This window comes from Pelodiscus sinensis, chromosome 3 (genome assembly GCF_052426305.1).
Source record: "Pelodiscus sinensis isolate ZL-2025 chromosome 3, ASM5242630v1, whole genome shotgun sequence".
In the NCBI taxonomy this organism is placed as follows: Eukaryota; Metazoa; Chordata; order Testudines; family Trionychidae; genus Pelodiscus; species Pelodiscus sinensis.
This window is the reverse complement of record NC_143054.1, coordinates 96,735,051-97,023,408: the sequence shown is the minus strand read 5'-3', so window position 1 is coordinate 97,023,408 and position 288,358 is coordinate 96,735,051. Positions and strand designations below refer to the sequence as shown.

At 43.5% G+C, this 288,358-nt stretch overlaps 4 protein-coding genes, 1 long non-coding RNA gene and 2 other non-coding genes across 7 annotated transcripts in view; 3 read left to right on the top strand and 4 right to left on the bottom strand.

The window, feature by feature from the left end:
* Positions 1-80,294: 80,294 nt before the first annotated feature.
* LOC142827880 (uncharacterized) lies at positions 80,295-145,933 on the bottom strand. Its single transcript, XR_012902673.2, has 3 exons — positions 145,463-145,933; positions 81,480-81,647; positions 80,295-80,828 (listed from the first exon to the last, which is right to left on the bottom strand). It is a non-coding gene; the product is annotated as an uncharacterized LOC142827880 (long non-coding RNA).
* A 25,899-nt stretch (positions 145,934-171,832) lies between these two features.
* RPS12 (ribosomal protein S12) lies at positions 171,833-178,386 on the bottom strand. Its single transcript, XM_075924196.2, has 6 exons — positions 178,274-178,386; positions 178,132-178,178; positions 177,661-177,777; positions 173,678-173,780; positions 173,071-173,172; positions 171,833-171,926 (listed from the first exon to the last, which is right to left on the bottom strand). Exons 2-6 carry the CDS (start codon positions 178,143-178,145, stop codon positions 171,864-171,866), a joined length of 399 nt encoding a protein of 132 aa, XP_075780311.1. The 5' UTR covers positions 178,146-178,178; positions 178,274-178,386; the 3' UTR covers positions 171,833-171,863.
* On the bottom strand, positions 172,582-172,713 carry LOC112543583 (small nucleolar RNA SNORA33). The gene has a single exon (XR_003086813.3). It is a non-coding gene; the product is annotated as a small nucleolar RNA SNORA33 (small nucleolar RNA).
* LOC112543582 (small nucleolar RNA SNORD101) lies at positions 176,887-176,962 on the bottom strand. Its single transcript, XR_003086812.1, has one exon. It is a non-coding gene; the product is annotated as a small nucleolar RNA SNORD101 (small nucleolar RNA).
* A 10,809-nt stretch (positions 178,387-189,195) lies between the features above and the next one.
* On the top strand, positions 189,196-235,079 carry LOC102447636 (MFS-type transporter SLC18B1). The gene is made up of 14 exons (XM_089777158.1): positions 189,196-189,269; positions 190,894-191,092; positions 196,425-196,520; positions 203,309-203,382; positions 208,522-208,669; positions 209,998-210,154; positions 217,834-217,970; positions 226,120-226,221; positions 229,105-229,196; positions 230,268-230,363; positions 231,255-231,329; positions 233,715-233,808; positions 233,903-233,952; positions 234,205-235,079. The coding sequence occupies exons 1-14, from the start codon at positions 189,196-189,198 to the stop codon at positions 234,269-234,271; spliced, it is 1,461 nt and encodes a 486-aa protein (XP_089633284.1). The 3' UTR covers positions 234,272-235,079.
* An 18,311-nt stretch (positions 235,080-253,390) lies between these two features.
* Positions 253,391-276,910, top strand: LOC102446893 (MFS-type transporter SLC18B1-like). Its single transcript, XM_006136253.5, has 14 exons — positions 253,391-253,968; positions 255,531-255,670; positions 257,798-257,893; positions 259,356-259,429; positions 260,538-260,685; positions 263,846-264,002; positions 266,834-266,970; positions 267,888-267,989; positions 270,214-270,305; positions 271,796-271,891; positions 273,167-273,241; positions 274,512-274,605; positions 274,707-274,756; positions 274,983-276,910. Exons 1-14 carry the CDS (start codon positions 253,917-253,919, stop codon positions 275,047-275,049), a joined length of 1,380 nt encoding a protein of 459 aa, XP_006136315.1. The 5' UTR covers positions 253,391-253,916; the 3' UTR covers positions 275,050-276,910.
* Positions 276,911-287,390: 10,480 nt separating this feature from the next.
* Positions 287,391-288,358, top strand: part of LOC102446172 (pantetheinase) — a 12,220-nt gene continuing 11,252 nt past the window's right edge. The window contains exons 1-2 of the mRNA XM_006136252.4: positions 287,391-287,665; positions 287,978-288,108. Of these exons, the coding sequence (XP_006136314.2) occupies positions 287,453-287,665; positions 287,978-288,108 (344 nt within the window). The 5' untranslated portion in view covers positions 287,391-287,452. The remainder of the gene's footprint in view (positions 287,666-287,977; positions 288,109-288,358) is intronic.

Here is a 288,358-nt window from a genome sequence, read left to right as displayed (position 1 = left end):
TTAGCATGATCTTGCCGGCGTGCTAGTTCAAATCACAGCTGATTTGAACCAGGAAGTGCGCGCCAGGACAGATTAGTTCAAACCAAACCCCTTGGGTAGACATACCCTTAGAGAATAGTCACTTCCACCTAACCAATTTCAGCCACTCTATTTATTGTACTCCATCACATACTCAGGCCTCAGTGCATCAATAACTAGGGGATGGTAGGGCTCATATTAAGAAGAAAATGCAAGAGCAGAGCTTCAGTTACAACTACGTGAACATTGCACACCTGATGCAATGATAAGGTGGGTGCATATATTGCCTGAAAGTCTAGACATTTTCTGCCTAGAGTGGGAAGAATGCAGTGGCTAGTAGCTCCTCTCTACACTTTCCCGGCTCTGCCTTCCAAGCCCTGCAGAGCACCCAGGGAGAGGGATGGATCTGTATGTTGGACAGAAGGTAAAGAGCAAGTATTAGAACTGTCACACCCTGCATTCATACACGCCAAGTTGGATCTATATATGCATTCTCTTTTTTTTCCTCATTGAAACAGGAGAGTATTTGGGTCTATCCTGGTAACTTCTAGTGAGGAGAGTGGAACAAAATAGAAAAGAAGAAATTTAAATGGCCAGGCAGTATTATTTTATTTTTCCCTTGGAGCGTCTGTAGTTACTCTTTTATTGTAGATATGCATTATGACAAAAGCATGGGCAGGGGGTGATCGCATGGCTTGGGGAAGTGAGCCCCCTCCCCCAGACACACCCACCAGAGCCCATGCCTCTCCCCCACCGTGGCCTACTGGCCCCTGCCCAAGCTCCCTTGTCCCCCCACCCTCTTGCTCCCCCAGCCCTGCCATGTGGCTGCTGGCCCTTGCTCCCTCCTTGCCCCTGATAAACACAGCTTATGTCATACTGTTAACAAGTACTGTACTTCCAAAGAAGTACAATTTAATTAACAAGGACAGAGACATAAAGGGGACATTACACAGCTCTACTGCAAAATCATTATTAACTTAATTAGTAAATTCTAAATGAGTGACAATTCTGTTTTCCTTTTGCAATGTCCAAACCCAAAAATTAAAGCCATTTTCCCAATCCAAGTCATACTCATCTCAACTTCCAATTGCATAGCAAAAGAACCCATGATTTCCCTTTTACATGAAGAAAAAGTTCTCCTTTTTTCTACCAATCAGAGGTCCTGTCTTTGTCTTTCCAGTCAATGATTTACTTTTCCCCCTCTCCATAGTGAAATCACACAACCATAGTTGTGCAAAAGTCAGCTGTGCGATACTCCTGGAGATTTACTGAACTTTGATTTCAATCTGCATGGATTCACCTCCCTTAAGTTTTGCTTTGAGTTTAAACTTTGAATAGATATAAAAATTCATAGCAGAACTCACACAAAACTACTGATTTTCTGTGATTTTGACCTAAAACTCTACTAGCTTCCCCTGTCACAGGGTTTTGAAACAAAATTCAGACTAAGTTTGTCAAATTTGCTGAATTTATTATCAAATCTGGGCTGAGTTTTAATTCCAGTGCAATAGACAAATAAGGCTCAATCCAATGTCCAGTGGAGTCAATGGGAGTATTTCCACTGACTTCAATGTGCATACAAAAAGGTAACTTGTTTTCAGTTTAATCATCAAATTATAGAAATCTGGAGCTTGAAGTGATCTCAAGAGGTCGCTGATAAAAAAACCTTAGCACAATTTATTCAGAATGTTTTTTCTGCTTTATCTAATAAAAGGTATGTACTTTTTCAATAACATTTTGTACCTTTTGCCTTTTTCTTTCTTTGAGGAAATAATACATTTGTCTTACAAAGACTTCTGCTTATAATGCTGTGAAGTTAACAGTTGAACTTTAATAGTTTTCTACTGACAATGTCCTTTCTGGTTGAAATGGCTTACCATTGTCTCAACGATTTGATTACCTGCATCCTGCTTCAAAGACCTTTTAAGACTACACTTGAAAGAGAATCCTCTGAACTGTCATTCATGCTTAAATTCGACACTTTACGCCTAAGTTTGAACAAAGACTTTAATTATCTTACCCATTACAAAGATAGTTTCCCCAATTATCACCTCTAATATCATTAGCTCACAGACATTTACCTCCCCCCATCCCCATTCTGTTCTGAAATTTGATTTGTCCTTTTCATGTGTGTTCATTTTTTTAAATTGTCTTCTTTGGTATAGATGGTCGTGACAATTTTCTTCCACTATTTGATCTGAGGAAGTGGGTCTGGCCCATGAAAGCTCATCACCTAATAAACCATTTTGTTAGTCTTTAAAGTGCTACATAGTCCTGTTTTTTGTTTCAGCTACACCAGACTAACATGGCTACATTTCTATCACTGTCAAATGAGTGGACATAGTACAATCCATCTTAAATTAAGACTTCTAGAGAATTTTGCCTGCCAAAAACAGACAAAAAATATATTCAAAAGAGTGGAGTGCTAGAAAAAGGACAGAATGGGAAGTAGAGGATCAATGGAAGGAATTTCTCAAGGGAACACTTTGCCATTCTGGAATGATTGAAGAGACATCAAATCACTGAGTCTTTGGTCCTTTCCGGCTTCATTATTTTGAGAAAGGTTTCTCCCTGTCACATATCTAAAAGTAAAGAGAATGGCATAACTAGAAATTATGACCTTTAAGTACCCTCTTCTTCCTGACTGCCAGGGTGCTTAAGCACTCAAATAAATTGCCTGGGGGAGACTGTGGAATCCCCACCATTGGAGATTTTTAAGGCCAGGTTAGACAAACATCTGTAACAAATGGTTCTGCCATGAGTGGACTGGATTTGATGTTCTCTCAATATTCCTTCCAATTCTAGTATTCAATGATACTATCCATGCATCAAGTTATCTAGCCTTGATGAAAGGTCCCAACTCAGCTTTCAGTTCATACCAGCATAACTCCACTGATGTCCAGATACTCCTCAATTATTCTCAATTATAAGATGGGTATATGGTCTGGTTAACATAAAAAAATTAATTGTGGCACATTCTCCTGTTTGGAGTACAGCAGACAATTCCAGATTGAGAATTTTTCTCTCTGGTAGTGTTATTCTCTAGCTTTATTAAACTGTGAATGCAAGAGTCATGCATGACCTGCAAAGGCTATAAGGTCAGCTGGGTTACATCACCAATGGTATGCAGACCAGCTGCCAAAAATTCAATAAAAATACACTCTGGCTGCATAATTGCCCAGAGAACTAATATATCCAAAACACAGGCATAATTTTTCAAAGGTGTGCACTATCATTAACATCAGAAAGTCAAGCAGCTAAATGTCTCCACTGAATTTTAAAGTGCACCTTGCAGCATGAAACCTTGCTAACTCATCCTTTTTATTATAAACAAAATCACGTGATCAGTTATCAACAGTTGACAGCAACTTTAACTTTGTGAAATGAAGTAATCCTTTTCACATGTTCTTAATCCCTGTCTTGTCACAATGTATGATACTGTCCTGGAAGTAATGGGAACAGGCATTATGGTACCATGCTTAACATCAGGAACATCACCAAGTACCAATGGGGATAAGTAAATAATTTCCACCATTAAAAGGGAACTGGACAAAGATATTAGAGAATGGATGGCTAGGAACAATTGTTCATTGCCAGGGCAGGTTGACACAATGGACTCTATTTTACATGTCTCCTTCATCTTTAATATACCTGACCCCTTTTATGTTTCTCCACAAATGGGGATAGCACACCTCTACCCTAGAAAGGCAGTATTTTTTACATTTATACAAATGGTTTTACTAAAAAAAACGTGAATTAAAAATTGTAAATCCATAGCCTAACATGACTCCTGTGTTAATAGTTCAGTCCATCAAGGGGCTGGGCTCTCTGGCTCTGACCCAGCAATCAATTGGATTACACATGTGCTTAAATGCTTTGCTGGGTTGGAATCAAAGTGTTCATCGCCTTTTTTGATTGAGTCCTAAATTAGCTTCTTTAGAAGCAGAGTCTCCAGTCCCTTTGCTCTGTTGGTTCCCACTGCCATATGTCATAATTTACATGAGACTTCAGGGTCATGTCAGGAGCCCAGCCTGGTGCACGGCCACCACAGGCTCTGGGATGTAAAAAACCACTTTGGCAAATCCCCACCTGAACTGCAATGTGCTAATACAAGAAGTAAAAAACAAGACCTACAGATCACATGGCAGAGCTGCTTAAGGTGAGGTTACAAGGGTGACTTAGCACTCCTCAGTTGCTGGCTGTGCAGGTAGGATGGTGTCCTTTGGTTTGATTCTGAAGTCTGCTCTAAAGTATACTGGCTTCCAGTGGTTCCCCTTGTAATGCCAGCCGTGAATCAGTGACTAGAGGCTTTTCTTCTGGAGAAGTGAAGTGGCTTAAATGCAGCAGGCACACATGACAGCAGATTTTAAGATCCTGAACACTGGAATATTTTTTGTACAAATATGCACACCCTCTAGTAGTGGGAAATGCTGCTCCAATTTCATAGATTTTAAGGCCAGACAGCACCATTAGACCATCTGGTCTGATCTCCTGTATATCACAGGCCATAGAAATTCATCCAGTTACTTCTGTAACAAATCCAGTACCTCCTTTTGGACTAAGGCAGATCATCAAGGAAGGCATCCAGTCTTCATCTAAAGCCATCAAGAGATGGAGAATCCATCACTTGTTATTTAGAATGTCAAGCCTATTTATACACCAGTACAGCTTTTTACAACATTGTACCATCTCCATCAGAGCACAAAAGCCCAGTGTAGCTGAGCCCATAAAAAATTTGTTCAGTTCTGTGATTTTATTTCCCACCTGCTTTGACCAGCCTTATAAATACTGGGAAAATACACAATATGTACAAACTCTTGCAGAATACTCAGTTATTTCATTTCAGAGTTTCAAAGAATAATTATTATAAACCAGTGGGCATGTAATATGGTTTAGAAAATGGAATAAATGGTTATCAAAGAGAGTTAATCTATTAGCTCTTCCTTTCAAACCTTAGACCACAAGTGGTGTTGTGTTTGGTGGTCTTACATTTGTCACTGTTACATATCCATCACATAAATTAGGTCAATTAGCTCTCACGACAACCAAGATTAGAAAAACGCAAAGTGAAATTTCAGACTGAGGTGATTTGTCAGAGCTATGTGAAAATCCCTTTGCTACTGCTTACCTATTTCTTTAGTATTAATGTGACTACTCATGTACTTAAGATTACACAGCTTTGTACTCACCATAAGTATCCAGGCTAAGATAGAGAAGCTAGTGATCTGATTAGCACACCAAATCCTGGTCACATGTCTCCTGTGGCACACTGTGCACATGCTAAGAAGAAAGGGCTCACTGATAATCTATGAAAAACAAACAAAAAAAAAAACCAAATAGTCTAGTAGCACCTTAAAGACTAACAAAACACGGAGCTGGTATCATGAGCTTTTGTGGGCACAACCCACTTGAACCTTTGTCATCTCAGGAGGATGTTCAGTCATTTTCGATTGTATGACTTGATTGGAGGGCTGAGTCACTAAAGATCTACCAAGTAGCACCAGGGGCAGGAAAGACTACATTTTCACATCCAGGTGCTAGGAGGCAGCTAAGAAGTGAGTGCACTTGTGTCAGAGGACAAGAAGTACTTGCCCAAGACTATGATTTATTTCTGGTGTTAGCTTTAAAACACATAATCCCATTGAAAAGTCTTACCAGCAAAATACTCAATGACACTGAAAAGGGGTTATATACCGAAGCTGGTCAAATAATGGAAAACACACAAAACAAAACTCAACAACACATGATTTTTTTTGATGGGTATAAGTGCAGAATTCTATTCACAGTTATTTCAGGGGCCGTTATTTGTCATCTGTGAGTATTCAGCCAGCCACTGACAGTCTGCTAATCTGGAAAGCCTCAAGAGTTTTAACATAAGTAATTATTCATTACTGTTCTGTTCTAAAAGACTGAGTCTTCCAATCAGAGAGCAGAAATAATATTACAGGCTGAACCTCTCTCAACTGGGACTCTCTGGTCTGGCAACATCTGTGGTCCAGCAGAACCATGAATGTTGCTGGACCAGAGAGACCCAGTGGAGGACCAGACACAGGAGCTCTGCAGGGGCTGGCAACCCTGCCAGGCTGGCTGCAGGGAGGACAGCAGCTGGGAACCCTGCCCTGGGAGTCTGGCTGTGTCGGTGGCAGGGCAGCTGGAATACCAGAGAGCTTCAGTGGGACATGGACTGCTGCAGTGGGGCCAGGAGCCCTGGCAGAAGGACTGCAGGGCAGCCACAGGAGGGTTGACAGAGACAGGAGCCCCAGCAGTGGAGCTGGCGTTGCCCGGATACGACTGGCAGGTTTGGGAACCCTGCTGGCTGAGCAGCAGTGTGTCATGAACAGGGAGAGAAGGAGAGGGGTGGGAGTCCTGACAGTGGGACTGTGGTCTGGTGGGGCTGGTGCTGCCACAGCAGGGTTGACAAGGCTGGGAGCACCGGCACCAGGGCAGTGGTCTGTTGCGGCAAAGATGAGAGCAGTGGGACTGTGGGGCTGCTTGCACATGTGGAGGCCACTGGGAGGCCAGGCCAGAAGCGGAGCTGGGCTCAGGGTCTGGTGGCAGAAATGACCTCCCCTGGTCCTCCTTCAGAACCACTCAGGTCCCGAGGGTACCAGACCAGGGAGATCCAACCTGTACGTGAATTAGATGACCAATAACACACAAGTAAATCGTCAAAATGAACAGTTTGTAAACACCACAAATATTATTCATAAAGAATAATTCAGTTGTACTGTGTAAGTACTGAGTATAAAAACATAGATGTAAGGTTTATACACAGTACAAAAATAGCAAAAATGAATTCATGCTTAAACTAACCTAGTTCTTACTTTCTCTAATGAAGTGATTTTTATTTTGGGGGTGGGGGACGGAGAAAATGAATATTTGTAACTCATATTTCAAACCCATTTTTCCCACCAACAGATGTTATATTAATACATGTCAAGAACCAACTCTAGGGCTATGTCTACACTATGATCCTCTTCCGCAAGAGGAAATGCAAATGGAGCGCTCGTTTGCATATGTTGCGCTCTCATTTGCATTTCCTCCTCTGATCCCTTTTGCACAAGAGGTTTTTGCACAAAAAAGCACTGTGTAGATGGCTCCTTTTTGTGCAAAAGGGTAGGTCACCTGGAAATTTGGGGCACCGCTGGGTTTTATGTCCACCCATCTACTCTTCCTGTCCTTGTTCTGTGGCTCCGCTTCTGGAGAGGAAGTAGGTAACTTAAAAGTGAAAAAGCCTGTCAGACCAATTAGCAGAATCTGTTAAAGAACCATTCAAGTGGTAATGAAGCCATTTTTAACAAGCATTTGCCAACCCATATCAGTTTCTGAATTTACCCAGCCTCCTTCTTCTGATGAATGGAGTTTAAGGGGGTTGGTGAAGTTCTCAAATAAATAGCAGAGAGGAGATTGGGGGAGGGGGAGGAGAAGAAGGGGGAAAAAGGGGAAAGAAATTGTCAATTAGAGTATCTATGCTAAAAGAAGTTGATAATCCTTAGCACCCACTCTACATGCCCTTTGTTTGTTTGTTTTTTATGTCATTAGGATGTGGAATGTCGTGGGCCATCCAGCCAATGTCTTTCTTTAGACTTCTGTTGTAGGAATCCAACTTGTAAATTAAATTAAGTTCCATAGCTTCCCTATGGAGCTGGCTTTTGAAATAATACGGTGACTTTGAGATCCATTAATGAGTGTCCAGGCAAGTTAAAATGTTCCCCCAACAGGTTTCTGACACACCTCAACAGGAAGCTACAGAACTTAATTTACAATGTAATAATGCCTCTGTAATAATGGGGATGTTTTCAATGAAGGGCTAGCCCAGCCTCTTGAAGCATATAAAATACTTTCTCACCTTAGTTATATTATGCTTTCAACCCTCCTTAGACGAATCATCTTGGGATATGTGCATTAAAGCACTGGTTCTCAACCGTGGGTACACATACCCTGGCGGGGAATAAGAAGTTTTCTGGGGATATTAATTTTAAAACAGGCTATGTAAAAATCAATAGCAAGTCAGCACAAACTAAAATGTCATATACAGGCAGTCCCCGGGTTACATGGATCCGACTTACATCGGATCCCTACTTACAAACGGGGTGAGGCAACCCCACACTAGCTGCTTCCCCCCAGCAGACCAGGGAGACGCGGAGCTAGCGCCCACCCCCCCCCCAGCAGACCAGGGAGACACGGAGCAGCTTTTCTCAGCAGACACCTCAGCTTGAGAATAAAGGACTGAGGGAAGTGAGGTGTGGGAGAATAAAACTGAGCTCTGGAGAAATGTTTGGCTAGAGTTTCCCCTACAATATGTACCAGTTCCGACTTGCATACAAATTCAACTTAAGAACAAACCTACAGTCCCTATCTTGTACGTAACCCGGGGACTACCTGTAATTACTTGTTTACACTCAAATGTAAGTACAATATTTATATTCCAATTGATTTATTTAATAATTATGTGGTAAAGATGAGAGAGTCAGCAATGTTTCAGTAATAGTGTCCTGTGATATTTCTAAATTTTTACGTCTGATTTTGTTAACAAGTTGTTTTTAAGTTAAGTGAAACTTGGGGGTACACAAGGCAAACCAGACTCCTGAAAGAGGTACTGTTGTCTGGAAAGTTTGAGAGACACTGTCCAGATTCTGCTTTCACTTGGCCTAATAAGACACTCATTTTGCAGTGATGGTGCATGTTAAATCACAAAGTGCTTGTAGTCCTACATTCCCTTCCTACAATTTTTCTAGGGCCTACAAGGACAGACAAGTTCTCCCACAATTCATTGGGAAAGAATCAGAGCAGTTCAGTTTACTGTAGCACAAAGAATCATGGGATTTGCCCCCAGAGTCCTAGCAACACACAGGAGGGATCACCAATAAGAAAACAGGATCTCAGGTGGGTCTTTGCAATATAGCTGCTTACATCCAGATGAGGCTGAGATGGGAGCTAATCTTCCAGGCTAATTCAGCAGTAAAGACATACATAGAAAGTGTAATAGTCCCATTGAGTAAAGGAAATTCACCACTATTTAAACCCAATACATTCCTGTAAATTCAAGCAGGATACTTTTGAAAGTACATTAACCCAATATTAATAGCACCTGTCTTGCTTATTAACGATCACATTGTGTTTTTATTTAAACATCATCACTAACCAATCACTCACTAAATTATTTAAAGGAAACAACAAAAATTGTTTTAAGGTCACAAGAAGGATGTTGGTGGACCAATATTACTAAGCCCTATAAACCCTGGAAGATTTCATTTTGAGGAACTATAATAACTCTGTTCTTTGGCATATGTAATTCAATATTTTATATTTATTAAGATGGACATTTCTGAAGTGTTTTAATGAGCAGCAATATAGTTTCACAGTTGAAATGTAGAGCCTTATACTATTTTTAATATCATATAGTAACACAGCACCATATGCTTCTGTAACTAGCCTGCCAAGAACATAGCAAGTTATTTTGAAACCTGCCTCAAAATTCTATACACAAGCCAAAACCATGTCTGTGGTACTGCTCTGTTGATGTCTGACCAACTTACAACATTAAAATTGTCCCATCGAGAAGTGACATGTAAGATCTGCTCACTCTACCAAAGGTTTGAAGAAATGTAAGGGGAGAGTCAGGGCAAAACCAAAGTACTAGATAGGCTACAACAGAACAATGTAAGGGCCCAATCCTGCAAACAGCACAGTGCTTGCTTACCACAGTTACTTCGGTGGGACTACTAATGGTTGTCAAATGATCCTCACTTTATGATGCAGGAACCACGTGCAAAACTTGCATTCCCCTTCTCAAGGTTCTTCAAATGTTCTGGCTGTTCGGAGCCACCATTCCATTAGCAGGCACCTGACAGTGCTAAAGATGCCGTATGAAAGCAAAATTAAGGTAGAGGACAGGAAAGAAAGAAAGAACTGTAGAAGAGGAGATGAAAGGTAAACGTGAAAAGAAATTAGAGAAACCCATCAGTGCTAAATGTGTGCACATGTTTAATTGCTTTCAATATTATAATAGGCCCTTTGGGGGAAAGGACCATTTTGATATCCATCTTGTAGAGTTGCAAGCATTTTGTTGGTCTCTTCAAACACATCCCAAAGCCAAAGCTACCGGTATTTGCTAAAGACTAAAGCTCAGCTCCAATATGCTTGCCCTTTTTCTACCCTATTATATTATTGCTTTCCAATAAACCAGTAGCATCATAGTCTGTGGGGATTTTTTTGTTTTTGTTTTTTCTAAAATATATAGTTGTTTCTATTAAATGCAATCCCCCCCTTTTGGGGGGGGGAAGAGGGATGGGGAGGAAACAGTGGACAGAGGCATCATTCTGCTCTGGTTATATTAATTCGAGACTCAATATATAGAGAAATATTTCATGGCTAAACGAAGACAAACTAAAATTATTTTTTGCCATCATAGAGGCTGAAGCTCTTTAACTTAAATACATTAGAAAATAAGACAATTAAAAAGAAATTCACTTCGACTATACAGTGGTCTTGACTTGTATTGACATTTTCTATACAATGTAATATTTTTAGCCTAAAACCAATAATGGTTGAAAAAGGACATCCGTGGAAATGAAAGAAGTAAATTCAACACAGATGTTAGGAAGCAGTCTCCACACAGAGTAGCTGATGCGCTGAAAAGCTACAACAAAAGTCTGGAGGCAGAATGTTAAAGGATAGCTATCAAGAAGTGAGTAAATGTCCCACAAAGAGGAAAGTGGGAAAAAGTTGTGGTATTAACAGTGGAACAAAACTTGATCCAGATGTCTTCCCTTCCCACTCAATTGAGCCAAGGTCATTCTGCATATCTTTCAAAATACAGTTGATTTTTATTTCAAATTATGCAAAACCATTTCAGAATATGAGTAAAACCAGAAATTATGACTAGACACAAATTGAGAAGATCAGTGGGGTGGGAAAAGGGGTGCCACCTTTGAAGTGTAAAAAACGTGATACCCTGGCTCTCACAAGGCAAGGCTGCTGCAAGTCCATCTCCAACCCCAATGCAACTCCACGACATAACTTCAAAAACAAGACTAAGTCCTGGTCTACACTAGGGGATTATTTTGAAATAACTTCCCTTATTTTGAAATAAGAAGCAGAGCATCCACACTACTAGGACCATTATTTCAAAGTAAGGGGCTGGTTATTTTTAAATAACTCCTGCTTTCTACGAGGAATAACTCTTATATTTGAAATAGTTATTTCGAAATAGCGGCACTATGGATGCTCCACTGCTGCTATTTCGAAAGAACTACTCCCCAGAGTCATTCAAAAAAATTACTCCCCAGTGCTTCCTAGGGCTCTAAGTAGAGGTAGCACATCCACATTAATGGAGCCTGCCTCGGACGAATTTCGAACCTTCCCCATAGCGCAGACATGCTAGTTCAAAATTGTTATTTTGAAATAAGTTATTTTGAAATAATTTCCTAGTGTAGACATGTCTTAATAGTATCTAGAGAGATAATAGATAAGATTAATAACATTGCCTACCCTCATTTAACTCGTGGAGCTTGTTTAGAATATAAAACACTTGATATGCAATTATAAAATAGGTAATGTTCCAATCTCTTTAAGGCCTAAGGAGATTTTTTTTGGACGTATGCAAAAGAAAATTCGTTTTTCCTAAGCCACAGTCCAAAATCAAACATTATATAAAACTAGGCTTCTAGTCCCTAAATGAGTGAGAAGAAATCATCAATCTTTAGTTCTCTTGCACTTTTCATCCTCTTTCCCAACTGGTTTATGTACCCTTCTCTTTAGGGAGGCACCTGCCAATAAGGCTTATTAGCATTCCTGTGGGGATCCGCTGCTAATCCACCCATCCCAGATAGCAGCATGCAGAGATAGTAGTATGTTTGGAGTGGGGCTTTAACACCCTCTTGTCCAGAGTCTACATAGAGTCTTTTCACTCCACCACAAGACATTAGGAGGTGCTGTAACAATTTTATAGGGAGGGCTAAGTAACTGTAAACCCTGTGTATAATGAAAGCCACTTTAAGCTAGGGCTGCTACAGCACCTTCTGGACCCCTAGTTCCAGTATTTATGTTGGGGTGTGAGAAAGCCACTACACTTTTTTTCTCTTTTGGTATGAGAGCCATCTGTCACTGAGAATGCAAAGAGCTCAAGGAAATGAGGATTTTTGTGGAGGTGAGGATATGAAGGACTTGAGTTGTTCGGAGTTTCCCCTGGATCCAGGGGAAATGAGCAGAACTTGTTACTGGGGGAGAACATTTTAGATCAGATGTGGAATCGTGTTACTCTTTTGCGCCATCTGGTGTCAGGAACGTAACACTGCACCCTACCACTGAGGGAAAAGTTGATTTGTTTGTTCTCTTTGTGGGTGAGTGGTGACAGTGGCCTATCAATTCCTTCTGACTAGTGAACAGTAACATGGCATGGAAACTGAAGGAGTTTAATATAAAAGGTAGAAATGGCCAATGTAAGGTGGAAATGGGCTGTGGCAAAAGACTGGTGGAACCAAGAGACTGGAAATTAAGTTTCCAATCTGGAGGGATACGTCTACACTGGCATGATTTTCCAGAAGTGCTTTTAACAGAAAAGTTTTCCGTTAAAAGCATTTCTGGAAAAGCGCGTCTAGATTGGCAGGACGCTTTTCCGGAAAAGCACTTTTTCTGGAAAAGCATCCGTGGCCAATCTAGACGCGCTTTTCAGCAAAAAAGCCCCGATCGTCATTTTCGCGATCGGGGCTTTTTTGCGGAAAACACTACTGGTGCTGTCTACACTGGCCCTTTTCTGGAACAGTTTTCTGGAAAAAGACTTTTGCCCGAACAGGAGCAGCATAGTTTTTCTGGAAAAGCACTGATGATTTTACATTAGATTGTCAGTGCTTTTCCGGAAATTCAAGCGGCCAGTGTAGACAGCTGGCAAGTTTTTCCAGAAAAGCAGCTAATTTTCTGGAATAACTTGCCAGTGTAGACACAGCCTAGAAGTGTTGTCCCCTTTAGACAAATGTACCAGCAGCAAAATTCAGTTGATATGAAGAGGAAATAATGCCCTGCTGGTAGAGCTTGTCACCTATTACTAACTTCCTTTTCTCTGTGTACCAAGTGATGAAACTGGAAAATTAATTGTGATTCTCAAAGTCCATTTGCTCGTAGGGCAGTATAGACACATTCTGGCCCTTTCTTAGAGCAGATTGTAATGTTATCGGCTATGTCCACAATGGCAGCTTCTTGCGCAAGAACATCTTGCACAAGGGTTCTTGTGCAAGAAAACGTCCACACTGCCCTGTGCGAACTGTGCTTTTGCGCAAGAGCATCCATGGCAGTGTGGACGCTCTCTTGCGCAAGAAATCCCTGCCAAGCATCCACACTGCCCTCTTGCACAAACGGGGCTTACACCTGATATAAAAGAGCGAAGGGCTTGAGCAAGAAGCCATCTCTTACCACGCCGTCAAGAGCAGGAAGGCAGTGTGGACGATCTGCGGATTCTTGCGCAAGAACAGCCATGCTTGCACAAGAATCCGTGAATGTAGACATAGCCTGAATGTTTTCAATATGGCTAGAACCCTTGGCAATGCAATCTAACCCTTTAAGAAAGAAAACAGAAAAATACAACTTCAGAGAACACTTAATATCCAAGGCTCTTCAAGTCTAATTCTAGTGCTGGCTGAGCAGTGGCCTCATAGCTAGTTTTTCATGCTCAGTGCCACACTACATATGCTAGTCATGCTAAGACTGTGAGGAATCAGGGAAGCTGGAGTCTGGCTGGCATATGTAGTCATTCTTGAAGTGCCACTGTGTGTGATATGAGGGATCGGTCCAAGATCTTTGCTTGCTCTTCAGGACGTTTTACTGACAGGTGCAGCAGATGAGCTTTTCTTACAGCTTCCCTTGCATGTATGAGACCAATCTGTCACCAGTCCTGGATGCCAGATGAAGGTGGCTTTACCCATATAGGCAAGCCTCATGGCATTCATGTGAATGAGCAGTTGTGGAATCAGGGGCCAGATCTTTTGCAAGAAGAAATACTGGAAGTTTTGGTTTAGTGTCAGTGTTCCTCCTGGAAGGACCCAAGATATCCCCGTGATATGGTTTCCCAGAAGGCAAAATAGTTCCATTTCCCTATACCAGGCTTCTGGGTAAAGTGATTGAAGTGCTACCCTAAAAAGTTGCTGAAAACTTCATGGTGAAGTCTTTATTCCTCTGTAACTTCAAAGTGCAAGGAAAAGTGATTCGGTGCAGGTTTATATGACTGGTAAATTCACTCAAACTTTTTTTTTCCTTGCATTTGTCATTAGAGAGACATATTCAGGCAATATAATGTAGGGAAATATTTGCTAATTTATCAGTGACCCTCAGTGTAGTATGTCTGGATACTCCCTTAGTTAAAAAAGAACAGGGGGCACACACTTCCTTTTCTTTGTAAAAATGCTAAAATCTAGCACTTTTTATGTCTCTTCCTCTCTGACATGGCTCTATGGTCCCTTATACTATAGGCTCTGAATACCTCGACATTTTTAACGTGTTTATCACCACAACAGCCCTGTGAGGTAAGAAATCACCATTATCCACATTTTACAGACAGAGAAATGAGCCACAGAGCCACTACAGCGCAGATTCACAAAAGGTGTTTAGATCCCTGAAATCAGTGAGGCTATGTCTACACTGCAACGCTATTTCGTGATACCGGAGAATCCTGAAATAGCTATCCTGCATCTTCATAGCAAGCCTGTAATTTTGAAATATAATGGGCTCGCTATACTGACATCCCTGCAAACCTCATTCCATGAGGAGTAAGGGACATTTCAGAATAGTGGGTTATTTTGAAATTTGGTGCTTTGTAGATAGTACCAAAGTATGAAATAAGCTATTTTGAAACAAGATTGAAATAAGATACAAAATTTGCGTAGCTCAAATTGCGTATCTTATTTCGAGCTATGGTGTCGTATAGATGCCTACCTATCAGGGTGCATCTAAGAGCATATCTACACAGCAGGGCAAAAGTCGAATTTAGCTATGCAACTTGAGCTACAGCAATTGCTTAGCTTAAGTCAAAATAGCTTATTTCGGCATTTGGCGCTGTCTACACATCAGGAAGCTGAAGGAAGAACACTCTTCCTCCAACTTCACTTACGCCTCGTAAAATGAAGGTTACAGGAGTCAAAGTAAGAAGCCCGCTATTTATTTTGAAATGATGGGCACACTGTGTAGACCCGCTATTTGTTATTTTGCAATAACTGACATTATTCCAAAATAACGCTGCTGTGTAGACATAGTCTCAGTGACTTTCCCAAAATACACAGGGAGTCTGAGGTGGAGTAGAGGAACTGAACCATCATTCCACCAAATCTGAGGCTAGACTCCTCTCCACAGGACTTCCTTTTGTCACTTCCTCTACTTTATATATTACATGCTCTTTTTTAGTTTTAGTGACTGGTCAATGTTTGGGGTCCTGCAGATATCCCAGTGGGAAGAGAAACTCATGGAGTCTGGTATTTCCTTTGATACAGACTTGATTATTTACATGTAGGTCCATCAAACAAATTGTGATTTTAGAAGTTAATCACTCTGTTAAAGAATAGGAAATCATTTATTTAAACATTTTAAGCATTTATTTAAACAACATATCTACATTTTCAAATGTTATTTCAGTTACAACACAGAATATGAAGTGTACAATTTTCACTTTATATTTACTTTTAATTATAAATATTTGCAGTGTGAAAAACAAAAGAAATAATATTTTTCAATTCACCTAATGCAAACACTGTAGCGATTTCTCTATCTTGAAAGTTGAAAGTACAAATGCAGAATTATGTACAAAAACAACTGCTTTCAAAAATAAAACAATGTAAAACTTTGGAGCCTAGAAAGTCCATTCAGTTCTCCTTTTTGTACAGCTAATTGCTCAAACAAATTTGCTTACATTTGCAGGCGCTAATGCTGCCTTCCTGTTTACAATGTCACTTGAAAGTGGGAACAGGCATTCGCATGGCAATGTTATAGCCAGCATTGCAAGACATTTATGTCAGGTGACATACATCCAGGTTGATGACTAGTTCTCCTAGATAATGATTCAAAGCAGTGCAAACTGATGCATGTTCATTTTCATCATCTTAGCAGAAGGTTAATTTTCCTTTTTGATGGTAGAGGTTCTGCAATTTCCATCTCAGAGTGTTGTGCTTTTAAGACTTCTGAAAGCATACTCCACATTCCATCCATCTAAGATTTTGGATGGCACTTCAGATTCTTAAAACTTGGGTTGAGTGCTGTAGCTATCTTTAGAGATCTCGCATTGCTACCTTCTTTGCGCTTTATCAAATCTGTGGTGATGAAAGTGTTCTTAAAATGATCAACATGTGCTGGGTCATCCTCTGAGACTGCTACAACATGAAATATATGGTGGAATGTAGGTAAAACAGAGTCACAGACAGTCAGTTCTCCCCAAAGGAGTTCAGTAAAAAATTTAATTAGTGCATTATTTTTTTAACAAGCATCATTAGCATTGAAGCATGTCCTCTGCAACAGAGGCCAAAGCATGAAAAAGCATACAAATGTTTAGCATGTCTGGCACATAAATACCTTGTAATTCAGTTGCAAAAGTGCTATGTGAATGACTGTTCTCACTTTCAGGTGACATTGTAAGTAAGAAGTAGCTAGCATTATCTCATATAACTGTAAACAAGCTTATTTCTTTTCATGATTGGCTGAACAAGAAGCAGGTCTAAGTAGACTTGAAGGGACTAAAGTTTTACACATTTTTTTATTTTGAATGCAGTTATGTAACAAAAATCTACATTTGTGAGTTGCACTTTCACGATAAGGAGGTTGTACTACAATACTTGTATGAGGTGAATTGAAAAATACAATTTCTTTTTGTGTATCATTTTTAGAGAGAAAATATTTGAAATCAAACAATAATAAAGTGAATGCTGTGGGCTTTATATTCTGTGTTGTAATAAAATCAATATATTTGAAAATGTATAAAAACATCTAAAATGTCCTTAGAAATTTGTGCATGTCTGTCTGTCTGTGAGTCGGTCTCTGTGTATTCTATCTATTGGTCCATTTGTTCAAAAACTCCCCCTAAATGATAAGGATCTAGGACTACCAAATTTGGTAGGTAGCTTCCTCTTATCCTAACCAAGGTCAGGATTTGGTTGTGCCAAGAAAATGGGAAGTGTTGGAATGGGTCTGTTTTCTATAACATGGAAAGGGAAGGGCAATTTAAAGTTAAAGTCTTACGTTTCAGTTTACACTTAAGGGCTACATCTATACTGCACCTTTCTTCCACAAAGGCTTATGCAAATGAAGTGTGGAATAGAATAATGCTGCACACTTCATCTGCATAATTAATTAGGGGCCGTTTTTGCGCAAGAGGCTTTTGCACAAAAAGGAGCTGTATAGCCTCCTTTTTGTGCAAAAACCCCGTCTTGCGTAAGAGCCATTCTTCCTCTTGCCCAAAAACGGCTCCTAATTAATTATACAAATGAAGTGTGGCAATATTCTACTCCACGCTTCATTTGCATAAGTTTTTGTGAAAGAAGGGTGCAGTGTAGATGTAACCAAGGTCTTCTTGCACCCCCTACAGATCTGAAGTTTGTGCTCATGTCCTTATTTCATAAAAAGTGTACTGCCAAGTTAAATGAGTAAAAAATAAGGTAAATATGTAACTATGATCTCCACAGGCTGCTCCAGCTGGTAAGGATGAGGCTTACTGGTTAACCATTTAAACCTTCACATCCCTAATTCAATCAGAAAAAAAGCCCACAAATTTAATTGCTTTCTACACTTCTGGTACTCAGTCCTCTGTTCCTTCTCCCCCGCCCTCCAGCCCCCTTGCTCTTCTGGGCAGAAAATTTCAGCTGAGGAAATTCAGGTTTTCATAACAAAACAAAAAATGAAACCTCCAAAATTCCTGGTTTTCCAGTGAAAAACCTGAAATTTTCTAGCTAGGAAAGCAAACACTATAGAAAATTACAGCCATGAGTTACCTCAGTTAAACCCACTTTTTTCATTAACAACCTCAGTTCTAAGCTTCCCTTTCAAGAACTGATAGCATGGCTAACAGCTAAAACAGAGAATGAAAGAGAGGTCTTTACATTTTCTAGACAGAGATGATATCAACAATTACAGGACAGATGCAGAAACAGGAATTTAGGTCTTGGTGGGTTAAAATAAACAGCCTTTTACCTCACCTTTAGAAAGTATTGATGGCTTTATTGTTCATGCAAATCCCAGTCAGCAATTTAAAGATTTATCTCAAACGGCTCAACCTTCCACTATCCCTTAAAAATCTTTCTTAAATTCTGAAATAAAACAATGCTATTTGGACAGAGAAACATTCCTGAAAAGTGCTCACTTTGTTATGGCTCCTGAATTACTCATGAAAATGAACAGTTGGCAAACTAAATTGCCCTGATGGACTTAAATCCTTGACCCGCTACCCCAAGATCTCTAGAACTCAGGTTTAAAGATCTATTTACATTGATTAGGAGTGAGGGTAGCTTTTCCCTCTTCTCTTATATACCAACCCCAGGTCATTCGCCATCTCCTTCATTTGCCGTTTGTGATTTAGCTTACAAAAAAAACAAACAAAACACCAAACTAAAAGAAAACACAAAAACAGCATATTGAAGGGACGTGGTTACAATGTATTTCTTTCCTGTAATAGTTAAAACATGGTTCCATGTTGTACTGTAGCAAAAACTTACCATGTTGTAGCTCTGATACAATGGCCGAGGTTCTTTCTACACTGCAAAATGTAATAATTGTTTCATTAGCAAGGAATGAAGTTGAATACAGCTTCTGATGAACATGTGGAACTGGGCACTGCTCTGTTCTTATAGCTGAGTTCCTTCCAGCCCAACTCTCAACATTTATTGTTTTCCTGATGTCTTGTCAAAAACATTCCCTCTAACTCCAGTTCCACTGAGCATGATACATCTTTCCTAATTTACATACATTTTTAAATAAAACATTAAAAGAAACAATTAATGCCCAGACCTCCATCCCATGTACCTTTGGACAGAGGTTGCTCACATGCAGCTGGGTTGGAGTCAGATCTTTACCAGACTCAGTTGCTGTGGTTGCCCGTTCAAGAGAGCAAATTGAAGGTGATCTCTCTCTGCCTCCCCCTCCCCCATCTTGATTTTATCTAACAGTCCTCCTGGGGAATCTCCTCTCTCCCTGTTGGGCTTGCCTCTGGATGATTCTCTGTCCATAGGCATTGAGTCTGTGCAGCACCACCACACAAATAATAGTAGGTGCTAAGGATACGTCTGCAGCTCCTGTGGATCAGCTCTCCTTCCTCTCACCTCAGCCCTCTCATCCAGAGAGTCATAATTATCAGCTCCTACACCTTCCTCTCAGCACCTCCCATGGTCAGCTGGTCAGAGGCATGTAGAAAGAGCTGAAGCAGTGGGGGAGGTGCTAGGGCAGGAAAAGGCAGGATGGTACAAAGTGGGAAGGGGCAGGAGGTGGGAAGAGGTGTGTGTCAGGGGCAGGAGGTTAAGTGCCCCCAGAACTTAGGAAGACAGTGCCTCTGATTCTCTCTCTCCCCCTCCTGATCCTTGTGGGCGCTCTGGGTGTTGTGTCTGCTGGTTCAGAAGTACCTCCTGTTCCTTCAGATCACTTGCTCCTCTTGCATATCACCTTATATGGCTATGTTGCCACCGCACCCCCAATGGCTAGATCCTCACAGGAGTGCCTGTCTCCATGGCCAGTAGGTCCTTGGCTGTCCTGGAGTACTGTACTACCTGCTTTTTCCAATCGTTGGCCATCTCCTTTCAGCAGAATCCATCCTTCTGGCTGCAACAGGTCTTTCCTCATTGGTAACAGGGTTTTGGTCCTTTGTACTGGACTGTATTGACATTGCTATGATGGGGTATTCCCATGTGCCAACAATGCTCACAAAGATCTACATACAAGAAACAGCCCTGTGTAGCCATCTCTTAGCTGTTTTCAACTGACCATTACTCTGTTGGTATGTGGGGAATGGTGGTAAAACTCCACTCTGCATACAAAATCCTTGGGGTCCCTGTTGTCAGTGAAAACAGTATCTGGAATGCCATATCTCATAAGCAGGCTATTAGTTTGCCAGTTACTGACTTGCTGCGTCTATCAGAGCATCAGAATCTCAAAGATTAAAACAGTAGTCCACTGTAACGAAGCACTGCTTTCCACTGAACGTAAATAAAGTTTACTTCCACCTTTCCTCATGATTGGGTTGGGAGCCCATGAGAACTCATCAGAAAGAGAGTCTGAGTTCAGACAGACAGCAAGTGTCAGGTGTTCTACCATGGAGTGGAATTATGTATTAATTCCCAGGCAAATAAACACACTCTCAAACCCATTTAAAACATCTATCAATGCCCAAGTGTGAGAGACGTATTTTTTGCACCACATCCTTACACAATGATGAGGGGACAACTCCTCTCTGTCCCCAAAACATGAATCCATCCTGCACTTGGCTCATCATTAACCTGAAAATATGGTTGTGCTCCTACTGATTCTTGGCTTTTATCTTTTGGCCACCCTGCTTGTACTTTTGACATTGCTACAGAAAAATGTAAAGTTTTCGTTCATGGTCTAGTTCAGCTTCTGTATCGTTGCTTCTGTCACCTACAAGGATCTCATCTGCAATAATTTTCACCCCAGGCAGGCCTTCCAGTGCTTGGGTGAATCTTCTCTGGCATACCTCTGGTACAGGGCACATGTCCATTTGAGTGTGCAGCCATCTGTAGTGACCTGATGGTGTGAGGTTGACACCATTCTTGACTTTATGCCTAGGCTTGTGTGTCAGAAATGTACCTCACACCACAGACCATGGAGACTTTGGGCAAAATGTCCTCAACAGTGGGCAGTGGATGATAGGGGATGATATTTCACCCGGAGAAATAAAAAAGCAAATTGAAAGAGCCAAACGAATACCTAGAAACCATCTACTACAAGACAGGCCCAAGAAAACCAACAATAGAACACCACTTATCATCTACAGCCCCCAACTTAAACCTGTCCAACACATTATCAATAAATTACAGCCTATACTGGAACAGGATACTAAACTCCAAGAAGCTCTGGGAGACAGACCCATAGTCTCCTATAGACAACCACCTAACCTCAAGATGATTCTTACAAACAACCACAGGACATACCACACTAATACCAACCCTGGTACTTTCCCTTGCAACAAACCCCGTTGCCAGCTTTGTCCGCATATTCACTCTGCTGATACCATTATTGGGCCTAACCAAGTGAGTTATAAGATCAAGAATACATATTCCTGCGCATCCAGAAATATAATTTATGCTATCGTGCCAAAAATGTCCGTCAGCTATGTACATTGGACAAACGTCTCAGACACTTCGCCAAAGGATCAATGCCCACAAAACATTAGACAGGATCACAAAGATTAGACAGGATCACACAGTTTCTTGCCATTTCAACCAGAAAGGACACTGTCTCAATGACCTAATTACATGCATCCTACTCCAAAAGACTTTCAAATCTGCACTTGAAAGGGAATCCTCTGAACTGTCATTCATGCTAAAATTCAACACTCTCCGCGGGGGGCTGAACAAAGACCCCAACTACCTTACCCATTACAAAGATAGCTTCCCCAATTATCACCTCTAATACCATTAGCTCACAGACATTTACCTTCCTTTCCCCCTCCCCCACATCCCTCTTCTGTTCTGAAATGTGATTTGTCCTTTTCATGTGTGTTCGTTTTTTTAATTGTCTCCTTTGGTATATATGGTTGTGACTATTTTCTTCTACTATTTGATCTGAGGAAGTGGGTCTGGCCCACGAAAGCTCATCATCTAATAAACCATCTTGTTAGTCTTTAAAGTGCTACATAGTCCTGCATTTTGTTCCACAACAAACTAGTTATTTTTTAGGTTAGATACTATGAGGTCACGTTTACCTACGGCAGGGAACCTTTTCTGGGGTTGGGAGCCGCTGACCCACCAAAAAAAAAAAAAAAAAAATCAGTCAGGGACTCTCACTGACTGGCCCCCGACTGAGAAGGAGAAAGACACTCTCCACATTCCCCTCACACACCAGATCCTAGGGGGACCCAGACTAGTAAGCGTTGTGTGCTTCAGCTCCATGGTGGGGCAGTGGAGAGGGGGGCCTGGAGTGCCAGCATGGTGTCCCTAATGCTGGGGTGGGGGGGGGGGGGAGGCCCTGAGCCTTGAGGGCTCAAGGAAGCTGGGGGCTACATTTGGGCCCCGGGCCTGAGGTTCCCCACCCCATTGTACAGGCTGCACTTTGCTCTGATTGTACATTATTAGATTCTGATTGCTCTTTTCAAATGGGTGTGTTAAAGTCCAGTTCACACAGAGGAATCATCCTGCAGGAGGCTCCACTATCCTGATAAATTGTTCAGGCCATTTCCCTATTAATGCCAGGTCTGGCCCACAACATTTTGGGCACTTGAGGTGGGGAGCTCAAATGACGCCCCCATGCTTCCTCGTGTGGGACAAAACTTTGAAATGTCTCAATTCTGCCTTCTTCCTGTTCTACTCCTCTCTGTGCATCTAGAGCAGAGAGAATACATATGCACCAGCAGCAGACAATTTTCTACACTCTGGGTCCTAGTGGCACCCCCCCCCCCCCCCCACAGTCTGGCACCTGAGGCAGCCATCTCAGTTCACCTCATGATAAGGCCAGCCCTGATTAACGCTGTTGTAAGTAAGGAGGTTGGTATTGTCCCTTGTTGATTTCCTGGCCTGGCAGCCTGATGAGAACATATCAGGTTCAGAGTCAAGGACAGAATCATGATGTCATCACTGTTGCCTGATTTGCTATTCCTTTCCTTGTACTAGTCTGAGAGCTTTCTGAGAGCTTCTTCTCTTCTTACACACAGGGCTCATATTAACCTGCCATATTCCACGCACTGCTGTGCAGAAGCACTTCTCCTTTACCTGCTTATGCTGCCTCCCAAAGTAAATGCTTTGCACTATGGATACAGGACCACAGTCACCTGCTCTCCTGCATGGCACGTACCTCTGGGGTTGCAGTGTCTTGTTGGACTTTCATCCTTTCTTGTGAGGATTCTACATCTAAGCATCCGTCTAATGTGAGATTGATTGCTTTTCCAGGGCAGGTACTCATGCAGGTAAACCCAAGTGCTGCAGACTTCCTGTCCCAAATTACAGTCCGTCACGTCCACAAAACTGCACATAGCAGTCAGTGTCTAACTAACAGGAGTCTGCCCCTCCCTCTTGGAATGGTCTCTGGGTGTAAACATGTACTGAAGAATTGCACATCCTATGTGAAGGCAAGTTTGGTGCTTTCATAATGAAACCTCAAGTGCAGTTCCACTAATACTTATAAAAATGCCACCTTCTTGCACAGTGATCTCCCCTTCACATGGACTGGGAGTCACATCTGTTTGTTTACTCTCCTCTCCACTTTTTTGTTTTTTAAACTGCTTTTCAGTCCTGTTATGCCCATAAAAGCCAACACATCTAAGAAAGAGTGAGCTGGATTCTTTTCTTCCTGAATCTCTGAAAGGATCACTGACTGTACTTCAATCAGCTTTGCCGAGCAGGCCTACAAAAGACCTGAGGTTGCATAGGTGGCACTGAGGACATAATCAAAGATGAAAGAACTTTTTGGGGTGCAACTGATGGCCTAATTTAACCTACACAGACTTCAGAACTAGGACATGTCGTGTAAAAATAAGACACCTCTTCATCATCCCTGCCTTCTTGCCTCCCATTTCTTTGCCCAGCCTGTTTCAATTCTCCACCATTGCTTCCTGACTCCCAATCTCCCTCCTTGTCTGCTTTCAGTCTCTGCCCTCCCATACTCCAGCTCCTTATCTTCATCTTTGCTAAGCCAGTGCCAATTCTACCATTGCATCCTGGATAGTCATCATATGAGTCTCTTTTCCCCTTCTTCCTTCCATCCCACTGATATCCAGACCCTTTCTCCCTCCTGCTTCTCTTTGGGATTAGTCTTCTCCAATCCAATAGCTCCCAGCCTTCCACTTCCCTCCCTCATTCCCAGTTCCAGTCTCCACTCCGTCTCCTTGCCCAGCCAGTTCCTGTTCCCTCTGCCCCAACTCCCAGTCTGAGTTCCCTTCACGCCATGTCTGCCTTCAGTCCCAGTCTTTTTCCACTCCTGATACCAATCTGTTATTCTCTCCACTACACCTACCCATTCCTGCCTCATTCCCTTTGCACTTGACTCAGGCAGCTTTCTTTTGGACACTGCCTGTGGTCCACCCATGGGAACACTGAACAGCAAGGAAAGACAGCCTTGCGGATCCCCCCTTCAGGTGCCTAGAATGGAACTAGACATAGCTTGCAGCAGCATACAGCTGCAACTCCGAACTAAGCCCTGCTCAATTCCGGATTGGAACATGCATGGATGAAATACTGCGGATAGAATTTTTGCTGAATTTAGCTACTAAAATTAAAGGAGTTTCTACGGAGCATGTGCACACTGAAATATTTCAAAGGCTTAGAGCTTCCCAAATTTGGGCAGTTACAGAGACAGCCGAGTGTTCATCCAGACACAAACCTCTCCCCTTCGCAACCTTTCCTGTCTGCCACATTTCAAGTCCCTGCTCCAAAACATGAGGCCACCAAAGTGTCTCGAAGAAAAGATCACCAGCATTTTTTAACATGGACAACACCTACACATTTTTTCCATAGCCTTGCTCTACAAAATGATGAAAATGCTTTGGCTAAATTTTTCCAAAAACACACATCCTGAGTTAGGAAATCAGCATGGAAAATGTTAGCCCAAACAATTAAAATTTAGCAAAGTTATAAGCAACTAAAAACAGGGTTTTATAATAGGAGTGGTAGGCAACTTAAACAATAGGTGATGCTACCATTGTTATTACTGTAGCACATCAGGCTACAGCTACACTGCACATCAATTTCAAAATAAGCTATTCCAGAATAGTTATTCCGAAACAGCTTATTTTGTAATAGCACGTCTGCACTGCAGGGAAGCCTCAAAATTAGTCCAAGGCAGGCTTCCTTAATGTAGATGTGCTATCTCAATTTAGAGTCCCAGGAGGCACTGGAGAGGAATAATTTAAATTGGCTCTGGAGAGGGGCTATTTCAAAAAAGCAGCAGTGGCACATATACACACACCTTATTTTGAAGTAGATATTTCTGAATAGGCATTATTCTTCATAGAATGAGGTTTACAGATTTCAGAATAAGCGGCCCATTTTTTGAAATTATTTTGAAATAACGGAATGGCTGTGTAGATGTTTGTATAGTTATTTCAGAATAATGGTCATTATTTTGAAATAACTTTGTTATGTTGACATACTCTAAGTCATAGTCGTGGACTGGGACTCCATTGTGTATACTGCTGTGCAAACAGAACAAAAGGCAGCTCCCACCCCAGAGATCTTACAATGTAAAGATTATTCTACTACCTTGAAAACTTACAGTGCTGTAGCTATGTCTCTCAGGAGTATAAAAAATTCCTTTTACCTGAGAGATGTAGCCATGATGACCTAACCCCCAGTGTAGCAAGCATTAAGTAGACAGAAGAACTCTACCTAACTACCACTTCTGGGGGACATGCATTAACTATAACAACTATAACCGCTTCTTGGGGAGATGCATTAACTATAACAACAGGAAACTCCTCCTGTTGCTATAGTAAGGCCTGGTCTACACTAGAAAAATAGGTTGGTTTAACTACTTTGGTCAAGGGCATGAAAAATCCATACCTGAGCAGCATGGATAAACTGACCTAAGTCCCTGTGTAGACAACACTAGGTTGACCTAGCTATCGCCTCTTGGGGAGGTGAATTACTTATGCTGGAAGAATCCTTCCCACCAGCATAGGTAGTGTTTACACTGAAGCACCATAGTGGTGCGTTTTAAATGTAGACATAGCCTAATGTGTGGTCAATGCTAGAAAATAAAGCTGGTTTATCTGGGTGAGTCATGGTGTGAAAAATCCACCTTCCATTGCCTTTCAAGGAGGTGGATTACCTATGACAAACAGGAGAACCCCTCTCATTGGTGCTGTAGCATGTTAAGTGCTGACAAGTCTCCAGTATAAAGAAAAAAAACCAAACAAACCAAACACAAAACAAACAAACAAACAAAAAAACCCCATGCCTCCCAAACAGATGGAGATAAACCGACAGGGCAGTACTAGGAATCAAGACAACGCTGGTCAGCATGATAAGCAGCTTAATTGCGGTCAAGCATTTTGTAGGCATTGCAGCAAAAGAGAGTTTTAAAGAGGGTGTGTGAAGGAAGACAATGAGGTACTTTAGCTGATAGTTACAGGGACCTCATCTCTGCCTGGAAGAGCAACATGGGAGACTGCGCAAAAATGCTTGTTTGAAACTTTATGTGGGCAATGGAGGCTGGGATCATGGACCTATATGTGGGAGTCAATCTCTCAATAGTGAATGAGAGAGAACAAAAAAGGATTCCTGAAGTCAAAGCCCTAAACACAAACACTGCTGTCTCTTCCAGTTTTCAGATCCTATCAGGTCTCTCTCTGCTGTTGTTTACCATGTACTCAGTGGACCAGGGTGTTTGCTGCCTATATGGTTCATAGTCCTTTCTAGTGAAACTGTTAGGTGTTGGTGCTAGATGGTTTTCAGTACCAAAGGGGCCATCCTCACCTTGTATTCCAGCACCATTTGCAGCACCAATTGGCTATCTAGGAGAGAGTGTAAGACCTGTTTTGCAGACATAAGGAACTCCAGTCACTCCATTGCATTATCCCAAAAAGATAGCCCTCCTTTGAGGTCATAAATTGAGCAAGGCTCAGTATTCCAGATACACACATAGTAGCATCTATGTTTATTTCTTCCCAAAGTTAACTACTTGATTTCTCTTTGACATGCCAGTCACAAGTCACAAACTCTATCTATGTAGCAGTCTAATTTTATATGATCATGACTGTGCAGCTCAAGAGATCTGATCCTTCTGAATAATGTATTTTAACTCAGTTATTTTGTATTTTATTAAGAGTATTGCAAAGAAACCTGTGCAAAGTCAAACATATATGTGTTTTTTTTAAAATAGGTATGTGAAAAATATTAGCTCAGTTCCACTGGGGACATAATTATCTTCCACTCCCCTCCTCCCTCCCCCCCGGATCCGATTCATTCCTATTGACTTCATTAGTTATGTGTCATTACTATTGCTTCAGCTTCATCAGTTATAACTACAGTGCCCATCTAATAGATTAGAAAAAATGCAAAAGGACTCGTGTTAATATAAACCCATCCAAATCCCAGGCTGTTTCCCCCTCAATAGCCTGAAAAAAGAGAGAGAGAAAGAATAGGCTTTGCAGCTTGTTCAGAAGGCCAGCAAATCAAGGCATTGGTAGGAGTGGAACAAGATTCAAAACAGAGCGCAGCGGCCTATCATTTATACAAAGGTGGTACTAATTGAGCACCTCTGAACTTGTATACTCTATTTCCAGATGACTAGACATTGTGTTCTATGCACAAAGGCTGCATTAAGGTCATTAGTCGAGTAATTTTGAGTTATCTATTACTATCCATCCATTCTATTGTCCTGACAAATTTTCAGGGCTTCCAAAACTCAGAGTACCAAGTACGCAAAGTATCTTGTCAGGATCAAGATATCTAGGACATCTTAGGCCCAGATCCTCACTGGAAATTAAGCACCTAGATACCTTTGAGAATCTGAGCCTTAGTGACCTTAAAGCTACAGTAATATCAAATCATAGAATCATAGAATCATAGGACTGGAAGGGACCTCAAGAGGTCATCGAGTCCAGCCCCCCGCCCTCAAGGCAGGACCAAGCTCCACCTACACCATCCCTGACAGATGTGTATCTAACCTGTTCTTAAATATATCCAGAGAGGGAGATTCCACCACCTCCCTTGGCAATTTATTCCAATATTTGACCACCCTGACAGTTAGGAATTTTTTCCTAATGTCCAATCTAAACCTCCCCTGCTGCACTTTAAGCCCATTACTCCTTGTCCTGTCCTCAGAAACCAAGAGGAACAAATTTTCTCCTTCCTCCTTGTGACACCCTTTTAGATATTTGAAAACCGCTATCATGTCCCCCCTTAATCTTCTTTTTTCCAAACTAAACAAGCCCAGTTCATGAAGCCTGGCTTCATAGGTCATGTTCTCTAGACCTTTAATCATTCTTGTCGCTCTTCTCTGTACCCTTTCCAATTTCTCCACATCTTTCTTGAAATGTGGCGCCCAGAACTGGACACAGTACTCCAGCTGAGGCCTAACTAGTGCAGAGTAGAGAGGCAGAATGACTTCACGAGTTTTGCTTACAACACACCTGTTGATACAACCTAGAATCATATTTGCTTTTTTGGCAACAGCATCACACTGTTGACTCATATTCAACTTGTGGTCCACTATGACCCCTAGATCCCTTTCTGCCATGCTCCTTCCTAGACAGTCGCTTCCCATCTTGTATGTATGGAACTGATTGTTCCTTCCTAAGTGGAGCACTTTGCATTTCTCTTTATTAAACCTCATCCTGTTTACCTCTGACCATTTCTCTAACTTGCTAAGGTCATTTTGAATTATGTCCCTATCCTCCGAAGAAGTCGCAACCCCACCCAGTTTGGTATCATCCGCAAACTTAATAAGCGTACTCTCTATCCCAATATCTACATCATTGATGAAGATATTGAACAGTACGGGTCCCAAAACAGACCCTTGAGGAACTCCACTTGTTATCCCTTTCCAGCAGGATTTAGAACTGTTAACAACAACTCTCTGACTACGGTTATCCAGCCAATTATGCACCCACCTTATCGTGGCCCTATCTAAGTTATATTTGCCTAGTTTATCAATAAGAATATCATGCGAAACCGTATCAAATGCCTTACTAAAGTCTAGGTATATGACATCCACCGCTTCTCCCTTATCCACAAGGCTCGTTATCTTATCAAAGAAAGCTATCAGATTAGTTTGGCATGACTTGTTCTTCACAAACCCATGCTGGCTATTCCCTATCACTTTATTACCTTCCAAGTGTTTGCATAGGATTTCCTTAATTACCTGCTCCATTATCTTCCCTGGGACAGACGTTAAACTGACCGGTCTATAGTTTCCCGGGTTGTTCTTATTCCCCTTTTTATAGATGGGCACAATATTTGCCCTTTTCCAGTCTTCTGGAATCTCCCCTGTCTGCCATGATTTTTCAAAGATCATAGCTAAAGGCTCAGATACCTCCTCTATCAGCTCCTTGAGTATCCTGGGATGCATTTCATCAGGACCTGGTGACTTGCTGACATCTAACTTTCCTAAGTGACTTTTAACTTGTTTTTTGTGAATCCTATCTTCTAAACCTACCCTCTCTCTGCTTGTATTCACTACGTTAGGCACACCTCCAGACTTCTCGGTGAAGACCGAAACAAAGAAGTCATTGAGCATCTCCGCCATTTCCAAGTTTCCTGTTACTGCTTCTCCCTCCTCACTAAGCAGTGGGCCTACCCTGTCCTTGGTCTTCCTCTTGCTTTTAATGTATTTATAAAAAGTCTTCTTGTTTCCCTTTATGCCTGTAGCTAGTTTGATCTCATTTTGTGCCTTTGCCTTTCTAATCTTGCCCCTGCATTCCCGTGTTGCTTGCCTATATTCATCCTTTGTTAGTTGTCCTAGTTTCCATTTTTTATATGACTCCTTTTTTATTTTGAGATCGTGCAAGATCTCCTTGTTAAGCCAAGCTGGTCTTTTGCCATATTTTCTATCTTTCCTACACAGCGGAATTGTTTGCTTTTGGGCCCTTAACAACGTCCCTTTGAAATACTTCCAACTCTCCTCAGTTGTTTTTCCCTTCAGTCTTGCTTCCCATGGGACCTTACCTACAAGTTCTCTGAGCTTATCAAAATCTGCCTTCCTGAAATCCATTACCTCAATTGTGCTGGTCTCCCTTCTACCTTTCCTTAAGATCATGAACTCTATTATTTCGTGATCACTGTCCCCTATACTGTCTTCCACTTTCAAGTTCTCAACTAGTTCCTCCCTATTTGTTAAAACCAAATCCAGAACAGCTTCTCCTCTGGTAGCTTTTTCAACCTTCTGAAACAGAAAGTTGTCTCCAATGCAGTCCAGAAACTTATTGGATAGCCTGTGCCTCGCTGTGTTAGTTTCCCAACAAATGTCTGGATAGTTGAAGTCCCCCATCACCACCAAATCTTGGGCTTTGGATAGTTTTGTTAATTGTTTAAAAAAGGCTTCATCCACCTCTTCCACCTGGCTAGGTGGCCTGTAGTAGACTCCTAGCATGATATCACCCTCGTTTTTTACCCCTTTTAGCTTAACCCAGAGACTCTCTACACAGCTATCTCCTACATTCATCTCCACTTCAGTCCAAGTGTGTACATTTTTAATATACAAGGCAACCCCTCCTCCCTTTTTTCCCTGTCTGTCCTTCCTGAGCAAGCCGTACCCTTCCATACCAACATTCCAATCATGCGTCCCATCCCACCAGGTTTCTGTAATACCAATGATATCATAGTTGTATTTATTGGTTAGCAATTCCAGTTCTTCCTGCTTATTACCCATACTTCTCGCATTTGTATATAGGCATCTAAGATACTGATTTGATCTTGCCTCCCTGTTGTGCCCTGACCCTCCTTTCTCCTTGCCATTATAGGCCGTAGTCCCCCCCATTTCCAACCCATCTCCCAGTCCTGCACATGCAAACCTCTCATAGTTCTGATGCATTTTCCCAACACAAGGCCTTAAGCAGTGCCTTAAGACAGATGTAGAATTCAGTCTTCATTGTTTTCCTTCTCTGGGAAAATGCTACATTTCCATTTCCCCCTATAATCTGTACTGGACAATATAAAGCTCACAGGTGGAAAATGGAGATAGCATAGAGAATCATCTCCAAGTGTACAAACTTTTTCATGAGGTTGTTAGGGCTGGTGTTAGACTTGTTGGGGCTCATGGTTGAAATCCAAGCCCCACTGTCTAGGAACAAGGTTGAAGCCTAAGGACTACAGTCCTGGGTATGGGATTGAAATCCTGGGGCTTTGTCCCTGTCTGCCTGATGTGGAAGGGCTTGGGCTTTTGTTTTGTCCTTCCCCCATCCAAGGTGGGGAGATTTGGATGGGCTCAGGCTTCAGTTCCTGCCTCCTGTGGTCATATAGTAAAGAGGGTCATGGTGAATGAATTTTGAGAACCTTGATCTCTATTTCCTTGGGAGATATGTGTATACTTGTATTTAAGGAACTGCTCAGGGCCCTAAAATGCAAGTATCTCTGAGTCCATATTTTTACTTAAAACATAGCCCAAATACAGAGGAGATCACAAACATTCTCTTGACCATCTAGATAAGGCAGAACAGCATCATGTATTGGTTTCAAATTATCTACAACCTTCCTTCCCCCCCCCCCCCCCCCAACATTCAGTAACTGCTTCAATAGAATCAAGAAAAAAATTGAATAAAAAGGAACATCTTAACTGGTTAAAAGGCTTTTTTCCCCTCTCAATAGAAAACTGTCCTATGATTGAACTAACATTAGGAATTAGCAGTCTGAACCATGAATGCTCTGGTGAGAGAACTGTATGCCAGGTAGAAGAATATGGATGAATGCTCTTCCCAGCAGAAATTGTCATTTTGATTTGATTGAACTAATGGTATCACAGAAATGGAAATTACCCCAAACTCAACAATAGGGAATTTATTCCTAAAGTATAATGACCCTGGATCACAAAAACAAGTAGAACCCATTATTCAGCTTTCATTCTGCTGCTGGGAACATGAAAGAATTGTGGAATGTCAGCACGCAAACATTAAGCCATCTGAAAATACTGTGGTCTTTTAAATAAATTCATGCTAACTATATCAGAAGCCCCTAGGATGTTTACAACATTCCAAGTCTCCTTTGTGTATCTAGTCTAGTATCTGTACTACTGGTGTATCCCTAGCATGCAGGCTGAAGTTTCAAATTACTGATGAGGTCTTTTGCTTCTTTAAACATGGTATTAAGAGTACCTTAGAGTTCTGAACAATATCATCCCATTTTAGATCTATCCATTCCTCATAATATTGTGCCAGAGTTGGTTAGGTAAACATGACTGACAGACTCCCATCTTTATCCTTTACATGGCTGGAGGTCAGCACTTGTGGAAGGTAATGCTTTTTTAATTAGTTGGTAGGGGATTGAATTTCCTTTGTGTAGATTGCTTGTTGTTTTGCTGTGAGTCAGTATTTGAAGAAGCTACGTCTTTGCCTTCACTATTCAGTGTAACCCAGACAAATGAAGAATAGTCATAAAAGATTCATACTGATGATGTTTATGAAAAGTCAGATCTGTCAAGAAAACAGATTCTTTCACCAGGTGACTGCAAGACTTTGCAGACAAGAAATATAACACAGTTATAAAAGAACAGTTACCAAAGCCAGATCAAAGGAAATGCTCTATACTTTACCATGCACCATTACCAACAGAAAATAAACAGGTAAAAGCTTAGGGTCTAGTCTTAAGAACCTTGTGAGGTAATGGTTTTGCGAACTAAAATTAAAACAATCATCCCAAAAATATCTTGGTTTTGCTCATACACCAAAACAAAAAACTACATACATCAGACATTGTCCTGACTAAAATCATTTTAAGATTCCATAGCATGCATTTGACTCAAGGTCTTTAATTATCCAGAATTTCCATTGTATAAATAGTTCATGGCATTGCTTTAAAAGCCTCTACCACAGTTTCAGAGATATATCAGTATATTAGAAATTCAGAGGGGAATACAATATTGATGTCATATATATATATATATATATAAAAGAGAGAGAGAGAGAGAGAGAGAGAGAGAGAGAGAGAGAGAGATTATAGAGGGCCTGTATAGGGATACACTTACATTGGATATACAAGTAAGCAGAGTCACAGCAGAACGTGCATGGATCTGCAGTGTTTTAAACGTGTTCTGTGGTTCAACTGTTTGAGGGACAGAATAAAAGGATAATTTCGGGTGAGGGGTGGCAGAGGCTGACGACACTACAAAAGCTAGAGGTTACCATAGAAGCCCTAGCCAGTTGCCATTGGCTGGACTATTACTAGCAGATGAAACCAGACTGCAGACATCTTCCAAAACAAGGCTCATGGAGGAAACTGAATGAATATTCAATATAAATATATGGGTGCATTTTCAGAAAGATGGTGCTTTCCTTTTTATGTACCAAAGTTTCATCTGCAAATTTCATGGTAACCGAGAATGTGCATCTCCATTCAACGTGGACATCAGGTGCAAAACATAGATTATCTCCACAATTTATTGTCCAGATGCAAACCTGAGGCCATATATTATACCCACACAATGTATGTCCACAAAAAAAAAAAAAAAAAAAAAAAAAAAAAGAGAAGGGGGTCCTTCTATGACAGTCCATAGCATATGGGTATGTGCACATTCAGAATATAGTTTTTGTTTTCTCTTTTATAATCTGATTCCATAGGTATTTTTACATGGACTATGGAAACTGTTCTTTGTTTCTACTTAAAGTGATATTTGAAAGCATGTATCTTCAATTTAGAAAGGGGGATAGATGTACATTAAATATCCCTCTTCTTTCCCTCATACAAATTGTTCTAATGGAAGTGTTCTACAATCTGGAAACTCTCTTAGATTTGGTCTTAACTAACAGGAGCCATGGTGCAGAGAACTAAACAAACAAGCAAGCAAGCATTTTTTAAAAGAAAATCTATCAGAATCAAATGAAGTTGAAAATAGTTTGGTTTAAATCAGGCATGTCCAAAGTCCGGCCCGCGGGCCAATTGCGGCCCGTGTTCCAGTTTAATACGGCCCCACAGGTAATTTGGCAATATCTATCTTTTATGGCCCCCAACAAATCCATATGTATTGAGATGAATACATTGTAAAGTCTCAGTTAATGTCAGTTGGTCTAAATCAGTTATAAATATATTTGACACAACATATATACTTGGTGTTATGTTCCTGTTCATATTTTTTGAACTTAAAAGTTGACGGACAACCTTTATTACCAATAATATGTAAAGTACATTACAATGTTCCTGACATATTTCAGCTTCCTGGATTTTTTTTTCATCTGGCCTTCAGATATAAAAGGCAGAGTGATTTAACACCTGTTTAGATTTGTCATCCATGTGACGAAATGAAAAGTATGCCGTTTGCAATAAACTTTGCATAAAATAGTTAATTTGCATTTAATTTTAATGGTTCAAATAATGTCAGGCAAAATGATTGGCCCTCACGCATGTTCACTTCATCAAATCTGGCCCTCTTTGAAAAAAGTTTGGACACCCCTGGTTTAAATCAAACACAGAAGCTTCTCTGAAAAAACTGGAGATGAATCTGAATTTATTTTACCCTTAGCATTACACTGTGTCTCTCTCTGTGGATTTGGCATTTCTAGACAAACTATGTAATGTCCTACTTGTCATGTATAAAACATGAAACAGCTTTCAAGTAATTTAAATTTTTATCCCTTCAAGACTGTGCATCCCCTCTCACTCAAACACACATGCACTAGAATCTACATAGAAATGATTTACTTGTAAGCTATTCAGTTGTAACTTGTATATTTGCGAGAAGGGGAAATAAAGGTAGGTAAATATCTGTGTTTGTGCAGGGATGAACAGTTCTGCTGAAGATCCCTCATGTGTAGGCCTTTGTTTTCGAAAGGAGAATTAATCACTCGTGAAGCAGTGGGAAAATTGACAACTGTCATGTAACCAGATGTTTGAATTAACAACAACTTTTAGCTTAATACATGATGTGAAATCTAGATGGCTGGAAAATTCACTGTATTATTGGCATGTTTGTTTTTACCTAATGGTTCTACTCCTATATAGCTGGAAGGTAACTATGTTGTGTTATTACCCAGTATTATCTAGACTATGAGTAATTCTCCTTTCAGCATGAGTTTGCATTGCTACTACATGGTGTCTTTACAATGTATAATAAACATTTTTCTCTTCAAGGTGAGCACAGACTGACATTTTAGACTGCATGCAAGTCACAGGAAAGGATTTTTGCTGGGATTTTTATCCTTGCTTTCACCACTGATTCTAGTTTCACGGGGAGAAAAAGAAAAGTTGTGTTTAGCATTCTATCACATTTAATTGGCCTGTGGAAAATGCAGGGGGTTCACTTAAGATTTATAAACAAATACTCCATTATGTTCCTTATTACTTGGAAGAATACCTGTATAAGTGGTAGCTGTCACATACAATAAGCACTCCCCTCCCTTTCTCCTTATATAATAATCCCAGCATTCAAAAGACTAATCACTACACATTGATCTACAAAGCATCTTATTTCCTCATCAAATTTCCTCGCTGGGCTTAGCCTATGCTTGTCAACTTCTCAGGTCCCTTTTCAATAACTGGTTTATTCTTAGCATCTTGCCAAGAAGCATTCCTAGGAGTAAACCATGGAAGAATGAAGTTCTAATTTCTTTATCTCGCTCTGGGAGAGGTTTCTGCTCATGCTCATGGGAAAGGTCACAGGTAATTTTGGCTGTTGGTTCACTTTGGAGGAGCAGCCACATACCGCACATAGGGGTCCTTTGTCTAAGAATTCAGATGACCACCAAAGATGACAGAAAGAAACTAACTGGCAGTCTAAGCAAGCAGATTCTTTTAACCCAGAGTAATTTGCCCTCATTCAGTTTCAGTTTGAAGTCAAACGTATAAAGTCTCCTATTTTCTGGGTTATTTTTCTCAACATCTGTGGGTTTAACTCCAAAACCCATTAAAGCCAATGGGGGAGGGGGGGAGGTTTCTATGGAATTCCCTGGCCTTTAAGGATCAGGCCTGATGATTTTTTTAAAAAAGTAGTAAATGTAGTTCTCATGAAAGATGCTACTGTGATAGCCCTGAGCTCCTTTCCTTAGCCCCAGCAACAAGACCCTTTTTGTTAGAACTAATTGCAACGCTTTTTGGCAGTGTCAAAAACAGAGTTAAAAAACGAGGACTGACCTGACCTCTAATCCCACATGTGGAGCAAGAGCTCTGCTAAAATCATGGAAAGTAACTGGGTTAAACATCCAGCATCTCCAACCTGAACCCCACATGATATAAAAACTGAGGCAACAGGTAAACACATTGACAAATGCACAAACTGTATGTTCCATGGATAAATGCAGACCACAGTTTCCAGTGCAGCCAGTCAAGCATTATTCACTAGCACAACTTGCCTTTATATATTTGAAAACAAATATACCCGATTGCATAAGACAAGGAGAGGAAAGAATAATTTATTTTCCACTTGTAGGGATGACTAAATATACTACTTGGGTGATCTTGGTCATTTTGAGAAGATAAAAATTGTATTTTGTTCCCAGAATTATCTATAGGTGTCTGGTGTTTTATTTATATATTAATAGTCAGACATATAATTCGTGTCCATAAACATATAAAACCAAACATAAATCAATTAATAGATTGTTATACTTCAATGTCAGAAAGGACTGTTATGATTTTCTAGTGTAAAACCTATTATTTAACTCAGATCTTGGGTTTCCCCACAGTAATCCTTCTCTGGCCCCGAATAATTTGTGGTTGAATTAGAGTCTCTCTCTTAGACAGATATCCAATTTGTATTTCAAGTGATGGAAGATTGAATCATTCCCCTCTTGAAGTCAATGGCAAAACATCCACTGACTTCAAGGGAGAGCAAGGATTTTACCCAGAAAATTTATCACATACTTTAGCTAAACTGGAGTAATTACGCATTGTTTAAAATATGCAACTTATTTCTAGTTGGAGCTTTGCTATCTTCAAATTCCAGCCACTGTACCTTGTGCCTCTGTCTTCTCAATGAAAGAGCTCCCAGTACTAGATGACTTCCTTCTCACTTACCTCACAAGGTTCTAATCTTGTATGAACACTCATATTTCACAAGTTAGATTTAAATTTGGCAAATGTGCTCTCCCACCTCTGCACAAAATCACTAGATTTAACTCAGACATTAAAAACTGCTAGTGAAAAGTAGTGTCCTTTTTTAATTCTTTTGTCCTTCCATCTTTTAGCTCACCCTACTGGCTCTTACTACATTTAAAATGCAGAGCTGCAGTGGGCCTGGCTCTATAGAACCTGTCCCCCTCTCCCCCCTCCCCCCGCGCCTCTGCAGTTTAAATGTATTAGGAGCAGGGCACCCTGCACGCTGAGCTCCTACTACATTTAAACTGCAGAGCCTTGTTGACTAATTGTGTAGTCGACTCAGTTACCTGCCTCTTAACAATCCTTAATTGGCCATGGACCTCCATTCCTGATGCGGACTTGGACACCACTTCTGGTAGCTCCCATTGGCCAGGAACAGTGATTGGTGACCAACAGGAACTGCAAGCAGCCATACCTGCAAGATGGGCAGCTAAATGGAGCTCAGGCAGTCCATCAGGGGCTCATCCTGGTGAGTCACACTTCTTGCCCATGCCAGAATTAGAACCTGTTTTGTACAGCATTAAACAAGCACATGCCCACTGCTACATCAACAGTGCCAGGCCAATGTAGCCAGTGGTTGGAAGACCCCAGTATTGTACATTTATTCACAGTGGGTGAACTTTTTCAGTGCAAGTGTGGGATGGGTGATACCATGAAAACATTTTGGACACTGATCTACTTAAAGGGTAATGACGGTGCATGCTTTACTTCACGCAGGACTGGGGGAAAAAGAGCTATGCAGAGAGACAGAACATCTACTGCACAGCACAAGATCAGTCTCACTGTTCTCTTATGCTTATCTCCTTCTCAGGTTACTGTATTTTCTGTCCCCCTTCATTCCATTGGAGCAACACGGAGATAATATGTGGCCCAAATCCAGGCAATCATTTCTGAGTAATTAGTTTAGGTACTGCACACCCAACCTGTGCTTTTTCAAGTAGGTATCAAGTGGGTCAAGTTACCTGACTACTTTCCTGTATTTAGATGCTGTGCTGCATGTTTAGTCTAAGCTCATCTCCCGCTATGGACAAAACCTAATTAATTGTATTAGCTGCTCTTAGATGTGCTTTTCACTAAAACTAGCTGTCTCTGTACTTCTCCCTCGCTCCCCAGTGCTAGGTGGGATGTACACTTGTTGTTCCCCTCCTCAATGTCTTCCTATGCTGCAAAGCATGACTTTAGCACAGCCCAGGAGCAAAATTTTCAATTATAGTCATCTCAAAGGCTGACAATTCTGAGGTTACCAATATTTCCTTTCATTTCTTTGTGTAGCTAGAAAAACAACAATGACTCGGTGAATGAACAGTTTTTTAAACTCAGAAACCATGAGCACAAGTTATTCTAGAATATATATTTCAGGTGGCCAATCAGATTTTCAAAGACACCGCTGGTAATTACGGACTTAGTTCCAATAGGCTTACAATGGGAATTATATGCCTATTATTTGTGCTTGGGAAAATCTCCCCGTCTTGAAGGGAGATCCTTGAATGACAACTGCTATTCAAGTACAAACCATAGTTATTACTATGATGTCCCATTCACGATCAAAGGCCATGATGTGGCAACATTGCCTTTAAACTGGAGTGCTCTCTCCCAGGACTTGGTAACTTCCTTTTACCATGGCCTTTGTGTCATTCATTCCCTTTCCTCCCTGTGGCTTATGCCCTACAGAGAGCACAAGCATCAGCATGGCTGGCTGTTTCACACTTGCCTGCCAAAGTACTTTATTCTTGACCTGGAGGAACCACCATTAAGGGAGAGAGTTGCAGTTTAGCCTCCATTTTGATTCTCTCCTTAGCTCCTCTGCTGTGCCCATGAATAAGGCTGCTACTTAGTACCAGCTGTGAAGATAGATATCCCACCAGAAACTGGCCTGACACCTTTCACTGTTTCACAGAACCAAGGAATAGCTGTCAGATAAAGACAAACTTTCAGTCAAGATTAATCTGGGTCAGATTCCCATTGGCAAATGCAAGGCGAATGGCTTCAGTATTCCATTACCAATTCCCCTGAGCCATCCAGTCTCCCAAGGTGAAACTTCGGAGACATGTTTAAGAGGCTATATTATGCATCGATTGTTTTTATTTATTTTAGCGGGTAGTCCGTAAAGACTGTTTGGCTGCAGATGTCCACTGACTTTCAGGTGAGCACACATTCCAAGGCTAGTTCAACTCAAGCATAAATGTTGGAGTCACTGTTTGTAGTGCTAGAAATTACAAAACATACCAGTTACTTGTTCCTATTTCACCTGACTGATTAGCATTGCAATCAGTGCACCAAGGAATTTGAAAAACATCAGTTACCCGGATCAGAGAACAGCATAACCCCAAGCTGTGGGTAAGTTTCAAACAGCTGAAATGTAATTATCTTTAAAAAAAATGCTTCAAGGCAAAAAAAGAGTCTAATATGTTTGTAATTAGAGCATGATTCATATTTGCAATATGAGATATAAATCAAAACACAAGAGTAAACTATGTTAACACTATACTAATCAATGGGAATGTTTATCATTTCAACACTTCATGTTTTTCTAATTATTACAAATAGGACCACAAATTCAGAACTGGCATACATTGATGTTGTTCCTTTGCAGTCAAGGAAGCTATGAAGAAGATTTAAAACAGTCAAAGCTCTGATCCATAATCTTTTCTTGACAAGATTGCTGTCACTGTGTTACTCCAATTTTATACCTGTATAATGAGATCAATGTAGTTATAGAACTGTAAAACTGGAGTAGAGCAGTGGTGAATCAAACTCTAGGCCATATTAAGCGCTGTAAACATTTTAATTCAACTGCAAATCAGATATTATACGAAAGTATAGTATTACTGGCAAGACATCACTCCTTTCTTATTAAGGGATCCTCAGAATTTAGTTTAGACTGCCCAACTGGTCCTACATTTATCTTTTGTTTATAGGCACCACAGTATCTTTTGGCTAGGTTCCAATAGCTCTGTCACTCCAGTAAATATTATTTTGTTGTCTGTACTGTGTGTGTTGAACAATCAGATTCCTGCCCCAAAACACTTAAAAGGCATAAGTGAAAATAATACTGCATACAACCAAAAAGAAGAACATATGGGGACCATAGGCAGATATTTACTGCATTTGACAGTACCTCTTTACTTATTTAACTTGACCATACCCTTTTTTTAATGAAACACAGGCATGAGCCCAAACCACAGATCTGGAGGAGGGGGTTCAAGAAGACCTTAATTGTAAACTGAAACCTAAGATTTAAAAATTTTAAATTGATATCTGTTGATTTGTGTGTTTTAGTATTGCCAACCCCAACAATACAATAATCGTGAATTGAATCCTCTTTTAAAAAACGGTAAGTTCGGCTTTCAAATCATGAGATGGGTTTGTTTGTTTTTAAACAGCTAATATATTTTGGATTCTTTTTATTTGCATTATACTTTGAGCCCAACTGCATCTTGTATCACGTTTTTAAACCTCTTCTCCAGAACCATGAAGTCTAGAAATTTACTTTTTCTTCCTAATGAGGTCTGAGATGCCATGTAATTGCTTGACTCCACCAATTGGGGCTTTAATGCAATCAACACATATTGCAAGACTAAATTTGTAAGGGTTGAACCACCGTAAATCTTTCCCACGTTTCACAAACACTTGACAGAGGCTTTGGTGTTAACCTTTTTGAAGCCACAGCCTGCTCTGACATTGGCCTTGTGCAATGGGATTGTAAGAGACTGAAGCTCAACCACCACTGGGCCTATAATTATCTGCACATTTTCAATTTCAAACAAATTGCAAGTTTTTCATTTTTTATCAGATAACATTTAGTTTGGACAAACACCTAAGGAACAAAGAAGAACACCTGTATCCTAGCAAAATGAGTCAGACAAGTTTATGCCCCACTGGGCTGGATTTTAGCCAACATAATCCTTTGACAGAGTCCTTGTTATGTTAGAAAGCAGTCACCTTGCCTTGCCATCACAAAGCCTACGTACTCTTCCCTCCATCCCCCAACAACTGCTGCAGCCAGCTGCTGTAGAAGATAGGCAGCTGGAAACAATTCTGTCTGCCAGTGTAATCAGAAAAAGAGGAGCAAAGAGGTGAGCCAACGGGGGGACAGCTCTACAGACCCAGAAGACATGTGGCCTCAGGTGGAAGGAGCAGGTGCAAGTGCCACCAGCCCTCAGTGCAATACCTACCCCTAGCCTCCAAGCCAGGTGGCATGCCCAGCACAGTGCTCCAGCAGCAATTTAAAGGGCCCAGGGCTCTGGCTACTGCCACTGCCTCAGTGGCAGTGGCTGGGAGCCACAGGCCCCTTTAAATCTCTGAGCCCAGGGTAACTGCTCCCTTTGCCCTCCTCCCCCGCCAACCATTGGCAGGCCTGAGTGAACACAGCCCCAAATTCTGCTGAGAGTTAAAGAAGGGAACACAAGCAGACTTAGCAGGCACAGTTTGCACCTCTAACAGGAAACCAAGCTGAAGTGCCGCTGAAAATTTAGTCCTAAATATAACTCCTGTAAAATCAGGCAGACTTATTTGGAAGAAAAATGGCTTTTCACATTAAATTTGTCGTAGATTTTTTTTTTTTAGCTTTTGAAATGTTAGAAAAAATTTAAAAGAAAAAATCATTTTAACCTCCCTACTAAAAATATAATATTTTTGCTACTAGCTGTATGTAGTAACCAAGTTGTTTAAAAAGCTTCGCTCTGTCAGCTAATAGAAAAAGCAGCTCAACATCATTACCTGAGAAATAACACTGACCATCATGCACTAAATGCTAAATGAACTCCATGCATTTAGTTAACTTTCAGAAACTGTATATCCTACAAACAAGATGTGTTTGAAGCAAAAACAAAAAAAATGAATTTTATGGATGTGGATAATTGCAGAATAACAACAAGATAATTAAACTAAGGGCTCAGTAGGAAAATGATGGTGTTGCTATATCTGGAGCAGAACACACACACAAATGTTAGAAGACTGCACAACTTAATGAAAAAAAATGGAAAATCCCACTGATGGGAAGAAATGGATTACAAAGTGATCTGATCAGCAAGTCTAGGTAATACACATCAAAATAGATTGATAAAGTACCCTAGGTTGTAGCCTAACCAATGAAAATTAGCTGTGGGAAATCCAAATCTCAACAGTGACATTTAGAATACCAGGAGTAGAATTGTTATTTTTTACTTTTATAATTTGTTGAGCACTGTAAGGGTTTGTGATTCATGGCTATGGCACCTCCTGCTGGTATATCTGTAAATTAGCTCTTCTAGCCCTGAAGAGACCCCTGTTGGCTCGTGTCTCACCCTCAGTTATCTGTTGTCTCTACCACTACAGGCCCTGTGTCCCTCCCAGCTCACAGTGCCCCTTTCCCTCTGTGTACACCTTGTGGCTGTTCCCCATACTCGGGGTCATTCCCTCCCAGGGAACCCCAAAACTTGGGAGCAAACTGCAGTCTGAAATGGCCACTCATTGGCGGGAAGGGGGGTGTAGATCTACTGCCCTGGCAACTTTCTTGCAAGTAGGAATAAGAGATCCTCTGGAAAAGGGCTTTATTCCGGAGGATCGCGCCAGTCTGGACGCTCTTTTCCAGCTTTTCCCCAAGCCGGGAAAAAGCGGTGGCCATGTTTATTTAAATTCCGCGGGGGATATTTAAATCCCCCACGGATTTCCCTATTCCAAAGTTAGAAATTAGCATGCCTCTTCCGAAGAAGGGGCCAGTCTAGACGTAGCCGCTATGTCTATCCTGTCCACCTATGCCCAACAGTGGGCCTTTTCCACTGCCTCCAGCTGTACATGCAGGCCAAACTCCTCTGGACCCTCTACCTTCAGGGGCTGGGTCCACACAGTAGCCCACTATAACACTGTGGTATTTGTCCCAAAAATCAATCCTGGAAGAGTTAAAATTTGTAAGAAGAAAACCTAACTGTTTTGAGGTTTCACAACACATGACCAGTAAGTAGCAACCACACAACCAGTAAGTAGCAAAATGTCACATGTATTCATCAAATTAAAAAATTTTAGAACCCTAGATCTTAAAAATCCCATTAAGCTATATCTACACTGCAGGTTTCTTGTGCAAAAAGTTTTTTGTGGAGGAGATCTTCTGTAAAAACTTCTTGTACAAGAGCACGTCCACACTGCAAAAGTGCATCAGAAAAGCGATGTGCTTTTGCTCAAGAAAGCGTCCAGACTGCATGTATGCTCTTTCGGAACAGCCATTAACAGAATTACCACCAGGGCACTTGGGCTTCTTCTGATAGGATTTTTTTTGTGCAAAAAAAAAAAAAAAAAAAAATCCTGTTTCCCATCCCCACACACCTCATAGAAAAAGGAAAACCTATACCACAAAAATCACTCTGTTCTGTCAATTCACTGTAAATTTTCTTGCGCAAAAACGTGCTTCGGGTATGGACATTGTGGGGGTTTTGCTCAAAAATGACTTTTTGTGCAAAAACCCTGTAGTTTAGATGTAGCCATAGGGAGGAAATCCTGTTGCAATTTTATCTTACACTACCCTTTGAAAATTTTAATAAAAATTTAACTCTGTATCAAGACTGAGGCTTTCAAAGGACTGAAAGTTACAAATTAGGTGCCCAACTTTGGATGCCTTTACACTCCCTTGAAAAAAAATCAAGACAAATGTATAAATGTCCTTAGTATTTCTTCCTTTCATAACATTGTGCAACAATAATATGCTATTGGAAAAAAATTCGTAGCACCTTTTGTTTATCTTGCGTCGTTTCCCCATAAGTCAGCCTATATTTGAAAAAAAAATCCTATTTTTGTCTATGTGTATGTGTGACGGGGCGCGCCTCCCCCACACCCCGTCCGGCGGCCCGCCCCGCACTCAGCCCGCAGTCGCGCTGTCCCTCCTGGGCGCCACCCAGGGAGCGCGGCGGCACTGCGGGGCCTGTTCCCTGGCCGCGGCCCGGATAACGGGCGGCGCGGCGGAGGCGGGGCTACGCCCGGACAGCAGCGTAGGGCGGGGGCGGAGCCCCGGCGACGTGACGGCTGACGTCGCCGGGCGCGCGCACGCACGGCAGGGGCGGAGCCTGGTGACGTGGCGCGTTGCGTCGCCCGGGCCGGACGCCGGCGGGGGATTCAAAAGGGGAAAGGAGCAGAAGGAAAGGGGGAGAGCCCGGAGGAGCGAGGAGGAGAGGAGGGAGTCGGAGAGCGAGTGAAGGAGGAAGGAGCGGACAAGGGGGAGAGAGCGGAGGCGGGAGAAAGAGCGGAGGAGGAGAGGAGAGGAGGACACAGGAGGAAGGAGGCACAGGGCACTGGAGGAGCAGCACACAACACGAGGAGGAGGGGAACGGAGGAGCACAAGTGGTGAGGGGAACGTCAAAAAGGGGGCAAACAGATTCACGGCGGGGAGCAGGACGGGCTCCCGCGTTACACGTGGTGGAGAATGTGGGCACTGAACTCTAGATAAAAGCGCACAACCCCAAACAACTCACCAAAAAAAAAAAAAAAAAAAAAAAAGGAAAAAAAAAAAAAACCCACGGGTGGAGGAGGTTACGGTGTAACAGGACGCACAGCCGAGTAGAACCGCGACTGAGCGTAACGAGGAGCCATGGACGCGGCCGACGTGTTCAAATGGCTGACGGACAATCAACACCAGCAGCAACAACAGCAGACGGCCCTCCTCCAGCAGTTGGCCACGCAACACCGGGAGCAGCAGGCCCAATTACTACGTGACGTGACGGAGCAGTTCCGGACGCAACAGGACCACTGGGTGAGGCAGTGGGAAAATGCGGGCCGGGGGCCAGCCCCAGCGGTCGTGGGGGAAGGGGCGGAGGGTGGGGCCCTAGCCCAGCTCCCCGTAAGATTGACTAAAATGGGCCCTGCCGACGATCCCGAGGCCTTTCTGGTCACCTTTGAAAGAGTAGCCACAGCCGCCCGGTGGCCAGAACAACATTGGGCTACGCTACTAGCTCCGTACCTTACCGGCCCAGCTCAGCTGGCCTATCGGAGTCTAGATCCACGAGATGCCCTACATTATTACAAAGTGAAAGAGGCAGTCCTGGACCAGCTAGGGGTCACCCCCGAGACCTATAGACAGCGGTTCCGGCAAGAAAAATACACCCCGGGGGCCCGCCCGCGAGCCGTGGCACAACGGCTCAGGGAGGCGTGTTGGCGCTGGTTAGAACCCGAGCAGCGGTCAGGACCCCAGGTAGCGGAGACGGTGGTCCTGGAGCAGTTTATACACATCCTTCCGGGCGAGGGGCAGCGGTGGGTGAGACGGCACCACCCTACGTCTCTGGCCGACGCGGTAACCCTAATGGAGGACTATATGTCGGCCGAGGGGGGCCGGGAAGGACCCGGGTCCCGAGGGGAACACTCCAGCGGGGCAGCAAGGGAGACCAGACCCCCGCCCCGGCAAGGGGAGACGAGGGGACCGGGTGCCCCCCCCAGCCCCGGCCGCGGTGGCAGACGCCTAGCGCCGGTGTGGAGCCGCCCTGTGAGGGAGGAGCCAATTCCCCGCCCAGCTGCCCAGGAAGAGCGGAAGATCAACCCACCCCCGGCACGGGGTCCCGGGGGAGCGTGCTACCAATGCGGCCAAGAGGGACACTTCAAGCGGGACTGCCCGCTGATGGACTGCTCCTTCACGCAGGTAATGACAGGGCAGAGCAGGTCGGGGCCCCAACCCGCGGGAAGGATATTACGTCAGGTGGAGGTAGAGGGCCAGGTAGTCACCGCCCTCGTGGACTCAGGTTGCGGCCAGACCCTGGTCCGGGCCGACCTAGTCTCCCCCAGGGAGCCCCGGGGGCCCCCCGTGTTCGTCCAATGCATACACGGACGCGTCGAGCCATACCCCACGGTCTGGGTGCGCTTGAAGGATGGGGGCTCGGAAGGGAGGGCCTACGTCGCCCTTGTACCGGGACTAATATATCCCGTGCTCCTTGGAAGAGACTGGAGCGGGTTCGGGCAGGCCCTCCGGGAGTGGCAGGGAGATCAAGCCGCCTTGGCCGGGGAGGATACAGAGGCCCCAACGAGGGAGCCGGGAACTAGGGCCGGGGAGGACCCGACCGACATAGAGGGTGAGTGGTCCCCCGACTTCGTCCGGGAACAGAGGGAGGACCCCCTCCTGCAGCAAGCATGGGAGAACGCAACCACCGGGGCAGAGGGAGAAAGGGGCTACCCACGCTTCGAGATCCAAGACAACCGCCTATACAGGATCACGGAGGGACGAGAGGACGGGGAGGTGATCACGCAGCTGGTCGTACCAAAGCTACATCACAGGCGGCTGTTGGACCTGGCCCACAGCAACCCCTGGGGCGGGCACCTAGGGTATGAGAAGACGGTGCAGCGCCTACTGCAGCGGTTCTATTGGCCTGGCATATACCGGGCGGCTAAAGACTTTTGCGAATCTTGCCCGGAATGCCAGAGAATGGGACCAGGGAGGGTAACCAAGGCCCCGCTCGTGGCAATGCCGGTGATAGATGTCCCATTCCAGAGGATCGCCATGGACCTGGTAGGACCCTTGGAGCGGACGAAGAACCGGTACCAGTATATCCTCGTGGTAGTGGACTACGCAACCCGCTACCCCGAGGCCGTACCCCTTCGGAACGCTACCGCCCCCACGCTCGCGAACGAACTGATTAAGATCTTCTCACGAGTAGGCATACCAGGAGAAATCCTCACCGACCAAGGGACGAACTTTACCTCGGCGCTCATGAGGGAACTGTGCCGCCTGCTGAGGGTAAAGACCTTGAGGACATCGGTCTACCACCCGCAAACCGACGGGCTCGTGGAGCGGTTCAATCGGACACTCAAGGGAATGCTCCGGAAATTCGTGGAAGAGGAACCTAAAGAGTGGGACCGAGCCCTGCCGGCACTCCTGTTCGCAATAAGGGAAGTACCCCAAGCCTCCACAGGGTTCTCCCCGTTCGAGCTCCTGTATGGTAGGCAGCCCAGGGGGATCCTGGATATAGTGAGAGAGGCCTGGGAGGCGCAGGAGACCCGAGTACAAGGGACAGTACAGTACGTCCTGAGGCTCAGAGAAAGGCTACGTCGGGTAGGCGAGTTCGCCAAACGCAACCTGGAGGAGGCGCAGGGGAAGCAGGCCCGCTACTATAACCAGAATGCCCGGTTGCGCACCTTTCAGCCCGGGGATAGGGTTCTCCTCCTGTTGCCCGAACAATCCTCAAAACTGTTAGCTAGTTGGCAGGGCCCCTTCGAGGTGATCAGGAGAGTCGGGGACGTGAACTATGAGATTAGGATGCCCGGGAAACGGAAGACAACCAACATTTATCACGTCAACCTGCTTAAAGCATGGCGGGCCCGGGAGGCCCTGGCGGGGTGGGGCTCAGGACCGAGGGAAGGCGAGGTGGCCGCACGGCCCCACCTGGGCCTAGGCCTCACACCAGGGCAGAGCAGGGGACTACAAGAAACCTTGGGGAGGTTCTCTCAGGTCCTGACAGAGACGCCAGGACGGACCGACCTGGTCCAGCACCCCATCGTGACCACACCCGGTCGCCCCGTGAGGGAGCCGGTCAGGCCACTGCCCAGGAAACTGTGGGGGACGGTACGTGACGAAGTGGACAAGATGCTGCGGTGGGAGGTGATCGAAGAATCCCGCAGCGCGTGGAGAAGTCCCATCGTACTGGTCCCTAAGAAGGATGGCACCACCCGATTCTGCATTGATTTCAGGAAGGTCAACGCGGTGTCTGTGTTCGATGCCTACCCAATGCCGAGGATAGATGAGTTGTTGGAGCGGCTGGGGAATGCCCGATACTTGTCCACGATCGACCTATCGAAAGGGTACTGGCAAATCCCACTGACGGAGGAGGCCCGCGAGAAAACCGCATTCTCCACGCCGTTCGGCCTGTACCAATTCAAACGAATGCCCTTCGGCCTCCATGGCGCCGCTGCCACGTTCCAGAGGCTAATGGACCAAGTGCTCCGGCCTCACGGGGCATACGCAGCGGCCTATATCGACGATATAGTCATCTTCAGCGCAACTTGGACCGAGCACCTGCGGCAAATAGAGGCGGTGTTATCCTCCCTTCAGGAAGCCGGGCTCACCGCTAACCCCGCGAAGTGTCAGTTTGGCCAGCGGGAGGTGTCGTACTTGGGGTACACGGTGGGGGGAGGACAGATACGGCCCCAAATCGGGAAGATGGAGGCATTGCGAAATTATCCCCCCCCGAGCACGAAGCGCCAGGTCCGGCAGTTTTTGGGACTCGCCAGTTATTACAGACGTTTTGTGCCCGACTTCGCGTCCGTGGCGGCCCCATTGACGGACCTAACCAGGAACGCGGCCCCTAAGAGGGTGCGATGGGACCCCGGGTGCGCCCAGGCCTTTGAGACTCTAAAGCAGAGGCTAACTCAAGCCCCCGTACTGGCGCAGCCTGACTTTTCCCGCCCATTCATTTTGCAGACGGACGCCTCCGAGCGCGGGCTCGGTGCGGTATTATCCCAGGGGGAAGGAGAGGAAGAACACCCTATAGTATATGTTAGCCGCAAGCTACTCCCGCGGGAGCAGCAGTATTCAACGATAGAAAAAGAGGCTTTGGCGGTTAAGTGGGCTGTTGACATGTTACGGTACTATCTCCTAGGCAGTACGTTCACGGTGGTGACCGACCACGCACCCCTCCGGTGGCTCCAGGCTATGAAAGACGCCAATCCCCGCATCCAGAGGTGGTACCTGGCGCTGCAGCCCTACCGGTTCAAAGTGAGCCACCGGGCAGGGAAAGACCACGGGAACGCAGACTTTTTCTCCAGGATACCCGAGGAGACCCCAGAGACACGAGGGGAGGAGCGGGCAAACCTGGAGGGGGAGGTGTGTGACGGGGCGCGCCTCCCCCACACCCCGTCCGGCGGCCCGCCCCGCACTCAGCCCGCAGTCGCGCTGTCCCTCCTGGGCGCCACCCAGGGAGCGCGGCGGCACTGCGGGGCCTGTTCCCTGGCCGCGGCCCGGATAACGGGCGGCACGGCGGAGGCGGGGCTACGCCCGGACAGCAGCGTAGGGCGGGGGCGGAGCCCCGGCGACGTGACGGCTGACGTCGCCGGGCGCGCGCACGCACGGCAGGGGCGGAGCCTGGTGACGTGGCGCGTTGCGTCGCCCGGGCCGGACGCCGGCGGGGGATTCAAAAGGGGAAAGGAGCAGAAGGAAAGGGGGAGAGCCCGGAGGAGCGAGGAGGAGAGGAGGGAGTCGGAGAGCGAGTGAAGGAGGAAGGAGCGGACAAGGGGGAGAGAGCGGAGGCGGGAGAAAGAGCGGAGGAGGAGAGGAGAGGAGGACACAGGAGGAAGGAGGCACAGGGCACTGGAGGAGCGGCACACAACACGAGGAGGAGGGGAACGGAGGAGCACAAGTGGTGAGGGGAACGTCAAAAAGGGGGCAAACAGATTCACGGCGGGGAGCAGGACGGGCTCCCGCGTTACAGTATGTAATACAGAGCACCTGTTGGGTTCAGTGCTGTTTTAAACAGATCAAAATTCATATACTCAACCTGGAAAGAGAAAGAAACAGGAATGTTTTGGAATGAATTCAGCTATTCTTCTGGCAACCACACAGTTCTTGCTTCTACAGCTTCCTGTTCCTACTGTCTTGATTGTTTTGTCTAATGCCTCCTTCTTAAACAAGTCATCATCAGCCCAGTATTAATATCACTCTTTTCTTTCTTTGTAAGTCAGGGGAAAGTAGTGTTACCACCTTTGACATGCATTCATCCTCTCTCCACAAGCAAGCCTACTGCAAACCCCACACTCCAACCAGAAGGCAACTCTGCAACACCCTCCCCCGCAGCCACGTATAGTATCTAGGGACAGATCACATATTGATGAGATGGATAATATCGCTTGTCTCCTCATTCTTGCCACATGACTCAAACCCTTTCTTGCACACATGCACTGTTTGCACATTGATGGGTGGACAGCTGCTCTGTTTTCAAGTTTTTAATCTGTTGTCACTTAAACTGCCGTTGTAGGAACGTTTCAACCTCTTTAGCTGAACACAGCAACTTCTAACATTGGATATACTTGTGTACTGTGGTGATAATGCAAGACTGTAGATCCATGTTGAAAATAGACAGCAGATTAAATTATTTTTCTGGTCAAATAATGGCTAGAATGGTTAAGAAGCCAGCAGGTGCAGTCTTTTAGCAACACACTGGCCACAGCTGATTCTGCCAGGGGATGCCGGATTGATTACACTTCCGGGTTAGTAGGCATGGAGCTAGCTTTAACTTGACCCAGCAGCCCCTCAAGCTCATTGGCTGCTCAACTTTCTCTATCCCTGTAAGTTGTGATTGGTTCTGTTTCCTGTTCCTGCCCAGACTACTCTGCTTCATTTCCTGTCTTTATCCATCCTTAACTGCAGGCTCTGCATCCCAACCACCTTCTTGGCCCATTCATTGGCTCCGGCATTCAGCTGCTCATCCCTGACTCTGATGTTTAGTGCTGCTCTTGACTACACCAGCAGGTGTCCCATTGTCCAGGTTCTTGCCACTAGCTTGGCACTGCTCTAACCTCCAGGCCTGGCCAACCCCATATCTCCAACCATTAAGCCCTACCACCCTGAACCCAGTTGTAATCCTGTCAAGATCTCACCAGCATCATTTACTTTTATTTTGACGAGTGCAAGTTTGCAGATCATCATTACTAAATATACATTGGTTAATTCTGCGTAGTTGCTATTACCAATTAGCAAAACTCAGGCAGAGCAGTCAGGAAACTTGGGATCTAATCCTCTGAACACTGATACACATGATAAATTTATCACAACTTAGTAATCATGCTAATACTCACGTGTGTAAAGCTGCCTACTTGCACAAGTGTTTGCAGTATAACTGTCACTTGTGTTGTTCATAGCAATGTGACATTTCCATTGAACACTTCCAAGCCTTTTCACCACTTGCATTTTTAACATAATTCTAAGCATACAAAAGTTTACATTATTCCAATCGTTACCCAGTTTTCACATACATAAGCTAGGTCATGGTATTTTGCTCTGTACTTCTTTTTTAATTAGTTTTGCTGACCAGGGACCCACTGTTGTTGAAACAGATGTTGCAGCCCAATAATAGCTCTCAGCTGCCAAAAGCAAAATATGGAACTCAGCCCTGGCCATGCAGAACAAATGACTGTAATGAAGGGCAAGCATAATCTAAACAATAGGGAAACTTGACATCCATGTGTATTTATCTGCTTTATCATATATTGCATCTTTTCTTAAGTGTGCCTTCCTGTTTATTTTAGAAATATTCAGAATACAATAAAAGAGTGAATCTCCTTTATATAATAAAATATAACTCAGATTGGGAGAAATCCCGGATGATAGGAAAAAGGCAATTGTAGTGCCCATATTTTAAAAAAGGAAGAAGGATGATCCAGGGAACTACAGACCCATCAGCCTTACCTCGGTCCCTGAAAAAATCATGGAGGGGATCCTCAAGGAATCCATTTTGAAGCATTTGGAAGAGGGGAAAGTGATCAGGAAAAGTCAACATGGATTCAGGAAGGACAAGTCATGCCTGACCAATCTGATTAGCTTCTATGATGAGGTAACTGGCTCTGTGGCTATGGGAAAGTCAGTGGATGTGATATACCTTGATTTTAGCAAAGCTTTTGATATGGTCTTTCACAATATTTCTGCTAGCAAGTTAAGGGAATATGGATTGGATAAATGGACTATAAGATGGCTAGAAAGCTGGCTAGACTGTCGGGCCCAACGGGTAGTGATCAACGGTTCGATGTCAGGTTGGCGGTTGGTTTCTAACGGAGTGCCCCAACAATATGTTCTAGGACTGGCTTTGTTTAACATCTTTATAAAATTACTTGGATGAGGGGATGGATTGCACCCTCAGCAAGTTCGCAGATGACACTAAGCTAGGGTTGAGGTAGATACACTGGAGGGCAAGGATAGGGTCCAGAGTGACCTGGACAGATTAGAGGATTGGGCCAAAAGAAATCTGATGAGGTGCAAAAAGGACAAGTGCAGAGTCCTGCATTTGGAACGGAAGAATCCAAGCATTGTTACAGGTTGGGGACAGAATGGCTAAGTAGCAGTTCTGCAGAAAAGGACCTGGGGATTATAGTGGATAAGAATCTGGATATGAGTCAACAGTGTGCCCTTGTAGCCAAGAAGGCTAATGGTATATTAGGGTGCATTAGGAGGAGCATTGCCAGCAGATCCAGAGAAGTGATTATTCCCCTTTATTCGGCTCTGGAGAGGCCACATCTGGAGTATTGTGTCCAGTTCTAGGCCCCCCACTATGGAAAGGATGTGGACATGTGGGTCCAGTGGAAGGCGACCATGGAGCACATGACCTATGAGGGATTTCGGTTTGTTTAGTCTGCAGAAGAGAAGAGTGAGGGGGGATTTGATAGCAGCCTTCAACTTCCTGAAGGAGGTTCCAAAGAGGATGGAGAAAGGCTGTTCACAGTAGTGACAGATGGCAGAACAAGGAGCAATGGTCTCAAGTTACAGTGGGAGAGGTCTAGGTTGGATATTAGGAAAAACTAGGAGGGTGGTGAAGTACTGGAATGGATTACCTAGGGAGGTGGTGGAATCTCCATCCCTAGAGGTTTTTAAGTCTCGGCTTAAAGCCCTGGCTGGGTAGATTTAGTTGGGATTGGACTTGCCTTGGACAGGGGGCTGGACTTGATGACCTTCTGAGGTCTCTTCCAGTTCTATGATTCTATGAATAATAGATCTATAATTACCATTTATCTGCTTACTGGCTCTTCTGAACTAAATGTTTGTAACTGAATCTCTGTGTTCTGCTCAAAGTAGGACCAACAGCTTTTACTATTCCTGTTTACTAGCTATGAGTTATTGACTTCCATATGAACACTGTTGGGCTCTTCTTCTGAAGGATGATGTCAGAGGGTCTGTGGGCTACTCACCAAAACAGGGATAGAGCCAGTTTGGGCAGGTGCAGGTGGATGCTGTTGTAGGGCCAACTGGCAAGAGCTTGCTGAAAGCCTGAGGCAGGAGACAGAGCCGGCTGGGAGCCTTGTCAGTTTCTAACACCACGGGGCAGTGGGAGAGCTCCCAGCCAAATGGTGGTGTTACCCAAACCACCTCAATACTCTTTCTGTTGGATTAAATAGCTGCCCCACTATGAGGAGGTGGAAGGGAGAAATCAAGGTGTTGTCTGACTCAGTCCTGGCTCGTGGATTGGCTGCTGCAGCAAACCTGAAAGATGAGTCATCACAGGCTGAGGGATAAGTCATCACAATCACTGGCTGAGAGACTCTCACAAAGACTGATCCAGTGAGATGTGCAATAGGAGCATCCACTAATGTCAATGGTAGAACCTGTGAGAAGAAAATTCTGTCTAGTGTTAAAAATGAGAAGTCCTATGGCACCTTTTATTGGAACATAAGCTTTCGTGGGCAAAGACCCACTCTGTCAAATGCACAAAGTGAGTCTTTGCTCACGAAAGCTTATGCTCCAATAAATCTGTTAGTCTAGAAGGTGCCACAGGACTTCTCATTGTTTATGCAGATTCAGACTAACACAGCTACTCCTCTGACACTGTATAGTGTTGCAAACAAGACAAGTTTTGGCTCATTCTCATCTTTGAAAGTGTTCCACAGCTTGGGGCAACAAAGGGAGGTCATCATCCATTGGTTCCCATTCACTTGACCCTGAAATATCATCGCTCTCAGCTAGAAACCACCGCAGGCAAAAAACAGGACAATTCCAGACACAAAGAAACTGGCATTTAGCATCAATTGATGTAAAGCCAGCATGGGTGTAGTACTGGAAAGGACAGATTATAAGAGTTTTATGCTGAGATACTGATGTGAAAGCATTGGAGCTATACTGATTTACACCATAGTTTGAGGTGCTCTCTCGTTGTTCTGTAGATATGTAGTCTAAAGTGACTATATAACTCCCTCATTACGACTGTAAGACGCTATCTAATTTTCTGTGCACTAGCATCACTTTAGTTATTACAGTTTTACATTTATGTGTATGACACTGAATATCTGTATTGTTATTAGCCTGCATTCTTCTATTACATATATTGTTTCCTTGCTTCCTATTTGTATTTCTATCCTTTCCAATTTCCTTATTTTTCTCTGTCCTTATTGGGATTTTTATAACCTCGACTGTAGTACCTACACATTCAGTTAATATGCAATTTAAATGTTATTCCTAATCATTCATAAAATAATTAAATGAACCTTAATAAAATAATTAAATGAACCATGATCTTTGTGTATTTCTTTGTGACTCTTTGGCTTAATTATACCACCCTTCCTCAGGTTGAGTAGTATTTTAATCTGCTAGCAGATACTCTGATATCAAAGAAATAATATAAAGCTCTAATGGTCTATTCCATAGAAATCAGTGACAGGTACACTGAATGGCACAGACAGATGGAGAGTTGGAAAGCAGACAGAGTGTTGCTGGTGGATAACAAATTAGACAACAGTTTGCAATGAAAGACGGGGCAAAGGAAAACAACAGCGAAAATGCAACTGAAATTAATGCAAAGACATGATGAAATGGTAATGATAAGACTGGTTCTAAAATAGTCTGTTTACTTAACGATATGAATATCAGAAAAATATCAACAAATTAAGAAGGGATTCAGAGAAAAATATAATTAAGAGGCTGACAGGATTTGCTTATGGGAAAAGGTGAAGAACTAAATCGATACAACTTGCCCAAATGTTAATGAGGTACATGTATGTGGGAGGTAGAGCCAGGCACAGAAAGGAAATTACATTCTGAAGAGGATTTTGAGGTCTCAAAGATTTTATTTGTTCTGATTCAGAGCAAAACCCCAGAATTTTGACATTCTGCATGGAAGTAAACGCATTTGTTCTGAAATTGTTTTTCTGAAAATTATTTGAGACAAAATCAAAATATTTTGTTTTAATTTTGACATTTAAAAATTATATTACATTAAAATACAATACACAATTTTTAAAATTGAAGCAAAAAGTCATTATGAGAAAAAAATCCAAATATTTTGCCCAACAAATTTGGAACAGCACTTCAACATTGTTGACATTTCCTCTCTCTCACCTCACCTTCTTTTCTCCAAAATTAAATTTTTGGCAAAAGAGACAAGGTTCCAAAGAGGATGGAGAAAGGCTTTTCTCAGTATTGACAGATGACAGAACAAGGAGCAATGGTCTCAAGTTGTGGTGGGAGAGGTCCAGGTTGGATATTAGGAAGAACTATTTCACTAGGAGGGTGGTGAATCACTGGAATGGGTTACCTAGGGAAGTAGTGGAGTCTCCATCCCTAGAGGTGTTTAAGTCTCAGCTTGACAAAGCTCTGGCTGGGTTGATTTAGTTGGGGTTGGTCCTGCCTAGAGCAGGGGGCTGGACTGGATGACGTTCTGAGGTCTCTTCCAGCTCTATGGTTCTATGATTCTATGACTGCACAGTGTTTCAATTCTAATTAAACTGCTATTCAGTGGGGGGAGGGGAAGGAGGAAATGTTCCATCAAAGGTTTTTCCAACCATCTCTAGTGGTTGGATTTTCAGAGCACCCAAATTACTTAGGAGTACAAGACCTACTGAAAGCCAAAAGGATTTATATTCATAAATCAATTAGACACTTTTGAATTTCCCCCATTTTCTTTTGCAACTATGTGAAGCAGGTGAACAAAAAAATGAAAGATTAATTTTTTGTGGTGTGTAAAAGGATTAAGATAGGAAAAGTAGGATGAAATTAAGAAAAGGAAAAGTTCCTTAGTGAAAACTGTTCTGGAGTTTTATTGCAATCTCTGTGACTTTGATTGCTATCCTATGAACAACTTTTAAGGTTTGTCCTGATCTCCATTAGATGACCCGTGCAATTTTACTGGTCACTTGTGAGCACAATAATAATATTCTGTAACAAAGTAAAAAAGAAAAGATAATAAGAAACCAAGGAATAGACAATCTAGGCGGAAAAATGTGTCAGGAGCCTTTTTCTAACAGATTATGGATGCATCTGTCAAAGAAAAAGTGAACAACCCACAGCAAGAGAATTATTTAAAATTGCATTGGACAAACAATTGAAAATGATTGCCATTTCTGCTCACTCGCTCTGGTGTACATGGTATTGGCCACTGTCAGAAGGCAGAATACTGGGCTAGATGGACTTTTGGTCTGATCCAATATGGTTGTTCTTATGTTATTTTCTTAAGTTAGAAAGAGAGAAAGGGAAGCCAAAAATAAATGCTAAATTGTGTGGCACAGCAAATATGCTGATGGGCAGTTACTCACACAAGTAATCCCACTGAAGTCATCACTAGAATTTTGCATCAGTGAAGTCAACGGGACAATTGCTGTGATCCATATGCACATTGGTACTTATAGTCTAGCTCAAATTTAGCTGAGTTTCAGCCAAAGTTTTCAAAAATAATTAGTGATTCAGGTTGCCTCAGCTTTGGGTGTCAACTTGATATACCTGAAAAGGGCTTCATTTTTAGATGGAAGGTACTCACCACTTTCAGAAAGTCAATCCCCTTCAATTTTTGGGTACCCACATTGAGACACCATAAAGTATTCCAGCACTACTCCCTTTGAAAATTTTGGAATTAAAAATATATTGCAAGACACTGAAGGCGGAAAGAACCTGCAACAGAGAAGATTGGCACAACCTCCATATGGACAGTGGCCTTCAGCACAAAGAGTGGAAATGAATTAGAAATGGAGAATATTGGAATATGAGAGTGGAAAAAAGTTTAATACACAAATTTACTTTTCTGTATTAACTTTTAACCTGCCCCATCTCATTCAGTGTAGTTTTTAAGCCTAGGTAATTTTATTTGTATGTTTGTGTGTGTAATGTATACGCATATAGATGCATGAGTGTGTGTGTGTGTGTGCGCGCGCGCACTGTAAAATGAATATTCATATATGTGTATGTATATTTTTAAAATGTTTAGAAATTAAATAAGCTCTTATGGTTTGGGATATAAGCCAACAACTGAGGGAATGATGAAGAATTTTGCCTTCTTGACAGGTTATTCCATAAATGCCTATGTCAGTGCTCCTTGTATCTTTCTCTTAAGCATATGGTACAGGTTACTGTTGGAGCCAGGATTCTAGATTAGATGCACCCCCCAGTCTGATCCAATATGACAATTTTTACATACCTAAGAGTTGTTCATACTGTATAGTTTGAATATGTGTTTCCATTCAAAGGCTCTGTGTAGCTCCAGACATTATTCATCTTGTTTTTACTGATACCTTCTTGGTTTAGTGCAGCATCTTTCCATTTTCATGTTTTGAAGCCTGCCCTGTTTCCACAGTGCTTCTCCCTTTCCACTTTCTGGAATCATTAAGTCTGTGAATACATGTGACACATCCCCTGAAGTGTTTTCAAGGACATTTGGTTGTCTTCCCTGAACTACACTCTCCCAATTACAAAAAAACATTCCATTCCCCTCCTTATATTACAGGGCCTTCATTATTCAGAGGAAAATATAGATATAAAAATGTGGTTTTGTTCCAGTAGTTTTTCTGCACTACACATTGCCATCTGCCAACTCAGAAGTCTAGCTGACTGAGTTACTTCTACAAACCAAAGTTCCAGGCTTATTCTCAGTTTCAGAGGGAGTGTTGTATGTGGAGCTGGGAGGGGGTGTACTATTTTAATTGAAACTGAAATCCCACATTTAGGCTAGACGGACACTTTCTCAAGGAATTCTTTGGAAGGTTATCTTGTAAGTAGTGTAACTAGAAAGTGGAACAGATCATCAAGTAAATTCTTTAGGCTTTTTTTTCCCTATACCCATCAAGGAAATGTTTCCTTCATATATCAACTACCTTTTCTTATTAGATGTGATTTGATCTATGAAACAAGACGACCTGGGGCAATACAGAATTGTATGAAAGTTGATATTAGAATACAAGAGGGAAAAGGGGGAATTAAAAGCAAGATAAGGGGAATAGCTGGGATGCCAACTCATTATGGAAAGCATGTCGTGTGCTTGCCCGGGGAAGCTAGACTCTCCAAAACATGTAATCTGCATGTATGGAAATTTAAAATGAAATTAAACAGATAAAGGACATACTTTACAGAGTGTGTTTAGGATAGGTAGACTCAACCTACATGCTAACACCTTTAATATTGTTAAAGTTAAGTTCTTAACTGGAAACACCATCCCAAATTAGTTTGATGAGATTTTCCATCCTTATTCGTGTCGATACACGTTTATGCAATAAACATATGTAAAATAATGTACATAGTAGAGGTATGGTATTTTATTTATATACCATATATTTCACACAAAGTACTGTCTAAATGTTATACAGTCATCACTTTTTTGTTGTGAGGTTATGTCCATAAAAAGAATGGCAATCGGGTATCACATTGCATAAGCACACAGTGCTATGCGGAGAATAATGACATGAATCAATAATGCTGTCTGGGAAATGGCTTAGAATAAAATATTACAAGAGGGTACAAACATCACCCGGGAGGAGGTTTCGATGCTGATTAAATATGGCTGCCTCAGCTATCCTCAGTGCAATGACAGATGAGGAGTGCTAGCTTTGGGTTTTGCTGCATATTCTCAACTCGGGTTACTCAGGTTGCAGCGAAACACATGTTGATCTGTTCAGGCATGCAAAGGCTGTCTATTGCCTTGGGCTGCCCTCTGAAGGCTAAAGTTGTATACACAGCAAAGGATAAAAATCAATCAATTTTCTAACTCCTAAACAAGTCATTTCAAGGGGACTCTAGATCTCCTTAAGGTATTTTTACCAGCACACAAAAACATTGTTAAGCCTTTCCAAATCAGATACAACATTCTACTCTTTTCAAAGTAGCAGTACAATTTGAAAAGAGCAAAGCAAAATAAAACAAATGCCCACAACACAGCAACATAAAGGACAATTTAAAATATAGGGAAATATTTACTTCAAGAGTTATATTTACAAAACTACAGTGAAAAGCAAGAGAATGAGAAATACTTTGAAACATACGTCAATACTGAAACAAAGCCATGCCACTATTTTTTCCAGTGTAACTTGCTCAGTGTTTAAAACATGTGGTGCCACTTGACGAAAGAAATATAACCTGTTTTGTCCTAATATCACTATGGTTTTACATATGGCTGCTGAGTGGAAAAACATGTATTGGTCATCCTACTGTAAAGTCATCTGACCTACTCACTATTACTCACAAAACTTGAGATGTGGCTTAAGAATGAATAAACAGTTAGCTCAGCATATTCCTAAACATAAAATATGCAGGTGGCAAATAATTTACCCATCACTGGAAAGGGAAAGGGAGACACTGATGTGTTAGCAGCTACAACACTAATTTCTAAAGGATCTGAATTGCTGGCTGGCTAGTCCATTCTATTATAAACTTGATTGAAACCATTAGCTAGATTTTAATGAACTCCATGTGCCACTTCAAGTCTGCTCCTGGAAAACAAAATCTATTATATGATTCTTGGCACACATAATTGAGATAAATCCCAAAGTAGGTCATTTCTCATGTCTTTGGTTTAGTGGAATTCCTTCTAAATAGACATTTTTAAGAAACAAACATATTTACATATAGACTATTGGCGACGCTTCCTGCTTTATCTAGGCACTATGAAACGTAAGTATGTTTTTATAACTTATGCACACATATATATTTAAATATATCCTGCATTTAGTCTGGAGAACAAGGAACTCTGAATCAGACTACCTATTTCTTTTCGTTCAGTGTTTTATCATCCGTTCAACAGATATCTTGTGTGGCTTTGGGAAAGTCACCGAAATGCAAGCTTTCTTCATTTCCTCATCTGTAACATGGAGCTAATGCATTTTACCCATATTTTCTGTATACAGGCAGTCCCCGGGTTACGTACAAGATAGGGACTGTAGGTTTGTTCTTAAGTTGAATCTGTATGTAAGTCGGAACTGGCGTCCAGATTCAGCCGCTGCTGAAACTGATCAGCGGCTGATTCCAGGAAGCCCGGGGCAGAGCAACTCTGCCTCGGGCTTCCTGTAGTCACCGCTGGTCAGTTTCAGCAGCGGCTGACTTGGGGACGCTTGGGGCAGAGCAGCTGGGGTGCTGCCGGGTTGGTCTAGTAGCGCTCAGAGCGGCACTGTGGGACCAACCGACAGCGCCCCAGCTGCTCTACCACAGGCGTCCGGAGAAAAGCCTGGTCTGCTGGGCGGGGGGGGGGGGGGGGGGGGGAAGGGGAGTGCACTAGCTGCGCCCCCCCCCCCCCCCAAGCAGACCAGGGAGACGCGGGCGGCGGACCGAGACGCACCGCGGTCCTGCCGCCCGGGTTCTCCGCGGCTTTGTTCTGCGTCTCCCTGGTCTGCTGGAGACCAGCAGACCAGGGAGACGCGGAGCAAAGCCGCGGAGCACGCAGCCCAGACGCACCGCAGCTGTCCCGCTGCCAGCGTCCACTGAGGCTTTGCTCCCCATCTCCCTGGTCTGCTGGGGGGGAACTCCCCGCCCCCAGCAGACCAGGGAGATGTGGAACAGCTTTTCTCGCCCCGGAGGATGCGGGCGGCGGGACCGCGGCGCATCTGGGCATCCCGCCACTCCCGTCCTCCGGGGCGAGAAAAACCCCATTCGTAACTGCGGATCCGACATAAGTCGGGTCCGCATAACTCAGGGACTGCCTGTACAAAGTTTTGAGGCCCTTAGATTAAAGTTGCTGTGTAAATCCAAAACATTGTTGGGCCAGAACTTGCCACAAGAAGATAATACCTACCTTTTAGGGAAGCAGTGACCATGGGGTTCCCCTGACAAGAGATCTCTCTGCATTTTTCCACAAGACAGTAGAGCTTGCCTGACCTGCAAAAGAACAAAAGACATTGTCCCAGAAATTTCACTGTGGCTCACCTGGAGTCCACACACAAAGCTCTGTGCCAGTTCTAAGTATCCCAACAGTACCCTTTCCCATTCTCTTCGTGGGAGGGCTATGAGTTTCCGCATATAAAGGAGGACACACAAACTAACAGATTCTAGCCCTTTGACCTAAGCAATGCTCTCCCATCCTCATATGCAGATGCCTAGATTTATGGAGAAAACGCATGCGTTCATCTATGATGAAATCTATGTGGATCCCAGCAGTGTGGTCAGGCACATTCTTCCCTCCCCTTCCCCCCCAGTAATTAATTAATGAAACACAGCAAAGTGGTTGAGGAGCGGGCATAGGAATATCTTCTGGATTTTTTAACTCTCCCATTAAAAGCACATTCCAGATTTATGTAATCCAGTTGCTCAGTGAAGTGTATCTGCATTTCAGCTTTAACCATTCAGATGGCAAAAAGGAGATGATGTAATAATCAAAGAGATTTGGGCTAATTACCTTCATGCAAACCCAGAACAAGCATATAAAGGAGATATTGATTGCTGTCCTATTATGAGAATAATGCTGAACTTGATCCCAAAAAGATTGTAAAAGTGGAAAATATTAAATACAACATTATATTCTTTTCTTGAACACTGATTTCTTATCTGGTCATACCTTTCATTCATATGAGAAAGGAAAGTTATATAAAGCTTCTAATATGGACTTTAAAGATATGAGGCACATACAGTGATTGTGATACAAAGCCTACTGAAGTCAATAGGAAGACTTAGGATCTGGTTCTAGATGTCTAAAATCAGTAGGCCTGAATTTCTTGTGGACTCCAGTGAGAAATTCTTTTTTCCAATCTTTCTAGAAGAGTGAGCATTTGAAGCTAGATAAATATCATAGAATCATAGAATAATAGGACTGGAAGGGACCTCAAGAGGTCATCGAGTCCAGGCCCCCGCCCTCAAGGCAGGACCAAGCTCCATCTACACCATCCCTGACAGATGTCTATCTAACCTGTTCTTAAATATCTCCAGAGAGGGAGAGTCCACCACCTCCCTTGGCAATTTATTCCAATATTTGACCACCCTGACAGTTAGGAATTTTTTCCTAATGTCCAATCTAAACCTCCCCTGCTGCACTTTAAGCCCATTACTCCTTGTCCTGTCCTCAGAAACCAAGAGGAACAAATTTTCTCCTTCCTCCTTGTGACACCCTTTTAGATATTTGAAAACCACTATCATGTCCCCCCTTAATCTTCTTTTTTCCAAACTAAACAAGCCCAGTTCGAATATGCCTTTTCCATCAGCAGAGCTGTGGAGTAATTTCTTTGTTTCACTGAGTGGCCAAAGGGTATAATCTGTATTGTGTGAAAGATGATGATTCAGTTGCAAATACTGATGAAAACAGACCTCTTCCATTATTTTGCAAAGCACTAGTCAATTTCTAGCTATAAAATTATGTGCTTGACAGATGCTGTTATGTTTATGCATAACTACAGTTTCCTGTGTTAGAGAAGCTGCAATGATATCTGTAAACTTCAGAGACAAGACTGAGGAAAAGCTACCATTCAGCATTTTAGTTATTTTTATTATTGCTATTTTTTATATTAAAGTAGTACCTACTAAGACCTGGGCCCAAATTCCAACCTCTGAATAAACACATAGTAAGAGACTATTCCTCCTTGGGAAGTTTAGACTCTAATCTTGCAAACACAAAAGAACCTTAACTTTATGACTACAAATAATCCCATTAATATTCATATTAGTAAACTTAAGCACATAGTTAGATCTTGATCCTGAAGACACTTAAAAAGGGACAAGAAAGATCGTCAGAGAGATTAAGTGACTTGCCCAAGGTCACAGAAAATCTTCAGCAGAACCAGCAACTGAACCCAGATGTTCTCCCAGTCCAGCTCATGGTCATCTTTCCTGTCAAAACAAAATCTTCCTCCCTAGAATTGGCTTTGCATAAGGCATATTCAACCAACCATATGAAAAATTTCTAACTATGAAGCCACATCTCCGCTGTGACGATCGATCTAGTGGGTATAGTAAAGACCCACTAATTGAACACTGAGGATGTCCCCATTGGCATCAGTAATCTTATGCCTCCAGCTATACTTTTTACATACTGGAATTGCAAACCTTAAACTGACTTTCCCCTGTAGTGTGGACCTGGCCTGATTAGTCAAATACATAGAAAATCCTTTTTAAAAAAAAGTTTGGATACGTGGGTTTCCAGTTATTTAAAACTTGATCCTACAATCATTCCCATCTCCCAATGGGAAATCAAGATGCTCAGTTTTCCTAACCAAGAAGACACTCAGACACTTGCACAAAGCACTTACTGCTTTGCTCTGAACTTGCAGCTAGTAAGATAGCAGGGAAGCAGACTACAGGAATGGTTCTTTCCTGCTACTGACACTATTTGGGTTCTAAAAGGCAGGATTTTAAAGAACAAATATGAAAGAACAGAGTGGAGAGGTTTCTTCCTATTTCCTAAGGTTTTCAATTGTCTCTTTCCCTACAAATGGCTCTCTAGTCGGGAGCGCCCCTCCCCCGCATACACACACACACACACACACACACACACACACACCTTCTCGCTCCCTTTCTCTCTTTTTAAAAATATAGTTTACTTTCAAGTCCTCTACAGTTACAGTGTTCCAGCCATCAAAGTCCCCTCCCAGCCATTTTCATTTACCTTGTGACTCTGACCCTTTGTAAGGCTGAGCATTTTCAGAGTAAACTGATCCTGAAGGTCCCCAAGGATGTTATTCTCATTTATTCAGTCAGCTCTTTGAATAGAACAGCCTACATTTGGCAGCAGCTCAGCAACCTCCTATTCAAAGAGCACACAATCCTTTTCTTCCAGGGGCCTTTCAAAATAAGGCCGTTGGTTTGTCAAGGAGCTTTAATGGATGTCAGTCATTAGCATGTTACATTTCATTCATGGCTGCCAATGGACACGATGAGTAGAGAAGGAATAAAATGAAGAGGCAGACTATAATGGCAAGGGATAATCTTCCATGGCTTTTGTGATGTGACAGTTTATGCAGTGCTTTCCTAGCTACCGTTACTTACTTGGGGGAAGTTAACATCTTTCATGATTGAAGCCCCGCCTCAAATTGTTTAAGGATTTCAGAGCCTGGCAAGGGGGCATCCAGGACACGTTTGTCACACTGTACTGAAACAGCTGTTCAGTGGAAACCTATTTTTTTTCTCAGGTGCGTGATGGAGTGACTGAGTAACTTTAGTGCCATCTGCATGTCTACAGGCAGTCATTACCTTTGACAGCTGGCCCTTCTTTTCAGAACTTCAGAATGTTGGGGAGAGTCCCCAGAGATTGATAAGACAGAGATACTTCTGTGAGCGTCCCAAAGGGAGTGAGAATGGAGGCAAAAGGCTCATGGTTATGTAGCACTGTACCTGCCAACTGGTATGCCACAAAAGGACTGAAATTACCAGCTGTCCAATTATCTGATTAAAGAGATCCTTTCATTTGAGCTTTTTTTAAATATCCAGGCTTAGAGGTGGGTTAGAGAGGGGAGTGGATTTTTTTTTCCTGTGATCAACAGTAAAGTTTTAACAAAAACTCAAAACATGGTGTGGAGACACATTTTATACTAGTGACAAATCATATAGTTTCTATTTCACTTTTTAATTTTAGCATCAGGCTTAATCTCATTCAGTTTTTTTTTTTTACTAAAAAAAGTAAAACAGAAACAACTGACTGTCCCATTCTGTGTTTTTCCATCTTAGATTAAATAAAGACCATTTTCCAAAAAAGCAATTCAGATTTCATTGGCAATTCAGATTACACTTGTCTTGGAATCCCTTTAAATTACAGAGTGCATAAATTATCATTCTGTCAGCCAACACCAAAGATACCTCCTTCTGGCTCCTGGACTCAACAGCTGCTAGGATTTGAGAATAAATGTACAACATGCTGGGGCTCCACCAGCCAGTTAATGACCTGCCACAGTAGTTATAAGGCCCAAGACGAGGCAGGGGAAGTTTAACTGATCTGGGCAGCACTAACTTGCTGGCCTGGAGCACGGAACAGCATGGAGAGCATGACTGTAAACTGTATTGTCCAATCCATTCTGAATTAAGTACATTTTATTAATAATGTTTCCAATGTTTATCCTTTCCTGCTTGTGTAACCACAAAAGTGAATTCAAAACTACAAGAGTCAGCAAAGCCACATTTCACTGGAGAAGGCTGCAGTCTCAAGACACACGTAACAAACATGTTTCAGACTATCAATGACTTACCCATTACAACAGGCAAAATAGGGGGCAGAATGTGCTTTATTCATTCCATTCACATTCTTACTCGATTATTATCTAGAAGTGGCCCAAACTCAAGCCCTCCTGGATCTGAACACTTCTCACTGACGTGAGAATAAGTTTGGATCTACAGATGAAGTTCCAAGCCTAACCCTATCTCTGTAATAGGCTGAAACAAAAATCTTAGGTTCAAATACTTCCAAAATATGTGTAAGTTCTAAACGGTTGCTAGTCAGACCCATCTCTGTTCAAATCTCTTTACTGTCTGGGAAATGCCAAAAAATTAGCAAGGAGAGAGTTGCTTAAGTATTTTCATACAAGATGGGAAATGCATGAAAAAAATATGTACACAATTGTAGTCTCAGTCCAACTATAATGAGCTCCAGTCTTACTTTAATCCATTTACATTTATGCCACTGTTCACTCTGCTGCTCAGGAAAAAACATACATTCAGTACTTCAGAGATACTGTAAGTGTTTAATAATGAAACACTCATCTTCTGTGTTTCTGCATATGCCAGGAAAAATATATCCACTATTAAACATATCTTGGTATGTGGTTCCTATTTTGGACCAGGGAAAGGAATTGGCAGCAAATACATTACCTTTTCATTTTTTCAAACTGTCAGAAGGTTTTTGGCTACCCAATGAGAATATAGGTGTTGCCAGAGTGGCTCAGAGCAGTGGTTCAGCTAGACCTGTATCTTGATATGGACGAACACCAAATACAGAAGGCATTTATGATAACTTCCCACTCTAGGTGCTTCCTCCTCACAAAAAGCTTCCTTCCAACTTCTACGAGTTAAAGGTGGAAGTATGCTGCAAACTTTGAGATGTTTGTTTGTATGATAGGGTGTACCAACCCTGCACTGGCTGATGAGGAGTTAAAGTTGCTGGGCTGAGAAGGCACCTCCCCCCGCAGCCCTGCTGGACATGCGCCAACTGCAGACCCAGTATAAAGGCCAGAGGAGCAGTTCAGTTGGGGCTGGCCACTGGAGGAGGAGGAGCTCCTGCCAGAGCACAGAAGCAGCCACCCCGTGGGACCAGCCGCAGCTGCCATGGGACACAGCGCTAGCTGCAGCAGCATTCAGCAGTCCAGGTGGGGACTACACTAGCCAGCAGATACGGATAGGAAATAGCCCAGACACCCCACAAGAACCCCCTCTAATGGAGCAAAGCTGGACCCGCTGTTACAAGTGCGGTCAGGAGACCCCTTCAGTACTGCAGTTATGGGAAGGTGTTAGTGGCAGGGTCATGGGCCAGAAAAGAGGGACCGGGTGAAGATAGTGATCCCTGTCAAAGTCAAGGGGACTCTGACAGAGACACTGGTAGATTCGAGGTCCAGCCAGACCCTGATCTGGGAGGGCCTGGCTACGAAGCCGGTTCAGTGGGGAAAAACTGTGCAGTTGAAGTATGTGATGTGAGACGTGAAATGTGGGGTGTCCCTGGAGACTGGGCCATGCCTGGAGCAATGCCAGTTGCCAGGTGGTGTTAGCATTCCCTACACAGCATTCCCTACACCTTTTGGGATATACCAATTTATTGGGTTGTCATTCAGGTCACAAGGAGCCACAGCTACCTTCCAGCGGCTCATGAACAGGGTGTTAGGTACGCTGCAGTATACATCGATGACATGAGTACGCTGCAGTGTACATCGATGACATCATCGCCTATAGTACAAACTGGTTGGACCACCTGTACCTCTTCAACCAGCTCCTGCAAGCCACGAGGGGGAGGGGGAGACTGGCCTCACAGCTAATCCGGCCAAATGCCACCTGGGACAGCAACAGGTGACCTATCTGGGATACACCGTGGGGAAGAGAAAGTTACATCCCTTAGTGGACAAGGTACAGGCCCTCCAGGACTACCCCGTTCTCACTACAGAGAGGCAGGTATGGCAGTTCCTGGGCTGGTGGGGTATTATTGCCAGTTCTTACCTAATTTTGCCACCTTGGCAGCTCCTCTAACTGACTTAAAGAACCAGAGACCCTGGAAGGTAGAGTGGACGGCAGGGTGCGAGACAGCTTTTCAGAATCTGAGAGATTACCTGACACGGGAGCCCGTGCTCACCCAACCAGACTTCACAAAACCATTTATTCTGCAGATGGATGCATCAGAGGTGGGGCTAGGGACAGTACTCTCCCAAAAGCTAGAAGGGACATAGCACCTTATCCTCTATTTGAGCCACAAGCTGTTCCCTAGAGAGACCAGGTATTCAACAATGTAGCAGGAGACGTTAGCAGCGAAGTGGGCTGTTGAGGCCCTTTGGTGTTACCTTCTGGGAAACCCCTTCATGCTGATGACAGATCATGACCCATCTAAGTAGCCACATAGCATGAAGGACTCAAACGTGCAGATTACGCACTGGTATTTATCCTTACAACCCTATTTGTTTCAGGAGGAAGCGGTGTCTCCTCAGGAGTTCCTCTTAAGGGGGAGGGTGTGTGATGGGGTGCACCAACCCCAAATTGGCCAAGGAGGGGTTAACCAGGCTTGTTAGGCTAAGAAGGCCCCTCCCCTGCAGCCCTGCTGGGCATGCTCCAATTGCAGACCCAGTATAAAGGCCAGAGGAGCAGTTCAGCTGGGGCTGGCCACCAGAGGGTAAGGAGCACCTCCTCGAGCATAAAAGCAGCCACCTCCTCAGGACCAGCCCCAGCCACCGCACCAGCCGTAAGCCACAGCTGTTGCCACCGCGCCAACTGCAGACACTGTGCCAGCCGCAGATGCCACAACTTTTGCCAGCCCAGGTGGGGACCATGCTGGCCAGCAGACAGGGGTAGAAAATAGCCCAGGGCAGGGAGCAGGAGGCATCCTGGAGGGCTTGGCGCACTTCGGGGGGGGGGGGGAACTCCCTGCTGAGCCAGTGGTGGGAACCACCTACTGCTGATAGGCCCTGGGCTGTGGTCTGGTGGAGAGGGAAGGCCCGGGCCCCCCCCATCCTCCCTTCCTTGCTCCCCAGAGAGGGGAGCCATTCTAACAAACTATAGAGTTGGCTGCTGAGCCATTTTACCCCACCGACTTTAGACTTGGCCACTGGGCTGCACTACCCTGCCCATCAGGGCATGCGAACTAGGCCCTAATGCCCAGACTAGAGGGACCTTAGCCCGGAATAAACCACAGGGGTGAAACCAATCCACCTGGCCCTCCAGGAGCAACAGGCTGCTCACTCCATGACAGTCTGTTCCATTGTTCTTTCATATATTTTAACAATAAAGAACCAGATGTTATCCATGCTCTTTGCCTCATGATCTCTAGTGGCTATGGACTCCACAATCTCATCTATCAATCTTCCTATTTAGATATGCTAATCACAAGTCATGGTGCTGTGAATATAACTCTAATCTGGCTAATACAGGTGAGAAACGCAGAGCACTGTGTTCTGTACTCATCACACAAGTCAGGGAATACTCCATAGTGTTAGTTGTTTCATATGACAGTATAAGGTACTCTCAGTGAACCACTGGTGAGAGTTTTTAAACAGTTTTTCTCTAGATACCATCAGTCCAAAGTAAATAGTAAAGTAGAAGAAAGCAATTTTGGCAGAATGGGTAATGGAGGGGAATGGGGTTGTGTACACACCCCATCAGTTTTCTGGATTGCTACTGAACATCACTAGTAATCTGAGCAATGGTGCCCTCTTCCCAAAGGTTGCAAAACAGACCTGATTTTCATGGATCTGTCTGTCCTCTGTAAGCATCTACAATTTTGTGACAGACATCAAGATGTGATGTCATAAGATTTAGCCGACAAGCACTATGAAGTTGTGTTACCATCACATGGGTCAAGTGGATAATTCTTGGAATCAAATTTTTGGAATCCTTTAAGGCTCATCTATTCATAAATAGTCACCATTGCTGTTTGTGACCCTGCAATTATGAAAAAATATATAAAAGTTAAAAGGATACATGTTTAATTACATAGTTGATATTCTGCTCCCCAGTATAAAGCCTAGCTCTAAAGCCTAAACTGGATCAGCCACAAGGAATTGAAACAGCATTAGGGATATTATAAGCATCCCTCAGTGAAGTGCTGTTTTAACGGATGTGTGTCTGCCGCCACAGGTAGTGTGTGGAGGGCCAACTGCTGCTACCACCCTGCACCAGATTTTCCGTATAATCCCCAAAGCTGCGTCCTTGGGAGATGGGGTGCTATGGGGGGAGGGGAGGTAAAGAGGGGTGGAAAGAGGTGGGGGCTGGGAAGTCTCCCATATAAAAGTGTACTCATCCCTCTGTACCCAGGCTCTGCAGCTGCTCCAGGTTCACTCTCCTTTCAGGCTGGGACTTGCAGGTCTCTCCCCTAGAGTTCCCCATCAAACTCCAATTGAAAACATATGAACTTGAACCAACTTCTACCCTCCTCAAACTCTACTTTGCATCCCTCTTAACTTTGCCTTGCTCTTTCCCAGAGCTGAATTCCATCTAGGACTCTCTCCCTGGACATTCAGATCCTGCCCTTTTGTCGGAGGTCACTGCCAGAACTTGCTCCATGCCTGTGGTTCCTCTGTCTCTACTCAGAGGAAGATCCTAACACCAACGCTCCCCTTCAGCTTCCTCTTCTTTCTGTTTCCCAGACATCCTTCCCTGGCCCTGAAGGCCACTCTACAGCCTCGAGAGGAATGGCAGAGCTCTGTCTCCCTTCTGTCCTTTCTACTGTGGACTTCTCTCCCAGCTGAGACTCAAATTTAAATGGGCCTAGTCCAGGTCCACTAATTAAAGCTCTCCTGCTTCCCTCCTTTCAATGCCAGTGTAGCATTTATACCCCTTCAGAGTGCTGATTTATCATTTGTGGCCTTTTTTCTGCAGAACGCCCTATACTCATGTTCATATGGGCATTTCCCACTGTTGCTTACATGGGATTTGTTTGCAGATCCAGAGCCAAATTCTGCTGTTTACCCATGTTTTTAGTTACATTGCAGACTGCATGGTAGCACAGGGGTCCATTCTAGCAAATTCTAATGCAGGATGAGGGCCTATATCACCCCCTAGTTCTTTTCTTTCTCCATATTAATGGAGGATCTTTGATTTTTTCCTGTTATAATAGCTAAGTTATCTTTTCACAGATCCATAGAGGTTAAGACCAGAAGGGACAATTAGAGTATATCGTCTCACCTCCATTAAATTTTACTTAATTACACCCGTATTGAACCCAATAACTTGTGTTTGACTATAACAAACTTTCCAGAAAGGCATTCAATCATAAACTGAAGACATCAAGAGATAGGAATCTACCATTTTCTTTGGCAATTTGTTCCAATGGTTAATCACCTTCACTATTATAAATGTGTTCTTTATTTTTAATTTTAATTTGGCTTTAACTTCTGCTCAGCAAGATGATGCAAATGAGAAAGGTAATTCCACTTAGGAAATTTCAGTTAAGATTACGTTTAACAAAGAAATCTGTATAAAGAAAGAGCTATTGTTAGCAAATAATGACAGATGTTTTGAGAGGAAAAAATGAATCTGACAATTAAAACAAAGATTTTCCCCATGAATTCCAGTTTTTATGCATTAGTTATGAAATATGCAGTGTTGTTGATGAAGCTTTCCATTAACTACCTTGAGAGCAAATGAAATGGATAATCCTGACTGACAGCAGTTGAAATTTGCTGTTCTGGTAGATTATATTTTGCCATTACTATACACATGCTTCTGGTTTGGATTATTTTACCTATTGCACTTTAGATGGACTTTTCATAACTATCATTTTACAAAATATTAACTCTGAAGCTGTGTGTGTGTGTGCGCGTGCATGCATGCACACGCACGCTTTCCAAAGCATAAATCTGTTCTATCCAAATGGCATTTTCCAGTTAAAACAACAGGGACAAATATCCAGTCTCGCAATTATTCTGAACTCATGATAGTTGCCCAGAAGCAATAGAACAGAATTTGACCATTGAAATAGGGTGGTTTTTTTTTTTTTTTTTTTTCAGAAAATGTGAATAAAGATCTATTCAGACTTTCCTTTCTTCAGGATTTTTTGCATGAAATCCATTTTATCCACAGCATTTGGGAAGATGAAGAATGAATACTATTTTTAAAACTCCAGTGCATATAACTAAAATAACATAGTTTTAATAATCTAACAATGTCTCATTATCCCCTTGTTCAGTATGAAGACATATAGACATCTTCTGACATGGAAATTAAAAAAAAAATGAAAAAAATAGAAGAACACTACTAAGTCACAAACTTCCCTTTTCAAAACAGTACATAAGTCAATTCAATGATGCCATAAGGACTTAAAACACATTCTTAAATGCTTTCTTAAATGAGGCCTAAGCAAGTACTCAAAACTGCAAAGCTGTTTTCAACTACAATCCATAAGCATGATACAATTACTTCACTATAACTGTTCCAAGACTGAACTAATTGCCTCCAAATTATTTATTCCTCCAAGACGTGGCATCCTGCTGCCTTTAGATCATCTGGTCACATATCCAGCTATTATTCTGTTCATAACATGATATTCTGAACCTTCGAAAAGTAATGCTGAATTTTCAAGCAAAGTAGCTTTGCCAACCCAGAGTGCTCATTTGGGATCCAAGGACCCAGCCACAGCATACTTTCCCCATTGCCTACTCCACATGCTCTTTGGATATGATATTGCATACTTTGCATGCAGCACATTCCCAGTGTCATCCATGGGCATTTCACGGAAGTCATAAGAACAGCCATACTGGGTCAGAACAAAGGTCCATCCAGCCCAATATCCTGTCTGCCAACAGTGGCCTAAACCAAGTGCCCCAAAGGGAGTGAACCATCTCCACCCTCTGACAAACAGAGGTTAGGGACACCATTCCTTACCCATCCTGGCTAATAGCTATTAATGGACTTAACCTCCATGAATTTATCTAGCTCTCTTTTAAACCCTGTTATAGTCCTAGCCTTCACAAGCTCCTCAGGCAAGGAGTTCCACAGGTTGACTATATGCTGTGTGAAGAACTTCCTTTTATTTGTTTTAAACCTGCTGCCCATTAATTTCATTTGGTGGCCCCTAGTTCTTATATTATGGGAACAAGTAAATAACTTTTCCTTATTCACTTTCTCCACACCACTCAAGATTTTATATACCTCTGTCATATCCCCCCTCAGTTTCCTCTTTATCCAAGCTGAAAAGTCCTAGTCTCTTTAATCTCTCCTCTCCTAATCATTTTAGTTGCCCTTTTCTAACATCTTTTCTAATGCCAGTATATCCTTTTTTAGATGAGACCACCACATCTGTATGCAGTAGTCAGTAGGGATTCTTGCTGTGCAGAGCCATTAGCACGTCAAAGGGTCAAATTAATTGGGACTATTGTTATCTGCTTAAATGAAGCACACGAGATCTTTTATGGGGGGAAAAGGCAGTACGCCGCATTTATTGAGAATACAACAGTTGCACATGCTTTTCAGTCTCACACACACCTTGCCAATCCAGAGTCTGTATCAACCTAGTGGCCAGCTAGATTGAACACAGGGGGGAGCAGGGCCTTTGTCAGTTGTTCGATCCAATGCTCCTCTGGATTTGGTGCTGGCAAGACAAACCCAAAGTTCCATAGCAAAGCACCTTGCTTTTATAATCCTTTTCTCCATTGAAATCAATGGATTCCACTCTGTCAGCCTGTGACTGAAATGTTATCTTGTTGATGTCAATCGTTCCCAAACATCTCTTGAAGGCTCATCCTGTCCTGGATTCTTAATCAGTTGTTTTTAGGGGTGCCCGCCCTTCACCTTTAGAGCAGTCAATTTTGCCAATCTGATCCATTTTTGACCGTGGGTATGAACTGACAGTTTCTCTGCTCTTCACAGTCTGTCTTTCACAGTTTGTTTTCACCACACATTCTCCCCCTTCTCTGGCCATCTGGCTCTAACAATGACCTTCACACCCTATCTCATTCATACAAACAGTCTCTCACACAGAATCCTTCAAAGGTAAACAATACTGTTTTATATTAAGCAAAATCAAAATAAAAACAAATCTCTAATCTAATTAAACCCTTATTTCTAATCTCATTAACCGATACAATAGGAGATCCTGTCTCTCTACTTACTAAAACTTTAGAACAAGGAACTATAGAAGATATATACTTAACTAAAAATTTGACATATTAAATATTGTAGTATGATTATATATATATTACCTTAAAGATATATTACTAAAGATAAGAAATATAAAAAGAATAAAATTTTCAATCCTAACACTATGCACATTTTAAATGAATTCTGAAGGGTTAAAAGAAAAAAAGTGTTCTAGATTGTATGTCATGTCAAGTTTCAGTCCCGGAATGTTCAATGTATTGGTACTGCCAAGTTTAAAAGGGCAGAAAACAGTGCCCCATAATAAATATATACTGCCAGCTTCATCCAAGACACAGCTGCCATTTAACATTACAGGCAGATGTGGTTACAGGTAGGTGTGGTATCACTTTTATTATTCAAGCACCTTCTTTAGCATAAACTTCTGGAAGGATTGCCAGAGCAAGAATAAAGGAGGAGGAGATGAGTGGGAAGCAGAGCCTCTGGATGATTAAGTAGGTATACAGGGTGGGATTTTCAAGTGTGCCTAAGTGAGCAACGAGCACAGATCCCGCTAGCTTTAGGGATTTGTTCTCCTATGGCACTTGCAGTACATCTACACTGCAAAGAAAAACTTGCAGTATCAAGCTTGAGAGCCTGGGTTAATTGACTTGGACTTAACAGAGCTAAAAATAGCAGTGTGGACATGCCCTCCCAGGCTGTAAGCCAGGTGCTGAGACCTTCCCTCCTCACAGGATTTCAGAGCCCAGGTTCCACACAAGGCAGGGCCGGCTTTAGGCTGATTCGCCTGATTCCCCCGAATTGGGCCCTGCGCCTAAGAGGACCCCGCGCCCTAAAGCTGGAAGTGTGCTGGCGTGCCGAGCGTGCCGTGGGAGGGGGAAGTCAGCCCCAGAGGAGGAGCACGGCAGCTCACCGCAGGAGGGGTGAGTTGAGCGCAGGGTTTTCCCTGCACCATAGGAAGGGGAATCGGCCCCGGGCTTTGGCGGGAAGGTTGGACTCTGCCCCATAGCTGGGGATTTAAAGGGGCTGTGACTCTTTTGTGTGTGGGGGGGGGGGGGGGAAGAGGGGAAGTTTGCACTCAACAAAAAATCCTGACTGCTGGAGCTGTCAAAACTGTTTGAATTGGGCCCCACACTTCCTAAAGCTGGCCCTGACGCAAGGGGAGTGTCTACACTGTTATTTTTAGCTCTGTGGTCCTAGTCATATGAGTCCAAATCAACTGGTTCTAGCTCCAAGACATGGCTGAAAATTTCTCTTTGCAGTATAAACAGACCTTGAGGTGCTTTTGAAGGTACAACCCACAGGCTCTGGTTTGGGGAAACACTTATGCACGTGAATGACTGTACACATACAAGTAACCCCACTTAACTCAGTCAAGTTAGTTATACACGTAAGCATATTGCAGGCTAGGGAAAATAGTGCCCTGAGACTGTGATGATGCTATGAGGTTCTTATGCCAAGCAAGGTAAGAACATTTTTGAAAAGCAGAGGTAGAGACTGAGGACATTTGTAACAGCACTTGCATGCTCTTCAACGATTAATTAGATGGAACAATCATCAAGCTAAATAAAAAAGTAAGACATCAGTCTTTCTGACATGTTACTTTTATGCGTAAAATCAGCAAAGCCAGAAGCTTTAATGCTTTAGGTTTCTTTTGGTTTATTAACCTCTCCACAGCTGGCGCAGTTGAAAATACTCTTTCATCACATGCTTAGCAGAAGTTCAAGTGTAGCAGAAAGCTCAGCCAAATTTCTGTCTGCTGGACTCATTGTCAGTATGACGTGCTTCACTTCTAACTTCATTCCTATCTGATGGAACAAAGAAAATCTGCCTCTGTCCCCTCCCCCCCCCCCAAAAAACCCACCACTTTTGCTGGGCACTATCAAATTGGCCATTCCAAGGGGATCAAACACAAGCTGTAGCTAACAAGAGAAACATTTTTATGATGTTTCACTAAACAGGATTCAATTAATTTTCTATCTGGCAGAGTATTTTGGAAGTATCCCACAAAGATTATCCAAATTTCACATTGGTGGGAACACTGGAGTTCTACCGCATTCCTCTTTAAGAGCCTGTCTATGGCAGAGTTGTCTTTAAGGTAGGATTTTAATTGATTTAGCTAAATACGTGCTAACGGGAGCCAATAGCTTCTGTGGGCAAGGTGAGGGGCACCCCAGTTCTTTCTACCCATAAGGGGAGAGGCCCAGAGCAGCCAGTCCTCTGTGCTGCCCAGAGAGTACCGCCCATCCCCCGCCCTCAGACCTATACAGAGCCCCAGGTCACTTTGACTCTCCAGGCCCCCAGGCAACTGCCCCCTTTGCCTCATCATGTTGGTGGGCTTGGGTACAAAAGTCTATGGGTGTGTCTAGACGATAGGGTTTTGTCGACAAAACTATACCTGCGTCTACACTGCTGCTGAGTTCTGTTGACATAACGTTGACAGAACTCAGCAGTTTTGTTGACAGCAGTAAACCTCATTGTACGAGGAATAACGCCTTTTGTTGACAGAGTTCTGTCGATAGAAGGCGTTATTGCATCTACACTGTCCTTTGAGTCTACACTGTCATGTCAACAAAGCGGCTTGCTTTGTTGACAGAACTGGATGTAGTCTAGACGCTCTTTGTCAACAGAAGCCTGTAGTCTAGATGTACCCTAGGTGGACACATTTCAATTTAAAGCAGGCTTGGGTCTTGTCTATACTTACAGTGCTACAGCTATGCAGTTGCACCGCTATAGCACTGGAGTGAAAATGCTCCTACGCTGAGAAGAGAACTTCCCTTGTTGGTGTAGTTCAATGGTCCCCAACGCGGTGCCCGTTGACACCAGAGCTACAGCCAGAGGACACTTCCAGCTGTCTGATTTCCCCATGCTGTTGGGAACACCTCCGGTAGGGGGCTCTTAACTATTAATCTGGGCCAAGCTGGGAAGAGACTGGACCTTCTTCCCCTGCATGGCTGCACTTACCTACAGGCAGGCCTGCCGAAGAAGGGAGGTGATGGGCCAGGAGGAAAGTACCCCAGAGCTAGCCATTTGAAAGGGCCTGGGGTTCCTGGCTGGAGCCCCTGGCCCTTTAAATGACCACCAGAGCACTAGGTGGCCCTGAGGGATTGCTTGGAGTTGGGGGTCACGGTGCATTCCAGGCAGCGGTGAGGACTGACTGAGCCCAGTCCCATCCCTTCCACCTGAGGCCCTACCCCCTTTCAGGAGCACAGAGCTGGACCCCTCAGACTTGCCAGCTCCTTGGGCAAGATGTCATCCCCCCCTGCTGCAGGAAATTCAAGAGTGGCTGCTTTCAGAGCCTAGCTCTACATTCACTATAAGGAATTGTTATTGAAGGCATCGGATTCTGAGGTTATCGTGTGACTACTTCACTGTCCCCAGGGGCTGGAGCACTGTTGGTAGCATGCTACTGCTACGCTTCACACCAATTCACTCTTGAACTGTAGTAGTTTCATGTGGCTGCAGTATCCATGAAACTCCCACCCGTATCTGTGTTTCTTATTTAGTAATAATGAACATTGAAAACAATACTTAAACTGTATATAAATGGGAAAATTATATTTGTGAATGATTATTTCCCTCAGTGTAAAATAGCATATAAAGCACGTAACAACTAGATAGTCCTGTATTTTGTTTCAGCTACACCAGACTAACACGGCTACATCTCTATCACTAACTAGATAGGGGTAAGTCATTTTATGACGACATCTGAATTCATTTTCTGGGTTGGGATGACCGGGACTTTTGTATGAGTTTTACATATTTGATTTATACAACTACCATCTTTTAATTATTATCCATCAGATATCCCATCCATTGGCCAGTTTGAGGCAAGCCCCATGGCAGCAGAGGTTGGGCCTGCCCCCACACTCACCAGCAGCAGCATGTGCCATGGGAAGCAGAGTGACTCAGCTGCAGGTGCTCTGCTCCTCCCTAGTGATACAGAAGGAGCCAGGCTCCAGGGAGCGGAGTGGGCTGGGTCCAGGTCACTCTTCTTCCCAGCACAGCGGTGAGTAAAAGAGAGACCCCTGCTGCTGGTGCCCAGCTACCTGATAATCCTGTGAGTCGCATTGCTCAGGGAAGTGAGTGGCCTGGGATGGAAGAAGGGGGTCTCAAATCCCACACCCTCTAAGGAAGGCCCTGTCCATCACCAACTGCTATAGCCACAGTCGTCCTTGTCCCTGTCCTAGTAAAAGTGATTCATGTTGCCACGTGTCTGCAGTTGTCACAAGCGATACCATTCTGGTCACCACTTGGCAAGGTGGTGATAAATTTTGCATGAAGTATGCCCTGTGCTGTATTATTTGAGATGTCAATCTAGTGAGCATTTTTCTCCTGGTAAAACATGTGTAGCAACTCTGTGTGTGAGGTTAAGCTTCTACCGTACAATTGTTACTGAACTATGCTGTAATTCTGGGGAACACCCACAAACCAGTCTTTTAGAGCTCAACACACTGGCCTCAGCTAAGGAGCTACTACTAGCTTGAGCCATTATTCATCAATGGAAAGATATAAACAAGATATGTACGTTTCATCACAGATGGTCCAACCTTCACATGCACAAGAGACTACTTATCACCTGCATCCCACTTACAAGTAATCCTCAAACAGTGGAGGACTGTATAAAAGAGAGAGACAGTAGCCTCCATTTCAGCTCTCTGTTCATGACATCAAGGACTCTGGCAGAGGGAGTGGTCTCAGGATGAAAGGAAACCCAGCCTGTAAAATTTACAACAGCATATGGCAAGACAAACCCTGTGCTTTTAAATTCACTCAGCTTGAATATTGTTCTTTTCTGTTGGAACCAAGCCTGACTTATGCATCATCATTAAAAATCTTTCTGTATTTAATAAACTTATCTTAACTAGCGTGTTTGGATTAGAGAGCATGGGAAACGCCATTTGGGATAACAAGACTAGTGCATGTATCATTTTCCTTTGCTGGAAAGACACTATGACTTGCATTGTTCGCAGTGTACCACATTGTACAAGAGACATTTCTAGGAGAAAGTCTCGGATTAAGAATTTATGGATGTTGCCCAGTAAGTAATTTTTGCATGATTGGTCAAACTGCTCAAGCATTTAGCTGGGAATGAGTTTACCTGCTGCTGACTGTGGGAGCAGGCCAACAATGGATTTTCTGACAGCAGAGCAGTGTAAAAGGCACTCCAGGCTAGGGAGTAATAGCATCACTATTCAACAGTCCAGATTGTACCATGGGGAATGTCACGGTAATGAATATGATGTCCATGTCAGTTTGTTATTTTTAGAAAATGAGCATTGTTATGATATTGTATTTAAATGTTTTAAGTGAATTTAGTGTGATAGTTGCTAATATGACAGCCATGCAAACTAATGTCTGTTTGTCTACAAAACAAATAATCTACCACAGGTAGCAGCAGGTCAAGATTCTCCTCTCAAGGCCAGATTTTCCAGCTCTCCCCTCCAGCCTCAGTCCCTTAAATTCTGCGTCAGAGTAGGTAGGGCATTCTGGGGCTATGTCTGGACTGCAGGCTTCTTTTGGAAGAACCTTTTTTCAGGGAGATCTTCCAAAAAAAAAAAATCTCTTCTGAAAGAGAGCGTCCACACACAAAAGCACATCAAAAAAGCAATGCGCTTTTTCGAAAGAGCATCCAGCCTGATTGGACCTTCTCTTGCAGGAAAGGCCACCGGGAACCACTTCAGCCAGGGCTTTAGGTCACAAGCTGCTTCCATGTGCTGGTGCCGGAGCCTTGCAGAGACAAGCGCTTAAAGGGACCCTCCTGGACAGCAGTTTCTCTGCTGCTGCATGCTTGCTACCTCTTCGAGGGACAGCAAAGCTCTCGCAGTGCCTGCTGTGGTTGCCCTGTTTTTTTGGATGCCACAGCTTCTCTTAGTGCCATGCAGACGGAGCTGCCCCTGGGCACTTGATGGCCCCACACAGCCATGCTGCAGTTTTTGCAGCACCTTGTGCCAGCTGCTTTCCTGGTCCTGACTGAGCTTGACCCTGAGCTTATTCTGGGGACCCTCTCCCTAGGGGCAGGAGCTACACTCTGGCAACTACAATCCACTGCAGAGAAGCATTTCTGGAGGCTTGAGACCAGCTGGCCATGGAGCGGAGAGACCACCAGCAGTGGCTCCAAAACTTCTGCATGCGAAAGGTCACTTTTTTGGAGCTGTGTGCCTGGCTCACTCTGCCCTCCGGAGACATGACATCCACTTGTGGCCCGCCATACCCCTAGAGAAGTGGGTCACAATTGCTCTCTGGTGGGCAACCAGTTTGGCATGGGGAAGGCCACTGTTGGGGCCCTCCTCATGGAGGTAAGGCATGCTGGGGAGAGTCCTGGAAAAGGGGAACCCTAGAGCAACAGGGGCTGAGGACTGTGGGGGTTGGAGTGAGTGGCTCCTAGGGTGTTTGGGGGGAATGGGTAGGGGACAAGAGGGGGGCGGGCACCTCCCAAGGGCTCAGGCACTCCCTCTCTCATTCTGTTTCGTATGTTTGTCTCCTTCTGCAGGTGGTCAGGACCATCAACTCCATCCTGCTGTGGAGGATCACCTGCTTGGGAACCCAGTCACAATTACAACTGGATTTGCCACCCTGGGGTTCCTGAACTGTGCTGGAGCCATAGATGAGACCCACATCCCAATCCAAGCACCAGAACATTGAGCAGCCCAGTATATTAATAGGAAGGACCACTTTTCTATGGTGTTGCAGGACCTAGTCAGCCACCATGGACAATTCATGGACATTTTTGTCGGGTGGTCAGGCAAAGCACACGATGCACGCATCTTTAGAAACTTGAGCCTCTATGGCAAGCTGGAGGTAGGCACATTCTTTCCCCACAATGAACTTACCATTGGGGATGTGCAGATGCCACTGCGCATTGTGGGGGACGCAGCCTACCCCCTGCTGTCGTGGCTAATTAAACCATATATTAGACACCTTGACCCCAGCAGGGACCAATTTAATGCCCGCCTGAACCAGTCCCAGATCCAGGTGGAGTGCACCTTTGGCCGCCTCAAGGCGCAGTGCAGGTGCCTGACTGACCCACCTGGACGTGAGGGAGCACCACCTCAGGGATGTTGTCACACCATGTTGTGTCCTCTACAACATTGCGGAGAGGAAAGGGGAGGCCCTTCTCCCAGGGTGAGGGGCAGAGGCTGGTCACGAGGCGTGAGCCTTTGAGCAGCCAAGGACAGCTGCCATCCACCAGACCCATCAGGCTGGGGTGAGCATGCCGAATGTCCTGAGGGAGAGGTTCTCACAAGTACCCCAGTAACTCTCCCCAGGGCTTCCCAAACAGACACCTCTGGCTTTCTTCCCTATCCATTGCTCACCACAAGCCCTCGCTTCCCTGGCCTTTCAATAAATACACCTGTTTGGTTTCCAAGAAAATGAAGTCTGTATTTCTCTGACAGGAAGAAAAGGTGGGCAAGGGGAAGGGGGACTCAACCTGGAGGGGATGGAGGAGACTAGATGTGCTACCTTGGGAGTGGGGACCTCATCGGAGTGGGGATTGGGTGGGTCCAGGGACCACAAAGGGGTGGGCAGGAGTAGGGGCTTGAGCATGGTCGGGGATGGTGTGGGGGGCAGATGGAGGGGATATGGGCATCACCTGGGGAAGGGACATCACCTGGGGGCAGGCAGAGGGGGAATGAGCATAGGGGGGGGGGGGAGAGAAGACGCAGATGGTGAAAGCCAGGAGCAGTGACAGCAGGTGGGTGTGCCAGCATGTGTGACATGACATGCTCTCACACCACCTGCATGAGCTTGTCCCATGTGCGGTTCTGCCACTCAGGATCCTCCCATATCTTCTGTTCCAAGGTCTGCTGCATGTTGTGCAGGATGCTGATATGCTGGCACATGAGGCCTTCCTGGACCCTGGCGCACCTTCAGCTCCCCCCAGACTCCAACGGCTGACTCTGGTGGTATGGCTTGCCTCTCAGTCCCAGCTGTGGAAAACACAGAGGGAGAGGCCGTCAGTCATCCATGCACACTCCGCCCCCGAGGCCTTATCCTCCTCTGAGCAGTGACCACCAGTCCTTGGGTCATGTGTGGCCTGCACAATGGGTCGTGCCTCACAGGGGCCCTGAGGTACCAACTTTCCAAAGTCTCCCCCTCCCGCCCCCGGCCCACAGATAAGCGAGTATGGGAAGTGTCCAGCAACTTCATGGGTGGCAAAGGAGCTGGGAGCAGCCTGGCCCTCCCTGGTGACTGTGCACACACCTGCAGCTCACAGCACTGTTCGCGGGAGCAGGTGGTCTTGTACAAGCAGGCATGCCCACGTGCTGTGTGTGGCACTCCTCCGTGTCTTTGAGGTCATGCCTGAGCCATTGTGGCTAGCCTGCTTCCAGCCATGACAGGAGGGCTTCCCCTCCTCTCCCCTCCCCCGCTCACGACTGGACACGTGTGGCCTCCCGAGCTTGGCAGCAGAATCCCACCTGTGCTCAGGGGCTGCCTGCTGCATCCATGTGCCACACACTAATGCTGCACGTGGTTCCAAGTGAGCGGACTGCAGCACGATGTCCAGCCTGAGCAGCCCGAGTGACACTCACACCCCGCCTCCCCGCCCTGTATGTGAGACACAAACTAAGACCACTCACCTGAATATCCCTCTCCCTGACATCCAATGAGGCCAGGGTGACATCCTGGCTCACAGGCACCAGCTCCAGGGACAAAGTCAAGGTCTCCATCTCCTCCTTTTCCTCCAGCTGGCCCTGGTCCTCCTGCTCTTCCTCCGCAGTAACCTCCATCCAGGCAACGACAGGGGTCTGTAGACCGGAGTCCACCGTAACTGCTGGGGAAGATGTTTCTCCCCCTTCTCCCTCCCCCAGGATCTGGTGCAGCTCGTCAAAGTAGAGGCAGGTGTGGGGTCCTGCCTCTGTGCGCTGCACTCTCTGGCCTGGACATATCCCTGGAGGAGCTTTTTCACCTTACTCCAGACCTGTTTCAAGGACTGTGGTGGGTGTCCACCAGAGACTCGGCCATGTGCTCGAATATCTCAGAGTTGCGGTGCTTGGTGCGGAGATCCTGCAATGTCTCTTCCTCACCCCACAGTTCAAGGAGGGGCAGGATTTATGCTCTGGACCGGGGGTACCCGCCTCCTGGTCCCCTTGGCTTGGTTCTGGGACCCCTAGGGCTGCTCCCTGTGAAGGCTGGGAGGGTTTCAGAGGGCTTGAGACTGGGCTGTGAGTAGCAAGGCCTGTGGCAGGGAGAGCCACACGGTGAGGTGCTGCTCTCAGGCCAGCTTCCTGCCACAAGGCATGTCCAGGAAGCCCACAGCTTTAAGAGGGGCCAGGAGAAATGAACATAGAGTCCTGATTAATTAGGATAAAGTATCCACCAGGGCACCTGTGTTATTTCCTGGCGGTCTCTTCTTTCGAAAAAGCCCTCCTCCCCATTCTCATACACCTTTTTCCGAAAGAGCTCTTTTGGAAAAAGGCTTTTTCCTTGTAGAAAGAGAATTACCAAGGCTGCAAAAACCCCTCTGTTCTTTTGATTTACTTTTGGAAGAACAGGATTACAGTGTGGATTTAACTCAGGTTGTCAGGAAAACGACCGTTTTTCCAACAAAACTGTAGTGTAGACATACCCAGGTCAGGTCGGGAGTGGGAAGAGGTTGTGCTCTGACATTCAATGTGCTCTGACATTCCCAGCTGGTAGAACAGCTCCTTGGTGTCACCCAGGCTTTATGAAAACAGGCTTATGGGTATGAAAATGCATGACTCTCATATCCTGTAGGCAAAATGCAACGTGACATTTTTAAAAAGCTACAGTCTGATGAATGTGCATGTATCATTCTTATATGAAGTGTGGATCTGTTTATCATTCTAGATGTGCTAATGAGGGTCATTAGTAGTACTCAGGAGACAATGTTCCAGTGCTCAAGACATAGATCTGTGAAATGAGTTTGGTCTTACAAAGACATGTGGCAGACCACCTGATGCTGGAGACCATTTTAGATCTACTTTTTTACTTTGATGTGAAAAGTTTGAACTGAGCACAAAGAATTCCCACCTTTGGCAAAAGAGATATAAAGATGGAAAAATCAAACAATAGGTATGATTGCTGGATGCCAGGAGACCCCACATTTACCACCCAAGATGCCCACTGGAAACATCTAAGACTGAACAGGGAGAAGCATCAGGCCCAAGCTAGGAAGCTGCCACGTGTCAAAAAGAGGATCAGAACAACGGCTATAGTAGGAATTTGCATGTTAACGAGTTCTAGTGTACAAGGATTAGCTGCTGTTTATGTTTATTTTGGCTTAGTAACTTACTTTGATTTGTCTGCTTTCACTTGCAACCACTTATTCTACATTTTATACAAAAAACACTTTTGCTTATTATCAAGCCCAACATAAATAACTGTTCTCAGAAGGGAGGGAGCACGGAGCACTCTCTCTCTCTTTCATTGACTTCTATATAGAAGACGATGGGTTTATTTGGGGGTTTGGTCCCTTTTAGGGGCCACATTCCTGAGTGCTGCCAATAGCCCTATAGTTGAGCCCTCCCGGAGCAGAGCTGGTTCAATGTCTGTGTTGCTCTACAGTGGGGACTGTTACCCCAACTGTGCCTTGGGTGGGGGGGACCAGAGATTCTCGTCAGGGCGTTGAGGCACTCCAGAGTGCACATATGTGGACTCAGTGACATAACCAGCACACCAGATGACAGTCTTAAGAGGACCCCTCTGATCCAACCGGTCAGTTGGGAGCTGTTGTTCATTGGCATAAATTAGAGTAGCCCTAGGGAAATTTTTAGTTGTTTTGATTAGCAGCATCAAAGATTTATGAAGTTTCACCAGAGGTTGTGATTAGAGGATTGTTTAATTCTTTTTTTCCCCCGCTTCACACAAAAGCATGGGGACTGGTCTATATACCATTTCGGCACTGACTTAACTAAACATAGGGTAGACTTAAATTTTTGAAGAGCATTTTAAATCTTTGTAGTTAAGTCCAATTTAGTAAAATGCATGGAAAACCTGTATGTAGATCAGCTCTGCAGTGATTATACTTAAACTTTTGGTCTATCAAAGAGCAAGAACAGCTATTTCAATAAATTTGCTAATGTTGCCCCTTCTTCTGACATGATTATTGCATCTCTGCCAAATGGTAGCAGAATTCTGGGACATTGCAAGTTGAGGAAAAGCAATCAAGGCCATAGAATCTGGGTAATCTAAATGTAGCTTGCTTTTGGTTTTTTATAGACCTACACAAAATGGTTCTGATTCAGAAGCAGTCAAACACCTTCCAGAGATCTAAGATTGCAGGAAGCTCTCCTTTCCCAGACTTGCTTTTCAAATATAAAAAATAATGCAGCGAGTGAACTTTGCCAATTGTCACAAATTTCTATCCAAGCATAATGAACAACAACAAACAAACCCACCCAAACAAAGTATTTCTTCAAAGACTAAACATTCTGCTCACACACTAAGAAAAAAGAACTTGTAAGAGTATACACAACAATGTCTTCTGGGCACTTCTGCCATAAGCACTTCTGCATAAGCAAAATCACTAGCAGTAATAGAGTGTGTTATATCAACACTTTACCAGCTAGTGCTCAACAGATAAATTTGTACCTGAGATACAATTTGCAAAGTGAATTTGCAAAGTGAAGTTTGAATTTTTACCCACATTTGAAGCATATAATACAATCCCATCACAGACACTACACGGTATTGGAATTGCTATTTCTCTCTTCCAGTTTGGCAAACAGCCTTTAGCTGCAACATACACAGATCCAAGATTAAGCTCACCCCAATATCAAGTTTGCCATGTTATTTTTATATTCACAAACTTTTAAGACAGGGCAAGAGGGACAAATAGTCCAGATTTTAAAGATTTTCCAGCAAGACAAAAAAAATGCTTCATTGCATGTGTGTTCAGCATTAAGAGAAAAATAAATGTGCTGTTTTCAAATTTTTGCTTCAGGGTCAGCCAACATCAGTCTACCATGCAACAGCTTTGAGGGGGGAAAAAGCCTCACTAAAAGGATAGATCTGCCAGAGTAAACAGTGCCTCAAACCAGGGAAATCTAAAGCACATGCCTTATTGTCAAGTTTGGTTTAATTTGTTTTACAAATCAAAATGCCAGCTCAGCTTTTAAGACCTATTTCTGTTAAGTCCACTTAAGCCTTTTCTCAAGGAGGTAAGAGACGCACTTTTGAATTGTGCTCCCTAAATTGTGTATAAAATATGATATACCAGTTTGTTTGAAACTGACAATCTCTAATTCTATTTTAATGTACAGTTGCTTCCTTTCTCTTTGTTTTGTTTAATAAATCACAGGGCCAGATTCTGCTATTTACACTCATGCTGATGTGTCCCATATTCCAAAAGTAGTCTCCATTAAGTCAATAGGTCTACTCAAATTACACATCACTGGAAAAAGGCGTTGCAGAATATGCCCCCAAAGCATTCTGAACCTGGAAAAAAAAAATTAAAAATCCTCTCTCCTTTAAGTAAAAACACAAGGCACACAAACACATTTTATACTTTATGTACTCAACTCCTCTAACTTCCATAAGAAATTTGCATTAATATCGGAGGGAAGAATTAGGCCTTTCAGCTTTTAAATATTACTCTGTTTTATTTAAGGGCAAAACCAAACCTGGAATGTTCTGAAGACATTTCCAAGAGAATAAAAAGTCATTGGCAAACTGACAAACCTCCTGAAAAATCAACAGCTTTCTTTCAACACATATACCAACTCACCTCACAGCTGGATTCAAAGCAGGCGTAAATTCATTGTCTTAAAATGAAAATGTGCTGATTTACACCATCTCAAGAGCCAGCCCAGAATAACAGGCTGAAAAATTTTAAATATTTCCCCCATAAAAAGAGAAGCTTCATAAAAATAACTTCCAATGCTTTACATTTTATGCAAAAAAAACCCAACCCAAAAAACCCCCACAAAAAACCCACCCCCCCACACACACACCCCACCTTTACACTACATTTTATCAGAGTTAACAATTTTTATTTAACAAAACCCTGACTTTTGATAAACAAAAGTTAACCGCTCTGACACCAGTTTCATTTAAATTCTTATTTACAAATATTACAAAGAAAACTTTCAAACAAAAAAGGAGTTAGCTTGGAATGTTACCAAATGAATATTGAATATTTTTCATGTTAGAAAAAAATTCAGACAACTCTACCAGAATGAACAAGTAATGATCTAGCTGTATAGGACTTTACACTGCATACATCACTGTGGTATCTGAGGATCATATTGCGTATGCTAAATAAGGGGAAAATTATAAACTCTGAAAATGACACTTTCAGCTGGAACATCTTTTGCATATGTATTATGTGAAGAGAATTTTCAATTATTGTCTATTTGCTTTAGTAAAGCTTTTGCATGATCTTCTCATAAACAAAGGAAATGCAGCCTAGATGGAACTACTATGAAGAGGCTGCAAAACTGGTTGGGAAACTGTTCAAGGAGTATTTCATAATGGTTCACAGTCATTCTGGAAGGGTATAACGACCGGGGTTTCACGGGGCTCAATTTTGAAATTAGTTATGTTCAATATTTTACATCAATGATTTAGATAATGGTATAGAGAGTACACCTATAAAGTTTGCAGATGATACCGGGTTGGGAGGGTTTGCAAGTGCTTTGTAGGAGAGGATTATAATTCAAAATGATCGGGACAAACTGGAGAAATGGTCTGAGGTAAATAGGCTGAAATTCCATAAGGACAAATGCAAAATACTCCATTGAAATAATCAGTTGCGCATATACAAAATGGGAAAGGACTACCTAGGAAGGAATAATACAGAAAGACATCTGGGGTCATAGTGCACCACAAGCTAAATGTGAGTTGACAGAGCCACACTGTTGTAAGAAAAGCAAACATTTGGGGATGTATTAACATGACTGTCATAAGCAACATATGAGAAAATGCCACTCAGTGCTGATTAGACCTCAACTTGGAGTAGTGTGTCAATTCAGGGAATCACATTTCAGGGAAGATGTGGACAAATTGGAGAAAAATCCAGAGAAAAGCAACAAAAAATAATGGAAGGCTTGGAAAAAATGATCTATGAAGGAAGGTAGAAAAAAACTGGGTTTAGAGAAGAGATTGAGGAGGAACATGATAATTTTCAAGTACATAATAGATTGTTACAATGAGGAGGAAGAAAAATTGTTTTTCTTAACCTCTGAGGATAGGATTAGAAGCAATGGGCATAAACTGCAGCTAGGGAGGTTTAGGTTGGACATTAGAAAAGCTTCTTTACTGTCAGGGTGGTTAAGCACTGGAATAAATTTGCTAAGCTGGTTGTGGAATCTCTATCATTGGAGATTTTTTTAAGAGCAGGTTAGACACACTCCAGTCAGGAATGGTCCAGATAATAGTTAGTCCTATCATTAGTGTGGGGGACTGGACTAGAAGACCTCGAGATCCCATCCAGTCCAATGACGGATTCAAAATCTAGGCATTGTTATCGGGGATAAAATTAGTGTTTGCAGCTGTTTATGTGTTTAGAGAGTAACTAGCACAATGTGACACTGATCCTGTTTTGGTATTTTGGGTGCTATTGTCAAATAATAAATTCACTGATTTGAATTGCTGAACATCAAATATTCAGTACCGAATGTCAAATGCCAAAAACGAGACGTCATCGTTATGAAATATGTATTAAAACAATGACAAATCATATCTACATTTTGCCTCACAGCATGACTTAATACATTAATATTGACAATTTCATTTTAATTACAAAATTGGCATTCATGGCCAAATTTGTGAATCCTTTAGTCATATGCCTGATCAATTACATCAGTAGGACTATTCATATGAGTAACTGATCATCACTGTGAATGTGTTTCAGAGGGGTAGCCATGTTAGTCTGTTTCAGCAAAAACAATGAGGAGCCCTGTGGCACCTTAAAGGCTAACATTTATTAGGGCATACGGGCACAACTGATGTGGGTTGCAGCTTACTTCAATAGCTTATGCCCCACTACATTTGTTAGCCTTTAAGGTACCAAAGGCCTCCTTGTTTCTTTCAGTGTGCGTAAGAAATTCACAACCAGGACCATAGATATAATGGGCATAATTCTACTATATTATACCAGAGGAAGTCAGTATTAACATCACTGATATCAATTCAGTTATACCAGTGCAAAACTGGGATAACGTGAAATCAGAATATAGCTTACTGTATCACCACAGTAACTACATCAGTAAGAATTGTAAGTACTGACTTGTAGCATGTTGTAGGATTTGAAAAACAGAACAGTAAAGAACAAGTAGTTCCTGCTTTATATTATTCAACAAACATTTTTATAGGTATGTACTAATAATCACTTCAATTTGACTATTATACCCTCTGCAATTTGTACTTTTTAGCATTGCTACTTGAGTAATTTCAAATACCTTCTGAAAGGATAAGCCATTCATGTTCAAATAACATTCAAAATCATATACAGGTACCAGTCACATCTGTTATCACTATGTTGTTGTAGGTCAGATGTAAACAACATATCAAAACTGTTTGTGGTCTGCATAAACCGCGCATTTGACTGCAGACGTATGTCTCTGGTGCAGAAGAAGCAGGCCAGGACGTGGAAAATTCTAACATAGCAATGTCTAATAGAGCACTACATTTGACAGACCAGCAGATTTATATTTGAAATCCTTGTTCTCCAGGGACATATAGATTGGTCTTTTAATTTTACTTCAGGCAGAAATTTACATTTTCAAAAGGAAAACTTATAACAGTAAACTGTTTTTCCACAGAAACACTATAAATAATCAGAGGGGTAGCCGTGTTAGTCTGGATCCGCAAAAGCGACAAGGAGTCCTGTGGCACCTTATAGGCTAATAGATCTATTGGAGCATAAGCTTTTGTGGGCAAAGACCCACTTCTGAGCAAAGACCCATGCATCTGATGACGTGGGTCTCTGCCCACGAAAGCTTATGTTCCAATACATCTGTTAGTCTATAAGGTGCCACAGGACTCCTTGTCACTATAAATAATGATCTTCTAATATTTGATGCTTTTTTCCCCCACTTCTGTTACTGAAGAGGTCTTAACATCTGACCAAAATGCCATAGTATCAAGAGAAAGATTCTCATTGAGATCAGTGGGATTTGGATCAGGGCCTTAATTTGTAAAATTTTATTTTAAGAAAGTATAGCCTAAATTTATCCCAAGTATTTTTAGTAGAACTGGAGGGTTTCCTCACTAAAAAAACATTGCTGGCTAATCATCCATGACAACTAGCTGGCATCAAAACATTTTCTAAGGAATGTAAATGTAAATTGATTTTTTTTAAAGAAAGAATGTTTCTATCTAGACTATAAAACAGTTAGTTGATCTGCACATCCTCAGCACTACTACTGAACATTGTTGTTAGGATAGGAAACATTTCAGTGCATCTCAAAGCACTCTAAGGACTATGAATTGTCAAACTTGTTCAGAGGAAACAAAAAAAAGTGATCTATATTCAATGTTGTTTATGATAGCAACATAAGCATTTGTAAAGATTCCCGAAAGTTCCACATGCACTTTTAATTTTTCACATGCCTCCATGCTTTGGCAGTTCATTTAGAGCCAGAGATACCAAAATACCGTAACAAGCTGTGCCTGTTGTACATCCAACCATAAGCAAATGAAAAAGTAGTGAAAATTGTTCAAGAAAACCAGAGACTGAGTTTTCCAGCCTGATGAGGTTTGGATAAACTTTAGATAAGCAGATGGAATTTGATATGATTATCAAAACCAACTTTTCTGAGCTTTCCCAAAACCACTACCATGAACTGAAAAGGAAACATTTTGAAACAAACTGGTGGGTTAATAGACAATCCAGTCACAGTCAGCTGAAATCAAGATAACTCTCTCATGCACCAAGAGGAAATCTGCTTCTCAGAGACCTAAATGTGCAATGCAGAAACAATCAGACCTCTGGTGGGAGCCCTTGTACAGGAAAATGTGTAATTCCTGGCCAATGGGAGTTGCGGGAAGCAGCGACCAGCAAATCCCTTTGGCCCATGCCGCAGGTGGGACACCACTGGTCTTCAGCATGAGAAAAGGGAACATTCTGAAGTATTGCAAAGAGGCATAAGAAAATGCAAGAAAAAACAAGGGAAAATAGAAAAAATATAAAGTAGAGAGGAGAAAAGCAAGGAAGTAATGTGTCTATTTTGTTGATATGCTACTGCAATATTTCTGTGGATTCTTTAAATGTGCCTTAAAACAATAGGCTCGGTCTTGTTCCCATGGAATTCAAAGGTCCTGGTTCTGACAATGTAAAGGGCCTTAAAATGTAATTGACTTTCATTTTACACTCACTTTTAGGTCACTTTACACTGCCAGAGCATCATAAAGGGGCCAAATATTTCAGTGCCTGCAGGATTTACTGTTTACATTTCATATAGGACTCAGTGCTCACTTAAATTAATGGAATGACTCTCATTGACTTCAGTGACTTAGGAATAAAAAAAATATAAAATTTGAAAAACATTCAGCCAAAAGAAGCCAAAAGAATCCAAGATGTAATTAAAACTTGGCATGCTCTAAAAAGTGCTTTACACACATATATGCAGATGTGAATTCCATGGGTCAACTGACGAGCAAATTAGATGAGTTGGAAAAACAAAGATGATAAATTGAATCTCCAGGGGCATCTTCCCATCGGGAACCTTTTTTATATTCTGTGCTTGAGTTAAGGTCTAAATTGCCAGAAGCTTTGTCATTATACCCTTTCACCCATGGTACACGTTTGCATAAAGCATATCACAAAACATAACAGTTTACTTTCTCCCATCTCCCTGCCTGTCATGCTCATGTATCATTCATATGGATTTTTTGTCCTAAATCTACAGATTAAATATCAAAACTAACCAACTCTTAAGACTGAGGCATGATTTGTTTGACTTTTGCAGGCTACATTTAGCCAGTTATACACATGATCCCATTTTAAAACTGCAATGTTTTATGTTTACTGACAAACCTAATATTGAAATGAGAGTGCAAGCTACTCCAAATTCACTCACCACCATACCTCCTCTACTCTGACCTGAGAGAAGACATCCCTGTTACCCATGGAAAGGTATTTGTATATACATTATGAGTAGGGATCTATCAAATTTACAGCTCATTTTGGTCAAATCTCTTGGTCAGACCATTTAAAAAAAAAATTTCATTATATAATCGTGATCACATTTAATTGCACAGTTAAATAATAGAGTACAATTAAAATGCAGAAAACAACAAACACTTAAAAATCTATTTAGTTTTTTTTATAGAAATTAAGTGAGCACTATATGCTGTGTATTCGGTTTACAAAACCGAATACACAGCATATAGAGCTCACTTTATAGTTTTGTTGTTACAAATACTCGCATTATAACAAAAAATAATATTTTAGGTGAACTGAAAAATAAGTAGTATAATGCAAACTATCATGAAAGTTGAACTTATAAATGTAGAATTAGCTACAATTCCGTTTCTGAATGCAATGTAAACTTTCAAGTTTTACAATTTTACTCAGTCCTACTTCTTGTTCAGTCAATTGCTAAGACAAACAAATTTGTTTACATTTAGAGGAGATAATGCTACCCGCTTCTTGTTTACAATGTCACTTGAAATTGAGAACAGGCATATGAATATCACTGCTGTAGCCAGCACTGCAAAACATTTACATGCCAGATAAGCTGAAGATTCATGCTTTAACCACCATTTCAGAGGACATGCATCCATGCTGATGATTGATTCTGCTCAATAATGATCCAAAGCAGTGTAGACCAATACATGTTCATCTGAATCAACACATGTTCAATGTATTATTTGAATCAAATGCCCCACTAGCATTTGATTTTCTTTTTTTGGTGGTTTGAGTTCTGTAATTTCCCTATTGGAATGTTGCTCTTTTAAGACTTCTGAAAGCATGGTCCACACTTCATTCCGCTCAGATTTTGGATGGTACTTCAGATTCTTAACCTTGTTGTCATATGTATTGTAGCTATTTTTAGAAATCGCACATTGGTATCATCTTTGCATTGTCAAATCTGCAGTGAAAGTGTTGTTAAAATTAACATGTGCTGGGCCATTATCTGAGACTGATAGAATATGAAATATAGGGCAGAATATGGTTACAGAACCAGAGACATACAATTCTCCCCCAAAGAGTTCCATCACCAGCACATTTAATTTTTAATGAGCATTACCAACTTGGAAGCATATCCTCTGGAATGATGGCCAAAGCATAAAGGGGCATATGAAAGTTTAGCAATTCTAACTACAAAGGTGCCAGGAAAATGCCTGTTCTCACTTTTCAGGTGACATTGTAAATAAGCAGCAGGTAGCATTATTTCTTTTAAATATAAACACACTTGTTTGTCTTAGTGAGTAGCTGAACAAGAAGTAGGACTAAGTGGACTTGAAGGCTCTAAAGTTTTACACCGTTTTATTTTTGAGCACGGTTATGTAATTTAAAAAAATTCTACATTTCTAAGTAAGACTTTCATGATAAAGAGATTGCATTTGAATGAAGTAAATTGAATAGTCGTTTGCCATTTTTACTGTGCACATATTTGTAATAAAAAATAATAAAAAGTGAACATTTTACACAGTTTTCTGCATTGTAATAAAAATCAATATATTTGAAAGTGTAGAAAAACTGTCCACAGATATTTAATAAATTTCAATTGGCATTCTATTGCTTGAGTGTTATTAATTGTGATTAACTCAAACATTTATTGCAATTTAAAAAGTTATTAATCGACACCCCCAATCTGAAATATTACAGAGTTGTGATCAAAGAGGGGCTAACTCCTGACCCAAAAAAGGAGTTGGTAGGGGCACTCAAAGTTATTGTGGGGGGGAAGGGAGTTACAATACTGCTATCCTTACTGCAACTTATGATCAGGGCCTAGTAGTCTCAAACACAAGTTAACAGTTTGTAACCAACAATTTGCAGAGATTTCATCCAAACTGTTCTCTGTTCATGTTCTATTCTCGCTTTGGTGTTTGAGGTGTATGACTGGTTATTTAAAATCACATTTTATTGTCTGTTCTCTGATGGCTTATAAAAGATGTCATCAATTTCTGCTTCCACTCAGAATGAGTTCATTTAGTCAAATCATGCTGTTATCAAAATAAACCTCATCTATGATCCTAAAATTCAACCAGTTTGAAAGAGACTGCAGAACTTAATTTCATGTAGAAGTTTGATACCTGCAACAGAGGTCTAAACAAAGACTTAGACAGAATGGCTCTGTACAGTCCACATCCTAAATGACATAAAAAGCCAAGCACAGGGTACTTAAGAGTATTTACATGTTTTGTTACACGTTTTGTCAGCCTTTAAAATGCTAGCAGACTATTTGTTCTTTTTTAAGTTAATACCCACTATCAGCTTCATTTAACATGGACACTAATTGACCATTCCCTCCCCCCTTTCCCCTTCCTTCCCCTCTCCACATCCCCTCTTTTTCTCTATTTATTTGGAAGCCAGACCCTTTAACTTCATTCATCTGAACAAGTGGGTTGTGCCCACGAAAGCTCATGATAACATCTACATTTTTTGTTAGTCCGGAAGGTGCTGCAAGACTATTAGTTATTTTTAAAGTTTTTCCAAGGAAGATCGGATTACAACTTTATTTGCATGAATGTTCAGGAAAAAACCTAATAAAGTGTTTGTGAACCCAGCTACAATTAAATTTATATTCAGAAGTAACAAATGCCTGACTAATTTCCTCTCACTATTTACCAAATTCTATTCCCAAATAGTTTAACAAACCAGACTGTGGGTAACATTTAACTAACTTGCTTTCATCGACTTCAATGGAGTTCTAAAACTTAACCCAGTGGTATGTTTTACATTGTGTTTTGAATTTGCACAGAGGGGAACAAACAACTGCTACATAATATAAATTGTTGTTAAAAATAAGTGCTATTAATACTGAGAGGAAAACAACATACGTCTCTCCTCACCAAGGAAGTTACTTGTAAACCCAAATGCTACATAAGGAACTCTTTGACTTTTCTAGTTATTTCTTTAAAGCTCTTTTTCCTGCTGTCTTGTTCTCATTCAAGTTTTAGGCTTGGTCTACATTGTCAACTGAGTGACAAAGCTTTTGTCCTTCATGGGTGCTTTATATCTCCCACTCCCCCCAACACAACAAAAGCTTTGCCAGGCAAATGGGCTTATCTACACTGGTAAGTTCTCTCGCAAAAATTCCCTTTGTCACCAAAAACCAGACCTTCAGAAGGCAGACATGCTCCCCTGCTGACAGGCTCCATCAACTATTTGGAAAAAAAACAGACCAGAGAGGACCAAGAAGGACCTGGTGAAGGATGTTTTGCAACATTCAATGCTTTTAAAAAAAAAAAAAAAAAAAAAAAAGGCGCAGGCTAGGGAGGCAAAAGCTACAACAGAAACCACTGGTCACATGCTAAAGCTCATTGAAGACCAAACTGTGATGCTGAAGTGTCTAATTAAGACGCAGAGCAAACAGAATCAAAGCCTGCGCTGGCAGCACATTCTGAATTCTTTACCCAGCCACCCTCCTTCTACCCCCGCAAGAAGCCTCCCTGGTAACACATGAAAAAATTCTGTATCCAGCAACCCTCTCTCTATGCCCACATGCTCCTTTTCACTGTCTGGGAATGTTTTTCCCCAGCACACTCCACTGCCCATCACAGCAGCTGTGACTTTGACAGCTGGATGTTAACACAATTGTGAGGTTTTTCAATAACCTTACCCTCCCCTTGCCAGCAAGCATTCACGCTACGTGTGTGACCGTGATTGGTATTATTGGGGAGGTTATCGATGTTTTGTAGTTTCCTTAGGAAGTCTGTAGTGTCTCGGAGATAGCTGGGGGTATTGGTTACGAAGGTTCTATATACACAGCTTCCGGAACAATGCACAGACTGACATTATTCGCAAACGACAACAAGCGACACACAATCTTAGCCGCGCTGAACACCATGCCATCCAGAGTCTCAAAAACAACCTGGACATTGTAATCAAACCAGCTGACAAAGGGGGTGCTGTGGTCATTATGAATAAGGCCGACTATAACCAGGAGGCAACCAGACAACTCTCGAACACCACATTTTACAAACCTCTCCCCTCTGATCCCACCTTGGAATACCAAAAGTAACTACACTGTCTCCTTAAAAGCCTCCCCACAGCTACTCGGGAACAAATCCACACAGAACAATCCTGGTCGGGGGTCAGAAGGTGATTCTATCTACTTCCCAAGATCCATAAACCTGGGCACCCCGGACGTCCCATCATCTCTGGTATTGGCACGCTCACTACTGGTCTATCCAGCTATGTAGACACTCTTCTCAAACCCTTCATAACCAATACCCCCAGCTATCTCCGAGATACTACTGACTTCCTAAGGAAACTACAAAACATTGATAACCTCCCCAATAATACCATCCTTGCCACCATGGATGTAGAAGCTCTATATACCAACATCCCACATGAAGACGGATTACAAGCAATTAGAAACACTATCCCAGAGGACACTACTGCCAACCTGATCGCAGACCTATGTAACTTTGTTCTCACCCACAATTATTTCCAGTTTGAGAACTTATACCTCCAGATCAGTGACACAGCCATGGGTACACGCATGGCCCCACAGTATGCTAACATCTTTATGGCTGACCTAGAACAACATTTCCTCAACTCCCGTCCCCTGGTACATCGATGACATCTTTATGATCTGGACGCATGGCCAAGAAACACTGGAGATATTCCACAGAGATTTCAACAACCTACACCCCACCATCAACCTCAGCCTGGACCATTCTACACGAGAGATCCACTTCCTGGACACTACCGTACAAATAAACAATGGAAAATTAGACACCACTCTCTACAGAAAACCCACCGACTCATACAGTTACCTACATGCTTCCAGCTCCCATCCAGAACACACCACACGATCCATCGTCTATAGCCAAGCCCTTCGATACAACCGCATCTGCTCTAATCCCACTGACAGAGACCAGAAGCTTCAGGATCTCTACCAAGCATTTATAAACCTCAACTACCCACCCAGAGAAATAAAAAAGCAAATTGAAAGAGCCAGACGAATACCTAGAAACCATCTACTTCAAGACAGACGCAAGAAAACCAACAATAGAACACCACTTGTCATCACCTACAACCCCCAACTTAAACCTGTCCAACACATTATCAATAAACTACAGCCTATATTGGAACAGGATACCATACTCAAAGAGGCTCTGGGAGACAGACCCATAGTCTCCTATAGACAACCACCTAACCTCAAGATGATTCTTACCAACCACCACAGGACATACCACACTAATACAAACCCTGGTACCTTCCCTTGCAACAAACCCCGTTGCCAGCTTTGTCCACATATTCATTCTGCTCATACCATTATTGGACCTAACCAAGTGAGTTATAAGATCAAGAACACATATTCCTGCGCATCCAGAAATATAATCTATGCTATCATGTGCCGAAAGTGTCCGTCTGCTATGTACATTGGACAAACATCTCAGACACTTCGCCAAAGGATTAATGCCCACAAAACAGATATTAGACAGGATCACAAAGAGAAAACAGTTTCTTGCCATTTTAACCAGAAAGGACACTCTCTCAATGACTTAACCACCTGCATTCTGCTACAAAGACCTTTTACATCTGCACTTGAAAGGGAATCCTCTGAACTGTCATTCATGTTAAAATTCGACACTTTCCAAAAAGGACTCAAACATTTGAACTCTCTCACCCATTATCAAGATAGTTTCCCCAATTATCACCTCTAATACCATTACCTCACAAACATCCCACTCTCCCTACCTCTAATATCAATTCACAGACACTTACCTTCCTTCCTCCCCCCCCCCCCCCCCGCATCCCCCTCCTGTTCTGCAATGTGATTTGTCCTTTTCATATGTGTTCTTTTTTTAATTGTATCCTTTGGTATATATGGTTGTGACTACTTTCTTCCACTATTTGATCTGAGGAAGTGGGTCTGGCCCACGAAAGCTCATCATCTAATAAACCATCTTGTTAGTCTTTAAAGTGCTACATTGTCCTGCATTTTGCTTCAGCTACCCCAGACTAACACGGCTACATCTCTATCACTTATGATTGACATACTCTGTGGCAAGGTAGGTTGGGGTGGCGCAGCACTACAATGGGACCGTGTGTGCCATTGAGTGTCTCGCTACAGTTTGCAAAGCCCATTTCTGCAAAGCCAGCCAATCCGTCATCCACATTTCCCAGAGTCACAGCTCTTTACTGCACAATGCAATTTATTGCCCTGAACACCTGCATAAGTGCTGCCCCAACCGTAGACTTTCCCACTCCATACGGATTTGCAACTGAACGGTAGCAAGCAGGAACCGCCGGCTTCTACAAAGCAATAGTAACATGCTTCTCTATTGAGAGAACAACTCATTTGGGTGGTTTTGCACCACAATTCAGAGGCCAGCTCAGCAAAAAGCTCCAGGAAGGTTGCTTTGCGCATCTGAAAGTTCTGTAACCACTGCTCTTCATTCCACACCTGCGTGGCAATGCAATCCCACCACTCAGTGCTAGTTTCCCTAGCCCAGAAGTGATGCTCTACTCTTCACAGCTGCTCTGCAACATCACTGCTGTCTGTGTCACTGTGGCGTAGTAAGGGTGCTTTCTGCTCTGTGACCCGGGGTCCCCTTGCGCTGTGATATGAGATTCTCACTGACTCCCAATGTGTATTAACCCAGACATCCAGGCTCAGCCTCCCAGGGGGAGAGACAAAGGGAGGAGGGTGGAGACCAACACTGGGCTGGGGGGCAGGGCTGGAAGAGTTTTTAGTTTGTCTGGAATCATGGAGGAAGCAGCCTAAGCAAGGGGGCCTGGGATTTAGAGGGGCTGAGGCATCTCAAGGGGGGGGGGGGGCGCGCTGAGGCATCCTAGGCCTGGCCCTGTAACTAGATTGCATCTGTGCTGTGCTGCATCCTTGGAGAAGCAATAAACTCCCTCAATCCTACTGGCTGGCTGGGAGTCTGTTCGTGCTACTATGGGGGTGCAGGAGTCGGGGGAACCCCGATGCATCGTCACAGTCACTCACAGTCTTCCGCATCTGAGTTTTCTACCTTTGACAAAGTACAAAGGTAGCTTTGCTGGAATGTGTGATGTCCCTAGCACATAAAACACCGCATAGGAGAGACGTCTGAAACCCATGATTCCTCACAGCAAATACTGGAGTGCGCAGCCAGCAAAGCAAGAATTGTCAGTTTCAAATGGCTCAAAAGCAAGTTGCAAGCACCAGCAGGGCTGCGAAGCAAAGAGGTGGCTGATGGAACACTATTCGTGTTCCCAACATGCCTTGGGCTACATTGCACATTCCCAGTGCCTAGTGACTGAAGCTGATGCCAGGCATTCTGAGATGTGTACACCCTATTGACCAGGGAGCTAACAATGTGGCCATGATATGTTGACAGAGGATGGCAGTGTAAACACGATTTAGTGACTTTTCCATGTCAATAGTACTTTCAGCACCAAAACTTTCCAGCATAGACATACGCTAAGTACCAGTACTCCTGTCAACAAAGTAAACATTGCTCATTGAGGAGTAAGTGTTTTGCCAGTAAGAGTGCTGACAGTGTTTACACTCCTTGACTTTTAGTGACATAGCTGTATAGTGTAGACCAGGCATGTCCAAAGTCCAGCCCGCGGGCCAATTGTGGCCCGTGTTCCGATTTAATACGGCCCCCGCTTCCTCCCCCTCTCGTGGCTCTCCGGCGCTCTTTTGAACTGGTGCGCCCAGCACGCCGCTTCCGGCCGCGCCTCCGCGGTCCTAGAGCCTGCCCTGTAGGGTACGTCCGCAGCCCCGCTCCCCCGCTCAGCTGCGGGTTCACCCTGCCTCTGGGCCGCCGTGCCCTGCGCTTTCCGCCCGCCTCTGACCCGGCCCTCACGCATGTTCACTTCTTCAAATCTGGCCCTCTTTGAAAAAAGTTTGGACACCCCTGGTGTAGACACAGCCTAGCCATGTACACATGATACGCCAGCCTTTCCCCAAAACCATCTCCAAGCTAAATAGTGCTTTCCATTCATGTTTTAAACAAATGCTGTCTTGTTTGTCATCTTTCACTCAGAAGATCTCTGTATGCAGACAAGATCTGAGATTTAGAGACACTGGCAGAGAGGTTACAAGCGGTTCTAAGAAGTTAGGTGAGGCTTAAGTATACTTAAGTTTACCCCATTGTCCTACTCTCAGGTGACCCTCAAAGAGTTCTTGTCAGGGGTTCAAGAGACCAGGGCTTGCCCCTGCTTGTATGGGGCTAGCAGTGAGGAATGCAGTGGGAAACAAGTATTGACATTCCTTTCTCAGTTCTCTTTGATATTGTAGCCTAGAGCAATTCCTGCTGTGAAAGGGTGGGACAAACAGCTGACAGTAGCCAAGCTGTGGATAGTCAGTGTGGGTCCGACAGGGTTTGTCTCAGGACAAGTCAACGATTTCTTTGTCTCTCCGTCTTTTAAAATAGCTTGCATGTTTATTATGTTTCCATCAAGACACAGACATCCACTTCTTACAAGAAGCCCACATCCTTTTGTTTTGCATAAACAAAAGTTGCAAAAAAGAAGGAAAGCTTCAGAAGGGTATCCTGTACAGAGTAACTCTGCTACATTTAAAAAACAAATAGTCTGGTAGCACTTTAAAGACTAACAAAACATGTAGATAGTAACATGAGCTTTTGTGGGCACTGCCCACTTCTTGTGCCCACGAAAGCTCATGATACCATCTGTGTGTTTTGATCAAGTGCTACCAGTCTGTTTATTGTTTTTAAAAATGAAGGAGTCAGTCCTTTAAGTCAGTGTTTCTCCGCCAGTGGTATCAGTATGCTTAGGGGCACTTGAGAGAAATCTGGGGGGGCGGGTACATCAATACCTGAAATTCGGAGAAAACTGAATTTTTGTTTTAAGTTTTACAGCGCTTTGTTATGTTTGTACTTTTTACACCCAAAAATTTCATTGCCTGCCCTGGTACAAATTAAGTTGTTTAAACAAATGTGTTGCAATGGTAGAAAAAAAATGTATATGTCTGAGAACTGTAGGTACTAGGGGGTACTTTATATAAAAAAGGTTGAGAGAAACCGCTCTAAGTCTCATATCAGTCCAGCCAGCTGTGCATGCTCCTGCTCTGGTCCTCTTGAGTCACACAGTTTCTGTATATATTATAACACTTGCATCCCTTTGCCATTTTCTGCCTAAGAGCTAACACCCAGACAAAGTGATTTTTAACTGTCCCTTGTCTCTGTTCAAAGACAATTTGTCCCAGGCCTCTTGGCTAAAAGGGACATTGTTACTTGGGGCACAGGCCAAACTTGAGTGGCTCTATCTTTCTGAAGATTGGCATGATACCATCTACATGCTTTGTCTTTAAAGTGCTACCAGACTTTTTTTTTTTTAAAAGTTTATCCTATACAGACTGACTCTGCTACCCCTCTGAAGCTTTTGAAGATTGGCAGATACCCAAAACCTGATGGGCATTAGGTCCCACCTTCAGCAATCTGAAATTTTGGGAGGCATGTCTTTAACTGTTAGCAGTTAAGTACTTCTAAAGCTGAACATGGCACTTTCACTGTAAACACCAACAAATAGATTGCAGGTGACTCATGTGAGGGTGCATAGACTTTCCTATCTTGGGCCACTCATGCAAGCACCAGCCACAATTTCAGCTCCTGTGCTCCCTGGAGTGCCAGGGTCACACCACTAGATGTACACTCCATGCCAAAAAAAAGGGATGGGAAGGGGAGAGGAGAGAGAAAAGATTGAACATTTCTCTCTCTAAGAGCCTACAGGGGCAAACATATGCTATACCCCTTTATGAAGGTGTTGCAGAAATTATGGTACCCCTGTGAGCAGAGGAGTTCTGTGAGACTTTCCAGGTACAAAACTTTCAAAGAGCACAAAAGTCCCATTTTCAAAACCACCTTTCAGAAGTGTCAGTTGCGTTTTCAATTGCACCCAGATGCCAATCTGCATCTTTATATACCAAAAGGCCTTTAAAAACCTCTCCCAAAGTCACCAAGTGTTCAGTCCCACGAAGAACAAACAAACCAACCAACCACTGTGAGAAAGGAAAGTGGAGATACGTGCATGGAGTCAGAGCAGGCTGAGTTGTATGTGACGTGTTCTCATGCTTTTGCCTAAAGGAGGTGACTCATTAGATGTTAGAGCAGCTAATTCCATTAGACACCTTTTACAATCCTAGTCTGCAGCTTCCTGATAGCTACCAAGCAGATAAATAAATGGAATTGAAAATGAAGCATGTGTTGTGCATTACTTCAGTACTAAAGCTGATCAGTGCTAAGAAGATGCTTGGTAACTGATGCGGCACTCAAGGACACCAAACTGGAGTTTGCTGATCAGACAGAAGAGTCCTAAATTGTGTTGCAGATATTTTCAGTGTAGAATCAGTTAATCTTTGATCTTGTCGGGTTGGGGCCTTTTCAGTATTTTCATAAGAAAATAATTTATATAATGTCAAACTCTGTTCATTGTAACAAAATGAATTAATTCCATTGACTGCAACGTGCTACAGAGAGCCGTCAGAGTGTTCCTGAAGCCAACCTGCATTAGGGAGGTTAAATTGAGGTTATCTGACTAGTTGTGTAGTCAATACAATTTGTATCAACTACACAATTAGTTGGTAAGGACTGCTCTGCAGAGCTGCTGGGGGGGGGGGCGGAGGGTGGCAGCAAGGGGGTGAGGGAGGGAAGCAAGTAGCGGATACTCCAGTTGACTAGTCACACTAAAGCCTCTGTAAGGTGTTCTTCATGCCATGAAGTCTCTATATTGGTTGCCATTGTAGAGTCAGCATGTAACCAGAACTACATAGATATAGAGAAGTAAGTTCACCCAGATAAATCTGTTTAAGGGATAGATAGTGTCAGTCCTGAGTACCTGACAGTGGTACATAGGAGGTCATATGTGGTAGCTGCAAGAAAAGTTGACTAATAATAACCTTCAAATTGTGCACAAAGCTGGACTCAGTTTGTGGCATCTTTCTTCCTTGAAAACTGGAAGGCATTTCTTTCAAACAATTATTGAACCACCACAAAAAAACCAAAAAACCCACAATGACTTTAATATTAAGGAGAACTGCATGGAAGGGAGGTACCCTGCCTAATCTACTTGGTTAAAAAACCCAATTAAAAACACCACACACATGGGAGCATGGTAAATTACAGAAATTTAAAGATTATAGGAAAGTTTGGGGAATTCCAAGGCAATACATACATAGCTGATGTTCTGGATGAATGGGTGCTTATTCTATTATGAGTCAGCATTGTGTTTTGAAAAGCCTGAGACTCAAAACATTTGCATTCCCCCAGATAAATTTGTGATGGGGCAGGTATTCAGGGTTGGCATCCAAAACTGAACCTCTATTTTTAATCTGCACCTACAATTTAATGCGAGTTCCATTTGCAGGCACACATTTTGCAAAAGAAATTGGATTCTTTTGTAAATGTGTCCATTACTATTGAAGAAGAGCCTAGCTATGTACAGTATATTGAATGGGTATTTGGGGTTACCATTTAGAAATCTAATAGGAAAGATGCACTGGAAATATTTTCATATCCCATTTTGACCCCAACATAGGGATCCTATTACACAGGCCTAGAACATTTAAGGATATCAAGAATGAGGAAAAAGACTCCCGTTTTTCCTGAAACTGAGCCAAGAGACCAACCCTAACATACTTATTGCTATTAAACAATCAGGTGAGGTTTCTTTTGCTTTGGTACCCACGGTATTAAATATACCTTGCTAGTGAGGTCACTTTTTTTAAGACCTGATCTACATTAACATGGCTACCTTCAGAGCCAGAGGGGAGGGGAAAACACCACACTTTCCCCAAAAAAACAACACAGAGCTTTTGCCAGCTGAACTAGGTGATGGACTGTGTGATGGAAGGCAGTCACAGAAGGCCCCTTGAGGATGCTTCCCAGGGTGCTGACAAAGACAAGACAAAAGACAGGACTATGCAGCACTGACACTTGCCTCCTTGCCCTCTGGAGCTTCTCACCACCCCTTCCTGTTAGCCAGATCTCCTGGTTTACTTGAGCCAAGGCACAAAGCTGAGATTACTGACCCTCCCCCCCAATCAAGAACAATACAGACACTGAATCTTTTCAGGTCTGAGAATGTAGTTCTAGACCCAGCTTCCAGGACCCTAACCCCCAAAAGAGATCAGAACCTCAAATAAATCTTTAAAGGTAAGGATCTTTAACAATGAAAGGAGGATATACACACTGATCCCTCCCCCAGATAATTATTTACACTGGGCGTGATAATAAATAAAAGTGATTGTATTAAGTACAAGTAGGAGGATGTAAGTGGTTGCAAGTGAAAAAACAGGCAAATATAGCAGATTACAAATTTGAAACAAAAAATGCATAGCTAGTTTTAATACTGAATGCTCATTACAAACTCACTCTAAAACTGTTCTTATTTCAGCTAAACCTCCAAGCCAGGGAAGATTTTTTTCCCCTCTCAGGTCTCTGGCTCATTTTCTTGGGATTGCCATGCCAGCCCAGGACAAAAGGACAGCTAGCTACCCATTGTTTTATAGATTCCATTTTGGGTGGGAACTTTGAGTTCTCTCCCCCCTCCCCACCTTCTATGGAAAATTACCTGGTCAGTCCCTACCCATTTGGGTGGTAACGTGAATTTCTAAGACCAACCACTGCTAAGACTTAAAGGAAAAAAAGAGGATGTTTACAGGTGAGCACCCAGATCTTGAGGGAAACACCCTTGATGGCTTTCATTTGTATATTTAATACCATAAACCATTCCATACGCCATATTTCTAACTTTACATACAAGACTGATACATACAGCAAAATAAGATATGCAGATCATGACATTAAAGTGGATAGGTTACATGAGGTATTTTGTCCAAAGCATCTTCAAGTTATGCATATTTGTGTCCGTAAGTCAATTTCATAAGGCATGGGGGAGAGGGGAAGGGTTCAGAGTAGTTTTTGGTGAGAGGAGCTGCAGGGAGAATTTAATAGCAGATTTATACGGTCAGATGCATCTGACCAGAAATTATTGTGAATACAAGGCCCCAAAGGCATGACCTAGCCACCTCCCCAGCTATTTTATAATTCTTACCCTCAATGCACCTAGAGATTCCTATCAATAGCCCATTTCCCCACACTGCTGCTGCTTCTCTCCTGGTACTCAGATTCCCTTGTGTTGATCCTTCCTCACCTTTAACATACATATAAGAAGCCCATTATTGAATAGAGCTGGACATAAATATGTATTTAAGAGTTCTGCCAATTTGGGACTTAAGGACCTGATCCAGTTCACACTAAAGTAAAGTGCATAGGTATCAGTTGAAGCTCTCAGTGCATAACAGAGAGAGCGTCCAATGGTCTTTTCTATAACAGAAAATGGCTACCTGACAAAATAGTGCAAAGCACTGAATTCTAAAGACTCCAGCACAAACAAAATGGAGAGGCAGCAACCAGATTTTCATCACATATGAAAAGGATGCAGTCAAGGAGCAACATTGCACAGAAAATAGAACACAGCAGTAAGAGCATGGGGTTGGGTCAGATTTGTTTCTCATAGCTCCAGTTGTTAGGGCTAGCTAAATGCTCAAAAGAAAGGTCTCTGCTCCAATCTGAGCTCCTAAAACAGAGGCTCAGGTAATGTTTCCTTTCACAGGCAACCCAGATGCAGCCGCCAAGAAGCAAGGCAACCTCACATCAGTATTTATAAATCTGTGTGTAGATGAGCTGAGTCTGGATCTGAATCTGGTTTTAAAGTGCTTCTCTGATCATTTTAAATGTCTATGACCCCCAACACACACACACACACACACACACACACACACACTAATCAGTAACTTACAGGCAACAAATATATAATATTGTACTTATTCCCAAAACAAGCCTAGTAAATGCAGTGTTAAGATTAAACTTAAAGAATATCAGATGTGTTGATGCATGGTAATGCATAGCCAATAGAATAGAGTATGAATAATATTGGGGAAGAAAGGATAATGATTGGTTAATTTCCATATCTGTATGGGGCTACTTGATAATGACCTGAGCTATTGGCATAGTTCTATTCCTGAATGTTCTATTCCTGAATGTAATCAATGATGGATACAAGTGTCAATAATTTAGCTTATTCACAACTCAGTTTCTGGACATGTAGTCTACATGAGTTCAGAATCAGTTTTACCAAGATATTAAAATTTGGTGAGTCTGTGTTATGACCACAATAATGAAGTAAGGGCTAAAGAAAAACTTGAGAAGAGCGGATTTTCTTAGAGGGCTGACTAATTATTTGTAATCAACAGCAATAGATATTACTAAATTCTCAGAAAATGAATTCTGTACCCAAAGAACACTGCAGCTTTGGAGAGTATATGCTGTATCCTTCATGCATAAAGTGAAACCTCAACTCAGCCTTACCTGTGAAAATATTATCAGTGCCTTTGAAATGACCGAACACAATAGGAAAATACCTCTAGACAGCAATGCTTATTTGCATTGGGTTAGGGCTTCTGGACGAACTCGTGGTCTTTAAATACCAATAATTACCTTTTAAAAAAAATGGGATTTTCCAAACTGCATTCTTTGGTGTCACAAGATCCATCCTCATGGATGTACTGCCTGCACTTTACCACCTAGCTTAACATATTTCATGGAGGACAGGTCCATTAACGGCTACTATTCAAAATGAGACAGGGTGGTTGAGGCAATGACTTTTATTGGACAAACTTCTGTTGGCAAGAGGGAAAAGCATTCCAGGTCTGAAGACAAGCTCTGTGTAAGCTCAAAAATTTCTTGCATCAACAGAAGTTTTTTCCAATAAAATATATGAACTCACCCACCTTGTGTTTCTGGTGTCCTTGGCCCAACACTGCTGTAGAAACTTTACCCAAGATGGTCAAGGATGCAAGCCCATCTTCTGGGTGTCTCTAGCCCTCCAACTTCTGGAAGCTGGGACTGGATGACACGGGATGGATTCAAAATTGCCTTGTTCTGTTCATTCCCTTTAAATCATCTGGCAATGGTCACTGTCGGACAGGATCCTGGGCTAGATGAACCCTTGGTAATAATATTATAGTGTTTTACAGCTATGAGAAAAGCCATACTATATCAAATCAGTCTGACTTAATTTATGAAGTTAGTACATATGTTTTTGCACGCATTTTCCATCTCTAAATTCTGTGATCTCAGGTGAGGCTAAGTGGCTGGTGAAAGACCAATTCCTAGTATGCGGACCAGAATGCGAGAACCCTAGCTTCTTTCAAGATTTCTACTCTATAGCCATTAAACAGTAGAAACTGGGAGTCATGGGCACTATATCCCATGTATGAACCACTAAATTGGAGGGGAGAGGTTTTCTAACTCACTACCAGATGCCGACCCAAACAGTCTTCCACAACCTTTATTTTTTCATTACAATTAGTAAGTACTTCAGTAGCTTCAGAAATGGAAACTGTGAAGTAAGGGGTTCATTTGTTTTGCTCCTGGTTAAAGATTTTTTTCAAAATCAATTATTTCAATTTATTTTACATGCTACACAAACTGCTTATCACGTAGCAGTAATGAAATCAGTGAAAGTAATGCAAAGTTTTTTACATTAGGCTATATCTAGACTGTAGGCTACTTGCACAAGAAGCTTTTTGCGGAAGAGATCTTCCGCAAAAGCTACTTGCACAAGAGCACATCCATACTGCAAAAGCACATTGGAAAAGCAATGCGCTTTTGCGCAAGAGAGTGTCTAGACTGCATGGATGTTCTCTCGCAAGAAAATCCTGACTGCCATTAACAGAATGACCACCAAGGATCCTGTACTTCTTTAGATTGTTTTTTGTGCAAAAACTAGTTTCCCGTACACACACACACACACACACACCACAGAAAAAGGAATACCTACCCTGCAATAACTCCTGTTAATTCTCTGTAAATTTTCTTGTGCAAAAATGCTCTTAAGGTGTGAACGCTCCACCAATTTGTGCGCAAAAACTGCCATTTTTTGACGAAACCTCTGCATTGTCGATGTAGCCTTAGTGAAACCTACATAACAAGCTTTTCCTGGAAGTTACATACTTAGCAGTTTCATGTCAAACTCTTCTGCTTCCCAACCATATGAAACAATTTTGGTCAGTAAAAGCACAAGATCGCTTTATTGGAATGGCAAAAATTTTCACCTAGACAAAAGTATAAGTATTTGCAACATGTTTCCTAAGGTGGGATTTTTTCTATTTTTGCTATTTTCAAACTACAAAAAAAATGCAGCACTCACCAACAAATGCAGCGCTCACCAACAAATGCAGCCTTGGTTAAGCTGACAGAAGCTCATGAAAAGTTCATATTTTGTTTCCAAAAACTAAATTTTTCCTAGCCCCACTCAGAAGTGTAATTCTGTATGAAGGCCCTTCTTTACAGAACTCACTGTGTGTTCAGGGGGAGGGGACAGTTACTGTACAGCACATCAAGTTATCTGACCAGTTGTTTCATGATTAGTTTTTCAGCTTGGCTTCTTGCATGCATATTTTGTGGTCAAATCCATTAGTCAGTTACAGCAATAAACACCTGGAGTCTATCAAAAACAAAGAAAGTCTTATTCTGTAGGTACAGCCAGCCTGGTGAACATACCAAGCAGAAACTAATGGGATAATATAGAATTCAAACAGGAATATGTTTTTTATGATGTGCCAGCATGAGGGAGTTCAAAGACTAAAGCCAAATAAATAGCAACTGGGTACCAGCAGAGGAAGCATATTTAGACCTTAAAAGTAATGAGAAACAAACCCAAAGAACACCAACACCCTCCAAATTCAAAAGTAACATTTTTTGCCCATCATAAATGATTCAAGAGCTGGCAGTAGAGGGTGTGGGGGAGGCGGGAGGGGGGGGGAGGAGTGTTAGTTCCTACTGGTTTTACATTTGGAAGAGCATTTACTTAGAGATCAGAACATGCAACACAGAACTGTCTCACACCACCATTCTTCTTAACCTCATCCCTCAATGATTTTAAGGGGTTATACTGCCATGTGACTGAATTTTCCTTGGCTGTGGTATGGAATTTGACAGCTTAGGTTAACCATTTATTGAGCTTGACTCCTTATCGGAAAGATCACCCAGCAAACTAGAACAATCTGTCTGGCATCCATTGACTGGCAGTGCAAATTTTTCCAGGTGGTATATCCAGACACCCAGAATTACACACCAACCCCTATTTGGTCAGGCAGCTTGATCAAAAGGAAAAGGCCAACGTTACTAATGTTCAGTGTCATGTTTAGTACCTGCAATGTATCTACATACACAGCTTTAAATGGCTACTAGTATTGAAAAACATTAAGGGGGGAAAAAAGATACAGAGGAGAACAGTCAATTGACATGCTAAGCCTAAGGGCAAAGAGCTACATCTGTGCTTGATTTGTCAGGGATTTACATTCATGAAACTTTAACTCTATAGATGACACACAAGATTACACTTACAGAACAAGTTTATGCAAATAAAGCTCAGTCTACATAGTATGTGGGCCCAGACACACTGAATTTGGTAGGATTCATTGAGTCTAGGGGCTGGGTTTAATAAATCCATTTACATGAAGGATTCGGACATCTGGAAAAGTAGCAGAGCAGTTTATTGAAACAAAGAACATCAACTGAAAGGTTACAGGTATGCAAAGCATGCCATCTGGGCAACACAAACGCATGGAGGGGGTGGGAAGAGGAAATCCCCAAAATGCTCCCCCCTTGTGAAAATGGAGACAAAACACAAACTTCTTGCCCTCCCTCAGAGGCCATGTCTACACTGCCGGCTTCTTGCGCAAGAACATCTTGCGCAAGCGTTCTTGTGCAAGCAGTCTTGCACAAGAAAATGGCCACACTGCCATGTGCGCACTGTGCTTTTGCGCAAGAACGCCCATGGCAGTGTGGATGCTCTTGCGCAAGAAAACTCTGATGGCCATTTTAGCAATAGGGCTTTCTTGTGCAAGAAATCACTGCCCAGCGTCCACACTGCCCTCTTGCGCAAGAGCTCCTGCGCAAGACGGCTTACACCTGATAAAATAGCATCACTCTTGCGCAAGGAGCCCTCTTACCATGCCGTATTGTAAATTTCCTTGTGGAAGAGCAGGCAGGCAGTGAGGATGCTCTGCAGAGTCTGGTGCAAGAACAGCCGTACTTGTGCAAGAAGCTGCGAGTGTAGACATAGCCAGACTGTGGAAAGCCATTGATATTATCAGGAGTGGTATAGGGCAGTTCCACATGCCACTACTGACAGGTTACAAGAATGTTGCCTGGATGGCCATCAAGCTTGCACATGCACCTTTTTCTATTAAATTCAAATCTAAGACCTGATCCTGCCAGGAGCCGAGCACCTTCTTCCATGTTGCTGAACTCATTCAGCTCCTCTTGGCAGGGCGGCACAGAGGTTTTGGGAGACCTGGGACAAAATGTGAAACTGAGGCTCATGTACACAAAAGCATTAACAGAGACAAAGAAAGAGTTTAAGAGAGGGGCCCAACCTCTGAAGGTCACTGCCTTCCTTGCCAGAATGCAGGAGCTCTGTCCTCTGCACTGCCAGGGTTTCTTCTAGTCTCACCCTCTCCCTCTGCTTCATCCCCACTGTTAGTGGGAGCAGCATCCGAGAGCCCCAGTGCTACTTCTACCACTGCTCTTTTACCCTGCTAGCTCACCTCAGGCCTGGCACAGTAATGCCAGCAGTAGCATCAGTAGGATCAGAGCCCAGTTGGGGCAGGCAAGTTACTTCTCACACTATTGATAGCAGATGGGTACATCTACACTCTGTGCTTTTCCTGGGATACCGCATCCAGGGAACGCATTTGCTCTTCCACTTTTTTTTTTGGCCGAAGTGCAAATGCTCTCTTTCAGAAGCCCTGTCTCCCTCATTACATGGGGAAGAAGGGATCTTCTGAAAGAGGGGGATTTTCCAAAATTTGGCCCAGTGTAGACAAGCCAAATTTCGGAAAAGCCACTTCTGAAAGGGGGGGGGGGGGGGGGGGGAAGGAGAAGAGAAAAAAAATCATCTATCTGGGGGCCCTTCCCATTGATGTCAACAGGAAGGGATAACCCAGATCAAATAATGCAGATTTAAATGAGCGGCGAGGTAAATTATTCAATTGTAGGGCAACCAAAATTATTAGGGGGCTGTAGCATATGACCTACAAGAAGAGGCTGAGGGATTTGGGTTTGTTTAGTCTGCAGAACAGAAGAGTGGGGGGGGGCGGCGTGCGGGGGCAGATTTGATAGCAATACTGTACTTTGTAGTTTGGTCTGTCTTGTTTCAGCTTGGTTTTCTAGTTCTGTTATTTATGCTTGCTTGTAATTTAGATTTCCAGTCTAACATCTTGAACAGTTGGTTAACACTGACATAATAACAAATTGCACAAAAGCAGAAACTGAGATGATATGTCCTGATTTAGAGACTGTCAGAACATAGTTCAGGTGGTTTGCAGTAACTTATACTACCTCCAGATTAATTTATAACTTGGTAAGACATTCCAATTCCTCGCCATTTTTTTAATGTAAGAGTATTAGTAGGAAGAGTTTCTAAGCATAGCCCAACAACAGCACTGCACATGGGGAAAACTCTCTCAAAGGGCTTTATTGTCCAAATGGTTAAAGCAGTTTCCAACAAAAAAGTTTTCAAATAAATGGAAAAGTGGCCTACGCCAGGCTAAATAATCAACCCAGTTTTGCCAACTTGATTTGAACATTTGCCTTTGGTAAGCGTGATGTTCGCTAATTTCTGTTCCTACTCCCTGTGACCCAAGTTTTCTTTTTGGTCCTTGCATGCAAGGAATTTGTGCATACCTGTATTGTCACATGTATACACATGGACTTAGGCATACACACTGGAGATGGCGAGGAAGAGGAGATGAACATTTGCAACCATGCCTGTCCAGCTATCCTGGAAAACCTCTATTAAGTCACTCTGCTCTCTCTCTCTTACCTTTGATGGGGCAGTCAGTTAGGAACTCTACCTCATTACCATCTCACAGATCCCCAGGAAAGCAGGGTAGTGGCACACTAGGCACCTATCTTTGTCAATTTTCGTATGGCCAACAGCTGATGTAAGGGACGGTGTCTATGCAGACACCACACTGACCTAACTGCCCAGCCATTAGTCTTAAACCTCTCTGTAGCAGGGCACTTACATCAGTGGGAGGAAGGCTGTAGTATAGACGCTCTTCCGGTATTTACCCGCGTCTACACATAGCCGAATTTTTAAAGCCCCTGTTTTGAAAGGCCCTTTATTCCTTCTACAATGAGGTTTATAGAGGTCTTTTGAAATAAATCCCTATTTCAAAATTCAATTTATCCCGTGTAGACGTGGATAAATACCGGAAGAGCGTCTTCTGAAAGATACACACACCCCGGAGGAAGTATGCAAATGCGCAGCACTATTTGCATCCTTCTCCCAAAATAAAAATTGGGTGTAGACATACCCTTAGTGTTAGTGGAACAAGTAAGTCCTTGTTGTGAATCTAGCCATGGTGTTGAGGCACTTCAGTATGCCATTATGGGGTGCCACCACCATACAATAGCTATCATTTATTTTCATTTCTGATACACAGCCAATTTGATTAGTGTAAATGCACTACAAATCTTATATCCTTTATTGTGGTCAATGCTAACTCAGCTCTTTTCTTATTTTAGATGTTTACACAGACAGGACTGTGCATTTGGTGTAAAAAAACCCACACACAAAACATTTTATTTCATTCAGAGTGAAAACTTAGCTCCAGTGACTAACTCAGGTCCCCCTTCAAGGGGATGAGGGGTTAAAGGCTGTTACCAAGTGGATGGTGATCACTTTTTCACATCCATTGAAGGTAGGACAAGACATAAATGGTCTTAATCTGCAACAAGGGAGATCTAGAGTTTATGTAATCTATAAAGTTAATTAAATTCTGGAATAGGATTCCAAGGGAGAATGTGGAAACTCCTATGACACTGAAACCAAATGCCATAGCTGACCAAGGTCATAGGTGTTACCTAGGAATTGACAAACTCATAGCTGGAAACCAAACAAGCTTACCTCAATATTACATATTTTGAACAAAACTATTAGATTTCTGCAGGTATTTATCATTGAGATTCTATGAAATGCTTATAAATTGCTATATGTAGTATTCTCACGTATAGAATCTGTATCCTATGGTAAAAGGAAATATGCTAGTTTTGCTTTATAAAACTTTTCATAATGTTTACTCTGAGCTTAGGAACCCAGACATCAGAATCATCCTGTTCTGCCTATCATGGAGGCCTATCAAGATGAAATGTGACATGAAGCAGCATCATAATACATAGGACTGATGAATGGCCTTATTGCACCTTGGAAATGCTATATACAAGGAAGCTTTCAGACTGGAAGAATAAATGTAAGAGATAAAACAGAGTCATGAGAATTTTTCATCTCTTTGCTATTTAGCAACGTCAGAGTTCACAGACACTAAACTCAAGCAGAGACTCCAGGGTCAACCCCGGCTTGCCTGGAAAGGCATTTTGAATTGACAGATTTTAACTCATTTGTATGCATTTCCTTGCACTTGTAAACAACCTTTAGATAGTTGATTACAGGACTGACTGTAGGTAGTCTTTGGAGTAAGAGCCAACGTACCAATTGACTTAGCCTCCTGGAGCAGAAAACCTAAATATTTTATAATTTTTCAGTTTAAGTGACCATTTACCAAATCCAGGTGGCAAGATAGACTGGAGAACCCAAGGTGACTGATTGACCCCATGGTAAGACTCTTACAGTGATTCAAGTTCACATTTGTATTGGGTTCATGAAGTCTACTGAGAGCATACCAGCAGATTGGGGTGTCTGCCCTGAGCCACTCCAAAAAGTGAAGTCCCTGTCATTGAAGATTTAAAAAAAAAAACCAACAAAACAAAAAACAAAAAACCAACCCCACACACGACAACAGTTGGACAGATATCTGTCTGGAATGCTCCAGGGTTTACTTGGTCCTGCTTCTGTGCAGTATACTTGATGAGCTTTTGAGGTCTTTTGTAGCCCCACATGTCTATGAAAGATCTACATGGTAGGACAAACTAGCATGCTTAACAACTTGAGCATCAGTACAAATAATGAAACGGTAACAGTTCATAAATACTTAAGTGCACTTGCAGTAAATGAGACTAGCAAAACTGAAAATAAAAAGCTCCAATGCAATAATAATCTTTGCAATTGTTCATCACCCAGTTGAGAATTTAAATGCATTCGAGTCATGAAATTCAAAGCTATCAGTCTCCCAGCAGCCATAACTCAGTCATAGGTATTAGGATGTATGTTTGACAATGTCTACACAGTATGCCAAATACTATAGCTACGCAAGGTTATGGTTAGCTTGAGGAATATTAAATTGAGTTCCCTGACTTGAGTGTTCATTAAAAGAATATTTATGGTTGGGATTTTAATGCAACTTTGTGCTCTGGAAGTACATAAAGGGGAGAAAATAAGCGTAGTGTGCTTATTAAATGAGCAGTATTGTTTTAGAACGAGTCTTAGGGCAGAGTCACTGAAGTCATTGGGGCCAGAATTTCACCTGAGGAGTGTTCAGTTCTCGTGGTTTTCAAAAAAGTAGTAAATTTTCTGCAGAAAGCAGACCTCTCACACACACTCTCTCTCTCTCTCTCTCTCTCTGACACACACCATTTAATAATGTAAGCCTTCTGCCATGTGTTGTCAGCAGCAATAAGGCCAGCATCAAAGCTCTTAGGGGGTCCTCTTAAAATTTCTCATCGGCTCAGCCTCCCACCCAGAAACCTGGCAAAAACTAAATACCTTCCCTGTGCATCCTTCAGTCAATACTCCCCTGATTGCAAGTACTGAAACTTCATATAAAATGAGGGGAACTGTTAGTGAACAGGGATGGTTGGGGGAGGAGGGAGGGAACAGCATTAATTTGGGAAAAAATACAAGCTAACAATATAGCTATACAAGTCGAACACCTACCCCCACAGTAAACTGGGAAATCAAGTTAAAGGACTATTGCCCATCTGTTGGGAAGAATGACCAATAATTAGATCTAACTCCTCATTTATCTGCTACTTCATCCCACACACATTGTGGTTAGTGGGTAGCATAGTCCCAATGTCATCAGCAATGTTACCTCTAATATTTTCCATCCAAATGCAGCATAAGTGTTATGTGCACTGAGATATACGTGCACTGAGATATACGTGAATATGCTCCACCAGTAGAGACAAACCTACATGTGGGCATTTGGCTAATCAGGTAGGAGGGATTTGAATCTGAGCAGCTGCACAAGCACACAGCTTACAAAGGACACTGGCCCTGAGGCACACTGGCCCTGAGGCACACTCAGGCAGCCTATCTTGAGGGGAAAATGCCACCTGGTCTGTCCTGAGGCCCTTGTTCCCTGACTCAGTGATAGCTATTTCAGCTTTTGTTGGTGCTAGTAGGAGAGCCTTTCAGTGGAGTTCACTCAGCAATATTGCTGTGGCCTACAGCATTTGCCAAGACAAGCTTTGGTGCAGCCCCTCACCGCAAAGCTGCATCTGAGCCATCACCTCTGAAGCTTCTCGTTGCAGAGGCACCAGTCGCTTCTTTGTAAGGTTTCAGTGGGGGGGAGGAGAGGTCAACAGCACATCGAACCCCTATGATGAGTCCTGCCACAAGAGAGGAGTCCCTGTCCCACCAATCCCAAGCTCATATACACTGCTGGTACCTTCCCAAAGTGTCACCTGGAGGATTTCTGGGTACAATGCTTGTGCATGTGAACACTGTAGCCACATTCCCCCCTTCCCCCAGAAGTGATGTTTGGGAAGTGCTTCTTTCCTGTGGAGCTGCTCTTAACTTGAATTCTGAGTAAATCGTCTCAGAAGAGTAGCCACGTTAGTCTGTCTGCAAAAACAATGAGGAGTCCTGTGGCACCCTAAAGCAGGGCTTGGTGGGGGGCCACTCCAAGCTTTTGGAAAGTGGTCAAGGGCTGCACTTCTCTGTGGAGACGATGTGGGGGTCCATGGTGGAGATTGGGTGCAAAAGGGCGCTTGGGGTAAGGGACTGAGGTGCAGGAGATGGTGTGAGGTCTGAGAAGGAGTTTGCGTGAAGAATGGGGTTGTGACCTGAGTCAAATGTGGGGTGTAGGATAAGGGAGTGAGTATGGGTGCAAGAGAGGATTTTGGCCTGGGGAGGGGATCTAGGACAAGGGGGGGGGGGGGGAGTCTGGGAGGGAATTGTGACCTGGGAGAAGGAAAAGTGATATAGACTGCACAGGGTTTGGGTGGTGATCTGGGTCAGGGGAATGGGATGCAGGGTCTGGGAGTGTTTGGGTGCAGAAGAGGATTCTGGCCTGGGGGAGGGGTGTAGGAGAGTATGCAATCTGGGAGGGAATTGTGACCTGGGGCAGGAGGGTACAGAGGCTTTGAACAGTGACCTGGGTGGAGGGAGTTGGAGTGCAGGAGGGGGTGGCATGCCAGAGGTAGAATCTGAGTGGGAGGCACTTACCGAAGCAGTTCCCGGCCAGCAGCCCTGCAGTACCCCCAAGGCAGACCGGGCTGCTCCCTCCACGTGGCTCTCAGCTCCGGGGGGGGGGGAGAGGGGGGGGAGAGGAGAAGAGAGGCTTGCACTTCCCCCATTCCCGAGGCCAATCTTTCAGCTCCTATTGGCTGGTTATTTCCAATCAATAGGAGCTAAGAGATTGGCTGGAAACAACTAGCCAATAGGAACTGACCCCAGCCAATCAGAGCTGAAATTGGGCTGGGGGCAGGGAGATCACATGAAACAACCCCCTCTCTGCAGACCAGAGTCTCCACAGACTCTGCTTTAAACCACTGCAGCTGTGTGCCTGAGGATCCTGAAAGGGTGCTCCACGGGCTAGATCTGATGTCTTGGGGGACTGGATCTGGCCCAAGCCTTCCTTAAAGACTAACATTTATTTGGGCATGGGTAAACTTTCATGGGTAAAAGCCATGTCAGATGAATCAGAGTGAAAATTTAGAGAGGCAGAGAGACATGTACTAGTATACTGAAAGAAGGAGTTACTTATCAAGTATAGGACCAGTGATAACAATGACAATTCAGTTAAGGTAGATAGGGTTCACTCCCAGCAGGAAATGGGAGGTGCTAATACCAAGAGAGGGAAAATTGCCTTTATAATGAAAGAACCAGTCTAAATCCTTATGCAGTCTTAGTTTGATTGTGTTTAATTTGCAAATGAGTTGCAGTTCTGTTTCTCTTTGTAGTGTAGTTTTGAAGTGGTTTTGTAACAGTATTGCTACTTTTATATCTGTTACTGAGTGTCCTGTGAGATATAAAAACCAATAGAACATTAACGTTACCTTTCTTGGATGTCTGATTTGTGTGCATTTATCCTTTGTTGCAGAGACTGTCTGATTTGGCCAACATACATGGCAGAGGGGCATTGCTGTCACATGGCATAGATCAAGTTAGCAGACGTGCAGGTGGATGCACCCGTGAAGGTGTGGCTTATGGTTATGTCCTGTGATGGGGTCACTTGTATAGATACGTGGACAGAGTTGACAATGGGGTTTGTGGTATGTGGCTGCTGGTGAGAATTTTCAGATGGGGGGTGCGGGGGGGAGGGGGGGAGAGAAGAGTTATCTGTAGGTGAGGATTGGCCTGTCTTCCAAGGCCTATGAGTGAGGGATCATTTTCTAGGATAGGTAATAGATTGTCAATGATACACTGAAGAAGTTTAAGCTGGGGGTTGTAGATGACCAGTGGTGTTTTTATTTTTCCTTGCTGGGCCTCTCTTGTAGTAGGTGGCTTTTGGGTACTCATTCGGCTCTGTCAATCTATTTCTTCACTTCTGCAGATGGGTATTTTAGTTTTAAAAATGCTTGATAAAGATCTTATAAGTTTGTGTTTCTATTGGAGCAGATACAGTTTATCTTAAGGCTTGCCTGGATTGTGCAATGCATCTTGGATGGAAGCTAGAGGCATGTAAGAATAGCAGTCAATAGGTTCTCTGTATAGGGTGGTGTTTATGTGACCATAATTTATTTGTACTGAAGTGCCAAGCAAGAGGATCTCTTGTATGGCCTGATGCAGGCCAAAGTTGATAGTGGGGTGGAAATTGTTGAAATCCCAGTGAAATTATTCAAGGGGTCTCCTTCCCATAGTCCATATGATGAAGAGGTCATCAGTTGCAAAAGTAGAGGAGACGTGCTAGGCAACAAGAGCTGAGGAAACATTGTTCTAGGTCAGTCAGAAAAATGTTGACCTATTGGGGTCATGCGGGTAAGTGGCATAGCTATGCCACTGACTTGAAGGTATAGATCGTCCCCAAATCGGAAATGGTTGTGGGTGAGGACAAAGTCATCAAGCTGTGGCATCAAAGGATACAGCTGCTAACAGCTTGTAGTCCATTCTCATGTGGAATATTGTTGTAAAGAGCTTCTACATGGCCAGGATGATCACAAGCACTGTAGTTTCCTCAGGAAGTTAATGATGTCTCAAAGATGACTAGGAGTGCTGGAAGAATAGGATCTGAGGAGAGTGTCTGGGTAAATTGCTTATTTCATAAAACAGCTCTTGGTTGCTTTTTTCCTGAGCGCGCGCTCTTCTCTCTAGAGCAAGCCACAGGCCTTGCACTCATTCATAAACAATGTTCTATTGAAAAATAGTTGAGAAAATTTTCAGAAAGACCCACTATTCATATCTATTCTTTTAATTACTTTCTGTGCCCATACATCCTGAGTATGTGTAGGATTGACAGGTGTCCAGTTGAAAAGAAACCTTGGTAGTTCCATTCAGCACCACTAACTGGGCCTTTAAAAAAATCCAATCGGTAGCACAGCAGTGTTATAGCAGGTTCCCTTCCTGCTTTGGCTCTACACAGCTGCTGGAAACAGCAACACATTTAAGCAAAGCCAGGCACTCTGCATACTGTGCCCACCCCAAGCATTCTCTGCAGCTCCCATTGGCCATCTTCTTGACCAATGAGAGATGTGGAGGCAGCATCTGAGGGCAAGGCAGTCTGCAGAGCCACCTAACTGCATCTCTGCATGGGAACTGGAGGCAGGGACATGCCACTGTTTCTGGGAGCTGGTTGAGGTAAGCACTTTCCAGACCCAGAACCTCTATATCCCCAATTGCTATTCCATGTCCCTACCCTGGGGCCCTATAATCTGCAGCAAAAGTCAATAGCAACTCTGCATTACACAGGCTGTCTTCCTCACAGTTCCTCTGGTAAACCCCCTTCCACAAGGTTTAGATCATGTGCTAAAGACTAGATGAAATGGCAAATCAAACTGTCATTATATTCCATGTTACAGCATCACAAACCAGTAACACTACCGAGACCAAAGAATGCATAAACTATGTATTTCTTTACATGTGGAGAAGTGAAAGTAACTAATAAGATGCAAACTGCAGCCAAGAGGACTTTCTGCATTATTAAATTTGGTGTTTGTAGCTCTTTAAAAAGAAAGGGAAGGTGGGAGAGGGAAAAAATATCATGGTCTATATTTGGGATACGTGGCAAGCTCAAGTCAGCTAAGTCTGATTAGCCTTTGAGTAAGTGTAGATCAACACAGTTGACTTCAAAGTTCTAACAATAGGCCAGAGAGCAAGTCTTAAAGCTGAAAAACAGATGAACTTGTAAAAACAAAATGAAAGGAAAACTCTAGTGAGTGATCGGAGCACTGGCCCTATAAGAAAAGAGTGTGATTTATTTCAAAGATCAGAAGACCAACTCCAGTCAAGTCTTATTCCAGCCATAGGTCTTAAATTCATCTTTTAAAATGTATGATGTGATGCCAGATGGTAGGGCCACATCTGAGTTATACAGGGTCCCATGATCACGAAGAAAAGGTAAAGCAGCTTATGGTAGCTGCTAAGTAACAGTGTCCATCCTTACCACAAGTTCAGAACTCTTACACTCTGATAAAGCAATAGTTGTTGAAGCAATGTTCTGCAGAGGAGAGTTGGCATATGGTGTTTCTTTAAACCTTAGCTGAAATATTCTAGCTTCAGGAAAAGGGGTCTCTCCTGCCCATGTAGTTAAATCTAGCACTTTAACAAAATGCAAATATTCATCAGTATTTACAGGAGTAGTCTGTATTAATAGTCTAAACAAAAACACCCCCACCTAGCTCCTGCCCATACCGTGACCATACCCACTTAACTGCATATACCCAAACATCCCTTGGGCACATCATGCTTTTTAATTCCATACACCACTTTCACCTGTTTCCATTAGGTGGCACCCCTTCTTCCCTCTCCCTCCACATAAATTTTTTCAGCAAATATTGAGCCTACTTGTCCACATTAACATCACTGCCAGGAATGACCTTAAGTGGATCATTGCTGACTATGTAGCTCTGGGAAGAAGTGTGAAAGTCTGTAGCACAAGTGGTATTCTCTTTGAGATGTGTCCCTATGGGTAGTCCACGGTAGGTTTGTAAGCATCCCTGTGCTACAGATCAGAGAACTTTGGTAGCAGGATCTTTTCAGCCCATGCATACACTGTTCTTCTGCCAACATGTGCAGGTGAACCCTCCTCAGGCCATTCTCTACTTCAGTCAGTTATAAGAATTCCAAAACAAATAGTCTAGTAGCATCTTAAAGACCAAACAAAACATGTAGATGGTATCATGAGCTTTCGTGGGCAAAACTCACTTCAGGATGACCAGAGAACAATAAGCTCAGATCTGAGAATAAATAAGGGAAGGAAGGGGGGGTGGGGTGGAGGAGGAAGGAAGGAAGAAGGAAAAAGGGAGGAGAGAAAAAAAGACAGTAAGTAGATAGTTACAAGAGGCTGTTAAGAACCATTAGCACCTCCATTGTTTGGTTGGCTGGTTATGTCATTAATAGGCGGAAGATAATGTGTGAGCCATCCTATATCCTGGTTCAGACCATTTGCGTAAGAATTAAACTTGAGAATAAAATTAAGTTCCAATCCTTCTCTGTGTATTTGGCTTGTGGAATTGAAACAAGATGGAGACTTGGAGATCCATTAATGAGTGTCCAGGAAGATTAAAGTGTTCTCCAACAGGTTTCTGTATATTGCCTTTTTGAATTTTCAAATTCCAAAGTAGAGGGGAAGAGTGGGTTGGAGCACTGAAGAACCATCATTACTGCACATGGTGAATAATTTTTTTCTTTGAGTAGTGGGGCCCTCAGTACCAAGTTCTTGAGCCCTTGACTTGGACTTTGTCTTGCAGCACCCTCTTTGTCATTGGAGTCAGAAAATGAGCAAGAGGACATGGTTTCCTGCTGTTCTTCTCACCCACCATATAAGGCCCAGTTTCATCATGGGCATCAGGCATATGCTCCTAATCCATTAGGTCTCTTCCCATGACAGTGGCCATACAAGGATCCCTGGCAGGCTCAAAGACAGCCAGTTTCCCTTACCTCTAGCATGATGTGTCAAGTTTCTGCCACCTGTCACTATAGAAGGGGACAGTCCCACAGCAGGCTGGTGGACATGTTACATACTACCACCTCTTCCAAAGTGGCCTTCTCTATTAATGAGGCATTCCTGGATCCTATCAAGATTATACAAAAGACCTGCATATTGTTTCCACCAACATGCAAGCAGGTTGACAAAAAAAAATTTGCATGCCAGTGGAACCTATGGAGTTCCTTTTCTTCCACCCACCTCCCAATTTGATCAGCGTGGATGCAGTCAACTCAAAGGACTACCTGCACCAGTTTATATCTGCTCCTTATGACGGAGTGGAAGGGTCTTCACTTTTTTGGTGGGAAAGTGATTTCTCCACTACCCTCCAGTTCTAAATTGGAAACTAGTGTATTTTACCATTAAGCCTTACTATCAGAATTATACAAAACTCAGTTTTGTTGAGAAACTTCCTATCATAACTAGCAATTCAAGGCCACAGTCAAAGGCCACATCGATTTTTTTTTGTTTCTACTGGTGGTGCTCATTCACTAGGAGCACAGTTAGTCAAATGCTTCAAATACTGAGAGAACTTTTATATATTTGAAGTCTCGGCATGGGAGGTGTCAACACCACCAATTACTCTCAGGCTACACCTATACTGCAAGGCTTTTCCAAAAGAGGAAATGTAAATGGAGTGCTCATTTGCATGTGTCGTGCTTGTATTTGCATTTCCTCTTCGGATCCCTTTTTGCGCAAAATGAAGCGATGTAGTCAGCACCTTTTTTTGTAAAATGGCCCTTTTGCTCAAGAACTATTCTTCATTTTTTCAGGAAAAACAGCTCTTGCACAAAAAAAACAGGTTTTTTTGCGCAAGAACCTCTCGTGCAAAAGGGATCCAAAGAGGAAATGCAAATACAAGCCCAACATATGCAAATGAGCACTCCATTTGTATATCCTCTTGTGGAAAAGCCTTGCAGTAGAGATGTAGCCTCAGTGTCAACAGTTCTGTATTGATGGGCTCAGATGGGGAACTGATAGCACCGTCTGTTGGTGCCTAACAAACATCAGAATGTCAATGTCCATACAGATGGAGCCTTCCTCTGGGGTGGATCTTCTGTGTTGTACCCCAACAGTACAGGTGGTTCTTTGCTTGTGCCCACTGGATTCTTTGGCAACCTGACCAGCTCTGTCAACCCAGTACCACGTGTGCCCTCGGTAGCAGATTTAGATGGCTTGGTGCCAATCAGTACTATGTTGGATGATAGGGATACTGTTTGTACAGGGTTAAATCCAGAGAATCCCTGAAAAAACATCTAGGAAGTGTTGGCAGGGAGATAGAGCCAATGGAAAGAAAGTGTTAAGATTTGAATTGAAAAACAGGTTGCCTGCTTCAGTTTCCTTTGTGAGAGACAACAAGGGCTGTGAGAAGTAGAATGTGTCTGGGAGGCACAAGTGAAATGTACAGAAATAACCATGCATAGGAGAACAAAACCTTGAAGCAACAAATGTAAGTACACAGGGAATGTATATTTAGACACAATCAGGTTATTTTCTTTGTTTTGTACTTTGGTTAAATTCCTCTAGGCTGATCTGTGTTCATGCCCCTCCCCATACACTGTAATTAAAGTTGAATCCCAGGGAAGCAATTCTTCATGCTTTCATCGGTTTCCTCAGTTACTCTAACACCTAGCAACCAGGTATCCTTTACCAACTGTATTTTTTGTTTTGTTAATAAAAAAATCACTTCTTACGACTATGATCTGATTCTTGTGCCCTGGAGGTTAATAGGAAGTCTGTGTATGCACACAGAAGACTGAGAGGTCAGCTATCAAAGATTATAGTTTGTTTTGTTAATGTTCTCTTGTGGTAAAAACTTGGGGGTACTCTATGCAAAGAAGTTCTCAAATCTTCTTGGGTTCAAAAAGAAAAAGGTTTTGTACTTGGGTGGTGGTAGTGTAACATCCAAGGATGGGGAATGTGTGTCCTTACAGTGTTTATGTACCTTGCCTCTATAGGCTTCTATTTCTAAAGTCTCTTGCAAAGCCCCACTTTCTGCACTCGAAGTGTCAGAGTAGGGAACAAACTTGACAGGTGCTTATAAAGCCAGAATAATTTGACTTGTTCAGGGCTCATTATGAGGACTCTCAAACCTTTTTTGGAAGCTCCTTATAGGAGTAGCTCACAGGCACCTATCTCCCTGGGTTCACCTCCCTTTGAAATAGTGTGTTGTAGTGAGGGCTCTTGCCAGGACTCAGCAGGTTAAGTGAGTAGGAGTTTGAGCCTTGGTTCTTGTTCTTTCCTGGATCTAGGCCCCAGCTTCAAATGCAAGCCACACTTCTATGGAATGAAGGAAGAAGGGGGGGGGGGGGGAGAAAAAGGCTTTAAGGGAAACTATTAGTTAGCAATTCTAGAATTGCTAACTAACTATCTGCAAACAGACAGCTATATCTCGGCTTCCCTGATTAGAGATTAAGGAGGAGTAGAGGAGGGTTCGTTCACCCATGAATGCTGGCTACCCATGTGAAGAGCAGCACATACACAAGCTCAATGGACAATGTTACCAAAGCTCCCCAATCGGCAGCATAGGGACAGAAACTACAATGGAGCACCCATAGGGACACTGCTTGTAAAGAGTGGGCATTATAATGAATGAGCTATTAGTGTGATGCGGCTGCAGAAAAGGCCAATATGACTCTGGGGTGGTTAACAGAAGTGTTGTACTTAAGACAAAAAGATACCTGTTCTGCTCTAAGCACTTGAGTTCCTAGCTGGAGTAAGGTGTGCAATTCTGGGCACCATCATTTAGGAAGGACATGCACAACAGTTCAGGGAGCATCAAAAAGCGATAAAAGGTTTGGAAGAGCCATGACCTATGAGGAAAGGTTAAAACTAGGCACATTTAGTCTTAAGAAAGAGATGCTTGAAGGAGGCACAAGAAAGTAAGGGATATTATAAAGAGGAAGGTGACCAGTTGTTCTCTATGTCCACTGAAGGTAGGCCAAGAAGCAATGAGCTTTATCTGCAGCATGGGAGATTTAGACTAGCTCTTATGCAAGATGTTCTAACGGTAAGGATACTCAGCTCTGGAAAGGCTTCCATGGGAGATTGTATAGTGGAAGCTTTTAAAAGCAACAAGACACCTGTCAAATGGCCTAGGTGTACTTTGTCATGCCACAACCCAGGGAGCTGGTGCTTCTCCTATCTCCCCAGTTTAAAAAAAAAAAAAAAAAAAAACTACTATCATTAGCTTGTGTCAAAGTGAGAAGTTATTTTGAAGTTTTAAATCTCAAAATTCCTGTTAAGTAAAAGTGTGTATCCAAGTCAACTTCGTCCCACAGTGTCAGTTTTGAGGATCTGGCATTCTCAATCAGAGAATTGAATTCCCCAACAGACCTACCATCTGAACAACAATTCAGACCCTGATCTGCTTCAGAGTCCATGCAGCTGAGGGTAAAAACTACAGTCTCTATTTGTAAAACAGTCTAATCATATAGGATCCATATCTCCCTCAATATACTCTTAATGCAGTCTAGCATGCTTAATGATGTTCATGATTTGCCAAAGCCCTGAGCCTCCTTAATTAATCACTTGTCACAATGAACAGCTTCTTAACATTATATACTTGTCTGAGACATGACATTTCTTAGGTGGAAATAGTCATATGGGGTTAAAACTTCAAGAAATATTAAACTAGCTAGCTGTTTAAACCTTAATATAAAACATTTGTTATTCTTGTTCTGGACTTTAATCTTGTGTTTCTTTTTTTGAAAAGGTAAGCATCATGATTTTAATTCAAATAGGTATTTCAGATTACCTTCTCAATGCCCTTTGGATCACCACTTCTCCTTTGAGGGTAAAAATCAAAACCAAATCTGCTAAAATTAATCCATTTTGTAGATCAGATTGCATACATCTCTTTGACAAGTATGTGGTGCATGAGAACACTAGGCCCTTCTCTTCAGGTGAGGCTTTGAAAAAGAGTTGTGCACTTGCTTAGCATTAGAACAAATTACGCCCTCTCCAAACTGAGCACCTTAAAACTCTTCACATTTACATTCCTTAATAAACTGTTAGCAAAACAAAACTGGGGGGGGGGGGGGCGGGACGTTATGCTACTTAGCCAGTTCCTGGTGACCAGTTCTTCTATACCTAGTCTCAATCAAGGGGTGAGAGGCTATACATGTGGTAACAGATCCAGAATCACATCTCTGTGATAAGGTTCCAAAAAGCCAATTTAGAACAGTTTAAGACTGCTCTAAGTTGTGCTGCCTATAATGATACCCAAGCTGCTGATGCTGAAGATGGGGTTTACTCAAGAGAAGTAGTGCTCTGTCTATGCCCCCTTCTCTTGGGAACACTTCGGCTATGCATACACTCGCGGCTTCTTGTGCGAGAAACATGCAAATGAGGCTAAGCATGGAATATCACCAAGCCTCATTTGCATACCTAATGAGCAGCCATTTTTGTAGAAGAGACTCTTGCACCAGAAAGAGCTGCCTACACTGCCCCGTCTTGCACAACAAAAGCCCTCTTGCACAATGCCACTATGCTGATTATTTTCTGGAACAGCATTGTGCAAGAGGATTTTTCTTGTGCAAAAAGGGGCAGGGTAGACAGCTCCTTCTGGTACAAGAGTCTCTTCTGCAAAAATGGTGGCTCATTAGGTATGCAGATGAGGCTCAGCAATATTCCATGCTTAGCCTCATTTGCATATTTCTCACACAAGAAGCCGCAAGTGTAGACATAGCCTTCATGTTGTGCTTGGAGGTAGGGATTGACTCTAACCCACTAGCTGATGAATCTCCAGAGGATGTAAACACCAACTTTTGGTCTAATTTGCCTGCCAGACTGGCAGAATGAGGGCTGAGATGTGACCATTCCACTTGAGGGCTGTAGGGGTAGACAAACTTATTTTCCCCTTGACTACAAGAACACTATCCTCCCTTTCCCCCACCTGCTGAGGTTCTATCCATCAGCCTTTGCTATTCAAGGTTTAACCACTCACTGCAGTGGTTAGTGCTAAACATAAGAGCAAATAAGATGTAAAACCAAGCATCAGTCATGTACTTCCTTTTAGTGTTGGCAACCAATTGACAGAGCATAAGAACGGCCGTACTGGGTCAGACCAAAGGTCCATCTAGCCCAGTATCCTGTCTATCGCCAGTGGCCAGCACCAGGTACCCCAGAGAGGGTTGACGGAAGACAATGATCAAGCGATTTGTCTCCTGCCATCCCTCTCCTGCCTCTGACAGAGGCCAAGGACACCATTTTATCCCCTGGCTAATAGCCTTTTATGGACCTAACCTCCATGAATTTATCCAGCTTCTCTTTAAACTATTATAGCAGATGCTCAAGGAAAACAGAGCCACATCTTGAACCTCAACAATTAGTTTTAAGAAGTTAGCCTAAAGCCAAAGATCCTTATTTTATTAGGTGCAGGGCCGCCTATCTGGATGAGAACAGAGAACTGTACCACCACTCCCATTTGTGTTTGGTTTATGATGTGATCCTTTTCCCCCATACCAGTGTTTTTGATATAAAGGCCACTTATGAACAATCAGCACACAGCTGCAGCCCATGGGACAGCCTCAGGACCTACAGGTAATGCAGCCAACAAAGATAAATAGTTTGAGAATAACTAACCTAACCATGCATTGTTTAAGCCATTATATTTCAATGCTAGCTAACATACTGTGAGCCAAAACAACCTAGTTATGTGATATTAGTAGCCTTCTCTCCTATCCAGCACCTGATGCCAAAGAAGGATTATAGTAATAGCAATTTGTTTCAGATTTACTCCATCAGATCAGCTGCTGATAGCTTCAGACCACCCTAATCTGGAGAAGAAAATGAAGCTCTCTGTTGAAAGAAGGGCTGTGTATTTTTCTAAAGCATTTAATTGTTTAATACCAAAAAGGAAAAATAGAATAATGTAGTCAAACTATTTTTAAAATCTCTGACAAGCTCTTGAGGTCCCAACCCTTCTTCCCCCCAGAGTGTTTGACTGAGATTCAAAATACATTATAAATACTAATTGAATTCACAGCACATGTACCTGGGAAACTATTTAGTTTCTCTGAATCAGTAAACAGTGATAATCTTGGGAGCTCTAATGAAATGATTTCACTTTTGAATGGAAAAGATCTTTTTTTTCCCCAAGCTGTAAGACATGAAGGCACACTGAGTTAGTTTAGCTATTTATACAGTATTCAGGGCTGAGATTGAGTCACCTAAGGAATTTAAATGCACAGTTTCCATTAGCTTTAATTGGAGCTAAGCATCCAAATCCCTTAGGCATCTGAAAATCTCATCCTGGAAGCCTATGGCATGATCCAAAGCCCACCCAAGTCATTGAGAGACTCCTGCTGACTTCAATGGGCTTGGAATCAGGACTCTACTCTCCCCTGGAAGCCTGCATGTTATTCCATGGGGGAGATAAGAGGAACTCAGCTTTAAGGTAAAATGTGTATCTTGAGTAGGCACAACTCCTGGCTAACATATACTAGCCAAAATACCCCGTGTTGCCCGGGGAAATATAGTAAAAGGTGTGATGAATGAACTATGTCAATTACATTAGCATAGCATATATTTTATTGTAGATAATTTCTTAAAGTAATATCAGAAAAAGTAACAGCTAGTGATGTGCTTACAAAGTGACAAATCCCATAGGGTCTCTTCTCAATCCCCACAAATCAGGAAGGCCCATCATCACTAAAAGACTCTGCAAACCAATACCTGCAACCTCCTTGCCAGAAGCTCTGAGAAATGGAGAGGATATCTCCCGGGCTCTGCAGCAGCAGCAAGTCACTGCTCCCCAAGTAACCACTCCGAGTGCCTTCAGTACATGTTCAATGGGGCAACCTGAATAGACTTCCTAGAGGCAGCTGATCAGTCAGAGCGAAACACCTTCAGACCAGGTGCAATGAGTGATATCTAGATGATCAGAACATGCAGCACCTGAATGTACCTGTTCTAAAGAGAATAGGCTGTTCTGAGTGTACCATGTCCTCCTCAGGCTCTACAGTGCTCAAAACTTTTCCTACCTATTTCCTCTTTGTACTGGGAGCTGAATCCTGCAAAGTGCATAATGCCCGTGGCACTTACTGATAATGCACACAGCCCTGCCAAGAGAACGCATGCAGCCCAAAGAAGGGCGAGTGGTGGGATGGCTTGTTTGGGTGTGGGGGGAGGGAAGCAACTTTGGTTTCCAGAAGCAGTTCAGTCAGAGCCCAGCTGCGTGAAGATGTTGAGAGGCTGTGATAGCTGGATGCTTCTCCCAGCCACAATTAGCAAGGCTAGACTCCAGCCAGCAGCAGCCACATTTGGGTCTGTCCTGGAGACCTGCTGGTGCTCTAGTATAGGGGAGGTTGCTGATTCTCTGCCCCACTGCAGCCTCTCCCCCATTGGCTTTCCCTTGATGGTGCTGCAGGTGCCCACATGCTTTATCCTCTAGGATCTCGTAGTTGCAGTTTGTGAAACACTTAACAGGAGAGTCCAGCAAATGCCTATGCTCAGGTGCTACTAAAAGCTAATTATCAGTGGGCCCAATTGGGGCTCTGAGGTAACTGATTGAGATAACCAATCCAGTTAAGTTAGGAAATCAGTAGTATCCCTGCAAAATTTGGTATTTCTAGCTCTTACCATTTTGGAGATTTCGGGACAAAAACAAACTTTTGGAAATATTTATAAGATATAGGAACTGGACTCATTCATGTTTGCTGACCTATTTGAACTTTGAGTTAAAAACACAATCAGACGTAGTATCACTAAAGAATGAATGACAACCCTTTATTTCATGGTTTCCGAGGGACAGCTCTGATGTCAGTCACTCAGTCAATTGCCCTTCAACATCTTGGGAGCATAGTTGGTGATGCAAACGCTCAAAGTTGTCCCCCCATAACTGGATGCCTACAGTAACATACAGCTCCACTGATGCAGGGACATGATTCCACAGAGTAGCTTGCAGAATCAAAGTTTCTATCAAGTAATCCAGGATTTTGATTTCTCAGAAGCCACTTTCCTGACATCTATTTTTATATTAGCAAAGGAATAAACTGGTGATGAGAAGATCACTGGCTTCTCTTGGCTCACTAAGAAACAGTTGCTGTAAAATCAACTGCAATGAAAGCTACAGAAAATTAAGCAGGCCAATATTCAGGAATTTCTTGGGGGCAGGATTCTCTTTTTTTTGTAAATGTGGACTGCAATTTTTTTCAAGTAGTTCAAAAGTATTCAAATGAATACCTGGCAGCATTTCATAGTGAGTAATTCTGAAGATCATCAAGACGTAAAAAAGTATTAGGGAGAATTGTATAGCTTTCCCCATTAAAACGTCTGCTACTTTGGTTACAAAGCTATTTTGAAATTATTTGCTACAATCAAGTTAGTGTGAAAAGACTTCAAACATTTCCAGGGCCCACCCTTACTTAGGAGTGTAGCAGACAGAACTTGTTTTCTTTATTGAATTTGACCAAATTCAAATACACACTTGCATGCCTGGGTGAAACATACCCAAAAAACTTTAAAACAAAACAAAACCACACAAAAAACCCACCCCCAAACAAAGTTAATTTTGGTTCTCGCAAACCTTTTTATTCAAATTTGGGGGGGGGGGGACCAAGAACCCTCAGATTTCTTTGGTTCAAATCATCCTTTTCCCCTTCAGGTTTGGGGACCGAACAGGTTTGGGCTGTGAGCAAGGGCCAGGAGCCAACACGTGGCTCAGCTGAGCTGTGACTAGGGAGGAGGGGAGGGGAGGGGACTGGAGCTGGCAAGTGGCTCATCTGAGCCAGACTGGGAAACTATAGAGGGGGAGGGAGGTGTTCACACCCTTTGCATGGGCCTGAGCAGCTTGTACCAGATATTTCCTTAAATTATCCTATGTGATGCATCAATAGATTTTTACCTTCTTAAGTAGTGGTAAATCTTGAAATAACCCATACACCTCCTGGGTGTATTGTACTATCCCCTTCAGAGGCACTGAGAACCACTTACAGAATAATGAAACTGTTCTACATTCTTAGCTAAGAGACACCTGGTTTTTGGCTCATCTGGTAGAGCCTCATGAACTAAGCTCCAAACATCCCAGGCTCAGTTCTACCCACAGACTACTGAGGTCTGTCTGCATTACAAAAAGCAGTTACATGGAAAGCTTGCCTTGGAACAAAAATTCCAAGGCCAGAAGGGGCCATTATATTTATTATTTAGCCTGACTTCCTGTATAAACACAGGCCATAAGACTTCCCTAAAACATAGAAAGTGCCAGTTGTGGGTAATCCACAATAATGCCTAATTACCCCCAACTGTCAGAAATAAAAGTGTAAGGTGTTTGTTTGTTTTTTATTCTGAATTTGTCTAGTTTCAACTTCCATTCGTTCCATCATGATATACTTTTCTCTACTAGATTGAAGAGCCATTATCAAATTATTGGTCCCCCTTCAATAGTTACAGAAAAAGCAATCGCCTTTTTAACCTTCTCCTTGTTCAGCTAACTAGATTGAGCTCAGTCTATTGCTGTAAAGACATTTTCCAGTCCTTTGATCAGTGTCATGGTTCTTCTGAGTCCTCTTCAATTTATCAACATTCTTCTTCAGTTGCGGAGGCACCAGACTTGGAGATAGTGTTCCAGCAATGATCATGCCAGTGCTCACATTTCTCCTCTTATTTGCAAATCCTATTTATGAAACCCCCAAATTAGCTCTTTCGGCCAAAACATCTCATTGTGTGCGCATGTTCATCTGATTATTATAACTCCAAGACTTTTTTCAGAGTCACTGCTTCCCCAGCCACAGTCTACAATTCTGTAAGTAGAGGCTACATTCAGTTACATGCTGTTTCCTTGCATACAGTTTTCCAGGAGATCCAGCTCATCCATGTGACCCCACTGTGGGGCCCAGACTGAAAGTCTAGGGGTGAAATCCTGGCACCATAGAAGTCAACGGAAAAGGTCTCCTGAATTTTAGAGAGGTATATGGCTGGATCCCTGTCCGTGTAATGGACCCAAACAAAAGCTTTTCAAGTAAAACCTCAAAAGATATATCCACATCTCAGCCAAGTACATCTGACTGTAACAGGCCCAGGCCCATTACTAAGGAGTGCCATAAACAATAATACACAATATAGTATCCACAGCTCCCACTAAGAATCCAGGACCATGCATTTGCTGCACAGTGTCTTATCTTTTGGCATCACTTTGCAAATGGATAAATTCTAAGAGTGAAACTAGAAAAATAATTTTTGTAAAGGACAACTGAACTCACACTGGAGAGTCTCCCATTGTTGCAAAACACGGCAAAGCAGTAAACTGAAGTCTTTCATACTTGTATCTCCTATTGGAAACAACTCTACATAAACAATCGAGACAGTACGGATGATATTGTACTGTATATTGTCAAGACAAAAAAAAATCTAAAAAACAATAAAACCAGATTAGTTGCACTTTAATTTAAAACCAAATTTTGGATTTGCCTTTGCTTATTGGTGATTCTGGGAAAAGGTTTCAGAATAATCCCCAGTTAATGAAATCTTTGCTAGTCAATTTCCTTTGTCAACACTACATTTAATGTGAGAAGTGCTTATATCTGCTAGATCATCAAAACCTGTAAAACTAATAGACTCAGCTGGAATGTTAGAGAGGATTTCATAAAACCTTAATAAAAGGTTTTGGCCTGGAATGGTGTAGGGTGGTTCCTTTAAAAACAACTCTGCTATTACTATTCTCTAGTTTCCAAATAGTTTACATGGCTGAAAATTGACAGCTATGTTGGGAGGGGGGGGGGGGGGGGGGGGGGGGGGGGGGAGAAGAGTTAAGTTTCTTGAAGTGTCGCACAAATAAGAGAATTCAACTGTAAAAATCCTTAGTCAACCCAGGTCTAAGATTGATACATCTAGTCTCTTGCAATGATTAGAGAGTTTGGACACAGGCCAAATCCCAAGGAAGCCAGTCAAAATTGTGCACGAAAGCAAAGCAACCTTGCCCTTTCTTTTTCTAAAGACTCAAGTCTGGCTTAGTGCAATGAAACACAGAGGCTCTTTTGCTGAAAGAAAATAAAATTCCCCTGTGAACTTATGCACAATGAGTGACAGGACCATGACAGAAAAGAGGCCTAATCTGATCTAATGCCAGCGAACATTCTACCCTGCCACAGAAGTAAGAGCAGGTGCAGTCAGTGGCCAGTGGGGCATGGATATCTCCTCAGTTATTTTAGCAAATCCACCTTTAATGAAGGAGCGAGCAGGTCATGTTTTCCTACACATTTTTGAGAGACTCCTGTGCAGAAAGTGAAGCTGTTGATTTCATGATTGTTTCCTATTTTCTCCCTCAATTGCTGACAATCAAATACAAGGCTATCACTGGTATGGGTAGTTACATTACAGAAAATGTGTTTCATCTTTGAGGAATTAAAAGATGCTGATATTGTGCATTTCTCCCTTTCCTACACTTTATACAATTGGAAGGATTATATTGACATTTAGCTCCAAATCCTGTTTTATTTCCCTTCCATATGGAATACTACCCTAGATGTTTCACACTGGACAAAGTATCATAAACTAGGATTGCAACTTTGATTGCTCTGAGGAGGCCCCTCTCCAAAATTACTGAACACCATGCTCTTAGAGAAGCCATTCCAGGTTTTATTTGGAGTCCAGCACATGCAGGAAATCAGAAGGTTTAGAAAATAAATTCTGAAATTGTAACATTTGCAGCAGCAGCCACCTTATTCTCCTCATCCAATGGGGGAAAAACAAATATGCATTTTGTGCATCCAGATCAATACAGACTTATACTTTTGTAAATTGGAGAAAACAATCTACTCATAGGCAATTCTCATAAAAAGTGGCTTTGAGGGGTGGGAGGAGGATGATCCATTACAAATTAAGTGCCAGTTCAACTTCACATAATATTAGGACAAGATAGCTGGATCAGCCTCAACCATCCTTATGATCACCCTCCCCCCTGTGGTTAATAAGACGACCTTAAAAACTACAGGCTGAGCAACTAAAGGAGTTCAAGGGGGAATTTGTTGGTAGGAGTCTTAATATAGCCACTGTGGTTATAAAGGGCCACATCACCACTACCAAGACTACTTATGTCACAGGTGCCTGTAGCCAGACAGCCTGACCATGGATGCCTCTCCCCAGATCTTGGTGTGGTTGTGCAGAGACTGTAGCCTGCATTTTCCACTTACAGAAAGCCAGACTGAAGGGAACCATCCAATGTGAAAGGTGGCTGCTGGTGGAAGAGCTACAGAAGGTGGTGGCTAGGTTGAGAAGCATCCATGCTCATGAGGCATTCTTTGAGTATTCATCTGGAGACGTCCAAGGCTGAGGAAGCTAGCCAGCTACACTGGACTGCTGGTACACTGCTGGAGAAGGGACTGGGAGTCTAGGTGGCATTCTCTTAGATCCTTCCAGCCAAAAGGAAAAGGCCTGGACAGAGATGCATTGTGAAGGTGAATGCCTGACTGCAAAGATGATGTAGCCAAGAAGGCTTGGTCTTTGTTTGTGGAATGCAGTTCCAGGAAAGACAACTAAGCAGAGAGGGGATCCATCTCTTAAGGAAGGGAAAGCATATATTTGTATATGGACTGGCTAACCTAATATAATCCCCTACTCGTTATGTTTGATTTTGGGGGGGGGGGGGGGGGAAGAGAAGAGAAGAGGGCAGGTGATCAAAGCCCACTGGTTAGGTCAAAACCAAAGCCTCGAGAGAAGGGTAAAATGGGTAGGAGCATGGGCCATAATAGCAGGGATAAAGGCAAGACAAGAGAACTGTGAGGCAAAAACAATACAGTACCTTAGATGTTAAATACAGTAAATGGGAGGAAGTACGAGAAATAAGCAGGAAGAACTCTAATGCTAGTAATATTAACACAGCTATGATCGTTGATCACAGAGACTTGATGGGATAATATACATGAATGGAATAGTGGTATAGAAGGCACAGTTTGTACAGGCAGGGGAAAAGGGAGGTGCTTATATACAGGTTGCATCTCTATAAACCATAACCCTGGTCCGGCAACATCCATGGTTCTTCCAGCACATGACTGTTCCAGGATCAGAGAGTCCTGGTGTTGCATGAGGGTAGGAGGGCTGGGATCCCAGCACTAAGGGGGGGGGGGAAGCAACATGCAGCCTAGCTGGGCTTGGGGAGCAGGAGCCAGGAAGCCCATCATGTGGCTCAACTGGGCTGCAGGGGTGGGGGGCAAAGAGGCAATGGCTCAGCTAGGCTGTGGGGAGAAATCTAGGAAGACAGGGGGGTGAGGGGAGGTGGTCTGGAAAAATCCCTCATCCAGGTTCCGAGGGTGCTGGACCAGGGAGGTCTAACCTGTATGTATTAAAAAAAATGTATTAAGTTGGACTGAAGTTGAGATAGGAATAGGAGATAGACCTGTTGAAAGTTTCTGGGTAAATCAATCTCCCCAGCCCCCAGGATGTCATCATGGTAGGGGTCTACTACTGACCACCTAACCAGGAAGAGGTTTGTACAAACAAATTCATCCAAAACACAGAACTTAGTTGTGATAAGGGAATTTAGCTATCCAGACATCTGTCAGGAAGACAGCACAGCAGGGCACAGGTTATCCAAACAAGTTGTTCTTGGAATGTACTGGAGACATTTTACTTCAGAAGGTGGAGAAAGCTCCTAACAGGGAGACTGTTCTAGATTTTATTTTTGACTAATAGGGAGGAATTGGTTGAGAATTTGAGAGTGGAAGGCAGCTAGGGTGAAAATAATCATGAAATGAGGATTTCAGCAGTCTATGGGATGGTAAGAGGGCGGACAGCAAAATAAAGACAATGATATCAAGAATGCAGAGTCCAGAAAACTCAGAGACTTGGTAGGTAAGATCCCATGGGAAGCAAGCCTAAGGAGGAAAAAAAACCCACAACTGAAAACAGCTGACAGTTTCTCAGAGACATTGTTAAGGGCAGAACAGCAAGCTATATCTGAGTAGGAAAGGTAGGTATGGCAAGTAAAGGTAAGCAGGACTTGGCTTAACAAGGAGATTTTCAAAGATCTAAAAATCAGGGAGTTCTGCATTAAAGGGAAATAGTTAAATTATGAAGGATGAATATAAACCTTCACAAGTGTCAGAGAAAAAAAGTCAGAAAGGCCAAAGCACAAAAAGAGATCAAGCTAGCTAGAAAGAGTAACAAGAAAACATCTACAAATTTATTAGAATGAAGAGGAAGACTAAGGACAGGGTAGGCCCTAGGGATATTAAATTGTGATTAATTAGCTAATGTAATAGATGGAATTTCCATTGACTATTCAATTAGTCAATAAGGAGGAGGGAGGGAGGGACCACTAGCTACTCCTGCTGCAGCTCTGCAGTTTAAACATAGTAGAACCTGGATGTGCTGCAGCCTGGCTCTACTACATTTAAACGGAGCCAGTGGCGTAGCTAGCGGTCTTCTCTCCCCCCGCCCTTATTGACTAATCGAATAGTCAATGGAAATTCCATCTATTACATTAGCTAATTAATCACAATTTAATATAATTAGACCAAGGGGCCACATGAGCCAGGTCTAAGCAGTACTCTTACTACATTTAAGAGGCAGAGCCACAGCACCTCTGCCTCTCCTGCACCATGAAACTGGTGTTGGGGAGAGGGACGGGACTGATTTAAGCCAGCTCCCCTAGCACCCACTCCTGCTCCCCCCATCCGCTGGCTCTTATCAGAGGCAGCAAGTGCAGGGGAAGTGTGAGTAGTTGGCTCAACTACCCAATAAGACTAGGCTTGTCAGGTAGTCGACTACTCTTTTACATCTCAAGTAGGCCTATTATTCAAGGTGGGGAGGGGGGAGGAAAGGGAAGCAGTAACAGAAAATGTGAAAGCAGTGGAGGTGCTTATGGCTTGGTTTTCACCAAGATGGTGATTAGCTGCCTATCAATGGGGGTAGGTTCAATGGGGTAGGTTCAGAATCTAAAATAGGAAAACAAAGTTAGACAAGTTAGAGGTCTCCAAGTCACCAGGGCCCAATGAAATGCATCCTACAATAGTCAAGGAACTGATTGACAAAATGAGCCATTGATTAGCTATCATCTTTAAAATGTCGTGGAAGACGGGAAAGATCCCAGAAGATTGGAAAAGGGCACATAGTGCCCATCTACAAAAAACAAAACAAGGACAACCCGGAGAATTACAGACCCACAGACCCATCAGCTTTCTGTACCAGGAAAGATAATTGAGCAAATAATTAAGGAATCCTTTTGGAATCATTTAGAAGATATGTAATAGTCAGCATGGATTTGTAAGAACAAATCATGTCAAATCATCTAACAGCTTTGTTAGGATTACAAGTCTTGTGCATAAAGGAGAAGTGATTATATACCTAGACTTAAGGCATTTGATAGTCAGGCATGACCTCTCAGGCATGACCTCAAAAATTATAAGCTAGGGCAGTGATGTGCAAGCTCCAAAGGGATCATGGATGTCTTCCCAGGAGGTTGCAGAGTTTAGATCCAGCCAGGTGGTGGTCCTGACAGCTGGCAGCCCCCGCGGCGCCTAGACCTGGCAGGCTGAGCCCGGCAATTGGCGGCCCCTCTGGCGCAGATCAAAAAGTTGTTCACCACTGAACTAGGGAAATGCAATATAGCTATATAGAGCTATTATAAGATAGGTGCATAACCATTCCCAGAGTAGTTATCAATTGTTCAGTCATGTCATGCTGGAAGGGTATAACAAGTGGGATTCCACAGGGACCAGGTTTCTGACCAATTCTGTTCTATATCTTACCTTGATCTGGCCCACTGTGAAGCTCAGGGCTCAACCCACCCCCAGCAGTCAAGCTAATGCTCATACTCCAGCCACACAGCAAGTCTGAGCCTTGGTGTTCTTCCACACACACACACACACGGCATTTTAGGGGAGCCCTGGCACTCTGAATTTGTGCGTATAGGGGCCAGATCAAAGTGAGGGTTCCCCCCCCCCCCCCATGTGTGGCTCTGAATGGTTTTTCTGTGGGCCAGTGGCCTCTGACAGGAGGGGGGTGGGAGAACTGTGTAGAAGGCAGCTGTGGGAGAGGCAGCTCCTCAGGAGCTAGCATGCAAGGGGAACCAGTTTAAAAGCTGATTCCTGCCTCCCTGACCCCTCTGATATGGGGGGGAGGGGGGGGGAAGGGGAGGCTGTGTGTAACTTATGATTAACCCATGAGATCAGGCTCATGGGTTAATCATGTGAACAGGTTTATGTTCACATGCCTAGTTTTAGCCTCATTTTCTACTGATACCTGGCCCAATGTCATCATGTTTACGGTCATAAACATACTCCAGTGGAATCAGCAATGCTAAATGATGTATTTATTCTGATGTGATATTTAAAGAGCTAAATGGGCATATCTTGGTTCCAAGATTACTAAGTGGACATTAATTATTTGTAGATCAAAGAACAAAGATAAGAGTAGTTATTCACAGCAGAAACATGGGTATAACTTTATTCCAGTATTCTTGGTTAAGTGAATATAAAAAACAACCCTTCTTACATGATGTAATAGTTCTACCACTTCCTTGGCAAGGTACTATTGGACTTTAAGTATTACATGGGACAAAACATTTGAAAGTTTAATAAGGAATTTGATTGGTGGGGGGGATGGGGGGCTATTGTATCATTTGGTCTCATGGCCTGGAGAGTTTTTATAAAAATTTAACTCCTTTTAGGGGTTAGAAGTCATTTATAAACCACTCCTTGTTCAAGTGTAATAGTTACTCATAAAATATTCACCAAGTAGTTTGGAGACTTTTCAGACTATGCATTGTTTATGAACGGTTCCCATTAGCAGCAAATAATGAGATCTCTTCTGCTCCCTATATATTGGTTAAAAGTTAGAACTAGGACAACAGAAAATATAAACCAAGTACAAGTTTGCCATTATTATTCATTACTACATTTGTGAAGCTTCCAAAATTCACAGCTGTTTATAAGTACAAAGGTGTGTAATATCAGCGCCATAGCAATTTCCTTATTATGCAATTTTTGGTTTACAGTTTGGCCAGCTAATTTTTTAAAATAAGTTATTTTCTGTTTTTCCAGATGCATCAGAGGATGAGTAATGCCCATAAGAAATATTCATTTGTTGCTAATTCGATTAACTGCACTGGTTACTTCCACCACAAATCATGGTATTTAAAATTCAGTTAAGTGGTAAAACACCTAAACCTTTAAAAAAAAAAAATCTAGTTTCAACAACATTTGACATAACGAATTCCACAGATTCCCCTACAGCAGGTAGGCAAATTCACCCTTATACGGAGAACCAGCATGAAGTCTCCCATCTGAATCCTAAGAACTGGGCTAAAAGGTGTCAAGGCCTTGTCCTGCTCTCTGTATGGGATTTGGGGCATGAATTTTACCTTGTGAAGAAATATTACCTTGTATTTTTTTGTTAAAGTTTACCCAGTTAAACAAAACATTTTGAAACAAGATTGTTGTTAAATTTGATTCATTTCAACACAAGAAGTTGATCTAAGGTGTGATATCAAAGGGTAGATACATTTCCTAATAAATGATGAGGGAACAAGTGCTTTTAAAGGAAACCCATTCATCACTATGAAAAACTAAACCACTTACTTTTGGTGAGGGGAAAGGTGGGGGGAGGGGGAAGAGAGGAGGAATAGCTTCATCCCTTTCTTCTGATGTGTAAGTGTGTAAATAGTCTGTCATCACCTTATTTGCATCTCTGATGTTAGAATGGTCCATTACACGCTGGGAAATTTTACCCAACTTTTAAAGTTTGTGCAGCTGTTAGGCATGGAATTGAGTCATCTTCCCCACACTTAAATCAGGGAATATGGTTTAAAAATAAAGTACACTGTATTCCACAAATCTGGTTGAAGATACAAGTTACAAAGGAGTTTCCATTTGGCATGTACAAAAGTGGACTCTTGTTTTAGTGGGAGTGTTTCCATCTTTTTTTAAATTAAAAATTTAAATCAGTTATTCAAGTTTCTGTATTGAAAACTCATGGTTCTTTGCCAAAGGATGATTTTAAGTTCAAGGTCATTGGAATGTTACATTTTAGAGAAGTTGCATAAGATTTCAGCAATTTAACATGAAGTTCCAATTTTGAAAGTGGACATTTTCTAACAACCCCTCCTGCCCCCCCCAAAAAACAACCAAAACTTTGCATGTGAATAATCTCAAAGCTGTGATATTAACTTGTTTTACTGTATACATAGAGGCAACTATTGGGCCACCAAGCCAATAGCAGTATGGCTGCTGCAGGGAGCACTGGGGCATTCACAGGGGACAAAGCTTTCAACCTTGTACATTTCACAGCATAGCAGCAGAACCACCCTCAAGCACAGTGGATAGTTCCTAACCATACTGCTATTAGCTTGATGCCCCAGAGGTTGTTGACCAGCCACCACAAAGACCTAAAGGAAGTTAGAATGTAGTTCCCAGATGTACCAGTTCCCTCCTGATAGCTAGTAGTAAGAAACTGCAATGACATAGGATCTGAGTTTTGACCTTTAACTTGTTTCTCATAAGAAAGCCCTTTTTCCTTACACCATGACCATGCAAACTGAGGTGCAGGTTGAAGTGTTACACAAATCTTGTCAAGACACACAAAAATTCAGAAATCAGCCACTTTTTCAGTCTAGTAGCAAGTTATGTAAATGGAACATTGATATTTCAACCACAGAAAGTATAAATACGATATATTCTCTTATTCTAGTAACTTAATTGTGGCTTCAGGGAATGCCATATTGCTTGATTTATCTAGCCTACAAATGGAAGAAGTAAGGCTCAGGTATTCAATAGTCCCATCACAATATTGCAGTAATTCAGGACAAATTGTAGTCTGTAGGAATTAGTCCTAAACTTCCTAGATTTATGGTCTGAGCTATTAAAATGCTGAGAATTCAGAACAATGTCCTAATAAAATAATCAATGGCTTAGATTTAACTGTACATTTCCTTTAATATATTTGTTACCAGAACAAAGACCCAAAGAAGCATTTTGAATTGGTAAAGCTACTGGGAAAAAGGTCGGGGCAAATAAAAGTTAAAAAAAAAAAAAAAAAAATCACATTTGTTGCCTAAAAATGGAAACTTAAATGCTGACTGTAACAGTCTCATCAAGAGAATGCTCAGACAATGGGAGCATAAGATAAGTATAACTTTCAACTGACCCCCAAATGTCAACCACTAGAGAATATTTTCAAGCTTTAGATAGATTGTGTTTCCCATTATAGGAAATAAAAGCCCTTCAAGTCCTCCTCAAATGAATGATCTTTAGTCACAAGACAGAGTCTAAATATGTTTGCTAGAAATATTTAGCCAGAGTCTTGCTTTTAGAGTTTGTTGGCCTTGGGAGGGTAAGAAACCTGGCCTGCTGCAGACATGGTCAGGTACAGAGGAAGATTAGCTAGATTTTCTTTTCTCTGAAAGAGTTGTAAGACCAAAAATAACAACACTTCAAAAAGGCAGCCTTTAGCAATATGCCAGAGTCTAGAGGAATAGAATAGAAATAGCCTAACCAACCCTGAGCAGGTTACAGTGCAGTTTAATCATGGCTATTTATATCAGAACAACATCTAAATATTCCAACTGAGATGATGGTCCTGCCATGTTAAGCACTGCAAATGGGCATAGCAAGAGTCCCTGCTCAAGAGTTTACAGTTTAACTAGACAATACAAAAGGAAATACGCCCCAGTTCCCTAGGTTGAGGTGGAGAAAAAGCACAGATTAAGGGTAGGTTTTTAAAACAACTTAAAGTTGGATACTAAAATCCTACTGGATGCAATGATAGTAGAGCATTTAATCCTCCTAAACTGCTTTGAACGTGTCATCCTCAATTGTTTGGATACTGTGGCCAAGGAAGGAATGGAGACTCCATCTCCTAAGCCCACGTCCAGTGCCATAGCCATAAGACTGTGCTGCCTCTCCAAACAGAAAGTCACCACACTATCAGTAAGTTGGATTTTATTTGCCATTTATCATTCCATCGCCTTTAGCTCTTCTCCAGTCCCAGGCAGTGTCATCCAACAAACTGACAGGTAACAGGTATGAGCGCAATAGCCTTGAAGTTCTAGGCAGAATTTCAAGCTGCCCTTTCTGGACCTGTGTATTGCTACTTTTAAAGTTGAACAAAAATGCCCTCAGTAGAATGGAGATCTATTTTTCTACCTGTAAGGAACCAATATCATAAGTATGCACTGCCTATAGCATGCAGGGTCAGATTTTCAGAGATCCATAAGCACCTAGTGGAATTTTCAGAAGTGACTTCAGGGAGCATCGGGCACCTAGACAAGGGGAGTTAAGTGCCAAGGTGTCTCTTGAAAGTCTTTCTAGGTGCTACCTGCATCCTTACACTCTAAAGGCCTTTTGGGAAAAAAGTCTGACCCATGGTGCAATTCCTCTCTATGGTTTATGGTATCAGCCATCTCTCTACTTGAAACTGCCAATATCAAGCAGATACCTGAGTCCTGCAGCAACAGACGAAAAGATCAGCTTCAGAAGCCCAGCAGAAAGACTAGGAGAAGAATTATTTGAGTAAAGGCCTGGAAGTGAGGATATCCCATGTTCTTCTCCAGTCTAGTAGTTTCTCCTTCTAGGATCTTGGGCAAATCACGTAACCCCACCCACACTCAGTTTAGCCATCTGTAAAATGGGAATGCTACATAAATACCTATGTTTATAAGGTATCGTGAAGTAGTAGTACTAAGGGCACGTAGTAGCAACACAGTTAGCTATGCCAGTTCAGTAGGACACTTGAGAAAACCATTTTCAGACAGAGCAGCTTTTCTTAAAGCCATCAATTTCCCACTCTCAAATGCCATGTTTAGGCAAGGTCTGCCTGTTCAAGAGAGCTTGTGTAGGAGCAGCCATCTCTTTGGAGACATGCTGTAGGACCCTAGAATTGGGCAGCAATGAGTATATAACAAACAATAATATAGGAACAAATCCTGCCGCCCTGCCCCAGGGAGTAGTACTACTTGTATCAGACCCCTCCTGCAAAACTGGAAGTGCCATGATGGGAGAGATTTGTGGTCAAATGAAAAATTGTTTCCAATAAAATTCATAAATATTAATTTTGGAATTGTCTTGCAGAACCCTTATTTTCACTTTGCAGAACACCATTTCGGAAACACTGCTTTAGGAAACACTGAAAGAAAAAGAAAAAGAAAGAATCTAGATATAGCTAACTAAATCAAAGAAGGCAGTTGTGTGTCCACACTCCTGGAAATTGAAGCAAAAAAAACCCCTTAAAATCTATCTTAAAAAAGTGATTGATCAAGAGAAATAGACCTTGGGTGGTTTGAAATCTTTTTGGAAAATTCAGTAACATTGATGTCTATTACATGGAATTATATGAGCAAATCTTGATTGATAAATAGGTTTACTAAGTGGATTTGTGTGGGACTTGCATCACTCCTGCCTTGAGGACAAAGTTTCCTCAAACTTTCAACATGAGCATTTTGAGGTAATCAATTGAGAGTCTCATTTAAGCATGCTATTTTATGTCTACAGATTAAACTCATTTCCTAAACAGTACTATTTTAGTATGTATGACCAAGACAATGACCAAAATTGATGATCCAGTGGGTGTTGCCCCTCTGACTTACTGTATTTGTATAGCCTTCTAGACTTATTTATTGGTTTGTCAAAATCTTCGGTGTAAAACTCAGCTTGCCGAAAATGACTGAACATTCCTCCACTTAATTGGAACCATGCGGCAGCATCCATATTCCTCCTCAAATAAAAGGGGTACTTTGTCACAAGTTCAGCATTCTTTGGTGGTAAAGTACAATTTTCCTAGCAATTACAATTAAATATGAAGTTCACACTTCATAGCAAACATTGTAATCCTATGGGAATAGTTCTCTTTCCACGAACATCCTGGTATGTGTAGTGGGGGCAGGGAAAATAGGACCTCCAGAGCTTCATGAAATAAGCAGTCCTTCTGGTGTCTAATCCAGGGATTTTAAGATAAGGTAGCAGTATGATTGGAATTGTTTAAGAAGCTTATGTAACCCTCTCACCTGCTACTTTTAGGAGGCACCCCCCTGCCTCAAGTTGTAGGCAGGCATGTGCAGAACGGGAGCAGAGCAGGAGGAGTTGGCTATGTTGAGCAATGTATAGTGCTTGGTTTTATTTTCAGTACTGTTGCAAGAAGTGACACTGGATGGGTGGGAGATGCTTTGGGATCCATGCAGCCCTGTAAAGGGCTGCATCACCACCTGCCCTGTAGCCTGAGATCTTCTGTGGTCTGCTGCTTTGGCTCAAAGCCCTGATACAAGCAGACAGCTCAACACAGATTCTGCAGTCCTGAGTTTCATCTCCACTGCAGTGCTCACACCCTTTCACTGTAGCACTCAGAAAACTTTTCTGATCCTTTAAAAGGCCCGTACACAGCATCAGTTTGGCTGATGATTTTGCTCTTCAGCTTGGAACACCAGGTTGTGTACTGAAACAAATAACTGGCTTTTAAAGAGTTATAAACAGTAGAGGGAATTGAGCTAGAAGTGGCTACAAATGAAAATTATACTTCTGTGATTAAAACCTAGCTTAAACTGGAACAGAGGCTTTAAGTAATCTTCTCACCACAAGTCTTCCAGCATGGCTGATGAGTTTAGCCAGGATCCAAACACAAATCTCGAAGCTATTGATTTCTCTCAGCAGAAGTAGAAAGTCAAAATGTCTCTCTCTGGAATCCCAAACTTTGGGGCTATAAGTGCAGAGTCAGGAAGGCAACCGGCGGGGGGAGGGGGGGGGGGGGGAGGAGGAGGGTGTGCTCAGTTTGCTGTGCCCACCAGGGAACTCACACTTTTTTTGCTGCCATCTTCTCAACTTCTTCCCACCTCCATGTCATGATACTTAAGTGGCTATCTTCACTATCCCTTGTTTGACAATTTAACAAATCATCTTTTTATGTCAGTGCACCATCATGGTCTCTTTGCTCAACTTACATGCAAACAACAAGTAGTCCTGCAGTACTTTAGAGACTAACAAGAAATGTAGATGTATCAGGAGCTTTCATGGACACAACCCTTTTCTTCAGATGAAGTTCTCTCAGCTACAGACTAACACAGCTACCCCTCTGAAACATACAAGAAGTTGTAAGTGTGCTGGGTAATGTTACCCTGTCACAGGATCCACTCACAAGACTGGCACCTCCTGTGGGCCAATCTGGGAATTAACTCCACCTGTTGGTGCACCCCTTTTTGGTCAGGGTTCTCCCACCATCCTTACCCTACATACTAGCCTCACTCCAGTGTCTTCTTCATGACTTGGCCCTCCAGTCAGACCACACTTTGTGTCTCCCCCCCTCCCAGCCTTCTGAAGTTACTCAAAGTATGTCTATGCAAAAAGTGCCAGGAAGTCTTCTCTGTCCTGATGGCACCACTTCCCCAGTGGGCAGTAGAAGAACCTAGACCTGCCCACCCATTACTCCAGGTTCAGTTCCTCTGTTCTGGGCTTTCCGCTGCCAGCTCTAACTGCTCGGTCACTGGATTACTACTCTGCCTGTCCAGCCACCTTCCCTTTTTCTGGGATTATCAGCTCCACACCATCTCCCTCTTCCTAGAGATTGCTGCCAGCCTACCTGTAGCCTTTCCAGCCAGCCCCCTGGCTTTATACGCGCCCTACCTGTTCCTACATGGGTGAATGTGCTGCCAGTTAGTTTCCAGCTCCTCCTCCAAGTGCAGCCTCTACAGTTAATGTCTGTCACCCCCCCCCCCCCAACCATTTCTGATGTCCTCTGAGGAGGCATCACCCTCACCAGAGACCCATGATACTTACACCACACAACAGTAACCACTGTATTACTAGTTCTGCATCATGTAAAGTAGAATATGAGTTTAGATGCTAGTGAGTTGGGATACACTCAAGAGGTCAGCCAGCTGAGGCTCACTGTTAGCTACCAGGGAGCCCTTGCCTTAGCCCTAGGCTCTGGCATCCAGGTTGCTCTTTGGATCACAGGGTGCATTAAGTCAGACTCAGGCTACATCTAGATTATGGGGGTTTTCTGGGATACTGGAGGCATCCCAGAAAAACTCCACCACATCCAGGGAACGTATCTGCTCTTGTGCCTTTTTTGGGGGGCAGAAGAGCAGACATGCTCTTTCAGAAGCCCTGTCTTTCATGAGGTTCCATAAAACCCTTTCATGAGGAGGAGGACAATTCCAAGAAGAGGATTTTCTGAAATTTGGCCCAGTGTAGACTGGCCAAGTTTCAGAAAAGCCTCTTCCAAAAAAAAAAAAAAATTCTGAAAAAGGTACATGTATCTTTTTCCAACTGTCTAGACTACACTAATCTGACTCCAAGAAAGAAAGTTTCTAAGCCTGGTGCCTTCTTGGATTCAAATAAATAAAAATAGAAAGGGGTTCTAAAATGTATATTTTTAAAGCAAAAGACATTGACAGTAGAACTTCTAGGAAAAGGTGATGCACTGAATGTCAACATTAGTAAAACAGAAAATTAGATTTGGCATTTTAATATGCACTCCCCCACAGGCCAGTTGAAGCTTTAAAAAACAAGTTACAGATTGGTCATTTCTCAAGTCAACTGCATTCTTCAGATCAGCATGGCTCCCTACTGCATAGTCTGAATCCATTCTCCACATTAAACTTCCATTGGTTTCAGAGAAACAGTGTCATACTATATATTTCTCTTAAACCTTTTGTCTGAGGATCTCAAGTAATTAAGACTGGCAGTATCTCTGTGAGATTGGTATAGTAGTACTGCCCAGTTTACAGAGCTGTGAACTAGCAAAAGAGCTGCTGATTGAACCAAAGAAGTTCCAAATCCACATCCCTAGCTAAAACACATGTTCAAAGTTGTAATGATTTCTGTATTCTCTACCAAACAGATCGAGTTGGTCCCTCCCTTATAACTGAGAGTTGGAAGATCCAGCTAACTTCACCTATCCTCAACCTAAAGCTAGCTCCGTTTTCTCCATTACAACAACAGCACTGTACCTGAGAGAGATAGTCATGTACAGGCCAATTCCATGCTAGCAACAATCAGAAGATACATCAGCAGCTGCTCATGACAGTGATTACAGTTAGTAGCAACCTTGAGGGTTGCAAACATCATTTGGGGCATAGGAGACAGATTTACAGCTTTAGAGGCACAAATCTTCCATATAAAGACAGGTAGAACATGCTACAGAAATCCACAAATCATCTCTTCACTGCAGCATGGCTTTTAAAAGGGACATTTGTATCCCGGGTGCATATAAAGTTCGCTACTTAAAACAAAGACTAGCATTACTGTATATACACATACCTCTAAGGCATCCTTGGTTCCTGGATAGGATGTTGCAAGAGATCTCCCCGTCATACCCCTTCCTGATGGTAGCTACTTCATTGGCAGAAAAACAACCAGTTCTATGTAGAATGTTCTCCAGTCTCCTTCTCTGGGTTTTCTGTAGCTCAGCTCCACAGCCAAATTACACAACAGAACATCCAACTTACAGTCCAGATCAAATGCCCATACACATCACTCTTTTGCTTTGTTCAGGCTTTTCAGAAGCCCTCTGCTTCCTGGCCCCTTCTCCAGGGTGGAGCCTTTTTAAAAACCTGCCTTCTTTCCCTTTAGCCTTCCTTAGCTAAAGACTGCAGCATTTTGCTTCTAAGGCTCTTATAGTTTAACTTAGGCCCTACCTCAGTGCTCCTCCAAAGCCCAACTTACACACATTTTCCCAGAGAGGAATTCTTCTTCTTCCCTTTACAGAATCCCCTGCTTCTCTACCATTGTGCAGGGAATCAGACTAGATGATCAAAATGGTCCCTTCTGACCTTAAGGTCTATGAGTCTACCACAGCTGGGCCCAGCCTAAGTAGGCCCCATTACACCCAGCTGGGGTGACTAATGAGCTCTAACTGCCAGCTCCGTAATGACTAAGGGATAAATGCTAATTCAGGAGCACAGCTTGTCTCCAAGGGCAGTTAGCTTATGAAATATAGGGTTTATATTTGTTACACACAGTTCTATCTATAGAGATAGACAATTCATGACCTTACTACATTTGTGGCACCATCCTAAAGAAATACCAAATTGTATTTTGTTCTCACTGTTATGCTTTTCTTGTAGGTTCCTCTATGCTGTCCTGTTGAACCCTTCCAGAGGTCTTATGAATTCTTTTCCTTTCCCTGGGTTCAAACAGACTCCTTTCAGAAACACTGATCTAGAGCACAGAAGGGAGGGCTTCCACTCTTCTGTCTTTTATTTCCAGTTTTCATCCTATAGCATCTTAAAGACTAACAGATTTATTTGGGCATAAGCTTTCATGGGTTAAAAACCACTTTGTCAGATGTTTTCATCAGAATTTTCTGATTTTAAAACATTTTAGTTCAAACATTCCATTGCTAATGTGCTTGCTTTTCTTATCACAGTGCATCCCCAAGTAAAGGAGTTTTAATAATGTCTAGACTTGTTAGGGTGGAAGGAAAACAATTGCATATAATAGTCATTCTGTCACATTTATTTAAACTACTAGTAGTTATATGCATCAGTGCCAGTAAGCTTGATGCCCTCTTATTGGGTCTGGTGTGTGAATTCTGTAAAAGAAGAAGTAGTATAACTCCCTGTGTGTATTCAATTTCATGTTTGCATTAAATAAAGATTAGAAAGATTTGGTAGAGAAGTTGCTCAGACCAGTTATAGCAGACCACGCATGTAGAATGATACCAAATGGATTGCTGCTGATCCTCTTTTCCTTTTCACCAATGATTTGGCTTTGCTGTCATTCATCTAACACCAGAGCACTGTCTAGAGCAGATTTGAAATGACCAACCGCTGCATCTAGTTATTCTGCTCATTTATTTACATTGCTTATTGCATGCTAATGTGTGCTTTAAAAAACACACTTACTGAACTCAGTTATTGTTTCATACTTCCACACTCTTGGCAGAATTGTCTTTAAGCTGTGGAACAGATTTAGTTCAGTTTCCCCAGCCTCATTTCATCTACGTGCATGGAAACTTCTGGTATGAGTTCAGCAAGAGGACTGTGAATCTTCCTCCCTGCACCAGAGATTCTGCTCCAAAGAGTTCAGGCATTTATGTGCTTGGACAGAGTGGAATAAAGACACTAGTAAGGCTAGTGATGATCTGTGCAAATTGATGCTTCCAGATGAAATCTTTCCTTGCCCAAAGTCTTTTGGTCATTTGAGTTATATGAACTTGAACTTGTTATATTATAGGCAAAGAGATAAAAGCATAAAACAGTATACCTCAATTATCACTTCTTCCCAAGATCTGTATTAAACCTATCAGGCTAAAGGGACAAATACACCCATGTGGTATCATTTCAGACTCCAATCTAGACTTAAGAGTGAATCCCAGCTTTCCACAGAATAGAAAGTTCAATTTATGATTTACTTCTGGAAAAGCTGCACACTTGGCCCTTAAATAATCCCCAGTAATGTTAATGTTGGATCTATTCTATGTAGTCTATCTACCTGATCTTGCAATATTTGAGCAATATTAGATGCTAAAAGCCTATGTTTCCCCTCACTGAAAATGTACAATTCATTAGCCTTAAAATGTGATTATGGTCAGAAATGTAACTTTCATATGGCAGCTTCTTACACAACATACCTGCTTGCTTATGTTCCCAACACATGTCCTTCACTTCATTGATTGGAGCAATTTTTTGCCTTTATCTTTACACCACAGAGCAACAAACTATCTCTATTCTGCTTCGTACGTCCTTAATAACACTACCAGCTAGGTTCTAATAAAAAGGGGTGAGGTTTTTTTGTAGGTTTGAGAAAGATTGGAAGACAAGCTGCACTTGGGATCAAGACACAATTTAAAGGACTGGCTATTACAAATAAGCATTGTTTAAAGTGAGAAGATATGATCAAGAGTCAATGAAAGAGAAATATGAAAGCCCACTATACAATTTTAGTCCCTTCTCTAACTGTAACTGTACTTTAATGAAGGCTGCTCTATCACAGGTATAAACAATAGAAAATCATTGTTATTTATGATAAAGTCCTACTGATTATTGAAAAATTTTACTGGAAAACCACTTAATAACCAAGTCATATTTTAGAAATACTGTCAACTTAGTGATTCCCTTTTGTAAGGGAAAAAGGTCTTTGATAGTGTGACACCAAAGTGATTAATTGCTCTCATACGAATGCTATAAAAAGAGTCTGGCAGTTTGCTGCTGACAAATGAAAATCTAGAATCCCATCCTCATAAAAACCTCAAAAAATGAGATAATGTGGTACCATTGGCAGGGAAGAGAAAATTAGAAAGATTAAGAGGTTACTTTGGCTTTTAAAAAGTATGTTTTTTTAAACGAAAAGATTGGCTGTATTCTGGAATGAAGCCCATGTTTATAAAACTGTATCCAAACCATGGAACTATTCCACATAATTGGGAATGAGTGTAAACTCCTTATAGCATAAGCAAGGGTGGGGAGATAGGAACCCTTTTCAGACTAATGTATATGGAAACATATCTAAGACAAAACAAAAATCTAGCAGCAGCTAAGGGCTCTGAACTAGACAAGACATTTCACTTCTATGTCCATTTCCCTTCCCAGCCTTTGTCTCTCGTCTTCCTAAATTACTGGCTCTTTGTCATGGGGAATATCTGTTAGTATCTGTCTGTATAGCATCTAGCACAGTGGGACTCCAATTGTAGTTACAGCATTTAGGTACTACCGTAATACAAGAACATTAAAGTTTCAAAACAAATAGGCAAAAAAATAAATAAATCAGGAAGCAGTAAAGTTAAGATTAAGATTGTACAATTCTAACTATGTGTGGCTAGATGCTACCCAAGCAAAATGCAGGTCTTAGCAATTTTCCTTTGTTTTACATCACACTCCTTGAGTTTCAGGATGATTTTGGACCTCAGACCCAATGTGCAACTAAGACAGCTCTGCCAAGTTTAATTTTCATTCAAAATCATAATTCAGTCCCATTTCAATCAACAAGATTCAGTCTCAGTAAAAAAAAAAAATCTGATCTTTCCATGGATCTTACTTAACTTTTGTTTACTTGAAACCAGGTGAGGATTGCCTGGTTGTGGATTTCATTATATATTGGTAGCTACAGCTACCATGGAGATGGGCATATGGCTGATTGGCAGTATGAAACATACTGGCATTTTAAGGTTTAAAGACTTTCTACATTTAGAATGGATAGTCTTTTCACTGGCTTGTGTGTACCCACATATACATTAATATGGATTTTCCTAGTGGAAATATTTGTAATTTTGCCTATATTACATGCTGCCAGGGTTAATAGTGACTCCAAGTTCTAATGTTTGCCCCAAAATGGCAAGCAATTCTGATTACGACTGTAAGGAAAATTTGTATTTTATTATACATATTGAGGAGTCTATTCTGTCCTCATTATCCATTCAGACCTTATACTATGCAGTAGGAAATATTAGAATGGAGCAGAGAGAGCCCTGCAGATCCACAAATATTCCTCTTAAATCTGTAGATCATGAAAGGGGACTGTTGGCCCCTTACTACAACTCAGTGGGGGTTTTTGGTTGGTTAGCTCCCAGTATCAAAAGGAAGGGGAAGGATCTGTGAGAAATCAGGATCTTGTTACTCTCAGTGTTCAGGAACAATGGGAAGAGGCCAGCACTCCAGGACAACCTTATTGACAGGGCAGGGAGACTAAGGAGGGAGTAAGGAGGCTGGGAAAGGTGTGGAGGGGGAAAAGTCTTGTTCTCTGTGAGCTGGATTTGCCCGGGTCAGGAGAGAGAACAGGGGCCTGAGTGGAACTGGGGAGGGGAGCCATGCTGGTCAGAGAGAGAGCCAGAGAGACAGTCCAGCAGCAGAGCCATGCTGGGAGCAGGGCTGCAGCCACAGAGCCAGCGAAGCAGCCCAGGAGCTAGAGGCAGCACAGCAGAGAGTGGAGCTGGGACTAGAGCATGCTGGAGCCAGGTGTAGTGAGCAGCAGGGGGGACCCTCAGTAGAGGCCCAATGCAGGGCAACTCCATTAGCCAAGAGGCCTTGTAGGCCAGACTGAGGAGGTTGATGCTGGGAAAAGGTGCCTTTTCACTGAGCCTTTCCTAGTAGTCTTTTAGCTCTCCTCCCTTCTCTGAAAGGGAAAGAGACCTTTGAAGAATGTCATAGGGATTTCAACAACTTCCACCCCACCATCAACCTCAACCTGGATCAGTCCACATGAGAGAGCCATTTCCTTGAGACTACAGTACAATTAAATGATGGACAAATTTCTACCACCTCATATTGGAAACCTACCGACCACTACACTTACCTTTATGCCTCCAGCTTCCATCCCAGACACATTTCTCAATCTATTGTCTACAGCCAAGCCCTAAGATACAACCAGATTTGCTCCAATCCCACAGACAGAGACAAACACCTATGAGATCTATATGGAGCATTCTTAAAACTGAAATACCCACCCAGAGAAGTGAAAAAACCGATCAACAGAGCCAAAAGAGTATCCAGACATGAGTATCCTTCAAGACAGGCCCAAAAGAGAAAACAACAGAATTCCACTTGTCATCATCTACAGTCCACAACTTAAACCCCCCAACCTATTATCAACAATCTATAACCTATCCTAGAAAATGACCCCTCACTCTCAGAGTCCTTGGGGGAAAGGCCAATTCTCACCTACAGACAACCCCCTAACCTCAAACAAATTCTTTCCAGTAACCATGCAATGCATCTCCATCATAATCATCCAGGAACCCACCTCTGCAATCAGCCCCGGTGCCAACTCTGCCCACACATCTACACTAGTGATTTCATCACTGGACCCAACCACATCAGCCACCAAATCAGAAGTTTAACTCATTTAACTGCACATCCACTAATGTGATCTATGCCATCAAATGCCAGCAATGTACATTGACCAAACGGACAGCCTCTACGGGAAAGAATTAATGGACACAAGTCAGAGATCCGAAAAGGCAATACACCAAAACCTGTTGGAGAACACTTTAATCTGCCTGGACAGTCATTAATGGATCCCCAAATCACCATTTTGTTTCAGGCCAATTCCACAAGCCAAATACACAGAGAAGGGTTGGAACTTAACTTCATTCACAAGTTTAATCCTTAAACAAATGATATGAATAGAGACATTGGCTGGCTCGCACACTATTTTCCTCATCCTAATGACGTAACCAACCAATGCAAGTGCTGATTGTTATTATTTGTAACTATTTGAACCATCTACTCACTGTCTCTCTTTTTGTTTCCTCCTCCCCTCCTTTTTTCTCTTTTTTCCTCCTGCTTCTTCCCCACTTCCCTTATTTATTCTTGGATCTAGACATCCAACACTCCTGTCATCTGAAGAAGTGGGTTGTGCCCACAAAAGCTCATGATACCATCTACATGTTTTGTTAGTCTTTAAGGTGCTACTAGACTGTTGTTTGTTGTTCTTTAAGTTTTTCCCTTCTCTGAGTTTGCCAGCCCCACAACAACCTCATCACAAGGAAGAGCTGCCTAATGCTTAACCCTATAACCTTTAACACACTTCACTATTCCTAGGGAATGACTGAAGGCCCATACTCAGGAATTTGTGTGTGGTGTGGGAGAGAGGAGGGAAATGCAAGCTGTGGGAAGTATTGATGGCTACCCTATCCCCTCACCCCTGCCTAGCTCCACCCCCTCAGTGAGGAAGCAGGAAATCAGCCCCAGCCCTCCCCAGCTGGCCGGAGCACAGTACTTCCTGATAGTCTGGCATATCCGATAATCCGGCACCACCCAGGTCCCAAAGGTTTCCAGAAGTCTTCTGTACTTTGCATGTTTTGATTCTGATTTTTTTTTTTAAGATTGCTAGTTAGTAAGTCTGCTACAGTGGAAAATGGTATACAGGCAGTCCCCAGGTTACGTACAAGATAGGGACTGTAGGTTTGTTCTTAAGTTGAATTTGTATGTAAGTCGGAACTGGTACATATTGTAGGGGAAACTCTAGCCAAACATTTCTCCAGAGCTCAGTTTTATTCTCCCACACCTCACTTCCCTCAGTCCTTTATTCTCAAGCTAAGGTGTCTGCTGAGAAAAGCCACTCCGCGTCTCCCTGGTCTGCTCGGGGGGGCACTAGCTTCGCATCTCCCTGGTCTACTTGGGGGAAGCAGCTAGTGCGGGGTTGCCTCACCCCGTTTGTAAGTAGGGATCCGATGTAAGTCGGATCCATGTAACCCGGGGACTGCCTGTATATGTATATTCCTTAATATCACTTTTCACAGCAGACTTCCTTTGCCCTGACACACCGGGGACAAATTTAAATCCTGGATGAACAGGTTGGAAGGAGGCATAGGACTTGGGGACAGCAATAGCGGGGGGAGCTGGAGGAGGCAGTGGGGATTGAGACGATGTCAGGATGTGAGTTCAGGGATGGACCCCAAGATGGGCTGGGGGACAAAGTCCACTGCCATATGGTCACAGCCTCTGTGACCCCACAGAAGCCTGAAACATGAGCTCCACTGCCCCATGGAAGGTGGGGAACTCACACTGGTTGCTGCTTCAGAATGGAGAAAGGACCAGCCCCCTCACTGTCCCCCCCACTTCCCAAATCACCACTCAAGAGGCCATGGCCACAAGAAACGGTGTCTGCATTTGAGAAACACTGCTCTAAAGGCAGCAATGAACAGAGCCTGAAGGAAAGGAACAGTTAGAAGGAGTCCTCTGGAGACAAAACTGGGGAGAGTTTTGCCCAGACTGGGTAACAGAAGTTTATTCTGGCAAAATATTAGGAAAAGCCTCAGTTGAAGATTTATTCAAATAAGCAGAACCTGGCTTGATTGAAGGAGAAGACACTGTTTGCCTAGGCTCAATGACAACCCCCGGAAGGGTATAAATTTCCTTAAAGACATGACTGTATATAACAGTTTGCTATTAGCTCCTTATCCTAGTACTATAATTATATGAGAAATGATCAGGAGAGGCAACCTCTACAGAAGGGGTCTGAAGGTAACAAGCTAGGTCCTGATAGCCAATAGAAAAGTTAACCCCAGCAGTCTTGGAAACAGTGAGTCTATTTGCTTGGGACCCCAGCAAAGAGAAGTCATTGGGAGCTAACCCAAAGGAGAAGAAATCTAGGTAAGAGATCTGCCATGACTAGGTCATAAATAAGGTAACAAGGAGGGCATATTCATGTGGATTTTTTTTTCATTTTGGCCCAGAAGTAACATTTAAAGAGTGTATATCCCAGGTTCTAGTGGCCACTGACTAAAATGTTTTAAAATACAATTCTGCTGAATCAGAAATCCAGCAACATCCTTCCGTCCAAAGCCAACAATATCCACACAGAAGAACAAACCCAAACCCCCATTCTCCTCACCAGCCTCACAATTCTGCTCCTCCTCAAAATCCTAGGCTCACTTTAAACATTTTTTTTCTGTGCTAAACCAAAAGAAAAAAAAATAATAAATTGTATTTTAAATTTAAAGAGCACCGAATCCAGATTCTAGTGGCTGCTGTGAAATATTAAAAATGTACGTAAGGCTTCTTGAATACCAAAGGATATAAGTGCTAGACTTCTCTATCTGTTTGCAGTTGGCGTTAAAAGTTCTAGATATCTATTTATATTTGTGGTAAGAGACCAGAGTTTCTAGGCCGCCACTTTGGCCTTTTTAATTTCCTCTGCACATACAGATGATTAAGAGAACTGCATCACCATCCAATGGGAAAAAAAATCACAAATCTTCTATTAACTCCATAAAATAGAATTTAAAATTGCAATTAAATTAGGCTATGTCTAGACAACGGCACTATTATGGGATACCGGAAGTATCCCAAAATAGCTTTTCTGTGTCTTTAAACGAGCCCATTATTTCAAAATAATGGGCATTCTATTCCAGTGTCCCTGTAACCCTCGTTCCATAAGAGTTAAGGGACTTGACAGAATAGCGCTTTATTTTGAAATTTGGCACTGTGTAGGCAGTGCCAAATTTCGAAATAAGGTAATTCAAAATTACTTTGAAATACACGCAAATTGCATAGCTTATTTCGAGGTAAGGGTGCAGTGTAGATGCACCCTGAATGACTAAACAATCTCCTCACATTTAAAATCTATTTTTATTGCTAGGAAATCGTACTTAAATGCCTCAAACACTGACTGATATGACTAGTTTTCCAAAATAACCTTCTGAGAAGATGAAAGCTTTAAAGCTACCTGTTCTATCAAGCAATATTTTGTCTTTTCCCTCTCCTCATGAACCACTGATGGAAGTTGAAAAATATTTATGGATTCTCATGTAAATTTTTAGCTGATAAATTTCATTTCATATACCCTGTGTTAAGCAAAAAATAGAACACTGTATTGTATTAGCCTTCACACATGTGGAGATTGTATTACTTTACAGTGAAAACCCAGCAAGCTGTATTTTACAGATTTTACCACAATCCTTTTGGTAGGAATGTTTCAAATATAATGCATATGTGTGAGTCCCTTGTAAGCATATTGAACTGCTTTGAACTCTGTAATGCATCAGACACTTGGAGTGGTGAAAAACTTCACCTACACTGCTGTTTATCTTACATTTATACAGCCCTGTACATTCGAAAGGACCCCTAAATGTTTAACCTAAGACCTAGTGTTCTTCAGTCTTAATTCACGTGTGCTCCATGTTCAGTCAAAGTATGTCCAGCTATAGAATGAAATGACTGATTACACATCCCTACAAAAGTTTCAAAAACTCATTTCATCGTCATCAGTTTGCATTTCATTTCTGGAATTAAACATCTAAATTAAAGAAAGTAGAAATCACTATTTGTTTTGTGTGTTATTACGTGGAAGAAAGCAGGTTAAAAATGTCACAGCTGCACAGCAAAGCCTTTTGTTTTATATGCACAGCTTTCTGACTCCCATAAAAACCTAAACATCTGACACATTTATGTTTTACAGGGACAGGGCTACAACGCTGGAAAATATGTGTAAAAATCCACAACATTCAAAGGCATTAAGAAGTTTCATTTCACATTTGTTTCCTATGTACCCAGCTTGATGGAATCACAGCAGCAGGTGTTGCTATAATTCTAATCTCAATCAGTCCCGACCCCCCCCCCTACCCCCCCCCCCCCCCCCCCCCCCCCCCGCCCACCGCAGTTGGCTTTGCTATTTTTACAAATATTTTGCTTTGTTTTAACTGTAGCAATGCTGCCATCTCCTGTTTAAACCAGGAAATAGTGTTTGGAATGGACTAACCCTTTGGAATGGGTACTCTCAGGGCACGTCTACACAGCAGGGCTAAAGCCAAAATGAAATAAGCAACTTGAGCTATGTCAATTGTGTAGCTTAAGTCGAAATAGCTTATTTTGACTTTTGGTGCTGTCTACACAGCAGGAAGTCTGAGTTAGAGCACTCCTCCTCTGACTTCCCTTACTCCTCATAAAATGAGGGTTACAGGAGTAAGAGTAAGAAGTCCTCCAGGTCGACATTATTTTGACATTATGTCGAAATAGCTGCTTGTAGTGTAGACACAGACTATTTTATTTCAGAATAATGTCAGTTATTCCGAAATAACACTGCTGTGTAGACATAGCCTAACAGACTGAGGACCACATTGGGTAGAGTACAGAGATTAACTCAATCTACAGCTAGACCACAGAATAATTGAATGATGATCATACCTCCATATGGGATGCACCGGCTGTCAACACATCTATGTGGTCAGAATAAAAATATTTTCCATTTGAGAACTGAAAAAGACATTATAAAGCTTACGAAGAGTGATAATATATTCTATCATATTAGCTTTTTTTTAAAAAAGTATGTTAAAAGAACGGCAAGATTTCAAAATCAAATACACAAAAGTCAGATGATGTCAGAATTAAGATTTCCTGTGCAACCTTAATTTTGCCTCTTTGTGCGCATACTATTTTTTGCCCTGCCTTATTCAATTAATTCAATATTTCTTTTTCTCCTCCAATGTGTGGGTTCAGGCCTATTTGCCACAAAATTACTAATTTTTGCAAAAGTATTTCTATGATACTCTCACAATAGTATCTGAGTGCTTCATAAACAATTTATCTTCACAACACCCCTCTGAGATTAGATTACATTATTCCTCATTTTGCTGTTTGGGAACTGTGGCCCAGACAGATTGAACCACAATTCTCAAACATGACCGCTGATTTGGGGTCCCTAATTTGAGATACCTAGCACCTGATTTTTCAGAATACTTAGCATTCAATAGCACTTCTACAGCATTTCATACATTCCAAGCACAGTTCCCACTGACTTCAGCTGCAGCAGTGGCCGCTCTGCACTTCTGGAGCTCTGGCTCTAGGAGTCTGACTTTGAGCATCTACCCAATAGGGGAAACATAGTGACCACATAAGGAAGTTTTTGTTTCGGTGACTTGCCTAATATCACACAGGAACCCTGTGACAGGCTCAGGGCTCGGAGCTGACTGATTGGGCGGGGCTGATTATTACCCATGAAGCTGTGGTGCCTCTCAGCTTAGGGGGAACACTGGCTAGGGGCCACTGGAGCTGGCGCTGAGCATGCAGGAGGGTAGGAGAGTTAGGGGATGGAGCTGTTGCTTCCCATGTCTCCTTAACATTCTATCCCTAAGCATATGCAGCATAGGGCATTGGTGCCACAAATTTAGTGGTGTCCTGTGCAGCTGTGTAAATTGCTTATGCCTAAGGATGACCCTGTAAGCCCCAGGACGGAGCCTGTTCACTTGATCTGTGGAGATGGCACATACTCTGTCCAGCTAGTGACACAGGAACTTGGAACATATTCATAGGCGTGCGCACAGGGTGTGCCAGGTGTGTCCAGGCGCACCCTAATGTCTTGGGATGGCTAGTGGCTGCTGGAGGAAGAGGAGGATTTGTGATGGGGCGCTGCAGCCCCTCACTTTAAATTCCCCATGGCCATCTACGGGGCACTGTGGGGCAGAGAAAGCGCATGCACGGCGTCTTCAAACTCCGCACAATAGGTGAGAGGGGAGATGCCTGGGCGTGGCGTGACGTCACGGCCTGGGACTTTAAAACCGTGCAGCCCAGCTCCAGAAGCAGCTGGGGCCCAACTACAGATGCTAGCCCGAGCCATTTTTGCAGCCTGGGCCCCACTCCGCCCATCCCGGCAGCATCGCGCAGAGCCCCTGAGGTGCCCCCACCTGTCCTGGCAGCACCCCTGAGACACCCCCGCCTGGCCCGGCAGCACCACGCAGCATCCCTGCGGAGCCCCGGGCTAGGGCCTGGCCAGCCTGTCACTTGGGCCAGCTCTGACTCCAGCTCCGCAAGCTGGAAGGCAGAAGCCGAAGGTAGGGGAGGGAAGGGGAAGGGGAAGGGGGGAAAAATAAGAGGAAGGGGCTTATGCTGAGGGGAGGGGGACAGGTTAGGAGAAGAAAGGGGAAGGCACCAAGGGACAGGGTAGAGGAGACACAAATGCCAGGGGGCCAAGTGGAGACAATGAGAAAAAGGGCAGTAGGGGAGGTGTCAATTGGAGGGGGGACAGGGTGATGCTGGGAGAGGAGAGGGTAAGGGCATTAGGGGTTGGAGGGGGAGGTTCTGGGAGAAGGCTTGAAAGAAGGGGTGGGCATGAGAAAGGCAGGAATGGAGCAAGTCATGTATGAGGGCACAGGGGCATGAGGAGAATAGGGGCAGAGGGTGGTGTGGGAGTGGGCATCAGGGAAAAAGAGGGCAAAAGGGGAAGGGGCAGTGAGGGAAGGGAGAGGCACCAGGAGGGAGCACGGCTAAAGGAAGGTGCAGGTGCCAGGGGATTCTGGGGGTGAAGCAGAAGGGCAGACACCTGCAGGGGAAGGACCAGCACAGAGGAGAGAGGCAGGGCAGGTGTGTAGATGGAGGTGTTAGAAGAGGGGATGAGGAGGGGTAGCTCACATGATCAGAGTGGGGCTACTGGGGGAGTGAGCACAGCGGGGAGAGAAGGGCTGGTGGAGGTGGGCAGGTCTCAGGAAGGCTGAGGGCAGTGAGAAGGCAGGAGTCAGGACAGCAGAGGAGGGTGAGGAGTTGGGGGGCAGCAGGCACCAGGGGAGCTGATGGAGCAAGGGAAGGAGACATGGCAGCAGAGGAAAAGGTAGAGGTTTATGAGATATTTATTAATAACTTGGGTGCCATAGTAGCACATCCAAACAAGTCACATGAACTCAGTACTGGTGCACAACACAAAATTTATTCTGCTCATGGGATGAAACTCTTAGAGGGAACACTTCCCACAGCCTCTCTGCCCCCAAGTTAATGTCACACGCATTGGGTTAATGCAATTACAGGATACTTGCATGAGGGGGGCTTGGTGGGGGCCAAACTAATCCCTATTGGTAGGAGGATGGTGGGAAAAGTCCTTGGGGGGGGGGGGTCACATGACATCTTTTACTTCTGATCATGTGTCCATCTTGCCTCGAGAATATTACCTCCAGAGGTGTGGCCAATGGGGGTCAGGAGCATGGTTAACAAGGGTCAGGGGTGTGGCTAATGGGGGTCAAAGTACATTTAAAAAAATCGTTGGGTGCACACCCTAATGAAATGTGCTGCGCATGCCTATGAACATATTCATTGCAAATGGAAACTTTGGAGAACTTAACTGCCGAACTAAGAAATGTCTACGAAGCATGTATGAATTGGGATTTTTTCAAAGCTTATAATTTATCTGGATTTGAATGGATTTTTCATGGGGATAGCTAAAAGCACATCTGATATGTCATGGCAACACTACTGCCAAATTTCAATTCCCTGCAGGGAAGGAGGACTGAGATCTTTTCAGCAAAAAGGTTGTTAAGAAACTAATGTGGACCCAAATATTCTCTCCTAACCTTGTTCTCAGACAAAGATGTAAAAATCTGCTCATTTGCTGTCCAAATAGTACTGGTTTAGTCTCCAGAATACTGTGTAGTTGCTATTTTAAATATATTCTCTAAATAATGAAACATACACAAAAAACACTTCAATATGGGCCAAATCCAAATTGATATTAATAAGAGTTATGTGTGCATAGGGAGAGGATGGCACAAATAGTGTGTGAGTGATTATGGACTGAGAAGAGACATTAACCAGTTCACTTAGGAAAGCAAAAGTCTAAGTGAATATTGCTTCCAGACTGAACCTTGTGCATTTGTTCTCTATGTACTGTTAGTATTGCATTAGTAGTTCTGATTCTGTACACACATAGACATTTTGTTTATGTGCTTTGAAATATCAGATTGTTTGTTTCCTGGGTGAAAAAAAGAAACAATTGTGTTATCTGAATATTGACCACACAAGTCAAAGACTGAAAAGGAAAATACACACATTCTCTTTTTCTCTCCCACCATCCTCCTCAAGTATATGAGTATCCGAGAGTGTTTCATTTTTTCACTTAGGGGCTCTATTTGCTCTACAAAATGTGACCTCTATTCCCCAAAACACAAACACTTCTAAAATTGGAATCATTTCAGAAATGTTTGCTTTCTAAAACCTGTCCTAGGCATCTGCATTATGTTATCCAACACTTCAATTGCTTAATACAATCAATATAAAAGGTCACTTAGGGTGCATGGGTTTTTTTGTTTTTTTTTTTACTCTGCTTCCACAATATGAAGTCTATTTTAGTGTGGGATTAAACTTGCTTGCTATGGAAAATAAAATAATAGAATCATCTGAAAAAATCAAACAAGCAAAACTTTAGCATATTATAATTATGCATATTTTAGGAGTAAGAAAAACATCAGAATAAAATTTGCTTTCAGATAGGTTTTTCTGCACACACACACACACACACACACACACACACACACACACACACACACACACACACACACACACACGGCATGCAAGATCTTAACCTAAATGTTTTATTTCAATTTATTTAATAAAAATGGGGGTAGCTTGTTTATTTCAGTTAAAGTAATGCCTGGCTGATCACACAATGGTATTCTTTTAGTTCTATTACTCAAGTGTGTAGACTCTGACCCACAAAGGGTAATTTCATCCTTGTGTAACTTCATTAACCTCAGTAGAGTTACAATGGGATGAACTGGTTCAAAGTATTCCCAAATTAGCATCACATTTGCTGACCTAGGAACTTATCCAAATGTTTCAAACATCATATCAGAAAAATAAGACAAGGCTGTAAGTTTGTATTGAATTGCTTGTTCATATTTTCTTTTACCCTCATAGATACACTATAATTAATTTTTATATGTTCACTTTGCAACTACTAATCTACAATGTCAGCAATGTGAAGTACTATAGGCCCTTTAAAAGACTTTTTTATAACAAGCCAAGTAGGTACATTTTTATATCAATTTGTACATTTAATACAAAGCTTAGGTTAAGAAAAAAGACAAGTACTACACTCACATAAAAATGTATCCTTATGTCATACAATACTGTTCTGTTTGCATATGTCTCTGTACAAATAGTTTTAAAAGTACTTATATTTTAACAGTGTGAAACAGTTCTCTGATTTTGGATTAATTTTTTAGGCTCCCATTGGTCAAAATGGCTTTTAAATTATTTGTATTGGCTTATATAATGCAATGCGGCCCAGACACTTATTGTAATTGACAAAAAATACAGTTAATGTCCAAAAGGTAACTAATATTTGCAAAATACCTTTTCATGGTACCTTGCATTTTGTTTATATATATTATCAACTATAGTTTTAGGGCCTGACTCTGCAACTCACATGAGTACACTCAATGCACTAGGAGGTTTAATGGTATAGTGTCCTTGTACAATACACTGATGTCTTCATCAATCAAAGACATGTCAAGTTTTTTAAATAAAATTTTCACAGGATGATACATGGCAGTACAGTCATAGTTGAGTTAATGAGAAAGCCCATAATTTACTTAATACACCAAAGTAATAATTACAAACTATTAGAAAGAAGCCTCTGGTAATTTATCCCGTTTTCAGAATAAAATAAATCAAACCATGATACTGTGCTCAGTTATCCAGATCTATTTCAATGTCCTCAGTGGCTATGTCTACACTATAGGGTTTTTCCAGGAAAAACTCTGCCACATCCACTGACCGAGTCTGCTCTTCCGCTTTTTTTTGCAGAAGAGCAAATATGCTCTTTCGGAAGCCCTGTCTTTTTCCTTCCACAAGGAGAAGAAGGGCTCTTCCGAAAGAGGAAGCTTTTCTGAAATTTGGCCCAGTGGAGATGGGCCAAATTTCAGAAAAGTCTCCTCTGAAAAAGCTATCGGAAAAAGGTATGCAAATTGAAGAATGCAATTTGTGTACCTTTTTCCAATAGATCAGCGTAGTCTAGACATAGCCATAGAAAAGCTTCCAATGCTAGACTGACAGAAGAAGAATGCCTCTACAGCACAGTGGATATGGTTTTCCTCTAGGAATGCCAATCTTTGTTCCACATCAGGCAGCGGGAATTTGAACCTCAATCTCTCACACCCTAGGTAAGTGTGCTCAACCGTGAACTATTGAGTTCAATGATGGGGAGGAGGGTACTTCATCTCCCCCTTGCTTTTTATGAGAAACATATAATGTGACGTAGACACCTAACACTATAAGTATCATGAGTCGGTAATAATTTCAAATGAAGGCATCCCAAGTGGAGGAAGACAGCTCCTGTTAGGTGCCTATGCCATTTGTTGTTTCCTATTGCCTAGTTTAGGTGGCTCCTGCTCAGTAGAATGGATCCTATTCTTAGGTGCCTAACTCTCCACATGCATTGTACAGAGAGGTAGGCTTGGATGCCTAAAGCAGAGCTGTAGATTCCATAAGGTAACAGGGCACCTGAATGTTATGGATTAACAGAAACAAAGTTGGAGAGGTAATATCTTTCATTGAATCAACTTCTGTGGATATGAGAGAGAAGCTTTTGAGCTACACAGATCTCCTCAGATCACAGGTACAATACTATAATTAGTTAAACTTTTAAGTCTTGTTTGTATATCCAGCTAGCCCTTTGAATCCTAAATGCTAATAGATGTTGGTGACACATGAAAATACAAAGGTAAAACTGATGTGTAAATGTGAGGTGATGGGGTGGTTGCCCCCACTGGTACGTAAGGGCGGGGGCTCAATCAGAAGAGGACTAGAAACAATTAATGAAGACCTGGGTGGGCCCTGTAAGGGCTCTTGGAAAAAGGAGAACTCCTACTCTTGCTCCAGCTGTGGAGCAGGGAAGACCTGGCTGCCTGGGAAGCTAGGGAAGATACCTGAGATAGAGCAGTGCTGGGGAAGGGCAGGCAGAACAGTGAGGAAAACCTCCAGCCTGAGGCCTTGCTTTTAAGAGTACTAATGCTGCAGGGAGGCAGCCAGGGCAGTAGAGGGCAACAGGTCCACACCCCTTGCCAATGATGAGTGGCCATTTCAGAGTGCAGTTTGCCCTTGAGCACAGGCTAGATGATGCCTGGTCAAGGAGGCAAAGTGGGTATAGGGGGTTGGGCTTCCCTGGGAGGGGAGGACCCCAGAGTGTGGGGACACTTCTGTGGGGAAGTTTCATGAAGGAAGGGGCACTGTGAGCTCGGAGGGACATGGGGCCTGAAGTGGTAGTGAAGACAGGCAGCTGAAGGTGAGACACCAGCTAACAGGGGATGTTCCAGGGCTGGAAAAGCTAATTCCTGGATACACCAGCAGGAGGCGCCATGATGACGAGTGCTCCAATGGCTAGTGCGCTCACACATGATTTACAGCAGTGAATGAAAATTTTACCAAAGTTTTTATTAACATGACTTTTTTGCTGCAGGGATCATCTTTCTGCTTGGTGTAGCTATAGTATCTAGTACAATAGGGCATTAGTCTATGAATGGGGCTCCTAAGTGCTACAAATAATAAAACTACATAAACAATCCCTAAAATGAGGAGCCTTTATTGCTGAACTCTGGTTCTCCTGCTTTTAACAACAGCAGGAATTAATGACAGTATGTCAGCCTTAACTATAAATATATTTTACTTTCGTGACATGAGTGCATATTAGCCAATAACATACTTACTGTGTTTAATAATGCTGTATTACATTTTTTTTCCTCTTGGCAACCATGCAGAATAAATAATACTCTTCAAAGGAACGGCTGGAGCCTGCAAAAGTGCTTGTACAGGATACTGCTTTCTTGCTGACAGACCCTGATCCCCTGCCATTTGTGCTACTGCAAAATATATCAGCAAACTATAGTGTGAAATCTCAATGTGAATGAGAACCGTTCTTGTAACAATTTACTTTCCAAAGAGCAATCAGGAATGTGTGTCTCACCAAGCAATATTGTCATCCATATCTACCTCCTTCTTAATGTGATTGATTTCCTCTTCCATTCTCCAGGTGATTAAAAAGGAAAGAACTTAAGCGAAAGCTTGGGTTACAAATACAGGCAGACCCCGAGTTACGCGGATCCGACTTATGTCGGATCCGCAGTTACGAACGGGGCTTTTCTCGCCCCGGAGGATGGGAGCGGCGGGACGCCCAGATGCGCCGCGGTCCGCCGCCCCCGTCCTCCGGGGCAAGAAAAGCTGCTCCCCGTCTCCCTGGTCTGCAGGCAGATGGGGAGCAAAGCCGCGGAGCACGCCCGCAGTGGGACAGCCGCGGCACGCCTGGACTGTCCCGCTGCCTGCGTGCTCTGCGGCTTTGCTCCGCGTCTCCCTGGTCTGCAAGGAGACGGGGAGCAAAGCCTTGGAGCACGCCCGCAGCGGGACATCCCAGGCGCGCTAGGGCTGTCCCGCTGCGGGCGTGCTCCAAGGCTTTGCTCCCTGTCTCCCTGGTCTGACCAGCAGACCAGGGAGATGGGGAGCAAAGCCTCGGAGCACGCCAGCAGTGGGACAGCGCGGCGCGCCTGGACTGTCCCGCTGCCCGCGAGCTTTGCGGCTTTGCTCCGCGTCTCCCAGGTCAGCAGACCAGGGAGACAGAGCAAAGTCGTGGAGGACTTGGGCGGTCCCACCACCCCCGTCTCCCTGGTCAGCTGGGGGGGGGGGGTGCAGCTAGTGCCCCCCCCCAGCAGACTAGGCTTTTCTTGCCTACCCCCGGGGTAGAGCAGCTGGGGGCTGCCGGGTTGGTACCGCAGCGCCGCTCCGGACCAACCCGGCAGCACCCCAGCTGCTCTGCCCCAGGCGTCCTGATTCAGCTGCTGCTGGTCAGTTTCAGCAGTGGCTGAATCAGGACGCCTGGGGCAGAGCAGCTGGGGTGCTGCTGGGTTGCTCCAGTAGCGCCGAGGAGCCGCGCTACTGGAGCAACCCAGCGGCACCCCAGCTGCTCTGCCCCAGGTGTCCCCAAGTCAGCTGCTGCTGAAACTGACCAGCAGCTGACTACAGGAAGCCCGAGGCAGAGTTGCTCTGCCCCAGGCTTCCTGGAATCAGCTGCTGATCAGTTTCAGCAGCAGCTGACTTGGGGACGCCTGGGTTTCTTAAGTTGAATCTGTATGTAAGTCAGAACTGGCATCCAGATTCAGCTGCGGTTGAAACTGATCAGTTTCAGCAGCGGCTGATGCCAGCTCGGACTTACATACAGATTCAACTTAAGAACAAACCTACAGTCCCTATCTTGTACGTAACCCGGGGACTGCCTGTATATCCAAATATGAACTGTCTGAAATATAGTAAAATTCTGCTATTGCCAGTGTGGGAAAGCAGAATGGCCTTCCTCCACACCTGAGTGTGAAGGACAATTACAATCTGCTGTCAGGAGAACCAAATCCAGCCTACCCTCTTCTCTGGAAGTACCGGCTCAGGATAGGTAGTAGAAAAGGAGACAAGATCTCAGTTACTGCTGAGCCATGGGAAACAGCAGATGTCTCTTCTAAGGAGCAGACACCTCTGCAAGAGCCCAACCTAGCTGTGCAGTGGACAGACGTCTTGCTATCAGGAGACAAGATGAGGAATCCTGAAGAGCTGCCAATGGCTGAGTAACCTGAGGAGATGGAGGATCACTGAACTACAGGGTCCTACACCCAGAATTTGGTAGGAAGTAACCATGGGGAACTAGACTCCAGTCAAGTTTTTCTTCCTGAGTGGGAGTCAGTGTTTGTGAAGGATCTCCACTGAGCCGATGGTGATTAGGGCCGTAGGTCGGGACCTGATAGAGCAGGGTGGGTTCAGGTCTCTCCACCTCCTGCTGCCAATCCCATCCCTGTGGTGGTGGCCTATGCATCTTTAGGCCAGAAATCCCATGCGTCACTTGTAGTCTTTTATCCAAAGGGCCAGTGCTCCTCTACAGACTGCTTACATCCTTCCCCACCCAACATGGTTACAGACTAAAGACTTTGTGGCTCAGTGCCACCCAGAGGGTCCGAGTTCCCTTACAGAATGCTAACTATAGGCTGTTAATTATTGCCTGTCCCAGGTAGGTGACTATGGGACAAAGACTGTTTTGCCTCACCCATGGGGTAGGACTTTTCCCCAATAAGACAGTTACTTGTTACCAGAGTATTTTAAATTTCAGTCTTATATTCAAGAAATCTAATCACATCTTTCTGGATGAAGTACTTAGTAAAGGAATGTCTTTTGGTAGTAGTCAAAAATCTGATCAGCACTTTTTTTAAATGCTATGTGGTAGAAGTTGAAACATTTCAGATGTGTTTTTGATGGGAAGGCTTCTGAGATCTAGGATGGAGACCAGTGCTCCTTGTACTCTATACACTTGCGTGGCCAATTAGGAAACATTGAAATGCTGCCCATCTAATTAGCAGAACGCCCACAGTTAGGTTTTTTGTTTATATTGGTGCTGCACCTTTGTATGTACCTTGGTTCACATAAATTTATTCTGCACTTGGATGGAAAAGATTAGTAGGAACATTGAAGGAGAATGCATACAGAGAGATGTGAATTGACAACCAGAGCTTTTCCTTCTGAAAATGGACACAACTAAATTCTTTTTCACACATTTTAAAAGTTTTAGTTTCATGCATGAAGAATGAAAACAAATTTTGAAGTCTCAAATTTTTGGCAAAAGAAAACTGTCAATTTCCAACTAACTCTAGCAATAAACTGATGGGTCATCTTGAAAAAATCTGCCTAGATATGAGGGTTTTTCTAATAAAAGTTAAATCAGAGTTGGACTGTGATAACTTCACTCTGATACCATTTAGTATTTATAAAGACATTTTAAATTTTGCCCAACAAATGTATTCTTCCAGAATATGGCTATTTTTATATGATTACATTTTTCTATTTGATAAGCTACAGGCTGGTAATTAACTGTTCTCCAGCAACCATTAAGGTCACTGAGCTCTATTTTTCACTACATTTACTTGTATGCCAATTATTAGATTTAATTCTATTCAAAATTTTGCAAGGAAACCCCATTTTTTAGCCAATTAACTCAGTATGTATAAACATGTTCTTCAGTATGAATTTGGTCATAGCCCCGATGCTGGTGTTTAGAGTAACTGCAAGATATGGCATACAATTTTCACTTATTGTAATAACAGAGCCTTACTTGTTTTGGCTCACAGATGAGTCAAAGTCAAAACTCTTTATCAGAACACAAGAAATCCAAAATCTCTCAAAGGTTGGAATGAAGAATTATTTCTTCTCAGCTATTCTGATTTTTTAAATTTTAATGAACACAGACATTTGCTTGTTGATATGCAGTATACCAGCACCATTGCGATATATTTTAGCAATTAACATGTCAAAATTAGGACTAATGAGCCTAATTTCCCATTTCCAAAAGCATGCAAGGGTCAGACTTCTGGGCGGATAGTGTGACTTTCCGAAGTGACAATGTGAGTTAGGTATCAAAACATCTTAAAAATCCCACAAGGTTCCTCTCTAATCTTTAAGTATTTGATATCTCTAAAGTCTTCCCCCAAGGAATCAGTCTCTTTGGTATTGTTCAGGTGTCTACATCACAATTACAATTGGCATTCTCAAGGCAACATATGTGACTAGAGGAGACAAGATGTATTTGAGTATCTTTCTCTTTAAAGTGCTCCAGTCACAAAAATCTGAAACTGCACTGGTGCAAGATCCATTTTATAGTGCTGCCAAAACTGTGAACCATAACTTCATTTAAATAAAAAAACCGCAATTTTCTCTAATGTAAACAGAACCTGATAAAATCCTGATAGAATACAGATCCTATACCTCAATTTCATACCATTTCACGTTTAAAAACAGCCAGCTATTCAACCTTTGAAATCCAAGAACAGGAATTTAATAGTAAACATTTTAAGTATGTATTTTTAATTTGTGAACGGATACAATTTTACATGAAACTAATGACTTCCAATTAATATAGGTGCATTTAGAGGTCCCAAAACCTTCATTAGCCAGCCAGATTGCTTTCTGCCTTCAAGTATGACTACTTTAACATACTATAAACTGATTCTGCAAATTACAAATATATCTGAGGATATATTTGTTTGTAAGCTACAACAAAACACATCCATAAATTGTACTATTGTGACCTAGTGGGAATGCTGTCTGTCTTGTAATCCAGTGCTCTCTCCTGGCTGTGTTGTGTGATTCCAGATGATTACTCCACATGTGTATTGACCCAGACACCTAATCCCAGCCTGAGCAGATAAGAAGGCAGAGAGAGACAAACAAAGAGAGGCGGGGACAGCCACCTGGTTGGGGGGTTGGGCCTGGGAGCTACATCAGCATTGGCTGGGGGAAGCATAAGGAGAGCAGACTAAGTCCAGAACAGGGAGATTCAGAGGCCTGTAAGCCCCTTTCTCCTCCCCTACACCCCCACTCCAGAGGAATAAGGCTGGCTACCCTGTTTCCTGTGGTAGCACTGACCCTAAGCTAGTCCAGGTCTCTGCAAACCAATAAGCCTTCTACTCTACTGGCTGGCAAAGAGTCACATTTGGCTGTGGATGGGGGTGCAGGGTCAGGGGCCCCCTGACACACCATCACAACTATATTTATAGTAATAGAAATGTAGCCGTGTTACTCTGGTGTAGCTGAAGCAAAATGCAGGACTATGTAGCACTTTAAAGACTAACAAGATGGTTTATTAGATGATGAGCCATCATCTAATAAACCATCTTGTTAGTCTTTAAAGTGCTACATAGTCCTGCATTTTGCTTCAACTATATTTATGGCCTCCATGTGGAGTTTGTTGAACTCTAGATTTTCATGAAAATACGTTTCTACTTCTGAAAACTCAGGGTATGTCTACACTACGGGACAAAATCTAATTAAAATGCACAGCTGCAGCTACGTTAACTGCATAGCTGAAGTCAAAGTAGCTTAATTGGGCTCTTGGCACTGTCTATGCTGCAAAAAGTCCAAGGAAGTTTCCCTTACTCATTAAAGCAGGGTTACCAGCATCGAGTGCCATGCTCCTCGCACTTCGAATTAGCTCTTAACTAGACCATTAATTCGAACCCTGGAAGATTGACAGAAGCAGCTTTGATCTTCTGTAGCGTAGATGTACCCTGACAGCACATCTAGACTACCTGCAGCTTCCAAAAGATATGCAAATTAGGCATATATTTGCATATCTTCTTCCAATCCCTTTTTTGGAAGTTTTTTTTTAGAAAAAAAGTCTAGACAGGGGTTTTTACACAAAACCCCCCCTTTTTCAACAGAACCCTTATTCCTCAAAAAATGAGGTTTACAGGGTACTTTCAAAAAAAGAGGGTTTTTGCGCAAACTCCCCCCCCCATCTACATTGCTTTTATTTTTCCAGAAAAAACTCCCAAAAAAGGGATCTGAAGAGGTACAAATTCATGCCTAATTTGCATATCTTTTCAGAAATCGTGGGTAGTCTAGACATAGCCTGCGAGAACAAGACACAAATCAAGAGAGCAGGCAAAATTGCAGGAAAACTGAGGTAAGGGGTTCCATAGAAAAAACTGGCATGAGAACCTAGAGAGAAAGGACAAGAGCTATGACTGTCTACAGCCGTGGTCCCCAACACGGTGCCTGGCCTGGCCCCGGGCACATGGCGCACGGGCGCTTGGGGGGGAGCGTGCTTGGCGGGGGGAGCGCCGGGCGCGCGGCACTCGGCGGCGGGGGGGGGGGAGCGCCGGGCGCGCAGCACTCAGCGGGAGGGGGGGGGCGGGGAGCGCCGGCCCCGGGCGCGTGGGCCTTGGAGGGGGCCCCGCCCCCGGGCGCGCAACTAGGTGGGGTCCCGCCCCCCGGCGCTCGGCTAGGGGGGAGGCGCCCCCGGTCCCTGGCGCCCAGCGGGCAAACGGCCACGCCCCCTGGTGCCCGACAACCTAAAAAGGTTGGGGACCACTGGTCTACAGTAATAGAAAGGTAGCTATGTTAGTCTGATCTTGCTAAAACAAAAGGAAAAAATACATAGCACTTTAAAAACTAACAAGAAGTGGGTCTGCCCCACAAAAGCTCATCACCTAATAAACTATCTTGTTAGTCTTTAAAGTGCTACGTATTTTTTCCAACTGTTCTACAGACAGTCTTAAGAGGAAGCAGGTCAGACTTCTCTTAAACCACAAAAATGGCACACAAGCATCTTTGACTACATTACACTCTCCTTTTAAACCTCAGATTTCAGATACAGTTGATAAGGTTGACACAACTATGTGCAGAGTTTGAAAAAGACCCACTACCCTGACCAACATGACTATTTCGCCTTAGTGTAGATAAGCTGCTAGCCAGACAATATATTTGTGTATGCAACTTTGTTGAAGGTGGTGTTCCTCTTCCATCAGCATAGGCTGCTAAATCCTTATTGCCTTGGTAGTGTAGACACAGCCTAAGATATCTGGGTTTCAACATTCTTGTTGTCAGCAAATAGCCGTAAGATTCACTAGTGCACCTCATATCCTAATGCAGGCCTATGCAGAGAATGACAAGAGCAGCAGTCCATTAGCATGAGCAGCCAATGTTTGTGAACAGCTAAAGGTTCCAACACTGCTTACCCATACCCCTAATTACTAGGTTTGTGTATAATGGTATTCCTCAAATAGTTTTGTAAACAGCTGAAAAAAAATCAGAAATGTAATGGCATTGCGCAAGAGGGTTTTTCTTGCACAAGGGGCAGCTCCTTCTGATGCAAGAGCCTCTCCCGCAAAAATGGTGGCTCATTAGATATGCAAATGAGGTTCAGCTATATTCCACGCTTAGCCTCATTTGCATACTTCTGGAGCAAGATCGCACCAGTGTAGACAGGCAGCAAGTTTTTGCGCAAGAACAGCCGCTTTTGCACAAGATCGAGCCAGTGTAGACAGCCATACAGTAACTACTGAAATTAATATGTGTTTGAGCACATAAATACAAAGTACTCCAGAAAAAACAGGACAGAGGACTCAGATTATGTGGACACTTTAGAATAGAAGCACAAAGATATAGATATTGCAACTCAATGTATGTTTCAGACATCTATTTAGTGGAATCCACAGCCCAGGTCAGGTGCCTAGACTTCTACACTGGGGTCTCAAACTAGGGCAATCCCTAGCCAGAACGATTACAGTCTAGTTTGGGACTCTCAGGAGGCAGAGGGACTGTTCCTTACCAGCCACCAAATACTATCCTCCCTCCCCAACCCCTGGCATCCCAAGGACATGGCTTCAGGAATCAATGGTCAGGACCCCAGGGCAGTGGAACAAGTGCACTTGCCCAGTACCTCCTGCTTCCCCTGCCACTGCAGGCAGGGGAAATGCAGGTTGGGACCAGGGATGTAATAGTGTAGTCGATTAACCCATTAGCAAAAGCGTATAGGTTAATGCTACACACATTTTCCTCCCCTGGCCTAACAGTAAATTTTTTAGCAGTCTGGCCAGTGATGGGTCCAGGACCCCCCTTGATCAGAGGCAGCAGCACAGGGCAACAGGCAGCCCGTCCACAAGGGGAGCTGGTTTTTAAAACTCCAGCAGAATGCTCCTCAAGAGTGAGGCCGGAGCACACTGGCTGCCAGCCCTGCCCCCAGAACTACAGAAGAGTCAACTAATAAGAATTCATGAAGTTACCTGACTAGTCAATTAACCAATATTTAACATCACTAATTGGACTGCCAGGCTCTGCCAGTGATACCTAAAGCTACACACTCAGGAATGGGGGGGGGGGGGGGAGAAGCTATGAGGGAAAGCAAGGGGCAAAGCTTGGGGGCCAGTAACAGAAAGCACCCCCTCCACTTATATATACACACACAATTCATTTGTTACACTAGTAATCCTGCAGCTGTCTCAGCAACTTGAGATTGATATCTATTTCTATTAGCATTTAAAAGGCAGCAGGCTCCATAATCAGACTTACTATTTTCACCTATTATAATAATGGAGCCTTACTTGTTCTGGTTCTCTCGGGAGTCAAAACTCCTTTATTAGAATACAACCAAAAAAAATCTAAAGCTCGCAAAGGTTGGAGTGAAGCTTATTTATATTCAGCCCATTATAAAAAAACTTGTTGGAGCTGTAATCTCAAATTCAAACCTGAATTGTGTGTAGAATTGTGTTATATTTTCAAAAGGTAGAGGAAAATATTGCTGCATCTCAGATGATTTGGGTAACAATTCAGGAATCTTTCCTCACTTGTTTCAGTGAGGGAGCCAAATTATCCTAGATGTTGTCAGGGCCTGACTGCTCGCCAGCCCCGTACTGCGCATGCGCGTGCTGCAAATGAATGGGGGCACATGGCTGAAATCTACTCAACTATTATTTGTCAAGCCCTGGATGTTGTAATATAGGTTCTCAACTCCCCAAAAAGGAACTTCAGTGCTCTCCACAATTAACAGCTTGAGAGTTTGCTTAATAAATGGATATAGTTGAATGAATGATGAACTACCACTCAGACCTAAGATGAAAGAAGGCATTAAGAAAGTGTACTTTTTGAGCTTGAAGGATCACGGTAGAGGACACCCATCAAAAACAGTCACAAATTAAACCAACTTGACAAATTTTATTTTTTGTTCATTTCTTGCACTTGAAGTATTCTTCGATGACATCTTTGGCCTGAGATTCCTTGCCATAGTCCTAGAATGCAAAATAGTCAATTAATGGAATGAATACATTTTTTGGAATTAATATACCTTTGTTCAGATTAATTTAGCCTGGGTAGCTTAATTACAACCTATGTTAGGATAAACTTTAGTAGAAGATAGTTAATTAAGTTCAGCAGTTAATCTTTATTCTTCAACTCTGATATACAGATATGTATATATTTGTTCATGAACACACCCACCTATCAGCAGTAACTACCACCATAACCTTTTGGTATTCAATTTAGTTTTCTTTAATATGTTAAAGAGTTGCAAACCCCTCATCTATTTCCCTCTGTTTGGTTTCTTCAATCTGTGAAGAATTTGAGATAAAAGGTATCCCGTGATACTAACTGCTAGATTCTTCCACCCTCCCACCACCACAGAGTATTTTGGAAGACTGTTCCCATGCCTCCATGCATTCAAAAGCTCTTTGCTTATATTATTATTTCTTTGTTGTACTTCTTTAGGCACAAGTAGCTGTAGGAACAAGGGCATCTGAGTGCCTGTGACTTAAGGGAACCTAATGGCAAAATGTAGGCAAACATACCTAATTGTTTTGTTAGCATGGAATCTGTGTGGAAGCCTTAACAGTCAAGGACAGAAATATGAAAATATTCAGAGTAACCATTGTGCATCCCTTAGGAAAGACGTGTAGCCATTTTCAGGGACCTTAAGGACTAGTAAGTCTTTAAGGCTCGTACCATGGCTTTCTTATTGCCAGTACCATCCTAATAGTTTCTGCAGAACATCATCAAGTTAAGCAGACAATTTACTGGCATTTGGTTATTTTTTTAAACTAGAACTAGACCACTGGTAATATTACATTTCTGTTTTAAGACTAAACTATTACTTTCTATCAATCCAGTATTCAAATGTCCAGTAACGCGTTACAAAATAATTTAAAAAAGCTAGAGTGAGCTGAGATTATTAATTTATAATTAACTTTAGTGCACATTCAGCAACAAAATAGCTTTAACAGTGTTAACTCATGCATGCTTTTTTTGCAATAACGGAAACTTTTGGAACAGAAAACTGGCACTACATTTACAGAGTAAAAATATGTTTCCACTTAAACTATATTTCTGGTTTATATTTTTAGAAAACTGATGAAACAATGGAAAAAACTATCATCTTACTTTGACAACCACACAACTGCAGCCCACTACTTTGCGAGGTTTTCCTTCTCTGTCGATTTTGCAGAGACCTACCCACTCACCCAGTTTCTTGTTGTCATCAACCTGTTAAAAACATTAGTATGTTAGAACCGCACTCTCCCTGATACAATCAGAACAGGATCAAAATTGCTGTACACTCAGAAAGATTGGTGACGTTTGTGGCTGCTTTCCTCACATATATCAGTAGAGGGAGCCAAACAATCATCATCGTGCAGCTCTACATATTTTTAAGGAAGAAATTTTGAGTCGAAGTTACACTTAAGAACCTCAGACTAACAAAACCCATTACTAGGAAGAAGTGGCAGCAACTGAGTTTTACAATTTACAAAATACATCTGTCTACTTGGACTTCGACATTACTTATTGAAAATTGTTTTGTCCTTCTTTGCCTTGTATTTTATACTCATGGTTTTGTACTGTTAGTATGTTCATCATAGCACTAAAATGCTACTCCAACAGAAATGGGCCCTTAGTTGAGTACACTACTGTATGGGCCCTTAGTTGAGTACACTATTGTATCAGATCATCTATGATAGCTCAAAATTTTAATTAATGTGTCAATACTCACTTTTATCAAGTTGATCTGGTGTTCTGCACAAAGGGCTTCAACCAATTTTACATACATTGGTTCGTCACAGTTTGAAGCAAGAACACAAAGGTGGGCTTGGCGTCTAAAATATGAAGATTTATATTCGTTACACCAATAAACCATGAATTCAAATACAGTATTCAATGTGTATTTGCCTACATTAAACCATTTTATATAAAAACTATCACAATGTATTGATTGGATCAGATTCAGTTTACAAGAGAGACTTAGTTTTGAATCAAGCTTAGAAGGATTTACAACATCAGCATCAGAGTTCATGGATCTCTAACAGAGATCCACTTCAGTTATGGAAACCATATCAAAAACTATTAAATCAAGGGTAGAGGTACAAATGGTAAATTTGGTTTAATCCCCCTGCTGTACAAGCCTTAAATGTAAAAAGGCTGGAACGCAGTGGAGGGAACATGGTGCTAGCCAGGAAGCAGCTGCCCTAGCTTGCACTGGGTTCCCCCACTGTGCTTCTGCTTTTAAAATGTATTAAAAAGCAGCAGGCTCCTAAGACATTTAAAAAGCAGAGGTGCAGAGTCTCAGACTGGGTGTGAGTTGGAAATAGTTGATTCCTGGCTCAAGCCAGGTCCCTACTGCTCCCCACAGAGATGGTGCTGGGGGGAGCTGGCTTTTAAGCTGGCTCTCCCCAGCACCAGCTTCCCCCATTACTGCCTCCTAGAGAGAAACCAGAGGACGGCGGAAGCGACTAGTCAACTACTGGATAAGCTTTTGCTTATCGGATAGTCAACTAGTCACTTATGATTGTAAAGTAAAAACCAAGTAAAAACCTATGTCCCAGCAAGGCAGGGTGAGGACAGTGCTACCTTTAAGCCAGAGGTTCCCAACCTTTTCCAGGTGGGGACCCATTTTGACAATTCAGGAAGACATGGTGACTGAGAGCAATTGAAAAAAATGTGTGAATGGCTCCTTAAGAGTCACCTGGGAGACACCTGGCAACCCTTTTGAAATATAATGGCGATCAGTATTTGGGTCCCAACCCATAGGTTGGGAAACCCTGTCTGAGCTGAGAGGCAGCACAGCTTCACAGGTACTGAGCCCCTGGCTGGACGGGGCTGATTAATCACCTGTCCCAGCAACTCAGAGGGAATGCTGGGTGGGGACCTCAAGTTTAATTATGACCTTTGCAGTACACAATATTTGAACAGATGGGAAATACGAGACACCCTAAAGAAGGCACTTATAGGATTCAAGCAAGGAAAACTATAGGATTCAAGCAAGGAAAACTATAAGCAATGAATATTTATATATATATATATTATTTATTTTGTCAATTAAAATGACTGCAGTAGATTGAGCTCTGCATGTATTTTTTCCCTATCAGAGCCAGACTAGAATTATAGTAGTGGTTCAATCTCTTCAATTCTATAAAAAAATGCATGTTGGATAAAAGTGGGGGAAGTACATAACATAAGAACGACCGTACTGGGTCAGACCAAAGGTCCATCTAGCCCAGCATCCTGTCTACCAACAGTGGCCAGCACCGGGTGCCCCAGAGAGGGTGGACAGAAGACAACGATCAAGCGATTTGTCTCCTGCCATCCCTCTCCAGCCTCTGACAAACAGAGGCCAAGGACACCATTTTATCCCCTGGCTAATAGCCTTTTATGGACCTAACCTCCATGAATTTATCCAGCTTCTCTTTAAACTCTATTATAGTCCTAGCCTTCACAGCCTCCTCTGGCAAGGAGTTCCACAGGTTGACTACACGCTGTGTGAAGAACTTTCTTGTATTAGTTTTAAACCTGCTACCCATTAATTTCATTTGGTGTCCTCTAGTTCTTCTATTATGGGAACTAATAAATAACTTTTCTTTATCCGCCCTCTCCACACCACTTATGATTTTATAGTCCTCTATCATATCCCCCCTCAGTCTCCTCTTTTCTAAACTGAAAAGTCCCAGTCGCTTTAACCTCTCCTCATATGGGACCCGTTCCAAACCCCTAATCATTTTAGTTGCCCTTTTCTGAACCCTTTCCAAGGCCAAAATATCTTTTTTGAGGTGAGGAGACCACATCTGTACACAGTATTCAAGATGTGGGCGTACCATAGTTTTATACAGGGGCAGTAAGATATTCTGGGTCTTATTTTCTATCCCTTTCCTAATAATTCCTAGCATCCTATTTGCCTTTTTGACCGCCGCTGCACTCTGTGTGTAAGTTTTCAGAGAACTGTCCACGATAACTCCAAGATCTTTCCTGATTTGTCGTAGCCAAATTAGCCCCCATCATACTGTACGTATAGTTGGGGTTATTTTTCCCCGATGTGCATTATTTTCCACTTATCCACATTAAATTTCATTTGCCATTTTGTTGCCCAATCACTCAGTTTGGTGAGATCTTCTTGGAGTCCCTCACAGTCTGCTTCTGTCTTGACTATCCTAAACAGTTTGGTATCATCTGCAAACTTTACTACCTCACTGCTTACCCCTTTCTCCAGATCATTTATGAATAAATTGAAAAGGATTGGTCCCAGGACTGACCCTTGGGGTACACCACTAGTTACCCCTCTCCAATCCGAAAATTTACCATTTATTCCTACCGTTTGTTTCCTGTCTTTTAACCAGCTCTCAATCCAAGAAAGGACCTTCCCTCTTATCCCATGGCCATGTAATTTACACAAGAGCCTTTGGTGAGGGACCTTGTCAAAGGCTTTCTGAAAATCCAAGTATACTTAAAGATAATGTACCACTTAAAGATAATGGGATCTAACAGAGGAGCCACCTGGATCATGGGCATGAGTTTGGTTCTGGTCTCCGGGACCATTCTTTTGGGGAAAAAAGTAGTATGGAATGAATATTAAAAGGGTCTGAGTGACCACACCCATACCTGATTATAACCAAAACACCAAGTGTTCCATCCCAGTGCCACGCATCCCATTATCTCGAGATGAAGAAGGCTAAAAATCAGGTTCTTAGCATTGCACTCACCACTTTCTAAGTATTCACCTACTGAATGTCACCATGATCCTGTGTGAATACTCATTTTGTTCCTACCTTTTTCTTCCCCACCAAATAAGATTTTACATTGTTTTTTTTGAGCTGCCGATATGTTTTTCGGCAATATTATATTTTTTGAAGTATGTTTCAGGTCGTTGACTGCACACAATTTCTTTTTCCTTTCTCACTTTTTTTATATCTGTCTATTGCCTTGAAGTTACAGGTTTGTCAGACTATTTTTATCACTCATAAAAAGAGTGAAGGGGTATCCGACATTGTTGAGAGTCATCATTCAAAACCTGTAGTTTTATTGTAGTTTTGAAAGTCACTTTATCTACACCTAAAATTATTCACATGCCTCTCTCTTACTTTTCCAGTAAGAGTGTGTTCAGAGACCAACTCATAACATTCATAATAAGTTTCAGGTTCATGTTCTGTTTTGAAAGGTTTCCTTTACAATATATTATACAGACATTACCAAAAAGCTTAAGACAAATGTATCTAAATAAACCTATCCCCAATATGATTGTGATAAAAGTTAAAGGTGCACTATTTAGTTTAACGGACTCCAAGTCAAACAATTTTATCTTCAATAATCCCTTGAAAAGTATCAGCCCTCCATTGCAAGGGCCATACCAAAGAAGTTTAAATAGAGGCTCAAGCAAAGGACACTCAAGACTCGATTTCCTCAAGTCAAATCACATTGTCTGTGCTATTCCACAACTGTTCACCTTACATGATGCAAGCATACAAGATAAATACAGGAAACTCAACATCTTGGCACTGTACCCTTTAATTCTTGGATTACTAGTTTTACTTAGGGCAGTAAAGCAAAGGGCTGTTAGTCTTCTTGTTTATACGATCAGCTTTCAAAGCAAAACCTTTTAAGGTCAATGGAGGGCCCATTACCTACACAAATCATATGCCCCACACACACACACATTAACGTGACTATACAGATTTACTGGTTAGAAAACAGTCCCAGGATAATACCTACTTGTCCAAGGCTTTGGCAGCTTCACGAATACCACGAGCTAAGCCATCGTGGATGAGTGCGGTCTTCAGCACTTCTTGCAGGGCGGTGTTGACATCCATTACACCTCCAGCAGTAATGCTAAACAATCGAACACAGAAACATGACGCCTCGCCCGCCTGCCGGCCTCACGAGCCGCGGACACTTTGCCTGCAAAGGCCGGGGCAGCGACAGGCGGGGAGGGGGGCCAGGTGCGCACGGACCCAGCGCCCTGCAGCTGCCCAGCTGCCTGCCCCGGCCGCACCGGAAGACCCAGACGCGGCCATGCCGCCGCCGCCGCCCGCTCCGCCCTCCCCCCACGCGGGCCGAGCACGTGGCGGGGACGCGCAGGCCCGGGATAGGAGCCCCGCGCGCTAGCACGTGGCGCGCGCGGAGACAGCCTCTCCCCCCTCCCCTCCGGCCCGCCCGCGTCCCTCCCCCCGGCCCGGGTCTCACCCTTCCTCGGCCATGGTCGGTTGGGGGTCGCTCCCGCCCGGGTTTTGCTGAAACACAGAGACGGACGGTTAGTGGCGGCTGCAGCCCCGACCTGCCCCCGCCCAGCCCCGCGAGGTGCCCGGCGGCCCGAGCTCTCACTCACCCCCTCAGCCTCTGCGAGTCAGCCGCGAAAGAGGGGGGCGGGGCCCCGGCGGCGGCCAGTTAAAGGCGCGAGGACCCGGGCGCTGCCGGAAGAAGGTGTCCGCGACACTGCCTGACTCGCAGCGGAAGCGCGGCAAGGGCGCGCGGGTGCCAGTCACTGAGTCGCGTTCCCACGCCGGCCATAAACCCCTGTCCCGGACCCCTCTGGCTACCCCCGAGTGACGTGTTTCGGCCTAAACTGCCTCACTCACAGGTGCCCCTGGCTTCCGCGTTGGGCTCCTCCCAAAAGCCCTGGGGCGGGGCCCTCCGCTCTGCCCCGCCCCCACTGGCACCCGGGCGGTGTGCTGGTGGCTGCACTGCGCAGGCGCACAGCAGAGCCGGCGAGCGCGCAGCTGCCAGCCCCGTAAGCCCGCCGCCTAGCGGGCGCAGCGGCTTTGCTGGCAGGAGAGCGGCTGTGGCTGCCACAGGCTGTCGCCGCACCGGGAAGCTTTGGTGACTCAAGTGCTGTTGCAATGCAACAGTTAAAACTGGTTTTGCTGCCTCCCGGTGTCCGTGTTTCATGGCCACATTGCTGGCTCCCGTGTGGACAGAGCCAAGCGCCCTGCAGTGTTGTGGGAACACAGAGCTGTGCTGCTTGGGAGTCTCCCTGAAAGCTCCCACAAACTCCTCCTCTGCTGGGAGCAGCATCAGGCATTACTCTGAGTTCTCTGTACTAAGTAATGTCAAAGCAGCACAGCAGTTTCTCCAAGCCCTTTCCCTGCACTAGCAGTCTGCCTGCTGCTGTGTTCCTAGCAGGGCTGAACAGGAGCAGTCCACTGAGTTGCCTTTTGTTTGTTCCCCAGAGGGAGCCTCTCACTCAGCTGTTAGATACTTTCTAGAGCAGTGGTCCCCAGCGTTGAGTGGCTGCCGGGCGTCCAGGGGCGGGGCCACGCACGTGCCGGGCGCCCAGAGGCAGGGCCACACACGAGCTGCGCGCCCGGGGGCAGCACTGCGCATGTGCCGCGCGCCCGGGGCAGGGGCCGGCAACACACCCCGGGCCAGCACCGCGCATGGGCCGCGGGCCCGGGGCCGCCCACGAGCCACGCACCCCAGGCCGGCACCGCACATGTGCCCTGGGGCCGGGGCTGGAGCCGCCCACGCGCCCCGGGCCGGCCCTGCGCATGTGCCGCGCGCCCAGGGGAGGGGCCGCCCATGCGTCCCGCGCCTGGAGCCGGCACCATGCATGTGCAGCGCGCCGGGGGCGGGGCCAGCCCAGATGTTTCAGCGGGCGCCCAGAAATCCCCCGGCGGGGGCCATGGCACCCGCGGGCACCGCGTTGGGGACCACGGTTCTAGAGCAGTGGTCTCCAACCTTTTTACATCCAAGATCACTTTTTAAATCTCAGAACAGGCGAAAACCTACCGCCCCATCCCTGCCTTGAAGCTCCGCCCCTTCCTTGAAGCCCCGCCCTCTCTATTCTCTTCCTGTCCATCACTTGCTATCCCCAGCCCTTACTTACACACTCTGATAAACAGTTTGTTTTTAAATTATGCGATACATACAATTAAAATCACGTGTTTATAGTTATGAAATAAATGGTCTGTTTTTTATTCATGCTATTTAAATCTAAAATGAAGCATTTATAATTATACATTTTGTGGGGACAGAGTACTGCGGCTGGGGGCAGAGGACAGGGTTCTGCAGCAGGGGACAGGATGCCAGTGGGGACAGAGTTCAGGGAGTGGGGACGGGAATGGGGACAAAGTTCTGTAGCTGGGGACAGGAGAGTGGGGACAGAGTTCGGGGAGTGGGGACAGGAATGGGGACCGAGTTCTGTGGCTGGGGCCAGGGGAGTGAGGACAGTGTTCTGTGGCTCGGGAGTGGGGGCTGGGGAGTGAGGTGCCAGTGGAGGAAGAGAGTCCCCTGCATCTCCCTCCTCCCAGCATTCTCCCCCACCCCCAGGGAAACCAGCGGGTGCCTGCCCCGGGGTCAGCACTCCCCCCCCCCCCCCGTGTAGGGAAACCCTGCACGCGCGCGCGCCTGCTCTGGGACCAATCCTTCCCCCCAATCCCCCATGCAGGGAAGCCCCATGTGCGTGCGCCTGCCCAGGGGGCTGACCCCCCCCACCCGCGCAGGGAAGTCTCGTGCGTGCACGCCTGCCCAGGGGGCCGACCCCCCCACCCGCGCAGGGAAGCCCTGCGCGTGCACACCAGCCCCAGGGCCAGCATCCCCCCCCCCCCCCCCCCCCCCCCCCCCCCCCCCCCCCCCCCCCCCCCCCCCCCCCCCCCCCCCCCCCCCCCCCCCCCCCCCCCCCCCCCCCCCCCCCCCCCCCCCCCCCCCCCCCCCCCCCCCCCCCCCCCCCCCCCCCCCCCCCCCCCCCCCCCCCCCCCCGTGCAGGAAAGCCCCGCACGCACACCTGCCCAGGGGGGCCGACCCCCCTGCGCAGGGAAGCCCCACGCTCACGCGCCTTCCCCAAGGCCAACCCCCGCGCGTGCTGGGAAACCCCCTGTGCACCTCCCGTGGGGCTGACTCACCCCTCCTGTGCGGTGCAGGGGGCCGGCAGAGCAGCTAGTACACTTCTGGAATTACTGGAAGTGGAGCTAAGCTGCGGGACTTCTGAAGCTGACACTACCTCCGTTTTCTCTTGAGGTAAGTAGTGGGGCTTCTGGGGGGTGGGAGGGAAATGGGGGCGGGGTGGACAGGACGCCTCGTGAGCGACTGGTCGAGGCCTCAAGATCGACCAGTAGCTCGCGATCGACCTGTTGGTGACCACGGTCCTAGAGCTTTGAAAAGGAAAGGGCACCTGCAGGGCAGCAGAGATCGTAAAACATTGAGCACAGCCATCAGGGCAGGCATTATGGGATACTGGCAGAAGCCAGTTCTTTCAAACAACAAAGTCCCCGATGTTTTTTGTTGACAATAAAGGGAGAGGAAAAAACAAACAATTCTTACAGAGATGGAGTTTTTTTTGTTGCCAAAACTGGGTATTTCTCCTCCCCCCCCCCAATCCCCAACAAAAGTTGCATTGTAGTGTGTACGTTCTCACTGATTTGTCAACAAAAGGCAGGGTTTGGTGACAAAACCATACTGAGAAATTGTCATTAAAACTTTTAGGGTAGTGCAGGCATTTTCTCACACTCCTGAGCAACAAGTTTCAACAAGGAAAGTGTACTGTTTTAAAGACATAGGTCACCCCCAGACATACACTTATCAAATGTTACTAGAAATGTTAGCATGTAATTGAATAGTCATGTAACCACATCACATTTTAGTTGTTACACTATTATTCAGTAGTCCCCGGGGATGGGGACAGCAGCCAGTGTGCCACTCCTGGGGAGCCCCCTGCCATCCTGCACTGCTGCCTATCAGAGGCAGCAGCACAGGGCAACAGCAGACCCTGTCCGTATAGGTCTGAGCACACACGGAGAGAGGCTGGTATGCAGCAGCAGCTCCCGTCTGTGAGGTGCTCGCCTCCCCCCCCCCCCCATGAACAGAGGCTGCTCCATGAGATGCTGGAACAGCCTTTGTCCACGGGGAGCTCGGATAAGCCCAGGTTTATCAGTTAATTGTGTAGTCGTCTATATGTTGACATCCCTAATAGTTACACCAAGAGAAGGTGGTTTTATTATAACTCTCTCTCCCATCAGCATAGAGTGTCTTCACCAGACACTCAACAGTGCTGTACATGTAATCATGTCCTAAGTTGCTGCTGACATAACATGGAGACAGCATGCTAGAGCAGTCCCTGCCGGCAGGGCACCTGGGCTCCCCATGAACACAGGCTGCTCTGGATGCCCACACAGTGCTTGCCTGAGGTGTGCCCCAGCTCCTTATGGACAGAGGCTTCTGCAACACCAGAGCAGCTCCTGCCTGAGGGGCACCTGCGTTTGCCACAGATAGAGGCTATTCCAATTGAGAGCAGCCCCTGTCCACAGTGGGCCCCCTGCATGGCTGGAGCAGCTGCCTTCCCATGGCAGGTGGGGAGCTGCTCCAGCCCCCACATGTTAATGGTTAACCAGAACGGGTAAGCATTACTCATTTACCAGTTAACCGGTTAACCTTTCACATCCCTAATCACCACAAATTTTTCTCCTGTCAATGTAGCTCTAATTCTGGTGACTCTGGGGTGGAGGGCTTGGACAAACTTGGTGCACAGATCCAGAAACGTGGTCTTTTGCTTCTGAAAGTTCTGAAGCCGTTGCTCATCATCACAAATCTGCATTCTGATGTGACCTCATCAACCAGTGCTTGTTTCTTGGCCACCAAGCGGCAATCCATCATGTAGAGCTGATCTGGGAGTGCCAGCAGCAACCTGCCATTTTTATTTGCCATGTGTATCTGCACCCAGTCATTGTCATCAAATTTCTCTTCCTCTTCAGACATCTGGTTATAGTCATACTTGAAATTTTGCAAATACAGGAGACTTGTGTATACTGTATCAGCAACAATTACTTGTATTGTCATAAGTTCTGCAGACCAGATGCTTCTGGTATGGGGCTGTGAGAATTTAAAATACACAAAAATTATGTAATGAAACAAGAAAATGTGTTGAAGAAAATGGCTTTATGGGAACGTGATCCCTATTCCTCAGAAATACATGAGTGAATCACTAGAATCCCCCAAATACAGGACTATGTAGCACTTTAAAGACTAACAAGATGGTTTATTGTGAAAATGTCTCACCAGGCATAACCCAGGATGAGGGTACCGGACACATTGGGATATATATCTGTGGTGCACTGTATTTTCCATAGATGCCAGAGCTTTTGGTGATTACATGGAGTGCCGTCACAAGGAGCCAAGAGTGCATACTCCCAAGCAATATGCAAATGTCATAGGCAGTACACCGCTGTAACTTACATCAATGTAACTTTGTACGGTAGATATAGCCTTAGTTTTCTACCTGTAAAACAAGGATAATAAAGCTACTTCACAGAAATGCTGAAATGATTAATTAAGGTTTATAAAGTGCTAACATTCACAAAAATGCACTCCAAAATCCGTAACAACTGGACAATACGTTGACTCTCATATTCCCAGCTTATTTTGACTAATGACTCTTGACAGCATTTTTTAAAATGTTACTAACTATGCATAGACCTGAGGACAAGTGGAAGATTCCCTTTATATATAAAATGGATCTATATGGAGTCCAACGAAACATCATATTTCAGAAAAACTTTCCTAAAACATTTGTGGCTGGTCCTGTTTACAGAGGTGTGAGTCCAGCAGACAGAAGTCAATTATGTCTCTTGATGGAAGGGCCAAAAATGTCACAGGCCTATACAAATATACAGTAACAGAGTGAGGAATGTATACTCCCATGGGGCTCGTCTACACTGGCCCCTTTTCCGGAAGGGGCATGTTAATTTCAGCTATCGTAGTAGGGAAATCCGCAGGGGATTTAAATATCCCCCGCGGCATTTAAATAAAAATGTCCGCCGCTTTTTTCCGGCTTTTAGAAAAGCCGGAAAAGAGCGTCTACACTGGCCCCGATCCTCCGGAAAAAGCGCCCTTTTCCGGAGGCTCTTATTCCTACTTTGAAGTGCATTTTGGAGTGCATTTTGGAGTGCATCTATGGAATAAGAGCCTCCGGAAAAGGGCGCTTTTTCCGGAGGATCGGGGCCAGTGTAGACGCTCTTTTCCGGCTTTTCTAAAAGCCGGAAAAAAGCGGCGGACATTTTTATTTAAATGCCGCGGGGGATATTTAAATCCCCCGCGGATTTCCCTACTACGATAGCTGAAATTAACATGCCCCTTCTGGAAAAGGGGCCAGTGTAGACGTAGCCATAGTGTTCTGATATGGTCCCATTTATTATTCTTATTGTGTTTGCATGTAGTGGACAAAAAATTAAAAATGAATGCAGACTATCAACAATGAAGTGGGTAAAATCTTATTATGGGTTAAGTTAAAACCTCATTAATTGATGTGAATACTCCTTTCAGTTAACACAACAATAAAGACTATCCCTCACCTAAGATAGAAGGAGTATGTTATCCTGTCCAAGAGCTTTTACTGAGTATTGTTTGGGGTAAAAAAGAGAGAAATTGTCACAATGCATAGGACCTAAGAAAGCCAAATGACCAGCCAGAGAGAGGGAGCTGCTGAAAGTGTGGTGTCTGACCTGTGAAGAAACCTGGGGAGACATTTTGTGGTCAGGGTGAAGGCTGAAAAAAGTTCTCTTGGTACCATGAGCAATGAAGCTGTTTCCTGCTGTTTGCTTCCTACTGTGTTCAGAGACACGGGACTTTGTACATTCTTTGAAAACAAACAAAACCCCATCAAGGAACTACTTGACTATAGAATCATAAAATATTAGAACTGGAAGGGACCTCGAGAGATCATCAAGTCCAGTCCCCTTCCCCCACAGCAGGACCAAGCACTGTCTAGATCATCCCTGAAAGATGTCTATCCAACCTGCTTTTCAATATGTCCAGTGATGGAGTTTCTACAACCTCCCTAGGCAATTTATTCCAGTGTTTAACCACCCTGACAGGCAGGAAGTTTTTCCTAAGTTTTGCTGCAATTTAAGCCCATTGCTTCTTGTCCTATCATGAAAGGCCAAGGAGAACATTTTTTCTCTTTCGTCCTTGTAACATCCTTTTAGATACTTCAGATTTCTCCAATCACAAATTTATTCTCCTAATTTGAAAAAAAACCTACTAATTTGGGGTAGTCACCAAGGTAAAAAGGAATGACCAAATTTATAAAGAGCCTGGGGCACCAGGGCATGAGTTTGACATACCATGTGATTTGGATCCTGAACAGAGGGTGACTTGAAAAATAACTGAGGGCTTGATATTAGCAGGAAAGCACTTTTATGGTTTGTTTTTCATCCTGTTAGGCATAAAAACAAACCATGTTTGTGGTTATTAATCATGTCACATGTTAGTGTCAAGTGCCAATTTCAAAATGACAATTTTTTAATATTTGTATTGTAACTATTTTGATCATGTCTATTGTTAAACATAACAAAGAGTCCATTCAATAGTTCTGTGAATCCAATTTTTCTATAACAGTACACGCTTCACTATAGATCCTTTCTTATTGTACTATTCTTCAGTTGCTAACTGCCAACAGGCTTTTGTGTTCTCTCAGTCAACTGTGGGGTTTCCCCCTTTGTGTTGCTGGGCTCCTCGTGGTCAAGCTCCAACATTTCACACTCTAAATTAATGCTTCTTTTGAACCACTTTTCCCTCTGGTCCACTCATACCCATAATAATCTCCCCACCCCCTCCCAGTGGAGTAAAGCAAATGAACCTCATACTACTCCTGTCTACACTCACAGGGCACAAAGAAGCCTCAGTTGTGGCTGTTAAACTGACCTTTAAGGCTTTAGCCTCCTCTAGGTCCTATGCAGAATTTAAAATGGAGGGCATGCCTTGAAAACAAGAGTAAGGGGACCCAATCCACCTTTCCTTTCCCAAATGGCCAAAACTCCCTCTGGCAGCCAAAGCTATTCCCCGGAAGCAGGGAGCTTCAAAGCATGCTTGCTTTTCATTTGAGCACATACTCCTATTGCCAGTCTCTTGATCCTCTCCCTCTATGCTGATCCCATGTCAAGTTCCCCAGCTACATGTCCCTTTGACCTGGGACACAACCCCCTAGCACCACAGAAATAAGGTTTATCGCATCAGCTGATAGTACCACATGGATCTACTGATCTGTGCATAGTGACTTCTGCATCAGTCTCTACACACAAACTCAAATCCCATCCCATCCAGAGGACTTATGGGTATAGCAAAGCCTCCTTTATCCCCATTATCTTAGGCTATGTCTACACTGGCGCAATCTTGCACCAGAGCTATGCAAATGAGACTAAGCGTGGAATATCGCCGAGCCTCATTTGCATATCCAATGAGCTGCCATTTTGCGGAAGGGGCTTTTGCGCAAGAAGGAGCTGTCTCCACTGCCCCTTCTTGCGCAAGAAAAACCCTCTTGTGCAATGCTGTTACACTGATTATTTTCAGGAATAACAGCATTGCACAAGAGGGTTTTTCTTGCGCAAGAAAGGGCAGTGGAGACAGCTCCTTCTTGCGCAAAACCCCCTTCCGCAAAAATGGCGGCTCATTAGATATGCAAATGTGGCTCGGCTATATTCCACACTTAGCCTCATTTGCATAGCTCTGGCACAAGATTGCACCAGTGTAGAAATCACCTTAGAGTGCAGCCATATTGGCAGGAGGAGGAGGTAAGAACTCTCACTCTCTTTCTTTCTTTAGCCCAGAGAGACTGAGAACAGAGACTTTTGTTCTGGACTTTTAAGATTTTGGCATTCTGAACCTTATTTCTGACATAAGGGCCTTTAAAGAGGTTTCCAATCTCTCCATCCATAGGGCTTAATTAAAAGGGGGACCTAGTTCTGTTAATTAGTGTGCTTGGTTTCTCATTACACTGATCTGAGCAAGCACACTTGTTGACACACAGATAGAATAGTATAGGGTGAGGTATATCTGCAGTAGCATATCTGGCCAAGAGGGAGAGCATGAAAAGTTTCCATCTCAATGTGCAGTGAATGACAATAACAGAAAAAAGTACACAAATGAACAAGAGGGAAAAAATAAGACTTTCTTGGAACTTTGTAAAATTTAAAGCTTTCACTTTCTATAGGTTAGAGTTTCCTTTTAAGTTGAGAGAACTAACCATACACAGAAAACGTAATAACATCCAACATGCATCCCTAACTACCCATCCTCTATGCCCAGATTTCTGTTTTCTTTGGATGTCTTCCAAAATTATTCCTAACTCCCTTGCTCCTCAACAAGAGGACAGCTGGTACCCTAATTGTGTCTTCACCTGATCAGAATAAGTTAGGAATGCTTCTCAATATACACCTGGAAACATTTGGGAGAATGGGCAGCATGTGTAGATAGCGGCAGATTTAGGGCAGGGTGAGCAGGGCCCTGCGAAATTTCGCTGCCCAGGGCTCCGCGGCACTGCCCTGGGTCCCGCAGCACTCTCATCCGCCCCTGTGTGTAGACTCTATTTGGCAACACCTCAGGAAGAAAAATCCAAAGCTTCTGCCTGAACCTTAACCAAGAAAAGTCTGAATTGCTTTTTTTCATCTCCAAGGCATGCTGAGCCTAATGATGACAATGTAAATCTCAATGTTAACTGTTTCAATGCTGATCAAAACATACAGAAAACAAATTTACAAATTCTACTAGAAATAAGTTGGCATCATGAATGGTTGAAGCATGAGTTATAGACAGTACCATATTGTACCACCATAGTACCACCATAATGAGATCCAGTGACTGGCAGCCCAAGCAAACAGTTGCATCCTGTCTTTACAAGGAGGGTAGTTAATTATTGGACAATTTACATGGCGATGCAGTGAGTTCTCCATTCCTCCAAATCTTTAAATTGAAAACTAGCTCTCTTTGTCAAACATAGCTCAAACAGAAGTTGTGTTCTTGATATAGAAATTATTGATTAAGGTTCCGTGGCCCATATTATGCAGGAAGTAAGACTAGATGATCATCATAGACTTTGTCCTAATTCTATGAATTTTGTGTGACGGTCACTCCTACTTTGCTCCATGCTGGCTTGTCTCAGGTTTGGAAGACTGAATGACAGAAGAAATAAAGAACATTTTTCTTGGATTTTATTCCAGTTGTAACCAGGGGCGGATATAGGGCAGGGTGAACGGGACTGCTGCCCTGGGCCCCGCGCTTCAGAAAGCCCCGCGCATGCACCGTGGCGCCGCTGCGCATGCGCAGTGGCAAAGGGGGGGCCCTGCAGAATTATGCTGCCCGGGGCCCCGCAAAACAGTCATCTGGCAGCAGCCAAGGGGCCGGGTTCAATATCTAAGGGTTCCTTTTCATCCATATTACACAGAACCAGCTCGAGCTCCCACCCAGTAGCCTGGGAATTTCACATACCCTGGGGTGCCTCTGAGAGGCAATGCTTCCCCACTCGCAAACACAGAGTCTGAGCGTAGAAAAGAAACTTTTAATGAAAGAGGGAGAGAAGTCACATGGCATTAGCTTGGGAAAATACCACAACCAGAGTTCATACCCCCCACAAGTAACCATCCCAGCTCAAATGGATTGAGCAATGTCCTTTGCCTCTCAGTCTCACTAGTCCAACAATGTAAGGATCCCATTCACACACACAGACTTTCTCCGTATCCCGCTTCAAATGCCCCACTTACAGCTCTGTCCAGTCAGTGCGGACCCAGACACATCACCCTGATGACTCCACTCATTGGGCCTGAGGCAATGCCACCTTTGTGCTGCTCCTGTGGTCCATTTGCTCCTGCCAGCTGCCCCGCTGGCCGCCTGCTGCTGCTGCTACCAGCTGCCCGCTGGTCGCTCCCACCAGCTGTCCTGCTGGCCGCCTACTTCTGCTAGCTTCCCTGCTGGCTGCTGGGTCTGGCTCCAGGGCAGATTAGTGATTTCAGCTCTTAGCCACCATCTAGGCTAGCCAAAAGATTCCAGCTTCTACTGGAATAACGAAGAGATTCCTTATGAAATCTGCTTTAGGTCTATCCTTAGAACAGGGGGGAAAGAAGACAGGTTGAACCAGTATTACGGTTCTTGCTGGCTGAAGTCTCCCCTCCCCCATCTCTTCCACTTAAATCTGGCCTGATGGAGGATCAATTGATAGAATGGAATGTGAAGTATTGTAACTAATTTGGCTGTTGTGGGGTCACAAATCAAGCTACCCCTAAATGTAGGAATTGTAAAATATGACACCAGTGCTTGCAGGAGAGACACCATCATTGTAAAGGGTCTCAGATGAACAAGCCTCCCCCTTGGATTTACTTAACCACACTCTGGATTCCTTCCCCACTCCAGCATGAGCTGTACTTACATGTCAACAGTTGATTATCTTGCAGGGCTTAACAATTTGAGTGAGCATACCACACCCAGGGCTGCTTTTCCCTTCCAGCTGGCTGTATTACAAGCAGTCGTTCAGATCCTGCTTACACAGTGATCATGTGTAATATTGTGCCTGTTGCTGTGATGCTCACTTCTCAGATGTTCCTTGTAACCCGTCACAAATTCTCAGGGTAGAAAAAGGACAAATGCTGATAGGCAGATTAAGCAAATATGGTGAAGCAGCACGTGCCTGTCAGTGACAAACTGGGAGGGAATCAATGGTGGTGGTGTCAGGCAGCCGCTCTCTATGCGGCTAATGATCAGGTGTAGAGTGGGCTGAGAATACTTGCTAACAACATCTGAAGCTCCTGTTCTAAATCTAGTCTTTGTCGTGGAATGAGGACGTGATCTCTTCCCTGTGCAAAACCAGCATTGACAGAGGGACATCAGCATCTGGAGAAGTTACCTTGGGCTTCAGTGTCCAGGATTCCCTGCTATGGGCAGCCGGGAAGCAAAGACCCAGGACACTTTGCAGGTCCATGGAGGGGGTAAGAGAGTTTTTCTTTCAGATCCTGCTCTTCTTAGTCTTTTGTGTTGCGGGTCTCCCCAGATCTGCCAGGTAATTGGGTGACTACTTCACCCAAGCACTGGATGCTTCTTAGATTCCCAGTTGACTTCTTTGGTTTTGGTTAGTGGTTTACATTTGCTTATGGTGGAATCTGATTTTTTTGGAGTAACTGCAACTTTGGTGGAAGAGGACACATTTTGTCTGCACTTCTCCCTCCCCTACCTTTGTTGTTTTTGTAACTAAATTTTGCACATCAGAAAGACTCAGCACTGCTAAGATCACTTTCTGGCTTTTTTTTGCCATTCATGTTCATATCTCTCTCACTTTTGAAATTGACTCGTATCGTTCCATTCTGGGGTAAGTGGCTTTTTGTTTCTTTGGGAAGGCGAGCTGAAGGGACCAGGAGCTTTTTGTCTATTTAGTAAAGGCTATGAAGAGATGAACTCGAAAGGATCTTGCTGGCCTTATTCTTAAGCTAATAGCATCCTTAGTCAAATAATGGAAAACCTTACTAGTGGGGCCTAAAGACAGTCTTGTTAAATAACTAACCTAATGCACCTTGGAAAAAGATTTTCTGGGAACTGTCTTCTGGCCTCAAACTTACTCTAGAATGCAGAATGATAGGAATACTTAAGACATTCACATGGAGGAGTGGAGGAAAAAAAACAGTAAATGTTTTAAATACTATATTTTGCAAAGCTTCTTTTGAAGGTTGCCAAGAGCTGGCAGATGACCTGCAGGTGTCTTTCTTTATTAGTAAGCTGGTTGTTTCTCCATCTCTGGGCTGTAAAACAAAAGGTATGGGACAGAATAAGTACAGCTTTTTTAAAACCACACTTAATTATCATAATACCGTGTAGACAAAAGACTACAACGTTATATACTAGAAGTTGTCAGTTTACTTAAAGATACCCTGGGCCCTAATTAGGCAGATTGTGGGCAGTTCTCACTCCTACAAGTAGTCCAATAGCTGAGTGAGTAAAGGTGACAGTGTCCAATCCTTTTGTTCTTGAAGTTGCAAACTTCAGCTGGTCTGGAAAGACATTGGGACTCTCAGCCTCTTGCACCCAGAGTCCCTTTAGCTTCTATTTGTATCCTCAGCTTGCAGGATCGAGGAGGAAGCTTCACTTGTAAAATGATACAGGAATACATGCAGAAGAAAATGATAGGTTTAAGTAACCTTTTCCTGAACCATAAGCTTAGGTCACTAATTCCAAATTCCTAGAGGGCTCATCTCTTGTAAATAGACAGCTTGCAATTTGTGTCCCAGTTTATCAGAACCTAATACAAATATTTTTAATTCAAGAAAATGGCAGACCAGAAGTTCCCGCTGAAGAGTCGAGAAGGCTTACCAGAGATCAGCTCTTCACAATGGCAGCAACAGCTTGTTTGAACTTCAGTTCAATGAGTTGCTATTCAATCTTGGGACCCTTTTTTCCAAGAGAGGTAAATCAGCTTAGCAAACTATTCTTCAAATTGCCTGTATAGTATGTAGATTTCTATTTTTTTTAAATAAGTAACTTTAAATGTTCTAATTATATTTTTTGTACATGGTGGCATCAGTCATAGAGTGTACATGTAAGTTCAGGCCCCTATTGTGCTAGGTGCTGTAAGAGAGAGTTCTTGTCCCAATGCATCTACAGCCTATTTTAGATGAGGCAGCCAAACTTTGAAGTGATTTGCCAAAGGTCACATAGAAGGTCTGTAGGAGAACAAAGAACAAAACCCAAGTCTCTTGGGGTATGTCTACACTACAAAGTTAAATCGAACTAACAGCCGTTAGTTCGAATTAACTTTCATAGGCGCTACACAGGCAAATCGCTAGTTCGAACTTAATTCGAACTAGCGGAGCGCTTAATTCGAACTAGGTAAACCTCATTCTACGAGGACTAACGCCTAGTTCGAATTAAGTAGTTCGAATTAAGGGCTGTGTAGCCACTTAATTCGATCTACAGGCAGTCCCTGACTTACGGCGGATCCACACTTACGAACGGGGCTTTTCTCGCCCCAGAGCTCACGGGCGGCGGGTCGCCACCCGTGACTTCCGGGGCGAGAAAAGCTTCTCCTGGTCTCCCTGGTCTGCTGGGGGGTCAAGCAAAGCCGCTGGACCCCCCCCCCAGCAGACCAGGGACACCCGAGCAAAGCCGCCGCCTGGGCGGCTTTGCTCCCGGGAAACGAGTAAAGCCGCCCAGGCAGCGGCTTTGGTCGGGTGTCCTTGGTCTGCTGGGGGGGTCCAGCGGCTTTGCTGGACCCCCCCAGCAGACTAGGGGAACAGGAGCAAAGCCGCGGAGCACGCCCGCAGCGGGACAGCCCAAGCGCGCCCGGGCTGTCCTACTGCGGGCGTGCTCCAAGGCTTTGCTCCCTGGCTCCCTTCAGACCAGGGAGACAGAGAGCAAAGCCTTGGAGCACGGCCACAGGGGGACAGCTCAAGCACGCCCGGGCTGTCCCGCTGCGGGCGTGCTCCACGGCTTTGCTCTCCGTCTCCCTGGTCTGCAGGGAGATGGAGAGCAAAGCCGCGGAGCACGCCCGCAGCGGGACAGCCCAGGCGCGCTTGAGCTGTCCCCCTGCAGGCGTGCTCCAAGGCTTTGCTCCCCGTCTCCCAGCAGACCAGGGAGATGGGGAGCAAAGCCTCGGAGCACGCCAGCAGTGGGACAGCCGCGGCGCGCCTGGACTGTCCCGCTGCCCGCATGCTCTGCGGCTTTGCTCCGGGTCTCCCAGGTCAGCAGACCAGGGAGACGGAGCAAAGCCGTGGAGGACTTGGGCGGTCCCGCCACCCCCGTCTCCCTGGTCTTCTGGGAGGAGGGGTGCAGCTAGTGCCTCCCCCCCCCCCAGCAGACCAGGCTTTTCTTGCCTACCCGCGAGTAGCTGGGGGCTGCCGGGTTGGTCCCGCAACGCTGCTCCGGACCAATCGGGCAGCACCCCAGCTGCTCTGCCCCAGGCGTCCTGATTCAGCCACTACTGGTCAGTTTCAGCCTAGGGACGCCTAGGGCAGAGCAGCTGGGGTGCTGCTGGGTTGCTCCAGTAGCGCGGCTCCTCCGCGCTACTGGAGCAACCCAGCAGCACCCCAGCTGCTCTGCCCCAGGCGTCCCCAAGTCAGCCGCTGCTGAAACTGATCAGCGGCTGACTACAGGAAGCCCGAGGCAGAGTTGGTCAGCCCCAGGCTTCCTGGAATCAGCCGCTGATCAGTTTCAGCAGCAGTTGACTTGGGGACGCCTGGGTTTCTTAAGTTGAATCTGTATGTAAGTCAGACCTGGCATCCAGATTCAGCCGCGGTTGAAACTGATCAGTTTCAGCAGCGGCTGACGCCAGTTCCGACTTACATACAGATTCAACTTAAGAACAAACCTACAGTCCCTATCTTGTACGTAACCCGGGGACTGCCTGTACTGGGAGGCTAGCCCTCCCCAGCTTTCCCTGGTGGCCACTCTGGGAACCACCAGGGAAACTCGTCTGCTCCCCTCCCGGCCCTGGAGCCGTTAAAGGGGCACGGTCTGGCTACGGTGCCCGTGCCAGGTGCAAGCCTGCCAGCACCCAGCCAGCAGACCCTGCACCTGGCACGGCACGAACCAGCCACCCGCTGCCACCCAGCCCTCTGCCTTTTCCCGGGACAAGGCTGGTGGCCTGCCCAGGTCCGCAAGAGGCGGGCGCCCACCTGGTCTAGTGCGGAGATCGTAACTTCATCCACGACCTCCGCACTAGGCACAGGAAAGTGGCCGTCTAGGGCAGGATAGCTGCCAGCCTGGCCACCCAGGAGCAGGTTTGCATGAAAATCAGGGTGGTCAACTGAGACCCCCGACCCTGAGCCCTGAGCTTAGAATGGCCGTACTGGGTCAGACCAAAGTCCATCTAGCCCAGTAGCCTGTCTGCCGACAGCGGCCAACAATAGGGACTCTGGAGGGGATGGACCGAAGACAATAACCAAGCCATTTGTCTCATGCCAGCCATCTCCAGTCTGCCACAAACAGAGACCAAGGACACCATTTCTGTCCCCTGGCTAATACCACTCAATGGACCCAACCTCCATGAATTTATCTAACTTCTCTTTAAACTCTGTTCTAGTTCTAGCCTTCACAGCCTCCTGCAGCAAGGGGTTCCACAGGTTGACTATTTGCTTTGTGAAGAAGAACTTTCTGTTATTAGTTTGAAGCCTGCTACCCATTCATTTCATCTGGTGTCCTCTAGTCCTTCTATTATGGGAACTAATAAGAATTTTTCTTTATGCATCCTCTCCACACCACTCGTGATTTTATAGACCTCTATCATATCCCCTCTCAGCCTGAGAACTGTCTGTCTGGGATGGGGGTCGGGTCCCTTTAAGCACAGTCCTCCGCTAGCCTGAGGCAGAAGCTCCACGCTCTAAGTCCTAATCTGATGCCCTGCCGGCACTGCTTCCGGCCATCCTTAACCCCGGTTCAGGGTCCACTCAATGTGGACATGCTAGTTCAAATTAGCAAAATGCTAATTCGAACTAGTTTTTAGGTCTAGATGCGTTAGTTCGAATTAGCTTAGTTCAAATTAGTGTAGACATACCCTTGACTACCATTCTAGTGCTCTATCCCTTGACCACTCCACTCCCCTCACTTCTTCCACTGCCTAACCCAGGGGTGGCCAAACTTTTTTCAACGAGGGCCAGATTTGATGAAGTGAACATGCGTGAGGGCCGGCCATTTTGCCTGACATTCTTTGAACCATTAAAATTAAATGCAAATTAACTATTTTATGCAAAGTTTATTGCAAACAGCATACTTTTCATTTCGTCACATGGATGACAAATCTAAACAGGTGTTAAATCACTCTGCCTTTCATATCTGAAGGCCAGATGAAAAAAAAAATCCAGGAAGCTGAAATATATGTCAGGAACATTGTAAAGTACATTACATATTATTGGTAATAAAGGTTGTCTGTCAACTTTTAAGTTCAAAAAATATGAACAGGAACATAACACCAAGTATACATGTTGTGTCCAAATATATTTATAACTGATTTAGACCAACTGACATTAACTGAGATTTTACAATGTATTCATCTTAATACATATGGATTCGTTGGGGGCCATAAAAGATAGATATTGCCAAATTACCTGGGGGGCCGTATTAAACCAGAACACGGGCCGCAATTGGCCCGCGGGCCGGACTTTGGACATGCCTGGCCTAACCCATCCACTTATGACTTCCCTCTCAGTCTTCCCCAGGCTAAAGTTTGGTGGGCTGGCACATAGCAAAGGTAGTTTTCCTATCACTTTAAATTGCGCAGACTTTGTGTGCAAGTTAAGAAAAATGAATGTAGAGCTCTATGCCACTTCAGAATGATCTTTTTATCAGAGCAAATTCATTGTCAGAGAGAGCAGGAGGAATGTCCTGGTCTGTTGGCCAGATCATCCCCACTTGGGGCAATATCTACAGGAGAGGGCTAAAGATTTTTCTCCTTGAACATTCCATTGTTTCACCCATCTATTTCATGGAATGATCGTCAAGGCTTGCCCCCGAAATGTTGCATAGCCACCATGATGTGAGACTAGTTCTCTGTGCAGAGGCCTTTTACCTCTGTTCCAGTGTTGGAACCACCCTCTGATTTCCCCACACACACATCCACCCCCGCACTGCGGCCCCAGTGGAAAAGAAAGGTAGAGTGACAGAATGCATTGGCTCTTCCCAGATAATTTCTGTAAGGTCACTGGACAGATGTTGTCATCTTTCTCCTGCCCAGTTCACACACCCTTTCCTGCAAGCATTTCAAATTTGCAGGGTGTACTCTGTGACATTCTGGGATGTGAGGTAGGTGAACTATGCTGGGGAGACAGCAGATTCTGTGCATACAAGACAATGGATGTGGCCCCTCTCTGCAAGGGCCTACTAGCTGACCTGTTGTAGGCAAGGCCAACTCGACCAATATGCAGCCATGTAGGTGCCATGAAATTAGGGGCATCAAATTGGGAATTGTGGTGCCCATGCAGCTGCATGATGTGTATGCTATCGCAATGGCTCTGGAGGCCAGCCCCAACCCCTGGCTAGTCCATCCTGCACCCAGAAGAGTTTTCCCTAGGGGGATGCAGGGTCTAGGACATCCATGCCCCTGCTCCACCATGCCCTGTGTCTTCCTACCCCGCTCTGCACTGCCCCCATTTCACTCTTTTCCCCATGCCTCCTTCCCTGAGCGACATGCCTAGGTTATTAGCAGGAGGCCTGGCCATGGCGGCAGGGGGTCAGGCCCTGCCCTGCACTCACCAGCAGTGGCAAGGGGGAAGTAGAGTGCCTGGCTCCAGCCTGCTCCACACCACTGTCTCCCTAGTGCATCGCTTTGCTTCTTAACACCACCGGTGAGTGGGTGTGTGGGGCGGTTCCTCCTCTCCCCAAAATGCTCTTTCCTGACTGAGCTGGGGGAGTGGAACATGCAGGGGCCAGTTGCTTAGCTTCCTACTGCTTCCAGTGAGTGCAGGTGTGGGCCCAACCCCTGCTGTCTCCTGCCCTGCTCTTGCCCCGCACAGCTCCTGCCCCTGCAGCCCTGAGCACAGCACCTTCCACCTACCTGAAGAGGGGGCAGCCCCCGGAGAGAGCTGCCTGGGGCGCCAAAAATTCTAGGGATGGACTTGTCTGCAGACTTACTGCTGAATCTCCCACTCTTCTTTCGAAGTATTTGCCAGAATGGTCATAAAGCATTTAAAGAAGAGTAAAGATATGAGACTTGATTAGGAAGCATTTTAACCCAATGCTAACATTTTTCTTAGTGTACAATGGTCTCTCTCTCTCTCTCTTTTTTCTTTCTTTGTTTCCTTTCACAGGCAGAGAAAAAGGGAGCCAGTGATACAGTTGTTGGACTTGTTTTTGGATGCTTTGCTGTATCCTATTTCTTGACTTCTTTAATATTAGGCAATTATGTAAGTATTTTTGTAGTTTTCAGTACTGACTTAATTATGGAACAGAACCTAACAACCTCACACAGGGTATGTCTAGACTACATGGCTCCGTCGACGGAGCCATGTAGATTTGTTTTTTTGGCAAAGGCAAATGAAGCCGCGATTTAAATGATCGCGGCTTCATTTAAATTTACATGGCTGCTGCGCTGTGCCGACAAACAGCTGATCAGCTGTTTGTCCGCTCAGTGCGCTAGTCTGGATGCTCCCCTGCCAACATAAAAGCCCTTTGTCGGCAGCCCCGGTAAACCTCATCCCACAAGGAATAACGGGGCTGCTGACAAAGGGCTTTGATGTCGGCAGGGGAGTATCCAGACTAGCACGCTGAGCGGACAAACAGCTGATCAGCTGTTTGTCGGCTCAGCGCGGCAGCCATGTAAATTTAAATGAAGCTGCGATCATTGAAATCATGGCTTCATTTGCCTTTGCCTACAACCCTAATCTACATGGCTCCATCCATGGAGACACAGCCTCAGAGCCTGGCCCAGGTTAAATATGTAAGTTTGCTCTGTTAAGCAAGATAAAAGATACAGGTGTTTAGTGGTTAGGGAAAATTAATTACGGGCATTCTGAGATTCACTCCATCTAGAAAACATATTTAGTTTGTCTTCCTATTTTCCAGTTACTTTTACAGGCATCTGTGCTCCTCCTTTCAGGAAGAGCCTGGACACTTGTAAATTCAACTAGAAACAAGGAAGATGTCCAGCAGCATGAGACCATGCTGCTGTGCTGACCATCAGCAAGTGCTCCACAGACTACAGTAGAGAAGCTGCTGTTTGAACAGAAGACAGGTTTCTCTCTGACTGAACATTCCGTCTCTGGTTAGAACTGATAGTTTTTTGTGGGATTCTCACAGGCAGACCATCAAAGAGGAAAGGCCAAAATTATGGCCAGACCATGCTGTGATCAGAAAGAAAGTAGATATAAAAACTTTTTTGATGTCTTTTTTTAATTGCAATTTTGCTTGTGTATTCACTAATAGCATTCAAAGATTTGAGTAACACTTTTTTTAATCAACTCCCTTTTTGGCCTTTGCTGAAGCAATTGCTATCTGACCAGCCAGTGGGGATAAGAGCATAAACATGGCCATACTGGGTCAGACCAAAGGTCTGTCTAGCCCAGTATCCTGTCTGCTGACAGTGGCCAATACCAGATGTCCCAGAGAGAAGGATCACAAAAGGTAATCCTCATGTGGTCCCTCCCCTGTCACCCACCTCCAGAGAAACAAAGGCTAGGGCCACCATTCCTACCTATCCTGGCTAATAGCCATTGTTGGACCTAACCTCCATGAATCTATCTAGCTCTTTTTTGATCCCTGTTAAGTTCTAGCCTTCACCGCATCTTCTGGCAAGGAGTTCCACAGGGTGACCGTGCGCTGAGTGAAGAAAAACTTATTTTTGTTTGTTTTAAACCTATGGAACTAAACCATGCAAGAAAACATTTTTAGAATTAGAAAATGTCTTCTAGGTTCCTACCCTAACTTAAAAGTGGCTATCAAATAGTGTAGTGTAGATGCTGCTTTAAGGCTCTAGCTACACTTTTGTAGTGTTAAAAATAATTTTTTTTGTCTTTTGCCGTCTCGTGGGGGGAAAAATATTAAAATCTTTTCAAGGAAGGCTGAATTAGACCTTTAGGCTACATCTACACTGCAGGTTTCTTGCGCAATAAGACTTTTGCACAAGAGTTTTTGTGCAAGAACTTTTTGCACAAGAACACGTCCACACCTCAAAGCGCATTGCTAAAGTGATGTGCTTTTGTGCAAGAGAATGTCCACACTGCATGGATGCTCTTGCGCAAGAAAGCTCTCACAGAATGGCCATCAGAGCACCTGTGCTTTTTATGATAGGGGTTTCTTGCGCAAGAAACCCCTCTGGAGTGTCCACACTTGCCTTTGTGTGCAATAGCTGTTGCGGAAAAGGGAGTTATGCCTCATAGAAGGAGGTTTACCTACACCGGCAAAAGCCCTCTATTCTGCTGTTTTACTGCTAGTTTACTTGTGCATTTGATGTGTGAACGCTCTTCAGGTTTTTGCGCAAAAACGGTGGGTTTTGTGAAAAACCTTGCAGTGTAGACATAGCCTTAGTGTTTCCAGTGGAACAATCCCTTTTCTGTCTACAAGAAAAGAATAAACCCCTTATAACACACCTTTAATCTAAAGAGGAAAAAGGGGGCATCCAGTTTTTTTTTTCTCTGCATTACTAATATATTTACACTGCTGCATTAGTGTTCCTCCTGGACAGCTCTAATTTTACCCTATTTCTTGCTACGTTTCATCACGCTACATCAGGGTGGGCAATAAAATGGAGGCAGTTTACCAGAGTTAGCTCTTGGTGGGCCGCGGCCACTGCACCTCCAGAGGTATGGGTGATCCTGCGAAGGTGCAGGTAAATATGGTGACATGGGGGCCATCAAGGTTAATGCTGGCAGACCAGATCTGGCCTGCGGGCCAGTATTTGCCTACCCCTGCTCTACATCCTCCTTTCTCTGTTCAGCTATCTCCCCCATGTAAATTAGACCCTACCAGGTGTTTTCACACCGAGCTGAATATATTCCTCTTGCTGAGCCAGAAGGCTGCCTCACAGCTAGCTTTGGCTGGAGTTGTAGTCTTTATGTGTCTTGGCAGTAGATAAGAGTACGTATGACTTCTCACCTGCCAGGTAAGCAGGTGGGGACTATGGAGCAACTGAGTGGCCTTCAAGGAAGCTCTGTTCTGTGAAACACACAATTTCATTTCTAATTGAAGAGACCTGTGGATAGCCTGTAGCAGTGATTGGCCATCCCAGAAATTCACTGACACAGGAAAAATCCTGGCTTCAGTGAAAGATGCTACCATACAGGCACTGTTTCTCAAGCCCCAAACAATCCAAAAAAATTGGCATATGCCCTCATGCTGGGGTAGGCTGTAGAATGCAATTAGAAGCCCCACAGAGTTGTATTATTGACCTGGCTGTCAGCAGGGTCTCTAGCTGTCCATTTCCTAGTTGGTAGAGTCTGTAGAGAAAGCAGGCCTTGCTGTCCAATCTATGACAGTTGTGAGAATGAGAGAAGTAAAGTGTGTTTTCTGCCTCAGAGGTGGTCACTAGCTTCTTTTAAGCCAGAGGCACCGGGAGCAAAGCAGCAGCGGCGGCGGCGGGGTGCCGCGCCTCCGCCGCTGCTGCCGCTTTGCTCCTGGTGCCTCTGGTCTGCTGGGGACCGCCTCCCCAGCTTTGCTCCAGGTGTCCCTGGTCTGCTGGACACAGTCCCCAGCAGACCAGGGGCACCCGGAGCAGCTTTTCTCACCCCGGAGGTCGAGGTGGCGGGACCGCTGTGCTTTGGGCAGTCCCGCTGCCTGCGAGCTCCAGGGCGAGAAAGCCCCATTCGTAAGTGCGGATCCAACATAAGTCGGATCCGAGTAACTCGGGCACTGCCTGTACTTGCTTTCCCACTCATCCTTGTTACCTCTGTGTCAGAGGCAGCAAGGTGGGGTGTGTGTGGGGGGGAGGGAGCAACAACCAATGTTGGAGGAAGCCAGCTTAAAAGCCTCAGAGGCGTGGGACTCCGCCACCACTGCCGCTTTGCTCCCGGTGCCTCTGGTCTGCTGGGGACTGTCTCCAGCAGACCAGGGACACCTGGAGCAAAGCCGGGAGGCAGAGGGGTCCCGCGCCTCTGAGGCCTTGCCAGAGCAAAGCCTCAGAGGCGTGGCCCCCCTCCGCCGCTGCGGCTTTGCTCCCCGTGTCCCTGGTCTGCTGGGGGGGGGGGCGCAGCTAGTGCCCCCCCCCCCCAGCAGACCAGGGAGACGTGGAACAAAGCCCCCGGCCTGTGGTAGAGCAGGTGAGGTGCTGCCGGTTGGTCCCGCAGCACCGCTCCTTGGCGCTACTGGACCAACCCGGCAGCACCCCAGCTGCTCTGCCCCAGGAGTCCTGATTCAGCCGCTGAATTAAACACACCTTTAATCTAAAGAGGAAAAAGGGGGCATCCAGTTTTTTTTTTCTCTGCATTACTAATATATTTACACTGCTGCATTAGTGTTCCTCCTGGACAGCTCTAATTTTACCCTATTTCTTGCTACGTTTCATCACGCTACATCAGGGTGGGCAATAAAATGGAGGCAGTTTACCAGAGTTAGCTCTTGGTGGGCCGCGGCCACTGCACCTCCAGAGGTATGGGTGATCCTGCGAAGGTGCAGGTAAATATGGTGACATGGGGGCCATCAAGGTTAATGCTGGCAGACCAGATCTGGCCTGCGGGCCAGTATTTGCCTACCCCTGCTCTACATCCTCCTTTCTCTGTTCAGCTATCTCCCCCATGTAAATTAGACCCTACCAGGTGTTTTCACACCGAGCTGAATATATTCCTCTTGCTGAGCCAGAAGGCTGCCTCACAGCTAGCTTTGGCTGGAGTTGTAGTCTTTATGTGTCTTGGCAGTAGATAAGAGTACGTATGACTTCTCACCTGCCAGGTAAGCAGGTGGGGACTATGGAGCAACTGAGTGGCCTTCAAGGAAGCTCTGTTCTGTGAAACACACAATTTCATTTCTAATTGAAGAGACCTGTGGATAGCCTGTAGCAGTGATTGGCCATCCCAGAAATTCACTGACACAGGAAAAATCCTGGCTTCAGTGAAAGATGCTACCATACAGGCACTGTTTCTCAAGCCCCAAACAATCCAAAAAAATTGGCATATGCCCTCATGCTGGGGTAGGCTGTAGAATGCAATTAGAAGCCCCACAGAGTTGTATTATTGACCTGGCTGTCAGCAGGGTCTCTAGCTGTCCATTTCCTAGTTGGTAGAGTCTGTAGAGAAAGCAGGCCTTGCTGTCCAATCTATGACAGTTGTGAGAATGAGAGAAGTAAAGTGTGTTTTCTGCCTCAGAGGTGGTCACTAGCTTCTTTTAAGCCAGAGGCACCGGGAGCAAAGCAGCAGCGGCGGCGGCAGGGTGCCGCGCCTCCGCCGCTGCTGCCGCTTTGCTCCTGGTGCCTCTGGTCTGCTGGGGACCGCCTCCCCAGCTTTGCTCCAGGTGTCCCTGGTCTGCTGGACACAGTCCCCAGCAGACCAGGGGCACCCGGAGCAGCTTTTCTCACCCCGGAGGTCGAGGTGGCGGGACCGCTGTGCTTTGGGCAGTCCCGCTGCCTGCGAGCTCCAGGGCGAGAAAGCCCCATTCGTAAGTGCGGATCCAACATAAGTCGGATCCGAGTAACTCGGGCACTGCCTGTACTTGCTTTCCCACTCATCCTTGTTACCTCTGTGTCAGAGGCAGCAAGGTGGGGTGTGTGTGGGGGGGAGGGAGCAACAACCAATGTTGGAGGAAGCCAGCTTAAAAGCCTCAGAGGCGTGGGACTCCGCCACCACTGCCGCTTTGCTCCCGGTGCCTCTGGTCTGCTGGGGACTGTCTCCAGCAGACCAGGGACACCTGGAGCAAAGCCGGGAGGCAGAGGGGTCCCGCGCCTCTGAGGCCTTGCCAGAGCAAAGCCTCAGAGGCGTGGCCCCCCTCCGCCGCTGCGGCTTTGCTCCCCGTGTCCCTGGTCTGCTGGGGGGGGGGCGCAGCTAGTGCCCCCCCCCCAGCAGACCAGGGAGACGTGGAACAAAGCCCCCGGCCTGTGGTAGAGCAGGTGAGGTGCTGCCGGTTGGTCCCGCAGCACCGCTCCTTGGCGCTACTGGACCAACCCGGCAGCACCCCAGCTGCTCTGCCCCAGGAGTCCTGATTCAGCCGCTGCTGATCAGTTTCAGCAGCGGCTGAATCAGGACACCTGGGGCAGAGCACCTGGGGTGCTGCTGGGTTGGTCCAGTAGCGCCGAGGAGCGGCGGCGCTACTGGACCAACCGGCAGCACCCCAGCTGCTCTGCCCCGGGCATCCCCAAGTCAGCCGCTGCTGAAACTGACCAGTGGCTGACTACAGGAAGCCCCTACCCCGGGGCTTCCTGGAGTCAGCTGCTGATCAGTTTCAGCAGCAGCTGACTTGGGCATGCCTGGGGTTCTAAAGTTGAATCTGTATGTAAGTCAGATCTGGCGTCCAGATTCAGCCGCTGCTGAAACTGATCAGTTTCAGCAGCGGCTGAATCTGGATGCCAGTTCCGACTTACATACAGATTCAACTTAAGAACAAACCTACAGTCCCTATCTTGTACGTAACCCGGGGACTGCCTGTAGTCACTTGACCAGTTGCTCACATCCCTAGGGGTATGTCTACACTACCACCCTAGTTCGAATTGGGGTGGTAATGTAGGCAACTGGAGTTGCAAATGAAGCCCGGGATTTGAATTTCCCGGGCTTCATTTGCATAAAGCCGGGCGCCGCCATTTTTAAATGTCCGCTAGTGCGGACTCCGTGCCACGCGGCTACACGTGGCACGGACTAGGTAGTTCGGACTAGGCTTCCTAGTTCGCACTCGCGGACATTTAAAAATAGCGGCGCCCGGCTTTATGCAAATGAAGCCCGGGAAATTCAAATCCCGGGCTTCATTTGCAACTCCGGTTGCCTACATTACCACCCTAGTTCGAACTAGGGTGGTAGTGTAGACATACCCTAGAACTTACCATTGGGGGAAACTAGCCATTTTTAGTTTGGTTACAAGCTAAATATGAGGAGGAGGGAGGGCAGAGGGGGGAGAGGGAGTCTGATTCTCCACCTTTGTTCTGTGTGTGTGTGTGTGTGTGTGTGTGTGTGTTTCTCCACAGTGCAATGTTCTGGTTTCATTATTCCTTAGGTAAGTTTCCTTGATTTAAAAATGGGCTTGAAATGATTAAAAGATAACCTTTATTCTTCACCAATTTCAGCTTGTACAAATTGGAGCCAAATTCATTTTTGTGGCGGGGATGTTTGTCTCAGGATGCATTACAATCCTGTTTGGGTGAGTGTTTTTTCTTGTATCTTAATTCTAGTGTTACACTTGTGTTCTAATAGTATGAAAACCAAATGCTCTTGCTGTTAAAACTGAGGGCTAGATGTTGACACATCTCAGCTCTGTTTCTGACCTAGAACCAGTGTCTTAACTTCTCCACCTTAGTTTTCCTCCTCTGAAAAGTGGGAGTAATACATCTCTAACTCCTGGCATTCTAAGGCTTGTTTAGTATTCGGAGACCCTTAGCTGGAACATGTCATATTTGCAATTTGCTATTCTAGTTATTGGAAAAACCTCAAGTGTAACAATAAAAACATACACGTTAGCTCAAAATAAGACTTCTAATGGTTTTAAATTCATTTGGGAATAGGAAGTTTAGTCCCTACAATTGCCAGGCAAAGGCACTGACTTGTGCAAAATATAGGCTTTACTACTAAAACGTATCTAGTCCCCACTGGATAGTTGTGAAATCAAGTCACTTTTGTGGGGATGCTGCTTGGCAAAACTATGAGGCACAGAGGAAAGCGCTGGAATTCTTCACCGGGGAGAAGAATCTGTGTTACTCCATTGGGGAGAAGAACCCAAAACAAAGGAAGGGGAAAGCTGGAGGAGGGCTAGAATAGGTGGGAGATGATAAAATTCTCCTTTAATCTGTCAGGCACTAGGGAGATGTCTTCACTACATTGTCAACCTCAGTCTATGGAACCCGAGTCTGCAGACTCAGTATTTTTAAGCCTGTGATTTTGCATCCACACTGCATAGTGAAGCCAAGCTTACAATTTCTGGACCTGAGTATCTCACCATGTTGATTGCATCCATACTGCACTACACTAACCCCAATAAATCCTTATTTTGGGGGCATATTCCAGGATTCCTATCACAGCCTCCTTCTGTAGCCATTCTAGGTCTTGTTTCATGTGATTTGTAGGAAAACTTGATTGTCCATCTTGCAGCACTTGACTGGAAGTTTATTCAGCCTGCTAACACTTCCAGATGAGTCATCTTCAGATCTATGCTGTCCTAGCAACTGGAGCCACAAACAAGGGTGAAGCACTTTTGGGGAGAACTTAATCCATCTTTCACTTTCCCTCCCATTTCAGGAAACTGTAGGGCAGCTATGAGATGCGTGTGGATATTTTGACAGTAATTTTTTTTTCTCCTACTGGAGGCACTTCTCAGAGAGAATATAGATGTAATACAGGCTCCAAATGGCAGATGACTCTTGCTATAGACACAGATTGGCGCTCCTGAAGCAGTGTTATTAGCTTAGACTGTTGGGAGCACATCATCATGCAGACCTGGGATGCTCAGCAGTGGCTCCAGAAATTTCACATGAGGAAGTGGATGTTTCTGGAACTTTGAGCGGCTTGCCCTGACACGTCAGCATTAAGACACATGTGAGGGAGGCCAGGCTGAACCAGAGCAAAGTTGCTATAACCATCTAGAAGAAGGCTACCCCGGCTGCAACAGGTCCATGACTATCCAGTTTGGTGTTGGCAAAAAAATTGGAGCTTTGCTGGTGGATGTTTGCGTGGCAATTGGAGCTGAGATTTATCCAAAAGAAATGGGCATAATGAAGTCCCTGAAATAACTGCTGATTCAAGTACTTCAAGATGAACTGCTTTCCAAAAAGCATCGGAGTCATGGATGGGGCTTAATTTACCTTGTTGTATTGTAATTGATATCAAAGTGTAGATTATCATTTTTACATTGCATATATTTATAAAAAAATAAACATTTTTCAATTTACCACCTGTCAGTACTGTTGTGCAATCTCTTTGAAAGTACAACCAATTTTTTTGTTACCTCTCTGCACTCAAACAGAATAATGCAGGCTCTGAAGTTTTACAAGTCCACTCAGTCCTATTTCTTGTTCAGCTAATTGCTAAGGTAAACAAGTTTGTTTACATTTCTGGGAGATAATTTGCCCCTTGTTTATAATATTACAAAAGTGACAGGCAAATGCCTGTTCTCATTTTCTCGACCACATGGCAAGGTATTTACATGCCAGATGTGCTAAATGTTCATATGCTTCTTCATTAAGGACATCTTCCATGCTGATGACACTCGTTTTATTTTTTTTAATGCATTAATTCAATTTGTGACTGAACTTCTTGGGGGAGAAATGTATGTTTCTGGCCTTGTTCTACCTGCATTTTTGCCATATATTCCATAGTGTAGCAATCTCAGATGTTGACCCAGCCTATGCTCATTTTATGAACACATTCACAACAAATTTGACAAAATGCAAATAAAGCACCAATGTGAGATTTCTAAAGATGGCTACAGCACTCAATCTAAGGCTTAAGAATCTGAAGTGCCTTCCAAAATCTGAGAGGAAGGAGTGGAGCATGCTTTCACGAGTGGCTCTTTTGAAACACTCCAACGTGAAAACGACAGAACCCAACCACCAAAAAAGACAATCAACCTTCTGGTGGCATCTAAGCTGATAATGAAAATGAACATGCATCAGTTCACATTGCTTTGGATTGTTATCGAGCAGAACCCATCGTCAGCATGGATGCACATCCCCTGGAATGGAGATTGAAGCACAAAGGGACATATGGATCTTTAGCATATCTGGACTATAAATATCTCATGATGCAAGCTACACAAGTACTATGCAAAAGCCTGTTTCCACTGTCAGGAGACATTGTTTACATTTGCAGGAGACAATGTTGCTGCCTTTTGTTTACAAACTTACAGTGATTGAACAAGCAGCAGAACAGAGTGAATTTGCAGGCTCTACAATTTTACATTGTTTTATTTTTAAATGCCCTTTTGTGAACTTAATTATATACTTGTAAGTTAAACTTTTGTTATGATAAACACTGTATTTCAGTCTCTAGTATTTTTCGGTCCACTCCAGTTGAAAATGTAAAAGGCATCAACAAATATTTTAATAAAAAGTGTTCAATTATTGCTTAATAGTGACATTTTTTAATCACTTGAACACTTTAAAATAGTGAACAATTGTGACACAGAGGCTCATTGGCGATTTGCTACTTTGTGTCAGTGACTGGACAGGTCTGGGGGGAAAAAAGTCATTACACCAAACAGGTTCCTGTCACAGTATTTGTCTTTAAAGAAGCTTGTGTGAGACATCAAATGAAAACTTATGCCATACTGGCCATCCTAAGCATTATGAGATCTATCTGCAGGTGGCATGCTCAACAAGCTGCTTGTACATACTGAATGTATAATAGGCAGGGTTGATAAACCAGTTTGTCTCAGCCAAAGGATATTGACTTACCTATATGCCAACGTTTCTGTGGGTGAAGAAACAAACCATCCCAATGTACAAAAAAGAATAGCAAATATGGCAGGCAATCAGCTTAGCTTAACAGAGAAACCTTCAATGAGCTTGAACACAAAAAGGAACTTACAAGAAGTGGAAACTTGGACAGATAACTAGGGAAGAGTATAAAATATTGCTTGGGCATGGAAGGGTGTAATCAGGAAGGCCAAGCACAACTGAAGTTGTAGCTAGCAAGGGATGTGAAGGGTAACAAGAAGGGTTTTCACAGGTATGTTAGCACGAAGATGATGATCCAGGAATGTGTGGGAACCTTATTGAATGGAGAAAGCAACCTAGTAACAGATGATGTGGGGAAAAACTGAAGTACACAATGCTTTTTTTGCTTCAGTCTTCATGGACAAGGTCACTCCCAGAATGCTGCACCAGGCAGCACAGTATGAAGAGGAGGTGAACAGTCCTCAGTAGTGAAAGGACAACTGGAAAAAGGCAAATGTGGTGCCCATCTTTTAAAAAGGGGAGGAGGAGGATCCAGGGAACAACAGTCTGGTCAGCCTCACCTCAGTCCTTGGAAAAATTATGGAGCAGGTCCTCAACTAATCCATTTTGAAACACTTGGAGGAGAGGAAGGAGATCAGAAACAGTCAACATGGATTCACATGCCTGAACAACCTAATTGCCTTCCATGGTGAGATAACTGGCTCAGTGGATGTGACATATTTTGACGTTTAGCAAAGCTTTTAATATGGCCTCCCACAGCATTCTTGCCAGCTAGTTAAAGAAGTATGGCTTGGATGAATGGATAGAGGAGATGGATAGCTTGCTGGCAAAATCATTGGGCTCAATGGATACTAATGGTAACCCTAACCTTCTATGATTCTATAAAGGGTTGCTTCTAGTTCCTGAGAACCAGGTGGATAATTCTGGGGGCAAAGGACTAAAAACACAGGCCCAGAGGATTAGGGGAGAATATTGGTGAGCTGTCCAGATACGAATCTGGGAAGCCAGAGTTGAGCTGCATCTTAGCTGCAGCAAGACGGCTGGAATCCAAGTCCCAGCAGCGTTCAGGCTCTGACCAACTTTCCCAATATCCTACACCTTTTCCCACTCAGGTCCTAGAACCGGGGGGTATGTCTAGACTACATGGCTCTGTCGGCAGAGCCATGTAAAGTAGTTTACTTGGCATAGTCAAAGAAGAGGGGATTTAATGAGGTTTACCGGAGCGGTCGACAAAGGCTTCCCTTGCTGACTGTGCCGCATCTAGACTGCTGCGCTGTGCTGCATCAGCTGATCGTCGGCACAGCACGGTGGCCATTTTTATTTTAATGAAGCGGGGATTGTTTAAATCCCTGCTTCTTTGACTATGCCAAGTAAACTACTTTATATGGATCTGTTGACGGAGCCATGTAGTCTAGACATAGCCTAAGTCTGAGAGTGAATTGACCCAAGTCCGAATATTTGTATGTGGATGCTAAGGAAGGTCTGGGCTTAAGCCTGAGTCTTAGCATAGATTTATAATGCAGTGGAGACATACCTAGAGACACTGGAGCTTAATCTATCAAATATATACAAAAGCTAGAGCTCCCAAGAAAGACCTGGGGCAACACCTTCCACAGCATCTGAGAGTGAAAGTGGTTCTGAGCTTCTCACCAGGATGCTGTCCCTAGACTCTGATGGTGGGAAGCCTACTTTGGCACTGTGTTTCACTGTTTCAAGCTCTTTCTGTATATCATGTTACACACGGGATAGGTAGGTGAGAGTTATTCCTTTTTGACAGAGGGCAACTCTATTCTTTGACCTCTGGACCAGCTGTCTCTAGAAGACTTTTATATTTTATATTTGTATTTTAAGGATATTATCTTTTGATTTGGTTTGTTTGTTTGTTCTTTCAGTATGTTGGACAAAGCACCTGATGGACCAATATTCATTGGTTTGTGTTTTCTGGTTAGAGCGATGGATGCCATAGGCTTTGCTGCAGCAATGACAGCATCATTTTCTATTCTTGCAAAGTCTTTTCCCAATAATATAGCTACAGTAATGGTATGTACAGATGTACACGCTATAGCCAAATGGCCAGAATAAAAGTGTTTTAATGACTCACATACATCTTTATGCATTTTGCGTAGCAGACAGCCTCTGAAAAGTGTGTACTAGAAGCTCATCCAACTGAAAAAGCCTGACAAAAATCTCTAATTTGAATTAAAATGCTATATGCCTGAGGAATAGACATGATTCAGGTACAATACAAGTAAAAGCCTTTGTGTGGACACAGTTATATGAATATGAAGCTGATTTCTACCAGTGTAGTTAATCTCTTTTCTAATTGGAAATAGCAATATTTGTGAAAGAACTAGTGCAAGCAGTACATCTTTCTACTGTAGAAAATACGTGTGAGCTTTCTTGTCACTGTTCTATCACTTTGCAATGGATATTGTGGCTAACTACTCTTTTTTTTTCCAGGTAAATTTCTTGGTCTAAGTATAGGCTGATCAAAAGATGTAAGACTAGTCCATTTCTTTTGTCAAAGTCCCAATTTACTGGTCAAGTTCACCCCAGAGTAAATAATAATAATAATAATAATAATTAATTAATAATACATAAGTAGTAAATAGATTTCAGGGTCCATTAAAATATCTGGCAGTCTGGGTTTGGCCTGCAGACTGGCTATTGACTACCCCTGATGTAACTAATGGGGACTAATAGCATTATAAGAGGAGACTAAGTCCATATAGGCCTCCCTCATCCTATTCTTTGAGGTAGCATCTAATTAAACCACTAAACATACCCCTGGACTTCATTAGATGGTGGCAAGGGCAGAATTTAAGCAGTTGTATGTATGTAGAAAAGAGCTTTGACTTATGCCCTCTTTCACCCAATCATCAAAGAAGTGACTTGATGTATTGCAGTGTGCTTATTAAGTCCTCCCTTTCAGGTTCTGATGTAATTTTATAGTTGGGAAATGTAGTCTCTTTGTTGCCGGCCTCTCTGCAGACATAATAGGTATATGGAACAGCAGTGGGGGTGTTTTGCCCAAGGAATCAGGTAAGCTAGGCAGTACTTGAGAGGTTAATACCGAAGAAGTAAGAACGGCACTTTGGTGCTGTGCTCTGTGTGCTGAAATAAGAGGATCAAATTGCTTTTATCTGGACAACTTTTCAGATTCCTTTGGTTGTCCTTGCATGTGAAGGTGGTTGTTGATAGATGTGATTAGTTTTAGCTCTTGATCAATGACAGAGCATCGTGTCTATCTAATCGACCTTGTCATCTTGAATGACCTTCCTAGGAAGTGGTGTGCCTCCAGACTGTTGCTGAAGAATTCAAATACACCCAAAATTTGACATTTTTTTTCTCTCTTCCCCCCTCTTTAGGGAAGTCTTGAAACATTTACAGGGCTTGGACTGGTGCTGGGTCCACCAATAGGTGGCTTTTTGTATCAGTCCTTTGGCTATGAAGTCCCATTCATAGTGCTTGGATGTTTAGTGCTGCTGCTGGTGCCTCTGAACATGTACCTCTTACCAAAATACGGTAGGCTCTCTTCCTTCCACTTTCTCCAATTAATATTTCAAATTTGAGATGATGCATACACTAATACAATATTTTGATTCTTTTTGTATATAGTAAAGCATAACTAAAAATCTTAGATGCATATTGCTTGGTATTAGTGATGTGAGGTGAGAATATTCTCTGGAGAATATTCTCCAAGAGCAAGAATATTTGGAAAATATTCTCAAAAAGATTATTTCCCAGGAATTTTTGAGAATTTTCTAATTTTTCATTTCCTCTTGAAATAATATACCGTATTCAACTTTTAGAACACCCTGAATGTTAAAGAGTATTCTTGATAGCTGCAGTGGCACAGGAGCCAGCAAACAGAGCTGCAAACATGGGGAGTTTGAGTGGGAGTTCTGTTGGAGGAAAAGTTTGCATTTGGATTTGGATTTGTATTGTTTGTATGTGTAGAGGCTTGTAGGGGCAGTGTGTTGGGAGTCAAGCTGAGCCCTGATTAGAGGGTGGGGCTTCACTGATTAGGGGTCCTATAAAAGTGGCCTTCTAGTCAGGCAGCTGCACAGGAGCCAGCAAACGGAACTGTAAACAGGGGAGTTTGAGTGGGAGTTTGTAAAGGGAGTTTGGATACTGGGACTTGTTTGGGGTTTGTTTTTGCTGTGGAGGGGGTATTTTGGTTTGTTTTTGTGTTCTCCGGACTAATAGGATTTTGGTGAGAAAGTAGTTAAAACACAGAGGCAGTAGTGGCCATGGCCCAAGTAGTAGAAAACACAAGAAGGATGATTGGATGTGGTAGCTGCGGTATGTACATGATTCTGGAGGGGGTACCTGAAAGGAGTTTTGTTTGCATGAAGTGCCGCCTGATAGAGCTGATAGAATAAAAGATCCGAGGACTGGAGATGCAGGTGGAAACTCTGGTCGAGTTTAGAAGGGGGTTTGAATAGATGATGAAGCAAAGACATGACGTGGCTGAAGGGGAAAATTTAGATATGCAGATGGAAACAGGATCAAGGGCCTCAGAGGGGGGACTGCTGGGCAAAGAAAATGGACAGTGGAAGCATGTGACTAAGAGAACCAGGTAGAGGAAAAAATGGGGCAGTGAAGGAAAAATAGAGCTCAAGAACAGGTATGTGGAGTTGGAGAATGAAGAAGGGGTACAGCAGGTAGATAAGGAAGATGGAAGGGTAAGGAAGAAGAGAAGAGTGGCTAGTCCCATAGATAAAGGGGAAGAGTTAATGGAGACAACACCAATAATGAGCATCAGGAGGATACAGGATGGGTTGAAGAGGATTACAAGGGAAAACAGGAATGGAAAGGACTTGCAGCCAGAGGAAGCAAGAGATAGACCGTAGAATCGCACTGTCACCAGGAAAAGGCAGGTCTACGTGATTGGGGACTCCTTATTGAGAAGAATAGATAGCCCTGTAACCAGAGCTGATCCAGAGAATAGAAAGATGTGCTGTCTGACAGGTGCTAAGATACAGGATGTGGAACTGAGGTTGAAGAGGATTATTAAGGGAGCAGGAAAGAATCCATTGATCATCCTTCATGTAGGAACAAATGATACGGCTAGATTCTCGCTGGAACGAATTAAGGGAGACTATTCCAGGCTGGGGAGGACGCTCAAGGAAATTGAGGCACAGGTGATCTTTAGTGGGATTCTGCCTGTTCCTAGAGAAGGGCGACTAAGATGTGACAGGATTATGATGATCAATAGATGGCTTAGGCAGTGGTGCTATAAGGAGGGCTTTGGGATGTATGGTCACTGGGAGGCATTTATGGACAGAGGACTGTTCTCTTGGGATGGACTTCACCTAAGTAGGGAGGGAAATAGATTTCTAGGATGGAGGCTGGCTCAACTGATTAAGAGAGCTTTAAACTAGGAATTTGAGGGAGACAGTTGGGAGATGTCCAGGTAATCTCTAAGCCGGATTTTAACACTGAGAGGGAGGAAAATAAAGTAAGAAAGGATATAGCTGGGGATAGGAGAATGTACAAGAGGAAGGGTAGGGTGGATACTAGTCTAATAAGTCATATTGGAGGTACAACGTCCATGCCAAATTGGGTAAAGAATGTGAGTGAGGCCAAACAGCAAAAATTAAGATGTTTGTACACCAATGCGAGGAGCCTAGGTAACAAAATGGAGGAACTAGAGCTATCAGTCCAGGAAATGAAACCAGATATTATAGGAATAACAGAAACATGGTAGGCCTGTTAGTTTGACATCTGTAGTATGCAAGATTTTGGAAAAAAATGTGAAGGAGAAAGTACTTAGAGATATTGAGATTAATGGCAATTGGGACAAATTACAACATGGTTTTACAAAAGATAGATCATGCCAAACCACCTGATCTCCTTTTTTGAGAAAGTAACAGATTTTTTAGATAAAGGAAATGCAGTGGATCTAATTTACCTCAACTTTAGTAAGGCATTTGATACAGTAACACATGGGGAATTATTGGTTAAATTGGAAAAGATAGGGATTAATATGAAAGTTGAGAGGTGGATAAGCAACTGGTTAAAGGGGAGACTACAGCGGGTCATACTGAAAAGTGAACTGTCAGGTTGGAGGAAGGTTACTAGCGGAGTTCCTCAGGGATCAGTTTGGGGCCAGTTTTATTTAATCTTTTTATTGCTGACCTTGGCACCCAAAGTGGAAGTGTCCTGATAAAATTTGCGGATGACACAAAATTGGGAGGTATTGACAATTCAGAAAAGGATCGGGATATCATACAGGAAGATCTGGATGACCTTGTAAATTGGAGTGATAGCAATAGGATGAAATTTAATAGTGAGAAGTGTAAGGTTATGCATTTAGGGATTAATAACAAGAATTTTAGTTATAAGCTGGGGACACATCAGTTGGAAGTAACGGAGGAGGAGAAGGACCTTGGAGTCCTGGTTGATTATAGGATGACTATGAGCCGCCATTGTGACATGGCGATGAAAAAGGCTAATACAGTCTTGGGATGTATTAGGCGAGGTATTTCCAGTAGGGATAAGGAGGTGGAATGAGGAGTAACGGTAGTTCGGAATAGGAAGCCTAGTCCGAACTACCTAGTTCGTGCCACGTGTAGCCGCGGGGCACGGAGTCCAAACTAGTGGACATTTAAAAATGGTGGCGCCCGGCAACATGCAAATGAAGCCCAGGAAATTCAAATCCCGGGCTTCATTTGCAACTCCGGTTGACTACAGTACCACCCTAGTTCGAACTAGGGTGGTAGTGTAGACATACCCTTGGAGTTTAGTATCCTGTTCCAGTATAGGCTGTAGTTTATTGATAATGTGTTGGACAGGTTTAAGTTGGGGGCTGTAGGTGTTGACAAGTGGTGTTCTATTGTTGGTTTTCTTGGGTCTGTCTTGAAGTAGATGGTTTCTAGGTATTCGTCTGGCTCTTTAAATTTGATTTTTTATTTCTCTGGGTGGGTAGTTGAGGTTTATAAATGCTTCGTAGAGATCATGAAGTTTTGGGTCAGTAAATGATCAGTTGCCTTTGCTAAATAGTCTTTTTAAGCTACTTGGAGGCTTACAGTACAGAGGACAAAGGGATTAATATGTATTCGATATAGTTAACACATGGAAGAGAATCCAGCTGCATGCAGTACTTTGAACTCTGATACACTTTGGAGAAAAGATAGCTAGAAGGTATTTATCCATATAATGTGAACAGCCTAATATTAAAAGGTAGTCATTATCAATTAGTGCAGGATAAAACTAATGGAACAGTGCAGGTGTATTAACTTTGAAGGGTAGGAGGAACTACATGGCTAAACACTCAGGCTGTGTCTACACTGGCCTCCCTTTCGGAAAAGGGATGCTAATGTAGCACTTTGGAATAGGCAAATCCGCGGGGGAGTTAAATATCCCCCGCGGTATTTGCATTAACATGGCTGCCGCTTTTTTCCGGCTTGGAGATAAGCCGGAGAAAAGCGCCAGTCTAGACGTGATTCTCCGGAAAATAAAGCCTTTTCCGGAGGATCTCTTATTCCTACTTTCAAGTAAGAATAAATAAGAGATCCTCCGGAAAAGGCTTTATTTTCTGGAGAATCACGTCTAGACTGACGCTTTTCTCCGGCTTATCTCCAAGCCGGAAAAAAGCGGCAGCCATGTTAATGCAAATACCGCGGGGGATATTTAACTCCCCCGCGGATTTGCCTATTCCAAAGTGCTACATTAGCATCCCTTTTCCGAAAGGGAGGCCAGTGTAGACACAGCCTCAAAGTTTTATAGAAAACCCACAAGGAAGAGAATAGTAACTATAACAAATTACAGGAGAGGAAACATGATAAATATAAATCTACTTACTACCCCTAGATGAGGTGTAACGGTTAACCACTTGTCTATCTGAAAGATGTTTATAGCTTAGATATCAGTGCTCCGAATTAGTATTAGTTTGGAATTTTGCTATATGGAACTCATTATACAGTTGTTACAGGCTCTGATCCTGTAGATCATATGCATATCAGTAGCAGTTGTGTACACATTGAGAACATGCACATATTGAAGTTCAAGCAGGAGCAGAGCAATGGAACATAATAAAAAGACATCACAATGACGCCTGGAAAGTTAAAGTTCATAGCCAAGGTGCAGGAAGCTTGATCAGATTTGGTTTGACAACTGACAATCTTTTGTTTTGTTTGTTTTGTTTTGTTTTGTTTTGTTTGTTTTGGTAACACATTTCTGAATACCCTGAAAAGAGAGAACTTCCACATGTGATTGCACAATACACTAGGGCTGTGTCTACATTGGCACCCTTTTCCGGAAAAGGGATGTTAATGAGACCTGTCGGAATTGCAAATGCCGTGGGGGATTTAAATATCCCCTGCGGCATTTGCATGAACATGGCTGCCGCTTTTTTCCAGCTCGGGGCTTTCCCGGAGAAAAGTACCAGTCTAGACGGGATCTTTCGGAAAATAAAGCCTTTTCCAGAAGATCCCTTATTCCTTATTTTAAGACGAATAAGGGATCTTCCGGAAAAGGCTTTGTTTTCTGAAAGATCCCGTCTAGACTGGTGCTTTTCTCCGGCAAAGCCCCGAGCCGGAAAAAAGCAGCAGCCATGTTCATGCAAATGCAGCAGGGGATATTTAAATCCCCCACGGCATTTGCAATTCCAACTGGTCTCATTAGCATCCGGAAAAGGGTGCCAATGTAGACACAGCCAAGATGTTAATTTGTTTTTCCTTTTTAAGGCCAGAATAAATTATTAGATTATCTAGTCTGACCTTATGTAATGGCTAGTTTACTGTAGAAAAATGGCTGTATTTAATATTTTTGTATATTCAATTAATAGACAATAGCCCAAATGCTTTTAATTAAGATGAAGGCATTAAGCAGAAAAATTTAACTTCTGTTTTCTTCATTTTTTCCTCTGTTCCTTTTTCTGTTTTACAACTTTGGAGGTTTTATAATAAGATAAGAGTTTTTTAATATAACTTTCTAAATTTTGCTTCAATTGTGTATGAACGATTCACCCTCAAAGGAATGAGAGAATACTGACTCTTGGAAGCAAGGGGGTTGGTTATGGTTGGCACTGTACCCCAAGGATATACCATCTAATTGGTTCACCACTTCATCATTGGAAAGTGGACATGCACCAGCTTTTGTAAGACCTGAGCAGATTTGCCCCATAGTTCATGCAAACTCACTGGTAAAGATAAATGTCAAAATAAGCTTATTGACCAAAAAGATAGAATGTAAGTGACGTTAATTGTCAGGCAAAAAAACAGAGTACAAGCAGTCCCCGAGTTACGCGGATCTGACTTATGTCGGATCCGCAGTTACAAACGGGGATTTTCTCACCCCGGAGGACTGGAGCGGCGGGACGCCTGGTCCCGCTGCCTGTCTCCTCCGGAGTGAGAAAAGCTGCTCCCCGTCTCCCTGTTCTGCTGGGGGAGCCAGCAGACCAGGGAGACGAGGAGCAAAGCGGCGGAGGACCCGGGCCGGACCCGCGGCGCTTCCAGATCAGCACCGCGGGTCCGGCCCGGGTCCTCCGCAGCTTTGCTCCGCGTCTCCCTGGTCTGCTGGGGGGGGACGCAGCTAGTGTTCCCCCCCCAGCAGACCAGGGAGACGTGGAGCAAAGCCCGGGGCCTGTGGTAGAGCAGGTGGGGCGCTGCCGGTAGGTCCCGCAGCACCGCTCCTTAGCGCTACTGGACCAACCTGGCAGCACCCCAGCTGCTCTGCCCCAGGAGTCCTGATTCAGCCGCTGCTGATCAGCTTCAGCAGTGGCTGAATCAGGACGTCTGGGTCTATTTGGAAAACCATGGGAGGGTGGGCGGGCGAAGCGAGCAGCTAGGGTGCTGCTGGGTTGATCCAGTAGTGCCGAGGAGCGGCCGCGCTACTGGACCAACCCAGCAGCACCCGAGCTGCTCTGCCCTAGGCGTCCCCAAGTCAGCCACTGCTGAAACTGACCAGCAGCTGACTACAGGAAGCCCAAGGCAGAGCTGCTCTGCCCCGGGCTTCCTGGAATCAGCTGCTGATCAGTTTCAGCAGCAGCTGACTTGGGGACGCCTGGGGTTCTTAAGTTGAATCTGTATGTAAGTCGGAACTGGCGTCCAGATTCAGCCGTTGTTGAAACTGATCAGTTTCAGCAGCGGCTGAATCTGGATGCCAGTTCCGACTTACATACAGATTCAACTTAAGAACAAACCTACAGTCCCTATCTTGTACGTAACCCGGGGACTGCCTGTAGTTACAAAAATAAAATATGTATTACTTAATTTTATTAAAGACGCAGTTATACTGGGCAACAACTAGATCAAACAGTTTCGCACACCACTGACTATTGCAGTCCATAGTACGCAGATTTCACCCTTGAATTCTGAGCCAGTCCCCTCTGTTGTAATATTTAGAGCAGGAAAGGGCAATAAGAAGGCAGTGGTTGGCCAGGATTAGTCCCTGGTGGTCCACAACTACTCTATTTACCTGTGTTTCTTCAGACATGGGTAATTGCAGCTCCTGTTGGCCATGGATCACTGTTCCTGACCCATGGGAGCTGCTGGAAGTGGTGGAGACTGAGACACCATTTCCTGCAGCTTCCATTGGCTGCGAACAGTGATCCACGGCCAATGGGAGCTACAATAGCCCTTAATCTGTGGATGCACTGGTAAATGTAGCAGTGGCAGCCCACCAGCGGCTAACCCTGGTGAGCCGAATCTGCTCCATGGGCCAATATTTGATCACTGCTGCTTTAGTGTCCTTGTTGCTGCACAGTGGACCAGGAGAAAGGCAAAGCATGGGCCCTATGTTTGGTTTTTATATCCTCAGTCCATGTGCTTGGGAAGCACAAGTCCAGGCATGTCTAGGGACATTGCTGAGTTTCCAGGCAAAGTTGAGTAATCCCCCTGGATGCAGCCACAGGCAGGTGAGTCATTACACTGTAGCTCCCTTGCTGTACAATGGCTATTGACACTTCCATCCAGGTGTTGGCTCCTCTCCTTGCAGTTGCCTCTGGGGAAGCTAATATTTGTCTGCTTCCCCAATTTACAGTATATTTCAGTGATAACCATACAACATATTCATATAATTTCATATGCATCGAGGATATCCATGTACGGATTGAAAAATGGCTTTCAGCAGACCAGTCTCCTATACCTTAAAAGGCATGCTTTTATATATAACATCACAATGGTATAAAACTGGGGACTATTAGTGTCACAGATACAGAGTGTCACAAACAGTTTATCTTCTTCTCCTTATAACAGATGCAGTCACTAGCAAGGACTCATTCTGGACACTCATTACTCTACCAAAAGTTGTATTTCTCTGTTTTACTATAATTTCAGTAAGTGCTTCTTTTGGCTTCCTGGATCCCACTATGTCACTGTTTATTTTAGAGAAGGTGAGTCCTCTTAATGTGCAAGAGATAGGACAATAACTTCAGCTATATGGAGTACTTTAATCCAAATATTTAAAATCGATGTCCTAATAAACTGTATTCTATTACATGTACTTGTCATTGACATTACGCGAGCCCGATACTGTATTCTTGATTTGTCATTCAGAGTAATTTGATTTCCACAGTGTTGTGTACTTCTTGCAGCTCCCATTAACTGCATGTGGAATTATGGGTAATCAACAGTGATAAAAATCCACCCTTACCCCTCTTTTGAAAACATGTCTCCAGTTTACAGTTCCACAAGTTCTTTCCTTAAGTTAGTCAAACTGTGACTGCAACCAGGAGTGACACATCTGAGGTAGCATGAGGGGGTCAAGTGACCCCTAAATGCCTTGGGTGGGAGAAGCAAGAAGCCAGCCAGTAGCTGGCTCGGGGGCAGAGCAAGGGTGGGAGAGGTGGGAACTGGAGTGGCAGGAGATTGTCTTGGCTCTTCCCTGGGCTGGGGGGAGTTATGTCACCAGTGGCTCCTCAAGTCACTCCTCACCAGTCACTCCTGACTTCCACTCTCACTTCCATGTACCACAGTCTATCAGATAAAATGAATAAATGCTTTGTCGGTGGCCGTGGGGTCATAGTCACTGTGACAGAATATTATCGGAGGGAAAAGCCACTTATTTGGGGGCTAACCTGTCTTGGCTCCATCTCTGCTTGTAATAACACAAAACACCTAAATTGTTTCTACAGTCTATTCTGCAGACACTATCTTAGTCACTTATTCATTAAGATAAAACTTGTTTGCGTGCTTGCATGACATGCTGAAATAAAGTGCCTGCTAACAAAATCATTAGCTACGTCATTGTATTTTCCCCATCAGGAAAATTGAAAATCAAGCATAATTGCGACTTTCAAAAGGGCAAAATGTTTCCTGATTCTTACCCATTTACTGTCTCTGGATAAGTATGGACAGATAATGCATGTTTGAGTGGCAGGAGGTTCATATGCACATGATTGAGTAAGAAGTTACAGACTTGGATGTTTCAATTGTAATAGCTGCAATTGTGGAATATTTGAATTCACGCAGTTCTTTAAATCTAGAATTGTGAATTGTTGATGCTATTGTCTTATAAAACTAAGGAAAGACAAATGACAAGTGAACAAAGCCTCCTCTACAACATTCTAGCTTCTTATTCTGTTGTTGCATCAGTGAAACCCCTTTGTTTTCCCTCCCATGTCCTGTACTGAATCTCTTTTTATATTACAGAGACAAGGTGGTTTGAGAGAAATGATCCTTCATGGGACCAACTTTTGAGTTACACAGAGCTCTTCACCAGGTCTGGGAATGGTATTCCAAGTGTATAAGTACACAGCTAAGTACAAGGTGAAATTGATTGTTTAGCATGAGAAGTTAACACACATTCTAAGGGACCATTCAAGGTAAAGCAAAATGCAGGACTATGTAGCACTTTAAAGACTAACAAGATGGTTTATTAGACGATGAGCTTTCGTGGGACAGACCCACTTCCTCAGATCAAATAGTGGAAGAAAATAGTCACAACCATATATACCAAAGGATACAATTAAAAAAAATGAACACATATGAAAAGGACAAATCACATTTCAGAACAGAAGGAGGATGCGGGGGGGGGGGGGAAGGAAGGTAAGTGTCTGTGAGTTAATGATATTAGAGGTGGGGAAAAGTAGATGTCTGTGAGCTAATGGTATTAGAGGTGATAATTGGGGAAACTATCTTTGTAATGGGTAAGGTAGTTGGGGTCTTTGTTCAATCCCCCCCCGGAGAGTGGCGAATTTTAGCATGAATGACAGTTCAGAGGATTCCCTTTCAAGTGCAGATGTAAAAGGTCTTTGTAGCAGAATGCAGGTAGTTAAGTCGTTGAGACAGTGTCCTTTCTGGTTGAAATGGCAAGAAATTGTTTTTTCTTTGTGATCCTGTCTGATATCTGTTTTGTGGGCATTAATCCTTTGGCAAAGTGTCTGAGACGTTTGTCCAATGTACATAGCAGACGGACACTTTCGGCACATGATAGCATAAATTATATTTCTGGATGCGCAGGAATATGTGTTCTTGATCTTATAACTCACTTGGTTAGGTCCAATAATGGTATCAGCAGAATGAAGATGTGGACAAAGCTGGCAACGGGGTTTGTTGCAAGGGAAGGTACCAGGGTTGGTATTAGTTTGGTATGTCCTGTGGTTGTTGGTAAGAATCATCTTGAGGTTAGGTGGTTGTCTATAGGAGACTATGGGTCTGTCTCCCTGAGCCTCTTGGAGTATGGTATCCTGTTCCAGTATAGGCTGTAGTTTATTGATAATGTGTTGGACAGGTTTAAGTTGGGGGTTGTAGGTGATGACAAGTGGTGTTCTATTGTTGGTTTTCTTGGTCTGTCTTGAAGTAGATTGTTTCTAGGTATTTGTCTGGCTCTTTCAATTTGCTTTTTTATTTCTCTGGGTGGGTAGTTGAGATTTATAACTACCCCCACACACACTATGCTCAGGGTTCCATGGAGGCTGTCAGCTCCCGTTTTCAGTTGTTCTTGCAGAGTCCGGCACCACTTTTAGTTAATAGGTTTTAGTATTTGGGGGGCTCACCTCTGATGATGATCTTAGTGAGATTGGGGGGGTCATTGCAAGACCAGAAAAGGAGATTCAGGAAAGATTTTTTCAGGATGTGGTCCCTATTGAATATGGGTTATAATTGTTTAAAGAAAACCTAAATGGCTCCAGTATGGGGTGGTAGCTGACAAAGGGGGATGTAAAGACAGAATTCTTGTTTATTTTCTGTGATAGAGCAAATTCTCTTGAGCTCATTGAGAGACCTGTTCTGTGATGTGATACACTTTTCTTGTAGAGAGCTCTTATTTCATGAAGGTGGTTTTAAGTGGGTTAAGGTATATATTTCTGACTTGCGCCTTGGAGTATACTCTGTGATACACTTGAACTGCTTTAATCCAGACATCCTAGGAAGCAGGGTTTGCCAGATTAAAGATTTTGTCAGGCCAGGGAGAGAGTGAGGGGGGTGGGGTTAGGGCACTTACCTGGCACTCCACATCCCCGATTCCTAGGCACCATCTGCCACCACTATGGAAGCGGTGGGGAAATGCCTCCAGCAGAGCACATTGCTGCACTGACATTCCCCCAGCAGGAGGGAGGGGGAGCAGCAGTGCACAGAGCTGCATCCACCTCCCTCTGCCAGGGTCCGTACCATGGGTGTTCCCGAATTAGGGACACGAAGAGTACAGAGGTTATAGTGTATCTGAGGGCCGGGCTGCAGATAACAGATTTTGGGTGTGCCTGGGGTAGCTACTGGATCAATGTGAGGAAGTATGGAGACCTATGGGTTTCTTTTATATAGCTATCAGGTATGGATGTAAGTGAGCCTAGGCTTATTGGTTAGTCGAATCAACTATTCACATTTCCACCCTGGCTGCCTCTGTATATTAAAAGACAGTTCCCTCCAGCACTGTCTCCATGGGGCCACCTCCCTCCCAGCAGCATGGGAGGGCAGGATGAGGGGAAGCTGCCCCCGCTGCATCTCTGCTGCCCCTGCTGCACCTCTCAGCCTCTGCCCCTTGCACGCCCGGCTCCTACTACATTTAAACTGCAGAGACGCAGCAGGGGCAGCCGCAAGCGGATACAGCACTTTTCCTCTTATGGACTAATTGTGTAGTTGATAAAGTGTCTATTCACTACACCAGGGCTACTCAACATGTGGCCCACAGGCCGCTTGCGGCCCATTTGTTTGCGGCCCATGGTGCGGTTTGGATTTACACAGGGCTCAACCCATGGCCTGCAGGTAGGATCCTTTGAACATGGACTCCACTGGGAACACGCTCCCAGGCGGGGTGAGCATTGAAAGTCGCAAGTGGATGGGCTGGCTGAAACAGGCAGGTACAGGGTGTTGGTGTTTCTAGCCCGAAGGAGGAGGTGCCGGGAGCACTGGGGCATTGTGGGAAGTGCTTTGTATTCATGCCCGTCAGTGTGAAAGAAGCTATTTGCATATATTTTTGCATGTTTACGCAACCACACTTAAGTTGCAGCCCTCGGCATGTGCTGTGAGTATCATTGTGGCCCCCAGGGCTTCCACAGCTGAGTAGCCCTGCACTACATTATTTGCGAATTACCTGCCTCTTAACATCCTTACTATCTGGTTCCTTCTGATATGTGAGATGCAAAAGATGGATCTTCAGGTTTTTAAGTCCTTTTTTAGAGCTGTTTTAGCATATTTGAAGCTGTATGTAGTGGACAGAGGTTCATCTTCTGGGGATGATGATTTGTTTCTTACATCTCTTTAGAAAGTAAATGGTACTGTTAAGGGTTGCTTTTTTTCCTTCATGTTGTGGAATTTCCATTTTGGTGGCAAAATTCAGTATCTTCCATTGTTGTATGCTGTTTTTTCCTAGATAGTAAAGAAACAATTGGTGACAAATATTTTTTACTGGACCAACCTGCAGAAACCTATCTGGAGATGAGGCAAAAAAACTTCAAATTACTATTTAAAAACATGACCCGCAATCCAACATAAAAATCAAAAAATGGAACCAACTACAACTCCATAACTCACAGAACTTTGCTTCTGAGTTAAACCATGGCAATAGAACATGTCATGTAGCATTTATATGGCAACCCAACATCATAAATTGTCAGAGTACCCCCAACTGCAGCTGAATTATCTGTACTTTACAAGGGATTGGACTTCTGCTTCTCCTCTATCGATCCTCCCATGTGGAAAATAAGAAGAATTGTTTTACGGACATTGCATCCAAGTATGCTTTCAGAACATTGACAACAATGACAACCAATGAACTACCATATCTCCATCCACAGTCATAAGACAAAAAGTATCATCTCAGTGGACAAAACCACGATTGCTTCAGGAAGAAAAAAAGTGAAATCCTTAACATCATATCCTACACCATCTTTCCACTGCCAAGATAAGCCCCTTTCTAGAACAGGCCCCGGCTGTCCGCCCTGTTGCCACAGCTGGCTGCTGAAGTGGTGCCCCCATCACTCAGCCTCAGTCACTTCCCTCCGCCCCCATCCTTCCACCAAGCCACCTCAGATGACCCCGCCTGCTGGAGCAGCTACCTGCTGCACCACTCACTTTCCACAGGAAGATGACAGCTGCTGCATATCTTTACAAATAGGTGTGCGGGCAAAGAATTTTTTGTGCATGGCCATACAGGCAAGCACCTTAGTGGGAACTATGGTCTTCAGATGCTACACAGGTAAGTAGGCGTTCAGGTAGGCTGATCTTCTTATATCAGGTCTTCTTTGTGTAATCCTGGGTGGGTGTATGTGAATGTTATTTTGGTTGGATATTCTTTCAGGTGAGTGTGAGCAATGAAATAGGAGATGGAATCACAATGGGCACTGGCTGCCTCTCATAGGAACAGTAATTACTTGGCTGCCTCCAGCACAGATCGCACCTCAGGGGCATGCTGCTCAGTGTTAAACGCCTTCTTGTTTCCAGGCAGCTTAGAGGGTCAGATTACCTTTCTCTTTCCCAGCTTTGCTAGAAAGGGTGCCATACTGGATAACAAGAAGGATGCCAAATGTGAAGGAATAATAACAATTCTATAAATCCAAGGATACGAACTGAGGGGAAAATTGTAAAACTGAAGAACTTCCTACATCACTTGTAGAAACCATCCTCAAACCCTTACCATCCTAAGCTTCTTCCAGAGTATAAGAGACTTCCTATAGAAACTCTGTGACATTAACAACCATAATTGCCACCATAAATATCACCTCTTTATACCTATATCGCTCACAATGACAGCATTATTGCCTACCTCAGTTATCTACAAGTCAATTAACAATTATCCCTTATCCACCCCAAACCCATCACCAAACTTCTCCATTCCATTCTCACCTGTAATAATTTTACATTCAACAACAATTTGCTCAAACCATGGAAACAATCATGGGTACTAAGATGGCTCCCCAGTATGCCAACCTCTTCATGTGCTACCTGGAGGAAGAATTTCTGGACAAATGCACCATGAAATCAATGATATAAGAGAGATACAGGGATCACATTTTCATCTTCTCAACAGACAACCTAAACTCCCTCAGAAACTTTTCCCACAACTTTAAGAAACTACCACCCGTCCACCAGACTCCCTGTAGTACATTCTCTGATCAGCATCAACTTGCTGGACACCATAATCAGTATCAACAATGGATCCCTACAGAAAACTGTGCACAAAAAACTCACAGATCACCATACTTGACTTCATAGATCCAGTACCTGTCTCAAACACCCCGAAAATGTATTATCTCACATCTAGGTACTCAGATACCACAGAATATCCTGTGAGGCGAGAGCCTAGGATACATATCTTACCACACCCAAAACTGTCTTCACCAAACAAGGAAAATCCACCAAAGACATAGATTGCATCAGGAAACTGGCCACCCAAAGACCCTGAGAGAACCTTTAAACAGTCTTTGAACAATCCTAGGTGTCACCTGTCATCCCATACAGTAACCCATACAGTGTATCATTAAATACAATCCATATTCAGTGGGGACCCCATCTTTCCTGAATCCCCTCTTTTGTCCTTGAAAAGTACCTCATCTCTCCAAGTTCATCATCAGAAATAAGCTACCCACAGACCACAACCCACCGACTCCAAATGGCACCAGATCCTGCTATAACAACAGAAGCAAAGCTTGAAGACTCCTCTTTATGATGACAATGATCTATACTGTACCCCCAACAATGAACCCTTCAGGATCCACGTTACATATGCCTATCATAACATGTGGTGTACCTCATCCAGTGCATTATATTCCCCAATAACAACCAGTCATTATTCTCTCAAATGAACTCATAAAAAATGATGAAAGACAAAACAAGCATCTCAACAGTGGGTGAACACCTTTCACAAAACAATCACTTTATATCTGACTTGTCAGTCCTCCTCCCCAAAGGAAATCTTCAAAAGAGAAGCCTGGGAGATATACTCATAACTTTGCAGGACACTAAAACTATGGATTTATTAAAAGCATGGGATTTTAGGTTCATTATAACAATCTCTAACCCACAACATCCCACCCCTTTGTCCTATGAGCAGGGTGTTAATGAGCCACTTCACCTTGAATAGTCCATTAAAATATATATGCTAACTATGATCATGTCACAGATGTCACTGAATCCATGACTTCCATTGACCTCAATGACATTTTCTGCCTCCAGGCTAGGGCTCCCAGCCAGGTTCCCCTTCCTGCAGCTCTGAGACCCCACACTGGTCAGGCACCCTGCAACTGCATAGGTGATGGGCCAAGGGGTTCTGGTGCACTGCAGCATTCTCTGGCTTGCAGTGGTTTCCATTAGAGAAAGGGTTTACAAATTTGGTTCAATGGCTCTTAACATCTTCTCTGTACAAATTGTTCCAGAAGCCCTGTGACTTGTCCATGACTTGTACTAAAAATATCCATGATAAAAACTGTGTCTTACATATGCTGAACAATCTGTTTTACCTTGTATTTATCTGTGATACTTTGAGAACCCTTCCATGATCTGGAGAAGAGCGCTGTATAATGCAAAAGATTGTCTCTTTCATTAACAGAAGTTGGTTCAATAAAAGATATTATCTCACCTGTCTTGTCTCTCTAATATCCTGCAACTAACATAGCTGCAATAACAGAAGTTTTTTAAATGACTTTAAAAAAATCAAATAATTACTTTTTTCCAGTTTAAAAGCCATCTTAAAGTAAGTCATACTGTAAAACAAATGTCCCTGGTAGGAAGGCAAAAATGTGGTGTGTGGTATTCTACTAAAACTAAAAATTGGAGGAGATGTAAATACTGCAGTCATTTATACTGATCTTTGAGTTATAGATTCCAAACAGCCCAGATTCTGAGCTGTTAAAATGTAGCATTTGGATTGGGGTGGGGGATAAATCTCTGTCTCATTTTGAGATTAGACTTGAACTGTGCATGTCTGTAGAGGGATGGAACCTGGTGAATTGAAGAGATTTGGGGTAAGGAGAATATCAAAACTACTGCTGATATGCAAGTATTGAAAAATATATTTAATAAGAAGCTAAAATTTATACGTTTCAGCCTCTTAGCCTAAAATGTTATTTTTATCATTCTGTGCTGCTTTAAAAAACATTTATTTTACAGTTCAAATTACCAGCTGGTTATGTGGGTTTAGTATTTCTAGCATTGGCTCTTTCCTACTCCCTGTCTTCACCGTTATTTGGTCTTCTAAGTGATTCAATGCCAGTGAGTACAAACTTTTATTGCTTGTATAATGTCATAAGCACATGACTAGTTTAAATATGCCAAGTAAAGAAGCAGAAAAATCTCTTTTCTGAAGTCATAGATTCTGCAAAGGAATTCATCAATACAAACAGTAAAGATAATGAGCAACTGTGTACAAATTGTAGCCAATATACAGCCAGGCTGCATCTAGACTGACAAGTTTTTCCGCAAAAGCAGCCACTTTTATGGAAAAACTTGCCAGCTGTCTACACTGGCCGCTTGAATTTGCGCAAGAACACTGACGATCTTATGTAAGATTGTCAGTGTTCTTGAGCAAATGCTATGCTGCTCCCGCTCAGGAAAAAGCCCTTTTGCGCAAATGCTTTTGCGCAAGATGGCCAGTGTAAACAGCTAAAAACTGTTTTGCACAAAAAAGCCCCGATGGCAAAAATGGCGATCGGGGCTTTCTTGCGCAAAACCGCGTCTAGATTGGCATGGACACTTTTCCGCAAAAAGTGCTTTTGCGCAAAAGCGTCCGTGCCAATCTAGACACTCTTTTCCGCAAATGCTTTTAACGGAAAAACTTTTCCGTTAAAAGCATTTGCGGAAAATCATGCCAGTCTAGACTTAGCCCCAGATTTTAGATGGGGAAAACGCCTAATATGCTGCTTATTTGAAAAGAATCAATACTCCAGGTGTTGGAATATGGAATTTGGAGGACAGAGGGTGTGGGGTGGTGAATAAGCTACCAGGAAATATTTTTATTTTTTTAACCTGTCTGGACAAATGTGCTGGCCAGCCATATACTCTAACTAACAAGTCCACTATCTATTATACATTTTGAAGAATGAATTTGTTTGTGCAAAATAAAGTCATACTTTGCAATTACCTACATATACCAAATTTTGCATAAACAATCCTGCCTCTTAAATTAGCTGAATGCATTACTTTTGACACCAGAATATGCTGGGTAAAAGATTTAAATAATTATTTTTGTTTGTCATTGGAAAAAAGTTATGATGATTATGATTAAAGTTCGTAAAAATATTTGCTAACAAAACTAAAATCAAGTTGCCCACTCAATTGTCGTTTTAGTGCACAGAACATTTTTATAGTTATAAATCACAAAAAAATTCGAATTGGTTACAGAAAGAGTAATGGAAGCTTTGAGTTTCTGATTCAAATTCACTATGGCTACGTATACACTGGCCCCTTTTTCGAAAGGGGCATGCTAATTTTCAACTTCAGAATAGGGAAATCCGCGGGGGATTTAAATATCCCCCGCGGGATTTAAATAAAGATGTCCGCCGCTTTTTTTCCGGCTTGTAGATAAGCCGGAAAAGAGCGTCTAGACTGGCCCGATCCTCCGGAATAAAGCCCTATTCCGGAGGATCGGGCCAGTCTAGACGCTCTTTTCCGGCTTATCTACAAGCCGGAAAAAAAGCGGCGGACATCTTTATTTAAATCCCGCGGGGGATATTTAAATCCCCCGCGGATTTCCCTATTCTGAAGTTGAAAATTAGCATGCCCCTTTCAAAAAAGCGGCCAGTGTGGACGTAGCCTATGTATTGTAATTATTCAATAAAATGAATAATATCTGAAGTTGAAATCCTACAGATTTAAAACTATTCTTTAACTTCCCATTTGCTTGCACATTAATAAACATTCTGTTACACATATTCAATTCCTTGAACTTTCCTATAAGTGTAATCTATGCAAAATGACTTTGCCCAGTCAGTGACGGGATTCACCTGCTAACAGGAGTATATTTCAAATGATCTCAGTGTATATGCCTGTGCTAGGAGGCTATGGTGCCTTTTGCCTTTTGGAGATCTTTGTTCAAGCTTTATCTGATCATAAGTGCAAATGTCTACCTATTTTTATTGGCATAGTATGTGTCACTTTTCTGCTACACAGTTGGCTGTGGCAAAAGACAATAGAAAAAGCAGTGACCTTGAACGTCCAAAATCGGGTGCATTGTCAATACTGTATGGCAGCAAGCACTTGAAAGAAGTGGAGGTTGTTGATGTTGCACCAGCATCACATGCAAGCTTTTTAAAAAACATACTGCTGAAAAGTGGGCCCTGAATCATTCTGCTGGTGAAAACCAAGCTTTGAGCCCCTGGTAGCAAGAGGTTCACAGGTACTTGACATACCCTCATTCACTGATTTGTCATCTGATGGTTACCTGATGCAATGCCCACAGTAGGCATTACTTGCCAGGGAGTGGTCACGATCTAGAAAATGTACTGATCTGTACCTCTCCCATACATCCACCCAGGGAGCATCCCCCTGGCCTAATCTCTGTTACTGCAGGTTGTCCATCTAAGTTGTGGAACTTCAGCTACATGAATAATGTAGCTGAAGTCAACATACTTATATCTGCTTACCACAAACTATACTAGCTACATTAGACACGATAAATCAACCCTTGCTGGATTGATTGCTGCCCATTGAGCCAGTGGGTACTGAAGACATGACCTCCGAATGTAAAGGAGTTTTTCCTATGGCCACTTTTAAAAGCTTCATTGGGAGAGTAATGTAATCCAGTTGAATTCACCTCTACTTGTCATAACTGCTGAATCTTGTTACACTGGGAATAGGAGATACCGTGGAGCATGACATGCTGAGTGGCAAATGTTAAGTGCAAGAATTTGTAGAGAATATTGGCTTTCTCCAGAAAATTATGATTATAAATCCTACTCCCCACTTTCACCCCCAAGCAACTTGAGATGCTTCTGAAGAAAGGAAAAAGTATTTGAATGAGTCCAAATATCCTTTTCTTGGTGGGTTTGAGGTGTTCAGAAGCGTCTTAACCAAATAATGTTTGTGTATGTGATAGCTTGGCAGGTAAGAGTTTGGTTGAGTATGGATTTCTTCAGACTTCTGATTTCTCTTTCACAGCACCTCAGGAAATGGTTTTTGGTCTTTGGAGGCTTACTGACAGCACTGTCCTTATTTCTGTTAGGACCTGCTCCCATCTTGCACATTGAAAGGTACAGTTCACTGCCTTTTATCTCTACCTAATAAATACTTATCAATTGAGCCTATTTAGAGTTGTATCTAATCACTGCAGTGTGTGGGGGGCCTGTAGAATAATAAAGTTTCTTATTACTGGTTAGTTTTCCATGACCAACAGTTGGGAGAACGAAGTGGTTTATTTTGCTACCAAGAATGAACAATGGCTACGATTTCACTAATGCAAGGAATCCTACTCAGAGAGCCATCTTGATGTAATATTTAAAAGAAGATAGGTACTGTGGTTTTTTAAATCTCAATATAGCGGGGTGAAGTAAATATTGTAACCCACATTTGGTGCTTATCTCAACTAGCTATACTGAAATAAAAAAAACTACAGTGCTATATTTATGATCTTCAAAAGATTCTCAATGGAAAATCATTGCAAAAAATGTGAAGGCCACCTGTGCTCCATTTTAAAGCCACCTGTCCTACTCCTGTTGTATTCAAGTGATATACTCTGTTACATATATGAAACAATACTTGCGGCAAGAGTTGCCAAGGTGTGGAGCTGAGTTACATTTTTTCTATCTTTTGAAGAAGACAACAAAATTCAGACATTTGTGAGGAAGAGTGAGTTGAGGAAAAAGATCAGAAAACTGGCTAAGTAGGCTTTTCCCCTCCTTTATCTTTACATAGATATAACTGTGGATTGCAGAATCTTTAGTGTTGTGAAACAAAGACCATATCTTGTATTTACCAATCCCAGGATGAATGTGCAGATTCATCAATTGGTAAAACCTTTCTCCATTTATAAACTGATCTCCTCACAGAAGGAAATAATAGATGCAACAAATATGAAATCACAGAATTTTCATTTTTCACAAAGTACATTTTTCAGACTTGAGCAGCATTCTTAAGAAATTTCTTCTGCCAAAACATGCAGGGTTATTTCCTAGATTATTTAAAACTAATATTATGGCTAATGATGTTTTTGAAAGAAAAACTAATCTCTGAATCCCAGAGAGCTGTTGTAAAAGTCCTAAATAATAAAAGTAAGGGTTTTTGAAAGGAATGGTATACAACATGTTTAAATGCTTATTTTGCAGCAAACTCTGGATGTTTGTCCTACTGCTGGTTTTACATGGTTTTTCCACTGGGATAATTTCTGTTTCACTGTTTCCGGAGATACTCAGTTGTGCTTAGTAAGTAATTCTATCTGTTGCATCAATACTAATACTGTGAAGCTCTGCAAACAATTTCCAGACAGCATTTCATTCTCCAATAAGAGAAGAAAAGTAATAAATTGTTGAGCTGAGCCTGAGATGTTGGGCAAAACTTTTGAAAAAGTGAGTTAGGCTCTTCTCAAATGGCTTTCTTGCTTAAAAAAAAAGAAAGAGAATAGGTCTTCTACATCACTAAAGCATTTCTGAATTTTACCTATTGGTAAGGGGGTGTGACAACCTCATTATGGTAAAGGGGCCACAAGACTAGTATAAATATTTATTTAGAGGGCTCTTATGTCAAGTCACTGGAAGGATTAATAGACAGCAAATTCCATTAGCTCTCTGGGAGACATTACAGCAACAGTTCTATAAACAGGGATCATACAGTTTCCCAACTTTCATGCACTTGGCCATAATGAGCTGAGGTCTTCTTGGTTCTATGTTATGCAAAGTGTGTTTCTCCTTGGAACCAAGGACTCCCCATCTTTTTCCAGACCCATCTGTCAGCTTTCCTTCTCCTGTACCCTATCACAAGACTGACTATGTTATGATAGGGATATCCAGTTATCACACTGTTAAAGGTGGTGATTATGTAGTGCTGGGAATCCCAGTCAGCATTGTCCTTATCTTCCTTTACTTAAAGAGATGGTGCCAGATGGTTTAATAGGCAAGACATGCGGCACAAAGCTATGTGTCTTCTGTGCAGAGAAGCTTCTCTGCGCTGCAATGGATGCATTCATGTATATGTTAAAGTAGTTTATATTTCCTGGGGAGGGCTGGGAAATGGGATATTCCCCACTCTCCAGGCACGGAGCTCTTTAAAAGGTAACTTGTGTACCTAGTGGAACTAACCTGACTATCTTTCTTTAGTGAGAATGGATTCGAGCAGGGGTTAAGTGTGTTAGGACTGGTGTCTGGGCTCCGTGGTGCAATGTGGTCAGTTGGGTAGGTACACAATCATTCCTTATTAACTTCTGGTGTTTTGGTTGTTCTGTAACCCTAAGGTTGCTGGGCTGTGTAAGTGTGTGTAAAAAAGCTGGATTGCCCAGTAGCGGCCCCTGCAGGACAAGTATGACTCTTCAGTGTCCTATTCTTCATATGCTTTGCTCTCGGGACTCCTTAAGAATGCCATACACCGCAAAGGTATTACATGAAATTCCCCTGCTAGGGTTCTACTTTATAAAGTCCAAAGACATTTGAAATAAAGTGTCTTCTGCCCAGACTCAAAATAAACCCTCCGTGGCCTTCAGTCTCTCTCCCCAAAGTTTCAGGGGTTACATAACACTCTTTCTTGGGGGTGGGTCGGGAGGGGCCGTTTCCAAGCTCCCAGTAGCTTTCTTCAAGGGCCCTTTCAGCTGCTCCATGAATTGAGAGAGATACACACACATGGGTGGCCCTTCTACATCTTTTGGTGTCTCTTCTTAAGTCTGGGCAACAGAGAATCAGTCACAGGTGCACTGGATTCTGCTCCCTCTTCGTGGAGCCAGTCTCCCAGTCACAGTCACGTAACTTTTACCTCTGTCACTGTATTAACCTTGTATCAAAGGCTCATTACTAAACTACTGCCAGGTGTGTATGTGCTGCAGTGACTCAAAATGTGCAGGGAAAGGATAACAGGATAGGTCTGAACCCATCTTCCTTGAGATGGGGAGTGTCTTTCACATCAGGAAATAATTGTTGGTGACAAAGTCTTGGGGAGCCTGCACTTCCCCTGCACGTGGTTACTACTTGACTATTTAAACTAGGACACATCAAGAATTTTAAGACCATGACACCAAACCTTCCAATAGTACAAGGAAGGACTAGATAGGTCCAGAACATTCTAGAGGGATTGTGAAAAATGAATCCACACGTGGAATGCCTGAAACATTTTACTCCAAACATTCTATTTTCCTTTTTTTCACTAATGAGAAAAGCAACACCCTGAGCCTGGCATCCCCTACATCTAGGACCCCATAAATCTGGCCCTGTGTGCATTTGGAGACAGAGGAGTAGTCCCAGAGCTTCTCATTCAGTTGCTGTGAGTGAGTGAATGGGAGTTGGGGGGGACCTGAGGTATGGCACAGCCAATGCGCTGCTCACCTTGTTTGAGTGTTAGCAGCACACAGGCAAAAGCAGCTCAAACCATTGCTCTGGGCTGCATTTTTCAGGGTGTTAGTCTGCCCTGTTTTATCGTCATATTGGCAGCTGATGGTATGTAATTGAACAAGAGTGGGATGCTGTCTGCAAAGTGACTGAAATGCTGCTGGCACAGCGGAGAGCAAAGCTGGGCACATGACAGCAGCCTGGTGGATCTAGTAAAGATATGTCCAGTGCAAGGTCCACCTGTCCTAGCCCTCTCCTGTTCTAAATGTGTCTTTAGGTTGTGTAAACTGAAGTAGCCTTTTATAAGAAGTGAATTGTAAGCAAACAATAATGTGCAGTAGCACATTGAAAGAGACCCTGTACCATGCTTTCAAAATAGTTGAGCACTCACTATTCACATTGAAATCAATGGACTTTGCAAGCTGATGAACATCTCAGAAAACCAGGCACCTGGTAGAAGCAGTGTAACTTGGAACACAAGGCTTCACTCCTGCATTGAGTGCTAGCACAGACCTGGACATGGTGCCATACTAGAATATAAGAACAGCCATACTGGGTCAGATCAAATGCCCTTCTAGCCCAATATTCTGTCTTCTGACAGTGGCCAATGCCAGGTGCCCATGAGGGAATGACCAGAACAGATAATCATCAGGTGATCCATCCTCTGTCACCCATTCCCTGACAAACAAAAGCTAGGGACACCATCTCTGCCCATCCTGGCTAATAGCCTCTGAGGGACATATCCTCCATTAATTTATCTAGCCCTTTTTTTTAACCTTGTTGTAGTCTTGACCATCATAAAAGAGCTAAATAAATTCATGGGATTCCATTTAAATCAGTGGGATTATGCAGTGCATGGGCATTGGCAGTGCTCGACAAACTGCTGCGAGACCTACTCGCCAGCCCCGCACATGCGCCAAACCGGCACTGCGCATGTGCGCAGCGCTGGTGAATGGGGCGCATGGAGTGACCGGCTGAAATCTACTCGCCATGGGCATTTGTCATGGTTTGTCGAGCCCTGGGCATTGGTGTCAACAGGACACAAGTCTTAGAACAGGTTAGTGTATATTCTGAAAAGCTCTTTACCCCTCCCCCCTCACTTCAAAAAAGGTGTTTGGTACATGAGTCATAGATTTGAAACTTGTCATCTCAACATCTTGTACTAAAGAGTCTCTCTCTTAGCTGTAGCTGTTCTAATCTGTTCTTTTTTGAGGCACCCACACTTCTTCTTTTTCATATATTTAGAGCTTTTATAGGACCAACATTAGGTGGATTCCTATATGAGAAGGTGGGGTTTGAATGGGCTGCAGCCATACAAGGAGGATGGTCATTATTAAGTGTAAGTAAGCTATACTTGCTCTTATTGCAGACTGCAATTGTAAAATATTGCACAGCTATGACAACTGAAATAATTGATGGCTGTTTCTTTAAAGGCACTAGCTATTGGAATATTCTATATCAGAGAGACCTTACAAAGAAAAAGGTACTGTGAGATTTTTATTTTTTAATTCATTTCAAACCATATATAAAGGTTTTCATTTAGGAAAACACAAAATCAACTTAATAATAAAAGAGACTTTAAACACTTCTGGGGGCACAGAATACACTTTTTGTTTGGTTTATTTTGCTTGTTTGTCTTTGCTAAATAATGCTAATATTATGTATGCAAAATGTATCCAGAAGTTCTGTTATACTTCGCTTTTTTTCTTCTTTTCCTTTTCCTCCACCCAAACAGATCCAGCCTGCAGACTCCACCAGGCACAAATGAAGAAAGAGCTCACCTTTTGGCCAATGAGACATAGTCAGAAAAATGTATAGATCACTATCCATTTTTTGTAGTTAAGTTAGTGATGAGAAGAGCTGACTTCACATGCATGCACGTGGTTGTACGAAAACATACTGCTGCATAATTCGAAAGCTGAGGAGGAGATCTTCCTATAATGCATAATGAATTATGGTTTATTTGTGATTGTAATACATTACATCATGTCTGTCCTGAAACTTGGATATTAAATATTGAATGCTTTCTTTTGGATGTTCTTGTTGTACATTGGTTGAACTGTTAAATATCATATATCTAACTGCTTATCTGTGTTCATTGTACAGTGCCCTGAAGAGCAATTTTGCCCACTGTGAAAGAATTTTATTCAAGGATGCTCTGCTTTTGTATCTTCTGGGAACTGTCCTATATAGTCTGCCACTACCATATTTTTCTACAGGCAGTCCCCGGGTTACGTACAAGATAGGGACTGTAGGTTTGTTCTTAAGCTGAATTTGTATGTAAGTCGGAACTGGTACATATTGTAGGGGAAACTCTAGCCAAACATTTTTTTTAGTTTTGGATAGCATAGGGAAAGGTTAACTCCCCTCTAATGTTTGTTTTGCTGTCTGTTCCCCTGTTCAGAAGATTTCACATCTATTTCTGTCCCTGTGACAAACTCAGGACTAAAGGAGTAACTCATCAAATACCAAACAGCTCTGCACCATGCTTTGAGCTAATAGCTTTATTTCCACACACCACCCAGGGTTCTAGGAGGAGGGTCCTTTTTTTGCTAACACAATGAGGCCAGCACTTTGTTTGTTTTGGTGGAGTCTTTGTTTGCCCAGGGAGCCCAGCATGTATAGGGGGAGGAGGGGCGGAGAGGCTGCTTTTGTCTGCTGTTCGGCAGCCTGTTGCTCAGGGGAGGGGGCAGCCTGTTGCTGGCAGGGGGAGAGGGGGGAGGCGTGCAGGATGCGAGGCCGCGGGGGGGGGGCGCCAGCGGGCGTGGGGAGGCACTTTTCCTCTGCCCGGCAGCTCTGCGGGATCCCTGTCCCTGTGGCCAGCTGCTGCAGGCAGAGGCCAGTTGGAGCCGGCCGAAGAGGAGGAGGAGGTGGATTCTAGGACCCAGGTGAGCGAGCCCCGGGGACGCTGCTGCGCTCCCGGAGCCCGGCATGTATAGAGGGGAGGAGGGGCAGAGAGGCTGCTTTGTCTGTTCGGCAGCCTGTTGCTCAGGGGAGGGGGCAGCCTGTTGCTGGGGGGGGGGGGGGGGCAGCGGGCGTGGGGAGGCACTTTTCCTCTGCCCGGCAGCTCTGCGGGACCCCAGTCGGAGCCGGCCCGAGGAGAAGGAGGATCCTAGGACCCAGGTGAGCGAGCCCCGGGAATGCTGCTGCGCATGTGCGGGAGTTGCCTCACCCCGTTCGTATCTAGGGATCCGACGTAAGTCGGGGACTGCCTGTATTTAAAAGGAAGATAAAATAGTTAAATAGGAAGTTAGAATATCATAACTGATAATGTAAGATGTTCAAAGGGAATTTGAAATAATGAAGCAGTAAGTGTAATGCCCTGTTAAATAAAACCAAATAACTTATTTCTAAGCTGAGTGAATTTCAACCTTAGAAATAAGTTGGAAAGTCAGCCATATGAGATTGCTGACTTTCTTTGCACCATCACCTGTAATTTCTCATGTCCTCCTAATAAACACTGGAGTGGGAAGGAAAGGCTACAGTGGGAAGGATGAATTTACACAGTGGGCTATTTTCAAGAAGTACAGTATTGTACTTATTTAGCCAAGGACTGAATATGGTTCATGATAGAAATGGAGTTGGGTGAACTTAGCATCTGTATTACTGTTGAATGCCAGTTGGACCTTTGCAATTATAGCAGGACTTATTTCTTCAACATATAAAATGTACATGCAAGATTTCTGTCTGAAAAAGCTCAGAGCACTCTGCTATCCCTGTAAAGTGACATAGCTTGCATCAGGAGCACCTAGTGAGCTTGACTTGTTGAGAGTGGCCAGAGGCACTTGAATGATAAACCCCAAACACAGCTTTCCCCAAAGTCTTGAAGAAACAGATGGACTCCGAAAGCAATGAGGAGTGAGTTCCAAACCAAGTGGCTTTTGTTGAGATCAGCCTGCTAGCAGCATTTTTGCTGTCTATCAAGAGAATTTTAAGCACTTCGGCTGACCACAACCATTGAAATATTCAACTAAGAGAGGTGGTCCTTTCTCTTGGCTGAGTTTTTGTATTATAGAAGCAGGTTCCTCCCTCTCTTTAGGAGAGATTTGGGCATCTTTATTTGAGAGGAGGGTGAGAGGACAGAAGAGTGAGTTGTGATAGTTTTTCTAGTTTACGCTCTGAGGACTTCTAGGGACATGGACATCCTGATCTCTGGGGCCAAGTTCTGATGGCACCTTCTCAATATGAGACTCCCTGTCCCCAGCTGTCTTATCAACATGCAGCAATAATTAAACTATGTTTTCACTTGGTTTGACTATTGCTTTGTAGCCAGAGTGCTACCTGTGTTGTACTGGGCTTTGATAAGGAACCTCTCACTAGACGAGGTAAAAAACTTTCCAACAGAATTATTTTTTCCATTATACCACATTATGCAATGAAACAGAAATTCCAAGTTTGACCAGTTCTGCTTATCCCTAGAGGGTTCCTATTTGTGCCTCACTTTCTGTATGGGAAGAGGAAGGGTGGGAGACGCGTTTGCCAGCTGCTGCAATGCAGTGCTCCCTGTTTTATTTCAAAGGCACACTTGCAGTGATTCCCCATTGTACATGACAGACTATGAATCACACCACATTTCTGGTTTTATGTGCTTTGGGATCTGGGGGAGCGCTAATCCCTTGCATGCCTTTCTCTGGAATGGTCAGTAAACACTCAGTTTTGGTGGGTTTTTCATTAGTTTCAGATTATTCCCAACTATTTTGTATAGTTTTGGTCATTTGTGCAACTTCAGAGCCAAATAATCTGGGGCTTTTTGTCTTAAAATAGTTCTGGGCACCAACAGGTTAAAGATCATAGAATCACAGAATCGATAGAGCTGGAAGAGACCTCAGGAGGTCATCAAATCCAGCCCCCTGCCTAAGGCAGGACCAACCTCATCTAAATCAACCCGGCCGGGGCTTTGTCAAGCCAAGACTTAGAAACCTCTAGGGATGGAGATGCCACTACCTCCCTAGGTAACCCATTCCAGTGCTTCACCATCCTCTTAGTGAAATAGTTTTTCCTAATAGCCAACCTTGACTTCTCCCACTGTAACTTGAGACCATTGCTCCTTGTTCTGCCATCAGTCACTACTGTGAACATGCTTTCTCCATCCTCTTTGGAAACACCCTTCAGGAAGTTGAAGGCTGCTATCAATTCCCCCCTCACTCTTCTCTTCTGCAGACTAAACAAATCCAAATCCCTCAGTCTCTCCTCACAAGTCATGAGCTCCAGCTCCCTAATCATTTTGGTCACCTTCCTTTCTAGGGGGCCCAGAACTGGACACAATACTTCAGATGTGGCCTCTCCTGAGCCAAATAAAGGGGAATAATCACTTCTCTGGATCTGCTGGCAATGCTCCTCCTAATGCACTCTAATATGCTATTAGCCTTCTTGGCTACCAGGCCACACTGTTGACTCGTATCCAGCTTCTCATCCACTGTAATCACCAAGTCCTTTTCTGCAGAATTGTTATTTAGCCCCCAGCCTGTAACAATGCTTGAGATTCTTCCGTCCCAAGTGCAGGACTCTACACTTGTCCTTGTTGAACCTCATCAGATTTCTTTTGGCCCAATCCTCTAATCTGTCCAGGTCACTCTGGACCCTAACCCTGCCCTCCAGCGTATCTACCTCTCCCCCTAGCTTAGTTGTGCTGCTAACCAGTTCTGCTTATTAAAATATTGTTCTCATGGTTGTATAATTGTATCAGCTATTCTTAAAGTCAGTTTTATTTATCAAAATAATGTTTCTAGATGTTCTAGCTTCCTTTAGCTTTTATCTCCTTTCATTGAATGCTATTTGGTTTACTCAGGCAAGTGATCCTACTTCAAGTAAATTAACTACTTGTGTGATTTAAGGGAGAAGGATTTAGCCCAGTGTCTATAAGTAACAAGGTAAAGAGTATCCAGAGCCTGCTGTGATTTCCCTGTACTTGTTTTTCTACTGAGCTAACCAGACTTGAATTCACACTTTTGACTGTGCTGTGAGTTTGTCAAGTTTCTAATTCAGTAGTGCTGTGTTTCTGCAGATTTTGGACAGTGACTTCCATGTCAATAAAAGGGTAATCAAAATGGCACAGTGTAACTTGCACAGACCTTTTTTTTCTTTATGGTGTAAAACTTTCTAGATGTGGTAACTCTGCTGGCTTCCTGCAATGGAATGCCTTGATTAAATAGGTAGTAAGTTTCCCAAGTGACACAATCATTTTTCTGATTCAGTCCCCTAGTCTTGACTGCACTTGTGGCCATGGTCTGTTGCCAGCCTCATGTTTATACTGCAGCTTTTATTCTGCGCAGCTACATTATAGTATATGAGCACTTGGTTATATTGTCAGAGGACACCAAAATACCTGTTTCCAGAAGTTCTATCACACATTGCTGATGAACAAAAATATGGACCTGTTGGAAGGGGCCCTGAAGGTATTGTCATTGGCTAATCTGTATTTAAATGTATTTATTTAGGTGGAGACTCTTTTGTTTTAGCCTTTCTTGTCAGGATGCCTCTTGAAGATTTTTCACAAGTTAAACGGTTTACTTGTATCTTGAGGACATCCCAGATCCACAAGTAGCTGATTCCACTTGGTGACCCTGAAAAAGTAATGTCTTTGGTAATAAAAGGAGCAGTTTTATAGTGGGAGAGAGATAAAAATCTTTATTCAGCAGTGGAGACCAATAGCGTCATAGTGGCTTGTATAGCTCTAAAAAGTGTAGGCTAATAATAAACATGTAATATATGAAAAGTCTTTTGTGGCTGGCTTCTTTCATGCTTGTTGGGCTTGATGCTTATTTGAAACAAACAAACAAAAATATAAGGGCTCTGCTTTTCGAATGAGCGCTGTGTAAGTTTTGTGGCACGACCAGGACGTAAGAAATATTAATTATTACAATGCAGGAAACCTGCTCAAGGGAAAAAAATGATAATTATCCTATAATCTGTGTTTTTATCTGAACTCTAATTGAGCAATGAGTTATTACATAGTGATCTTTTATTCAGTGCAAGTAATACATTTTTGGTGATTAGAAAAAGTCAAAGTCAAAGTCCAATCAGTGTTAACCGGCAACACTTACCACGTCCTAATCTGACGTCACAGAGTAATAATTTATGTAGAGCAAATATGAAATAAAAATATTTCTGAGATGAGGAAGTAGCTTCAATCTAATAGATATCAGGCTGTGTTTTAGAGAATATAGCCCCAAGAACTTTATACATCTTGATGCAAAAACATTAACTGTTTAAAAAATGCTAAGAACAAACCAACCAATAAGAAAAATATCAGACTTTCCGACCTTCTAATTTCAATTCCTTGCTTTTTAAGCCATTATTGTCTGTGTCATTGCACAGGTTACTAGCATTAGGAAAGGATTATCAAGTAAAAGAAGCTGTCACTTTTTTCTGGTTATAATAATACGTTATGTCCTGTAAACACATGAGAGTTGTGCATCCTGTATTAGAAACAATTAGAACTCCGTTGTGCTGTGCAAGGTCCATGCTTCTTCCAGAGATATGGCAGGGACTAAAAAGGAGAACACAAGACTATGGGAGTTATAAACACAATGAAAAAAAATATGAGATGGAACAAGTATTATGGGATGGAGAAAATGGTGCAGGACTCTATTTGAGGAGCATCTGAACTCTGTCACAGATGTTCTGGTTAGACAGGCCTTTGTGTACTAGATACTGGCTTTCAAAGGCTACAAATCCTATAATGTGTGCTCTCTGGAACTGTACTGGCCTTCCTGGGTCAGAAACTGAGAGTTGGTGCTTTTATGGAGGGGATTGGATGAAGAAAAGCAGTGAGGGAGCTCTTTTGTTGAATTGCAGGGATTGAAGATATGCAACCAGATAGGTCAACTGTACTACTGCTGACAAAATGCTAGTGATGGACCCTAGCCCATGGGCATGTTCTCCCCCAGATAAGCATAAGGGCTAAGTCTTTACTGCAGAGTTTTTGCACAAAAAAGGCTGATTTTCCACAAAAACTCGAGGAGTGTCCATACTACAAGTGTGTTTTTGCACAAGAAAATGTACAGTACATTGTAAGAAGAGAGGGCTTTTTGCACAAGAGCTCAAAAGCTCTTTGAGTCAGCCAAAGGTGTGAATGGATGACAAATAGGGGTTTCTTGTGCAAAAACAGCCTATCAGAAAAAGCACAGGTGCTCTGATGGCCAATCTATTATTGGCAATCAGAGCTTTCTTGCACAAGAATGTCCATGCTGTGTGGATGCTTTCTTGCTCAAGAACTTTCTGTGGAAGATCTCTTCTGCAAAAAAGTTCTTGCGCAAGAAGCCTGCAGTGTCAATGTAACCTGAGAGTGGAAGCAGGAGATTGTTGGTTCTGCAGCAATCAATTTGGCGCTCAGATGATTTGAGGAAAGAATGAGTTACCCTGGGGCAAAGCTTTCTATGCTGAAAATGCAGCGTTAAGATGTATGGCTACATTTAAACCCGAGAAGAAAGGAGGGAAGCATTCATTATATGGGCAGATTCATAGGCTATATATGTAATAATCCATATTACCAGCTAGTATTGTGCAATCTAATCACTTCGAAATGAAAATCACCTCACCCCTTTTTATTTCAGCTGAATTGCCTTTCCAGACTTACAGCACAACAATTCATGCAAGACACTCCAGGGCTACATCTAGACTGGCCCCAAATTCCGGAAAAGGGATGCAAAGCAGGTAAGTCAGCATAGGGAAATCCGCGGGGGATTTAAATATCTCCCGTGGATTTAAATAAACATGTCCGCCGCTTTTTTTCCGGCTTGGGGAAAAGCCAGAAAAAAGTGTCTAGACTGGCCCGATCCTCCGGAATAAAGCCCTACTTTGAAGTAGGAATAAGAGATCCTCCGGAATAGGGCTTTATTCCAGAGGATCGGGCCAGTCTAGGCGCTGTTTTCCGGCTTTTCCCCACGCCGGAAAAAAAGCGGCGGACATGTTTAGTTAAATCCGCGGGGGATATTTAAATCCCCCGTGGATTTCCCTATGCTGACTTACCTGCTTTGCATCCCTTTTCCGGAATTTGGGGCCAGTCTAGACGTAGCCCAGGAGTATAATCTTAAGGGAAACTGCCTACTCGGGAATGGGGTGTGTATAATGCTAAGAGTGTTGATTAAGTTCGTTACTGTTGAAAGCTGCAGACAGAGCTGCTTACTGACTTCATACAGTTCTAACAAAGTAAACCTGTATTAATCCATTGTATTTGCCATTGTATGTTGCTCAGATAGCTTTTATATAAAACTGTATTTCTATGTTGGGTATTTATACTTTTGGTTCCTGGAGTTAACTGGAGCACACCACCGGTGCGTACGGTGTCTGTCTTGGTGGAGGTACCACCAACTATAAATAGTCATATGAATAAAAGAATTTATGCAAAAGGATGACTAGAGAATTTCCACCTAATTACCCATATCATAGAATACTAGACTGGAAGGGACCTCGAGAGGTCATCAAGTCCAGTCCCCTGTCCTCATGGCAGGACCCAGTACTGTCTAGACCATCCTTGATAGATGTCTAACTAATCTACTCTTAAATATCTCTAGAGATGGAGATTCTACAACCTCCCTAGGCAATTTATTCCAGTGTTTAACCACCCTGACAGTTAGGAACTTTTTCCTAAAGTCCAATCTAAACCTCCCTTGCTGCAGTATAAGCCCATTGCTTCTTGTTCTATCTTGAGGCCAGGAAGAACAATTTTTCTCCCTCCTCTTTGTGACACCCTTTTAGATACCTGAAAACCACCATTATGTCGTCTCTCAATCTTCTCTTTTCCAAACTAAACAAGCACAGTTCTTTCATAGGTCATGGTCCCTAGACCTTTATTCATTCTTGTTGCTCTTCTCTGGACCTTCTCCAATTTCTCCACATCTTTCTGGAAATGTGGTGCCCAGAACTGGACACAATACTCCAACTGAGGCCTAATCTGTGCAAAGTAGAGTGGAAGAATGACTTCTCATGTCTTGCTCACAACACACCTGTTAATGCATCCTAGAGTCATGTTTGCTTTTTTTGCAACAGTGTCACGCTGTTGACTCATAGTTACCTTATGGTCCACTATAACCCCTAGATTCCTTTCTGCCATACTCTTTCCTAGACAGTTGCTTCTCATTCTGTATGTGTGAAACTGATTGTTCCTTCCTAAGTGGAGCACTTTGTATTTGTCCTTATTAAACTTCATCCTGTTTACCTCAGACCATTTCTTCAATTTGTCCAGATCATTTTGAATTATGACCCTGTCCTCCAAAGCAGTTGCAACCCCTTCCAGCTTGGTATCATCTGCAAACTTAATGGCTGCGTCTAGACTGGCCGCTTGAATTTCCACAAGAACCCTGACTTCCTACTGTCTGAAATCAGTGCTTCTTGCGGAAATACTATGCTGCTCCCATTCGGGCAAAAGTCCTTTTGCGCAAAGCTTTTGCGCAAAAGGGCCAGTGTAGACAGCTGAGATTTGTTTTGCGCAAAAAAGCCCCGATCGTGAAAATGGCGATCACGGCTTTTTTTGCGGAAAAGCGCATCTAGATTGGCACAGACACTTTTCCGCAAAAAGTGCTTTTGCGGAAAAGCGTACGTGCCAATCTAGACGCTCTTTTCTGCAAATGCTTTTAACGGAAAACTTTTCTGTTAAAAGCATTTGCGGAAAATCATGCCCAGTCTAGACGTAGCCAATAAGTGTACTCTCTATGCTGATATTTAAATCGTTGATGAAGATATTGAACAGAACCGGCCTCAAAACAGACCCCTTCGGAACCCCACTTGTTATACTTTTCCAGCATGATTGTGAACCATGAATAAGTACTCTCTGAGAAAGGTTATCCAGATAGTTATGCACCCACCTTATAGTAGCCCCATCTAAGTTGTATTTGCCTAGTTTATTGAGAAGAATATCATGCGAGACCGTATCAAATGCTGATTCTCTCTTATCCACAAGACTCGTTATCCTATCAAAGAAAGCAATCAGATTGGTTTGACATGATTTGTTCTTTACAAATCCATGCTGGCTGTTCCCTGTCATCTTATTATCTTCCAAGTGTTTGCAGATGATTTCCTTAATTACTTGTTCCATTATCTTTTCTAGCACAGAAGTTAAACTGACTGGTCCGTAGTTTCCTGGGTTGTTCTTATTTCCCTTTTTATAGATGGGCACTATATTTGCCCTTTTCTAGTCTTCTGGAATTTCTCCTGTCTTCCATGATTTTCCAAAGATGATAGCTAAAGGCTCAGATACCTCCTCTATCAGGTCCTTGAATATTCTAGGATGCATTTCATCAGGCCCTGGTGACTTGCAGACATCTAACTTTTCTAAGCGATTTTTAACTTAGTCTTTTTTATTTTATCTTCTAAACCTACCTCCTTCCCACTAGCATTCACTATGTTAGGCGTTCCTTCATCAGACTCCTTCTTGTTTCCCTTTATGCCTGTAGGTAGTTTGAGCTCATTTTGTGCCTTTGTCTTTCTAATCTTGCCCCGGCATTCCTGTATTGTTTGCCTATATTCATCCTTTATCATTTGTCCCAGTTTCCATTTTTTATATGACTCCTTTTTAATTTTTAGATCATGCAAGATCTCCTGGTTAAGCCAAGGCTGTCTTTTGTCATATTTTCTAACTTTCCTATGCAGTAGAATAGCTTGCTTTTGAGCCCTTAATAATGTCCCTTTGAAAAACTGCCAACTCTCTTCAGTTGTTTTTCCCCTCAGTCTTGCCTCTCATGGGACCTTACCTACCAGCTTTTTTGTGAGCTTACCAAAATCTGCCTTCCTGAAATCCATTCTCTAATTTGTGTTCTCCCTTCTACTATACCTTAGAATCACGAACTCTATGATTTCATGATCACTTTCACCCAAGCTTCTTTCCACTTTCAAATTCTCAACCAGTCCCTCCATATTTGTTAAAATCAAATCTAGAACAGCTTCCCTCAGTAGCTTTTTCAATCTTCTGAAATAAAAAGTTGTCTTCAATGCAGTCCAAGAACTTATTGGATAGTCTGTGCCCCGTTGTGTTCATTTCCCAACATATATCTGGATAGTTGAAGTCCCCCATCACCAGCAAATCCTGCACTTTGGATGATTTTGTTAGTTGTTTAAAAAAAGCCTAATCCACCTCTTCTGCTGGGCCCACGCTCCCAGAAAGGACAAGTCCGCATAGTCTTGTTCCTCCATCCTATGAGGGACAAGCACAGAAGCCCTAAAATGAATAAACTACACGAGGGACCTTGTTCAGTACTGACCTGGACACACAAAGTTGTGTACAGGACACAATTGGTCCCAGGATGAAACCTAAAATTTCCATAAAGATCATCTAAGTAGGGCAGGGAAGGAGATAAGATTATCAGCATGGCTGATCTCTGCAACTCAAAATGTAGCTCTGAAAGTTGAGTCTGGGAAAGTTGAGAGAGGGCTCTCATATGCAACCAGCTCCACGGAAACAAAAAGCAGACACTGTAAGGAAGTCCAGGAAGAGGTCACATATCACTTCCATAGTGGTGCACATGACAAATTTTATTCCGCACCTGGACATAAAAAATTAGAGGGAACATGGTGTTTGCCTCCACATGCAGTTGTACTGGATAGTAACAGCACCTGGAAAGGTTTGTTGCTTGTCACCAGTAAGGAATTGTAAGAGACAACCCAAATTAGTGAGTTAACGGGTCAAAGTTGTCCCACAGCCCCAGGTTGCAGCCAGGGGTCCCATTATATCCTTCAATTAACAGAACTGTAAGGATAAGCTAATCAGAAGCCAAAAGGGTTGTGAATCTGCCTGGGAGTTATGAGCTAAGTGGTAGGAACAGTTTTGCTGAGTTTTGATTAGGTAAGGGAGTTGGGGTATGTCTACACTACTCTCCTATTTCGAAATAGGAGGGTAATGTAGGCATACCGCAATTGCAAATGAAGCCCGGGATTTGAATTTCCGGGCTTCATTTGCATAAGCGGGGAGCCGCCATTTTTAAATCCCCGCTCGTTCGAACCCCGTGCCGCGCGGCTACACACGGCACGAACTAGGTAGTTCGAACTAGGCTTCCTAGTTCGAACTACTGTTACTCCTCATTCCACGAGGAGTAACGGTAGTTCGAACTAGGAAGCCTAGTTCGAACTACCTAGTTCGTGCCACGTGTAGCTGCGCGGCACGGGGTTCGAACGAGCGGGGATTTAAAAATGGCGGCACCCCGCTTATGCAAATGAAGTCCGGGAAATTCAAATCCCGGGCTTCATTTGCAATTGCGGTATGCCTACATTACCCCGCTAGTTCGAACTAGCAGGGTAGTGTAGACATACCCTTGGTGTGTAAGCAGAAGGGAGAGGATGAGAGAGCCACACAGACAGTCTGAAGGAGCAGCTGGAAGCCCTGTGTATGAGCCAGTGAGAAAACTTAGAAGAGTTTTGGAGTCTGGGGTGCAGGTTGAAAAGACCCACAGCAAAAGAAGCTACAGGTTGGACCTCCCTGGTCTAGCACTATTGGGACCTAACTGGTCCCAAACAAGGGAGTTTAATGGACTACGGGAGGTCAATTACAGTCCCTCTGCTGATGGACCTCAGGACAGCCCTGGAGTTCATCAGCAGAGGACTCCTCTCTGGGCTCTGCACCCCCAGCCAGCTCCATTGCCAATCTGAGCCCCATTCTGGTTCCCCTCCTGACCGTTGGGCTGGCCTCTGGGCTTTCTACCCTTGGGCATGGGCTGCCAGTCCTGGTGGCCCAGGCTGCTAGACTCTGTGTCCTCGACAGGTCTGTGATGCCAGCCCCGGCCACCAGGCTCAATTCCCCTGGTGGGGCTGCAATGCCAGGTCCAGGCCCCGGCTGCCGGGCTCCACTGTTCCTAGTGGGGCTATGCTCACAGATCTGGCCCTGGCCCTGGCTGCCAGGCTGCGCACCCCTGACTGTTCTGTGATGGCAGGTCCAGCCCTGGTTCTGGCTGCTGGGCTCTGCACCCCATGGTGGGCTGCGCTGCTGGCCCCGGCCTTAGCTCCATGCCCTAGGCCAGGCTGCATTGCTGGTGGTGGCTCTAGCCACTGGGCTCCCTGCCCCCAGTCTGGCTCCACTGCCACCCCAGTGCAGGGCTGTCAACTCCCCTCCCACTCCCAGCCCCCAGACTCCCAGCCAGGGGCTCTTGTCCAGCAACATTCGCGGTTCTACTGGACCATGGATGTTGTCAGACCAGAGAGAATTCCAGACCAGAGAGGTTCAACCTATACTTGTTTGTTTCTGTGTTCAGAGAAACTGATATTTGTACATTCCTCGTAAATAATAAAAGAATAACAACAAAATTCTATCAGACACAGCTGGCTACCACTAATTTCTCTTCCTAACCGAAAAACCTACTCATGTAGGGCTAGCTGCTAAGGTCAAAAGGAGTGACCAAATTTATAAAGCAGGAAGGAAGGGGAAGGATATAGGCCAGGCCTGAGTGAGAGCTACAGAGGTGAGCAGCAGCAGCTGTGTAAAGAGGTTTCGCCTTTGTTAAATAAAGGCCCGTTGAAGTTTGTTACTACCTTGCTTCCATGATACAACATGTTATTTCGAGATACTTCCAGTATTCAGAAATAGCTATTCTGTGTCTTGACAGTGTACCTGTTATTTTGAAATAATGGGTGCACTATTCCTACGTCCCAGTAAACCTAATTCCATGAGGATTAAGGGATGTTTCAGAATAGAGGTTTATTTAGAAATTTGGTGCTGTGTAGACAGCTCCAAATGATGAAATAAGCTATTTCTAAATTAACTCGAAATAAGCTATGCAATTTGTGTAGCTCAAATTGTGTAGCTTATTTCAAGCTAAGGGTGCAGTGAAGATGCACCATTAACAGTCCATATGCTAATTTAGTGAATCAATTTTTTCTATAACAGTACATGCTTAACTTCTTAAAGCAGTATATCAGCATAGAAAGTTCACAGCTAATTGTACCAGGTACCAGCAGAGTAAGTTATTTTTTAAAACTACTACTAAGAGCCCATAATGGGAGCTGAAGGCTGACTCTTTTGAAGCCATGGCCTGTGTGGTGGTGCTCACAATAGTTTCTAGGAACCTCAGGTTTGATTCTTCTCTGACCTTTGATGGTTTTACATAGAAGTGTAACTCTATGGGCTTCAGTGGAGTTAATCCTGATTTATGTCAGAATAAGTGAGAAGAAGATCAGGTCCTAAAAACAGAGGATGGATGCAAAAAAGCCGGTGTCTGAAAAAGTTTACTAGATCAAAGTGGGGAAGGAATGTGAGAGATCTGTACTTATAATACAGGGGTCCATTTGATAAAAGGGTGCTATTGCTATAAGGGGAGCTGTGATGGTATCTGTGAAAATGTTCATCATCTCCTTGAACAGATTGTTTTGATTATTTCTCTCTATCTTCAAAATGGAGGCCTGGCAGAATAGAATACAGTACTGTTTCTTCCTTTCCTAGCTCTCATCCCCCTCTCTGCAGCTTTTCCTGATTGCCTCTATTTGTGCCTCTTGCTCCATATTTGTCAACATTCTGCTCTCGTCCTTTTGCTGAACTGCAGATCACTGACAATGCCTCTTTCCATGTTGTCATCTTGTGGTTGTTTGAGGGGCAGCTTCTACAAGAGAGAGGTTTTGTTTTTTGCTTTGCTGGAGGCAGATATGCAGAGACCAAGGCTATTCAGAGGAACCTTCTAACCTCACAGCTTCAGGCTCCTCCAGCTCTATAGGAGGAATGAGATGGGGGGGGGGGGAAATATCATGGCTCAGTCACTGTGTGTGCAACATATGACAGGCCAAAGCTGCAGGGAAGGATGCATAACTCTCTTTGTTCATTGTGATTGGTAAAGGAATTTAAAGTTTCTTCATCTCACTACAAGAAAACCATTTTAATTCCATTCTGCCGTATAGGGGTGTTGTGATCTAAAGTTAGATAACTAAGAACATTTGTCTTTACATTGCTCTATTGTGAAATTTAATATAATTGATGCCCAGATAGTATTGGTGGCTGTATATTAAAAATATGCATCATGCACATCTGACAGAGCTGGAAGCCAAAACACAGTAGGTCAGTCTAGCAAAATCCTAGGGCTTGGTTTCAGAGATGCTGACCGTTCTGAGCACCCACTAATTGTAACGGGACTTGTTAGTGCTTAGCACCTCTGGAAATGAGGCCTAAAAGCCTCAAGCTGAAATGTTACCTGGACAAGAAATGGCGTCAAAGTTTTTGCCCACTGGACATGGCCAACCAGAGAGCTGCCAGTTAGAAGGTAGTGTGGCTAGAGAGCTATAAGTTGGTCTTACACTTAAATTTTGCTGGTATAGCTATGTTAATTAGGACTTTGGAAAAATCCCCTCCCCTCCTTTATCCATCATAGTTAAGCTGGTGAATGTCCTATTCCAAGGTAGGGATGTTAGCGACTAATAAACTAGTCAACTAACGGATAAGCAAGAGCTTATCAATTAGCACTATTGATTTAGTCGCATCCCCCCCATCTGCCGCTCTGCACTGTACAGCTGAAAGAAACTGGAGCGCAAAGGCACTGAGTCAGTCCCTGCTCCACGCATTTCTTTTCATTCAGCCTGGTGTCTCTGTTCCACGAGGAGTAACAGTAGAAAGCCTAATTCGGAGTCCGAACTACCAGGGATTTAAAAATGGCGGCACCCGGCAAGATATTTAAATCCCGGGCTTCATTTGCAACTTCGATTGACTACATTAACCACCCTAGTTTGAACTAGGGTGGTAGTGTAGACATACCCAAAGATATTAATGGAGGAGGTGTGGGGTCTGAGATGGAAACTGGGTAGAAGGGATTGTGACCTAGGGCAGGGATGTAGGAAGGGGTGTAGAGGGAAGGGATCTAAGTTCCCTCTAGGGTGCATGCCTGCACAGGCACGCACAAAGAATTTTAATCCTGTCCACCTTCTCAAGCAGAGCTGCATAGCACTGGCCTTCCTTGATGTGGAAGGCAAGTTGCTGGTAGAGGGTTTGGTGGGTGGGAGAGTGGGGAGCCAGGGTCGCATGGCGTATGCCGAAACTGCGGCCGAAGCCAGGACCACATGGCAGCTGCTGGGCTGGGCAGCAGTCAAGGCTGGGGCTGCATGGACTTGCATGGCTCAATGGAAGAGTGGGAATAGTAACCATAGCCATAGGAATGTACTTGTGGGGGAAAAGTGGCTTATTAATTCCTTGGCTGTGCTTGGTGGGCTTGTCCATCATGCAGCACAAGTCCAAATGACATGATGATGAATAAGGAATTTGGTTGTGTGGGAGAGGAGGCAAAATGGATGTACCGATGGAATGTCCTGAAATGTAGCTCTAGCTAAATAGAAGAATACTCTTTTCTTACTAGTGCTTAATTGCTCCTAAACACATTTTTAGTTTTATCATCTCTAGTCATGTGGGTATAATGTGATGCAGGGATAGCAATACACTTTCTTGAAAACATTACATCCTTTATTTGTAAACAGCATTCAGCAGGCCCGCTACCATTACAAAACCATACCCCCCCCAAAAAAGCGGGAAATATTTAATACACAATATAAACCCCCTATTGCTACATCACCTGTGGCCCCATTTTCTGCTTTCCCTTCTTTACACATTTCCCCCACACATGCACTTTGACAGCCTACGAGGGGAGGGGAAGTTTCCACCTGAGAGAGTTTGAAGGAGGAAGGCTGCACAGAATTTAGTTGCCCTCCCCAGCCACTCTTGGGGCCTGAATACACAGACCACCCTGACACAGAGCTGTCCAAGCTACTGTAGGATGGAGGGTATGCTGTACATGATAACACAACAGAAGTAGGAAGGCGGCAAGAGATGGGACTAGTTCTCTCTAATTGAGCACTCTCCTCCTCCCTTTGCTGCTGCTCCTGTTCCAGGGATTGCTTTGGAAGTTCCTGCTCCTTTATTGAAACCCTTTCCTCCACCTGGGTGGAGAGCCTCAGACTTTCTTCCTGACTTTCGTTCCTCTTCTTCTGTTACTGGCCCTACTGGTCTGCCTTTGCAAAAACTCCTCCATAATTACATCACAAAAATGCTTCCTTTTGGAATAGTCTATGGAGGTACATTGGACCATAGACTGAGTTCCTGAAGAGCAGGAGGTAAATAACCCAAGGATCATAAAACAGGACGAGAAACAGAATAACGGTCTCTTCCAGCTCAGTGAGGAAGCTCTAAATTAATTTTGGTGGCATCCCAAGGACATAAAATGTAATATTTATAAAGTGAACTAACACATATTGTAAAGTAGATGAATCATACTGTCTCTGGACAGCCTTGTTAATTGCAAAACAAGCAGTCCTGTGGCATCTTAGAGACTAATAAAAATATATGGTATGATGAGCTTTTGTGGGTAAACCCACTTCATTGTCCCATCTGATGAAGGGGAGTTTATTAATGAAAGCTCATGATACTACATATATATTTTTGTTTGTCCTGTGGCATCTTAGAAACTACTTGTTGTTTTTAAAGTTACAGACTATCACAGCTACCCCTCTGAGACTTATTAATTGCAGTTGCAGAAGCGAAGAATAAGAGGGTAAGTCATGTGCGAGCTACAGCAGCATCATGTTAATTCCCTCATGGACTCTGCCCAAATCCTGGCCAATGATAGCTGCAAACTATTTCTGAAGCATGACCTCCAGATAGTTAGTCACAATGTAGCAAAGGATGTATTTTCCAGGCCACTCCTATAACTCACTAGTCCACTCCACTCACAAATGTGGTGTTTGGTCACTATACATTTGAATGCTTCAGCTGCATACACTGCAGGTTTCCCTCCATCAGCTAGGAATAACGTCTCCCTACAAGAACAGTTATGTCTTCCAAAATATGAAAGGCCTGATAAGTCATAAAAAGTCTTTTGCAACAAGGACTATACAACCAGCCCCCACTCCATATGGCAATTAGTTAAGAATTTTTTATGAAACAAAAAGTCGATTATAATTTTAAATTTACCATTGAAATAATACAGTCAAGCGCCTGTGAACTCTGGCATAAAGCAAAGAATATTCATTGTCATATTTCTTATACATTATTTTTATTAATAGACATTCAAGCTTTGAAGAATGCTTATGAGTTGATCAAATCAGACAATCAAGGGAAATCTGCATTTGATTAATCAGAAAGCTTTAGCTCTGGTTTATGCCTTGTGTGCAGAAAAAGCATTCCAGGTAGCTACATTTTCTAAGGTGTCTGTTTATTTGTAATAAATAAAAAATTGTCTAGAATTATATTGGCTTGACTTCACTTCTGATCCAAAATAAAATATAGCCCTGAGACACAATGTGAATGGAGAGAAATATGCAATATGCTATTATCTAGGTGTGCAATATAGAGTGTAACCTACACAAGCTCAGAAATGTCAGTCTGAAAGGCCAATTAACATAGCTCCCTGAAAGGAAAGCCAGATTTAATTGAGGAGGAAGTCCAGCTGGGTATTGGTCTGGAGAGAGCTATTAACTGAGGAAGTTGGCTACTGAAAATTTTGCAGTATTAATTTTCTTTTCATTTGACTTCATATTAAATAAACATTTAAATTCATTCACCTTGTTAAGTATCCCTTCGTTTAGTATTCTTTCTTCCATAACATTAAATATATATATATATATATAATATGTATTAATAGTTTAAGTGCCACAGTAGTGTGGAGGCAGGAAAAGGGAATTTGTGTGCAGCCATCTTGGTCCTGTTAACAAGAGAGCAAGAGTTAGGCTAAATCTGTGGCCTGACAACGCGAGATCTGTAATTAGACGCTGCCTTTGCCTCTCACCTCCATACAGAGATAAGGATAGAATGCTGACTCTGGCAGGGACCTTGAGCTAAGGAGCATCTGGATGGAACTAAATAACTGTTAGCCATTGGTGTTTGTAATGGGAAGGAGACTAATTGTTATTATATTTAATAGACAGTATAGAAACTGCTTCATAATTGCTTGTATTCGAAGATCTGCCTGGGGACGGTGGGAGGGGGGGGCTTCCTCCCCCTGTCTGAACCAGTTTTTCCCTTGCTGCAGCTCATAATAAAACAGCCTCTGGCTACTTGTTGCTTACAAACTCAAAGTGAGGACAATGTTTTCTTCCACAATGGCACACATCCGAACAAGTGCACATGACCTCAATACTGGTACACAAGACAAAACTCACTCTGCTCATGGATGGAAAAATCTTAGAGGGAACACTGCTAGGGATGAGAATGTGTATCCGAGTACACGGTTCACGGATGAGCCTGGGGTAGGGCCTTATCAAATTCAGTCCATTTGGGTCAATTTCACAGTCATAGGATTTTAAAAATTGCAAATTTCATGATGTAAATGTAGCAGTCCTGACCTAAAATGGGAACTTCTGTGCTGTTGTTTCAGCCCTACTGCATTCAGAGCTGGGCAGCTGGAGAGCAGCAGTTGCTGAGAGCCTGGCTATGAAAGCAGCACCACCACTAGCAGCAGTAAGGAGGTTATGGTATGATATTGCCACCCTAGCAAGTTTCATAGGGAGAACAGTGTTTCTCAAACCGAGTACATTGACCCAAATGGGAATTGTGGGGGTTGTGATGGTTACAAGGTTACCCTTGGGGGATCATGATACTGACAGCCTTCCTTCTGTTCTATCTTCAGTGTGGGATGGTCAGAAGGCACACAGAAGTAAGGGTGCTTTCCTGCCCTAACCCCAGTTTGAGAAACACTGATCTTCCGATGAAATCTACAGAGTGAAAGCTGTGTGTCAACACAGCCTTGTCACTAAACGCTGACTGATGTGGACATACCCAGTTTTAAAATGAGAATGGGAGATCTTTGTAAAACAAATGCTACAGCTCAAAATGGAAGGTATGCTCTGGATGCAGAGATTTTTAGGGCTTCAAGGTCTTAGGGGGCATTTCCCAGAGGCCTCCCCCCTCCATGCTAAAAAATTCCAGGGGCGCTGGACATATTTACAAGTGCTGCACTTTGGGACAGCTCCAGAGGAATGTGAGCCCCGCGGAAATGTCTGGTGACCTTCTGTGGCTTGTGTTATGCAGAAGGATGGAGCAGCCCATCATGACCGTGCTTGTAAACTCTCTGGAACGCGTGTAATGGTCACTCCGACTTACCGCCTGCTGCAGGTGCGCGCACACGTGTAGCGCCCCGCGGGTTTGCCTTCGGCTCGGAGGAGGGGAGGAGAGAACAAGCCAAGAACATTTTACCCGGATTGGTTCCAGCGCCATGCGGATGCAGAGCCCTCCTCGTCGCTCGCCCGGCGCCTCAGGGCAGAGAAAGGGCGCATCAGCACTTCAGAGCGGCGGCCACTGATTTGTGGATTGCGCAAGTTCGGCGAAGCAGCGCTTGCCCGCCCGGTGGGAGGAAAGAGGAGGGAAGCTGCAATGGAGTCAGGCAGCCGCTCCCTGAGCGGGCTTGGTGTGAACTGAGCATGCTCCGTAATACTAACCTCTGAGCTCGGCCCCGGCTCTCACCGAGCTGCCTTTCTGGATCTCCGTGCAGAACGGGGGCAGGCGAGAAGGACGTCGGCGTCTGGAGACGTTCCCTTGGGCTGCGGTGTCCAGGACTCCCCGCCATGGGCAGCGAGGAGGCAGAGACCCAGGAGACTTTGCAAATCCTCGGTGGGGGTAAGAGAGTTTGTTTCTTTCGGACCCCGCTCTGCTGAACTTTCCCGAGTGCGAACCTTCCCCCGGGGCTCCCGGGCAGTCGTCGCGCTCACCCCAAGCAACCTTGGAATCCTTACGAGACTCCGGGCTGGCGCCTCTCTGGGTCGTTTGTTTGTGTTTGCTGAAGGATTCTTCGGGATCCCTGTGCAAGGGGGAGGAGACGCTCCTTCCTCTGCCCCTCGCACTTCAGCGGCTGGTAGGTCGCACATCGCAAGAACTGAGAGCTACTGTACCAAGATGCCTGCCACTGCTTGGCCTCTTCGCCTGCCGACCTCGTACTGCTGCAGTTAACCCAGAGCATTCTGGTCTGGGCTAATGGGCTCCGTTGGCTGTTTCTTTTGATGGGACAGCTAACTGAAACGGAACAGACTTTTGGGTTGTTTAGTAAAGGTTTATGGCAAGGAAAGGTTCTTGCTGGCTATTTCAAAACTCTCAAGCTAATTGAGATCCTAGCCACATAACGGAAAGTCTTACAAGTGGGACCTGAAGTCAGTATTGTTAAATAACTAGCTTAATGCAGCTTGGGAAAAGAGCAAAAGGGTATTTTTTTTATTTTTATAGTAACTTCTGGCCTCAACCTTACTCTGGAATGCAACTTGACAGGCGTCCTCTCTCCCCCCCCCCCTTCTTTTTTTTTGTTTTAAACAATTACTCTATGAAGTATGAGGAGTCCTGTGGCACCTTATAGACTAACTGAAGTGTGGGTACCACAGGTGCCTGGACTCCTCATCACTTTTGCAGATTCAGACTAACACGGCTACCCCTCTGATCTATGAAGTATGTAACAAACAGGAAGGCGGTTCAGGTCTTAATCCTTGTGCCCTGGGATCAGGAAAAAAGAACGGCAAATTTAAATACGGTATCTGTTGCAAAACTTTGATTGAAGGATACCATGAGCTGGCAGGTGACCTACACCTTTGAATGTTTCTTAAATCTTTATTAGTAAACTGATTGTTTCTGGGCCTCTGGGCTGTAAACAAATTTTAGGTGAGGGATGAGGTGCAGGGTTTTTTTTTTTAATTCTAACTTAATGATCATTAATAGGCTGTAAACAAGAGACTACAACTGTATACTAGAAGTTATCATCTTACCTAAAGGCACCCAAGGAAATGATCAGGCAGCCAGTACTCAGGTGGGCAGTTCTTACTCCCACAGGTAATCCATTTAACTTCAGTGTAGCTATGTGAGACAGGGTGTCAGTTTCAGATCCTTTTGTCATTGATGTTGCAAGCTGCTCAGTGCGGAAAGACACTGGGGCTCTTAGAAGCCAAAGTGACTGAGTGTGAAGGGCAATCTGTACAGATCAGCTTTCAGGGTTGGGGAGGCTTCACTTAAGGTACAGAAATATATGCAGAAAATGATGGGATTAGGGGCTTAATGGCAGAACCTCAGTTATCTTGTCCTGAACCACAGCTTTAAGTTACTCATTCCAGATTCCTAGAGGGCTCTTCCCTTCTAAACAGATAGGCTCTGATTAACTGGGACACAAAATTGCAAGCTAATACAAATCTTTTTAACTCAAGAAAATGGCAGACCAGAAGTTCCCGCTGAAGAGTCAAGCAGGCTTACCAGAGATCAGCTCTTCACAATGGCAGCAACAGCTTGTTTGAACTTCAGTTCAATGATTTGCTATTCAATCCTGGGACCCTTTTTTCCAAGAGAGGTAAATCATTATGCAGCTCAATAAACTATTATTCAGATGTCTAAAAAACTAAGAAGTAACTTTTTAAAAAGTAATCAGATAATTGATATTGCAGATAATTGATATTGCAGTCTTAATGACTTTATGTGAGGACAGGTTCCTATTGCACTAGGCACCGTAAGAGAGAGTTCCTGTCCCAAAACACTGATGACCCATTTTATGAGGCAGACAGAGAATAGAGGTGAAGTGATTTGCCCAAAGTCACAGAAGAACCTGGAACAAAGCCCGGATCTCTAGACTTCCATTCCAGTGCCTTATTCCTTAGACCTCTGTGTCCAGTTCTGGGGCCCCCACTATAGAAAGGATGTGGACGTATTGGAGAGGGTCCATTGGAGGGTGACCAAAATGATTAGGAGGCTGGAGCGTATGACCTATGAGGAGAGACTGAGGGATTTGGGTTTGTTTAGTCTGCAGAAGAGAAGAGTGAGGGGGATTTGATAGCAGCCTTCAACTTCCTGAAGGGAGGCTCCAAAGGATGGAGAGAGGCTGTTCACAGTAGTGAGGGATGGCAGAACAAGGAGCAATGGTCTCAAGTTATAGTGGGAGAGGTCTAGGTTGGACATTAGAAAAACTATTTCACTAGGAGGGTGGTGAAGCACTGCAATGGGTTACGTAGGGAGGTGGTGGAATCTCCATCCCTAGAGGTTTTTAAGTCTCGGCTTACCAAAGCCCTGGCTGGGTTGATTTAATTGGGATTGATACTGACTTGGGCAGGTGACTGGACTTGATGACCTCCTGAGGTCTCTTCCAGCTCAATGATTCTATGATCCCCTGCCCTCCAATGCACTTACAACTTCCTCCTCAACCTTTCCTAGGATAAAGTTTGGCTGACAGGAAAACCACCTTAACTGTTGCAATAAATTGAGTGAGTTGAGATAAATTAATATGGAACCCCATGCCACTTCAGAGTAACCATTTCAGAGCAGGGCTGGGGAACCTTTTTCCCATCAGGGGCCACTGTCCCGTAGGGGGAAAAAAAATCAGTCACAGGGCTCACACAGCCCAGTCAAGGGGGCTGGTGGCTTCTGGCTTCCCCTAGGTTTTTAGGGTTTTGAACTTTCCTGATCAGATGGACTAAACTCCATCGCCATGAATAGCACCTGGTTTGTCTGTTTGGCCCTCATATGGGGCCAAACATGAGGCGTTCAGGGTGTGGGAGGGGCTCCAAGTTGCAGCAGAAGGTTGAGCAAGGGAGGGGGGAAGGGCTCTCGGGTGGGGCTGTGGATGAGGGTTTTGGTGTGCAAGAGCTTGGAATGGGGTTGCAGGGTCTGAGTGGGAGTTAGGATGCTGAAGCAGGCTCAGGGCTGGGTTGGGCTATAGGTACAGGATCTGGGAATGAATTTGGGTGCAGGAAGAGGCTCAGGGCTGGAGCGCTTGCCTCAGGCAGCTCCCAGATTCAGAAGCTGTCATGTGTCCCTGCGTGGGGGAGGGCAGGTTGCTTTGTACACTGCATTCCCCTGCAGATGCCACCCCTACTGCTTCCTGGCCAATGAGAATTGTGGGGGTGGTGTCTGCAGGCAAGGGTAGTTAGTGTATGCTGTTTCCCCAAGCACTCTCTGGGACAGGCATAAGGATCTTGTGGAAAAGGGTTTTTTGTGCAAAGTGGGCACGGCCACACTGCCTGTTTTTGTGCAAAAACAGAACGAAAAAGTATGCAACTGAAGCGCGGGAAAATGCTAATCTGCGCTTCATTTGCATTGGCTCTTGTGGCAAAATTCAGTGTAGCCACAGCCTTAGGGAATGCTTTCTGCCCCTGTGTAAGGGCCAGCTAGCTACCTCAAGTGCAACTCAGAATTTCCATCCTTCATACCTACCTCCAGTTGAAATAGATACGTCTGTACTTGACTACAGCAATCATAAATTTGTGGTCTAAGGTGATTTTTAAATTTCTGTAGAATTACTGCTGAATCTCCCACTCCTCTTTAAAACAGAAAATGCTTTATGACCATGGTGGCAGGTACAGTGCTAGAAGAGTAAAAATGTAAGACTTGATCAGGAAGTATTTTAACCCAATGTTAACTTTGTGTATGGTGAACTTTTTTTTGTCCACATTTTAAATCTGATTGGTATGGTGGTTTCCTTTCACAGGCAGAGAAAAAGGGTGCCAGTGATACAGTTGTTGGACTGATTTTTGGATGCTTTGCTTTATTCAATTTCTTGACTTCTTTAATATTAGGCAATTATGTAAGTATATTTAATGTTTTCAGTATAGACTTAATTATAGAATACTGCTTAGAGTCACTAGCACCTGGTCCAGACAAACTGCACTTGTCAACTACTACCCAGATCCTGGCAAGTTCTAAGTTACCTTATTATTTGCTTCCCTCCATCAGTCTATATCACGGGTGGACAAAAGGGCCTCCGCGGGATGGATTCGGCCCGCCAAACAGGTTGATCTGGCCCATGGAGGTCCTGCCACTCCACTGCCCCCAAGCCAATCAGGGCCTAGGGATGTGGGAGTGTACAGTGCTTAGAGCCAACCCTAGCAGTTGACTCTAAGCGCCACCAGAGGGCAGGGAGTGAGTGACTTCACCCCCCCCCCACTTATAAGCGCTTCATGCTCCTTACAGGATGGGGGCAGGATAGGAGACTTTGTGTGATCCCCCCACTACCAGCAGCGCAGGTGCCTACAGGAAACTGCCAACTGTTCAGGACAGCTGGCGGGTCTCTCTGGGGGAGCATAGGACAGACTTCACATACTCCCCCACTCAGACCAGTCAGGGACTGGGGATGGGGAAGCATGGAAGTGTCCTGGCCCCACCTCTTCCACCTGAAGCTCTGCCCCTTCCACGGGGGCTAAGAGCCTCTTGAAAAATTTCTGAAGTGGCCCCTGGTCAAAATGTTTTGCCCACCCCAGTCTATATCCACCACCCTTTTCTTCCTGTATCATGAATGGCAGGTGATGGATGGGTTTGTGTAGGCTAATCCCAGGCTGGCTTGCCACTTCTGCCTGGGGCCCTGTCCTTCCTTCCCCTCCTGGAGATCAGAGGGACCCTCCCCGAAAGCTATAGAGCTATAGCAAAGACTTCCTTGTTGACAGCGGCGCGTCCAGACTGCCCCGATCTGCCAACAAACAGCTGATCATCAGCTGGCCGGCAGAGCGCGGCAGCCATTTAAATTTAAATGAAGCTGCGATTATTTAAATCGCGGCTTCATTTCCCTCTGCCGATCAGCCTAATCTACATGGCTCCATCGACGGAGCCATGTAGTTTAGACACACCATAAGATGCATACCCTATCATCTTGAATTACCCACTAGCAGTTAGATATATGAGCAAAGAGGATGACTAAAATGGCTGCCTTAAGAGCACCATTAGTGCCTGCTATAGATAATGCTGGATGTATGTGTGACACTTCATCTAACTGATGTAAGAACGCTGCTGCATTTTACCAATGTACAGAAGCTATAGCAAACAGCAGTAGCAAGTTAGCTCTACCAAGGGCTTACCATTGGGGAAACTAGGTTAAGTCACTTAACCATTTAGAATATTTTTAGGTTTGGTTGAAAGCTAAGTATGGCTATCAGTGATTTTTTTTCTTATAGTGTGCACAGTGTTTTTGTTTCATAATGCCACAAGTGAGTTTCCTTGACTAAAAATGGACTTGAAAAGATTAAAATGGAACATTTATTCCTCACCAATTGCAGCTTGTACAAATTGGAGCCAAATTCATGTTTGTGGCTGGGATGTTTGCCTCAGGATGTGTTACAATCCTGTTTGGGTGAGTGTTTTCCCTTGCATCTTAGTTCTAGTGTGACGCTTGTGTTGTAATCATATGAAAAACAGAAACTCTTGCTGTTAAAAATGAGGGCTAAAAGTCAAAAGACCTCTGCTCTGTTTATGACCTTGGGCTGGTTGCTTATGCTATCTTGGCCCTTAGTTTTCCTCCTCTGTAAAGTGGGAATAATGCTTCTCTAACTCTTGGGGTTATAAGGTTTGTTTAGTATTGAGACCCTTAGCAGGAAGATGCCATAAATGCAATTTGCAATTATAGTTATTTGAAAAACCCTAAGGATAATTGTATAAGTGCATGCAAATTCTAGTTAACAAAACAGGATTTTTAATGGTTTTAAATCCATTTGGAAATCAGAAGTTTAGGCTAGCAATTATAGGGGCTAAGGCACTAACTTCTGCAAAAGATGGTTTTATTTTTTAAAATGATCATCTAGTCCCCTTTGTGTCCTAACTGATGTAATTGAGGAGGGTTTGCAATGTTTCAGGTTTTGATGCAATTAGGACAATGTCATCTGCGAAAAGGAACATCTGAAGAACCCTGCCATCACTCAGAAATCCATCTTTCACTTCTGTCTTCCACAGGACATTTTTCATGACACTGGAAAAAAATTCTGGTGAATAAACACATCCCTGCTTAACTTCGAAGATCTAGGAGTTATTAAAAAGTGTGATTTCTGTAGTTACGTTCATCATGGAATCTTGTATGATTCTAACAAACAGGGAAGATGCCCTGTTTCTTTTTAAATCTCTTTTGACTGTGTCAAATTTGCATATGAATTTCATCACAGCTGCAGTCTGTCTTTGAATTTCTTTTTGACTGAAAATGGCAACTTGAATTATTTCTGGTATTCTGTCTGACTTCATCAGTCTTGTTTCCCTACACTGGCCCCTAGGTGCCTAAACTTTTGAAGCTCTTCCTTTATATGATGTTACACATGGTAGGTAAGAGTGATTCCCCTTTGATCGAGGGCAAGTGACTTGCCCTGTGTGGTCAAAGCACTGGGTCATGCTGTCTCTAGAAGATTTTGATAGTTTACCTTACAGTTGTAGTTTGGTTTTTTTATTTACTAAATTTCATTTATTTTTTCTTTCAGTATGTTGGACAAAGCACCCGATGGACCAATATTCATTGGTTTGTGTTTTCTGGTTAGAGCGATGGATGCCATAAGCTTTGCTGCAGCAGCGACAGCATCATTTTCTATTCTTGCAAAGGCTTTTCCCAATAATATAGCTACAGTAATGGTATGTACAAAGCCACACGTTATAGCTATATGTCTAGAATAAAAGAGTTTTAATGACTCATATCTTTATGCATTTTGCAGAGAAAACAGCCACTGTAACTATACAGCTGGTATCAAGTGTCTAGCATGTGCTCCTCTAGCTTAAAAAAGATTAATCCCCAACATAAAATATTTAATTTAAATGCTGTATGCCTGAAGAAATAAACATGATTCAGGTGGTATAAAAGTTATTTGGGTCCCACAACAATGGAAGGAAAGTGGATGTAAAACTAAGGACATTCAGTAGCTTATGTAGGAGTGCTAGAAAATGATTAGCTGAAGATGGGGTTTTAATGTATTTTTGTTGTGCTCCATTTGCCAGTGTTGTCTGGAATATGGGTAGGATAATGACTGAGAGTACAGCCTGAAAGTTTTCTAAAAATGCTGCTATCTTAGCCTAGTCTTCATGAAAACTGAATTCCATATGGTGTATAACAAAAGGAAATGGCTTGACATATCATACAGCTTTCTGCTTACAAATAAATCTGCTTTAACCAGAGGCTACAGTGAGGAGTTAAACCGTCACATTTGGGATTTTTTTTTTTCCTGCTAAGATTAATCAATTCTAGTGGGACTGGCATAGGTTACTCCTGTATTGTCATGTTGCATTCGGGATGACTTCACTCGCAGTTCATAAAATGGAAGGACTGCTGACCAAACCCCGCATGATACTGGGGATGTAAAAATGTAACCCTGTACGTACAGGGTTAACAGATCAGTCTGGGCTTATTGGTTAACGTGCACAATAACATGCAAGCTCCCCTTTTTTCCCCACACTGATGTCTCCAATAGAGAGGCAGACACATAGCTCCAGCATGTAATTGTGCAACCACTGAAAAATTCAGCAGTTACACAATTTCTTAATTAAATGCATTTTTACATGGCTACATGATACCAGTGCTTGCCTTGCTTTAAATGTAGCAAGCCAGTAGCAATGAAAAGAATGATCTCAAAGGAGTGGATATGGCTGAACACTTGGGCTACGTGTCATGGTGCTCTTTCAAACAAAAGCCATTTCAAAAGTAAAACCGTGCTCTAGACATGATTCTTTCGAAAACGGCAGGCTTTGAGGTTTACAGGATCTTTCGAAAAAGCCTGACGTTTTTGAAAGAACCATGTCTAGTCTGCGGTTTTACTTTCGAAATGGTGCTTGTTCGAAAGAACGCCATGACGTGATTATGCAAATGAAGCACGGGGTATTTAAATCCCGCTTCATTTGCACTTTCGAAGTGCCTCATTTACATCCCTCTGCCGACAGAGGGATGTAGTCTAGATGTAGCCTTGGAGTAGAAATTGGTGTTGCTGTTTAGTTGGAAGTAATTTTTTTTGGAGAGGGAGGGAACTGAAGGAGCAGGGGGGGAGCTAAATAAAAGTTTACTTTGGGGGTAACATTTTCTAGATCAAACTCTCCATTTCCTTATTTAATACCTTCATGATCTGGGTCCTTGAATTGTGGACTTGTTGAACTGGGGCTCTGATGCCTGTCAGTCTTGTTCCTTCTAGAGAGAGAATATAAAAAGGGCTTCTGATGTCTGTGGAAAAATAACTAGAAACGGTTTCCTGTGTTAGCAGCTAGAATCACAGAAGTAGACTGCCACAGATGCGCCACAGCGCAAAAAACAAAAAACTTCCCCCATTCCTCTTTATCTCTTTTGAGTTAATTTGTTTAAGTGTTACCAGTATTTTAATTATGGGTGATTTATACTAGTAAAAGCCCTTGTGTGGACACAGATACATTATTGCAAAGGTGATTTGTACCAGTGTAGTTATTCTCCTCCCTGCATGGGAATAATAATACTGGTGAAAGAACTACCTGCATAGTGCAAACAGTACATCTTTCCAGCATAAGCTTCCTTTTCACTGTTCTGTCACTTCCCAATGGTTACTATGGCTAAATACTCTATCAGGAAATTTTCTTGGTGTAAATATAAGTTGTTTGAATGATGTACCATACATTGGCAATAAGAACTAATAGTTCTTTGAGGTTTAATCCTTGTCAACTCACAGGGCCATAGCCAAACAGGATTATGGATTTGCTTTAACACAGAGTTGATTAGGGATAGTTGTTTTTATTAATCTCACTACGTCACTACTATTACAGGGTTAATATTGCCAAATGGTTACACAGCCACTTCAAACTGACACATCAATAAATGCAGGCAGAGAAATGCATAAAAGAGTCACAGGCACTTAGAAATGCTTACGTCCCTTCAGTCCGCGGGGAGTCCCGTTCCTGTCACCTCACACCAGGTAGACATGGTTCCATCTGGGGAAATCCAGGGCACCCTTCGAAGTCTCGGTCCCTCGTGAGACTCACCGGGCGTGGGCCTCCCTACACTAGTTATACTACAGTTGTTTACCAGGTATGCGTGTACTGGCTCAACACCATTCTTATCTCTCTTATGAGCGGAGACTGAGGTCAAGCTTGTTTACCGCTTAGTTGTTTCCCAGATCAAGTGCATGGGTTAAAGCTGATATGGGCCAGCTGCTGTTTGCGCCTGCATGGTCTCAGGTTATGTACTGCAAGGATGGAAACTTCCATCCTAGCCTTCTAAGCTGCAGGCCCCACATATTGTTTGTGACAGTCCTATAAAAGAAATCAAACTTAATTGGTCAAACATATCCTTGTTGTAATGTGATGGACTTCAGTAGATAATTAGTTGCAGGGGCTAAACTTAATCAGCTGTATGAAGGTAGAAAAGTTATTTAACTTAAGACATCTTTCATCTAAGCCCCAAAGAGGTGACTTAGTGATGCTTCATTGCAATATACTTGTTAAGTTCTTCCCTTCTGGTTTTAATATTTTATATTTGGGAACTGTAGTAATTTCGTTGCTGACCTCTCTGCAGATGTACTGGGTATATGGAACAGCAGCAGGGGTGTACCCTGGAACTGAGTACATTAAGCATCATGTGAGTGACAGACTGAAAAAGAAAGAATTACACTTCCCCTAAGAGGCTCAATTATCTTTTCTTAAGACAACTTTTTCAGACCCTCTTCACTGTCCTTGCATGTAAAGATCTTGGTTTATGGATAGTATTTGTTCTAGCTCTTGATCAATGACAGATCTTAGTTTCTATCTAGTAACTGTGTCTCTCTCTCTCTCCCTTCCTACCCTTTAGGGCAGTCTTGAAATTTTTACAGGACTTGGACTGGTGCTGGGTCCACCAATAGGTGGCTTTTTGTATCAGTCCTTTGGCTATGAAGTCCCTTTCATAGTGCTTGGATGCTTGGTGCTGCTCCTGGTGCCTCTGAACATGTACCTCTTACCAAAATACGGTAGGCTCTTTTCCTTCCACTTTCTTCAGTTAATATTTCAAATTTGACAGACAGACAGACACACATTGCAGTAAAACCCTAGTTTACTTAACTTGCATAAGAATAGCTGCATACATAATTATCTGTGGCAAAACTGCAATTAATTTTAAATGGAGCCAGATCAGATCCTTGTTGAACATTACTAAAAATTGTGGATGCACATGGCTTGGAACGAGTCTCCTCTCGTGTCTATCCCTGTAAACACTGACTTTCTCTGACACATTGAAATGAAGTGAGATTTTTCTACATGATGTGTCTCATAGCTCTGGGATTTTTAAACTATCATTTGTCTTGGGGTATGTCTACACTAGGGATGTAAGAGTTTGTCCGGTTAACTGATAAGCATCAGCTTATTGGTTTCCCTAATAGTTAAACTCTTCTGCCTTCCAGGCATTCACTGGCTCACAGTCCTGCTCCCATGAGCCAGCTGCTGCCCCACGCTGCAGCCTCTGCAGTAAAAGGCTTATACTGCAGAGCCCAGAATACAGCCAGCTCCCTGGGGGTAGGCCAGGAGTCAGTGCATGTAATCTGGCTCCTGGCATGCATCAGAGACAGCTGCTGCCCTGCGCTGTGGGCTTACTATATAAGCCTTACACTTCAGCGTTCTCCACGAGTGGGACTGGCAGTCGGCTCATATTATAAGCCAGCTCCCAGTCCCGTTTCCAGGGAGCTGGCTGCACTGCAAGCTCTGCATTGTAAGGCTTCTCCTGCAGAGCCCACAGCACATGTAACCGCTAGGATTTTTAATGGTTACATGGTTACTTTTAAAAAACCTTTTTTACATCCCTAGTCTGCGCTGTGAGACTAGGGATGTAAAAACTCATGGCAGTGAGCCCCAACCGACTTGAGTTCACGCTACTGGGCTAAAAGCAGTGTAGACATTCCTGCTTAGGCTGGAGCCCAGGTTCTACCCATGGTGGGTCTCAGAGCCCCATTCCTACCTGAGCAGAGATGTCTCCACACGGCTATTCTTAGCCCAGTAGCACGAGTGCAAGTGAGTTGACCCAGGCTCTGAGACTCACTGTGGCATAGATGTACCCTTTGCCTCAGAATACTATTGAGCGAGTCAGGGGCTTACAGTACGAAGGACAAAAAGATTCCTATGTATTGCATTCCACAATGCAAGACATATTTCACACATGGAAGAGAATCCAGCTGCATGTAGTACTTTTAAGTCTCATGTTGTGATTCCATTAATCAGATCAAGTTTGGATGACCCAGTTTTGGGAGAAAAAGATAACTGAGGTACATCTACATTGCAACAGTATTTTGAAATAACTTGGTCCTCATCTACACAGCAGGCAGTTATTTCAAATAGTGTCAAAATACTGTCAAGTTGGAGGACTTCTTACTCCGACTCCCTGATTGCATGAGGAATAAGGGAAGTCCGGGGAAGAGTGCTCCACTTCAAAATTTGAAAAGTGCAGTGTAAACACTCCAGCTACGTCTACACTGGCATGATTTTCTGGAAAAGTTTTCCGTTAAAAGCATTTTCGGAAAAGCGCATCTAGATCGGCAGGACACTTTTCCACAAAAGCACTTTTTGCGGAAAAGTGTCTGTGGCCAATCTAGATGCGCTTTTCTGCAAAAAAGCCCCAATCGCCATTTTCGCGATCGGGGCCTTTTTGCGGAAAACAAATCTTTGCTGTCTACACTGGCCCTATTGCTCAAAAGTTTTTCAGAAAAATACTTTTGCCCTAACGGGAGCAGCATAGTATTTCCGCAAAAGCACTGACAATTTTACATGAGATCGTCAGTGCTTTTGCGGAAATTCAAGCAGCCAGTGTAGACAGCTGGCAAGTTTTTCTGCAAAAGCAGATGATTTTGCAGAAAAACTTGCCAGTGCAGACACAGCCTCCCTATTTTGAAATAAGCTGTTTCAAAATAAGCTATGCAATTGACGTAACTCAAAATAAGCTACGGAAATTGAGCTAAGCCCTGCTGTGTAGACACACCCTGAGAGGTATCATAAACAGCCTAATGTTAGAAGATAGTTTCATCCTCCAGAAATCTTATAATGACTAATGAAAGAACACAGATGTGATAACTTTGGAGGATAAGAGAAACTCTATGGTTAAACACTGTAATCGCCATCGCCCACAAGCGGGGGTATGGTAGCTAAACATATTATTAGAGAGGAAGCACCAACTATATTTGAGCCTGTATTCTGCTTGCTACTGTTAGATAAGAAATTCTGGTCAACCATTTCTTTGTCTTCACAAGATGTTTATAGCTTGGATATAAATACTTTGAATTATGCAGCTTTGGAAATATGCAATGTGGAAGTCCATTATACAAAGAGCTATAGAGTCTGCTACTCACATGCATTATCATCTACAAGATCAATCTCATCGTACCCACAATAAGATCATGCACATATTGAAGTGTGTGCAGGATCAGGCCCTTGGAACATAATTTAAAGGTGTAAAACATCACAATAGCACCTGAAAAGTGGCAATCTATTCTACCATCTTAGTCACTCAAGCACTTGCCTAATTACTTTGTTTTGAACTGAAAGCATTAAAAAAGAAGATTTAAATTCTAATTGCTTTTTGTTTTTCTAGTTTCCAAACTGGAGACTAAAAATCCCCTCTGATCTTAAAAAAAATGTCTAAGGGATGACTTGTAACATTTTAATCTTTGCTTCAATTTGAGTATGAAATGACCACCTTCAAACCAGTGGGAGTGGGAGAATGCTCAGTCTTGGAAACACAACAGTGGGCTATAAGCGTATCAAATAAAACACAACCCATGTACTAATGAACACGGTTTCTTCTCTTCTCTTAAAATAGATGCAGTTGCTACCAAAGATTCATTCTGGACACTTATTACTCTGCCAAAAGTAGTACTTCTCTGTTTCACTATAGTTTCACTAAGTGCATGTTTAGGCTTTCTGGATCCCACTATGTCACTGTTCGTTTCCGAGAAGGTGAGTCCCCTTGATATGCAAGAGATTTCATGTGGCTTTAGCGGTATGGACTACTTTAATCCAAATATTTTAAAATCCAGTGTGTTTATTATTGGCATTACCTGATATTGTATTGCCTATTTTTATTCATTCTCTGTTTCTGGTTTAGTACGTAGAGATAATGCACATGAATATCAGGGGGTTCACTTGCATGTGATTGGGTAAGAAGAATATTTTCAGACTTTGCAGTAGCTGCCATTCAGTAATATTTGTACAGACTGAGCTCTTTAAATCTAGACTTGTGAATTGTTGATGCCATTGGCAATGGCCTATAAAACTAGGGAAGGCCAAATGGCAAGTGAAAATAGCTCACTCTACAACATTCTAACTTTTCATTCTGTTGTTGCAGCTGCTGTGAGATATCTTTCCTTTTTCCCGTTTCTTGTGCCGAATATATTTTTATCTGACTTTTAAAAAAAAATCAAATCTTTGTCTTTTAAACTGGGGGGAGGGGAAGTATTTTAAAGGCAAGTCATGCTGTAAAATAAATGCACCAAATAGGAAGCTATAAATACTATAGTATTCTATTACCTGTTAACAAAGCTAAACATTGGAAATGTAAATACTAGAGTTACTTAAGAACAATCTTTGAGATTTAGATTTCAAACACCCCAGATTAGTGGCAGCATTCTGGATTGGAGGCAATTCTGTTTCCTTTTGAGATTAGACTAGAACTGCATAAGTGATGGAATCTGATGAACTGAAAAAAAAATTGGCAAAGAGAAGGGAACTGAAACTCTGAGACTGATATCCAACTATTAAAAAATACTCTTCATACAGAAATAGGGAAAATATTTACTTCTGTCACTTAGCCTAAAATGTAATAGTAATAGAATACTTTGCTAATTCTATGCTTTTCTAAATATTTTATTTTACAGTTCAAATTACCAGCTGGTTATGTGGGGTTAGTATTCCTAGGTTTGGCCCTCTCCTACTCACTGTCATCACCATTACTTGGATTTCTAAGTGATAAAATACCAGTGAGTACAATCTCTTATTGCTTGTATAGTGTCTCATGTTCCTGGTTAGTTTAAATATGCAAATTAAATATCAGAGCAGTCTCTGTTCTGACATCATAGATCTAGAGCCCCTTTCTGCAAAGGCCCTTCACTGAGTCCCATTTTCTTCGAGACAATGGAACTCTAGAAGGGCCCACATGCACATATCCTTGTGCAGAATTCGGTGCTGCACTAAGTCCATAGAGGCATACTCTTGTCCATTGTGTTTACTGTATCTATGGTATAGCTGGCGCAGGGCAGGTAGAATGCCTCTGACTCACTATTTCAAGTAGTGTTGGTGGCAGGATGTGATGAGGCAGTGAACAAACAAGCTTGACATTGATACTAAGAATTTGAAGACACAGAAGGCCAAAACATTTTTGAGGAAAAAGACAATCTCACTGTATGAATGTACAGTAAAACGCAGATGGTCTGGCATCTGACGGTCCAGCACTTCTGATGGTCCGGCACCATCAGGAACCCAGAAGTGCTCCGGGCAGCCAGACCATTGGAGCTGCTCTGCCCCAAGCTTCCCATATTCAGCCTCTGCTAAAACTGACCAGTGGCTGAATCAGGGAAGCCGCCAGAGGCAGAGCAGCTGGGGTGCTGCCGGGTAGGTCCCCTAGCGCTTCCCTTCGGGACCAACTGGGCCGCACCCCAGGTGTCCCCGATTCAGCCACTGCTGAAACTGACCAGCGGCTGACTACAGGAAGCCTGAGGCAGAGTTGCTCTGCCCCAGGCTTCCTGGAGTCAGCCGCTGGTCAGTTTCAACAGCAGCTGAATCTGGACGCCTGGGACAGAGCAGCTGGGGCACTGCCGGGTTGGTCCCCGCAGAGCAGCGCAGCGCCGCACCTCGGCACTGCGGGGACCAACTCAGCAGCACCCCAGCTGCTCTACCTCAGGTGTCCCCAAGTCAGCTGCTGCTGAAACTGATCAGCGGCTTACTCCAGGAAGCCCGGGGCAGAGCAGCTCTGCCTCGGGATTCCTGGAGTCAGCCGCTGATCAGTATCAGCAATGTCTGACTTGGGGACACCTGGGCCAGAGCAGCTGGGGTGCTGCTGGGTTGGTCCAGTAGCACCGAGGAGCGGCGCTGCGGGACCAACCCAGTAGCACCCCAGATGCTCTGCCCCAAAAGCAGCTGTGGTGCTGCCGGGTTGGTCTCGCCGCGCCAAGAGTTGGTGCTACCGGACCAACCCGGCAGCACTCCAGCTGCTCTGCCCCAGGCGTCTCCGATTCAGCCACTGCTGGTCAGTTTCAGCAGCGGCTGAATCAGGGACGCCTGGGGCAGAGCCGGACTATCGGAAGGGGGGGGCTATGAGAGGTCTGGGGTGGCCCCCCCCCCCAGACCCGTCATAGCCTCCCCTTCTGATAGTCCAGCACTTCCTGGGTCCCAAAGGTGCCGGATTATCGGAAGTTTACTGTATTTGAAATGAGCTCAGGACATGTGCCTGGTTAGGAGGCTTTGGTGATACCACTCTATCCAAGCCTTATATGATCACAAGTGAAAACATGTTCAAGGTGTTCTGATGTAGTGAATATCACTTTTCTACTACCATTGATGGTCACTATTTGGCTGAGGGAAAACAGGAAAAGCAGAATGTATGTCCACGATCAGGTGCATTGCCACTTGACGGTAGTGGGAGCGGTTAATCTCACCTAAGCAGCACATGGACACTTGTTTTGTTATATTAGTGCTGCAGAAAAGTACGGCTTGGATCATTCTGCTAGTGGAACCCACGGTTTGGTTCCCTGGCAGTAGTCTGCTTGGAATGGGGGCACGATCGTTTGAGGCCCCCTGATATAATCTGCATAGCATGGAGTGGGCATGACCTAGAAGCATACCAATCAGTGCTGAATCCAATTCTGGCAGAAGTTCTGAGGAGCCCCAGTCATAAGGTAAAGTAGGGGCCCCTGACAGATGATTTTTGAGGGTGTGAGGCAGTCAAGTTAAAACCTAAATTCGCCTCTGTTACCTGTCCTAACTACAGCATCATCCTACATGTGGAATAGGTGATACGGTGGCACCATAACTAATATTGAGTGTCATGACTTGCATTGTGTTATGACAGGGAGAGAATATTAACTTTCTCCAGACAATTAATCTAAATCTGTGTCTCAGCCTTTTCACCATGTGAGGTGTTAGCTGCTTCTGAAGAAAAGGAAATGCTTCTGAATGAGTCTGTTTTCTTTGATTTCTCTTTCATAGCACCTAAGGAAATGGTTTTTGGTCTTTGGAGGCTTACTGACAGCACTGTCCTTTTTCCTGTTAGGACCTGCTCCCATCTTGCACATTGAAAGGTCAGTTCATTGCCTTTTATCTCGACTCAATACTTACAGTTCTGAATAGGCTCAGTTAATATCTGCTCACTTTAGTCTGGTTGTGGGATGGAGTTAAAAGCTGGCTCCCAGGGAGTCTCCTACCACCCATGCTGCTGTCTGAGAGGCAGCATCACAGAGGACGGGGGAAGGGACAGGCAGGAACTGGTGCATGTGGGGAGCCAACTTAAATGTCTACTCCCCACATGCACCAGCTCCTAATTGCCATCCTGCATGTAACTGTAACCTCTGAAATTTTCATTGGTTACACAGTCACTTAATTAAATGCATTTTAACATCCCTAGTTGTTACTGGTCAATCTTTCACAACCAACATAGCTTTAGGAGAGCACAATACTTTTTTTAGTGGCTTATGCATCTAAGAACGAGCTGTGGCTATGCCTTCACTTAAGCGGAATCCCGCTGAGAGGGCCAGCTTGATTTAATATCCAAAGAGAGACAGGACAAGAAGCAATGGGCTTAAACTGCAGCAAGGGAAGTTTAAGTTGGACTTGAGGATAAACTTCCTAACTATTAAGGTGATTAAGCACAACAATAAATTGTCTAGGGAGGTTGTGGAATCTCCATCATTGGAGATATTAAAGAACAGGTTAGATAGACAGCTGTCAGGGGTGATCTAGATGGTTCTTGGTCCTGTCATAAGTGCAGGGGCCTATACTTGACCTCATGAGGTCCCTTCTAGCTCTAGTATTCTATGATTTTGTGTTTTCTTAATCTCATTATAGTGAGGTGAGGTAAATGCTGTAGCTCACATTTGATGTTTACCTCAGCTAAGTACATTGAAGTAAACTACAGTGCCTTGAATAGTTTGGATAGTTATGACCTTGAAATGCCTCAGATGGAAAATCATTGCTACTCCTGCCTTCCCCCCCCCCCAAAGAGTGACAAGATTTCTCATTTTTTTTGTAAAGCCACTTCTTCTTACCTCTGTCCTCAAATGATATGCTCTGTTACATCTGTGAAACAACATTGATGGCAAGGATTGCTAAGGAGCGGGTCACTTTTTAAAAAAACCTTTTGAAGAACAACATAGCTGATTTTAAACATTTGTGGGAAGAAGAAGTGAATGGAGGTTCCCCTCCTCACCTTCTCTATCTACAATGGTATGATTTGAATTTAACGATCCCAGGATGAATTGGCAGGTTCAGCAGTTGGTAAAACTATTCTCTGATTATAAACTGAGCTCCTTGCAGAAGGAAATTGTTGATGCAACAAACATGGAATATATCAGAATTTTTGTTTTGCACAAAGTCCATTTTTCAGACTGGAGTTGTACTCGTAAGAAATCTCTTTTCAAAACATGTATAACAATTTACTTGGTAACTTATTCCCTTAACAAGGGAAAACTAATCTCTGAATCCCAGAGAGCTGGTGTAACAGACCTAAATAATGAAAGTAAGGCTTTTGTTTGAAAGGAATGATGTACTACTTGTTTAAATGCTTATTTTGCAGCAAACTCTGGATATTTGTCCTAATGCTGGTTTTGGTTGGCTTTTCCCTTGGGATGTCTGGTATCCCTCTGTTCCCTGAGATACTGAATTGTGCTTAGTAAGTAATCTTATCCATCAAAACTTTAATGATTACTAATAATCTGTTCAAATAATTTTCAACCAACATTTCATTCTTGGGGGTAAGAGGTAGAATTAATTAATTGTTAATGTGATCCTGAAATGTGGAGTACAGTAAACTTCTGATAATACAGCACCTTTAGGACCCAGGGGGTGCCAGATTATCAGATATTCCGGACTATCAGAAGGGGTGGCTATAAGGGGTCTGGAGTGGAGTGGGGGGGGGGGGATGCGCCCCTTCTCGCTCCAGGACCAACCCGGCTGCACCCCAGCTGCTCTGCCCCAGGCATTCCCAAGTCAGCTGCTGCTGAAACTGACCAGTGGCTGACTTGGGGAAGCCCGGGGCAGAGCTGCTCTGCCCCTGGCTTCCTCGAGTCAGCCGCTGGTCAGTTTCAGCAGCGGCTGAATCGGAGAAGCCGGAGGCAGAGCAGCTCCAATTGTCTGGTTGCCCGGAGCACTCAGAGTTCCAGATGGTGCCGGACCTTCAGGAGTGCTGGACCACTGGAGTTTTACTGTATAACTTTCAAAAGATCAGTGTCTTTCATAAGGGAGGGAGAGGGAGAGCTTCTGAATCACTTTAACGCTTTTGAATTTTGTGTGTCAAAATTGGGATGACAACTTCACTAGAGTCATGGGGTCCAACTGGTTTTGGTAGTTTGCTTAACAAGCCACAAGACTGGTGTGTGTGTGTGTGTGTGTGTGTGTGTGTGTGTGTGTGTGTGTGTGTGTGTGTATATATTTATTTATTAAGGGAACTCTTATTTCAGGTCACTGAAAGGGTTAATTGACAGAAAATACCATTAGCTCTTTGGGAGACATTACAGCAACAGTTCTATAAACAGGGGTCATACAGTTTCCCATCTTTAATGCTGCTTGGCTATAGTGGGTCCTCTTGGTTCCATGTTGTGTAAAGTGTGTTTCCTCCTGGAACCAAGGCCTCCCCCCATTTTTCTAGACCCATCAGTCAGCTTTTCTTCTCCTGTACCCCATCACAAGACTGACTGTATATGACAGAGATATCCAGTTATCACACAGAGTTCTGGGAATCCCATTGTCCTTTTCTTTTACCCAGGAAGGTAGTGCCAGATGGCTTAATAGGCAAGATATGGAGCAGAAAATGGTGAATCCTCTGTGCAGAGATGCTTTCCTGGGCTGGATGCTATTGTGTGAATGTTAATATATTTCCCAAGCGGGGAACATTTTAAAAGGCAACTTTTATGTGCCTAGTAGAAATAACCTATTTGTTTTTCTCCAGTGAGAATGGATTTGAGGAAGGGTTAAGTGTATTGGGACTGGTGTCTGGGCTCTTCAGTGCAATGTGGTCACTTGGGTAGGTACATAATCATTGTCTATACATTTCTGGTGTTTTCTCTGTGTCATAATATTGTTTGGTGGCTTAAGTGTGTAAAAGAGCCTGCTTGCCAAATTGTGTCCCCTGCTGGCCAAGCATGGCTCTTCAATGTCCTGCTCCACTTTCCTCAGCTCCCAGTACATTTCAGATTGCTACCTATTTGGGCAACATTTACTAGGATTTTAGTTTGCTCCACTTTATCGTCAGTATTGGCAACTGGTGGTGGTTTCTCTTCTGAGTGACTGAATTTCTGGCTGTGCTGCTAAGTACTGGGCAGTTGAGAACACTGCTGGGATTACATCAATACCCTGATTGTCAGTACAGATATGTACAGTTCAAGGTCACCTGTACTAGTCCTTGCTTCTTCCTGTATGCATCTTTAGGTTATGTAAATTGAAGCAGCTTTTTTAAATGGTCTATTTCCCAATTTTAATATGGGCATCGTGGCATTAACCAGACAGTTGGGCTACGTCTACATTGCAAGATTTTGTGCAAATACTTTTAATGCAAGAGTTTTTGTGTTAAAGTATTTGCGCAAGAGAGCGTCAACACTGGCATCCGTGCCAGTGTAGGTGCTCTCTTGCACAAGAAAGTTCCGATGGCCATTTTAGCCATCGGGCTTTCTTGCGCAAGAAATTAACGTTGCCTGTCTACACTGGCCTCTTGCACAAGAGGGCTTATCCCTGAGTGGGAGCATCACAGTATTTGCGCAAGAAGCACTGATTTTATACATTAGAACGTCAGTGTTCTTGCGCAAGTACTCGCGGCCAGTGTAGACAGGTGGCAAGATTTTGCGCAAAAGTACCTGCTTTTGCACAAAATCTTGCCAATGTAGACACAGCCTTGGTGTTTTGTGACTAGTACTGTTGGCTACACTACGTAACTGTCTCAGTGCTGCTGTGTAATTGCACCATCTCAGCTTAAACTTAAATAGTAAGCTAGTGGCACTGGAATAGTTTGTCATGGGCATGCTGAAAGCCATTAACAAAACTGTAAACCCTCTATGGTGGAAACCACTTTAAGCCAGGGCTAGTTTGAATGCCTTTTTTTCCCCTCCACAAAATCTGAGTTTGGTGCATAGATTACACTGAGTCCTTGTGTCAGTCACCAGTTGTACTGACGCAACTCTGTGCCATTGGTACATTAGTTATAGACCTGAAATCTTTCAGTATTAAAGAATCTCTTATCTGTAGCTGTTCTAATCTATTCTTTTTGAGGTACCCATACTTCTTTTCTTTGATATTTTTAGAGCTTTTGTAGGACCAACATTAGGTGGATTCCTAAATGAGAAGCTGGGGTTTGAATGGGCTGCAGCCATACAAGGAGGATGGTCATTACTAACGGTTAGTAAGCTAGTGTTCTTGTTTATTGCTTTCATTGCAGACTACAACTGTAACATATTACACAGGTATTACAATAATAATTGTTGGCTGTTTCTTTAAAGGGACTAGCGATTGGAATATTCTATATCATAGAGACTTCACAAAGAAGAAGGTACTTTTTTTTTTTACATCTATTTCAAACTAGATTGACAAGGTTTTCATTAAGAAAAATACATATTTTCAACCATACTTCTGTTTCTTTATATCGGCCCACTAATGAAAGAGCCAATAAACACTTTGGGGGGGCATTGACTACATTTTTTTCGTTAATTTTGTACACAGCATTATTTATCTAGAAGCTCTATTAAACTCTTTTCTTCTTTTGCCTCCTCAAACAGATCCAATTTGCAGAGAGCTCTGGGCACAAATGAAGAAAGAGCTCCCCTGATGGCTAGTGAGACGTAGCCTGGAATACATGTGGACCAACATTCAGGGTTTTTTAAAATAAATTAACTTAGTAATGAGAAGAGTGGACTTAACACCCAAACACAGTGTTGCATAATCCTGGAGCTGGGGTAGCCACTTCCCATAATACATTGTAGTTTATTTCTAATTGCAACATTTGTGCACTGATACTCTGTTTAAATACAGAATGCCTTTCTTTTGGATGGTCCTGCTGTGGATTGGTTGAACTGGTAAATCTCATGGAGCCTGCTTATCTGTGTTCACTGTATAGTGCACTGAAGAGAGAGATGGCATAATGTGAAAGATTTGTTTCAGAATATTCTGATTTTGCACTTGAATCTACTGGGTATTATCCCGGACAGTCTGTGTCTAACATCTTTTATCATAGTATATATTTTTCTTTTTCAAAGGAAGATAATGGTCAAATACCATAATTGATAATGTTAGATGTTCAAAGGGAATTTGAAATAGAGAAGTGGTGAGCATAATGTTCTGTTAAATAAAACCAGGTAACTTCTTATTTCAAAGGTGTGTGAATTTCTTTGGTGAAATGAGATTACAAGTGAGAGTGGAGAGGAAGTCAGCAATTTCCCATGTCCTCCTAATGACATAGAAGTAGGAAAGAAAGGCTAATGTGGGGGAATGGGAGAGCTGAATTAATATGCTGGGCCATATTCACTAAGTACAGAATTAGACTTGTTTATACTAGGACTGAATTTGGCCTGCAGTGGAAACAGAATTGGGTGGAATTTGAATCTGTATTACTACTGACTATGCATTAGACACAGTGGTGTCAGCTAACATAGAAGTATCCCAGTCTGGGCAGACTGACAGAGAGGTTCAGGTGTACATTTTGTATTCTCTTTATCTACCTAGCAGGGTTAGTGTATTTGTGCCCTTGCTAAATGTATTGTAAATACAGAAGGGTTCTTAATGTGAGTGTTGTAACTGTCTCCAGCAGGGTTCCCAACTAAACAGTAATTTTAATACTGGGCCTGATCTTGGGACAATACCTTGTCAAACCTTGGAGTGATAACTGGGAATTCTTAAGTAATCCATATAGTTAATATACAATTCATAGATCATGCTACAAGTACAAGTTGGGCCACTTATTTCTGCAACAACAGCAGAGTTTTCTTTCAGTCTATAAAAAGGACATGTAAGAGTCACATCGTAAAAAGCTCTGAGCATCTTACCAGCCCTTTGAAGCTTATAATCAGGAACATCCAGTCAGCCTCAACCTTTAAGAGCAGCAAGCAGCACTCTCATAAATCTTGCCTATATGATAGCCTTCCCTAAAGTTCTGGGGAGATCAGAGAGGTTTGGAAGTCGGAGTGAAGGAAGTGAGTGCCAAACTCCAGGTGCTTTCATGGTGATCAATCTGCCACCAGCATTTTTGCTGTGTATCAGGAGGATTTTAAGCACCTCCATTGACCACAACTGTGGCACTATTGAACTGGGAATGGGTTTAAATGAAGGCTTTTCTTTCGGGGAAAAAACTGAGGGGAGGTGACGGGAGGGAATGAGTTTGGAATATGTAGATCCCTGTGCATATACAAAATTTGTATCCGCATCTGATCCACAAAGATTGTCCATAGATTTGCAGGGCTCAAGGTATAGGCCCACTTTACCTTTATAATGCTCTGATAACACAGCCCTGCATTCCTTTCACATCCAGACTTATTCTGACAAGTGTAACCATGATTTGTTTCCTTGATAGAAGCAGAAGCTTGGAATTTGTGATTAACTTTAAGCATTAATATAATTAGTTAAATACAGTATGTACATTATATTTCTGAGCACTCTGACTAGAATACTTTTGAAGCTTTATCTTAATGCTCAGTAAAGGCACTAACAAGTTTGTATTTTTTTTAAGTTACTGTTTGCTTGCTCTACTCTCTGCAGGTAGGGTGCCACCTCCTGGAGGTTCTGGGGAATAGTTCACCAGATCATCACCCCTTTCTGTCTCTTTGTCTACAGCCACTCTCATGCCTGAGGAGGTGCTGTAGCCTGTTTGTGAATCAGGTCTTGTCTACGTTAATCATGCTTCTCCCCTGTGCCCCCTCGTCGATTTAATGTACGTGACTTCAGCTACACATATAGCATACAAGTTGATGTACTTACCTGGGGGGGGTCTTCTGTGTGGTAAGATTACCGGGGGCCATTCTTCTGTCCACTTCACCTATTCTTCTCATCCTGGTGGAGTAGCGAATCTGACAGGAGAGCACTCAGAGACTGATTTATCATGTCTAAGCAGCTGCAATAAATTGACCACCGTAGATCAATCACTACAGCATAGCTTAGACAAGCCCTCAGCCAGATCACTCAGTGCTTCCCCCTTCCCTCCCCCGTGCTTGTGGTCAATTCCCTGCTCCCTGGATTTTCCTCCAGTTGCAGCCTATGGATTTTATAGGTTTAGTGCAGATCTTAATCCCTTCCGTGCCTGTGTGGGATGGACACCCTACCATAGTTATAGTAATTTTATTAGTAGTTTCAGATTTCTTGCTCTGCATGAAACTTTAGAACTTTACTTATTCCATTTTAGAAAAAAAAAATTTCTGAAACTTCAGAAATTTCTTTGTTCACATTTATAGCTGGATCTATGAAGCAGATTTACAGAATACAGAGCAGTCTTCTACATCATCCAAACATTCTGCAGGATGGGGACCTTAGGCTATAATATCATCAGGACTAAATCTTAATCATATTAACTTTATGCAGTGAAGTAGTCTCACTAATTTTATCCAAATTAATCAGGTGTCTTTAAGAGAAAGGATGGTCCTATTAGCTAAGGTGATAGGCTGGCACTCTAGAGCCGTGTGTGTGCCCGCCAAGTGCTCGGGGCTGGCCTGGCCCCGGGCACGTGGCACATGCGCGGTGCCGGAGCCGGCCCCGGGCACATGGTGAGCGCTGTCCCCGGGAGCACCGCGGATTGGCCGCCCGCGATCTGGGCGCGCGGCGCTTGGGGGGGGGGGAGAGCCAGCCCCAGGTGCGCGGCGTTTGCAGGGGGCGCCGGCCCTGGGCGCGTGGTGCTTGGCGGTGGAAGGGCGCCGGTGCAGCGACCGAAACACTAACTTCTCAGAATTTGTGACTTGGGGTGCACTGAGCATGCGCACACGAACTGAGCAAACTCAGTATCCCTCGCTGTAGCCGCTGCCCTCTCTCTGTCCTCACTGCCTCCTCAGATTTGCTTCCTCCTCTTTGGAGGTGTTTAAAATGATGAAGGGGGGCAAATTGCAGGGGTGTGTGTGTCAGGTTCTGAGCATGGGGCAGAAATTTACCGGCTGGAGGCATCAATCTTCTTTTTTTAGCTGTAGAAGAGGGGCAAAATTTGAAAAATCGGGGGGGGGGGGGGATGGTAGCCTTGGTTAAGCCCGGGCGGGGGGACACTGCCAGACCCTGTGCGCGGACAAAACCCCTGTTTACAGAGGGGGAGAGGTGGGAACAGTCACCCAGCGGGACAAGCCACCTGATGTCCTTGTAAATATCGGTTTTCCAGGGGTGCAAAGTCTTTTTTTTCTTTATTTTCCCTGGATGCTGCCTGTCAGCCCCTGAGAAGGGGGCGGGCTCCTGGGCTTGAGTTCTTAAAGGCACAGGCCTCCCAATTCCTAGACGGTCAATGCTTAGACACCACCGTTCCTCTGTATGTGTACAAGTGTGAAATATTCTACATACAGTTCCTGTCTCAAACTCTGCCTCTCCCTTTTTTAGTATTTAATAGTTTTCTCTTCGTCTCTCTATCAGAAGTCACTGCATCTCCTTTCTCTTGTGTACTATGCTGATGTGCTAAAGTCCCTCCTATCCACACCCTCTCCTGTACTGCAATCCCCTGACCCATGGCAGAGCCCCCACCTGTCCCCCAAACTCCTCCTAGCAAGCACCCCTCATGCACCCAAACTCCGTCCCAGATCCTGATCACCAAACATGGGCAAGTATCGGAGGGGTCGCCGTGTTAGTCTGAATCTGAAGAATCGTTGAGAAGTCCTGTGGCACTATCTTCAGTTCGTCTATAAGGTGCCACAGGACTCCTCGCCAACATGGCCAAGTGAAATTTTAGTGATTCCTCCCGTTGTCAATGGGGACATGGGTCAGAGAGCTCAGAGCAGGGGGCTCCAACGTTTTGAAAGTGCAATCCAATATGTACCTTATATATAAATACCCTTTTCCCGCTTCATTCCTACCCCTTCTCCAAGTCCCAGATCCTGCACCCTCTATCCTCCCTCTCTTGCCCATCCTCAGTCTCTTTCATCAACCTGGGACAGACGGTTGGGTGTGCATGCTCTGGTCTTTGCTTAAGGGATCTGGAGTGTGAGAAGGGCTCTGAGCAGCTCTTGGAGCATGCATTTACTGTGGTGTTCTAGGTGCAGGCTTTGGCAGGGTATTTGGATGCATGGGTGCTCAGAGCGATAAGGGCTTGGATACAGGACTGGGTTCATGCCAGGGGTAGGAGTTAGTGACGTATGCTCCATTTTGTCACTGCTGGTGACTCCTAGATGGTGGTGGAGTGTGCCTAAGGCAGGCTCACCCATGCCCTTGCCCTGTAACACTCCCTAAAGCTGCAAGAAAACTCCATCCCTGGTCCTGTGGTGAAAGGATACAGAATGGTATATGTTGAACCCTGCCATTAGCACCCTTCTTTTTCCTCCCCTGCCATGCACACAAAGCAGCAGACTCCCAGGCATGGTATCAGCTGCAAGGCAAAGTGCAGGACATCCACAGCAGTGGGGGGAGGGGCATGTAAGTGCTGGCACTTGATATCTTCTTGCCCACACCAGTCAGGATCACCTGACAGAGGCTACAAGATCTACCAGTATATCCCTATCTACTGGTTGGTGACCACTGCCTCATAGCGACTGTCTGGCCAGGGTCAATGTGTCATGTCACCGCAGGTACAGCCCTGCTCCATCCAGCCTCGTACAAGGGCACTGATTACAAACTGACATACAGTAGCCCTCCTGGCACTGAGCTGATGCCATCATGTTTCTTCTTATTGTGGGCAGGCCCATGCCGCACTGTGCTACTCTGCCTAGCACCCCTCTAACCTCCTAGACACAGTGCCACAGCACCCAGAGACCCCCACAAATTGCTATGCCTATTGCCTGCCCACAGACCGCTATGCCCTGTGCCCCCCCATAATGCCCCGCCCATATTCATTAACTGTTCAGTTCCCCCCATATTCCCACCAGCACAACTGCAGTGCTCCTCAGACCCCCCACGCTTCACAGCGCACTGACACCCATAGATCTATCTCCCCCACTGCACATCCCCCCTTCACTTCCCACCACCTCACCAGTCCACTGTCCACAATACCAAGCCTTGATAACGGCAAGGGTCCAGACCCATCTGTGTTACTGTGCCTGCTGCCACATTGCCATTGTATTTCCCTTAATAAACCTCAGTTGTGGTGTTTGGCTTGGCTATTTCACAACACCAACAGAAAGTGGAGGGTTGAATCTGAAATCATTGCCTTGATACTGACAGTCCCCTTGAAAAACAGTTAAGTCCAATCGTCTAGGCTATCCACATTAACAGGGTGGTCAGGCTAATCAGGGAGCAAGGATGCCCTTAGTTTCCTGTCCTCTGTGTGTGCTTGATTACCCTTGTTCAGACACATTTGGCCCCAGCTTAGCATAGAGCTAGTCTTGCCAGATGTTTTCACCAATACTGCGCACACTTCCCATTACGTCACAATGGACATTCCATCGTCCTGATCACATGCTGAAGACAGTGCTATTGAATCAATAATACTTTATACATTGTTTTCGAAAATAGAAAGTTAAAATAATGGACTGACTGCCTGTCTGTTCAAAACTGTACACCTGGGAACCCTACATAGAGCATTTCTCAGAGCTGAGCTGTGGATCTGAGCGGGGCCAGAGACACAGGTGCCACAAAATCAGCACAGGAAGCATGTCTGTGTTGTGTGTTGTCAGTGGCTTGACAATCAGGCCATGTTAATATTGTTTGACCTTGCTTATATGTATGTAATATTCATCTCATATTTTCTAATTGAACTGACTGTTATATTGATTGATTTTCCTATTTTAAAATTCACTAACTATTTCCTGTTTTGAACAATTCTCAGGGAAATGTTTTGAGGAGAAAATAAAAAATGTTTTGGCATACGTAACAAGTAACACATATCCGGAAGGAATGAATAAGGCTGGACGATTTAACCTTCGAAGATTTGGTAGTAGATTCTCTTTGGACGGCAAGGAATCCTTTTTTAATCGAAGAATCACATTACAATAGATGATACTTGATGTACAGGATTGTACTGCAGTCCCAACATTGGTATTATTTGGAATGTTTACCTAACCTTCACTGTTACTGTGATTGTCAGCATTACCTTCACTCACAGTTCATTTAAAAATTAGATTGCTATCTATGCATACCAGGGAAATAATGGTCAGTTACCTTATAAACTAGTTATAATTATAATTTTTTGAAAATTGAAATGATCACTGTTCTTCATGTCTTATTAATATTCTCCTTTGGTATGAAAAGCAACAACAACAGTCACTATCTGCTCATTGAGCAATTATTTCTAATTTACAAAACAGAAATAAATAATCATAACCATATACTGAAAGTCCCACCTTGTACTCACACAAGTACGAATTATACAGTGTATAGATTTCTTTGTTATGTGTGTCTTGTAATAATTTTCAATACCAATGATAACAACAGTTTGTATTGGAAATGCAACACTTGATTTCAGCATTTTCTCTACATCTTTAGCAGAGTAGCCACATTCAGTACTGTGCCTTGGCCGGGGAGGGATGGGGGAAAACTGGAAATGGGTGGCTGGCCCGTGTAAAGAAATCACATGTCTCACAGAATACAGCCTGTGATTAATTGGCGCATCATCGGGGGAACCTCTATTCAAAACCACATCTACAGCCTAAGCGAGGGGTGGGGCAGGAGTAGCTACACCATCTTGATCATGTTAATCTAAGGAAGACATGACATACCCTACCCAAGAAGACCGCATGCTGTAGGAGATCTGGCTCAGTCCTATAGCCCTTGTGCCATTGTGACACAGGGACTACATGTTCACGGAACAGGAAATGGGATACAGGGGAAGATGCTTAAAAGAGATGTAACAAGGGTTGTTGCAGCAGGCAATCACCTTACTGATCCTCTGTGATCCATGTTCTATATTCAACAGATGGGACATTGTACCATTCAGCCAAAGGAAGAAAGGTTAAAGTTGTGCATACCATGACAGAAGCACGGACACTTTTTGAACATTATCATGAGAGTTTAATGGGTGGACATGAAGGAATATTCAAAACTCGGAATATAATGACTTCAAAATACTATTGGCCAGGGATGACGAGAGACATTGTCGATTGGGTAGGTAAAGAAATGACAGTAATTAAGGAAGAAAGACATTGACTTTTGAAATACTATTTCATGATTTATTAAATTAAGAAAATATATATTCGCCGTGGAAAGGTGAACTCTGTTTCCTTGAAGTACTAATGATCTAAGGAAAAAGTAATGTGATCGTGTTCTTCAATCCAAACTAGGTTGCGCGATGTCCGACTTGCCAGAAACAGGGAAAGAAATTTCATGTGGATAACACCATGAGAAGCATAAAGGTTCGTTTTTTGTAATCACACAAAGTATTTATCAATTGTGACAAAGCTAGGTCAGTAATTCACCGTGTCCTGCATTTAAGCCATGTTGCCATAAAGTTCATAGAGAAAAGGATCACAGCCTCCTGTGCCAGTGACATCATTAGCCATCATTTGAGATGAGGAGAAGCAACCCTCCATTGTACAGTGTGTTGTTTCCCAGTGTCAGTAAATAATAATGAAGGGTAGGGATGAGGCCGGGTAATCCCTACAGTCTGAGATCCATTCAATACACAGTAATTATAGTAGCTATGGTTGCTATATTTCCTTCCTTACTTAGTAATACCTTTTAAAAATAGCTGTCTTCATTCCGGTAATGTAGAAACCACAGTACGTTCTGTATTTTTCCAAAAAATTATATCTATAATTGATACATTTCTGTGCTAACACTGTGAATTCAGACTCTTATTTTTAATCCTGATTTATAGGCTCTTCGTGTCTGGGAATGGATTTAATGGGACCATTACCCGAAACAAAGAATGGCTACCGGTATATAATGACAGTCATAGATTATGTTTCAAAATTTCTGTTTGCGTTTCCACTTCAAAGAAAGTCAGCACTTGAGGTGGCCGAGAAAATGTACGTCATGATGTGTATGCATGGATTCCCACAGCGCATACTGACCGATCGTGGTCCCGAATTCTGTAATAAGGTAATAATTTTTTAAAATTCTCACCATAAAAATGTTATAAGTTTTTTACAAATAATTTTTAAAATGTATTCAACATAGAGAATAGGTATCTTCCACCTGTCAGTGAACATTGTTTTCTGGGCACTTCTGATTTCTGTCAAAAGAAAGGCACAGTGTTCTCGACCACTGATCCAGAACAAACTATATCCTTTTTTTTAATAATCTTAAGTTGGTCACTGTGACAGGTTGTCTAAAACTTTTCAATGTTGTCTTCCGATCGGACAATGGAAAAAAAATTTATGAAGTTTCCAATAGTAGTATTAAAAGAACGAATATTAAAATTAAACATTATACATAACACTTAGGGGAAATAGGCCTAGTGACAGTCCTTAGGACAGTCCTATATGTAAGTTCATGATCTATTTTCTTTTCTTCAAGTTTAATCTGTTTCTATGCAAAAAATTCCACATAGAACGTAGCTTATCCACCCCGTACCATCCACAAACCAATGGCTTGGTTGAAAATGCTAATAAAAAAATCAGAACGTAAGTGAATTATGACATGTTTTCTAAACAGAAGTCTTGTTAGTTTGCAGAAACGTATTTGAAGCAGAAAAACATCAGTTCTGTGGACATATCAGAGGAGGCAAATAATGAGTTTAGAAGAGACATAGCAATTCTTCTAATGAATGAGTCAGGTAATTATTTAATCACATGCTCTATGGACTCATGAAGCACATGACAAGGTAATAGGAAGTGTTTAAATAGGTGGTGTAAAACACAGTCAACCTAATACCCCTAAAGTGGTTGAGATCACAGGTTTGGGTATGTAATGCTGACCATGCAACAATAATATCAGTAAATACCAAACACCTAAGATTTTGCGAATTGTTACTATTGTTATAAAAGTGTAAGAAATAAACCAGTTTACTTTATATCCAGATGTAGTGGAGTTACAGTTTATAAACAGAATATAAAAAACAAATTAAATAAATAAAAACACATGACTACTTTAAGAATTTTACAGTAACCAATAATGCTGTAGTAGCATGTAGAGTGCTGTTCATAAAATATTTTGCATGTAATTGCTATGTATTTATTTTGCAGAAAGCATAGAAGAATTCTACATATATTGCAATAGGATCAACTGTGAAAAGAAAAGTGAGGAATGCACTATGGTAAGAGAAGACAGATGTGTATATATCACATGCCCTAATCTTTTTAATATTATCAAATTTGATACAAACCCTAGAACACTACACGTTTCCATCAAGGTCGTAGTACAGAGGTGAGCAAACTGCAGTACGTAGGACACATATGGAATGCGTAAACATTCTGCCTTGACCTAGAGATCACAGTCATGTAATAGCCTTGAACTCTGACCACCCTCCCCTGCCTCATCTGCTTACCTTGCCAAAAGCGTTCTAGGAGTTCTAGGCGTAGGGACTGCATTGCACAGCATAATGGCTTGTTACAGCCATGAAGCACCGCTGACAGTCCTGTGGCTCAGAGGACAGAGAGCAGGATGGTTGAACAAGGTTTGGAGGTAGCACTGGACAGACGGGAAGCAGACCAGAGGTGGTTGGATGGGAGGGAGTTCTGAGTTTTGTAGTCAGGGCGTCTGATTTCAGAGTGGGCTGAATTGGGGCGGGGAACATATTTTATAAGGAGTCAAAAATTTCCGGACATGTCACTGAATAAAGTTTGGAAACCATGATGTGACTCTCATAAAAAATTGTTATCAAACAGCACTGATAGGAACATCTTAGGAAAAGATTACATGAGGAAGGAATGCCATGATTGCGTAGAAAGTATGTGTTACATTATAAGTTGTGTGAGTTATTTTTTTTGTCTGTCACTTATCAAAGCTCCAGCGTGATTCCTGCAAGAGGTGGGCACATATTCCATGCATTCCGGAAGGAATCAATCAAGAAATGATAAATGATGAGAAGACAGAGTACAAGTGCCAAAAATGTTCATAGTGCAGTTCTACTTCATAAAGATGACAAGATATGTAAATAGATTATGATACTATGAAATAATACATTTTTAAAGTATGAATTATATTTATCAGAATTTGCGTTGTTGTGTATATATAATGCAAATTAACAGGAAAAACGGAAGCATCCCCTGAGTCCGTTAGCAAGGAGGTAGCAAATTGAGAGATTTTTCGACCAAAAAACACAGTCCCTCTGAATTTGTAACCCATGGACCAGGAGCAAAAGGCCCCCGCCCAAGGCAAAACACCGGCATCCCCTGTGTCTGTTAGCAAGGACGTAGCAAATTGAGAGATTTTTCGACCAAAAAACACAGTCCCTCTGAATTTGTAACCCATGGACCAGGAGCAAAAGGCCCCCACCCAAGGCAAAACACCAGCATCCCCTGTGTCCGTTAGCAAGGAGGTAGCAAATTGAGAGATTTTTCGACCAAAAAACACAGTCCCTCTGAATTTGCAACCAGCCAGCAAAGGTAGCAAGTCCTGAGCAGTTGTACCGAATGTCATGTATGCATGACAGAAACTGTGACAGTCACAAAAACTGAGAAGTTGCACTTTTTGACTATACACCGGCCCCGGGCATGCGGCTATGGGGGGGTCCGCCCCCGGGCACGCAAGTGGCCCCGCCCCCTGGCGCCCGGTGGGCGAACAGCCATGCCCCCTGGCGCCTGGCAACCTCTAATGGTTGGGGACCACTGCTCGAGAGGGTGAGGTTTAATTCTTTGCCCAGTTAGGAGAATTTGTTTTGATTAAAAACAACAACAATAACAACAACCCTCAAAAGAATTTAGATTGTAGCACATAACCTGTTCCTTAGAAAAACAACTTATGTCAAAATTTTCCAGCAGTAAAACACCGACTAAAGAATCTACCACTACTCTTTTGGCTATCAACAATAAGAATAATATTATAAATATGCTAATAAAAGTAATAACCCATAATGTTTTATTGCAGAGAAATTGGTATAGTATTAAAAGTTCTGACTGGCTTTTGACAAATATTGCAATTGTTTATTATTTTTATTCTCCCTTCACTTTGGGAATATGCCATTTAGAACATTTTTAATAAAGAAAGAATAATGTTTTCACTGGAACTAGTAGTTAAAGTCTGGGGTTGAGAGTCTGGGTTTTTGTTTTGTTTTGTTTTTTTGTTTTGCTCAGCAGTATTTTTTCACTTGGTTATATGCAATTTTTTTGTGTTCTGTGCTTTGGGAATCTGTGTTATATTAATAATTAACTCTTTTATTGTCTGGAACAGGCAGTTAAAGGTCAGTTTGGCCTGTTTTTTTCATAACTAGTACATCGCTCTCTGTTATAATGCATGTATCATTTTTATCCCATATGCAACTTTAGAATAGAATGTCAAGGCAGTTTTAGTAATAAAGCTATTTATTGCCTGTGTTGGCCATTCAAAATTCAGTGTGTCTGGCTTATTTGTCTGTACTGTGGTGTTCTCACTTTATTTATATAATTTTGATTGTGCAACTTTAGAACTGACTGTTCTGGAACATTTTGGGGGTTTAAAAATGGCTCTGATCCAGAACAGGTTAAGGACAGTATGCAATTAAAGAAGTCTCATTACTAAGATATTGTTCTCAAGGTTATCTAATTGCATCTGCTATTTTAAAAATCAGTTTTATTTTTTAAAATGCCATATGTGGGCTGTTCATCTTTTACCCCCTCACATGAAATCCTGCTTGGTTTACTCGTACAGTTCTACTGCAGTAACTAAATTCTGTGATTTTAAGGTAGAAAGGTTTATTTCAGCATGTGTAAGTAACTGTATTCTGCTGTGATTTCACCCTACCTGATTTTTTTACTGGGCTAGCTAGCCTTAAATTCTCACCACTGGCTCTGCCATAGACATGCAGTGTTGTGTTTCTGAAGATTTTGCCCAGGGACTTCTGAGTCAACAAAAAGATAATTGAAACAGTACAACATTGCTTGTGCAGGACTTTGTGGTGTAAGATTTTCTAGCTGTGGTAATTGTGTTGCAATGTTGACTTTCTGTAACAGAATCCCTTTGTTTAAATAGGTTAATGGAGGCTTCTAAAGTGAGGCAATCAGTTTTCTGATTTAATCCCCTAGACTTGCCTGTCTTTGCTGTCATTTTGAGCAACTACCAAGCTTCAAACATGGTCTGTTCTCAGCCTCATGTTTATACTGCAATTTTCATTCTGCATGCTGTTAAGGCCTGTGCCTTGGACAGCTATATTGCAGCAGTGTATGAGCACTCTGTTATATTGTCAGAGAACACCAACATACCTGTTTCTCGTGAAGATGCATTGATGCTGATGAACAAAAACATGGATGTTCTGGAAGAGGCCATCAAAGCAGCAGCCCTGCAGGTATTGTCATTGGTCATTCTGTACTTGGATGTATTTATTTAAGTGAAACAAAATACAGGACTATGTAGCACTTTAAAGACTAACAAGATGGTTTATTAGATTATGAGCTTTCGTGAGCCAGACCCACTTCCTCAGATCAAATAGTGGAGGAAGTGGGTCTGGCCCACGAAAGCTCATCATCTAATAAACCATCTTGTTAGTCTTTAAAGTGCTACATAGTCCTGTATTTTGTTTCAGCTACACCAGACTAACACGGCTACATTTCTATCTTTATTTAAGTGGAGACTCATTTAATTTAGTTTGTTTCGCCAGGGGGCGCGTATCATTGTGACTCCTGAAGATGGTGTTTATGGCTGGGTTTTCACAAGGGAAACCATTTACCCATATCTTGAGGACATCCCAGATCCACAGGTGAACTGGATTCCATGTACTGACCCTGAAAGGTACCGTCTTTGCTACTGAAAAGGGCAATAGGATAATGGAGGATGGGGGAATATCTCCACTCAGCCACGGAATGTGTAATTTCATGGTGGCTTGCAAGAACATATAACAAGCTTTTCATGATTGCTTCCTCCCCCACAAATTATAGTCAATTTACAGTTTTGCAGTTTCATTTATTGTATTTATTGTGTTCAATGCTTTTTGAAAGGAGAACATCAAATGCAATTTATAATGACTCTGCTTTTTCAGAGT

What these genes read in the sequence shown, in the direction of transcription:
- RPS12 (XM_075924196.2), bottom strand. An exon ending in GCTGCCAAAGCCTTGGACAA is followed by an intron (nt 173,781 to 177,660) that starts GTAGGTATTATC and finishes TTCATATTTTAG; the next exon opens with ACGCCAAGCCCACCTTTGTG. An exon ending in GCAGTTGTGTGGTTGTCAAA is followed by an intron (nt 171,927 to 173,070) that starts GTAAGATGATAG and finishes TTTGCATTCTAG; the next exon opens with GACTATGGCAAGGAATCTCA.
- LOC102447636 (XM_089777158.1), top strand. Translation starts at nt 189,196, where the DNA reads ATGTGTAATATTGTGCCTGTTGCTGTGATGCTCACTTCTCAGATGTTC. An exon ending in GACCCTTTTTTCCAAGAGAG is followed by an intron (nt 191,093 to 196,424) that starts GTAAATCAGCTT and finishes TTCCTTTCACAG; the next exon opens with GCAGAGAAAAAGGGAGCCAG. An exon ending in GTACCTCTTACCAAAATACG is followed by an intron (nt 210,155 to 217,833) that starts GTAGGCTCTCTT and finishes TCCTTATAACAG; the next exon opens with ATGCAGTCACTAGCAAGGAC.
- LOC102446893 (XM_006136253.5), top strand. Translation starts at nt 253,917, where the DNA reads ATGGGCAGCGAGGAGGCAGAGACCCAGGAGACTTTGCAAATCCTCGGT. An exon ending in ATAATATAGCTACAGTAATG is followed by an intron (nt 260,686 to 263,845) that starts GTATGTACAAAG and finishes CCTACCCTTTAG; the next exon opens with GGCAGTCTTGAAATTTTTAC. An exon ending in GAGATACTGAATTGTGCTTA is followed by an intron (nt 271,892 to 273,166) that starts GTAAGTAATCTT and finishes GTTTTTCTCCAG; the next exon opens with TGAGAATGGATTTGAGGAAG.